The sequence below is a fragment of the Pan paniscus genome, chromosome 6 (genome assembly GCF_029289425.2).
Source record: "Pan paniscus chromosome 6, NHGRI_mPanPan1-v2.0_pri, whole genome shotgun sequence".
Taxonomy (NCBI): Eukaryota; Metazoa; Chordata; class Mammalia; order Primates; family Hominidae; genus Pan; species Pan paniscus.
Window position 1 is genome coordinate 154533362 of NC_073255.2, and position 288358 is coordinate 154821719.

The following is a 288358-nucleotide window of genomic DNA, read 5'->3' on the forward strand; positions in this document are numbered from 1 at the left end:
TAATGACCTATCCTGGAGAATGTTCTCTGTGTGCTTGAGAAGAATATATTCTGCTGTTGGAAGAAATGTTCTGTATATATCTATGTCCATTTGGTCTAAAGTGTAGTTTAAGTCCAATATTTCCATATTGATTGGATGATCTGTCCATTGTTGAAAGCGGGATATTGAAGTCTCCTACTGTTATTGTATTGCTCTAACTTCAGATCCTTAAAATTTGCTTCATATAGAATACCATAAAAAGTTTTGAGATATTGATTACTTATTTTATGAATGTGTGAGGCAACTAGGAAGGCTTTACTGCGTTATCTAACACTCATGGACAACCTGTAGGTTTTTTTTAACTACAGAGAAAACGTAATAGAAAAGATTTGCCGGGCACAGTGGCTCATGCTTGTAATTAATCCCAGCACTTTGGGAGGCCGAAGCAGGTGGATCACTTGAGGTCAGGAGTCCAAGACCAGCCTGGCCAACATGGTGAAACCCCGTCTCTACTAAAAATAAAAAATTAGCTGGGCATGGTGGTGCATGCCTGCAATCTCAGCTACTTGGAGGTTGAGGCTGGAGAATCGCTTGAATCTGGGAGGTGGAGGTTGCAGTGAGCTGAGATTGCACCACTGCACTCCAGCTGGGTGACAGAGACTCCATCTTAAAAAAAAAAAAAAAATTTGTCTCATGCCACACAGCTAATAAATGGCAGTGCTTAATTCATCCCCAAGGCTGTTTACCACTAAAGACTATATGACCCCTTAATGCAGCCCCTACTTAACTAATGCAGTTAAGAACTGCCAACACTAGGTGCCATGATAGGGTATTGACTCTCAAAGATTTTTGACCATGACCCAGTTATATTTTATGTCACATATACATACATTCCTACATCCATGATAGAAACAAGTCTCACAAACAGTTCTTGTATTGACTGTGAGACAATAAAAGATGACTCTGACATTTTCTAATTTTTAATGCTAGTTGTAACTCACTAAATTGCTATAATGACCCACTGGTATTATACCTGTATTTGAAAGCCGTGTTCTAAATGTCCTTTTTAGACATCTTGCAGTCTGCCCTCAATTACAAAAAGTGCATTTGTTGAATGTTACTGACAGTCACATGGATCAATTACTACAAGTCATCTTAATAATGTATTCCAAAAATGGTTTTGTTTTCTCACCTCTAGTTCTTGAGTACACTAATGGGATCTTTATCTTCAGAAAAGCTGCTAATATAAAACACAATGCCTTATCACTAACAAATCAAATTAGATATAATCTAAGCAGGTGTATGTGAGCAGGAAAAAAAACACATTAGAGCCACCTGAATCTAGATATGATCTATGATTTTGAGAGCATTCAGTTTTGCTCTCAAGATCAGTGACATAATCTTTACTATATATTGTTATTTTTAAGGCATGTGCAGTTTTGTAACAGCAATACAATGCAGGTATGTACACTTCATTGTAAATAACCATTCTGGTGAAAAAAGGCTTTCAATGACTTTGGACAAGTAAATGATTCTTGGTACAAAATCATACTACTTTGGTATTTATGAAAAAAAAGGAAGGTGTTTTAACTCTGAGCACCCAATTCCTGGTGCTCCATTTAAGTATTTAAGATGTTTCTAATTAGGGTTGAGTCTTGTTGTGAACAGCTAGTGAAATACTAACATGGGAGGGCAAGTTTTATGAGCATTAATAAATTGAACACAAATTATCTGTTACAGAGTCTACAAAGAGCTATAGATAAAAAGTACAGCAAAATGATTTCACGAAATCAATATTTTATTCAGTGTCAAAGCATCTTAACTGAATTGTATAAGTAATTTTGTCTGTAATTTTAGAAGTAACATTTGTAGAAAATATCAATATTATCAGTTGTGCTACTAGAAATAATATTGAAGGAGTTAATTCTGAATTTATTCATTTATGCAGTTATCTATATCCATGTAGGTACAAAACTTTTGTAAGAAAGATAACACTTTTATTGCATTATAATTTCGTATTTTACAGGAGTCATAATGCAAACTTATAAGCATAAATATATACATGATGCTACCAAATGGCAATGTAACCACTAAGAGATTTAAAACAGAAAACTAGAATTTAACAAGCAAAATACTTAATATGGCTTTTAATGGAAAATAACTGTTTAGAAATGATTTGTTATTGCCCCATTCTAGTCATTCCCCATCAAGTGAACATAAAATTATGATCTCCATTTAAAATGGTACAAGTTATCTAAGCCAACTTTGTACTTTTTTGCTGCATTTTTGTAGCATGTATGCAGTATGATTTCTGGACTTCCTTAAATATACATACATATATACAGATATACAGATATACAGTACACAGTTCTGTTTTAATACCCCTGAACATCTTGATTAAAACTATTACAATTTTTCTATTATAAAACTACTTGAAAAGTTGGCATAACTTCCTGGTATTGAAGTTCAATCCTACAGAATTAAAAAAAAAAGCAACAAAATGTTGGTTATAAATACATTCTTTACAAAAAAAAATTGAATAGTGGTCCTGCACTCATAATTTATATTACAGTGAAAACATTTTATCAATTTAAAGGTATTTATATCTTGTTGTCCTTGGTTTCTGTGTGAAATAGAGGAAGTTAATAATGAGAATATTGTAGGCAGGCCTATTTGTTAGGTTTTTCTAGGTGTTCATTTTTGTGTAAGTTCCAATTCTCTTCTTTTGAGTTGTTGTTGATTTCTATTTGCCTTGTATTACTGCTGCTGCTGCTTCTTTTGGTGTTCTGGGAACACTGGGTGACTTTACTTCTAGGAACAGGAAGAAAAGATTTAACTCTTGAAACACCCAACTCAGTCTTTGATTTACTGTTGCTGCATTCAGTAGTTTGATGGCTGCTGAGAGGACTGACCTCCTGTAAGAGACGAGAAACCACACAAGTTTATCACAAACTTCTCCTGTTATGAGCCCTACCTCTGCCTCCTCTTTGAGCAAATGTTTCTCTCTAAAACTATAGGTTCTCGTGAAAAATCAAAAGAAAATGGAGAGGAGAAGCTGAGTAATTAATTTCCTATACACTTACTGCATGATTTTCATTAATCCATCTGCTGTTACAAAATTCCTAAATACAGGAGTCAGTGAATCAAGTGCTAAGGCGTCGATCTCCTTACCAACAGAAACTTCACAAAATTACAGGCATGAGGAAATCACCAAATTGGAGTAGTCCAATTTGTAGGTAGCTCTACAAACTATGTCACCTTGGGTAAATCACCTAACTTTTCTGCTTTCTACTTTCAAGTCTTTATTACTCAATAATCAAATAATCTGGGGGCATATAGGAGAAAACATAAAAGAAACATTCCTTCCCTAGCAGAACCTACATTCATCTATGGTTAGGCCACTCAAGATCTTCCATACTTGGAAGCTGCATGTTCTCATTTCTCTAGTGTTTCAGAAATCCTATGATTACCTGGTCAATGTCTCTCATTTTGCCCATGAAGAATCTGAAAGCTGGATAGGTAAGATGATTTGCCCACAGTGAACGGAGTGGTGAAGCTGGGACAAGACCTCAGGTCTCCCAACTTTCACTCAAGGTGTTTTCCCTATATTGCATTAAATTCTGCAAACTAACAAACATGACATGACTCCTACTAAGTGACCTACTCTGAATGCCTCTGAAGGAGTTGACCTTGATAACTTCTCCTCTTCAAAAGTAATAATGCACCCAACAGCAATATAACCATTACAAGATTTAAAACAAAACTAAAATTTAACAGGAAAAATCTGGCTTCATCTGGCAGTTGCGGCAGTTGCATTCTCCTGGGTATCGTCTTATATGACATTGGAATCACCTGGGGGAGCTTTAATAGTCATTGGCTGGGCCCTATTACCAGAGATTCATATTTAATAGTTCTGGGGTGTGGCATGGACATACGATTTTAAAAAATCTTGCAGCCAAAGAACACCTAGCTTAACTCCTCAATATCCTTTTTCTCCATTGAGCAATTAAATCAGGGGTCCCCAAGCCACAGGCTGTGGACCAGTCCATGGCCTATTAATAACTGGGCAGCACAGCAGGACGTGAGCGGGGGCGAGCCAGTATTACCACCTGAGCTCCGCCTCCTGTCAGATCAGCAGCATTAGATTCTCATAGTAGTACAAACCCTCTTGTGAATTGTGCAAGTGAGGGGTCTAGGTTGCACAAACCCTCTTGTGAATTGTGCAAGTGAGGGGTCTAGGTTGCCCAGTCCTTGCGAGAATCTTAATGCCTAAAGATCTGAGATGGAACAGTTTCATCCGGAAACTACCCAGGTCCGTGGAAAAATTGTCTTCCACAAAACCAGTCTCCAGTGCCAAAACGGCTGGGGACTGCTGTCCTAAATGGTAGCATTTTTCTTAGCCCTCTATAAGTCACACATTGATAATCTTTCCCTTCAGAGTATTTCAATCTCTAAGTATTTCCCAAAGTTCTTTCTTTAGCCCTCATTTATCTCCTGCATTTCCACCCCACTAATTCACCTATATGTCTAGCCACACTTCAAATTCTTTCTAAAACTGTATTTATTGCATTTCTTCAATACTAATTTCTAAAGCCTTTCCGCTTGGCTCATTACTGGCTAATGCTGCTCTCCCAGTGAATTTAGCAGGAAATCCTCAGTTATCTTTAGCAGCTGCCTCTCTCTCTCTCCTCACCAACCTAATCCAATGTTACCCACAAAATGGGCAGAGAATTATGGCTGTGTTTGTGTGAATAGGAAGGTAAAGGATAAGTCCTCACTAACTGGCATGTCACTAAAGTTCTTTTAAAGTTTGGCTCCAATCCCCTTTAAATCCTATTTTTCCTTTACTTCCCTGTTAAAGTCCTAATTCTTTAAAGCCCAACACAACATGTTCATTAAACTACCCCTAAATCACCAAAGTGAAATCTCTTGGGGTCAGATTTTCAGGCTCAGCTAATCTTAAGTGGAACAGCAATGTAACTCTAATATATACTTGGCTAGTGGTTTGGGAAAATATAAAATATGTAATGGAGAATAAAGAGGGGACAAATCTGGGGTCCAGGCCACCTGCATTTACAGGGAAAGGAAAGAGAAGTCTAGACTGCAAGAAGCTAGCTTAGAAAGGCAAGAGCTTCCTGATAAAACAAAAAACAGATGGGCTCGGTTTTAACTACGTCCGAGGAAGCCTGGAAAAAGGCTGAGCTACATCTGGTGAGGGAACACATCCTAGTCCATCCTCGTCACCTCCATGTGTAGTTGATGGTATGAGTTGCTGGTATGTTAAGGGCGAATCTGCTTAGTATGTTCTGGTTTTGTTTTGTAAAGATGCTTATGCTGTCAAGTTACCAGAAAGAAAATGAGAAGTTACATTGCTTGTCATGAGTTGGATGGTGATAGTCACAACTGTAAAAACAGTGCAGGTACCAGGATCCAATCTCATTTTTCCTAACAAGAAATCACTGTTAAGTCTGCAAAATGGGACTTGGTCATGGGCCTACTAAGGCCAATTAGAACTTGTAATTTGGTTTAAAACACAAGCAAATGCAACACATACATAGGATTCAGAAAACATGAAATATGGCATTATAATAAGGATAACAGTTAGTTGCTATACAGAATCTGGTGGTGAGGGGAGTTGTTTAATTTTGCCATTATTGTCAAATCCACAGAGGTAATTACTGCCATGGCCCAGAGGAAGGAAAGGAGACATACACTGTTCTAGTCTGTTTCTGTACCTGCAACATGATGGTGAGGGGAGTGTACCTTCATGGTCTGAGGCAGGAAATATCCACATGAAATAAAGTACTGAGAAGTACCCAGAACAACTAAAAACATGTAGTTTGGTCAGTCCCTGGAAGTGTGAGGCTAGAATGGAAGGAGTTAGGATGAGAACATGGAGAATCACTTGGGCTTAGCGTGAGCCACAGCAATTCAAGGCCAGGAGTGCAAGAATAGAGCAGGTGACCGATGCACAGCATCCTGCCTGAAAAGTGCTCCTGACACCCTGGAAGTCAAGCCTAGGAGGCAGCGGAGTTTAGGAGCAAGAGAGTTACAGGTGTTTAATGCTTCCTGGGCTAAAATCCCCGAATTATCTGTATTAAATGTATAACGTTTACTATCCATATTGCTGTGCATGTTAAACTCAAAGAAAAACTAATTTGTGTAGAAAGGCACTGACCTAAAGTAAGTTTTATTTAGCCTTAAAGAATTGGTAAATCAGAGCAATTCATTCAATACACAGCATCTACTAGAAGCTAAGAAGATATAATTCCTCTAGATGGGAAAGTTGGGGGCAGGAGGAAAAGAACAACATGTAGGGAAGGTGGCATTGGGGGTGAGTCTTTAAAGAGGCACAGGACTGTGACGAGAGAAGGTTCTATGGGGAGGAGTACAGAGGGAAGTAGTAAATTACATGTAAAAAAGGAACATGTGAAAAGCTACATGAAGGCATCTCAATCCCTCTAAAGATATATTTGGAAAGAAAGAAATGGGTGGAAAATGAAGATGACAGATCAGGGCTATGTTTTAGAGCAGTGGGTCTCAACCCTGGCTGCATGTAAGAATCACCAGGGACCTTTAAAAAACCCATTGTCCAGGCTTCCCCTCAGACCAGAGTCCAGGCCCTGAGGTTAAAAAAAAAAAAAAAAAGAAACCTCAAGTGGATTTCATCATGCAACCAAAGATGTGAACTTGTCCTTTCAGAGGATTAGTTTGGATTTACATAAAAGGAAAACATTTATTAGCATTTGTTCTTCCTGTTGATTTAAATATGTATATTTGTTTTTAATTCAGAAGGCCTGCTAAATGCCACTTAATTAGTAAACCCAATTACTCTCCCTTACTGTTAGAGCAGTGAGGAGTTATATTGTTGCAAATAATAAAGATAACTTACTCATTTTTGTTTTCCAACAGATAATGATGGTTGCAGGGCCCCTCTTCAATGGAGGCATTGCCAGCCTTCTGGCCATGAAGGAGAAAGTGATTTCAACTAACCCAGGAAACTCTTACCTCTAAATGGAGATACTTCCCGATAACAGAAGAAACTGGGCATCTAACCCAGAAATACCAGCTGAGTAGGAGAAGAGAAAAGGCATCAGCCAGTCAAGGTTTCAGAAGGCTGCCAACAGTAAGTACCACTTTGCCCTCTGCTGGCACTTTCTGAGAAAAACATCATCTAGCTCTTGGGGAAGAGTCCCTCCAAATAAGTGTCTTCAGTGGGCAAAGGGAGAGAAGACTAGGAGGCAGCGGTCCTAATTCCCACATCAAATTGCACATTTAAACAATAACATAGTTTTTTTTTCTTTGTATAAGAGCCCAGATAGTATAAAAGGACTCGCTTTAAAAAATATCTTTTAAACAAAGCTGCCCAGAACTTTGACTTTCAGTACTACTTTTTTTTTGTGGACAGTACCTTATTGTAGCAACTCAATACGGTCATGTGACAGAGAAATAGGGGTATGACAATGTTTGTTTCTTCATTAGACATTTAAGCAGCAGCCATTCTCTATTTTTACACAAGAAAGTGATTTGGGCTTATGGGGAAGGTGGTTCACTGTTCCTCTTGCTAAGATCCTCCTGGCCCCTTCCACTGACGATGTTCCACAAGGAATCCTAAATTCTTGGGTCCTAGAGACTGGCGTCCAGTCAAGCACAGCTCAGAGCAAGCCATAAATACAGGGGGAGTGAGTTGAGGCTTTAAAGATAGCAAAGGGATGGGCCCTAGACTGTTTTCCAACCAGAAGGCTCAGTGCTGACTCCAGGTCACCTCCTTAGGTCATCCTCCAAATTTTGCTGGGCTTCTAAATTGTTCCCAGTTGAATAAAAAAAGGCAGACATTATGATAGAGTGAGCTTGAAAGCCATGCTTTTCTTCACAGGACATCATGTTAAACATTTTGTATTAGAGCCCCCAGCCGTGTAAATTCCCACTCCCATACCTGCTTTCCCAATGCATGCAGCTCACATAGTTCCACATGTAATAGCCAGGATCAAAACCTAATGAAGCAGTGAGGGAGCGGGGCTGTGGGGCCCAGTGCCGCTAGGTGATCAGATAAAGCTTAATAACTTAATAGTCTCACCATGCTTACTTTATAATCCTGCTCTCTGCGCCCCACCTTCCCACCCACACACAGGTCTTTGTAAGCCACCTTGGGAGTAGATGAGAACGGCAATCAATCAACATGGTTTGGTGAACAAACCATATATTACAAAGTGCTTCTGTGAAGTCTGCATCCTCACAACTAATGAGTGAGACATTTCTCATTGTTTCTGCTCACCCAGGAATACCATGCTGTGCCAGCTCTTGCCATTTATTAACCAACTGATAATGGTGCAGTGCTGTAGTCATGGAAGCTATTTCAAAAGGTTAAGGAAGTCTACTGGAATCCTGGTTCTTCTAGTTGCCATTCAGACTTATTTTTAAAGTCTCATTGAAATGTAATGCATGTTATGGAAAGTCAGGATGAAATAAAATTAAGATTTTTTTTGCAATGTATAAGACCTTTATGTTATCACTCAGTGCTTTGCTTTGTTATAATTAACTCTAATTTTCTAAAATGCAGGAAACCTTAGGAACAACCAAGATGACAGTTTTGTTACCTTAGTACCCCCGCATCCACAATTTTGTTTTCTGTGATCTGGAAATACACAATTCATAAATTTGCAGGCCATTCTAAGTAGCATGATGAAATCTTGCACCATCCTACTCTGTTCTGCCCTGGATGTGAATCAACTGATTCATTCTGTCTACATTACCCACACACTGACCACTTAGTAGCCCTCTAGGTTATCGGATTGAAGGAATATAGTGTATATAAACTTTGGTACTATCTTAGATTTCAGGCATCACCTGAGGATAAGGCAGAACTACTATATTTCTAGTTTTGTCATATAAAATGGAAAAAAAAACATGGAGATCTCAACAGACACCCAAAATAAGGGAAAAAAGTAATGCTTTCCTATGTCATTTTTTTCCAAAATATTCTATAAGCACTCTTTCTAAAACCTAATGAACACTTTTACCTTTATCCTATTTCTCAGTTTTTAGCTTTGGTTTAAAAAAATAACTCTGTGATTCACACTGAAAGATGATTTGTGAAGTCAATTCCACAGCAATCATCCTTTGTTCACTTTGGGGAGAAAGGGACACTTACCTTTTGTGACACTGGCATTCTCAGATTATTAATAGTTGCTGAAAGTACAGGGTTGTTTCCAGAACTATCAAACATCCTTAAATCATCCCTGGAATCAGCAATCTAGAAAATACAGAATTTGCCCAGTCATGTCTCCACAGTCACACTGTGCATACTCAAGGCACAGCTAAATGGTGGAGAAATCACAGCAGAAGTGTTACTCTTATCCTCTTCCCTGCCCCTCAAGTCCTGAACTGTTCACATGAAAGACTTCAAGTCTTAATGTAAAACTGACAGCAAATGCATGAGAAACATCCTCTAAGGAAAAAGAATCCACTTAAAACGTCAAAAGAAGACCAGAAGAACTCTCTAGGGGAAAAAAAGGCACTTTGCAAGTAAAGAAAAGATATAAAATTTGCAAGATTTTAATCATTACCTTACTTTTCCAGTGGATATATATTTTGTTTCCAACAAAGTTAAATAAGAGTGAATTCTACTTTGTCGTAGATATTATGACGATTCAAATAATACAGTTGAGTGTCTCAGGGGAAGCTGAACGTTACAACCACTCATAAGGCATCTATCAAGGCAGCTCGGTGAAACCTGCTGCAGATACTAGAGTGCCAAAACAGGTTGAACTTGATGCTGTCCATGTTTTCTGTGAGATTTCAGGTCACTGTTTTCCATATTTGGTCTCAAATTTCACAGCTTAGAGATTATGATGATATGCATTATACAAGCTAATTCTTTTTCTCATTTGCAAAGAAAGTTGTTGCTTGGTCTATAACATAAGTCTGCTGTGATGCTTGTTATAATTTTCTTACTGATAGAAGACTGATATGCCAAAGTTAGGAATGTGGAAAGGAAAAAGATCTGAGGAAACTCAAATTTAGGCTTATATAAAAAGCTGCCCAGGCTGGGTGCAGTGGCTCACGCTTGTAATCCCAGCATTTTGGGAGGCTGAGGCGGGCAGATCACCTGAGGTCAGGAGTTCAAGACCAGCCTGACCAACATGGTGAAACCCTGTCTCTACTAAAAAGTCCAAAAATTAGCCAGGCATTGTGGGGGACACACCTGTAATCCCAGCTACTTGGGAGGCTGAGGCAGGGAGAACTGCTTGAACCCGGGAGGCGGAGCTTGCAGTGAGCCAAGATCCCGCCACTGCACTCCAGTCTGGGCGACAAGAGCGAAACTCCATCTCCAAAAATAAAAAAGAAAAGCTGCCCAAGTGAATTGATGTGACTTGTACTAATGCAATTAACATACAATTTTAACTTCAGGTCTTGGAGGAGTTTGGAAAAGCAGGCTTCACAAAGTAGAGCTCCTTTATTGTATAAATGATATTTAGGAAGAAACGGCTTTTCTAAGCAAGGCGAGGGATGGTTTGATTTGGATCATTAACCATACTATCAATAAGGAATTTCTTTTAGGGAATTGTGGTCCCCCAAAAGTCTCCCAGCTGTTGAGTAGAGCCATTCAATGCCCCCCATTTGTACTGCTCACCTTGCTGATATCAGACTCAGACTTGCTGGAGCACATGCTCTGAAGTTCCTTGACAAGATCTGCTTCGTCATCTGAACCCAGAGAGAGTCTCTGATCCAAATTCAACGTCAGTGATAGATCATTCTCTAAAGACCTAACACAAAGTTCAGAAAAACGTTTTTCAAAGTGAGAACAATTCCCAATTTGGAAATCTAGACACTGTACCTTTTTTGGGATTTGGTGTGGGGTAGGGAAAATGTTTTAATAGCCTTTAAAGTATTTCATAAATGTCATTTAATGCAAGAAATTTCCACAGGATTTTGGTAACTCCTACTCAAAATTCTTGAGAGGATAAAATTTTGTTTCACAAAGAACTTCACTTTGATGTACAATATTCCAAGCTCCTTACTCTTGCCGTTTCTTGTCTCCCAGGCCAGAGAGGATGCTAAACACTGTGGCATAGGGGACAATGTGATAAAATGGGACAAACACGGATTTCAAACTTGGCTCTATTGCTAGCTAGCAATATGACCATGCACCAGGTTTTCTTAACACCTCAGTTCCTGGGTTCCCTTTTCTGTAAATAACCCTTATGTGTACATCCTAGGGTTGCTGGAAAAATGATACAGGCTGTTGCAGGTCATGGATCTAGCTGCGGTCCTGGCAGAAAATAGCGTGCCATGCAGTTTCCTTCATCTCCCTTCTCTCTCTTTACCCTCCCCTCTTCTGTAATGCTGCAAACCAGCGGACATGATCCTAAATGTTACATGCCAAGTGACAGGGCACACAATTTATTGGGCTATCATGGGGACCTATTTACAAACTGCCTAAACATTTCTATAATTGTCCAAATCATCCTTTATACCTTGATATTTGTAAGCTGAAATAGTCTATTTCTTAGGAACAATATAATAAATTATCACTGTAAATTTATAGCACTTAAAAATCACGCCTGTAATCCCAGCACTTTGGGAGGCCTAGGCAGATGGATCACAAGGTCAGGAGTTTGAAACCAGCCCGGCCAACATGGCGAAACGCCGTCTCTACTAAAAATACAAAAATTAGCCAGGCACGGTGGCAGGCACCTGTAATCCCAGCCACACAAGAGGCTGAGGCAGGAGAATTGCTTGAACCTGGAGGTGGAGGTTGCGGTGAACCGAGATCATGCCACTGCACTCCAGCCTGGGCAAGAGAGCAAGACTCTGTCTCCAAAAAAAAGAAAAAAGTCATACTGTTTCTGTAAGTCTGTGGAAAAGTCATCTAAAAGTTCACAAATGCATAAACAAAATTTGATCAAATGAAACCTATAATATTTCTAACCTTATTCAACAAATTACAAGCAAAATAGTCTTCATATTGCATTATATTAATCTTAACGAACAATTTAGACGTTATCCAAAGACACCATTAGATTTCAGTTTAATATCAGCATTTGAATGACATATATAACTTTTTTAAAACCATATTAACATAATAGTCATTCAAATAATTGAGAACATGGAACATTTAAAATAGTAATTGAAGTTACTTGATTTATCTTTGTTTGCCGTGAGTTAAATTTGAAAGGGGAACTTACTTTTGTTTTGACAGAGAAGCATTCCTGTTACAATTCAGCTGTGATATAGTCTTATTTTTCATACCTGTTAAAAAAGAGAACCATTTTCAATAGATCATTATCCCTGTGCCTCTTGAATTCTGTATTTAAAAGAAACAGACTGTGGACTTTGCAGTACTTTCATACTGTTCTTGGATTAGTATCCAGGATTTGAGGAGATTTTCCCCAGGACAGAGGCTCTGGGCATAGCCTCCTGCAGAGGCACTGTGGGAAAGTCAAGGAATAGCCAACTCCCTCGAGTACATTTTGATGGAACTCGGTACAACTAACACTACCTGAAGCTCAAGTCAAGAATCCTGAATTTCACTTTTATGGATGGCTGTTCTTCTCTTTAGTCAAGTCCCTAGTTCCTTAGGCCCTTGTTCTCAAAGGACCAAAAGAAGATTTTAATACCTGCCTTTTGATGATGGTAATCACCCTTTCTCTACCTTTGTGTGCATTCTAATACTACTATGTAATCAAGTATAGTTTTTGATATGTGGCATTAGCCACGTACTTGTAGAAATTTAACTTTTAACAGCTTTTGCATTATACAGAAGAGAAAATATGAACAGGGTACAAAAAGTCATAGAATTTAAATGCTGAAAATCATATGTTTTTTTAAACTGCAGATTATGACACAGTTAAAAAAAGAGAAAATAGCCTGTATTTCTTGCTGGAGGTATACTGATGCATATCAGTTATATATACACACAAATGCAGAGGCTTGTGTGTACAGATCATGGTGTAAAATGTATTTCTCACAATGGGTTATGGTTGAAGTTTGAGAAACACTCTTATAAACCATTTTAGACTCAATGTTATGAATGCATCAAAACAGTTGCTTTTGAGTGAATTCTAAAAATATTAATGTTGTCAACACAAATTTTCTCTAAAGAATGTTTTGGAAAAGTAAATATATCCTCATTAAAAGCAGATCAAAGAAAATCACTGTCGAGTTTCTTTAGTCATACTTCTGTCATTATTGTCCAAAGCACTGACTAGTGGCTTCTACTAATTACTACATAGTGCACAGCCTTGGGCTCTGCCCTAAAAGCCTGGGATCTGACATCATTGGCCTTTCTGTTTTAGGTCAGGAAAGAAATGGGCTGTCTCTTTATCAAATTTGATAAGCTTCCATAGTGATCTGCATGCAAAAGGATTCCTGTGTTGGTTTTTTTTTTTTTTTTAACCAAAGTCACCCCAACCATTGTAATAATCATATATACAGTGTAATTATTGGAAAAATTTACCATTATAAAAATAACGAGAGGCATGTCAGTCATGGTTTCTAACCCAACTACTGACTCATGAATTATATACTTTGTAAAGTTAACTTTTAGAAATTTCCTTGTTGAAGTCAATGTAAACTCTTGTAGTTTTATTCTGTCAAAGAAGTTCATGCTTCAAAGAATATAACATTTGATATCAAATAGTTCTAAAACTAAAATTATTAAAAATACAAATAATTTCAAGTCTATTCATCTTTTTTTACATTTAAGCATAATATAGTTTTCTGATCCAGACTCTTCCATGATACTGCTTTAAATTCATATTCATTTTGTTGATTCTGTTTGTCTACTCTAAAGCATATACCAACAATTAAGTTAGCTCAAAAAGTTGGTCTTAAACTTTATAGAGATTCTAATAAACTTAGAAATGACACAGTGAAGAGCCTCAGTGGGTGTCCAGTTATCTGAGTACCCATAGATCATTGCATGTCTAACAAGATCAGGGTGTCATGGACTACAGAAAATAGCACTGGGCTTGCAAGAAACAATTACAGAACCGCATATTTCCAGGAGTGGTGATTTGGAGCAGGTGCCCAAGGGTTTCTGAACCTCAGTTTTATTCTCTGTAAATGGAGATCATTATCATTGTCTTGGAGCTTTCTTGCATACTGAAAGGACTAAGAGCAAATGAAAGGTATAATCCTTGCTACAGAAAGTCATCTGGGGGTCTATACTAAATTGGTGGGCTGGAGTCTAGTGATTCTTACTCCCTAAATCAAACACTCTGACAACTCTGGGAAGTAATAACAAGCTCTTAAGATCAAAACAGTATCTTATTATCAATATAAAATACTGATCTTTTTAAAAGTATAAGAAAATTCATTTTATTCAGTAAATTTTCATTCAGTCACTTAAAAAGGGGTCACAATTTGCTATCATGCACTTAGGGTAATTGGGGAACCCTAGCATATATTGATAGGATTTAAAAAATTAAATTTTTATTAAAATTAACAAAATACAAGCTTAAAAATGAAAATATAACTAAAAGCAACTTTATGTTTTTTAAATATAAGATTTTAAGCACCTCATTTAGAAACCCCACTGCTATAAAGTTGGCATAAAATTTCACAAAACAAATACTTTGAGAGAGGAGGTAAATGAATGACATAATCTGAAGTCCACAGTGCACATGAGGTGGAAATTTCTTTTCATTTTTATTCCAATTTGGATTTGTTTTGGGAAAGACATTTATAATTTATATAATAGCTGATTATCTTATTATCAATGCCAAAAGAAATAGGTCTAACACCAGAAGATACACACGTGTTACATCTTCTTTGTTAGAATGAAAGCTTACATATTTTTCACTTGATGTCCCATCATATGAAATCTGTCCAATTTATTAGAATATAAACTCGATGACGGCAGGATCTTTTTTTTTTTTTTTTTTTTTTTTTTTTGAGACACAGTCTTGCTCTGTCACTCAGCCTGGAGTGCAGTGGTGTGATCTCGGCTCACTGCAACCTCTGTGTCGCAGGTTCAAGCAATTCTCATGCCTCAGCCTCCTGAGTAGCTGGGATTACAAGCATGCGCCACCATGCCCAGCTAATTTTTGTATTTTTAGTAGAGACAGGGTTTCGCCTTCCTGACCTCAAGCTATCCACTCGTCTTGGTCTCTCTCAGTTCTGGGATTACAGGTATGAGCCACCATGCCTGGCCGGAATATATATATTTTTTACCACTCTATTTCCAGTGCCTAGACTAAAACCTAGCACATGGTACACGTCATACATAAGAAAGAAATGTGTACACCTGATTCACCTGGAAAGGCCTTAAATGGGTATCAAATATGTCTCTACACATATTTTTTTAATGTAAGATTAACTTAGTGACATAATGGAGAAATATGCCAATGATTTTATTATGCAATAATGCAATGATTATACAAATTGTGAACACCAAGAGAAACAAAATAATAAATGACCATTAACAAGTTAAAGATTAATTTTGGAATTCTGGTTTGAAAGTGGTATTTTTCAGGTAGAGATCTCCTGTATATTTTTGGAAATGTACCTACTATATAGTTTATTCCATGAAAATGTGCATTAAAATACTTAAACTTTGTTTTACCAAATGCATAGTGATAAAAATGAAAGCATATTTGCTTTCAGACACTGGATCACGTTATGTCCACCTCCTGGTAGGCAACATGCCTACCCCCGCCCTTTACCTTCAGTGCTTAGGTCTGGCTTATTCCAGGTGGGTAAAGAGAAGCGGCCAGACTTCCTGCGAGGACTGGTGTTCACCTTTCTCCAGGCACCACTCTCTCCTTTCTTCTTGTTACAAGTGTTATAACTGGAAACTATGGATAAAGGGAAACTTCCTCCTTTGAAATCAGCTGTATGCTGGTCTAGCTCTGAAACAACACAAATCACAGCAGGGATAATGCAGTTTCACTGATTAAAGCAAAATACATTTCCGTTTCTCAAAGATACGGACTGTTCAAAATAATGCATTTATTTAATATCCAAGCTGGGGTTTTGTGAACCAGCACCAACTTTACTTGGAGGTCTAGAATTCAAACATTAACCAGTAATTAAAATCACAGTTCTGGAACACTGCTATAAAATGTATATTTTTCTAATTACAAAGAGAGAAAGCTCTCTAAAAACAGCTTTTAAAAGGTATTTCACAAGGGTGTGAATTTCCTCTCCTCTCTGCAGAAACCCACATACCTGCTCTGGGGAGGGGACAGCCATGCAGTACAGCTTTATTTAGCAAGATGCTGAGAGCAGCTTTGACCACAGCCTGCTGTCCTTGGCTAGGGTGTCTTTTAGCAGTTGTCTGCCCAAAGCCAGGTTGTCTTTTCACAGAGGCTCTTGACAATATTGCTTCTTGAACTCTGGGTGCGATGACGCCATTCCACAGCTTAGACATCCACCTAGCAGGAGAGGGACCGATTCATCCCTTAGGAGCAGGCTTCTCAATAATTATACACAATTCCGTGAAAGGACAGTTTGAAGACTATGGGGAAAAAACGTTAAGTGTTTCTATAGATATGCTACCTTTCCCAGGTAGTTTTCAAAGAAGTGAAATTACCCAATACAAAAGTGTTTGAATCTGCCTCAAAAATACAATGTATTTCAAATGAAACTGATTGTTTACATGTCTCTCTCAATGTAGAATCAATGCTTGAGTGCTGAGTGAATGAATGCATGAATAAACACATTGAAAGGAAGGTAAATTTAAAGACTGAAGAAATCTGGAAAAAAGATTTCCTAAAAGTCCATGTCTAAACAGCTTCAACTTCTTTGTTACATCTCCTTAATAAGGTGCACATACATTGTATTTTAATATTTCTGAAATTGGCATACTTTTTTTTTCTTTTTTTGAGACAGTCTTGCTCTGTCACCCAGGCTGGAGTGCCAAGGCGCAATCTTGGCTCACTGCAACCTCTGCCTCTTGGGTTCAAGTGATTCTCGTGCCTCTGCCTTCCAAGTAGCTGGGATTACAGGCGTATGGCAACAGGCCTGGCTAATTTTTGTACTTTTAGTAGAGATGGGGTTTTCATCATGTTGGCCAGGCTGGTCTCGAACTCCTGACCTCAAGTGATCTGCCTGCCTTGTCCTCCCAAAGTGCTGGGATTGCAGGCATGAGCCACCGCACCCAGCCTGGGATGTATAATCACTGGCAAATTAAATCTGCCTGTCCCAAGGCAAGGGCTCACTGGTGCGTGTGGGTGGGCTCAGTTCTATAGGGAGGATGGGGGTCAATCAGCTATCGCCTCAGGTGGACTGTTTGTATTGATAGCCATAAACAGTGGGACTGCAGCCCAAATTTGCAGCACTCAATGCCAATTAAAATTCCATCAAAAAAAGATTATGCTTTGTTGCAGTATTAAAAAACACTTATATGATTAAAAGCTATAGAAACAAAACCACATCTCCCAGGTTAGGAATGTTTTCAAAGCTTAGACATTGCATAAAACTTCCAAGAATTGTCAAAAACTGTGATCCATCTATTTTAAGTTTCTCTCTTAATGTCTAGTGCTACACAATCGGGGGAAAAATAAAAGTACGAATGGGAACACAGACAAAATTCTGGTATTCTACAGCATGAATCGAAATTATGCAGTTATTCCTAAAAGTGCTGAAGTATAAATATGATAAGCTGTGGTCGGAAAAAAAAATCAACTCCTTAACTTAGCCATTGGTAGACAATTCTCTGCGGCATTTCTGCACATCTGGTGTCAGGTTTTGTTCTGAACTATCTTTTCAGTCTTGGAAGACAGAGATAAATGTCTCCTTCAGGAGCAGAGGGCAGAATTGTTTCCTGATCAGGATAATAAAAACAACATCTTCCAGGGCCAAGGGTCGACAGAGTTGCAGCATCCCTCTTTAGAAACCTTGGAGGGATGGGAAGGGGGGAGTTCCACAGCTGTTGAGGCAAATCCAGCAACCACATGGGCTACTATGTATCACCCTGTGGGGCTTCAGGGATAAAGGGAATCTATGTAAAAGTGAAGCTCAGGCTGCCTGCCTGCTGTGTTGTGGGTGATGAAGTGCTGTGTCCCTAACTCAGCATCCTGAACCATGGCAGGCTAACTTGGTAGCTTGCAAATAGGGTAAAAATCTTGGGACCTCCATAATTCTTGACAAAGACTATATTCCATATAGGAGAGGTCAAAAATGATTCCTAAGAATCTTGAGACTCTGGATGTAAAAAAGACTTTAATTTAACTGACGTAATAATGAAGAAAGTGGTAATTATATCAATAAGTGTATTTATTTTGTAGCAAAATTCTAAATATATATTTAATATAGTACTTCTTTCCCACCAATTAGCTGTTATAAAAATGGTGGTTTGTCTTACAATAGAGAAAATATACATATACTTTTTAGAGACAGGGTCTTGCTCTAATACTCAGGCTGGAGTTCGGTGGCTTAATCAAAGCTCACTGCAGTCTTGACCTCCTGGGCTCAATTGATCCTCCTGCCTCAGCCTCCCAACTCAATAGCTGGGACTACAGGTACATGCCACTATGCCTGGCTAATTTTTTTTTTTTTTAAATAGAGATGGGGTCTCACTACGTTGCCTGGGCTGACCTTTAACTCCTGGCCTCAAGTGATCCTCCCCTCTCAACTTCCCAGTGATGGGATTATAGGCATGAACCACTACATCCAGCTAAGAAGATATTATTTCTATACCCTGCTTTCCAAAATAGACTTCTGCCCATGGCACCAGAAACTATAGAATCAAATCTGCTTGCTGGTCACAGAACCATTACTAAACTGGATGGTAACAAATTTTTTCTCATTTCAATTTTCTCCTGATTTTCTTTTTCATTAACCTTATTGTATATATGTCTGTTCTCATAAGATGCTTCAAAGGAAAACATAGAAAGTACTGAACATATGTCTCAATAAAGGGAAAGCTTTTCAATTCATTAACAGAATGCAGGTTTTTTGGAGGGTGTGCATACAATACTTGATGAAACTTCTTATGTGGTACCTCACTCAGAAGACTCTGCATAGCAAGCCAAACATAACTTGGATGAGAATTTTCTAATAGAGGAAAAACCTAGCTCTCAGCAAAAATGCAGCTGCCCTAGGAAGCACACAGTAGGCAAGCTGTGGCCATCCTCTGAAAGAGCAGAGAGCACTGGCACTCCGTGTCAGTGACAGGAGGTGGTGCAAGGCAGCCTGGTCAGCATTCTCACCCTCAAACATCTGAATTGGCCATGTCTCTATTATAAGCAGAAAGACAAGGAAAAATGGCACTTACTTCACTGTCACTTGGGCATGCCCAGGAACTACAGGACAAGACAGGAAATATTTTGGTCCAAGAAGTGCTTCAGGTGTGCCCAAGCGGGCCAGGCAGGAGTTAAGCTGACGCCAGACGGACAGAGCCCAGTCGACAATCTTGCACACAGGATCGCAGGGGGAGGGCGCCTGACCTTTGAACTAGAGAGACAGGGAGGTGGAACCCAGGGGCTTGGTTTAGAACATTTTGTTTTTAGAAGCCCAAAATTAAAAATACAAAACTTTAAATCAAAATTGAAAAGTAGCTGAATCTTATTTAACTTTACTTGGGATGGCTGAAGGAGGGATAATAACACATACTATAGTTGTGCAAACGTGTTAGTGTGATAAGCATTTTTCTCCTTTAATTCTCACCATGAGCCTGAGTTAGGCATTTTTACCCCATTTTACATATCAGGAGCCTGAGGCAGGAAGAAAAAATAACTCGCCCAAGGTCCCACAGGTAATAGTGGCAAAGCCAGGGCTAGAGTCTATTTATATTTTTTATTAAGGTATAATTGACAAAAATTATATATATTTGTGGTATATATCATGATGTTTTGATGTATACATTGTGAAATTATTAAATTAAGCTGACTAACATATCCATCCCTTCACATACTTATTTTTATTTAAGATCTACTCTCAGCAATCTGCAAGTATACATTAACTACATAGGGCTTATCTTTAATAGAAAAATAGGATACAGCATCTCGCTGAAATAATAAAGGAGTCATTTATCACATTTAAAAGGAATTCAGTAATCACTATTAAGCTAAAGAACTTCCTCTTCTTCCTCAGGCTTAACATTTCTGAAGCTCTCTGTTTAAGCCTCACTTTCTACCATCAGCCAGGGCTGAAAGAACAGGCTTAGCTTTGTGGGCAGCTGACAGAGGGAGAGGGATCTCCCCAGCTGCCTCATCAAGACCACATGTAGAGGAAGGGAGAAGGAGGGCAGAGCTCTCATTGTAACTCGGTCCCCAGGGAAACGTTACTTTTTCTGGGAGGACTGAATTATTCTCTTAATGACTGTCTAATAAACTGCTTCTAAAGCTCAGATTGTTAGACATCATAACGGAATCACATTTCACAGTACCCAAAGGCAGAATGTAATCTGTCTTTCCTAAGGACCTGAACAAACAGGAAGGGTGTCCACTTCTCTCCAAAGTGCAGATGTTGTTTATATGAAATTTCTCCTTTTGCAAGTTGGCTGTATTATGGGAAAAGTGGTTATCGGACAGTACATTAAAAACTGGTGTTTCATTAAAAGGTCTATCCAATAAATAGACTTTCTAGTAACCACATGTTTTTATTTCCTTCCCCAGAGATACATTCCTTCAGTGTTAATGGATAATTTTGCATAGAGGTGTGTATGCCTACTATGTATTCTATGCCTATTTGTTATTGCCGCTAAGAAGAAAAAAATCCATGTAAGTTAGTGTACTCATGAAATACAGAGGAAACAAAAGAAAAGGTGTGAAAAGCTAATGAAGAGCAAGTGGTCAGTTCTGGTGCGGTTTGATGGAGTGGAGAAAGCCACCCACCAGGTACTGCAATTGCCTTCCTTTTTTTTTTCTTTTGAATTTTACCAGCTGGAAAAATGAGGAAATTGAGCCAGGCCCTTTATCTTTCAGATCCCTTCCAGACTGGCAGTCTTGAAGTACAGACAGACACAAGCTGCTATGGTAATTCAAAAGAAGAACTGACTAAATACAGCGTGGTCAAGAAAGACAAATAGATGAGGTGGGGACTTTAGCTGGGTCTCTCACAGGATGTCCAGGTCATGGGATTGGTGAGGGGAGGTGGGAAGAGTGTCCCAAATATGGAAGAGGGAAGGAACTGTGGAGGAGCGGTCAAAATGGATGCTGATGTTTGCAAATAACAACAGGGATGAATAAATGACAGGCTTCTACAAGTAAACAGTCTATGTAACTGTTACTAATTCAAGGTGCTGGATCTGATCCCCCACCCAGTATGTCCCCTGAACGAATGACTTCGAGGCCACGTAGTTGTCCCTGAGTTTTCCACATGCCAACCACCTCCTCCCTAGGCCTGAGATGTGTTGCAAGTGCTGCTCCTTCTGCCCAGACCCCCTGCTTCCCTATTCTCAGCAAACTCTTCTTCCTTGACATAACAAATTAGCATGACCTGCAAATCCTTCAATGTGACCACAGATAGAGAGGCCTCCACCCCAAATTCCTAAAATAAGTACTCTTCCCAACTTCCGCCCGAGTTTCCATAGTGGTACCTTACCTGTTTCTTTCACAGCACATATTAGCCACCTGTTTAATTAGCATGATTTGAGTGTTGTACCCATGAAGTTGGACAGAATCAGAACTGGGAACACAGAGTTTAATCTGATGTCATTTATCAGATTTGTGGCCCTGCCACTCAAGAAGACACAAGGCTTAAATAGTTGAATCCAGTCCAGTGGTGACATAGCATGGGTAAAGCTTACAGATTCAAATACAAGCTGAGAACTAGGTAATGTATAAACTGAATCTACCCCACTTGGAAGGCACGGACTCAGACGCTTGTACACAGTGACTATTAGTGGGACTCTACTGGTTTTTTTCTTGTTATTGAGGAAAGCCTAAGGCCAGATCACAAGTCCTCAACAAGCTTGGCTGATATACAGACTTGGCCAGCCAAGAAAATAACCCTAAATTTTCATGGAAAGAGAACCCAGGTTTCCTGAGATGGAAAAAATTTGGGGGGATGGGGACAGGGGGTATATTTTTATCTTCATTAATATTCACAATTAAATATAATCAAACATTTTTTCGGTTAGGATGAGAGAATCATATATTGGGTATTTTTAAATACTTGAAATGTTTACAGGAATTTCATATATTAGAATAGCTTCATGTCCAGTTTAAAATGGTAACTGAGTTTAGGGTTGTGGTCTTAACAAGGGGTAAGAGAATTTTATTAAGTTTATGTACATGGTACAAGGCTATTAAGAGAACATTTGAGCCACAATTTATAAATTTAATTTTCTGGTTTTATAAGAGTTAATTAAGTACTTGGGAAGATTTGTCAGACAGCAGAAGTTCTTAAAAAGAGAAATAAAATATATTGAAGTTTTAAAGACCAAACTATTTAAAGAAATGTAATTAAGCTATGAGTCCCTTCAAAGGTGATTGTTAAATTTTGCTAGATTTATACACAGAAAGATAAAGCTTATACAATTAACTTAAAAGCCTGAGGGAAAGCCGGGCATTTGGATGTACAGCTCTAACACACTGAACACGTTTTTTTAAAATAGCACTTGAATAATGCCTCCTGAATAAAAACTGTCCTCCAAGGTCCCAAATCCTACACAGACAGTTTCTTTTTGAAGGCCTGTCTTTCCATGAGAACACTAGCTCTCTGAGGGTGAGAGGACCCCGGTCTTGTCCCACAGTCCCCAGTCCAGGGGCAAATGTTTACAGAATAACCAGCTAACACTGTTCCGATGCACTTATCACACTGTGTTTTGATGACCAGTTGCCATGGCTATATGTCCTTTCAATCTTAGTACTGGATCTTGGTGTGCCACAAAGTGAGGATTTGGAAAATGCTATGACTGACTGACGGGAAGAACAGGCTGAGAAGTTCTAAGTCTGGATGACTGATAACAAAAAAGGAAGTTGGCGGGGGAAGCCCGGAGTTAGGTTTGGGGACAGGACATGTTGAGTTTGTTACGTGTGCAGTGTCAGATGGACTGCATTATATAGATCTGTAGCTGATTACATGAACTTAACACAAAATAGAGGGGCATGCAGACAAAGGAGAAAGCTGGATCAATTTTTAAACATGAATTCTGGAAGAAAACATTACTTACATATCTGTGTATATAGTCCCTCACCAGGTCTTACAGAACGTAAGTGTTCAAAAAAGTTTTTTTAACTTAATAAGAATAACATTAAATATTTCATATTCTGGGTAAGTGATGAGATGCTGTATCTGGATTTGTAGTATGTTCACCTGGTATTAATGGTAATGAAAAACAATTTTATTTTCCTAAAAGTAAGGTCTCAGATAAAATGCTAACGTCACCAAAATGTACAGAGCTCTTTCAGCATACATTTTTCCAAAATTTAAAATGTGCACATTTTAAATAACACCATATAACACACATGACCTAAAGGGAGTAATTCTTTTTAGAATTATATTTTATTTATAAAAATCAAATCTTTTATGGAGGGTTCACACAAAAATAAATATTTATTTACTTTTAGGAGAAATATCCCTTGATTAGAAGTCAGGCACAGGGCCGGGCATGGTGGCTCACGCCTGTAATCCCAGCACTTTGGGAGGCCGAGGCGGGTGGATCATGAGGTCAGGAGATCGAGACCATCCTGGCTAACATGGTGAAACCCCGTCTCTACTGAAAATACAAAAAATTAGCTGGGTGTGGTGGTGGGCGCCTGTAGTTCCAGCTACTCAGGAGGCTGAGGCAGGAGAATGGTGTGAACCTGGGAGGCGGAGCTTGCAGTGAGCCGAGATCATGCCACTGCACTCCAGCCTGGGCGACAGAGCAAGACTCCGTCTCAAAAAAAAAAAAAAAAAAAAAAAAGTCAGGCACAGAAACTAACTTTGTATTTTACAAGAAAGAAGATTCACATAAATCTTTGCTGTACCAAGTAATCATGATATTAAGACACAGGACAACTGTGAACACTGGTATGTCCTACATGAAGGAAATAATTTGGCCAAGGAAAAACAAAAAAATGATTCTGTGATACCAGCAGCTCTATTAAATTGATATCACTGTACTATCTGAGGCTTTGGGATCTGTTACAATTTTCCTTCTCTTCAAAAGAGGAATGATCATTATATAACTCTTTCATATTTTTTAAGCTACAATTCTGAGATTATGTATTATATAATTAATGGTAGTTTAGTATTTCCTACTAAAAAGGGTATAATTGTTTTTTATTAAATACTAGTAGAAAGCCTAGTATTGTCCTGAAAGGTCGATTTTCTTGTATCTCTCCAAGGAACTAGAAGAAGAAATTGTGATCAATTGCCAGTGTGCTTTAAGTGCCCACAAAGATTAGGTTCTGTGACATTACAAGATTTCTGATGTTTTGCAGGACTCATCCATTCCCTTGTACACACACCCCAGGGGCTGTTTTATTAACCTACTTGCAGTGCTTATTGGTATAGGAAAGGCATTTCCTTTTTTCCAGTTTCTATTATTTGCAGCACATCCCACTCTCAAATGCAATGGAAAAGAGAGTGAGCGTGAAGCTTGGAACTTTCCTTTCAAAATAAGCTAAAACAATTTTTATCAGAGAGCTAGGGGGAGACGGGTATACTTTACCTGAAATAGTGCCAATCCTACATAATAAAACTGGTATCTTTTCTGATTATTTACATGAATTATCTTTGGCAATGAGATTTAAATATTGACAGTGATAGTTAATGCAAGTATTGGTAATTTGAAAAGCTACAGACCTATGACTGTCTTTACCTCACCATTCGTCCTTCTTGTTGAGATCATACAGTGGCTAGGCTTTGGCCAAAAGCATAATATTTATGACCAAGTAAGTGATTTAAATGTAACATGGAGTAGATTTCCCTCATTAAATTAGGAATTTCAGATATTAATTCTAATTACCAGTGGCAGACACTGTTCAATGAATTCCCAAAAGCCATTCTCACCCCACACTTCTCCCCACCACTATCTCCCCTGCCCCAGCACAAATGCGTACACATACTCTAACACAATAGACACAGAAATTTGTTCAAGCACTTGGTGGAGAGCTTCAATCTTGGAAAAGCAGGTTTGGCCATGGTCTGGGATGAAACCAGTTTTAGTTAATGAAACATTAAAGAGAAATCTTATGTTTCGGGAAAAGTGCTTTCCTCCCTGATAAGGAGGAGACTGAGGAAGCCGAAGCTCTCTATCCTTTGCTGCAGCCCGCTTTCTGCCCTTGAACATGTTTTCACAAGGGCACAGTGTCTGCAGCCTTGTGGGCACACTGCAGTCTTGACGGGAGGGTCAATAGACTCCCCTGGACCTGGGACCTGAGATGTTGGACACCTACCACAAGATATCTGGTTATGTGAGGGGGAAAATCCTCTTTCTGTGAAGCAGCTAGCAGTTGGGGTGTTATTCGCAGCTTAAAATCCTGCAATAATGTAATGACAATACTGTCCTCCAAATGTGGCCCATTGTGCAGGATTAAATGAGAAAATCTTACTAAATCAAACTCTGTTATTTCTAATCTACCCTGACACTCAGCTACTGGCCCAATTTAAAAATATTAAATAATGATGTATTCGATTTGGTCAGCTTTCAATTATTTTTGTCATTTGGGAGAATATAGAATACTTATTTTGTTATTCTGTGAAAGTCACTAAAAGTTATTATTACTCTTGAAAATGTGTCAAAAGGTATAGAATTCTACTTTTTCATGTGGCTTAATATTTACCATAGCGTAGTATAACAGGCCTATTGTAAAATGTGCTCACAAGGGTGTATATTTTGATGGCTCCAAGAAAGATGTAAGTTTTCCTTAAGAAGAGTGATTAATTTTCTAACCAAGCCTTCTACAGCATTTAGAACTTGGTGAGATTCCTTGAGAACAGCTGACAGCCACAGTAAAACTAATTTGCTTTTTCTTGTAGTTAATGTAGTGCAGAAATTGTTATGGGTTTCACATTCATTATGTCTTTTGGCCCTTGAAGGTCAAAAAGCTGTACCTGCCCAAGGCTGCATAGTTAGGGAGTGGTGGAACTCAAGCTGAGATCTCCTGACAACGAAAACCCCTGCTCTCCTGGCAATAGGCTGCACTTGCTGTTTGTTACCTTATTCACAACTTTCCTTCGTAAGAACCTCTGCAGCAGTCCTTGCATGGGCTCGCCATCCCACCGCAGCTGCACCCAGCGGAAATGCTGCTGCACCAGCAAGTCGGAGCCCTGGAGACAGGCCTTGGCGATGGTTCCCATCAGAAAGCAGTTCTCATGAAAGTAATAACATTCGGACAGTCCATTTCCTGAAACAAACCAAAAAGCAATGGCCCATCCTCAGTGAGTTATGTTATGGGACAGATTCAAATTAAAATAACGTAAAGAACATGAAGTATAACTGGTACTCTGGGAAACAGAAAGATTAGAATATTACAGAAGCTTGCTTCTCAGCATGGTCCCTTTATTAGCGTTACCTTTTTGGAAAGTGCAGGGGCTTTCAGTGCTGCGATTTTCAAGAGGTGCCAAAAAGTCCCTCAATAACTCCGACAGTGAAGATTTTTCTAAATTTTCTAAAATGATGATGATTTTCTTCTTACTGGGAGATTGTTTCACTGGGATCAGACAAGCTATAATAAAAAAGGAAATACAGTGATTCAAGCTTTTGACAAAAATTTATACAAATTGGCAAAACTAAAAAAGTCTGAAGTCATAAAGCATTAGCAGAGATGTGGTACAATGGGAATGTTCTTAAATTGCTTGGGGAGTGAACAACTCTGGAAAACTGTTCGGTATTATTTGATATGTTTGAACACACTCAAAATGATCCAACATTCCTTGTTCTATAACAAGTCTCAAATGGAATCAACCCAATGTCCATCAACAATAGAATAGATGAATAAATAAGAGTATGTTCATACAACAAATAGAAAGCAAACAAATGACAACTTTTACAACATGGAAGACTCACAAACAATATATTAAGAAGCAAATCATAAAAGATTATATACAATGTGATTTCATCATGTAAAGTTCAAAACAGGCAACACTAAATCTATAATTTAGGGATTCATACACAGGGAGTAAAACTATAAAGAAATGATTATCATGAAAGAGTAGTGGTTACTTCCAAAGGGAAGGGTTTGCGATAAGGGGGACGGACCACACAGTCACATTCTGAGAGCTGAGAATATTTTATTTCTTGGCCTAGTCAGTGGTTACATGGTTATTTTATTTTAAATTATTAATTAATCTGTAAACATAAGTAGTATATATTTTAGTATATCTATTTCATAATACAAAAGGTTAAAAGCCCTTAAATGACCTTTAAATTATGCATATGTAAAATGTTCATAAGATTATGTAGACAGGGCCAGGCGCAGTGGCTCATGCTGGTAATCCCAGCACTTTGGGAGGCCAGGGTGGGCAGATCACTTGAGCCCAGGAGTTCGAGGTCAGCCTGGGCAACATGGTGAAACCCTGCCTGTACAAAAAATACAAAAAATTAGACAGATAGGGTGGCAGGCACCTGTATTCCCAGCTACTTGGGAGGCTGAGGTGAGAGGATCACCTGAGCCCAGGAGGTTGAGGCTACAGTGAGCTGTGACTGTGCCACTGCATTGCTGCCTGGGCAACAGAGCAAGACTCTGTCTAGAAAAAAAAAAACAATGTAGACAGGACCTCAGAGAGATAAGTAAATCGCTCTTTCCATTTTCCAGATCTCAGAGAGGCTGAAGTAATTTGTGGTCTCAGAAACAATGGTAAGGGAGGAGTAAAATCCAGCACTTCCGACTCATATTTTCCCATTCGTTTCACTCAGGATGGGAAGGACTGACTTTGTGTCAACCCAAAATGAAAGCTGGAAAAGTAAATGAAAAATTAATATTATATATAGGAAATGAATAAGGGCACAAAACATACTTAAAACAGTACCTGGCATCTACTAAGCAGAAACTATTAATAGTTTAGTTAAAATGTATTCTATATGGCACTTCCCATATACTAATCAATTACAAAATAAAATCACTTTAGTTTCTTGAAGATTCTAAGATGCCACAGTTTTAGTCAAATTAACCTTGAAAAGAAACCAGTTTAGGATACTTGAGAGTAACATTACCAAATAGTCTACTTTTTACAAATATTCATGATAGTATATTCTCAATTCCTTCTTGTTACTATAGACACAATGCATTTTCATTTTCAAAAGAACTCCTTGAACACTGTAAATGAATCTCTTCTCAGACAGAAATGGCTCTTCTGGATGCTATGAAAATTTAAAATCTAGAAGGCTAGAAACAATCACAGCCACCTCTCAATCTAGTTGTACTTGTGGAGGGCTGCTAACACTAGCATCTAGTGTGTGTCATATCCCTTTCAACACAGCTGTTTGGTAAAGAATGCTAAAATTCTATGTTTCTTTGGGTTCAAATGTTATTTCAGAAATAGATGTATTGTGGAAGTATGAGAAATCCGTAGTTGGTGAAAACAACAATTGAAAACTAACAAACATTTTTAATTCAGTGATTAAAAAAACACACAGGATTGATGGTTTATGTATCTGGTTTTCTGTAACTGAGGACTGAAGGTCTCCAGCTTTTCCCTGATTTGTGTTAAGTGCATCGCCAGTTTAAGTGGCTCTGAAGCTGCTGCAGCCAGCCAGAATGCATCTGAAGGAAGGAATATTTCCTTGCATTTCAACAAATGTTTATCCAATGCCTCTTTGCTACAGGTACTGGATGCTGAGTGCTATGGCATGCCAGAAGTGACTCATTCTAACTGGGGGTGTGTAGCATTTTATTTATTTTTTTGAGCTGGAGTCTTGCTCTGTTGCCCAGGCTGGAGTGCAGTGGCGTGATCTCGGCTCACTGCAACCGCCACCTCCCGGGTTCAAGTGATTTTCCCGCCTCAGCCTCCCGAGTAGCTGGGATTACAGGTGCACACCACCATGCCAAATACAAAATATTTTTTTGTATTTTTAATAGAGATGGGAGTAACCATGTTGGTCAGGCTGGTCTCAAAGTCCTGACTTCGTGATCCACCCACCTCACCCTCCCAAAGTGCTGGGATTACAGGTGTGAGCCACTGCACCTGGCCAGCATTTTAAACTAAGTTTAAGAAATGGCACTGGCCGAAGAATGGAGCTGGGCAGGATTCAATTCTAGAAGGGAATACGGCATCAGATCAAGGTCAGAATAGTTACAAAAGCATCATCATGGTGAGCTAAAGGCTGATCCATATAGCAAGTCGGGCCAGGGCTGGGAACTTGGGGTGGTGCCACAGGAGTGGCAGGGGGCCCAGCAGTCACAGCTGCGGAAGGCAGGCTGCATCTTCATCCTGAGCTGCAGGAATAGCTGGACCCATCCCCAGTGATTCTCAGCGCTTCTGATTTAATTGCACTGTGCTAGGCCTGGGGCACTGGCATTTCATAAAAGCTCCCTAGTGATTGGAATGTGCAATCAGGGGCGAGATTTGCTGATATGAAGCCTCAGGACCAAGCCAAAAATGAAAAGTAGAAGACCCAGAATGTCTTGTTGGGAGGGAGCTACTGGTTCTGGGAATCAGTGGAAGTCTTTAAATAGGGGGATAAACAGGATTTGACTCCTGCTCTGAGATATTCATGGTGCAGAGAATTGGCTGAGGAGGAAAGAAATAGGAGAACACACCTCCTAGACTCTTACTGCTATGGTTAAGGAAAGAGATGATGGGAGCCTCACCCAGGACCAACGCACAGAATGAAAAGGCATTTTGAGACCGAATCAGTAAATCTCAGTGGCTGACTTATTGAAAGAGGGGCAGAGAGGAAATACTGGAGACAACTCTAGGTTTCCACCAGAGAAGAGGCTGAGCAGTTAATGGAGGCAGAGAGCAGATGTGACCAAGCATGTACTTGGGGAGGAGGTGGTGGTGATGGGTTATGTTTCAGGCTTGATGTGTTTGATGAGTGAAGCATTGCTTCTCTGATGCCCAGCAGGTGGTGGGGCATGAGGGTGAGGGCATTGAGGAAGGATCCAGGCTGGAGATAAAATAAATGAGTTTTCAGGCATGCTGGGGTCTCTTGGAAAGAGGCAATATGCTCATTCTCCTGGGTCCTCAAGCAAAGACTATATTGCTAGTGACCTAATACATCTCACATTCAATGGACAGTTTGTGCCCTAGACAAAAAGGGGGAAGGGCTGCTATACATAACCATTGGGTTATCTTTCCACTTCATCTTTATCTTGGTCTCCCATGAAGTAGCAATCAAGGGTCAAACAGCACAGGTTTCTTTGGGGGAAAGCTTTGTCTTCATTCGCTTGCCTCATTGCCTCAGTTTTTCATTAGTACCTACTTTTCCATCTGACCACTTAAGTTCCACATCCTTAGTCAAGGTGGGGCAAAGGTGAATTTTATTTTAGTTGAGAAATAGTATGTGTCTAGTTCAGGTTATTCTGCGTAGTTTCAGGTCTAAAATATTAACCAGCCACAGAAGCAGGAACTCATTACAGTTTCAAGGATCAACCAGTCTCTGATCAGGGCTTATGGAGAGGTGAAAGAAGGCCACACACCCCACGTTACAGCTGCAGGTTCCTTTCTACCTTCGGCCAAAAAGTCAGCCATTTGAATTCCCTTTGCTCTGTGCCACTTCAAAACGCTATTTCTGAAACCAGTCTGCTCTTTTTGACCTTTCTCTTCCAACTTTATAGGCTCTCTCAGCCCTGCTCCTCTCCTGCACGTTGGTAATTTTAACTGGACACTGTCTTTGTGAGGCTCAGGGCTACATCCCAGTTTTGCACATCCTTATATTAAAAGTCCCAGAGAGTGAATTCTGCAGCCAAACTTATCAGTTTAAAAATAATTAGCATATCGCATTTCTAGCTAAACCCAAACTGCTTTGTGTCATAGGTGACTGACTCCAAGTCTATAATCTCCCCTTTGAGGACAGAAAACAACCCCTCTTTTCCATGTGCCCTTAAACCCCGGCTCTGGAGGAACGATGTTCTGAGAGGCCAAGTGGGAAGCACAGGGCAAGCCTTTAAAGTGTCCCAGGAATGCAGGGCCCAAGGAGGTAAACTCATTTCTGGAGACTCCAATTGTCATAGTCTCCTATTGTAACAGCAACCCTATCCTCATTACTTTTACAAAGGAAAGTTCCCTTGAAAAATTCAAAGTATTACTTTAAAATACCCATCTAGTGTTTAAATTTTTTTCTGTTTTACTGTTTACAGTCACTGTAATTTTAAAAAGTATCATCTTGCTAACCCAAGTCCATACTTTATACTGAGGAGAAATTTGACCTAATTCTAATATGCATTCACAGCCTCCTTACCAAATAACAGAGTCATATGACATTACCCTCTCTCAAGAAAGGGAATATGAGAAGGAAATGTTATTTTAAAATAAACACAAAGTAATTTATGCTAGAATAAGTGCTGTGTCATTTTCTTTGAAATGGTCTTTTGTTCTCTATTCTTTTCTTCATTGGCACCATTTTAATCTCCATTTAAGTTTTAGATTCTTAAACCTAATTATTTAAAATACTTTTGCTACTCTTCATTTCTGTCTTTTTGCTCACACCCTCTTTAACTCTTTTCTGTGCCTGTTCCCTGGCTTTCTTCTACGGTGTCATAGAGAGGAACACATAAGGCAATGTGTGCTGTGCTCAGTGGAAGACAGAAGTTCAGCATTCTCACCCCGTTCAATCCACATAGTTTAAGGCTCTCTCTTTAGAGAAAATAAGGTTAACCATCAGGAGTACATGTAGAATACCTCAGGAATCAGTGTACTCTTCAGTTGTGGTACTTACCATTTGACCACTTTAATTTCTTGGTAAAAAAAGAGAGTAGCTGGTAGATAATCCCTATATGCTCATTATTCTAAACGTTTGAGTGGAATAGCCTAGAAAACCCCTTTCCTCCATCCAGATCTCTGACTTCTCTACCCTGTGGCCTCATCCATCGCCTCTTGACTGAAGGATCATTCCCTGCTGCATGCTTTCTGCACAGTGAAAGAACTGACACCACACCTGTCGATGGATCCTTCCCTGTGGCTCACAGGAGTTCTCCTGCACTGCTCTGAAGTCTCTGGTGTCCTTGTTGATTCTAATTCTCCTCTATGTCTTCATCAGCCTCCAGACCACAGCATGGGTCCTACTGAGAAGACGGCAGTGGAGGCAGAGTGGGTTTTAGGAGATGAGGGTGAACTGCAGCAGGACAAGGATGAGAGGCCAGTCCACAATGTTCCTGATGTAGATTCTGAGAGCTTTAGCTTTCATTCTGGAGCCTTGGGAGTATAACAGCAGGGAACTGTCTGAATGTTTTTTTATCCTCCAGTGAGCCCCCAGATGCCTTGTGGAGGGCCCATGGAGGGAGTGAGACCAGAGGAAATATGAAAGGTTAATGATGAGGTCTCTACAATGCCTTGAACAAGAAATTAGGTGATAGGGGGAATGGAGAGCAGGAGGAGGAGATAGAGGAAGCAGATTCCACAGAGCTTAGGGACTGCCTAGATATGGGGAGTGAGGCAGACAGGAAGTGATTATGGCTTGCTAACTTGGGCAACTGCAGTCAAGGTCTTAGCAGATGAACCTTGTATTTGTATCATAGTTTTCTTATTAAAAAGTGAAGAAAGATATTGATACTTATCAGTTACTAAGCTACATACAGAATAAAAATCCTTCTGTATGAATTTTCTTTTCTGCTTTACTGCTTACAATCATTTGCAATTTTAAAAAGTATCTGTCTTACTAACCCAATTCCATACCTTACACTGAGGAATATTTGACCCAATTATAGTATGCATTCGCAGCCTCCTTACCAAACCACAGTCATGTGATATGAAGGGTATAGAAGGATTTTTATTCTGTATTTGGAGACGACATACCATTTCCTACTCTTCCTTCTTTAACCTAGAGTGGAGTATTTTGTCCTTAGTCTATTGTTCAAACACTTCATTTTTTAAAATCCAAATTATTCTTTGTGCCTAGTCATCAATGACTCCCTTATCAATGCCTGTCTCTCTATCCCTTATCAATGCCTGTCTCTCTGTCCCTTATCAATACCTGTCTTTCTAATCTTACTTCTTTCTACCTCGACTCTAAGCAAGTTCTACTTGCTGCCACCTGAATTAAACTAATAATTCTCTTTTTCTTTGCCTATGCTATTTCTTGCATCAGAAAATTCACCAATTTATTCAAAAAATAATTATTGACAATTTATATACAAGCTAAGAGAAGAATAAGTTAAAGTGCTAGCCTTCAAGGAGCTCATCATATAACATGCGTGTGGGACAAGGCAAAACCCCAAATAATACCCTCGTTGCCTTGACATACAGTTGGGTAGAGCCCAGAAGTATAAATAAAATCCACTGCTGTTTACCAGAAGGAGTGAATCACAGAAGCTTCATTTGAGGTGTCCTTAAAGTATTTCGACAGAGGCTTTTTCTATAGTTTCCAGAAGGGCAGAGGCTATGTCTATTTTAATCACTAGTCTATAACAGACTACTCTGCATCACACCGGCCATGTGGTAGCCATGGTGTCTGTGGGATGAGAGGCATTTACATGTTTACTCCTTAATTCTAGTGGAAACTGCAGCATGAGCAAAGACATGCAGAGTGGAAAAGCAAAGGATACATAGGGAAGAAACATCCTATTGTGCTGGAGCATGGGTATCTATGTTAAAAGGGTCAGATCAGCAGATTGGGTGGATGAATGCCCTAGAATAGAAGGCCTTGAACAGCATCGACCTAGTTCACTGGGCAATGGAGAGATGCGGGATGGGGAGGGGCAGAAATCACAGGGATTTTAATCAGAGGTCTGCTGGCCTGTGAAGAATGCTCAGGGAGAAGAAACAAGAGACAGAGAAACCGTCTATGTAAAAGTGAGGAGTTCCAGGAAAGGGAGGCATAAAGTAAGATGGTGCTGATGGAAATGGATTTTAAAAAGCAGATTGAGACTGACTGGCAGGATGTGACGATGGACTGTGGGACGAGGGTGAGGGGCCCACAAATGAGAGCACCTGGGGTTCCATGTGGTTCTCATATTGCTTTTAAAAATTAGAATAGTTAGCAATATTGAAAGAACAAATTCCCAAAGTTTTTACATAAAAACCTGGATTTCTGGCTTCTTCCTGAAAGTCACAAGACCTGACGACACTGGACCTACAATTCTGTCAGCAACAAACAGCTGGTTCTGAAAGCTGCTGCCCCTCCTGGAGATGGGGGCATGCCCCATTCTCCCTGCAGCCCTGCCCAGCCTGCTTCACCTCTTCCTGTGGCTTGTTGTTACTTGGGGGCATTGAGGTTTTCAAGCCTGCCAATGAGATCTGAGTTTCCAGTGTGGGAGCCAAGAGACACGGGCCAGTCTCCAAACTGGGAAACTAGGAAGAGCAGCTCTTTTTAAGAAGATGCCCACCATAGATCTAGAAATGCTGAGTTGGTCACCTTTGCATCCTTCGTGACCTTGTTCATTGCACTCCAGTTTTCTTAGCTCTCTAAGCTTAGAGCAGAATTCAGTCTATAATTGCTATCTACCCCCATAGGGTGAGCACAAAATACTTTAGCTTCTTACTTTGAGAAGAAGCAAGATTTTAAGTTGAAAAAATGAGGGAGACATTTGTTAGATAACAGGGGAAAAATGATGTTTTGGCACTGGGGCGTTTTTAAAGCCAGTAGTGATTAAGGCCAGGCTTAGGAGCTGGACTGCTGGGGTTTGAGTTCCGTTTTATGTTCTTGCTATGGGATCGTTGAGTAGGACACTTAACCTTTTATTTCAAGTGTTTTCATGTTTATAAATCAGGGATGGGACTGTATCTGCCTCAGAAAGTTGTGAGTTAATAAATGCAGTGTTTAGAATAGGGCCTACATGGTGAAATCCCGTCTCTACTAAAAATACAAAAATTAGCTAGGTGTGGTGGTGAGCGCCTGTAGCCCCAGCTACTCGGGAGGCTGAGGCAGGAGAACTGCTTGAACCAGCAAGGCAGAGGTTGCAGTGAGCCGAGATCGTGCCACCACACTCCAGCCCTGGTGACAGAGTGAGACTCTTGTCTCAAAAAAAAAAAAAAAAAAAAAAAAAAAAAGAATAGGGCCACCAGAGTAAGAGCTTACAAAATGTTAGCTACAATTAGTAACATTATCAGAAAAAAACAGCTTTCTGTAGCTAACTTTCACTAATTTCTAGCCCAAGACTGGCCTGTGTAGTACAGTGATATTCAGATTCTACTGGAATTTTCCTGCCCCTAAAATGTGCTTCTAGGTTTGTGGTATCCTCAGTGAAATCCTCAGTGCTTCCCTAAACCTGCCTCTTAATTTCATTTCTTTTTTAAAAAATTAAAAAAAAATTGTGGCTACCTAGTAGGTGTATGTATTTGTGTGTATATGAGGTGTTTTGATACAGGCTTGTGATGTGAAATAATCACATCATGAAGAATGGGGCATATTTATCCCCTCAAGCATTTATCCTTTGTGTTACAAACAATCCAATTACCTTCTTCTAGTTGTTTTACAATGTACAATTAAGTTATTACTGACTATAGGTACAATTATTACTGACTATAGTCACTATCAAACAGTAGGTCTCATTCATTCTTTCTATTTTTTCAGAACCCATTAACCACCCCCACCTACTCCCCAACACCCCACACTACCCTTCTCTGCCTCTGGTAACCATCCTTCTACTCTCTATCTCCATGAATTCAATTGCTTTGATTTTTTAGATCCCTCAAACAATTAAGAACCTGTGATGTTTGTCTTTCTGTGCCTGGCTTATTTCATGCAACATAATGATCTCTAGTTCCATCCGTGTTGTTGCAAATGACAGGATCTCATTCTTTTTTTTATGGCCGAATAGCGCTCCATCGTGTATATGTACCATATTTTCTTTATTCATCTGTTGACTTAGAAAGTGCTGGCTAGGCACGGTGGCTCACGCTTGTAATCCCAGCACTTTGGGAGACCCAAGGCAGACAGATTGTTTGAGCTCAGGAGTTCAAGACCAGCCTGAGCAACATGGCAAACTCTTTGTCTACAAAAAATACACACACACACACACACACACACAAATTAGCTGGAAGTGCTGGGGCGTGCCTGTAGTCCTACCTACTCAGGAGGCTGAGGTGGAAGGTTAGCTTGTGCCCCAGAAATCGAGGCTGCAGTGAGCTGAGATCACACCACTGTTCTATCTTCCTAAGCCTGGTCTACATTTGCCCTGGCCACAAGATATAGAAGCACCCCTCCCCAACAAAGAGATTTTGAATTTGCATTTCAACCTATCCTTCTCCAATCTTACAACTGCTTCCTTCACCCCTTCCCCAGGGGTCTCTGTGGCTTTGAGCCCTAGGAGACTAAAGTCTGGTCCATTTCAGTTTTGTGTCAGAGTCACTAGTTATGCTATTCTACAGTATGCAATGCAGGGTTATGCTAATTCCACCTGTGATGAAACGTGGGGTATTAGACCCTGGAACCTAAGATTGAAAACTCATTAATAACATTACATTAATTAACATATTTAATCCCGGTGCTGCTACTACCATAGCTGTGGCAAATTACTGGACCTCTCTGTGACCCTTTCCCCACCTTTGAAAGTAGAAATAATGATACCTACTTGCATAGGGTTGTTGTGGAGACTGAATGAGTTAATTAGTGCATGTGATGCCAGCCAATGGCATAGCAAGAGTGAGGTAGAGAAAGCGGTTGGCCCCAGGTGCAGCACTAAGGGATGTATTGGTTGTAGAGAATTTATGAGTAATAAAATTTACTAAAAAGTTGATCTGCTGTGTATCACTACCATGCTCCAGCAATTCTAAACAGCATCAAAGATGCAATACCTAGTCCAGCTAGGGTGAACTGCTCCTACCACCTCCTCCCTTGGTATACCACTAGTGCCAGTAAGACAGTATGCTAGCAACAATTAATGATTAATAGCAAAAGATAACAAAAAGAAGAAAAAAATGCAGGATGCTCAACAAATGCAATAATATACACATGAAGATAATTTTTGCAAGTGTTTATCCCACAGCTGCTGAATAATTAAAGTTATCTTAAATGTATCCCCAAGCAACACAGTGTATTTTCTCTTAATGGCATAATTGAAGAACATGCCTTTAGGTTATCACAGGCAATTTGCTGAAATGTTCTTACCGCTACTAATGAACAGGTCTAGTAGCTGTTCCTTGGAAAAACCAGCATCTACTTCAGCTCTCACTATTTCACAGGAGAATCCTGCAGCCATTTGTCTGTGCTGTGATAAGAAAATAGGGTGATTAGTTCTACGCACTTGCCAATTTTCAAAGAAAAGCAGCTGATATACAAGTAATCAATACCTTCAGGCAGAGTGCAAGCTGATGTACTATGTAGTCTTGCAAGCTTCCTTCTGGGCCGTGGAAAATGACATTATGATATTGCTCAACCTATTAACAAACCAAGTAGAGAGCTAGGGTGAAGATGCTAAATTGATGAGAGAAAAAAGTGGTACACAGGTGTGGAATTCTTTTTTGATTGTCCTCATACTTTCAAAAGATTAAAAACAATATTTTAGAGATTAGCTTTATCATTGGACATGTGTACTCTCATTTGAATGTGAAACATGGGCAAAGGGTACTTAGCAAGAGCTGACACTTTATAAAAAACCACATTTTTTCCCTCTATTTTCTACAGCGAGGGTCTGCAGGGTAGCTGAGAAACACAGTTCCAAGTTCATTTTGTCCCTTCCAGAAATTCTGTAACTTTTTATATATTATCCTTTGCAGATGCTCTTTATGTGGAATTTTGTCAATGCTTATTTAGCTTGTTCGTGGTTAAAACAGTAATGCATTTCATTATGGAAATTTTGGTATATATAAAGAAGAATAAAAAATTACTGAGTGTCAGCACCCACAGTCACCGTAAATATTTTTGTTTCCTTCCAGTTTTTTCTTTGCATAGTGGCTGCGTGTGTGTGTGTATGTTTAAAAGATGGGTACATGAGTGTAATCTTTTTACAGCTGTTGTATATCAGATAATGTCTTTGTGTTGACTTCTTAGGTAAAAGATGTTTTGATGAGTATAAAACTCAGATCAACTTTATATATTATTCCATTCTGGAATTCAGTGTTTTAAAGAAATCTAGGTAGAGATGGATTACTTTCGCTTTGTCAAAAAGAAAATCTCCTGCCTGTATGCTTATATATTTTTTTTAAACTTTATCCTTGTGTATAAGGATACCTCGGCCTGAGAACATGGAGTTTCAGCACGCACTTGGATGGAAAGGCAATTATCATCTACACAGGGCAAAGGCAGCGATATCTTGAGAAAAATATGGAGAGGAAAGTCAGCCTCCCACTTCCGTCATTCCAGGGCTGACACCCCTGCCCCCTGCCCAGCACACATGCTTGGGAGAAGCTTTCTTAATGGAAAGCTGGTCTTGCAGCAAGGTCTTGCAGGAAAGGACTTGGACAGGTGAGGGTCCAACCTAACTGATACAGTTGATATTGCTCAAGTGAAGATTGAGCCACCCAGACTTAGAGAAGTTTTGAGTTTGTTCTCTCTATAATCTAGAACAGGACAATGTAAGAATGTGTGTGTGTATCTCTGTGTTGTCTCTCTCTTGTACTCTGATGAGGGTGTCCCTTTGAGATCACAGGAAAAGGCCCATCCTTTATGGTAGCTGGGATGGACTTCTGTGAAGATAGTAAAAATGCCCCAGTCCATCATTACAAGGAGGCAGATTGTGGGATATAAAAGGAAGGCTTGAAGAAAAGCTCTTAGCATAAGAGATGAACTAAACTTTTTCCTTACCCTAGGCCTTTAAGACTTGAGCTTTGGGCCGCATGTGGTGGCTCACGCCTTTAATCCCAGCACTTTGGGAGGCCAAGGTGGGCGGATCACTTGAGGTCAGGCATTCAAGACTAGACTGGCAAATATGGTGAAACCCCATCTCCACTAAAAATACAAAAATTAGCCAGGTGTGGTGGCGGGTGCCTGTAATACCAGTTACTTGGGAGGTTGAGGCAGGAGAATCGCTTGAACCCGGGAGGTGGAGGTTGCAGTGAGCCAAGATCGTGCCACTGCACCCCATCCTGGGCAACAGAGCGAAACCCTGTTTCAAGGGAAAAAAGAAAAAAGACATGAGGTTTGGCCTCTAAGGAGACTAAGGAAGGTTGGTGAGCACTTCTGGGAAGTGGAGGAAAGCCAGGCATGACCACCAGGATTCAGACCATGAGCTAAGAGGGCGGTGGTCCTTTAAGGGGCTCCTTGATGTTGGGCTTGGGACTGGGTTTTAGGCTCTGAAAAACATCATGTCTGGTAGCCTCCCGTAATATTCTCTGAGTTGGAATACTGTTCAATTATTAGTACACCTTCAATAAAAGGCTTACGGTGGAGGTGCAGGCAAGGACCAAACCTGGAGCAAGAACTTCCCCAGAGACACAGGAAAGACTACCCTAGAAAGTGCTGCTGAGGTTCTGCCTCTACGCAGTAAGGCAATGGGGCCACAAGTCTGCAGGGGTACATTGTTATTAAATAATAATTATTGAAGAGTAATACGTTTTCATTTATATTTATGAGATGGGGAAGCCTGAGTGATGTACAGATTGTACTTTTCATTAAAAAATGCTGCCCAGATATGTCTAGTTATAGCCTCTTTCTCCTAATCTTAAATGGAACATGGTAAGTCCTTTTGATATGCATAGTCATAATTTTTTTGGATTAGGACATTTTTCTCCAATTTTTTGGTAATTTCTCCTCTTCTAGTTCTCTTTAACTATAATGAACACCTATATTGCTTAAGTTCTCTTTTTTCTGCGAGTATCTGTCATCTTATATCATTATAGCTCTGTCTTCTTTTGCATTGAGAGAGCTCAAGTTAGTCTTGCACAACATGCAAAATATTCACGATCTCACTTCTGTTCTCTATAGTCAAGTGCAACTTTATGCCATTGCATTTTCAATTGTTCTTATAGTTCCTTACCTCATCCATCTCCTTTCTAACACTTTTCCTTGTAATCTAAGCCCAGACTCTACTATGACTTTCTTGCCCTGCTTTCATAGTCTACCACCTTGCATCCTGTAGACAACATAATTTTCCAAACTTTTTCTGTTTTTCCTAGTTGCTGTGGTCAAAATGTTTGTGTTGCTTCCCCTGGCTCCAATTCATATGTTGAAATTCTAACCCCCAAGGTGATTGTATTAGAAGTTGGGGTTGTTAGGAGGGATTAGTGCCCTTACAAATGAGGCTAAGGGGAACCCCTTGCCCCTTCCACCACTTGAGGATTGAATGAAAAGGTGCCATCTATGAACTAGGAAACAGGCCCTAACCAGACACTGAATCTGTTGGCCCCCTGATCTTGAACTTTCCACACCCTGGAACTGTGAGAAATACATTTCTGTTGTTTGTAAGCCACCCAGTCTACGATATTTTGTTTCAGCAGCCTGAATGGACTAAGACACTAGCAAATAATTTAAGGGTGTGTTCTTCCCTGAGTTTTCAGACTGAAAACTGTTCTGCAGTATTCTTCCAGAGGTATATGGTTGATTTGTTATTATTCGTTTATGTACTACGAAACCAGAGGAAGAATTTTGCAGGAAAGCGGGATGTGTGGACCACCACTGGCTTCACTGGCTGTCCACAAATTGGGTGGCTGAATCTCCTTCTTGGGTCAGTGGGTGGATGAAAACTTGGTGTCTGCAGTTGCTGATTAAACTCCTGGGTCTAGCAATGGCTGCAATGGAATGAACTCCTACTGTCCAACACAGCAGACAATGTATGAAGATAAACCACAGTCCCAGGAAGTGCCACAGCCCAGCAGCTCCTGTCTCCATCCCTGCTGAGTGCTTAAAGAGAATCCACCACCTGGGATGTAGCACAGTCTCACTAATCCCCACCAACTTTTTGTCCAAGTATTTCTAGGACCCGCAGTCTTCGGATGGATGTGGAAAGGACTCCTGGGAGTGGAGAAGAATATCATAGTGCTGCAAAAAGCAGAGACCATGCAGTAAAGGATAAATGCCCAATTTTCTAAGTGGTATAAATCTTTTTTTATTTATTTTTTAATCACCAGGAAGATGGTAGAGGAAGGATGATAATATTTCCTACCTAATTTCAGGTAGGCCTCACATAAATGGGCCTAATACTCTATTAGTCTTAATGATAGTAGAAAATGCTTCCAGATTCTTGCCAAAGAGAGATTTCAGTTCTATTTTTCTGTGACTGAGGTTTTGTCAGTTTTCAAAAGTACTTCAGTGGGAAATTGTCTATTAGGTACGCAATTTGCTAGCCAGGTGCAATTTTAAACCGGAGCTCTTGAGCTTTCCAAATTAATCCCAAATCGCTATGATTTATTGGGTAGAATTTTTTTTCACAAGTAATGTATCATTTCATACCAGTGAAACAGGATACCAATTTTTAAGATTTACTGAAAATAAACAGGCTAAAGATTTTCAAGATTTACCCCAGAGATTTTCAACTAGCATGGCTATTTAATCTTGTCTCACTTCTGAGAACAAGAGTGCTCTATTCATTATGGCCATCCTGTCAAACTGCCGACACTTTCTTAAGATTGATTTTGAAATCAAATAACATAAAGAGACCCAACTTCATAAAGAAGCTGTCTTTAGTTGCAACACTTCATTTGTTCTCAGACTGTAGGTTTTTAGGAAACACATGCAGGAAACATTCAATTTAAAATTTCATTGAAAAGGCCATTCACTAGATGTAAGCCCTTTGCATTTACATAGTCTAATGTCCCTCATGGGATAAAGCAGAAATATAAATAAATAACTGAATTAGGTAGGTAAAGAGAAAAACAAATGTATATACTTCCAGATCATTCATACATTTTAATGCATGCATTTCATTCGTAGGTTTCTCTTCATTTCAGGTATTACCAATTTTTTGTAAATGGTATTCTGTTATCAAATGATATAGTCATGTTGGTTACCATTTAAATTCTGAACAACAACAACAAAAAAACCTTAATTACTGGGAACCTGTTACTCTATCAGAACCGGGTCGAACATGCAAAGCTTTGCTAAGACATTACATATTGTTTTGAAGTTATCATATTTCTCCAAGTAATCAAGATCTTGGGTATAATGAATATATATACTCCATGCTTCCAGCAGAGGGCTCTAAAGATAGATACGTAGGCAGATCTTTTGGGGAAAGTGGGATATAAATATTCTAATTGTATTGAAAGGAGATCTGTTCTTTGAAAAAGATCAAACACAACTTTTAAAATTACAGTCTTAATTGTAGTTACCAGAATTATCCCCTAAGTGCACATTTATAGTGTGACATTTCTGCTTATTGATAAAGGGACACTGGCCTCATTATCACAATTGGTACCAATCCCTTTTATTCTTGTGTCTTCACAGACTATTCAGGAAGCTCATCACATGTCAATTAGTGCTTTGTGAGCCAAACAGATTCTGGATTAAATGGAAACAAGTGACCTCAACAATAGACCATGCATCTCTATTTTTTTTCCTCCACAATGCTTTCCTGCGGAATGGGGTTTACCAGAAGAGCTGTGATTTCCACTACTGTTGATGTGGCACCTGTAATGTGTTTGCAGAGCGGTGGCATTTTAAAGCAATAAATCCCAAGTTTTATTTGGAGTTTCACTTGTGTCACACACAGTGTGAGGAAAAGGAACTTCTGTCCAGAAACAGTTCTAGGCCAGCTTGTGCTGACTAAACAAAAATGAAAAATAAAAGGGCATTATGGAGCCAATAAAATTGGGACCGTTAAAATCACATGTTTTATAGCTACAAATTTCATTCTACCCATATCTGACACCTGATTTAAAATAACTAATTTACTTGTGACTTTATCGCCACTGATGGCACAATTACGGTCTATTCATTAACATAAAATTTCCCCAAACAATATTGGTACATCCAGCATTTGGAATATAAAAAACTGGAATTCTTCATGGTAGAAAGCATTTTAATCATTTGTTGAGGTCCCTTTTAAAGAATAGGTATAAGAGTAATAGGAATTTAAGAGAAATTACAGTTCACATACATAGCAGACTGGGTTACTAACTTCAAATATAGACAGGTCCCCATGTATTGATACACACATAATAATTTGGGTATTACAGCTATTTCAAAAACATAAAACTATAAGATGGAACTTTTAGACATAACTGCCCCCTTGTCAGCCAGCCTCTGGAATTCATGAAGTTTTTCTGCTTTAGACCTTTTCTAGGCTGACATTTACTGCCCAGGATCCTCTTCCACTATTGCTGTGGAAGTCAAATGTTCCACTGGTAGCAGAGCTGCCTCTTCCTCATATCAGGCAACCAGCTGCTTCCCACTTTCACTAGGACCTCACCCAGGCTTGCTCCTCCCTTTCCTAAGGAAGATCAGGCTAGAGCTGGCCCTCTGCTACCAGGGTTGTGGGATGTCTTAGACACATAACTATCACTTACAACCTTATTTTTATAGGAAAGTAGCAAACTTATTTTGGGAATGTATGGAGAATAACTAGGCTCTCCTAGTGATGATTCTCAGTGACTGGCATGGCACATATTGAAGTGAATGAAAAACAGGTAGAAGAAACTCAAGGATCCCATCCTGGACATTCAGAGTCTTAATTTTAAAGAAGCACTCAGATCAAGATGATCGAACTCCAGCATTTTTTCTAATATCATAATTACTCATAGTCACTGAATTATTAAAACACGAGGTTTCAAATAACCTAACAAAAATTGCAACTGGCTAAATGTTTAAGTTAATGCAAAAAATTCAACAATTACAATAAATTACTAGTGATTCAAAACTCAATTGGGTTGAATATTTCCCCTATTAAATCAAGGGTGGAGATTTAAAATGTACTTGTATTATTTTTAACAATAAAAGTATTTAAAAATAACATCATCTTAAAAAACAGAAACAGAATCCTGATTTAAAGTCTTCACTACATGTGGTTTTCTGCATATGGGTTTTAACACATGCATTTTATATAATATATTTGCATACATAGTAACAACTGGTACTGCAATGCTTAATCAATAGGCTAATAACCTAGGCTAATAAACTATGATTACATGCATGAGTAGGCAGAAAGGCTAGTTTCAACTCCTTGGGTCCCACTACTTAATTGCTGAAGACGCTGGGTAAATTACTTTGAGTCTTTGTTTATTTACCTGTAAAATGTAACTTGTATGGAGTATCTATCTCATAGAAAGATTAAATGAGATTATCCATATATTTAGAATAGAGGTTGGTGTATAATAAATGCTCAATAAAAAGTTAGCTATTCAAAAGCAACTATCATCAGAGTGAACAGACAACCTACAGAACAGGAGAACATTTTTGCAATCTATCCATCTGACAAAGGTCTCATATCCAGAGTCTACAAGGAATTTAAACAAATTTACAAGAAAACAAACCCATTAAAAAGTGGGCAAAGGACATGAGTAGACAATTCTCAAAAGGACATTCATGTGGCCAACACATGAAAAAAAGCTCAACATCACTGATCATTAGAGAAATGCAAATCAAAACCACAATGAGATACCATCTCACGCCAGTCAGAATGGTATTATTAAAAAGTCCAGAGACAACAGATGCTGGCAAGGTTGTGGAGAAAAAGGAACACTTTTACACTGTAGGTGGAAGTGTAAATTAATCCAACCACTGTGGAAGACAGTGTGGCGACTCCTCATTTCTTTCTAGAGGAAGAAATATCATTTGACCCAGCAATCCCATTACTGCGTATACACCCAAAGGAATATAAATCATTCTATTACAAAGATACATGCATACGTATGTTCGCTGCAAGACTATGGATAATAGCAATGACATGGAATCAATCTAAACGCCCATCAATTATAGACTGGATAAAGAAAATGTGGTACATATACACCATGGAATACTAAGCAATGATAAAAAGGAATGAGATCATGTTCTTTGCAGGCACATGAATGGAGCTGGAAGCCATAATCCTCTGCAAACTAATGCAGGAACAGAAAACCAAACACTCCATGTTCTCACTTATAAGTGGGAGCTGAATGATGAGAACACATGAACACATGGGAGGGGGTGGAACAACATACACTGGGGCCTGTCACAGTGGGGGCTGGTGGGAGGGAGAGCATCAGGAAGAATATCTAATGGATGCTGGGCTTAATATCTAGGTGATGGGATTATCTGTGTAGCAGACCATCATGGCACACGTTTACTTATTTAATAAACCTGCACATGTACCCCGGAACGTAAAAGTTGAAGGTAAACAAAGTCAATTACTACATTTGTATATCTACTGTACAGATTTCCAACAATTCAACACACATCAATGTGCCTGTAGTTATTTGTGGAACTGGGAAGCTATGCCATTCTCTGGCTCAAATTCCCTCAGTGGCTTCCTATCCACTTGGAGTAAAATTCAAAGTTTTTACCATATTCCTGCATGATCTAGTTTCTGATCATTTCCCAGACTTCACTGTCAACCTAGATACATTTGTGTCTGTGGTTCCCTGTACCTCAAACACCCTCCACAAGGCAACTCTCTTCATTTCATTTGTTTTTCAGTCCAAATGTCATTACAGTAAGATCTTTCCTGATAACTCCATCTAAAAATAGTGCTTTCTGCCTCCCCTTCCACCCACTCTTTATCTCCTTGTCTGCTTTATTTTTCTTTACACTTGTGTTGGTGCTGGTCATCACATTACATGTCCATTTATTCATTTGATATTTTTTAAATCTGCCTTCTTTACCACTAGAAGGTAAACTGTATGAGGCCAGGCAATGTGTCTTATACATAGCTCTATCCTCAGTTTCTAAAACACTACCTGCATTTAAGAGGCTATCAATAAACAGTTGTGAAACAACTGAAATAACAGGACACAAAAATACATAACACAGGGCCTATGCTCTTAAGGGGCTTATAATTGTTTATGGAAGAGAAAACATTCACAACCATTATGATATATTGTTGTCTCAGTCACTTTAAATTTTGCAGTGACTGCTGAAATAAGTGATACATTTTTATTATATTCATTCAAGAGTTAATTGTTGGATTAAAGAAGTCTTTTATGTACACTCACTGAATTCAGTATAGAATCAACAACAGTGTTTGGTCTCTGATTTGCTGTTAACTGGTAGTGAAATTATGTCTTATGTATAAGCAGACACATATATAAGTGTACTTGGAATATTTTACATATAATGTGACTAGCAGACATTTCATTTTACAGATTTGCTAGTCAATGCTAATTTGCAGTTATGTTTTATCATCTTAATGGATGAAGGAAAAGCCCTGGGTCAGAACCTTGCCTTGTACGGAGAAGCTGACAAGGGGGAAGGGGAGAGAAGGGAGTGGTTCTACCAGCTGATTCTACTGAGAGACTGAGGCTAACATTCCTGAAAACCAGTTGATCACACCCTTTTACCTTCACTTAAGCCAAGTAATGATATAGATCTCCTTCCCATCACAGGCATACTGTCATGCTTTTAGGAAGGGGGACAAAGAGTAAAGCAAAGAAGTCAAAGTATCAGATTCAGGAGAATCCACCTTTTCTACATTGTGAGGCTTTGAATGTTTCTCTGCTACTGTGGCTGCTGGTACAAAAGCTAATCCTAACTGTGAGCCTGGCTAGATGATCAATGGAATGGTTTTGAATACTTCTTTTCATAAGGGGTGAAAACAAAGGCATCAATTCACAGTCTATGGAAACAACTTTTGTCAAGGGTCATAGTTCCAACTCATATATTTAAAAAGGTCATCGAAATTAAGGCAGCAAGCAAAATTATTGTTTAATGTTTTATACCAGTAGTATTAGTTTTAGATAGATAGATATACACATCAGAGACTTGCATAATCCTGGCTTCATCACTTGCTAGATGCATGACTTTGAGCATTTTACCTCTCTCTGTTCAGTTTCCCCATCTGTAAAATGGATGAAATTATCTCGTAGGGATGTTTTGAAGAATAAATAAAATAAGTCATAACAGCACTTGGCATATTGCCTGGCATGTAGTAAGTATTTAATGAATGCAAAGCATTACATTTATCCATTTTACATTTATAATTTGCTACTTTCTTTTAATGATCATATTCTTCTTCTTCCTTTTAGTAACAGACCACCTGGTTTTAGGTGGGTGCACAATTGCCCAGCAAAAGGCTCCACTTCCCAGCTAGGCACCAACAGGTGTCTTAAGTTCTGTTGAATGGGATGTGGGCAGGAATGATGTGTGCAATTCCCCTGAAAGGAAAGGCCTGCCCTCCAGGCTCTCTCTTTCCAGCTAGGAAGCGGGAGTGGGAGTGGTGACTACCTTTGACCAAGCAACACAAACAACATCCCAGGGAAGAGTGGAGCAGGGAGAAAGGGTGCTGAGATCCTGGGGAGGTCACCCTGCCACTTCTCCCTCCTCAGGCCTCTCACCTGCTGGGACTTATATGTTTAAGAAAAATAAACTTCTATCCTGTTTAAGCTGTAATTATTTGGTTTCCGTTAAAGTGGCCAAATTAACCTTCTCACTAATGCTAGCATCTTTACTCAATTTTAAATTATAAAAGTTTATAGTAAGGCATCTTGATATTTGTGGCCATTCCCTTTCATATTGATCATCATTAACTTGACATCAAGTCCTTGTTAAAGGAAGACATCCTGCTCCTGCCCAAATTATGGCATTTCACAGGTCACAGGTGGTCTCTGGATCCAGGCAATAGATACCTGGATGACAGTGACAGAAATCCAGACTATGTAATGGGCAGCCTGCCAGGGAGGGGGCTGGTGGGGAAGGTAACAGTGTCAGAGCACAGGGTGGGAGGGCTTGCACTCCTCCTTTAAACATAAAAATGGGCCACCCAATTTTCCAGTGGCAGGGATGGGAAACACAGGTCTCCACCCAGCAGTGTCCACCTACCAGCCTGAGGTAGTTCTGCATCATCTGGAGAGGGATCATGGAGGCATAAGTCACACTACTGAGGCAGCCTTCTTGAGGACCTGTAGGAAAGGACAGATGAAGAAAAATGGGTGCTCCCTTGTTAAATATAAACGATAAAAACACAACAGAATCTATCATAGAAGATGAATGTGTTTGTTGACTTATGTAGGCAGAGCTGACATTTGGCCAGGAGGCACCAATGTGCCTTTCTGTTGTGAAAGTATCCTCACACTTTGTTCTGGCTGATAAACTGCCACTGCTCCTGACCTCCCAAGAGCTCCCAGCTGTTCCTTCCTCCACCCCCTGGGATGCCCACCTACCTCCCAGCAACCACAGACAGGGCCTCCCGATCCCAGCCCAAACACTGTGCCCAGTATCTGCTGATTGCTGGGCTCAATGTTTTACAGTTCATAAGTAAAAGTTATCATAGATCATTGCAATCCTCAGAAAGCTTTAGCCTTGGCCACCGTTAGGTCCACTGACAATACTCGCCACCCCTCCCCCCAAGTTCTGCCATTCTCTCAATACATTGTTTGGGCCTAAAGCAATTTTCTGGGGTGGCCTCACACTTTTCTTTAAACTTCAGTAAGTCCAGTTCAAGTAATAAAATAAATCTTTATTAGTTAAGATTGAATTTTCAGACTCCATTCCCAAGTATGGGAAATACATGATGAAATCCATAGCTGTTTAGCATCAAGAGCTGGGAAATTGAGTATTCCTATACCACTTAGTGGCAGCATGACCTTAGGCAAGAATATCAATCTCTCAGAGCCTCAATTTCCTTGGATATAAAATAGGGATAAGCAGAAATGCATATCTCATTGGGTTATGAGAATTAAATGATTTGATACTTATAATATGCTATAAACAACAGGGTCTAGCACATAGCAGGTGCTCACTAAACATTAGCTTGTATCATCATGATCATCGTATTAAGCATTATTAAGCACAGTAAAAAAAAAAAAAAAAAAAAAAAGACATTTCTCTTTTAACACAGTCTCTGTCACTCTCTTATCAGCATGCCAGTTTGGCCTCTGGTTTATTTCCAGTGAGTGATGCAATCAGAATGACAGGAATCAATGATCCAGACAGACATTACCATGGGTGTCAAGAACATAGCTTTTGAGTTTTCCTCCCCTTAATCAAACATTTTAAAAGCATCTAATTACCTAGTGATGGAACTCACATGTGCGTGGCTAGAAGACATGGGATGAAACGTGAAGATTTAAGAACTGGTGCTCTGAGGCAGCCATGAAGCAAACACTCTTTAAACGTCACCTTAGTTAGGGACATCCTTACCTGACAAAAGCACAGTGATGTGCTCTGCCTTATTCTTCCTCATAAAGTCCCACGGGGACTGCGCGAAGCTCTGACCCACTGACCACGGCACATTTCCTAGTTCCAAAAAATGAAATAAAATGTCAAGGGAAGCTTATGAGTGGTTTTTCTCACAAGGGTAAACATCTGCTCTCTTCTGTGAGAACCCTAAGGAATTCAGAGCTTTAATTGTCAAAGGCATGTACGGAACACATATAGGGCCACACAGGGGGTTAGCTCCCTAATGAAATTCTTGTTGAAGGTTGAAAGGAAGGCTTTCAATCTACAGACTTCTCCAAAGCAGCCCATAGGAGGGATTCAGGGAGAGATCTAGAAAGCAAATACATCCACTCAAATATTTCTAGGGTTAAGCTCTCAAGAACAAGGCTGTCCGTAATCTAAAACTGTTTCAGGGTTCTTCCAAAGCTTGTTTCTCAAAGCCTGAGCACTTTGGGTGAGATATGAGATCATTTATGATCTGGTCCCTGAGCCTCTTTCCAGCAAATTTTTAGATTCCAGGAAAAAAAAAAAAAGATAATTTCAGATGCTCAGAACAAGGCAGGCCTTCTCCCATTGTGGGCCCTCTGCTCACTCTTGTTCTGAAAGGGTTCCACTTCATAGGTATCTTCCCTGGGGGGGTGATTGGTAATAAGTATTTGTTTTCATTTGTTTTCATCTCTTCCTTCCACAGATCAATTCTTAAATATCTATTCTCAGCATGCCTCCAATATACATGCACACTCATCTGTAATTGTGTTTATCTGCTGACCTGAAGTTCCTTTCATGTAGCTTATGAATCCAGCAAACTCACTTACATACACACAATAATAACACTAATAATTACCAACTGTGAAGTGGTTACAGCGAGGCACTAAACTAAGTTCTTTATCCACAAAACTCAACGATTTTTGGATGTGAAATGCTACTAGGGTGCTCTATACCTCTGAGACAAGCACGAACACTGCAATAATCAAGCCTTAGCATGCACTGCTCACAGAGGTAAACTTATCTGTTGGCAGTGAATATCCATCTGCCTTTGTCAGTTTCCACATTAGCTGAATGAAGGCTGATGGAGGGCCATTTCCTTCAAAACACAGTTGTACTGACTTTGTTTATCAGACCCTGGGCCAGAACCACATTTTGAGTAATACTCCATGTGTGGACAAAATGTGTTCCTAAGAACTGAATCATTTCTTAATGCAATTTTAAGTACATTATAACAATTCTATAATATATATATATTTTTAAAGAGATGGGGTCTTTGTGGCTCAGGCTGGAGTGCAGTGGCTGCATCATGGCTCATTGCTGCCTCAAACTCCTGGGCTCAAGGGATCTTCCCACCTTAGCCTCCGAGCAGCTGGGACTACAGGTGCATGTGACCGCACCCACCTAATTTAAAAAAAATTGTTTTGTAAATATGAGGTCTCAGTATGTTGCCCATGCTGGTCTTGAACTCTTGGGCTCAAGTGATCCTTCTGCCTCATCCTCCCAAAGCACTGGGATTATAGGTATAAACCACCATGCCCAGCCAATAATAGTAATTTTAATGATCATGCCAAAGATCCATAAAATCAAGTTGTCATGAATACTCTTCTCTAAAAACTAGTAACATGTTTTGAAAGTGAATAAACATATATGGGTAAACAGAATAAAACACTTTCTGATACAACAATCTGACAGATAAATAGCAATGGTAAAAAGCCCACTTTTCCCTCAACCTTGGACCTTTCTTTTCCAATACGGTGCTGTTGAAAGTACACAAGCTTTTCTATCAGACAGAATATGATTTGAATCCTGTCTGCTTTGCTCACTAGTTCTGTGCTCTCAAGCAAGTCATCTTGTACGGAGTTATCTGTAAAATGACACCACTGAAAGGACCTTTTATAAGCAACCAATACAGTCCTTGCAAAGGAGCAGATTTCCCATAGAAGGTAGTTCTCCTGGACCAAGAAGAAAGGAACTAATCAGGGACACCTAATATTTACAGAGAACTTACTATGCTCAGCAGAAAGCAAATCTCGTAAGTTCCTTGGAATCTGTTTTGTGCTGTCTATCAAATTGAAATAACCAATTACCACCCTGATTCATCCCATGTGGGAGCATTGAATATATCTTTATTAAAGTGCTTCTTTCAAGTCTAGACTTCATCAGAAAACCTGTCCTGGAGATAAGGTACTAATGCACTACAGTGCTCCTGGCCCAACCCAAGAACAAATTTTGAGCTGTGTTCAGTACTTGTGCAAAAGCAAGCAGCTGTGGGGTGCTTAGTTTCTTGCATTTATCTAGAATAGCAAGTGCAATCACAAAGCCTCATCAAGGGCTTTCATGTTTTTTACTCTCTGAGTATTATTTGGGGCATAAAAGCATTTTTATATTAACAGGCAACATTACATAATGGCTACATTGTGAATACTCAAGTTTTTCAGCACCGGCAGCTGCCACAAGTAAGCTTTGAATGTGCTTAATCAATGAACTAAGAATCAGGTTATGAAACCCACAAACATAAATAAACCCAGAAATTTCACTTTCTCTCCGTCATAGGACTGCTGATACCTAGCGTGATGGATCGTATGCTTCTTGCACTGAGGCCGATGTTGGAATCAGTGGTGTTATTGCAAGTCACGTCTTCCAGACTCCACCATCCATCAGAAGAGATTGCCTGGAAATGATTTGTCAGAGCTTGACTCACTGCTTTTGAAAAATCATCCCATGATGTCTGTTTGCGGATATTTAAAGCACATATTGTGTTTTCACATTCCAAGTCATCAGAACCATAGTTGCTTGGTTCAATCTCACCCACTGAAATCCTTAAGGGTATTTTAAGAGCATCTGTTAGAAGAGTAAAAGAATTAGGAGTTAAAAAAATCTGGACAAAAAAAAAAGTAAAACTATTACATAAAATAAGCAGATATAAACATTTAAAATTTATAAACCAAAGCTATTTTATTTCATTAAATAACATTACATTGAACGTTCTTACACTGGAGTAAACTTTTGTCTCCCAATCTCTTCAGTTTCTTTGGAAGCACGCTGCATGAACTGTCTCTTTCCTTGTATCTTTGGCTTTTTCTATTTCATTAACTCTTTCCCATCAGCAAGGTTGTCAAGTTTTAAAAAAAAAATCTGAAAGAACTATAACCCTCCCTTGACCCTGAATTCTCTATATTCTCCTTTCCTTCATAGATAATGTCATGTATGAGGCAGGTTATAGTTGGACAGGTCGGGATGCTTAGGATAGTAACTGAGAATCATATAGACCTTGGGTTGAGCCGCAGAGTCAGGGTCAGCCTCCTATAGATGTGTGTTCTTGTAAATTGATCTCTCTGTACCCCAATTTCTTCCATAAAATGGAGGGAATGTATATCGAGTTGGTGTGAAAAATAAATGAACTTACTTTTTTAATAGATTTTACATATTCTTATGTGGTAAATACCAGTAAGTATTTGATAAATGGTTAACAAGGTAGCAGGAATTAACTTTTGAAATGCTCTTTCCAATTTCTCCGACTGAGGCTCCAGCGGAGTGGGTAGCACCCCCACCTACTTCTGTTCTCATGACTGAATTGTATGCTGAGTTACTTGTGTTTGTTTCCAAATATTCTATGTTCATTGAACTGATGACTATAATTATTGAATTAAGTATTCCATAAATTGATGAAATATGAGTTACTGTTCCTATGAAAACTAAGTTGAATCCTTTAGAGACAGTTTAGGAACGGTTAAAAAATTTTATCTAATGAGGTATAAATGGGACAACTATATGAAATTAGAAATGGTTTAATAATCTCTGGACAGGTATTACCTTTAGTTTGCTTCATAAATGTGTTTAAGCAGTCAAACATTAGAAATCATAGAGGATGCATCAAAGGTATGTTTTTTTCAAACAAGAGTATGTGAAATTTTAATCAGTAGAACCTATACTAAAGACCTCTATCTAAACTTTGGTAAAAAATTCCTTTGTATGCTTTAAAATTAAAATGTTTTAAAACAACATGTGTTTATATGATCCTCTTCTTAAACTTAGATTTTTCCATTAACTAACCAACTGCTGGATTACTTATTTTCCATTTTCTGACTCTCAGTCATCTTACTTATCCACAGTATCTGGCACAAGTGATCTCTCTTTGCTCCTTGATATACTCCTCCTGGATCTCCTGTACCTCCTCGGTCGCTCTTTAATGTTGTTCCTTTGTTGTTCTCTCCGCCTTTTCCAGACTTCTTAATGATAGTGTGTTTCGGGGCTCCTTTCTCTATTTATTTTGTGCATGTTCATTCCCTTAGTGATCTCATCCAGTCCCATGACTTTAAATATCACTGATAGACTGCTGACCTTCACATTTATTCACCCACCTCTCACTCGTCTCAGGAATTCCTGCTGACTTGACATCTCCACACAGATATCCTAAGAGACATCTCAAATTCCTGCATCCAAATCTGAACTCCCCAACTACATGAGAAAATCTGTTTCACTCACGGCCTTTCCCCCTAACAAGTACTGGCAACTCCATCGTGCCAGTTGGTCAGACTGAACACCTTGAATTATCCTCCCTCTCTCACACTTCACATTCAATCCATGAGGAAGTTCTGTTGACTCTACCTTCAACTGTATCCAGAACCCACGTCCTTCTCATCACCTCATCTGCTGCATTCCTACACTGAGCCACCATAATTGTCTCTCACCTGGAATACCATATGCATGTACTAACAGCTGTTCCTGATTTATCTGACTTCCTATAGTTGATTCTCAACAAAGCAGCCAGTGCTACTGTTAAAATGTGCATCAGATCCCATCTCTCCTACAATCGAACACTGCAATGGCTACCTTAAGTTCTTACAATGGCCTACGCATTCCAACAAGATCAGGCCATGCTCCACCCTGTAACTGCTCTCCTGCACTCAAACACTGAAATGGCTACTGCTCTGACCCGTCGTCCTACTTCTCTTTCCTTTTAACCCAGTCACGCTGCCCTCCTTGCAGTTCCTCAGACACAACAGGAATGCTGCTACCTCAGGCCTCTGTCCAACTGGTGCTAAAGCTTCTTGAACCTTAGATATCCACATAGCTGCCCTGTTCACCTCCTTCAAGCCTTGGCTTCAATGTCTCATCAGTGAGGCAAACTTGGCCACCATTTTAAAAGCTGAAACACATGTTTAAAATCCTCATCCCCCTTAGTCTTTTCCATAGCATATCTCACCACCTCACAATGCCAAAAAATAAATTTTTCTTATGTTTATTGTTCATTTTATCTCTTAATGTTAGACTATAAGCTTCAGGATGAGAACAATCTTCTTAAAAATTTTCTGACTTACATCAAGTGGCTAAGATAGTGACTGGCACAAGAGCAGCTCAATAAGCATATGTTCAATGAATTAATAAAAAGGTGTTTATTCAATGGATGAAGAAAACTAACTATTCTACCAGAGATTTTTTCCACTGTCTTTCCATATTATTCTCAGCTTAAAATAATCAGCTTCTATGTAACTGCACAAAACTTGTCTCCCTGTTAGCAGTAACTTCTATTTGCCAAATGCAATCGACTCTTTTTAACCCTTACAGTCTAGGGAATGTGATACTATTAAATTAATTCTTCCTGTTGGAAAGGTCTCCTAACTTGAATCCAATTACACCATTGTTTTCTTCTTCTTCTTCTTCTTCTTCTTCTTTTTTTGAGACAGGGTCTTTCTCTGTCACCCAGGCTGGAGGGCAGTGGTGCCACCTTGACTCACTGCAGCCTCGACCTCCCTGGCTCAGGTAATCCTCTCACCTCAGCACCCACGGAGTAGACAACAGTTGGGACTACAGGCACGTGTCACCATGCCTGGCAATTTATTTTTATTTTTTGAAGAGATGGAGTTTTGCCATGTTGCCCAGACTGGTCTTGAACTCCTGGGCTCAAGCAATCCTCCTGCCTCAGCCTCCTCAAATGCTGGGATTACAGGCATGAGCCACTATGCCTGACCATACACCATTATTTTTTGGCTCTTTTCCTTCCTATTTCCCAATCTTCTTTTAGAGTCATTTTTTAAAAATATTTTCTGCCCTAAAAATGGGGGCTTCTCTGGGCTTGGCCTTCAGTTTGCTTTTCCCCTCACCCTGTATATCATTCCTGTCTCATAGCACACCTATGACTTGAACCATGACCCTGTTCTCCAGCCCTGTGACTCCCTGGCTTGTTCAGCCCTCCTTCCCTTTTACTAGGTACCAGTCATGCTCCCCATCTATGGTACCCTGTGTATCAAGATCAAGACAATTATTTCCCCATTACCTACCTCTTACTTCCTCACTTACAATCATTCAATTGTTCATTCATGTCCACAGGATTGCATCAAAACTTACATGGAAGATTGAGTCAAAAGGAATACAAGGCCTTTTATGACCTGACTCTAGACTTCCCATACTCATCTCCCTCCTCTCCCCAGCACTGCAGATATAGCTAAATACCTCTAAAGACTCCAAAGCACATCCCCTTCAGTGCCTCCAGATATGCTGCTAGTTCACCTGGAATGTCTCTATTTTCCACTCTTTCTTGGCTCAGCCTTTCAATTTTCACTTAAATCTTCCATAGGGAAGCTCTTACCTCCCCTATGCATATTTTTACACTTTGCCTCATTTAGTGGTACTTAAAACAAATATAGGCTTGGAGTTGTATTTTTAAACTTTTACACAGATGGTTTTATATTATGTGTCCTTTTATAACTGACTTCTTCACTCAACATTTTTTAAATGTATTTCAGGTGATTTATATAGATAAAATTTAAGTGCTACTTGGTACCTTTAAAATATGAATTTTCTACAGTTTATTCTATTTATCCATTTCCTAATAGATTTCCATTTAGAGTGCTTTCAGTTTTCTAGTATTACACACAATGCTGCAACACACATTTTCATATGTCTCCTGGTACACACATGCAAGAGTGCTTCTAGCTATGTGCTTAGGCGAGGAGTAGTTTGTTGAATAAATGAAAATAATTGTGCATCTTTGTTCTTCTTTGACATATTCTGTTCTTCAGTTTCTTTTTTTGTTTGTTTGTTTTTTGAGATAGAGTCTCACTCTGTCACCCAGGCTGGAGTGCAGTGGCGCCATCTTGGCTCACTGCAACCTCTGCCTCCCGGGTTCAAGCGATTCTCCTGCCTCAGCCTCCTGAGTAGCTGGAATTACAGGCATATGCCACCACGCCCAGATAATTTTGTATTTTTTAGTAGAGACGGGGTTTCTCTATGTTGGTCAGGCTGGTCTCGAACTCCCGACCTCAGGTGATCTGCCCACCTCAGCCTCCCAAAGTGCTGGGATTACAGACGTGAGCCACCACACCTGGCCCCACTTACTTTCTATAGTTCATTTGCATTCGCAGCTTTTATCATAAGCCTTATGGAAGTAATCATAATCTAAATGCATATCCTGTCTTTTTTACTTCTCTCAGATTGTCAGAATTGGAATCTTAGAAAGACCTTAAGAAACGATCCACTCTTTTGCACTCAGGTATACGAATAATTACTAACCCTATTAACAGGTGAGCAGACTGAGGTGAGAGAAGGCTAAGCACCTTGCCTGACATTACACAGACATCTGGATACTGGGATTCAGACGCCCTTTCCTTTAAATCACACTACCTAATATCCAGTCTTCCACAGGATGTACACCTGCAAATCCTGCCAACATGTCTGAGATAGAAATTATACTCAGGTCTCCCATATCAGTCTTTATTTCATAAAGTCCTCCTTAATCCTCAATTTTAGGATTTCCCATCCCTCTCATTATATACCATTTCCCTCTCCTCCACCCTGGTCCAACTGAGGACACATCATTAAAACTTTTTGGTGCTTGATCTGTTTCCAGACTCTCTATAGGTTGATTTGTCCCAGAAAGAGCTGCCTACAGAATTCCAAAACACCATTTGTATCACATTATGCACTATCAACAATCTCATTGGCTCATCTTTGACTGCCAATGTAAGGTCAAAACTACTGAAATGAGCATTAAACTGCCCAAAACATCAATTGCACTGTCTCATCCTTCCAATTCCCCACCTCTAATCACACCTCTATCCCAGCCATGCCAATATGCTTCATATTTTTCACATCTAAGATACCATAGCTATATTTATTCCTTCTATTTTTAAATGTTTAATATCAAAAAGTGAAATATAATTAAATGACAGCATTTACATTCCATAATAAAATTTTAGCTCAACAGAAAGTGTTCCATGTTTGTTCTTAGGTTAGCATCAGCTTGTAATAAGAGAACTATTTTAGAGAAATTCTATATAAGACACTGTTTCAGACACTGAGCAGTGATTCAAAAGTTTAAGGTCCCGAAACCTAGACTTTAATGATAAATAAAGCCTTCTGTCAACCAAAAAACCCACTCGGGTTTAAAGAGAATTTCTATTATTCTCTTTTATATTTTATATTAAAGTATACTTACACAGTTTGCATATATGCTTCCTTACCATTCTGAAATTTTCTTCACAAAATAAAAGTATATGAATGTATGTATTAGGTTGAAGATAAAAACATTATTTCAATTTTTAAAATGTTGCTTATCCTAAAATTGAATTACTGATACAGCTGGCTGACTGGATGGATTGGGTGATAATCTTAATATAAGAGGTCATGATGTTTTGTAAGGTCTATACTCCACACTCATTAACCCACAAGTGAGACTTTATAAAATATGCTGAGGAGCATATACTCGTGGAGCTGGAAGGGACCCAAAAGATGATCAATTATCTTCACAGAAAAGTAGGCGACCAGGTGCTGGGAGACAACCAACTTGCCTGCCTCATACAATCAGCTGATGCAGAGTACATAGCTGGGATTTTTCATATCCTGCCAGGCTAATGTCTAGAAAGACAATCTAAATCAGAAGAAAAATGCAATAAATATTTAGATTGCTGTCCTAGGTCAGTAAAATACAAGGAGAAGCCAGCATTACTTGAATAGCAATTAGTTCTACAAAAAGTCATTCTACACAGAAAAATAGTTAATTATCACACTTATAGTCAGTATTTTTGCCACAGCTAGGGCTCCAAAAAGGTTAAAAAGGACATGCAAAAGATGTAAATAGTTTTTCCCATTGTACCAGAGGCCCCAGCAGCATAGGGGAAAGATAAACAATAAGCTCTGAACATCACTCACTCAGATTCTCCAGCAAATGCTTGCAGTCATCAGTGGCAACATCATGCACAGTCCGATTGCACTTGTCTCTCCTTTCTGGCTCAAGCCCTCCGTGCCTACACAAGATTTCTAGGCAGTTCTATAAAGACAAGAGCTCTATTACCTCCAAGTCCAAATGAATTAACTTGAATGCAAAACCCAAAGAAAAAGCCAGTTGCCTATAACAATCAAATCAAGAATTCACGGCTATAAATCTTACTTCAATTCCATCAACCCCAATATACAGATTAATCTTAAACTAAACAATGTCTAGAAATGCAAAACAAAGAGTGCTTATTTAAATGTAAATGATAGGATCATAACATTGTTCCATAGAACAGCTTCTTAGGTTGCAAGAAAAAAAAATAGCTTGTTAATCACTCAGTCTGCAGATCGAAATTAAGAACAAAATTAATTTCAGCAGACATTCTCCTTTTATGGTAATTTGGCAATAGAAAACAAAAAGACTTTTGCTATAACGGGATGTACTTTGCTGTCTTCTAGACTATAAATGGCTTTCCTGGTAATATAAGTGCAGGGCTCTAATTTTAACAATTCTAAGAGTCCTCATAAGCATATTTGTATGAGATGTTACCTTGCCATATTTTATTTGAAAAATATGCATATCGTGTTGATTGAGATTTTAGAAAAACATTCCCTATAGATGTTGAAGTTATGCTACCTTTCCTTTTCAGCTTTTTCTTCTTCTGTGTTGCTTAAGGAAATCTCCATTCAAAAAGTAGAACTACGAACTGAAAAGTCTTAGTCCTCCATATTTTTTCAAATGCAAAGTAAGAGACAATATATATACGTAAATTTTCTAATAAATAAGCACATGGCAAGATGTTACATCAGGATATTTACCAAGGAACTCTCCTGTATCAATGTTTACCACTTGATGATTTGTTGGCTAATTTCCCACAAAGCTAAGGAGAAAAATGAATAGACCAGAAAGCATGAAAAGGAACTAATAACCAAAACAAGCAATGCCCTGCCCATCACTCCCCTAAATGCACACACACACACACACACACACCCACCCACTTGGAGGCATGGGGCTGTCTTGCAGTTCTAACAACATATTAAACCAGGTCATCTTGAATAGCCTTTTCTTATCTTTCTGTAGCATACCCTTACATCCACTTTTAAAATATACCTATTTCCTTCCTAATATAAAATATTTTTTAAAGAAATACCATATCTGGCTGGGTGTGGTGGCTCATGTCTGTAATCCCAGCACTTTGGGAGGCCAAGGCAGGTGGATCACTTGAGGTCAGGAGTTCCAGACCAGCCTGGCCTGGCCAACATGGTAAAACCCCATCCTACTAAAAATAAAAAAATTAGCCAGACATGGTGGTGGGCGTCTGTAATCCCAGCTACCCCGGAGGCTGAGGCAGGAGAATCGCTTGAACCCAGGAGGCGGAGGTTGCAGTGAGCCAAGATCATGCCACTGCATTCCAGCCTGGGTGACAAAGCAAGACTCTGTCTCAAAAAAAAAAAAAAAAAAGAAAAGAAAGAAAGAAAGGAAGAAAGAAGTATAATATTCACATAGAAGTGTATAACTTGAAGCATTATCACAAAGCACACATACTTGTGGAAGGAGCACTTTGGAAGCCCCTTTTGTACTCCATCTCAACAATTAACTCCTCCATCCCCCCCAGAGGCAACTACTATCTGCTAATATTAGAGATTGGTTTGGTCTATTTGTGAACTCTATATAAATGGAATCATACTGTATGTAGGTGCATTTTTATATTTTGCTTCTTTCATTCAACATAATGTCTCTAAGATTCATCCATGTGTTGGGAGTAGTCAGAATTCATCTTCATTAAAAAATGATTACTATGTGGGATTCCATTATACTCCATTATGGTATACCACAATTTACTTATCCATTCTCTTGTTGATGAACATTGGTGTTCTGCTATAAACATTCTAGTACATGTCCTGTGGTGTACACGTGTTTGGTGTTCAGTATATAGCAGAGCTGGACTGCTGTGCACAGGGCATGCACATGTTCTACATTAGTCCACACTGCAAAGAGCTTTCAAAAGTGCCTACACCAAAAGGTACTTCCACAAGGAGTATACATGAGTTCCAGTTGCTTCATGTTGCCTCTGAAACATACTTTTAAATGCAATAATGAGTTTGCTAGAAAGTACAGTGAGTCCCTAAGGGCCAGAAAGAAAAACAAAAAAGTAAGCAGAAACCACCAATTCAGTGAAACTTTAACAGGAAGCCAGTGCTGCTATGAAGGTAAAGCTGACAGACAGAACCTTCTTGGATGGTGGAAGGATAGGAAACTGGGCCTTGGGTTTCCTGAGTAAAGAAAATCTGCCTGCTTGCAAAGGGAAGCAACTAGGACATTTGTTTCTCCCTGGCTGGCCCTGTTCAGGTTAGAGGGATCGCTCTAAAGCTTGCCATGTAAGTCTGGCAATCTGTACAATTATTATGTGGCCATTAAAAAAGTAAATCTTAAAGAGAAGTCTGGAAGTCTGGCTTTCATAGGTCTACAGTTCAGATTTAAGAAATTGCTAAGCTAAGAAATTAACAGAACACAAAGTCAGATAAATAAATGTCAATTCATATCAATTTGTTATTACTAATTTGGACAAAATCAGTAAATGAATAAGATAATGTTGATTTAGAAATGAACTCTAATTAAAAACTTAAATAGAAAGCAATCTGAGCACTAAACTTAGTGAATTCTCAAGATGATAAATGATAAAAATCACACATTTATTTTGCAAGTTAGAACTTGCAGTAAATGTAGGTAAGAGGCACAGCAGACCTGGATTCTAATCCTGCCATCCAAAATGACTCTATCTACCACTGTTGCTGAATCATTTAACATTTCCCTGCTTTCATTTCTCTATCTGTATTTCAAGTATCTATATCTCATAAGGGTAACGTGACTTAAATGAAAGATGCACACAAAGTTCTTATATTCTTGGCCTGTACTAAACTCCCAATATTTATTAGTAGCTATTATTATTACTATAATAAACATCATCATCACCAGCTAGAAAACAGTCCAAATATCCAGTTAACTGGTGAGGTACTATAGCACATAACAAATGTCACTAATCTCAAGACAATTTAAGTGTTGTTACTTCAGATTACAAACAGAAATGATAAAAGGGGTAACACAAGTTTGCAATACTCCTGAACTGAGAGTCTTTTATTTCTGGCCGTCAAAGTAGGTTATTTCTAATTTTTATTACATTCAGGTAGGTCAGTGGGCCAGAACATAAGCAGTGACTTTCTCTTTAAGGAAGCATGAATGTCAGTCCCCATGAGGGTAGCACATAGCCAAACACTACTACAAGTGTAAATTCTGCAGTGTGTGCTGGCTGCATGGGGAACTCAATGAAAGTGAAAACTTTGGCCCCACTGACACTTAACAACAACAGCTACAACAACTATTTGAGCACATACTAAGTTCCAGGCACATTCCACACTTTGCAAGTATTCAGTGTTCGTTTAGCCCTCACAACAACTTTATAAGTAAGGCACAAAGCCCCTTTGGGCCAGGGGCTGTTATGAGGGCTAAGGGTCCTGATGGTGAATAAGGTAGAGAAGTTCCATGTCTCAGGGAGGAGTGCAAAGTGTCCTGATACACTCAGAAAAGGGGCTGGTGAAGCAATGAGTACAGTTTTACTTTATGGAGGAGCAGGAGGAGGTAAAGAGGGAGAGAAGTATCTACACTCTCTCCTTGTTGAATGGGATTGTGTGAAGAGGACAAATGCTGTGATCCCAGTCCCTGCTTCTGGAAATAGAGTCCCAGGGGCCCTAAACTGGGCACGATGTCCTACCCAAGTGATACGGAGACAGGGATCTAGATGGATGAGTTTAAGCTAAATTCCTATTAGGATATAGAGACATCTGCTATAACAGAGACCTTTTAAAGAAGTAGTTTAGGCCTCAGCTTTCACATGCACTCACATTCCACTTGCCGGAACTCAAGTATTTGGCCATAGTTCCCTGCAATGGGGACTGGAGAATGCTGTCTTTATGCTGGGTGTCCATGGGTCCAGCTGAAACAGAGGGATCCGTTACTATGGACCAAGGACAGAGGAGAGGTTGAGGGGTGAGGGAAGTGCCAGGCTCCTTTAGGCAGAGCTGAGAAGCAAGGTACCAGTGCCCAGGAAATTCAGTAGAAACCCCAAGTCCAGAGAGTTAGAGATAAAAATCAAAGTCAGAGCAGGGGGCCAAGAGTTTGAGATTGAGCAGAGGGAAAGAAAATGAAAAAAGTTTGCAATTATAAAATTTAAAGCCCAGCTCAAGTGCTGAGAACAACCTTGGGGTGTAAGTGCTGCTTTACAGGGCTGGGGAGATGGAAGCTGTTAACGTGGGAAATAACGACATGAGCAAGAAGGTAGAGTTAGATGTGCATGGCCAAAGATGAAGTTGGCTGCTGCCAGCTGTGAAGGGCTGAGTGCTATGCACTTTGCATGCTTTTCCATAGGCATGAGGATGTGTTTGGGAAGGAAAGTGCCATGTTCAGCTCTGTTCTGAAAAGCAATTGTTGTACTGAAAGATTACATTGGAAAGGACAAGAGTGACAGCAAGGAGACCAGTTAAGAAAAATATAGTAGTCCATTCTCTTACTGACTCAGCAAACATTTAGTACTTTTGGGCCACAGACTCTGCTGGACACGGTATATATAAGGATTAAAAAGTAACTGTTCAGAGGAGATGGAGAGGCAGAGAAGCATGCAAACAGTCACAATAAAGTACATGCTCTCTAAGCAAAGTGTGGAGAGGTATCCTGGGAACACCTAACTCCAAGAAGCCAAGACAAGCTGAAATGTTTTCCAGGCAGAGAGGGGTCAGGACAGGAGAAGAGGCCATTTGAGGTAATGGCAGCAGCAGGGAGGGGAGAGAGCACAGGATGTTTGCACATTGGCCGGTCATGCGTGGTCAAAGCCTAACACGCACTAAGGAAGGAGACAGAAGTGTGCCTAGGGGAGCAGACCAAGGCCAGATCAGGAAGCAACTTGACTGTCATGATAGGCATCCCTGCCCTGGAAGTGATAGAGGCTTGGGAAGACATGAAGCAGGTAATTACATCACCATGTTCACCTGTTAGAAAGGCCCCTCACATGGCAATGTAAAGGGAAGCAGAGAGACCGAACATGATGAGACCACAGCAGTACCGTGAATGTGACCAGACAGCAGATGATGAGGGCTCCCTTAGGACAGCGCTGACAAGACTATGGAGGAGGCAAGGTATTCAAAATTTATTCGTAAAAGAGTAAATCTAGAGTTGTGTTGATCATTTGATCTTTAAGTTAGGAAGATGGAGCAAGTAAACAAATGCCAGGTGATGCTATTGGAGTAAGAGAGGAGAAGCAAGAATTGCTACAGATTGGCCAAGAAGCATAAACATTAGGGGCCAAGAATGTGCTAGAAGGGAGCTGTCTGGTGGAAGCAAAAGTGAATGTGGTCCCCAACAGGATTACCCTATAACTGTTTAAACTGGAACACATTAGAGAGTAAAAGGAGGCACTGTTAATAATTACACTGGGATGACAGGCATAAACAGGGTTGTACTGAGAAAACTGGAAAGTTTGTTCCCCTGGTTACCAAGGAAAGCACCTGCCTAGACAGACTCAGAAAATGCTTCAGTAGGGCTAGAGATGAGATTTTAGAATCCCTATAGATTATATTCTGCGGATCAACAGGATCATTCAAGTGAGAAAGTTCAGAGTGACGAGAAAAAGGATCAAAACCCAGATCCATGAAAGGTGTTGGTGGGAAACACTGGATGGCCCATGTCTTGGATGAGAGGTGGAGCATGACCCTGGGCAGCCAAGTTTACATTCCCTTTAGGGTTCTGCCAGTCACTGCTGTCCAAAGTAAGAAAGGATTCAGTACTCTTCACTGAACATTACAGGGAATGAGTATAAAAAGACATTTTCCATATCAATTTTTTAAAAAATTAATAGAAAAAAGGAAATAATCATAGATAATCAAAAGCATTACAATAGAGTTCAAAGAACAGATTCTATTTATCATGATAAAAATCTAGTTCCAATGACTTTGTGCCTTTTGCAGGCACCTAATCTAATGTTCTCTCTTCTGAACTAGCTACCCAACTCCATGCGACAATGAATAACTTTAGTGACTCCTATTATCTTGTTCTTGTTGCATCCAATTCCTAGGAATATGGAATCCAAATGTTGGGGCGTCATGTGGACCTTTGCACATACCTCATGGATACCTCCTGGAGGACCAAGGTGGCTGCTACAGTGTGAGTAGAAACGTCTGACTCTCATATGACTAAAAGCTAACAATGCATCAGGCAGATCGCAATCCTAACACATAAAAATGATCTAAAGTGGGTAACAAGAGGGCTACCACCTGATCAGAGGACAGTGGGACTGCCCAGAGATGACCTCCAGGATGCTGGAGATGAATGTCTAGAGGACAAGTAAAAAGGCAAATATGGAGATATGGGTTTGGGACTAGTTACTGCAGGAGTCACTGTTGACTCCTGAAAGACTGGATAAGCTCTTAGAAAATAGGAGTAGGCAGCTGAGAATAAAGCTTGGGAGTTGCTTAGAGTTAACACACACACACACACACACACACACACACACACACACACACACACACACACACACACACACCCCAAAAAACAAAAAGCAGAAAAACAAATAGAAAGCCTGGTCAGCAAAGTTGGAGAGGAAGCGAGAAAAGGGCAGTGTTCTGGAAGCCCAGGGAGAGAGGAGTATGCATTAAATCGTCAACTTGTTAAAACACCCAGGGAGACTAAGCAAAAGCAGAAGTGACAGGAAGCCACTGGCTTCGGCAACACATAAGCGAGAACTATAACCTCCTCCTGTAGTCAAAAATTCATGCAGTCCCCCCAGTGAAAAAAATCTCTGGATATATGAACTTCAACAACAGAGCTGCACAAATCCAGGCAATCTCCTAAATTTGTTTCGGTTGCAGGAAACTAACATGTCAATGGTTTCATGACAGAACAGGAAGTTTCGTTAAGAAACTCATGTATCTATTCACATGAAATGATGGAAACAAAGGCTTATCCTTAGTTCAGCAGCCTCTCTGGAATAGTCAGGCCAGCTGTAGAGAGAGGTTTTCCGATGACATTTAATGGTGGTCTGCACAAATTTCTTAACCATTGAAAAAAAGACCAGGGGCTAATGTGGAAAAAGGACAGATTTGGGAATTTGATCTTCAGGAATTAGTTACCCATTTCCCATTTCTTGTAGATAAAGACTTAGTTTCTTTATCTACAACACAAGGGAAATTGACTAGATGAACTATGTCAGGGGTCCCTGAACCCCCGGGGTTTGCAGACCAGTATCAGTCCATGGCCTGTTAGGAACCAGGCCGCACAGGAGGAGGTAAGTGGAGGGTGGGCAAGCATTCCTGTCTGAGCTCCGCCTCCTGTCAGATCAATGGTGGCATTAGACTCTCATAGGAGTGTGACCCCTATTATGAACTACACATGCAAGAGATCTAGGTTGCATGCTCCTTATGAGGTGGAACAGTTTCATTCTGAAACCATTCCCACCCACCCCACCCCCAACCATGGAAAAATTGTCTTCCACGAAACTGGTCCCTGCTGCCAAAAAGGTTGGGGGCCACTGAGCTATGTTATGTCCCTTCAAGCTCTGAAATTCCACAATTCTCTACTGAAAACCACGTGGAAACTGAAGTCATCTTCTTGGGTAGCAACGATACTACTACCCTGTGTAGATTAGACAAATGTATGCTAGAGAAAAGAAAAAAAAATATTTTTAAGCTCTACTTGTGGTCAATGTAGAATCTTTTTACCAATGCAATGACTAGCTCGGAGCTGTATTTTTTTCAGAAATCTGACCTTAATATCTTAGTTATAAGTGGATTACTTTCTGAAGAACTATCTCAGCCAGAATATAAATATTAGGCAAATGATACAAATATATTTTCCAATATCTTTGACTAGGGGAGAAGGAAGTATGGTACAATGAAAAGACTAATGGACTCAGGCAATCTGGGCTTCATTCCCAACTTTTATCTACGAAACCCTCTGGGATTTAAATGTCTTAATCATAAAATGGAGAGGTTAGACTAGAAGATTAAATGTCCACTCTAGGGCTTAAAAAATATATTAATAGCCTAGCAGTGTGTGAATATCATCAGTCATGCCCACTTAAAAAAAATCTCTCTTTCCTTGTCCAAAATTCATCTTGTGCTTCTTAAAGCAAAAAAACACAGGAGAGTCATAGTCTATGGGAGAAAGAGGTCACATTTTCCTTGGACAATATGCCAGAGGTGTGGAAATCAATGACAATGCCATCTTTGATCATAAAAACACCAGAACTAATAAAAGATTCATAATTAAGGAGCTGAGCAGCATCACAATTGCCCTACACTGAAGGGTAACTCACCCTGGGGAGTGGGTTCCTTTCTGCCTAGCCTGAGAGGTTCAGTAGCTGAACATCCTAGATCAAGGGTGTTCAGGTTTTGTTTTTCCTTTTTTTTTTTTTTGCCTCTAGGCTGAGTGCAGGTATAATACACTCCTATCATTAACATCTCATATTACATTCAGAGTTTTTCTTTTAAAGGAGTGGAGGCAGGTTGCAAACTACCCTTTCCATGCACCTCTACAACAGCAAAAGGGATTCATAGTCCTAGATTAACTGTGCATATTCAAGTTTAAACTATTTACATTTTCCATCTTTGTCTCCCAAAAACTTTTATGTCAAATATTATTGCATTCCATTCAAATCATACAAACAAATCAAGTTCCCAGAATTTTTTTATCTCTTTTGTCAAAGGGTAAAGTTGGGGAAACAAAACAACAAAACTACTGCTAACAAACAATACCTCCAGATTGAATTGAATCATGCCCTTTTCTCATTTTGTAAAACACCAAAGTCCAAGATGAACAGCTTCCGCTAAGATCACAATAACAGGAAGTTACCCAACCAGGAGCTCTAAATACACATATTTAGCTATATCCTTCTGGATGAACAAATCGTAGCCCTTACATTCAGCATGTCTAAAACTGTATTCTGTCTTCTTGATCAAAATGATGTCTTTTCCTTGTTCCTTTTGGGGATGCCACTATTATCTTTTTATTCAGCTCCCCCATTTCCCTCATCTAATCCATGTTCATTCCTGGGGCATTCCTAATATTTCTCATTATTTCCACTGCTGTCATCATCTTTCATGTAGTATCCCTTCCTGATACCAATTTCTTCATAATCTCAAATCTTCTTGATGTTGTTGCTAAATGAATCTATTTAAACTATTCAGTTGATTATTTTGTTCCTTTGTACAAAACCTTTCAATGGTTTCACTTTGACTAGTAAATTAAGACCAAACTCCTTGCTGTCATTGAAGGCCCTGGGCCCTGCTGTGAAACTCCCAGTCAGGTCTTATTTCTCACTACTCTCCATTACCCCCCAATTAACAGGGACCTGTTATCCACCTCCCTACTTCCATGTGTTTGTTTTTAATGCTCCTTTCACCTGAACCAGTCTCCTTTCTCAGTGGTAATGGTGAATTTAACCCTCCTTGCAAAGCTCAAAATAATTTCCACCTCCTCCAGAATGGGCCATGCCTGAGCCTAACATTCCTGGAGCTCTGCCCTTTGAAATATGTATGTTCTCTTTCTTTTTCCCGTAATTGCTGCATTTTTATACTGTTCCAACTGCATTTCTGTTGTCCTTGTGTTTTTTTATGTGTGTTTTTCTTATCCTACATTTGTCTTGTACCCTGCTCACTTGCCATTGAACTAGGAGCTAATGGCAAAAGTGATCCTTGCAAATGTTAGCACGCACAGTGCCTTGCACTCAGGAACTTTCTAATATCTTATTATTGCTAACACATATTGATGCTAAAGCGATTGACATCAGAAAAACATGAGTGAATGGACTACTATTATTATACTATTTCTTTAATATTCAGAATCTTTCTGTATTCTATCTGAGCATCTAGAGCTCCCTCTTAGATATCGGTAAGACAGCACAGTTAGGGATAAGTTTGGCAGCTCAGGGTACAGGGCAAGAGAATGAGCTCTGCAGCACCAGTGTGAATCCTGACCCTGCCTCTAACTAGCAGCATGGTGTTGGTACTGAAGTAAGCAACCCAATGGACTAAATCAATGCCAATGATTTGCTCCTATAGTAGACAAGATAAAATGTTTGAAATTACCCTCATATTTCTTATTAACAAACTACAAATAAATGATTTTTATTAAAAGTCTCTTATACCCTTGACCATAAGTAACTACTACATAGGAATAATGTCAATTTGTATTGGTAAATAACATCTGCAATTGTATCACTCAGTCTCCAATTATTCAATTTAAGTACACTTAATCTATAGCAGACAACTTTGCTGCTCATCAAATTACAGCTGCATGATGAGGCCAGCTGCTACCAGACACACCTTAAAACCTTTGGAAGCAGCAATGTGGGCAGCAGTCCAGCCTTCTCTGTTGGCGTGGTTAATGAGGTCTGCAGGAACAACAGGCTTGGATATGCCTTCAGGACTCTCTTCTCCTCCATCCAAGTCAAAGACACTTGACTCGGACTCCTCCTCATTGAAAGAATTTCCACGAGCTGGTATTCTATGGTACATAAGAAGCTTGAGGCTGTCCACATTACCAGTGTCCACAGCTGCGTGAACTGGTGTCCAGCCATCCTGAAAATAAAATGACCAGGGGGAAAGGGTTGATAACAACATTAATGTCAAGGATAATATTATTGAAAGTTCACTTCTAAATGTTCTTGGGCATGGACCACTGAGCTGGGAAAAGCAGGCATTCCAATCCTGAACATTATCACTGATGAGCTGGATAAAGTTCTCTGACTCCTGTCAGTTAACAATATTTCCAACTGCTATGACTCATGTTTGCTATTTTGTAATCATTTCTACCTACCAGTTAACCATTTGGGGTGAGCAGGTACTGTCCAGGGCATAACTGAGCATTATGTATGGTAAATCAAAATCTCAATTTAATACTATGAAAGAGAATGAACTTTAGCTTAAAGGGATTAAAAAATCTATATGCAATGTTATTAGTAGAGTACTGAAAGAATGCAGTTATAAGCCAGTTTTACTTATAAGGCACTGACCTAACTCTGTGATCTTAAAATTTCATGCCAACCACCCCAGAAGCAAAGATCCTAAATAATAGGGAAAAGGTAGACATAAAGAAAAAACAAAGCCAAATAATTTCAGTGGAGGTTTATGGGCCCCTATTGAGTGTTTTGTGACTGCAGAGGGATACTGATCATTATAAGCTTAGAAAATGTTTCAACTAAAATTATTGGGTCTGTTTTCTAGAATATATTATTTTGGAGCCTCTATTACCCACTTAGCTGGTTGCTAGAGTAGAGGTATTAATAGAAGTCCTTTTTAGGGCAGTGATTCTCAGGTGTGGTCCCCAGACCAGCAGCATCAGTATCACCTGGGAACTTTATAGAAATGTAAACTCTTAAGCCTCATCTCAGATCTACTGAATCAGAAACTCTGGGCATGGGGCTACCAATCTGACTTAACGACCCCTCCAGGAGATTCTAATACACTAAAGTTTGACAAGCGTTATTCTGGGAAAAATCTAGGTTCTATCTACAGTCTCTTCATCTTTATATAGAAATCAGTCTGCCTTCTACTCAGGCACCCATCTTGTTTAATTTTTTAAAAAATTTTTCATAAAACAACCTGGCCTTATTTTGGTGATTTGGTGATTTTGGCTTTATTCATCTACCTTTAATTTCCCCTTGACATACGTTTTTCATGCAGTATTTCACATTGCTATACTAAATATATTTCAGTAAGCTACAGTACACTTTAAAAAATAATAGGGTAGAAGACAGAGAAATAGGCAATAAATACGAACAATCTAAATTTGGGCTAAGTCATCAGACCATTTGCTAAAGCTGTCCCTTTATAATGTGGCTTTTTCTCTGGTTTGGTATCTCATGCCAATAAAGTCCACTTGGCTAAGACAAGACAATGGTGCTTCAATCAGGTAAATAAAGTCCACTTGGCTAAGACAAGACTATGGAGCTTCAATCAGCTCCATTCAGGCGTGTTCTTCGCTGGGTTGTGGACACCTTTACTTGGGTAGTATAACAGTATACTACACAAGTAGTCTACTACTGAAGAGTATAAGTGCTTTTGACCTTTCCCGATTTATATTACAAAGGCAATGCAACCACTTCTGGAAAAAAAAATTTCTATTTTCTATCCTCTTTTGATACTTTATTATAAGGCACAAAACATAATTGTTCCCAATTACACTGTTTATCTCTGGAGTTTTGAGCATCTATACTTCTAAAGGTTTTGTTCAGCTCATCAGCAACTAGTTGGAGAGAATGGATTTCTGTGTTCTCTAACTTAGGATGTGACTAATTTTTATGCTGTACTACTTATTTTTCATTCAGCCCTGTGATACAAAATTAATTCATTTTTCACTATAGAATTTTATACTGAATATGTGTAACACCACAGATTTCTCAAGTAATATATATAAATAACATGAAAAATATAAAACTAAACTGTTTTCTCAGATTTTCAAAAAATAGGAAGTTTTTTAAAGAAAAAAGCTCTAGCAATGAGTCATTAAAAATGTTTATATCTAGCTTATTACATCTCTGCATATATATATGTGTATATATATATATATGTATATGTACATGTATATATATTTTTTGAGGCAGAGTTTTGCTCTTTTCTCCCAGGCTGGAGTGCAACAGCGCCATCTCAGCTCACCACAACCTCTGCCTCCCAGGTTCAAGCGATTCTCCTGCCTCAGCCTCCCTAGTAGCTGGGATTACAGGCATGCACCACCACGCTGGGTTAATTTTCTATTTTCAGTAGAGACGGGGTTTCTCCATGTTGATCAGGCTGGTCTTGAATTCCTGACCTCAGGTGATCCACCCATTTCAGCCTCCCAAAGTGCTGGGATTACATGCGTGAGCCACCATGCCCGGCCACATCTCTGCTTATATTATTAACCACTGGTCCTCCTTTACTTAAGAAAACCCAGGATCTGAGACTATTATTTGTTGAATGAATAAAAAATTATACCTCCCTTGTCTGCCCTAGTTGTAAAAATAATCAAAGCATAGGTATTTGTTTTCCTGTTTGACAGATTAATCTGAGGCTCAGAGGTTAAAGGACTGGCTAGGCTAATGAACAAGACATTTAATTAACGGGAAAGAGATTCAAACAAGGGTCAGACACTTTCCAAATCCTACAAGCAAAACAAAATAAAGCAACCTCTATTTTATTTTGTTTTTCTAGTTGTAGAGTTTACAAATATATTGCAAATTATATATACGGGGGGGAAAAACGGACTGCTACTCACTGTGGTTTTTACACTTCGATTGGTTCCAGCTTCCAACAAGAGTTTAATACATTCTTTATTTCCATTTTTACAGGCCAGGTATAGAGGTGTCTGTCCTCCATCAGCAGCATGATTAATGTTAGCATCATATGAAATTAATAATTCTACACACCTAAACACAAGATTAGGATTAATTACATAAAACCTGGGTTTGACCTTTGAAGCACCACCTAACCAAGATATTAAATACAGAAAAGAAAGCAATGTTGCATCTTTATATACATCAATTGTTTCTATTTACATATATCAATTATTATGGATCTTATTACATGAATACTGTTTTTTTCACAAGGCTAGAAAATATATTCTAATCATAAAATTTAATTTCTCCCAGGAAATTTTGAAAAGTGCTAATACCTGCTTTATGACACTTCCCTATAACCAACTTGTGAAAGTAGAGTCCTTAGAATTTAACTTACTGGGATGAACGGTTTAACTGTACTTGATAAATATATATTATTTTGGTTCAAAATAGTTTGAACTTTGAAAAAAGGCTGCTGAGTCATTCTGAGATTTTCACTTGAGAAAATAATTATAAATAGCATAGACAGCAGGGCACCATGTGCCTTCTCTATAAAAGGCAGCAGAAAGGCTGAGAAAAGGGTTGCTTTGGGGAGAAAAGACAGCAGAGGTTGTCCTGTCTCCTGAAGTCAGGCTAGTTGATGAGGAAAAGATAGCTAAGCAGAAACTCACTGTCCTGAGAATCAAGGAGGAAAGAAATGAGCTAAAGTCAAGACTTTGTGACACTTATTTACTAGCTAAACATGTAGAGCTTAAGTTGTAAAATTAGTTGAGAATAAACTTAGAAAAGAGGGCTAAATCATAATCAAAGTAAGAAGCAATCCACTTCATCTTTTATTTTCACTCCAATGAATGTTTTTCCTAATTTTCCATTGCAGTATCTGATTTATACATTTTTTTTAAATTAAGTGACATGTTGATATACATGTGTATCAGACACATTTAAATTAACCAATCCAGCCTGGCACGGTGGCTCACACATGTAATCCCAGCACTTTGGGAGGCCGAGGGGGAAAGATGACAAAGTCAGGAGATCCAGACCATTCTGGCCAACACGGTGAAACCCGTCTCTACTAATATACAAAAAATTATCTGGGTGTGGTGGCGTGCACCTGTAGTCCCAGCTACTCGGGAGGCCAAGGCAGGGGTATCGCTTAAACCCAGGAGGTGGAGGTTGCAGTGAGCTGAGATTGCACCACTATACTCCAGCCTGGCGACAGAGCAAGACTCCGTCTAAAAGAAAGAAAGAAAAAAATCAATCCCCAGATTTCTCCAGGGTCCTTCCTGTTTGCAGAGTTATCCATGCTTCCATTCCTGTGACTGCTATACTGCCCAAGAAAGTGGCCCTACAGGTTGCCTGGTGAAAGTAAAGGTAAAAAGCACAGCTCAGGAGAAATTCCTTTTGAAGGAGTCAGGATATGTCCCAAGAGTAACAGCAAAATCAGTGTCTAGGGTTCTCAATGACAAACTCAGGGTAATGAGGTATGTGGTAGATATGCAAAAAAGTGAATCATGCTATACATAAATAATTCATTTTGAATTTAAAAAAATTATATTTATGATTAATAACATGGAGTCAACCTTAAAAACCCATATTTCAATAATTCTGGAATTTGTTAAAGAACATTCCTATCGGGACAGTTAGATTAAAAAGTTAAAAGCAACTTGCGTTTCCCACAACCTGCCATTTCAGCACAGGCAGAGAAAGCAACTTAGCTATTTTCTATTTTTTTAAGTTAAAATATGACTTTTAATGTTAAAAAGTCATGCCTATATCTAACTGACTTAGTAAGCTACTAAAGAAATCATTGCTAAAGTTAGGTGTATTTTAATTAATAGGGTCTCTTTAGCTTAATGCTCAAACTACTTTCAGTACATAAAATTCATGCTTCGATTTTGTTTTAAATGGTAAAACAAGATGAATAATTAGAATACATTACCACTAGGAAATTTAGATTATTACAACCAATATAATTCTATGTTCTACTTTTAGTGACATCATAAGTAAAAAATCTTTTAAGGGGTTGGAATGGTGTAAAACAGTGAAAAACAAACTTCTCAACAGTCCTTCATCTCATGACATATGTGTTGATATGCCATAGATGATCTTCCAAAGAAAGTTCATTCACGTTCAGTTGGGACACAGCCCAGTTCTCTTCTTCACTTCCCTCAAACATTAACTATTATTAAGAGCAAATTTAGAATCCTAGTTTGCATTTAAATCCTCAAATATATTTAGTGAATTTATTTGCCAGTGATTTTAAGCACTAGTTTACACATTCAGCCGGAACTAAAATACGTGTGCAAATTATAAAAAGAGGCTCCTTTGATGGTGGGAAAAAAAGAATTAAGAGCAACTTACTCGAAATGTCCCTGAGCAGCTGCAGCACACAAGGGTGTGAAGCCATTTTTATCAGCAGCATTGACTTGGGCTTCTGCACTCAGCAGCAATCTCACACAGTCTATGGATTTTAATAGAAAGCCATGTAAATTCCCCATTTGGAGTTATGATGTGCCAAATTCTATACAAGCTGTAGATAGATTCTAAACCCAAAGGGACTCTCCCCTGCACAGTTCATCTCACAATTCCATCATGGCAGACCTGAGACTCTGTAGACTATTTTACAGGAAAAGCAGCCTATTTTCCCAAAGATTATAATACCCCAGACTCACTAAGATGCGTGTGTGTGTGTGTGTGTGTGTGTGCATGCACATGTGCCCATGCGCATGTGCGTTTTGGGAAGAGTTGCTGCTGAGTAAAAAAAAAGTCATGTGCCAGAAAATGCTTTACCAGATCTTTCCAACAGTCTATCCCAGAAAATAATGTTCCTGGATGGAGAATCAAATTCATTTACCAAACTGAAATACCATTCTTTGTATTTAAATAAATTATTACTTTATGATGGTTAATTTAATCTTTAAACTGCTTTTGGATGGTGGGCATCCTACACTTAACTCCATGAATGAGGCTAAAGGACAGCCCATCGAAAGTCACCTAACTCAGAAATAAATATCACCTAGATGTCACATTCCTGATGTTACTTACTAGATTTACTTCTTCTATATTAAAGAAAATCTCCATAGTGATTATGAAGAATTCTAGAATACTTTAAAAATAACGGGCTCTCTGAGGTCACTAGAATCCTCCATTTATCTGAATTAATCGACAATCATATGGGCTTCCATATGCAACGCTATCTGACTTTGCATTTGCGGTCAAGTCCTCTCTTTTTCTGCACTCCCATATGTTTTGGTATATTTGACTACAGGATTTGCATTTTAAAGAACAAGAATAATTCCCAGTCTTCATCGATATACCATTTATAGTTACACAACTTCTTGGTTCTTTTAAGACATTCAAATAACTATAAATTGTTCCAACTGTGGAACAATTTCAGGCCCATGACCTTACCTAACTGCTAAAACTTTCCCTCACTGTAGCATGTAGCACTAAAGTTCTGATAATTAGACTTTCTCATATATCAGGTATTTCTAACAGACCATAAATGCAAACTAATCTTTGCATAAAACAAAGATTACTTTTTACTAGCTCTGGTAAAACTTTACATTAATGAACTGTACGATTCGGATTTTTTAAATGTTTATAAAAACTTTAAATCTCATGTTTAAAAAAACTATCCATTACCACCTGTAAAAGAAAAATAAAACTAAATTGAACTTTCTGCTCATTACAATTGATACATGGGCTTTTGACTTTCCATCCTTTTGCAAGTGTGTGGTACAAGATCTCGCCATATTTACCTGTATGTCCATTCTTAGCAGCAGAATACAAGGCAGAATGGCCATCTTCACAGGAGTAATTAATGTCCAGTCCTTCTTCATTAAGCAGCATTGATAATAAAGTGACATTTCCCTGGGCAGCAGCTTGCTGAAGAAGGGTGGGCCTGCCAGCCAGGGGGGCAGGACCACCACTCATTAGCAAAGGGGTTAGGGAGGGTGACCAGCCTGTAGGTTAAAGTGACCCTCGTTAGAGAGTAGGAGCAAGGACAAGAGACAGATATTACCCATTCTTTTCTGAATTACACACACACAAACATATGAACATGTGTCCCTAGAGGATTATGTGGTTTCTAACATTATCAATCTGTTAATATTTACTTAGCATGAATCTGGACTGTTATTTCAGATCTTACATCTGCTGCTAATTAAATCAACATACATGGTAAAAAATCATTTTTAGTCATGAGTCTTGCACAGGTAAGTGTTAAAGTGGTGACTGGTTTTAGGAAAACTTAAGATGGCTGTCTCATTTTAAAAGTTCAAATTTCTCTTCAGGATTTTAAAACAATTTGAATTTTAAAATGTAAAGGTTTTACAAGGTAAAGTTTTCCTCTAATTCAATATTAATCTGGAAAAGTAAACTGATATTTTTAGGTATAAGAGAAATAATTGTAACAGATTTTTCTTTTTCAACAAGGTTTCTAAAATGTTTAATTACAAATTTTATGTAAACCGTTAAGATGGACCAAAGAGTCTATTCATATTCCTTGAATTCCCTTATTTGGGAATAGAAATAATGGAGGCCAACTGCTATTCAGTATTAAGAGATAATAAAATATATATAACTGGATCTAGAGTTCACCAGCACAAATATTCAATATACAATTGTGAAGACTGTATCATCTGGCCACCTTTACAAAATGCCTAACAAACTTTTAATCAGCCAACAAAACAGGACACTCAACTATATAATTTTAACAAAAACAATGAGTTATAGTTAGATATTTCTCATCAGTATTTAGCAGCTTTAGAAGAGAGTCTGTTAAGTGTGTGAATTCGGCTGCATATAGCATGAAAAATTTTCTGAATTCTTCCTTGATCAAAAGGCTGTAAAAACAGTAAAGTAAAAAATGTTCATTCAATGTGACATATAGGTATTTGTGTATTTTAGACTTAAATACAGTGAATTTTCAAAATAAGACATTTTCCGCTTTTTCCTTATAGGGTTCTAATACCTGTAACATCGTTGTGCATATGTACATATATTCATCCCTAAGGGCACACTTTCACAGACCAATTAGGACTGTTTTGTCCTGACCAAAGTGATTACAGATGGAGGGCTTTATTCTAAATAGTGCTTCACAATGACTAGACCCTGAATTTCTATATGCACAATACATCTCATTGTGCATAAAACAAAGATTACTTTTTACTAGCTGCAGTAAAATTTTATGTTAAGGAACTATACCATTTGGATTTTTAAAATGTTTTGTAACTATCCACTACCACCTGTAAAAGAAAATTAAAACCATATTGAACCTTCTGCTCGTAACAATGGTCACATGGGCTTTTGACTTTACATCCTTTTGCAAGTGTGTGGCATGATGAGATAAGATCTCGCCATATTTACCTGCATGTCCTTTCTTAGCAGTGGAATACAAGGCAGAATGGCCACCTGATTACGATATGTGGTAATATCCCTTTAGTAAGATACAACAGATGGATGTTTTATACTCTCTGTACATTGGTATCAGCATAATTATTCTAAGCATATGAGAGTCATATTAGTACATACGTAATACTCAATTCTTATGATTAAATCCTAAATTACTTGCCTTAAATTATCTTAGTATTTTAAAAGTACACATCAAAGGAACTTAGTATTTAAAAAATCTTTATTAAAAAGGTAAAACAAAGCCAATTATACAAATGAAACTACACTGCTAATAAAAAGCTGGATATTATAACTTTATAATCAATTATTTGGGTCTATGAATAATTTATTGTTTTTAATCCTATTAGGACTACATGTAGTGACATACAAAATTAAAATGCTCATAAAATTCAATATTTATCTAAACTTTATGATATTTTCCTACTGATACTCATTAGCTCTTCTTACAAAAGTAGTATTTTTACTTCATACTTACAAGAAGGCTCCTCTCTGGTACATTTTACCTTTTGTATTTTCTTAAAAACAAACAAACAAACAAAAAACAGGCCCACAAAAATTAAATCAGTACTTATTAGAAATGGATAAACAGAGAAATTATAAACACGAAGGCATAAAACCTCGACTGCAAAGCAAACACAGGCAATATGAAGGCATAACACTACAGTCCTCTGTGGAACAGGAGGGAATGGGGCTCATACTCAGCCTCTCTTTCATTCTCTCTTTAGATCTCATCCAAGGGGTCTTGGTTGTTGATATTCTTTTATGAATACCAATATATGTAAATGGTTTGCTATTCTTTTGGGTTTTGTTTACATTTTTCTTTTTTCACCATAAATCTAGGCTTTTCGGGGGAGGAGACAGTTTAAATATATTTTTCAACTGCCTTATACGGAAATATTCAATTGCAGCTGTAATTTCCTGGGAAACCCTATTTTTAATAAGTTATCTGAAAGACAAATTTTTTTTTTCAATTTGTTTTCAATCTTTAGACCACTCAAGGGTCTTCTTACACAGAACTACAGAAGATATATCAGTTGCCTTACTTTTTAGAGGTCTGCAATATATTTTTAAAATCTTTACAAAAGAAAAATGCTTTATAAATACCAAGTATTTTTAAACTGTAAATATGTTTTATATCTTCACTAACGTTTCCAATGTTGTCTAGCATAGACAAGCTTATTTTAATAAATCCTGCCTAAATATGGGAAAAATAGGACTTCATCATGAGACTATACTGTTCATCTGAAATTCCCGACAATCATAAAAATGGTAATACTTAGTTAAGAGGTTAAATAGTGGTTAAGACAGAACAGACCGGTATTCATACAGCTACTCTAATGATGTTAGCAAAAGGTCAATCAGTTTTGCAGTGTCATACGCAAACATTAGTAAGGTAAGCATCCTGCACAACATGCCAGGAGGAAGGGAATGACTGGACATGCAATGGCAGAGGGAAGGAGTGAGAACAGCTTCCGGCATCAGCTTCAGAGGGTGGAGAAGGTTAATATCATAGCCCAGATCATTCTTGTTTTCTGATTTAGCCTTTAAGCCAATCATACATGGAGGATAATTTTTAAAAGATATGTTTCAATAGGGAAAAGGTGTAAACCAAATTAAATCAAATGCATCAAATAAAAAAAGAAAAAACAGAAAAAACAATTTCCAAGGGTATGGAAACTCAGTTGCCTGGAGTGATTTCTGGTTTAGGCTTCTATTCATCTAACATTTGAAATGTGTTTATTTGGCAAGTTCAGGAGGAACAAGAAATTCTAGTTCATTTAGAATTAAGAATGTTATTAAAAAATTTAACATTTGGCTATAAAGGTTGCCAAATAGAGTTTGGGTAATTTATACTACAATTCATTAAAAGGGTAACTTCTGTCATTCCAATTTTCCTTGGGGCTCTTAGTCATAATTTTTATAGATAAAAGCTTACATGGAAACACAGGATTCTAGAGTTGGAAAGATCATGGGCCAATAGTTCTCCAAGGAGGGAGAGGTAGTTTGAAAATTTATCAGGCAAGTTTAAAACTTTTTTTGTTTGGGAATATTATTATATAATTTTGGTTCAATGTTTTGAGACATGGTCTCACCGTGTCACCCAGGCTGGTGCACAGTGGCATGATTATGGCTCACTGTAGCCTTGACTTCCCGAATTCAAGTGATCTTCCCACTTCAGCCTCCTGAGTAGCTGGGACCACAGCTAATTTTTATATTTTTTGTAAAGATGGGATTTCGCCATGTTGCCCCGGCTGGTCTTGAATGCCTGGGCACAAGTGATCCTCCTGCCTCGGCCTCCCAATGTGCTTGGATTACAGGTATGAGCACTGCAGCCAGCAATGCTCTTGTTTTTAAATGAAAAAGCTAATGGCTCAGAGGGAATTAGCTCTCTAGGGTGATACTTAGAAAGGGGCAGAAATGGACTAATCCCGCCTTACTATACTTAGTTCAGTGCTTGTTTGATCACTGAAATTGGAAGAGACAACTGCCAGGTATTTGACAGATGTGTGTTGTCCCTGTGCCTTGCTTTGGGCAATCACAATGGAATCATTGGCTGTTTGGAAGGTTAATCCCCTTCAAAGGGCTCATGACCTGGAGAGGCACAAGCTCAACCAGGCACAGACAGGTTAGTAAGCAGGGTGGAGGCAGCTCTGGTGTTTCTTAGTTGCAATGGTCACAGTGGCGAAAATAGGGGCAATCTAAATACAAAACAGAGTTGAAATCCTCTATCTTATTTGGAAAGATCAGCTGAACTACATTTATACTTGAGTTGTAGAGTCGTACACCCCCATTGTGTAAGTGTAATCACACTTCCATTTCCCAGTCTAGGTGCTCAGTAAACACTTGCTGAATGACTCAAGGCCTCCAGTGCCTCCATTCTCCCTTAATAAGCCACATCTTCTAAGCAAATGACATAGAAACTGGTTATTCTACCAAAAGTAATTCAGAAGTTCTGAGAGGAATAAATAAATAAAATACTTTGGTAAAACTGCAAAAGTCAGAGAGTAGAAAATAAGGAATCCGATTTCCGTATCTTCAGTCGCTGGTATTTTTTTGGTTTCTGGTCTATATTGTCTTTTGCTCTCCAGACATAAGTGAAGGGCATTTTTCAGAGGAGTTATAGCTCTTTTATCTAAAATCTTACTGAATCCTAGGGCAGGACCTCCTGGTGAATAGATAATAGATTAGTAAATCTCTGTCTTTAAAAGTTAACAGATTTTAATCCGTTAACTTTTCAATCCTGTTGACAAAATGTTCCTCAGTCATAGATCCTGGTTTTAAAGCTTCTCTGCCGAAACCAAAGGGCACGTGCAGCTAAACCCAGGACCACAGTAATGACTAAGGCAACAAGTGGCAAAGCCTCAAGGTCTCAAAGTAAAGATGGCTTTGTATTTTTTTAAGTGACAAAACTTCTATATCCTAGGAAGTGTTTTCTACTTTACAGTCTATGCATTTATGGCAATAGCACTGCCACTGCTCCACACATTTCTGGAACTTGTGTTTTGTGACTGCCCAAAGATCTTATAGTACATTCTCTATTCTCCTGAGTAGCAAAATTCCTCTCTGAGGGTGGATTTAATTTGTAAGAAACAGCCAAAATTATTTTAGGCCACGAGAAGAGCTGTTCAACTCAGTAATACCATTTTGGATCAAAAATATAGAATGCTGAATGCCTGTAAAGACATCTCAAAATAATACTAAAGTCAATTCCATAGGAAATTCTCAAAAATACTGTAAGCAACAATATCATTGAAGCAGTAATATCACCTCTATTTATTGATTACTCATGCTATTCTAAGCTCAATACCAAGCTGACAGGTTATAGGATCCGATCCTCCTAACAGCCACCCTCCCCCATATGAGTAGCATAAGAAGTCACCAAAAATGCACAATTGTAAATGGCAGAGACTAGATTTCAACATAGATCTAACTTCCAAGTCCATGCTGCTTCCAATTCCCTATTTCGCCCCTCAAAATATGGATAAAGCCTCTCAAAGACCTTAATTTCAAGTTGATAGCTTATAATTGGACAAATAAATCCTAGTGTACTGCTGTCATCACCTGATAATTAGCAAATATGATGCTATTTGCTTTTCTCTCTCTCCCTTCAAAGTATTAAATACAACAACGGTTCAAACCTTCCTGTAATTATAAAAGTTCTCTCCCATTAGAACCAACAATCTCCACCAACCACTAAGATCCCATGGTAGGAGAGACTTCTTCAAAGTGTCAACAGAACTTTGTCATCCACATTTTGAGGGGTAAAATTGGGAACTGAAAACAGCATGGACTTTGCAGTTAGATGTGTTTGGAATCTAGTCTCTGCCATTTACAATTATGTATTTTTGGTAACATTACTTTAGAGCCACATTTGTTTAGTAAATAACTAATCCAGTCATGTCAATAAAAAGCAATGCTTTCTCTAGCACTGTATAACAAAAGGGAAAAATCGACCTCTTCTTTGTTCAAGAGTCCCAGATTCAGTGACTTCATAAGCCACACCTGCAGTGGAAACCTTCTGTGACATAGCCCACATGCTATGTTAACCATCTGTGCCCGAGTGTTGGAAGACAGCAGCACTAAATAGGGTACGTGGCTTTTGAAATAAACTAAACTTAGAACAGATTTATAAATATTCACACTCCATTTCTGAAGGTAAAAAAAAAAAAAAAAAAAAAAAACCGAAAACACCAAACTGATATTAGAACTTAAAATATACCAATTACGGAACAAATCTAGTCAATTTGGTAATCCAACATAGTGTTAATAAGTACTTGAAAGGTCTTTAAAAATGTCATCTCAGAAGGAACAGAATTAAACACATACTGTCTGATGATGACCCATTGAGGTCTTGCGAGATAAATATTTAATAAGAAGGAATACTCTTTTCTCCCATGTAAATATTTTAGTCTCTCTAAATTAATGGTCTCCATGTGCTTTAAGCCACTACTTTCAGGTTATCTTAAATGAAGAAAGCACTTAGCATAGCGAAACCACAATTCATATAGCAAGATGAATCACCATACCCTGGAGCCTTTAAAAAAAATACAAAAAAAGAGAGAGAAAGAAAAGAAATGGGGGTGGGGGGAAGCATCAAATTAAAAAAAAAAGTTTCAAGGCAATGTGAAGAAAATCAAGGCAAGTGAGAAGAGAGGCCATATTCTTTAAAAAGGGTATAACATTTCAATCCCTTTACCTGATGCTGTTACCAGGAGGCTGTCTGAGGCACCTGGTCTACAGGATGAGGCACTAACGGGGTTTATGGAAGAGCAAAAGGCAATGGTGGTAGGAATGACAAGGGAACTGTCTGAACATGCAGGTTGGTTCAGTCCGGGGGTTGCAGCAGGCCAGGCACCCACCTGAGACGTGGCCAGGGCTGAAACGGCACAGCCTGCAGGTGCCACAGTTAAATCTATGGATGGTTTTGGTGGCAGCTGAGGGGAGGATGACTTAGGAAGGTTCTCCTCATTGATCACCCTGTTCCCTTGTGGCAAACTGGAAGGAGTCGAAGCCACAGTTTTGTTATCAACTTTGGCCCCTGTGTTCGAGGCCCTGCTGCTGTCTATAATAACCTTGAGTTGGGGGTGTGGTGGAGAAGGAGTTTGGGAGAGCCCTGGCTTTTTTGGAGGGATAGGAGGAGGATTTCCTCTGTCAACTCGTGCTACACCATGAGTCTTTAAACTGGTCCGACCAACTGGAGGGTGGGTGCCAACATCCCCTGTTGGGGGCGCTCCAGGCCTTGAGGGAGCACCTGCTTGAGGGCTTGTAAATCTTGACAGTGCTTGGGTCACAGTATTCCGAGCTAGTTGTTTGGCCACTAGGTTGTCACGACTTGTAGGCGAGACATCTCTTGACGGAGGACTTTGGGTAGTATTTCCATTTTGGTCTGGGTCGTTAGCATTGCCCTGAAATCTAAATCTAGCTGCTTGGATTCGTGGGTTTAGACCTGGATGCAAAGAGGTGTTGGCACATGGTGAATGTAAACTGTGCATAGGTGGAGCTTGCGAGTTCTGAGGAGCTATGCCTGGTGTTTGAGCGGTGGGAGGGGCAGCGTTACTGGGAAGTGGGGGTGTGCTACTGGTTGGATCTGGTGTTGAGCCAGTGCTTGGTCCATTTTCCTCAATTTTGTTTGCACTTGGAGGTGGGAAAGCGGGTACAGAAGCGCCAATCAAGTCACCATAGGAAGCCTGCCTGTCAATACCTGGTCTGGCCATAGTGGCACTGGTGCACACGCTCCCTTTTGCATTTGCAGAAACTAGGGGACTCCCTGTGGAAGGTTTTACAGGCATAGTTAAAGGCAACTTTTTCATGTGGTCCGCACTTTCTGTCACTAGGTCTGTCTGGCATGCAACAGACCTTGTCACAGTTCCTTCTGTTCCCACAGATATGGAAACCAAACGCCTATCTTTTGTCTTCCGTGGAAGAGAGAGGCTTGGTTTGCTGTCACTTCCCCTTTTCAGTTGCTCAATCATTTTCCTCATCTTGTCTATCTCCTCTTTGAGGTCAGTGGTGTGTGCTTCTTCCCGGTTCAGCTTGGCACGAAGCTGTTCCCGCTCGGTGTCAAACTCAGAGAGTTGTTTTTCCATCTGAGCTTCCATTTCTGTGCTTCTTCGTTTCTCAGCGGAGAGTTCCTCTTCTAATTCATTCGTCTTTTTCTTTTCCTCTTCCAGTTTGGCCATTATGTCTTCGAGCTTCTGGGCCTCCTCTATGACTTTGCCTGAGAGCTGCTTGCACTCTTTGACCAGCATCAGGACCACCTGCTTGTTCTTGCCACGCTCTTCCTCAAGGCGGGCAGCCAGCTTCTTGTGCTCTTGCTCAAGGGCTTGTAGCTGAAGCTTCTCCATTTCCAGCTGAAAGAAATTCACAGGAAAACCCTGATTAATATACAGAATTTTCTTTTCATCAAGGAAATGCTTTTTGTGAGATTTTTATTAATTTTCTAACAATTACATAATTCGGGTTAGCAAAAACACCACATTTTCAAAAAGTGTTGTGATAAGAAATATTTTAAAGACCCATTAAAATGAGAAAATAGACGTAAATGGCTTTATAAAGACATCTAAATTACAACAATAGAGAATTTTTAAAGTCTATTGAAGTTAACTACAGAAAAAGAGAACAATAACCAGATGCTTTAAATCACAGCACAGGGATCAGAAAGGTCTATTTTTGTAAAAACACAGCTCTGTGATGGAATTGGTGATATTTTTAAAAAAGATTTAATGCTTTAAAATTATTAATCTCTGAGGTAAAGTATCATGAAAAGTACTGAAAACCGAGGACTTCAGTTAAATTCTAAGCCCCCATGTTTGCTAATTGTATTACCATCATAGGTAACTTCTTTGAGCTTCCTATGATGAGTTGTTGTGGAAATCATAAAATTATATATGAAAGAAAGTTCTTTGAAAACTCTAAAGAGCTAAAGAACGATCTTATTAGAACTACATTTGGTGTCAGTGAATCTGGAGCCTGACCTTGTCTCCTACTTTGATCCTGCTTACTCCCTTAGCTTCACTGGATGCCTGGAGTTTCCTAAACATGGTCCTGCCTCGGGGTCTTTGTCCTTGCTGTTCTCTCTGCATGGGATTCCCACCACACACCTTCCCGTAGCGCTCCCACAGTAAGCCACGTGTGCATGGCACAAGAGTGACCTGTGGGAGGGTGAGTAGGAGCAAAATTCCAGCCCTCTCTCCCTTCCTTGGATTTCCCTACTCACCCAGCTGCCTGCCCAGGCATGAAGCCAGGGGTGCCTTTTCCTTCACAGAAAGGCACTGTCTGTTCACCAAGCCACAGGCCCTTAGGATTGGTGCTTTCCAGAGTGAAATCATTTTTCTAACTGATCAGCCTAGACAGGGAGCTTTCAAAGCTTTTCTTTCTCCAGATGGGGCTTTCTAATAGCTCCCAATAGCAAAAGCTCCCAATAGCAGAAGAGGTTGGCTTGTTCATTTCTTCCAGACTTCTGCTCAGCTGTCACCTTTACAATGAGGCCTTCCCTCACCACCCTGTGGGAAATAACAGTTGATAAACTCCCACCCTTGTGTTTATCAACCTTTGTTCACTACCTGCCTGCACCCCCCTCACCCCAAGTATGACTTTACTGAGGGCAGGGACTGTGTCCTTAAGACCTAGAACAGTGGCTGGCACACAGTGGTGCTTAATAAATTGTATATTGAATGAATGAGCTGAAATTAACATAGTTCCACTGATAACAATCAACTTCCGTTACTGATGGGCTTTCTGGCTAAGTGGGCAGCCTCACAGTGGCACTAGTCTAACATGTTACTGCAAATTTTTCACTTCTGTCTAGGGAAGCATCTGTCATGAGGGGCTCATGAAGGACAAAGGACTCACCCCAAGCTGGGATACAGAAGCCAGGTTGGCCTACACGCCTCACTTCCCCAACTAGTGAAATGTTCCACTGGCGGTCCATAATGGGCCTTATGGTTCCTAAAGGTTAAAGTACATCTACCTGATTATAAAGATGTGGATAGGACTTGTTTTCTCCTGTAGATGTTAAACACAAATATCCTCTCAAGAGAGTCACTACTTATTTGAGTCAAATTTTTGTCATCAATAACAAAGGAAGATACTCTCATGATCTGTAAGTCCTGACGATGTTCCTGTTTCTTACCCTGTTACAAAAATCCATGACTCCTTTCCCCTCACAGTCAGTCATGGGACCAAAAGGAGAAAATGGCTTGCTATACAACTAATGGTCAGAGATAGTGTTTCTTTACTTTGGGATGCTTCCTGCTTTGACAAACAATTGCTAAATAGCATTGGGATGTGTCCCATAAATAGATAATCAGGAATATAGATTATTCCTCAAGCATAATTACACATATACTTTATTCTACTGGATAAAATTTTGGGAGTAATTCATAAGTAGATTAGGTAAGACTGGGGAACAATAGTGTTGTCATATACTGTTTTTATATGTATATCTTATTCACGTGGGTGCCTTGCACAAATTTGACATATTATTAACTAAAACACATTGAACTCTTCTGAGATGCACCAAATAACAGACTGGTATTAGAAGGCATATGCAAAGTTAGAACTATTAAGAAAATTTAAATCGTATTTTATACTAACCCCAACAAAAAAACTTCTTACAGCAATGTAAGAAAAACATAAACTAGGCCAGTTTTCCGCTAACTATTAAAATACAAATTTCATCATTTGCCTCTGAAGGTAGAGAATTTTAAGAGCTACCTTCATTTTACAAAACAATAACTAGAGGCCATATTAGTGTTTTTCCTAATGTCATCCAGCTAATGAGTGTCAGTCATGGCAATCACTCGGGGTTCTACCTGTCTCAGGTTTTTCTCACTGTATCTCACATCTTGTCTACAGTAATTCTGCACTATGGATCATCATCTTTCAGAATCAAATTGAGAAGGAGTTCCAAGTGGAGAGCAATTCAGCTAATCTCAAATATTTATACAGAAAACTATACTATTATAAAAGCATCTGTAATTCTTTTCTATCTTTGTCCTCCATCACTTGTGCTTTGTAAATCCTATCTCAAACTAATACATGTCTTAATAAAAGTTTACTACAGAGAGCAGAGCACAGAGGAAACCTCACAATTGATATACCTATAAACACATGGCTCTAAACTCAACCTCTGACTCCCAACCATCAATCACTCTACCTAACTTTATTTAGCTTCCTCTGCCATTTACTACAGGGGATATTTCAAACCTCTGCCTTTTCCCAAATCTTCACCCAGTGACCATTCAACTGACTTAGTCTCTCCTTACAGACTCCTTTATCAAAAACATTCAAACTCACTCACTTCCCCTCTTCATCCTATCTCCTCCTTTAAGCTTTTTCATAGCAACACCAATCTATATTTCCTTCCCTTCAATCTAAGGGGGAAAGGTTTCCAACTGCTCAGTGTTGGACTTTCCTTCAGCAATTAACTTCATTCTCTCCCGTCACCTCTGGGACTCACTCCGTCAGTTATTATGTTGCTCTTTTTAAAATATTAAACACCTTTTTCTCTACAGGAGCCTTCCAATCACAGTACATAAACATTTTTATATTAAAAAATCTTTGACCATTTCAGCTCAGAGACAAACTATGTGTACTTAAGAGAATAAGAGATGTAGTACAAAATAACATACTCCCATACTTTAAAAATAATTTTTATATTAAAAAATCTTTGACCATTTCAGCTCAGAGACAAATTATGTGTACTTAAGAGAATAAGAGATGTAGTACTAAATTCTGATCCCGAACTTACTAGCTGTGTGACCTTTGTAGGTTCTCTAAAAATTGGTTCTGTATGATCCTAATTATGTTATTTTATGGTTTTAAATAAGACAACACATGTAAATCACATAGCATAGTGCCCGGCACTAAAAAATACTAAGTTTTCAATTCATAACACAATAGACTACTTGTATTATTTTAATAATACAATACTTGTATTGTATTACTACTAATGATAATACTTGTGTGTGACTTTGCACTATATTTCTTCCTCTGAAAACACACTAGAGGCATACAAAAATCTAGAGAATACACCATATTAAACATGTAGATGAATGTTTTTATAAGTTAGATAGGGGTTATAATTTAGCAATTATGAAATATATCAGAGAAAGTTCTGCTACCAGTAATGGAGAAGCAATGGTTATTAGACTAATTCTCCTGCAGATAATAATTATAACCCCTTGAAAAACATATAAAACATAGTGATTTAAAGGCTCTTGAGAGCAATAAAAGAGGTAGAAATGAGAGAAGAGTAAACCCTCCTGTAAGAAAGGAGCCAATAGCATTGGATGAGATTTGCCTTCATGTAGCTGCTCAGCTGGAGGCAATTCCCTATTCTGGTAGCACTGGCAGCTGAAGCTCAAGTACAATGCACTGGTGATATGGGCTTGAGGAGTCAGAGGATGAAACTGAGGTTGCCACGGTTTACCAGCATCCTTATTTGATCCTTGAATTACACATTCATGGGGCAGACCCCACAGAATGACAGAAGGTGGCTGCTGAATGTCTGACAGAGCTGAGCAAAGACCTCAGATGCTGCCAACTGCAAGGAGACAGAATATGAATCTAACCAGGTTAACTGCTTACTAGAACAAAGTACAGCTCTTCAGCAGGTAACAGAATCCAGAGTCTGCAACATATCATATCATCCTCAGTGTTCAGTATACAATAAGAAATTACTAGACAATGAAATTAAGAAAAAGTGAATCCTAGTCTAGAGAAAAGTAGTCAATAAAAACTGGCCCAAGATGATCCACGCTGGAATTAGCGACCAGGATTTTAAAGCAGCCATTTTCAAAGAAAATATGGTCATAATAAATGAGGGGAAGGGGAATCCTGGCATACGAACGAAAACTATAAAAAAAGAACCAAATGTACAAACAGAACTGATAAGTGTAATATCTAAACTGACAAAAAGTTCACTGAATGGGCTTAATAGCAGATTTGAGAGAGCAGAAGAAAAATAATAATTAATTTGAAAATAAAGCAAAAGAAAGTATTCGATTTGAAGAGCATAGAAAAAAAGATTGAAAAAAATTGAACAGCATCTTATTTATATCTAGGGCAATACAAACTGGTTTAAATTCCATGAACTGGAGTTCCAAAAAGAGAAAAAAGACAGAATGCAGAAGAAAAATATCTTGGAAGAAAAAATGGCCCCAAAATTTACAAATTTGATTAAAAAGGCAAACTTACAAATCCAGGAAGCTCAGCAATTTCAAAGCAGAAAAATATAAAGTTATACCTAGGCATATCATAGTAAAACTGCTGAAAACAAAGACAAATAATCTTGAAATCAGCCAAAAAATTAAAGACATATTACGTACAGAGAATCTGCAACATAAATGATGGCAATGGTGATAATTTTCTCTAAAATATACAAAGCAGAACCTGACAGAAATACAGGAAAAATAGACAAATCTACAATAATAACAATATCTCACTTAAAAATCCTAGATTAAAAAGCTCAGCAAGAATATAAATAGTATATCTGAAAACACTATAAAAATCACCTGGCCATTGATATTTATAAGGTAGAATATACCAAAACTACAAAAGATATTCTTTTCAAACGCACTTGCTGAGCTATTGAGAACTACCAAACCAATAGATTTCAAAAGGCTAAAATCTTATAGAATGTGTTCTCTGACTAAAGCAGAATTAAACTGGAAATAAATCATAAGATATTAAGAAAACCTCAAAATTCAAAAATAAAACAATATATTGCTAAATAGTAAAGAGGATTAAGAGGAAATCACAAAGTAATTTAGAATATATTTGGGGCTGAATGAATATAAGAACGCAGCACACCAAAATTTGTGGGACTCTGAAAGCAGAGCATCTAAAAGCAGCTAAGGCCGATATGGCTTTAAATGTTTACTTTAGAAGAGCTGCCTCAAATCAATCATCCTAGTTTCACCTTAAGAAGATAGGAAAAGATGGACAAAGTAAATCCAAAGTAGAAGGAATCAAATACCAAAGAAATTGATGAAACAGAAGAAATAAATGATAGAGAAATTAACAAAGCCAAAAATTGTGTCTCATCTAAAAGATTAATAATATTGCTAAATATGTAGAAAACCAGATTTAGAAATAGAGAAAAACACAAATTACAAATAACAGGAATGAAAGAGGGGATATCACTACAGATTAAAAAAATATTAAAAGGATAACTTTGTGCCAATAAGTTCAACAAATTAAAAAATCCTCTGAAACTTACACTTTCAGAAATTACACAAAATGACATAGAAAACTGGAATGGCTTTATATTTTTTTAAGAGAAACTAAATTCACGATTAAAAACTTCTTCCCAAAGAAAACTCCTAGCTTATAAGGCTGTACTGATGTTCTAGAAAACATTAAAGAAAAAAAAAATGATGCCAAACTTATACCCTTTCAGAAAATAGAAAAGACTTCCAACTCACTTTGTGAACAAAAAATTACCTTTATACAAAACAAAATTTTTTTTAAATTTACAGAGAAAACATCTCTCTTGGACACAGACACAAAACTCTTTAGCAAAATATAGGCAAATGAAATCCACCAATATATTAAAAAAGTAATAAAAAGGTGACCATGTGAGATTTACCTTAGGGGTCTAAGTTGGTTTAATATTTGAAAATCAATCTGTGTAACTCAATATATTAAAAGATAAAAGAGAAACACCAGGATTATGTCAACAAATGCAAATAAACTATTTTTTAAATCAAAACCATTCATGATAAAAAAAAAAAACCTTCCAACAAAGAATAGAATGAAACCTCAAATGAGATAAAGAGCATCTATGAAAAGCACAGCAAACATTGTACTTAATGATGAAACATGAAATATTTTTTCCCTAAGAAAAAGACAATAAAGTCTACTTTCACTAATTCTGTTCAACACTGCACTGGAGGTTCTAGTCACTGCAATAATTCCAGGGCAGTGGTGGGGAAGAAGAAAAAGGCAGGCAGGCAAATAATTTGGAAAGGAATAAGTAAAATGTTCTCTACAGATCATATATTTTATATTTTTAACCTAGAAAATCATGAATATACAAAATAATGGCTAGAACTATTTAAGTAATATAGCAAGATTACAGAATACAGTGTGAACATACAAAGTCAATTGAATACCTGCACATTAACAACAAACATTTGAAATTCTTAAACAAATAATGCTATTTACAATAGCATCAAAAAATAAAATATGAGTAACAGCAACAAATGACTTCTAAGACCACTACACTGATAGAAGCCAAATGTTGCTAAGAGATTAAAGATCTAAATAAATGGAGAAATGTACTACAATTATGGGTTGGAAGACTCTACTTTACTAAGATGTCAGTTCTCACAAAATTAGTCTATAGATTCAGTGAAATTTTGATCCCTGCAAACTTTTGGAGAAGCCAAACTGCCTTTAATTTTTTTTTTTTGTAGGGAAGCCCAAAGGATTTAGACTAGCCAAACAATTTAGATAAAGCAAACAAAGCTGGAAGACTAACAGCTCCTGAATTTAAGGCTAACTATTAAAACAATAGTCATCGTTTACCTAAAATTCTAATATAGGTAAGACTAATCCATGATGAAAAAATCAGAATAGTGCTCAGCAGTTTCCTGAGTTGGGGGAGGGACTTATTGGGTAGGTACTGCAGGAACCTTTTTATGTGGTGATGGAAATATTCTATATCTTGTTGGTGGGGTGGGGGATGCACAGATTACCCACATGTATGCATTTTCAAAACTCATTAATTTTTAGACTTAAGATATGTGAATTGTACTTCCTGTAAACTTTTCCTTAAGAATCTGTAAACTAATTTTGAATTCCGGGTTTTCATTTTGGCCTTATACAGCGGTATGAGTAAGTAATTCTGAAACTACTGTGTGTGTTCCACGCTTCAGTAAATGAGTAAATATACTGAAGTACAGTGAAAATCAGGTTTCTCACTGGTGGAAAAAAGGAGTCATAAATAGAAAAAGGACTGGCATATACTCTATGGCTTGGAATTAGATTCAGGAATGTCAGTGTCAGTATACTGACAGCTTGATACATAGAGAGACAGACAAGATATATAGCTATGTTTTGTGTACATATGAATATGATAAATATATGTAATTTCCTAGCTCCAGATTTGTTGCTAAGTACCATCTCCCATTAAATAGGAAACAGTGTTCCTGGAAGAAATACCTAATTCCAAGCATTGGGTTAAAGAAAACACAAAATGAGCCTGGAGTATCTTGCTGCAAGTGCTCAAAAATGATGAGAATATATAGAAGAAGCCAGCTTAAGAGGGCTCCCAGTGGCCAAATCTGGGACAGATAGTGATGATAAGTTTTGAACTCATCAAATAGGCATCCATGACTCCACACTGATGTAATAAACAAGTAAACAGGGGAGAAAGAAAAGCTTTTCCTTACAGTAGAATGCCACATAAAAAATGCAGAAGGAATAATGGGGTTGGAAAATCATCAGTGGATTCTAAAACTAGCAGGTGAACATTTAATGAATAAGATATTTAAAGAATACCAACATATTTCTCCACAAATTAGTTATTAATACAAAAGGAACAATAACAACTAAACAGTGAGGAAAACATGCAAAAGCTGAATAAAATCATCAGGAAACATTAGACAAACTTGAATTGAGTGACGTTTTACAAAATACCTAGCCCATGCTCTTCAGAAATATCAGGGTAAATAAAGCAAAGAAAGATTGAAGAACTGTTGCAGCTTAAAGGAGACTAAAGAGAAATAACAATTAAACGCAATGCCTGATCTTGAATTGGGAAAATAATTGCTACAAAGACCATTATTGGAACAACTGGGGGGAAATGAATATGTGGATTAGAAAAAATGCTGTTTCAATTATAAATTTCCTCATTTTAAAAAACTGTATGGTGATTATGTAAGAGACTGTCCTTATTCTTAGTAAATACACATCAAAATATTTAGGAGTAAAAAACCATATGTCTTTAATTTATTTTCTAATGGTTTGGAAAAAACATCTGTGTGTGTGTGCTCACGCATGTATGTGTATAAAGGAGAAGGAAAAAATAAAGCAGATTAGATAAAATATAAACAACTGTGAATCTGGGTAAAGAATGCTGATACCGTACTATTCTTGCAACTTTTCTGTAAGGTTCAAATTATATCAAAATTAAAAGTTTGGAAAATGTAAGCAGCACTACAATAGAGGAAAATTACAATTATATAAGAAACAGATATAGTAATCACTTGAATATGAGGAAGGATTTCTTTTAAAAGCTTCAAAATAGTCCTATGCAGAAGAGCAAAACTGGATCCACATCTTTCAACATATACAAAAAATAACTCAAGATGGATCAAATATTTAAACATAACATCTCAAACTATAAAAATCCTAGAAGAAAATCTAGGAAATACCATTCTAGACTTCAGCATTGGCCAAAAAAAAAAAAAAAAAAGTTATGGCTAAGACCTCGAAAGCAATCAAACAAAAATACAAATTGTTAAATGGGACCTAATTAAACTAAAAAGCTTCTACATGACCAAAGAAACACTCAATGAGTAAACACTCTAAAAAATAAGAGAAAATATTCATAAACTATGCATCTGACAAAGGTCTAACATCCAGAATCTATAAATAACTTAAATCAACAAGCAAAAAGCAAATAACCCAATTAAAAAGTGGGCAAAGGACATGAACAGACATTTCTCAAAAGAAGATATACGAGTAGTCAACAAACATGAAACAATGCTCTATATCACTAATATCAGAGAAATGCAAATCAAAACCACAATGAGATACCACTTCACACCAGTCAGAATGGCTATTACTAAAAAGTCAAAAAAATAATAGATGCTGAAGAGGCTGTGGAGAAAAGAGGACACTTATACACTGTCGGTAGAAATGTAAATTAGTTCAGCCACAGTGGAAAGCAGTTTGGAGATTTCTCAAAGAACTCAAAAATACCATCCAACCCAGCAAACCCATAACTGGGTATACACCCAAAGGAAAATACATTGTTCTACCAAAAAGACACATGCATGCCTATGTTTATCTCAGCACTATTCACAATCAGCAAAGACATGGAATCAACCTAGGTGCCCAACAACAGTGAACTGGATAAAGAAAATGCGGTACATATACACCATATACGCCATACGTATACACATATACGCCAACTAAAAGAATGAAATCATGTCCTTTGCAGCAACATGGATGCAGATGGAGGCCATTATTCTAAGTGAACTAATGCAAGAACAGAAAACCAAATACCACAAGTTCTCACTTGTAAGTAGAAGCTAAACATTGGGTACACATAAAAAGATAGGAACAATAGATGCTGAGGACTCCAAAAGAGGGGAAAGGGGAAAGGACTGAAAAACTACCTATTGGGTACTATGCTCACTACTTGGGTGACAGGATCAATCACACCCCAAAACTCAGCATCATACAATATGCCAATGTGAACCTGCACATGTTCCCCCTAAGTCTAAAATAAAATCGAAATTATTTTTTAAAAAGCTTCAAAATAAAGTTTAAAAATGAAAAGAAAAGAAAGACCAAGGAAGAATGACTTTTTTATGTATTAAGGGAGTTGTGACTCATCCAAAAAGGTATGTCTGGAACCCATCAAGAGACATAAGTAAAGAGAGGGTGAGAATCAGGTTGTAGAGAAGAATGCACCAGGAGACTTACAGAGTTAAAGCATTACCCCAGGAAACCAGAAAAGGCTACTGCAGGGAGAAGAGAGCCAATAATATTCTTGAAGAAATGGGTACCAAATGGCATTGAAGAGGGAACTATATTTTGTCCTTAAAAAAGGTAAATATAAGCAAATCATGATACATGATTTTTAATAATTTCATATGGTAGATTAAATTTGAATAACTGCTTTTTGATGTTCAAAAGCCTGGCCTTTATTTATTTATTTATGAATGAATGAATGAATGAGATAGGGTCTCGCTGTTGCCCAGGTCAGAGTGTAGTGGGGTGATCTCAGCTCACTGCAACCTCTGCCTCCTGGGTTCGAGAGATTCTTTTGCCTCAGCCTCCTGAGTAGCTAGGACTACAGGTATGCGAGAACATACCTGGCTAATTTTTGTATTTTTAGTAGAGACAGAATTTCACTACGTTGGCTAGGCTGGCCTCAAACTCCTGATCTCAAGTGATCCGCCTGCCTCAGTCTCCCAAACTGCTGGGATTACAAGTGTGAGCCACTGCACCCAACCAATCCTGGCTTCAATTTTAATAAATGTTATGAGCCAGTAAGTTTCTCAAACCACTAGTGTATATAACAAACATTTTTTTTTTCTGGTGATCATACGCCTTTTGAATCTTATGTACTATGAAAAACACAACATCACAGACATGGTATTTCTACCAAAAATGCAAAAGCTGATCAAACTGAAAAGTCCTAACTCATTATTATAAATTTCATATATGACTATTCACAATAGCAAAGACATGGAATCAACCCGAATGCCCATCAGTGACAGACTGGATAAAGAAAATGTCGTACATATACACCATGGGATACTATAAAGCTGTACGAACGAACAAGATCACATACTTTGCAGGGACATGGATGGAGCTGGAAGCTATTATTCTCAGCAAACTAACATAGGAACAGAAAACCAAACACTGCATGTTCTCACTTATAAGTGGGAGCTGAACAATGTCAACACATAGACACAGGGAGGGGCACAACACACACTGGGGCCTGTTGGGGCATGGCAGGGGTAGAGCATCAGGAAGGATAGCTAATGCAGGCTGAGCTTAATGCCTATGTGATGGGTTGACAGGTGCAGCAAACCACCATGGCACGTTTACCTATGTGACAAACCTGCACGTCTTGCACATGTGCCCTGGAACTTAAAAAATTTCCTGCATGTTCATTCTCCATGATATGTAGAAAAATGACCCATTTCAAGCAAAATCTTTTCTGTGGCCTCCCTTCTTGTTTCAATCTTTATTAATACATTTTGAATGTCTTTTGAATACCTGACCTTCATGTTTTTAGCTCTTTTTGAAGCATGAACTAGATCGATCATATATTTAATAAGGGTTTTAGAGCGGGTCTTTTGATCCAATATCATATAGGCATTTTTTCCCTCTCAACTTTGGGATATTCTCTTGATTGTAGAGCTATGGGGGAATACATGTGTTAAAATCTGTGTCTCTCAATCTTAAATGGCTTGAGGGAATGACATTAAAATCACAAAGAATCCAAAGTATTAAGGATTTTCAACTTTTCTAGCAGTAAGGAAGAAATACAGTACATATAGGAAGCCTGAGAAGCAGGAGATCTGAGTTCTACCACTGAGTGGCTATAGGAAAGTCGCCCTCACACAGCAGTTAAGTATGTGGACTCTGAAGGCAGACTAATTGTCTTCAAGCCAATAGGCACAGCTGTTCAACTTCTCTGTGACCTTAATTTACTTATGCTTAAAATGCAATAATAATAGCCTCTACTGTATGTAATAACAATATCCTAAGGATCAAATGAGTTGATTTAATAGGACATGGCATACACTGCGTGCTCATTACATCTCCGGGGAATCCCTTAAGCTCTCTGAATTTAATCATATAATTTTGAAACTTCCTGTCATTATCACCATCAAGAGTCGTTGGCTCTTTCCTATATTTTTTCCTATCATCAATAAAGTAGTTTCCAGTACTACTTTTACAGATTTTTTAAAAAATTGTTCAGGTCAGTATAACAGCAGTGAATGTGCACTTGTTTAAATTTGAGTCATCTTGGTATTAATTTGTTCACACATTATCACAAGCAATGTCTTAAAGAACTTTTGAAGAGAAAATATCTAAACTGTGTACAAGGAACCACACTAGAAACTACAAAGGATATGAAAATCCATAAATTCCACTTATTTGATTGTAGGACTACACAAATTTTAAAGAGATGATCAGATGGCAGGACCACATACTAAGTTAAAAAGGAACCACAGTATACATAAATTATGGAGTTCCAGGTGACTTTGTTATGTTATTGTCGAATTTATATCTCCTTCAAACCACTTTCAAGCAGGGGCTGAGGGAAACTTTGCATGGAGCAGTAACACCAAACTCTTTTGCAAAAAGCAGTGGATTGTGTGGAAGAGCTCAGAAGAATGAACGCAGCTTCACTGGTAGTGAGAAAGTGGGTGGCTGCTCCAAGAATAGCACCCAAACTGGAAGCTATGAATGAAGAGGCACCAAACACATGGTTTTATAGAATGAAAGGGAAAACTTTGCATCGAGCAAAGCAGCGATGCAAAGGCAATTAGTTCTAATTCAAAGTGGAAAACTGAGAGGAAAGCAATTACGGCCATTTATAAATTGAGAAAGCAGAGTGCATATCTGCCACACCACAAAATACTCTTACGACATTTAACCATACTCTTGATTGCTCTCCCAAAATCTTTTAAGGCTCGTTGCATCCCTGTCCTCTTCTCTCCCTGGGCACTCCAACCCATCTGCTCAATCTAATAAACAAATACATAACAACAAGATATATTAAGAGATCTTTTCATTTTTTTCCTTTCATTTTTAATTTCAAAGGGGCTGTGGCTAACATTCAGTGATCTGGGCTATACAGTTCTCATCTGCCCCTCCCTCTTAATCTAGAATCTAGAGTTTCAAGAGTGGGAAGGCAAGCCCTGGAAACAGAGGTTTGGCTCATTTCTTTCTTCTTTTTCTTTTTTTTTTGTTTTTTTTGTTTGTTTGTTTTTTTGTTTTTTTTTTGAGACAGAGTCTCGCTCTGTTGCCCAGGCTGGAGTGCAATTGTGCGATCTCGGCTCACTGTGAGCTCTGCCTCCCAGGGTCAAGCGATTCTCTTCCCTCAGCCTCCTGAGTAGCTGGGATTACAGATGCATGCCACCACACCTGACTAAGTTTTGTATTTTTAGTAGAGACAGGGTTTCACCATGTTGGTCAGGCTGGTCTTGAATTCCTGACCTTGTGATCCGCCCACCTGGACCTCCCAAATTGCTGGGATTACAGGGGTGAGCCACCATGCCCGGCTGGCTCATTTCTATTTACATGGATCAGGCAAACTGCTCTCTCCTTGAAATTTCTACTCAGAGCCACAGATCTCAATCTCCAACTTCCCCTTGACAATGGCTCTGCAATGCTCCTGGGGAATCAAAATGCATTTTTTAATGTAACAATGCAACAAAAAAGACTCAGGAATGAGCTAAATAATCTTTCATGTGCAAAATGTCCTAAATCCTCTCCTGACAATTTTATTACATATGATTCTCTACCATGTTATTACTGAATGAAAGTCTAAAAAGCAATTTAAAATGAAAATACATTTATATATGTGGTAAGCAATATATAATGACATAGAGAACATGGAATAAAAATGGCAGAATAAAGTACAATTGTAAGAAGAAATGGGCATATGAAATCAAGGAAACAAAACAAATATTTTGTTCTTTTCTGACCCATTTCCATTTCTTCGGTTGTCTAGCACTGGAAACTCCTTCCTATGTTAGGAGAATTCTCTACTTTATGATTCTCCCCTGTAGAAGCTAAATATGTCCAGTAGTTGCTTTCCTGGTCTTCTGTGTAGTCTAAGCTTGGCTAATGATATGCACCTGTCTTAGGCTTCAAATAGGTAATGAGTGATACAAAAAAGAAGGACCTGGGGAGGGACCACTCAGGATCTGGAGCAGTGAGGGCACCAGTGCTGTCTGGCATCAACAGGGTGAAAAGCAAGCTGCAGCATCCATTTCTCATCAGCAGAAGCATCTCCTGCTGCAGACTAGCTCTGCAGACGGTACTTGTTTGTGATGCTGGCTGGGAAGAGCTAGTCCTCTAGGCTTTGCTAGCCATGCTGAACCACGATGTAAGCCAACTATTTCTATAAACCAGACAACAAATGCCCTTTCTGCCTTCTCAACGAACATTGGCTTCACCAGCTCAAAACTAGGAATCCTGTCGGAGGCATCTATTGCCATGCAACTCACCTATTTATATTGCGCTGCCACGTAGAAGGAGCTGTATCTAATACACACAGTTATTTTTAGTTTTTTCACTGGTGAAAAGAATTGTTCCCCCTCTGAATTTCCTGGTTATTATTTTGGCTACACAGATTCAAAGTTCTGATCAAATTAAAAGGTCTTTCCTTCTTCAGGGCTAGAATTTATACTTCCTGAATGTGAAGAAAATGTTTGAAAATATATAGATTTCCTCCCTACTGTTCAAAGAAATAAGAATGGAAATTCTATTAAAAGATGATAGACAAGATTAAAAAAAAAAAAAACTCCAAATATCATTCCATCCTGGGTTACTGGCTCAAAATGGGAAGTGGATTACCGGAGGCAAAGTTCCCCATGATGATTACTCATTAGCTTATTCAAAGTGGCTTCAGAGCCTCAGTCCATTTGCCAAATTGACTCTTGCCCAAATTTCCCTGGCACACAAATTACCAAACAGTTAACCCGCCTATTCGTAGTCGCAGCAGGAGCCAACGTATGAATGAGCACAGACCCTGTTCTCCTGCCTTGAGAGGCAAACTAGAGCAGCGCTCAGGCCAAGTGTCTTAGAATTACCAAAGAGATATGCCCGATGTCAGATAATAAATACTTGAATCATAGCTAATGGAGCCTTTGCTTTCCCAGACATTTGCTCTGGCAGTGATTTAAAGAACTGAACTCATTTAAAATAATGGATTTTTTTTCCTTATGGCTTTTAGATGTCTAAAGCTGCAATTTACTCTACATGCAAGGGAATTGAAGACATTTGGTTAAAATATTTGCTTTCAGAGGACTAAAGGTGACAGGTAATTTTGTTGTTAAAGAGATGACTTTGGTGTTTCTGCTTTCATCAGCTGATACGGTATTTTCTTTTTAAGACACAGGGTAAGAGTACAAATTATAACTCTTCACATACACTATAATCTACTAAAATATAATATTTTTTAAGGACAAAATGTAGCACTCCCTGTCAGAGAAACCCTTCACTGAGACGACACAGCCAATGAATTTGGCTATAAAGGACTCCTGTATTCCCATTATACATGGGAGACACACCACTGGCTCATTTTATATTAGCCTCTCAGGACCCATAGGACAGAAACAATTTCCTTTCACTATCAGCCAGGTTGGAAATGACCCAGTCATTCAGAAACAAACAGGATGTAAGTTGATTTAAAAAAAAATCAGCTAGATAATAAAATCTTTGATCCAACTAGAAGTGTTCTTTTTTTCTCCTAAAAGAGAAATGAGTTTTGTTAAAGGCAGAACAGAAGTAAAATTTTAGGAAAGTATTTTTTATATATTCAATGACAACAAGATGTTTTCTTAATTTTTTATAACACAATATAAAGTCCAGCAGAAATAATTTATTATGAAATAACACATTACAGGCATAATTGAAATGTATCCCATCCAAGAAATACAAATGAGTTTCAGTGACATCAGCTGAAATTCATTGGCTCTTGTGTATGTGGTTTGTGGGGAGTTTTGAAAACCTCCAGATATCTTAGTGGTTGTCTGCAGGGCTTTGTAAGAGTCCAGAGTAAAATTCTGATTTTGCCTTACATCTATGGAAAGCCTTCTATTTTTCTTTTACTCAGTGCTTTAGTTTTCTGCCATGCAACATACTGAGAAAAATGTTTCCTTTTATGCAGCACCTACACCAGAACACTGACATTTATATGTTAATGTAAAGATGAAATTTCAGGGAAAAGACACACATGAAATGACAATATGTATCATAAATATTTATAAGTATAGTGCATTCAGGTTAACCATCAACTAGGTGTTACATATGAGATATTAGAAGTTCTCTGAAAAGGCCAAATGAAAGAAAAATTTTAATTTATGCTTTAATAATAATGGTGGAGAGAACATATTAGTTTTAATTTTAATCAAACCACACAGCATGAGCTTCTAGCTTTCTCACTCTCTTTTCTAATAAAAGGCATCGATAGTCTTGGCAGCATATTAGAAGGGCAACATTTAAATTTCTATTTACTTATTTCCTTATTATCACCACAAGTTTTCATTGAACTTTGTACTCTTTGAAGCAGATACTCAAGTGAAAGGAATATGTGTGTGATGGTGGGGGAGGGGGAGAGGAGGAGGAGGTTGGTTTAAATGAAACACATGTGAGCAGGAGGCTTGAGGTCTGCAGCTGACACAGCTATCACACCCCAGAGGTGAGTCTGACACTAACCAGGACTTTAAGATGACACATTGTGAGACTGGACATACCACGCAAACGTGCATTCCATTTTCTTCATGTTATTTTCATTTCCCCCCGCCAAAAATAAGAAATAATAAAATAATTTCCAATTGCAAATAACTATTTTAGACAGAAGCTGGATACAGTAAGTTGGGATGTTACTATATGATCAAAGAGTCCTGGTTGCATCACTGGATTAACCTACCTAGCAGCTAAGCATGTTTTCTAGAAGGCACTAGGAAGTCCAAAAACATATATATAGAGAGAGATTTTAAAGAAAGTATCAAAGTAACCATTATCAGAAACATAATTTTTCTGTTATACTTCCTTTATGGTTTAGTGTTATTTTGAGTTACATTTTAAACACTAGGTTACATTGGCTTAAAGAATCTGTCAGCCTCTTGCACTTCTAAGTACTTATTGCAATCCTGTCTGAAAATATAATACTTAAGAACAAACAACTTTGGAGATGATATCCTCATTCGACACCACGTTGTGGGGAAAATGACCATTTGAACGTCTCAATACCTTCTTTTGTCTGCTCTCAGCAGCAGCCAGCTGTGCGGACATCCTTTCTTGCATTTTCTTGCAGTGGGCCATGACTGCTTCAAGGATGGAGAGGGGGTTGGTACAAACTGGCTTCTTCTCTTTGTCACCAGCACCTGCTTCATAGTCTCTCTGGAGTGCCAGGAACGGGTCATTTAGATTAAATCTCCCATACCGTTCCTGGATAAATACCTCCTTCCTGCGAGCCTGGAACAAAATTAGAGAAATGTATTGAAGAAAGAAATGAAAATATACAGAAAGATATTTATAAGAAGGTTTTGTGATTACACTTCCAAATGGTATTCCCAACTGCTGTGAGTAATGGCTTATGATGTCAGTGGTGAGTGAGAGGCAAATGTGACCCCCAGTCTCCACTAGCCTGGAATGCCATTCCATCTGCTTTCAAATTTTCTTCCTTTAAGAATACTGTATTTTACATTGCAAATGACGCAAATATAGTTATTTCCTATGGTGCCCTACTCCTCAAGGATCAGAATTTAAGCAGCAGTCTTTTTTTACACCCCCACCCCTTCGCCCTGCCCAACAGGGTCTTGCTCTGTCATCCAGGCTGGAATGCAGTGGCACAATCACAGCTCACTGCAGCCTCAACCTCCTGGGCTCACGCAATCCTCCTGCCTCAGCCTGTCTTATAGCTGGAACTATAGGTGCATGCCACCACACCCAGCTAATTTTTTTGATTTTTTAATTAAGATGGGATCTCACTTTGTTGTCCAGGCTGGTCTCAAACTCCTGGGCTCAAGTAATCCCCCAGCCTTGGCCTCCCAAAGTGCTGGCAGCCACCATGCCCCACCTAGTCTTTTCTAATTTAATGTAAAATCAGAAATATTGACAAAATAATTTTTAGCTAAAGTTCAAAAATAAAATTATCTCTATATCGATAGAACTTACATTTAAAATAATATCAGGTTAAATCACGCATACAAAAAAATCCCCTATAGGTTTTTTATAGCCAGAAGGAAATCACATGGATGTCTGATAAGAAGAAAATTCTTTGTGAAATTTTAAATTAAAATTTTTAATGTAAAAATTTTAATTAAAAATATTAAAATTTTTAATGTAAAAATAAATCACAATATTCGTAGTTTGTAAAATTTGACCAACTACAACAGCCTTCAAAAAACTTTAAAAGGCATCTATCTCTTTCTCACTGAAGGGCATTAAAATATAGTTCACAGAATCCCAGGAAAGTATGCAACTTAATTATACTCTAAATGTCAGTCCATCAGCGACAAAGTTAATTTCACACCCACGTAATGAGGACCAAATGCAATTTTCTATAATTAGCCTACAAAGTCATTGCATAAAAATGGAAAATAGCAGTAGAAATGTATTAAAAGCTAGCAACATTTTCCTAATTCAGGTCATTTTGGAATAGCCACTAGAATGAAAAAAATCCATGTCACTGCCAGTATAAAAATTAAGTTATAATAAATCAAGCTTATTTGTCCAAAACATTAAACATGTTTTCTGAAGAAATATTATTAATCCATACAGTTCCATACTTTAAAGGGAACTGAATTGGAAAACTACACTTTTCCATTTTAGGCCGCTATCAGCAAGCCAACAACTAGATAAACACAAATCTAATGACAAATGGGAAAAATCTAACATTTCTTTCCTTATCATCAACTTAGATTAATAAATAAAATTTACAAAAAGTCCAGTTTCACAATTAAATTTAAGCTAGCTTTCAGAAGACCACTTTAAACTTAAAAGAAAAGGTTTACGAGCTAAAAGCACTTGGTGTTTCTAGATTCTTTAAATTCAATCATGTAATCAATACACTGAATAAGTATCACTTGAGAGATGCAATTTCAAAAGCAATTTCATTTTGCCCTTCACATTTTTCTTAATATTTATTCAGTGTAGCAGTTCTTCTCCCACCCTTGGATGAACACTTGGATAATTCTATGTTTTTTTCTAATCGTTTTAATTTAATAAAAGACCTACAGTCACTTTGAGTCAAAATAGCCTCTTTGATTATTAGAATGTCCATCTTCATTCGGTGGTACGGCAGCTTCCTTCATCAGCTAGCATCTGCTGCAGGCTAACATTTACCACTCGGCAAAGAGGTATATATGAAAACCTCTCTCCTTTTCCCAAAACCTTCTCCTCCTCTTTCTAAGTTGTTTTAGTCACCTCTGGGTTGGAAAGGACTGGAGGTAGATGATACAGGAGAGGTGAAGGGAGCAGGAATGTCGTACCGGACTGGTTCAGGTGGTCAGCTAGCTTTACCAACCCGGTGTGAAGAATATTTAAAGTCTATTCTTTTCCCATGAAGTGCCCAGTGATTTCTTAGAGGAACACCCCCTTTTGCACTGCTGGGACCCCTTCATCTACAGTTTCTTCAATGTAGGCCATAAATGTAGGACAAACTACATAATCTGCAGGACCCACTGCAAAATGAAGACATGGGCTTTTTGTTCAAAATTATTAAGCATTTCAATATGGCAACAGCACAGCATTTAACCAGACAAGGGGCCCTTCTAAATGCATGGCCTTTGCGACTGTACAGGTTGCACACCCATGAAGCCAAGCCCTGCATACTCTCATTAGCATTTGGAATCCACCTTTTGACAACTGAGGTCCCATGTTCTCTCCAGACTTCCCTATTGAACAGGACCTGAATCAATCTCATTCCTACCATTTCAAGACCATGGCCCAACATGGTCTACAGGAAACACTCATGGATCTTTATCTAAACAAAAGCTGGGAGTCTCTACAAGAAGATCTCTGCGTCTATCTCTCCTTCACGTCTGCAGAATGACTGCTTGTTCAGCCCCACCTCCACTGAGCCCACCAAGATCTGCAGGAAAAACCTATTGTCATTCAAAAGTCTCTCTGAACCCCTTTTCTCTTCAGATGAAGGGAGAAGCAACTGGATGAGGCAGGACTCACAGCACAATTCTCTGCAGAGAAATGCTCTCTGATAGAAATCTTTCTTTAATCTCCAAAAACTACATTATTTTATACCCTCAATGTGGATGAAAGGTTTAAAAGTCAACACTAGCTTTTAAATATTTCTTACAATAATTTGCATCTTGTTCCTCACTTTGGTATCTGATATTTATTATGATGAGTTATCTGCTGAAACTGACATTTTAACAACTCATTGTAATTACCTGGTGTCTACTCACCCACACAACATATTTTATGATGTACAGTACTTGTAACACTAATCAAGCAATTTCTTAACACACAGGTTATTAAGTCTGAGTAAACTTTTTGATAAGTGGGTTAAAAATTAAAATTAATTTTTTGTATAATATGAGAGGTAAATGCATGTATCACAGACCTAGTTCCAGTTTTACCCAGCAGATTTTATGGTCAAAAAGCATTTAATTCCTTTTTTTTTTTTTCTTACTGGTGTGAAATAGTTTTTTACATGTGTATTTTTGTTGTTTTTTTATTTTAAAATTACTAGTTTTAACTGAGTCACATTGTGACATTGTTAAATGCAGACGAATTTTTTTCTGCTGAAAATGTTGTATAACAATACATGTACAGGTTCATAAACATAAAACTGCCTATTCATTTATTTTGAGATAGGGTCTTGCTCTGCCACCCAGGCTGGAGTGCAGTGGCGTGATCATGGCTCACTGTAGCTTTGAACTCTCAGGCTTTAGTGATCTTCCCACACCTCAGCTTCCCGAGTAGCTGAGACTATAGGCATGTGCCACTACGCCCAGCTAATTTTTAAATTTTTGGTAGAGATGAAGTCTCACTATGTTGCTCAGGCTGATCTTGAACTCCTAAGCTCAAGCAATCCTCCTGCCTCAGCCTCACAAAGTACTGGGATTACAGGATTGAGCCTCCGTGACAGCCTAAAACCACCAATTTATTTGCTTCACAAATATGGACTGACATTTAGCCTTTACGAAGTATAAAATATGTACATTAGATTCCTTTAAGGGTAAAAACAGTGGCTTTGTATTTGTTGCTAACTAGCTATGCAACTGTGTTGCTGATATCTTTAGTTGTCAAAATAAGAGAAATGAAGCATATTATTTGTTGCTTAAGACACCTTGAGTTTAGACAAAAAACCTGATCTCATTCTTTCATTTTTAAGTCCCTAAAAGCATGAAAACCAGGCAAAATGAATGTCAAAGACCACGTGTTCTTCATTAACATTAAACTGACTCCTAAACTCATATTTATTATTTTCAGAGATGCCAGGTAATAATGTTGTTCTATGACCACATATGCATTTATTTGTGTATATTACATATATTCAACATGTACTTTTGATATTCTTGTCTTATAGCAAGGATTTCTAGAAATACGTAATTCTAACAATTAAAATGTGCTTTTCGGTCTACAGTTTTCTATCAAGCTTATAAATTAGAATGCAGTTGCCCATTTTGATTCCATGGTGAAAACTCATAGATTAAATAAGAATAGGACATGAAGACAAGATGCTATAATATGAATGCAGTACACTCACAACACAGAATATGACAAATCACCCACTAATAACTAATTTTAAAAAATATTTTGATATATTTAATGTTGGAATAATATAACGTATTTTTAAAATTATTACCAGAGAGAAATAGAAAGTTACTTTTCTATATAAATATATCCTACCCCCAGTGGATGAGTTTTCCCAGATGAAGGAATAGAAAATATAGTAGATCCAATTATCTAACCAGGAACTTTCAGTGACTTGGAAATTTTAAGATCCAACAACAGGCTCCCCACTATTAGGATGCTGGGCAGTGCTGACTCCCACAAATGTATGCAGGGGCCAGGTAGCCAACATCAGTGTGTATATTTGGCATGCTATTAATCAGTGTGAAATGGCAGATTTTTGAGGAACTAGAGATGATATGTTCTAACAAAAGGCATTCACGTTTTTTTAAAAAATCATGACACTGCCAGTGAAACAAAATACAACTGGCAGGCCTGGTTTGGACAGCAGGACATCCAGTTTATCATCTGTGATTAAGGGACTCTGGGGCTCACTGGCCTATATCTTCTCCTAAGCATTTTGCCTTGAGTTCCTTTTAAGTGGGGGTACTTGTATTTAACTGACACATCCAACCCACTACAGGGCAAAAAACAGGTGCATAATGCATACTTGTTGACTGAATAAAGGTAGCATCTAACAGACTTAGGAAAATAGCAGATGTATCCTTGAAGAAAGAGCTCAGACCACATTTCCTTGTTGGAGGGAAGTCTCCTTCCCAGGGGGGCAATCTTCCCAGGAACCTGGAGAGGAAGTTAGGCCAATGTCAGACTCCTCTATGCAGGACTAATTCTAGAGAAAATGATAGCTAAGGATCAGTTCACCCACTGCCTAAGGCAGAAAGCTGGGATCCCAGGAAGGATTCATCAGCTCTCCAACCTAAAGCCAGGTGAAAGCAGCTCCAGGAGAACTACAGGGTATATCAGTTGGCTTTCTATGGTTCACCGTGCTTTGTAATGATCATTGTTCTTTGCACCCCCTGAACTGTGCAGCATGGAGGCACTCTGTACACCACGCAGTTGTTGGAGTAGTCTTTCTAAAATGGAAACCTTATCAGTCATTTCTCTGCTCAAAGCCTTTCAGCACTCTTTTGCCCCAGGCCTTTGTGTTGCTTGGGATGCTTCCCCTCCTTCACCCACGTATCTTCCCATGAACTGCCAACCCTCACTGCCACCTCTTCTTCTTGTGCTCATGTCAAAAGGTTCAGAGTTTAGCCTAATTTGGATTCAAGGAAACACCTGTAATGAAACATATGTCCAAGCCACTTGAAATCTCTTCAGTTTACCTGCTTTTCAACAAACAAAATGTGTATTCCTTCTAAGGTTCTTGTAAAAAGTTTACTGCTCTTAAAATCTTACTTTGCAAGAGTGCTTATTTTTAATTTTTAATGTATTACATTATGTTTAATAAAGGCAGATCAACAACATAGACATGTTTTAATAGGTAAGGAGACCATGTAACAAAAAATGACTTGAAATGTTTATTACGCTGGGTTTGAGGAGGCCTGACCCTAAAAAAAGGAAGAGCTGAATATGTAGAGAATGACTTGGTTTATGCATCAGAATTACTTGAGAATGAAACGCACTTTAGGGAAATGAGTCATTATGAAGACATAAACTAGTTGTAATAATAAAAACAGACTCTTAAAGGAACTCTTAAACCTATCCACACTGACGTATAAAAATATAATTTCGGCTTGGTGTGGTGGCTCACACCTGTAATCCCAGCACTTTGGGAGGTCGAGATGGGCACATCAAGAGGTCAGGAGATCCAGACCATCCTGGCTAACATGGTGAAACCCCATCTCTACTAAAAATACAAAATATTAGCCGGGTGTGGTGGTGGGTGCCTGTAGTCCCAGCTACTCGAGAGGCTGAGGCAGGAGAATGGCATAAACCAGGAAGGCGGAGCTTGCAGTGAGCCGCGATTGTGCCACTGCACTCCAGCCTGGGTGACAGAGCAAGACTCCATCTCAAAAAAAAAAAAAAAAAAAAAAAAAAAAAATATATATATATATATAATTTCATCAGAATGTGAAGTTTTAGAAAATCTTGTTGAGAATGTCATAAACAGGAAGTTGAAAGATGACCATTATTACCAGAGGGTTTCACATACATGAGGTTCCTACTTTGGCTTTCCTTATTTGATATAATCAATTGAACTAGTTTGGACATTAGTGAAAATAAAAGAAAGTGTACTTAAAATATCCAACCTTTCCTATAGCATGTAATCCTCTGAGAAACAGAAACTAGAACTTGCACTGTGAGTCATAATTAAAACATTATAAAACACTACCAATTTCAAAACATACTGACAAGCTTATAAGCTTTTCATTTTATGAAAAGCCAGAATGATTCTGTAACAATTTAAAAAATAATACTAACAAAAAAAACTTTTATTGACATTATTTATTGCTAGGTGCTTTTTATGCATTTTGTCCTAAAAATAAGCCCAGGAGATAGCCATTATTTTAATTCACATTTTATAGATAAGCAGACTGAGGCTTACAAAAATTAACTTGCTTGCCTAAGGTCACTTTAACAGCAGCTGATACTCAACCCAGGGAAGTCTTACTCTAAAGCCTACATTTTTAAGCATGGAAAGATAATTATGACTAGAGTATTTTGGAACACTAGAAAAGGCTTCAAAAATAATTACTGTTTACAACACTTTTTAAATCAGAACAAAGAAATTAGGTTTAAAAGAAAGACAAAAATATGACAATGTTCTCAAAAGTTAGTTTTCTATATGCTGTATTTGTACTTCCATTATTACTGACCATATACTAACATGATCTAATCAGACTTAAACAGTTTTTCAAGATTCTGCACAGAATATATTATTTAATTATAAATCCAACAAGAAAGATGGTTTCCAGATATGCTTTCACAAACCACTGGTTACCTAAGAATAACAAAAAATAACCAAAAACCAGCATTAATATAGATCTAACTGTAAAAAGACTGCTAAGGAATTCTGTACTCAGCTCTAACCCGCTCAACACAGCTGTCACTATCTTGGGTGCCAATGATACAAAAAGCCACAGCGGATGGCAAAATGTTGAGTCCACTCTGACAAGATGGACTTTTTCAGGAAGAAATGTGAGTCAGTTCTTGAGTACAAACACAGAAGCAAGCATGAAAAACACTTAGGGGTGTCAATTAACAAGATATTGAACCACCAAGCCATGAAATGGACACTGCCCCTCCTCCAAATCAGCAACTCAACCCCAGACTTCATTATTCAGTAGAGAACAGGTGTCAGAACTGGACTTCTGGACTCACTTTTGGCTGAAGTATTCAAAGAACAACCAACAGCAAAAGGATCTGAAAACAAGACTGAAGAGGAAGAGCAGAAAGAACTAGGGATGCTTGAAAGAGGAAAAGCCTTCCAGATGGTGCTCTTTCAATATCTGAAAGCATTTTATGTTTAAAGAGGTGTTTGATGATTTATTTACATGATTCCCAAGGAATAAAATTATGGCTAATATAATAAAGAATTTTTAAGGGTCAAAGCTTTTCCACAGATACAACGAGCTGCATTTGATTGGAACAAAATCTCTGTCTCCAGCTGTGTTTCAAAAACAGGCTGAAAAAACACGTGATAGAAATGTAACTCAGGAGTCTCAAAAGTCAGGAAGGTCCTTGGCTTCTAAACTGTTGTATCCCTCTCAAACCCTGAAATTCTATGACTCAAAATCAAAAAGGATAGAAAATACATAGAGATTTTTCCAAACAGTCATCATAAAAATTTATCTATCCAGCTGTAACTCTCTGTCTTAGTGTAAAGGAGTTCAAGTAGACCAACATTAAATAACACTAAAATTAAAAGCTCTTTTAAGAAGGAAGGGGGAAAATCCTATTTGTAAATAAAAGGCAATGGGAAGCCAGAGATAAGCCATGGTCCTCAGAACTCATTCTCGCTCTAAGAGGGGTTGAATAGCAGAGGAATGAGTTTACACATTCACATTACTCTTTCTCTTTTCTCCTTCTCTCTCTCTCCCTCTCTCTCACACACACACACAAACACACACACACACACACACACACACACGGAATGGCTGGGTGACTGCAGAGTGGAATAGCAATATAAAAGTTACACAGTCATCTGGAGAAGGATAATTACTGCCCAATGCCCTTCAATGATCAGAAAGCCTTAGAAATTCACTGGCCAGGAATGAAAAATAACTTCTAGAATTATGACTTAAATGACAAAAGAACTGAAGGGTTCATTTCAGTGTCTGCATCTCAGACACTGCATCTGTGTGTGAAGATATACTTGAGCCACAGAAGTGAAGGAGAATGTTATGGCGTCAAATGATTTTCTGTGCAATGCTGAGAATGTCAGAGAAGAGGTAAGCTTTTCCTCTTCCCTCTCACCTCCCACCTTCATCCCCCAACCTTTCTGCCACCTACTATGTCCTACCTGCTCATAGACATCATAATCTGGAGGTGTGGAAATTATCATGCCAGGAATATACATAATGCATATTGTGAATCATACCAAGACTTTGATTTATTTTGTTCCCAAAGCTAAAATCTGGAAGGCATACTTCAATAAACCACCAATTTTCTCTCAAAGTGTAGACCATACTAGCAGAATTCATGAAAGGCTTGGTTGCACAGAAGTCAGAGCCGGAAGTAATCTCTCTCCTTTCCGAAATCTCCCACCATTTTCTTTTGACCTTGTATGCCACTTACCACCTTGCACACATTCATTAGTGCTCATGCTCTAATGTGGGAGCCCATGCTCATTTGTAGAAAATAACATCACCTTTATTCCCTAACTAGGTCAAGAATGGTATACAAGTGCTGCACTGTTCCACTCTCTTGCCCAGGGTAGATACTATTAAATTATCAGCGCACATAAAGCTGAATCCAGAACAACGTCCAACTGTCTTATTAAGACTCCAGACAGCCACCACCTATCAATAACTGGAGCACAGATCAACCAACCCACTATTTCTGCCCTGGGCACTGAAATATTACCATTAGCTAGATCTTTACTTCCAGAGAATACGTTTTTAATTTTGATGAAATCCAATTTAACCACTTTTTAAAGTTTCATGCTTTTTATCTTCTATTTAATAGCAAGAAACCTTTGTCTAATTTGAAGTCTAAAGATTTTCTCCTGGAAGTTGCATATATTTAGCTTTGAAGTTCATGATCCACTTTGAGGCAATATTTGTGTATGGTGTTAGAAAAAAAAGGGTTGATGTTCCATTTTTCCACATATAGATTCAATTTTTCAATCATCTGCTGAAAAGACTAGCCTTTCCCCATTGAATATCTCTGATGCCTTTGTTGAAAATCAACTGACCACATATGTGACTCTATTTCTGGATTCTTTATTCTATTCCATGAGGTATATGCATGTTTCGTTGCTTTATAATAAGTGCTGAAATCAGGCAGGTTAAGTCCTTAAAATTCTTTTTTTTAATTGCTTTTGTTATTCCAAGATCTCTGTTTTTCCACATAAATTTTAGAATCAGTTTGTAAGATTTTTAAAAGTCTCCTGAAATTTTAATTGAGTTTGGTAAGTCGTTTTATATTCTCTAAGCAATTTTCATTTTGTCTTCAGCATAAAAGCTTTGTTTTGAATATATTTTGTTAGGTTTATTCTTAAGTATTATATTTTTTATGCTACTGCAAAGAAATTATTTAAATTTCACTTTCTAAATATTTTTCTAATAGTATGTAGGACTATAACTGATTTTTCAATACAAACTTCTTAATTCTACACATTTTATAAATTCCTTTTTTGGTTTCAGTAGTTGTTTTTGAAGATTATGTAGAATTTTTACATAAGCAATATCTGTAGAAGTGACAGTTTTACTTCTTTATGCTTTTTATTTTATTCCCATCTTGCAATGGCTAGGATTTCCAGCACTACCTTGAACAAAAGTGCTGTAAAAGTGCTAAGTGCTTTTCTTATTCCTGTCTAAATTGAATCCCTCAATTATGTTGGCTGTGTGGTTTTTTTTTTGTTCTTGTTTTTCAGTTTTCTTTTTTTGTTTTTTGTTTTTTAATAGCTGCACCCTTTATCAGTTTGAAGTTCTTTACTATTCCTGGTTTGCTGTTGAAATTTTTCAAATATTTTTCTGCATCTATTAATGAGAATATGTGGTTTTTATCCTTTATATTGTTAATACACTGAATTTTGTTTGATGTTTGAATATTAAACTCTGATTATGGTATATTGTTTGAAATTCAATTTGCTAATATTCTGTTTAGGATTTTTTTTTTTGTTTTTTTTTTTTTTTGAGACGAAGTCTCTCTCTGTCGCCCAGGCTGGAGTGCAGTGGTGCAATCTCGGCTCACTGCAAGCTCTGCCTCCCAGGTTCACGCCATTCTCCTGACTCAGCCTCCTGAGTAGCTGGGACTACAGGCGCCGGCCACCAGGCCCAGCTAATTTTTTGTGTGTTTTTAGTAGAGATGGGGTTTCACTGTGTTAGCCAGGATGGTCTCGATCTCCTGACCTTGTGATCCACCCACCTCGGCCTCCCAAAGTGCTGGGATTACAGGCGTGAGCCACCGCGCCTGGCCTGTTTAGGATTTTTTACATCTATAGTTATGAGTATTACTCTGTAATTTTTTCTTTTTTTTAATACCTTTGCAGTTTTGGGATTACGATACTCTGACCTCATAAAATGAGTTCACCCATTTACCAGGGAAACCATCTAGGCCTGAAATTTCCTTTTGGGAAAAGTTTTTGATAGTGAACTCAATTTTTAAAATAGAATCTAGTCTATTTGGATTTTTTATTCCTTCCTGTATTAGTTTTATAAGTGGTATTTTTTCAAGAAATTTGCCTATTTATCTAAGTTGTCAAAAGTATTCATAGTATTTACTGAATATCCTTTTAATGTCTGTAGAATCTATAATGCTAATCCCTTTTTCCATTCTTAATATTGGTGATTTGCATTCTTTTTTTCTTGTTCATTCTAGCTAGGAGTATTTTAATTTTGTTGGTCTTTTCAATGAATCAACTCTTTATTATTATTTTTCCTATTGTATGTCTATTTTGCATTTCATTGACTGCTTCTTTTAACAAAAAGTTTTTCCCTTCTACTTTGTGTTTACTTTCCTGCCTTTTTTGTCATTTCATAAAGTAGAACCATAGGTCATTGATTTTACATCTTTCTCCTTTTCAATATAAACCTTCAGAGCTCTAAATTTTCCTCTAAGCACTGTTTTAGCTGCACCTCAAATGCTTTGACATGTATGTTTGCTGCCATTCAGTTCAAATTACTGTCTAAATCCCTTTTGGTTTTGTCTTGGACACATGATATATATTTTTTTAAATCCACAGATACTTGGAATTTTCCAAAATAGCTAACTGCAACTGATTTCTCATTTAAGTCTATTGAGGTCACTGAATACATATTATTTAAATTAAGACTTGTTTTATGGCCCAGCATATGGTCTACCTCAGTAAATGCACCACATGCACTTGACCAGAGTGTGTTTTCTGCATTGTTGGATCTAATACTCTAGAAATGTCAATTCATCAAAGTGGCTGAGGGTGTTTATGTTTTCTATGTTTTTACTGAGTTTTCTAGCTGTTCAGTTAATTACTGAGAGAGGTATTAAAAGCTACTATGATTATGAAATTGTCTATTTGTTTTTAATTGTCAATGTTTGCTTCATGTATATTGAGGCTCTGTTATCAGCCACATAAACACTTATGTCTTTGTGATAAATTGTCCCTTTTATCATTATAAACTGTATTATCTCTTTAACACTGGGCCTGTTATTGAATCTTCTATTGTTTCCTTTGTCTTTCTATTCATAATTCACCAATGTAAATGTTTTAATTTATATTAGTAAATGCTACCAACCAGTAGGACAAGACTCTCTCACAATGTTCATTTCTTAAAATTTGCTATGCAACCAGCTTATTCTTCTAGATGCAATTTAGATTTCATCTGCTTCGAAAAATAAGCAATTATAATTTTGATTGGAATTATATGTAAATTAGAGATACATTTAAAAGACTTTTTCATAAAATTAAGTCTTGTGGTTAAATTGTTTAATATATTAAAATTTGCTTTAATAGCTTAGAAAGGTTTATGTTTTCAAATAAATTTGCATAAATTTGAAAATAAAAGAAATATTTTTATATATTTGGTAATATCCTCACTTGCCTAATTTTCTTTGTATTTATTTTATCTTGAATAAAATTGCTAAAGCAGGTCTCAATCCTAACCACGCATAAGAATCACCTGCATAACTCCACAAACGTTCAGAGTCAGGTCAACACTCAATGGCAAGTCCACTTGATTCTCTTAAGTCCTTTGATGCCCCAGCCAAGGATAAGAACTAGTAACTGATTTCTTGCTCTTCTTGGACACTTTTCGTTTGTTTTTGGAGACAGGGTCTTGCTCTGTCACCCAGGCTGGAGTGCAATCATGGCTCACTGCAGCCTTGACCTCCTGGGTTCAAGTGATCCTCCCTGCTCAGTCTCCAGAGTAGCTGGGACCACAGGCACACAGCACCACTACTGGCTAATTTTTGTATTTTTTGTAGAGAAAGGGTTTCACCATGTTGCCCAGGCTCACCTAATTTCTTTATGCTTATTTCCAACTAAGGAATCTTTCAGGTCTTTTTTTTTTTTTCAAGCAGCTATTAGGTGGAAATATTTTATATTCTTTCCACTTTGAGGATGATTTCTACTTTCTTCTTATGTAAACACTGCCTTGGTCTGGTAAAAACATGCTTAGGCGGTAACCCTCACAACAGTAGATATTAATTTCAACATCTCCTGAATTCAAGAGTGTGCAAGAGCAAGCCTGAGGTCAGGTAGATTTTTCTCCTTTTCAGTAAACTTTCTGGTTTTTTTTACCTTATTAAGCCAATTCTTTTTCTTACCTTAAAATACATAATATTTTAAGATTATTCTTGGCATCAGCTGGTATATTCTGGGCATATAGCCCTTTTAATCTAAAAATTATGTGAAATCTTGGTGGTAGAATTCATTCCACTTGTTCTGGTCTCTTTGAGGAACATCAATTTTTCTCCTGGTGGATCTCCATTCTGTATCTTGCACATACATGAATCTTCATTTCTACTTTATCACTTTAATCCTTTCCACTGGGTTCCAGGAGATCTTCTTAAGTTTGTTACTGATTCAATTTTTTAACAGTGTTGATTTTTTCTGCTATTTCCAATACATGCTTTAATTCTGCTGATATACTTTAAGTTCTCATAACAATCATACTATGTAGGTACTGTGATGCTCATTTTAAAAATAAGAAAACTGCAGCACCAAGAAAGGGCAAGGGACTTGCCCACAGCTGCATGGCTAGAAATTTGGAGCCTGGATTCACTCCCAGCAATCTGCCTCCAAGATCTATGTCCCATTCAATGCTTTCTCTTCCCTAGCTTCACAGCTAGTCCACCCTTCACAATCTGGCTTCCTTCACTTCAACGCCTAGGTTTCTTCAAATTGTAAGACACAAGACAGATGGTATCTAAAAATGACACTCTAAAATTTGTTTCTTGTAATAATTTTGTCAAATGTAAGTTGTTCCTTTGCATTTTAAATGTCACGTTATCTTCCTTGTTCTATCCTGCAAGATCTTTCATGGGCCTTATGTTTTCTTTTTTTCTTGTTTACTCCATCCTTGGACCAGTAGGAGTTAACTCAGATCTGGTGTTTATCCATAAGCAGGGCATGCAGGTAGAATCTTCCTGAATATATTTACTGCCCAGCTGGTTGCCATTAAAATGCTTCTTTAATACCAGGAGTCGGTGGGTAGACTGGTACAAATGTACATTTCATTGCTCCTTTCATTTGAGTGAGAGAGAGTAAAGGCCAATGGCAGGCCCTTCAAGAAAAATGGGCTCCTAGACAGGTTTTATCCCCCATCTGTGTTAAGGATATGCAGTCTCTTTGGCTGTGTCTCCTTACTAGGTACAAGGAAAAGTCTCTCATCATCTGTCCTTGCAGAGTATAAGGGAATGACCAGCTCTCTGGTTGTTGCTTCTGTCTGAGTCATGCACTGTTGCAATGCTGCTTTCTGGTACGTCTCCTTCACAGTCACAGAAGGGATTTCAATCAGCAACTCCTACCTATCCCACTTTCTGCCTTGGCCTCTCCAAATACAAGAGGGTAGACACTGGCTAGCTCTTTTCCAGAGCATCACAGGGTTTCAGGAAGAGTCAGTTCTCATTTATCCTTCAGCCTGGTCATACAGACATTAAATCTAGCAGGCATTCCTTTATTTTTCAGGATACAGCTAGTGCAACAGTAAAGGGATGGGCTCAGAGGTCAAACTGGATTTGGATATAGAATCTGTCGCTTCAAAGTTATGCATACTTGGGTTGGTTATTTGACTGACTCCCCTTGAGCCTTCATCAGTTACATGAAGGCAGTAATGTACCTAAACCAGAATTTTGTTGTTGTTATGAAGAAAAGAAATAATGCATGTAAGGCACTTGGCTGGGTACCTAAACAAATGGAAGCATGCAACAAATCACAGTTATCATTATGATAATGATGATGCTCTTTCTAGTTTGTAGCGTTGGTGTAAGGTTTTCCCTATTCTTATATCCTTAGGATGTCTCATTAGAGAAATGGGAAGCCAGGTGCCAGTGCCAAAGCTTCCATGTTATTTAGAACTCCCAGCTGCAGTTTATCAGGTATCTAGTATGCTGGGTGACTGTTTTCATGTGTGTGTCCACACAGTCACAACTGTTCTTTCTCTTCAATTGCATCACATTCCAGAAGGGAAAACCTCAGCACTCCCAACCACCCATTATTCTAGAGCCCCTCATCATCTTTGGAGGGCCAAGAACTATGGGGGCATTCATGAAACATAGCCAATTATGTCAAATGTAATCCACGTGCCCAAGGATGAAAATGAACTCACCATTATCAACACTTACAGAAACATGCATGAACATAACACTCCATGCAGAGAGAAAATATAAATAATAAATCTTTTCAAGAGATAGTTTGTAAAGGATTACAGAGCAAAAAAGACTTAAAATGAAACAGAATCCTGTTTCAATGCCATTCTTTAATACATGAAATCAGTTCTAATGTAAGTCAAATGATGTGTTCTAAAGCATGACATTTAGGAAAAAAAGATATATCATTAACTTTATAAGCCTTTCCCTTATTAATAAATGTTTTTCAGCTTTCAGGGTAAATTTAGATATGAATGTATAAATATTGTTTGTAGCCCTAAAATAAAAAATGTACAAAAGCCATTCACTTACTGAAGTTCTAAATAATATCCTTTGTTTTCTCAAGCTTCTAAATCCTAAATTGATACCATTTTCTAAGCAATCCTATCATAAAACTTATCAACACTGGTGACATAAATCCCATAAAACTTATCAAAGTTTGTGACATTATAATAAACTAGCTAATTATAGTAATAGCTCCTATAAAGAGATGACTTAGAACATCTATAAGAAAATATTCTTTCAATAATTTAAAAGTTAAAATTTCTATTGAGCATTATTATTATTATTATTATTATTATTATTATTATTATTATTTTGAGATGGAGTCTCACTCTGCTGTCCAGGCTGGAGTGCAGTGGCACGATTTCAGCTCACTGCAACCTCCATCTCCCAGGTTCAAGCAATTCTCCTGCCTCAGCCTCAGTAACTGGGATTGCAGGAGCATGCCACTGCACCCAGCTAATTTTCATAATTTTAGCACAGACAGGGTTTCACCATGTTGGGCAGGCTGGTCTCGAACTCCTGGCCTTAATTGATTTGCCTGCCTCAGCCTCCCAAAGCGCTGGGATTACAGGCATTAGCCACCACACCTGGCCAATTGACCATTACTTCTAAAGCAAGTGTTTACAAAATAAGGCTTCTGAAGAAGGGTTTGATATTGTCCAAAGAAGCAATCATCATGTTGTGGGAGATGAATATCACTGTAGCAAGCATACTGGGAGTGGGGGCTGGTGCAGGATTTAGGAGGTACTGCTTTCATGTTTGCTAGACCAAATTCCTGTTTTAGAAATTTTCAAACAGGAGTTTCCCCCACTTGCATGTTGTTCTCATCATTATGACTGTACAGAAGCATTTTCTTATTTGGCTTTGATCATGTGTGTTTGTGTTTAATTGTCTAGGACATTTCAACTCATAACAGAAAAAAATTCCCAATATTAAGCTTCTTACATAAAATAGACACATAAGCAGGTATACAAACAAACAAGCAAGCAAGTGAAAACCTTTAAGAGAATGCAGGAAGTTTCCCTGAGGTGTTTCAATATTTCGGGGAGAATGTAGTTTGCAGTATGATAATTCCAGAAATGCTTACTTATATGTGACTTGAGAAAAGAAATGGAGAAATAGTAGTGGCTGTGGAAACAAGAGTTAACAGAAGCATTCCCACACACAAAATTTAAAAAGTGAAAAACACAGAAATAAAGGTAGTTTCTTGTCTGCTAGGGATAATACAACAGATAATTTCTGTAGGCAGAAGTTGTGATTAAAATTTTTAAATACAGTCCCTTTTATAGCTCCAAGAAACACAAGTTGACTTGGTTAAAAATTAAATTCCCCAGGACATTAAGAGCGAATGGTGGGGGCAGTTGTTCTCCTGTACTCCCCCTACGCCCAGCCCCAAATTCCCTACAGAACCAGCCTTGGCCACTGAGGAGTAACTCGCCAACTGCATGAACCACTGAGCATCTGGAAAAAATAAACAGAAAGATCTTAACATTCTCACCATCTACCAGCTGAAGATGACTCACTCCATATCAAAAACAATCAAGGGAAAAGGAATGTCAACGGTTTGAAAGCAGTCTTTATTCAAACCCTGCCAGTAATTTTACCACCATTAAATAAATGTTCCCCAGTCCTTGAGAGAAGGTATACCTCCTGCTACTCCCAGAGCAAACCAGAAAACCTTGGAGGCTGACAGAAAAGGATCATGGGGCAGACCAGAAAGCAAAGAGAGTCCTTTCAGGCTAACTTCATCTTATTCCCAGAATAAAGAACATGTGTGCCCCCCAGATGGGTGGCATATGTGCAAACTGTGGGTAGGGCACTCCTGGCTACCATTAAGTCAGAGGTACAGGGACCTAGGCAAAAGGTGAAGGGAAGAGCTGGTCTTGCTTAAAGGGTAGGCACATCTCAGCAGGACAAGTATCATTTGCAGTAACAGGGTAAGAATTATTTAAGATCATGCTATTTTGTCTTCCTTCATTGTAGGTAATGTATGAACTGCTGTAAAAAATGCTTTACAAACCATCAAGTGTAGTGCATAGGTTAATTGGCATCAGCAATGTAAAACTGAACAGGCCATTTGTCACAAGCCTGTTTGTGTTTGTTCACATTGGTAAAAGCTCAACTATTTATATTTCTGCTATTTATATTACATCATTTATTCAATGAAAATTCATCAAGAACTGTCTATGTGTATATAATTTTTCTCCAGCAATCAGCTTCCCTTGTCTTCCTTATTATGTTGGGCATTTGGGGGCAGAATGGGAAGTGGGTGATGTCTATTAAATAGTCTGTAATACAGAATAAATGCTAGAAGAATGTAAACATGTGTTACACATTATAAAACAGTGAAATGTAGTGTCTGCTCCAAAGGAGTTTAGCCCAAGACAGATGCTAATCATTTCCTGACTCTCCAACATGATTTATGACTGGCTGTGGTCAATTTCTGAAAAGACTAAAACTGAATTATATATTTAAAATCTATTCTTGTAGGAATCTGTTTTCTCTTCTCCAACCTACGCCACCCACTTTCTCACTGAAAGTGGAGCACAAGCCTGCAGGCCTCAGTGGCCTCAGAGCATATGACACCACTCTTCTGTGTAGGTGGCACATAACAGCGCTTGTTGGAATTTGCTGCAGGAAGGAGGTCAGGACCTGACCATTCCCACTCCCTCTATTCTGGAGCAGCTACTGAAGGCATCTGTCTCTGTCCTTTAATGTCCTTAGTCTCTCATTAATATTCATAGAGGACAAAGGATGGCAAAAATAATAAAGTTAGGATGAGACTAAGGTCCTCAGCTTCTGCCCAAAATATGTCTGTTCTTAAAACCCATCAGTTACACGGAAGTGTTGGTTTAGGCAAGGCTAAAGCCTGTGGTCAGTCTCTCAGCCAGGGCAGACAGAACTACCAGTTCAGACTAAAGGTACTCATTTCCTTTTCACCTGCACACCTTTTCTTTGTATTGGGAAGATGATGCTGTGGACCTTCTCAGGACACAGGGATCCACATATGCTCTAGGAATGAGGGATCCACATATGCTCATGCCCTATTCCTGTTTGTCACTATCTCCCCATGTGGCCAGCCAGTGGAAAAGGACCCAGGTATAATTTAACTGCCTCTGTGCTACAGTAAATGCCCCAAATAGGAACTACATCCATAGCTCTGGTCACAATAGCTCCATGCTCAAACTGATTGACCAACTGCACATCAGAACTCATACAAGAGGAGGTGTCAGAGTATATATGAGGCATCCTGATAGTTTGAGCTGTCTCAGTACAGTCACACAATTTAGAAGAGCCCTCTAAAATAATATCATGCTTGCCTGTGAATGCATAGACTGTTTTGCCTGTGCAGTCTATTTTTAAATATTGGTACCAAGCACATGGATTCTTGCAGCTGTGTTTGAGAAGGATAACATGTACTTGAGAATTAAGCCTGGCATCCATAGAAACAATTCCTACTCCATTCCATAGAAACAGGAGTATCAACAGAAGAGTCCACCAAAATGATTTTTAAAAATCAATTTAGGCAAGTAAATATCTTGATAGCCCATTTCCAAAATTACTACTTTGGAAGCTAATTTAGTATTGGCAACAGTCTTAATTTTATTTCCATTTTTCAACGTTGACTCTAAAAATAGATTTTTAAAATACATGCACAAGTACACGTACAGCATGTACAACAGGCAATAAGTTATTTTTAATTGAATGTACTTCTAAAGCTGACCTAAGTTACAATGTTTCGCTATAATTCTGTTGAGCTACAAAGTCATACTACACTGCTGACAGCAAGGGCTCCATGGAGACCTCCTAAGGCCAAAAAATTCATTAGCACCCTGATATATTAAGAATCTACCCCAAGATCAATTAACCTGCTAGCTCGTGAATGAGTGAACAGCCAGAGACATACCGAACATCAATGCATCTGGCATTCCTAATCTTTCCTCCTTGCTCTTAGAGTGTCATGAGCACTCAAACTGATTTGGAAATGAAAGTAAAGATTTAGAAAGCCAAATACATAGCCATTGGGAGAAATATCCTTAGAGCTGATATATTATTTGGAGGGAGAAGAGACCCAAGAAGACATTAGAGACATTAAACAGCTGACGGTTTTGCAACCATGTTTGACTGCTCTTTCTTTATTAGGAACACCTCCCTCTCTAGAATGAACGCCACCCTTCCCTGGCTACTTGGCACTTCTGGAAGCTGCCTGCTCTGCACAGAAAATAAACACTTCTCTGGCTGAATTAATTGAGGAAGTAATGACTGTTTTTGTTTCACAAGGTCATAACAAGGATTTATATTTGAACTCCACTTTGGAGATGAATAGCCTAGACTACCAAATAGTCAAAGAATCCTCTTGGCTAGAAAAAAGATAATGTTTTCACATGTAAGTTTTTTAATTTTTTTGTTTCTTAAAGTAAATGAACCTCAGGGTTAAAGTGTAATTCTAACTGTGTATGAAATATTTATTGGCTATTAAACCTACATTTTAAAATTTTCAAGCACTTAAGAGATAAAACATAAACATGGCTATCTAAAGACCTAAGTCCCCTCATTCACAAACAACTCTGTCATTATCCAGGAGTCCCTGAATCATGTGGATAAGCAAAAGAATCAGAGCTCACTATTTCTTAATATCCTTGGCTCCAACAGCCTTCATTAGAACTCCCTGACACCTTCATGTCTGTGGGCTTCATCATGACTACACAAAGATCTCAGCATTTCCCCCAACTTCATCTCCCACTCTCCAACCACTTTTTCTCTCCATCCAGTGTAGAGCTCTTAACATTTCTCCAGATGATTCTGGAAAATCATCTTTTGCTCCAGAGGAAAGCAAGACTGAATGTCATGAGGAGGATAAGGAGTGTAGTGAAAGTTTAGAATGTCCACCTTGAGCCACAGACACAGGAGAGGGTAGGCTCCTTCTTGCCAATATGATTCAAGCCATTATTTCTCAATACTGTGAGCTTGGGTCCATCCAGAATCTGCCATCTGTGCTCTTTCTAAAGTACACAACAGCACATTTGAAAGACTGTATACATTTGAGGTCTCCAAACTCACCTGGGTCCCAGGAGCCAAGACTTGACAGTTTCAATGGATCATGTTGGCTAGCAGGAGCCTATTCTCTCCTGGGTCTGTGGCTCAAAGTGGACATTCCAAACCTTCACTGCACTCCTAACCCACCCTTATCCTCCTCGTGACATTCAATCTTGCTTTCTTCTTCATACTAGAGATCAGTTTCTTTTTCAAGTATGTTCAACGTTCTGCTCTCAACCTTATTCTCTTTCTTAAAGGAAACCGTTTCTTTGCCCCTCTCTAAGGTTATTAATTCTATCTGTGCTGCCTTCTCCGCTTCCTTTTCTAAGCTTCTAGAAACAGTATTCTATGACCAAAATGACATATTCCAAACCCTTAAATTCAACTACCTGTTAATAACTTGGCTTGGACATTTCAACAAGCCCCCTGAAACTCAACAAGAATTAAACTGAACTCTTCATCTTTCCCACCCCACACCTTTTACCTCCCACATTCCATGCCCTGGCTGTGACACTGCCATCTTACAACTCACCTGAAACCTGAGTGTCCACAGAGATATCACTTCCCCCCTGCCCACAGCTAGTCGGTCAAGGACTATAATGGCTACATCCTATTATAAATCCTGCTCATCTTTATCCCCTCCTCTCCATCCCAGCCGCCACCATGCAACTCTATCCCTCAGCATCTTTCACACTGACACTTTCAGCTGTCTCCTGCTCAGTCCCTACATCTTCAGACATAACACTCCTTCAGTCAACCTTCCTCTCTGCTGATAAGAGGGACTGCCCTAAAACGTAGGTCTAAGGTATTACCGTATTTCTCCAAATCTGTCAAGAGTTCTCCAATACCTAATAATACTACAGCCCAAACCCTCACCAAGCAAGTTCTTCCATGATCTGACTCTTTATTCTCTCTCTACTCTCATTTTTTTTTACATACTACCACTCATCTCCTCCTTTCTCCCTGTGAAGCTTTGTATTAACTATATTTTTGTTTTTTCTGTATTCTTGATGCTCTACTATCTGAGATATCACTGACTAGGGAGAGATCGTCTTTCCCAGGGAAACCAGTTCTTAGAGACAGCAAATGACCACCAATCAATCTATAGCCCTTCATTCATCAACCTTTTTTTTTTTTTTTTTTTTTTTTGAGATAGAGTCTCACTGTGTCGCTGGGGCTGGAGTACAGTGGCGCAATCTCAGCTCACTGCAACCTCTGCCTCCTGGGTTCAAGCAATTCTCCTGCTTCAGCCTCCTGAGTAGATGAGATTACAGGCACCTGCCACCACACCCGGCTTTTTTTTTCTTTTTTTTGTACTTTTAGTAGAGACAGAGTTTCACTATGTTGGCCAGGCTGGTCTCAAACTCCTGAACTTGTGATCCGCCCATCTCAGCCTCCCAAAGTGCTGGGATTACAGGCGTGAGCCACCGCATCTGGCCCATCAACCTTTTTTTATGGAACTCATACATCAAGCCACTATCTCCCTGTACTAATCACCCCCAGGTCCAGGTATCCCATAAGTCCCACAACCAGAGGCAGTCCCTACAGCCCAGGAATCTGCTGAAATTATTCAAACTAGCTAATCTCAATCCTGCTTTCCCCTGCCTCACTCCTTCCTTCCCATGGAAACCACAATGAAGGTGCTGGGCCATGCTTCTCCTCACTCTCTCTGCCTCCTGACTGACCCTGGTGCTTCCCCATGTGGTCCTATTGGCATGCTTTGCCTCCTGTTTCTAGCAATCTCTGAGAATAAAAACATCTTCCTTCATGACAGTCATTTCTGTGTTTGTGTGTCTTATCTGATTAAAACAAATCCTGAGTGCATTTTAAAACAAGTTCCAACTACAGAACAATTTTGAGTCCTGAGTTCACCATGTGGTTTCATGCCTGTGTATGTACAGCTGGTGAATTGCATCCATCCTTCAAGAGCCACAGTGTCTAGATTGTCTTTCTCTAAAAAGCCTTTCATAACCACCCTAATGCTGAGCCCATTCTCCTTGATCACCATATGTTGTACGTAGATCCTCACTGAATTCTTCATATTCCACTACAACCTAGTTACCTGTTTGCAATTCCATCTCCTCTCTGTCCTCCAAGGCTGGGCTGAGAGCTACAAGAAAGAGACCAAGCCATACTCATGTTTATTGTGAGCACTTTGCCTAGTACACAACAAGCACTCAATGAATTCTTCAATTAGTTTAAGTGTCCATTGCTAATGCCAGTATTGAGTTAGTACTTAATGATCAGCCTTGCTGCTTTGAAATAGAGATTCTCAATTAAGAATTTCTCAGCTGAAAGAAAAAAATGTTAATCAGTAATAACCTCAGATGCTGCTTACTCACAGTCCTTTAAAAAATATATAGATAGACAGACAACATCTTAATGGTGGCTTAGCTAGTAAAATATATTCACTTTGGAACATATTTTCTTTTTTCTTTCTTTTTTTTTTTTTTTGAAATGTAGTTTTACTCCATTGCTGCCCAGGCTGGAGTGCAGTGGCACAATCTTGGCTCACTGCAACCTCCACCTCCTGAATTCAACCAATTCTCCTGTCTCAGCCTCCAAAGTAGCTGGGACTACAGGCACCTGCTACCACACCTGGCTAATTTTTGTATTTTTAGTAGAGACAGGGTTTCACCTTTTTGGTCAGGCTGGTCTCGAACTCCTGACCTCAGGTGATCCATCTGCCTTGGCCTCCCAAAGTGCTGGGATTACAGGTGTGAGCCACCATGCCAGGGCTGGAATGTATTTTCATATGTATATTTGACTAAGGGTATGTGATACAATTTTGGAATTTGCAATACAATACCTGCAAAAAACAGAGAAGACAATCTGACTCTGAACTGAGAACTTATGCTAATATCCTTTTTTTCCCTATTTATGACTCCTTTACAACTCACCTCAGTTAGGAAATGATGGGAAAGTGCAGATCTAAACAAACTAATCTTTCTTCATTCTCAACAACGGCAGTTTAGTATTTAAATCCTAAATTGTTAGAATTCTAGGTAAATACATAAAGAAAAGAATATGTACCTAACTCATTTTTAAAAGAACTCTAATACATTTAGTATTGATAAATGAACACACTTTACTTTTTAGTGCGAGTCATAAACTTCTCCATTTTACATTAAGAGAAATCTTATTTAGAACATTCAATATTGCTTTCAAGAAGTGATGAGATTTTAGAATTTATTCTATTTTGTTTAAACATAGGGATAGAAATGCATGTACTAATTCTTTAGTCCACACCGAAGGTGCTAGGTTGGGTTTACTTACTCAAAACAAAGTAATTCTGGCCCTTCAAAAGCTACACAAGAAAATTGCTTCAGGTTTCATTTGTTTACTTAGAGTTGCCTCTTGGAAATGCCTCAAAATGATGCAGCAGTGTTCCAATTTTCCTAAACTCTTCAGATAATTGCCAGCATCAATAAAAGCAAAAACAGCTTGCAGTGCACACCTCCGTAGGTGGAATTCTAAACCTGAGCAGCTCAGCTGCCACACATGAATGGATGCTCTCAACACTAAGCCTCCCACAGGGGACAGCTGAAGTCGCAGTTTAAAAGTGTTTGCAGAAATAGGAATGAGTCTCTCTCTGAGCCCTAAGGATGGCATGGTGAATTATCAGTGTGTCTTGTCCACATGAAAGATATGCACACTAACTCATGTTTAATTAAGTTTAGACCAAAGCTGACACCTTACATGTTTTAAGTTCAGCCTAAAGGTTTCTCTGTATGTGGTGAACTGTGACCCAACTTAATGTGTAAACAGACTGGAACCTACTTTTCTAACAAGTAGCCAAGGCTCAGCCAATCACAGCAGCCAAACTTCAGTCAACCACAGGGGGTCAACAGTTAGAAGCAGATTCAAACAAGGCAAACACTCAGCTGTAACCTATCCAGCTGTTTCCCTCACTTCCCTTTTCTCTCTCTAGTCACTTTCCTTTTTCTGTCCATAAATGTTATTGACCATGTGGCCACTCTGGAGTTCTACCAAACCTATACTGGTTCAGGGGCTGTCCAATTTGAGAATCATTCTTTGCTCAATTGAATTGTTAAATTTAATTTGTTTAAAGTTTTCAACACGCGTTTGTCTTGATTAAAGCCAGAGGGTCTGGTCATGCATCTGGAAAGAGACTGGAGATTATAAGGACGCAGAGCCACATAATTCAGTCCACAATGGGGGCTCTGGTTTTCAACTGCCTAGATTTGAGTTTTGGCTCTAAAGTTCCTAGCTGTGATCTCTGCCAAGTTGCTAACCACTCTAAGCCTCAGTTTCTCATGTGTAAACTAGGTAATAATACCTAATATTAGTAATAATACCTACAACTAATACCTAAGTCACGGGATTACTATAAGGCTTGAAGAAGTAACGTACAGCACAGGCCATGTTGCCTGACACAAGGAAAAGTGTCGAGTTCTGTCACTTTCAAGAAGAGAGAATAGGATAATTGATATCTCCCTATGAACTACCACCCAGACTAAGTCTGAGCTGGAGGACTGGACAGGGGAGGCTTCATTACCAAGACTGTTGTTTCCACCTTCTCATGCTACTTCAAGTTTGAAGCACAAGCCCATTCTTGGATTAGTAAATTGAGAACTGTTGCTACCTTGTTAGCTTCATGTCCCCTCCCACCCCACTTTTCTTTTTATAAAACTGAAGAGAGTGGCTGGGAGCGGTGGCTCACGCCTGTAATCCCAGCACTTTGGGAGGCTGAGGCGGGCGGATCATGAGGTCAGGAGATCCAGAGCATCCTGGCTAACACGACGAAACCCTATCTCTACTAAAAATACAAAAAATTAGCCAGGCGTGGTGGTGGGCGCCTGTAGTCCCAGCCACTCTGGAGGCTGAGGCAGGAGAATGGCGTGAACCCAGAGGCGGAGCTGGCAGTGAGCTGAGATCGCGCCACTGCACTCCAGCCTGGGCGACAGAGCGAGACTCTGTCTCAAAAAAACAAAACAAAACTGAAGAGAGTGGTCTTTAAGAATACTGATTGAGAGGGTTAAGAAATACGTTACTCTTGTACAAAATACCTTAAGCGTCTGTATTAGTCTGTTCTCACTGTGCTAATAAAGACATACCCGACATTGGGTAATTCATACAGGAAAGGGGTTTAATTAACTCACAGTTCCACGTGGCTGGGGAGGCCTCATAATCATGGCAGCAGGCAAGAGAGAAAATGAGAACCAAGTGAAAGGGGAAACCCTTTAAAAAACATCAGATCTTGTGAGACTTATTCACTACCAGGAGAACAGTATGGGGGAAACCGCCCCCATGATTCAGTTATCTCCCACGGGGTCTGTCCCACAACACGTGGGAATTATGGGAGCTATAATTCAAGATGAGATTTAGGTGGGGATACAGCCAAACCATATCACCATCCAATTCTACCAATGTTGTACTTTTCATAGAATCCAGGATCAGTGTTTTGCCTGAGCAGAGTTAACCCAAAGCAATCAGGATTGAGAGACAAGGAGCGTGAGACTGAGTTCTGATTGACATCATTTGAGCCCCTATTTCTAGCCAAACCTAAAAGCTAGACTTAGTCCTGTAATTTTTCAGTTACATGAGCCAATATATCTCTTAGGAGGTATTCTGTCACTTGCAACCAAAAATTCCCCTAAGCCATTGAATGCCAGACTATTGTAACAACAACAAAACCACCAATAACAACAAAATGTTCACTTGCTAACATCCACCAGCCTAATACACTTTTACTACTTTTCTCACTACCACTAACTTTGACAGCATTCTTTGCATATTTTTTTCTGATTTCTGCCTCTCTCTCAGTATACCCCTGCTACCTTCTCTGCTCTCTCTTCCTCCCTGTCATTTGCCCTAACCAGCCTCTCTCAGTTGAGAAAATACCAACTACAGGTTGAAGATCCCATAGTCAAAATGCTTGGACCCAGAATTATTTTGAATTTCAGATTTTTTAGATTTTGAAATATTTTCATGTACACAGTAAGATATCTTAGGGATGAGACCCAAGTCTAAATATGAAATTCACTTATGTGTCACATACACCTTATACACATAGCCTGGAGGTAATTTTATATCATATTTTTAATAGTTTCGTGCATGAAAGTTTTGTGTTTTGACTGTGATCCATCCCATGAGGCCAGGTATAAAATTTTCCACTTGTGGCATCATGTTGGTACTCAAAAAGTTTTGGATTTTGGAGAACTTTGAATTTCAGATTAGGGATGCTCGACTCATACCTGTCTATGAAGGACCGCCCAGATACCCCAGAAAAGTGGCATCCACCTGACACTGTAACCTGCAGTATCCTTCAACATCTGGCTCCCATCTGCATTTGTGGCCTCATTACCTATTACCCTATCCCTTACACTAGCCCAGCTAAGCCCAGGCAGCCTCCAGAGACAGAGATCTGAGAGTTAATCACTCATGGGTTAAAGCCACAAAACTGGTTGGTGTAGTTTCTTATGTGACCATAGATAAGTGAAACATTAGCCTCAAGGATGTAATCTCCTGAGATGAGATACTCTTCACCTAGAGATAAGTACCACCTACCAAGCTGCTAGGCAGCACTGAATATTTGAATGCTTACCATAAAACCCTCCCCAAGTAGCAGAGCCCATCTTTGGTGTTAGCAATCACCAGGAAAAATAAACTAAACTCTGAGCCCAAAGATGGTATTTCTGCTACTAAGACCATGTGGAGGGTTTGGCTGCTGAGCTTCAATTTCCGATCTCATAAAATGGGGCCTGTTATAAAGAAGGCATGGCACAAAACATGAGCATGGTCTCTAATGCTAATATCATCAAGGAGTCTAATGTGGTTATGTGACACCTTGTTTGGGGGGATAACTTAGACTACAGCCAATTCTTCTCTTTAGATACTATTTGTTACTATAAAGAAAAAGGAAAGAAAAATTTTAAAAATTCATTAACAGAGTAACTCTGCATTAATCACAGGACTAATCTGTAAAAACTACCTCAGATATTCAAAAACTTAATAGACATGAATTCAGTCATTTTAACAACTGACCAGCTATTTAACAAATGATCCAGCTTGGAAGACTGGAAACAGATGAATCTCCAAAATCTCCATTTTTTAATCTATGAGGGGCAAGTCATATATCACCTTTGATTTTGCCTTTACAAAAATGTTAACACAAATAGTGGCATATAAAATACTGAAAGAAACCTGCACTAAAATAAAGATTTCAGGATTTACTGTAGTTTCCTGCGCTTGTTCTTATTAATCTTTTTAATAATATGCATTCATGTAGCTGCAGCTGGAAACCACAGTACCTTTTTATTACTTAGAATTTCTTCATTTCTTTAAAGTGATGTCCACATTTTTGTTGAATAATGTACAGTAACATTGCCGGGGCGGCGGGGGGGGGGGGGGGCTTTTAAAAAAAATCCTCCAAAGGATTTTTTAAAAATCTTTAAAAATATCTTCCAAAGTGCAATTTCCATAGGTTTATGGTCCTTTCCTAGAAACATTAATATTCAAGTTAAGGCCTTCCCCAACCACCCTACCTAAAGTGGGAACCTGCCTGTAATTTTCTTAGTACAGAATTTCATCACAGTTCGTGATTATTTTCATAGTGTGTTCTCCTCACCTGTCTGGCAGATAAGCACCCAGTCATCAAGAGTTACCTACAACTATCTGAGTTTATATATGTAGTCTCATTGAATCCTGACAATCATGTTAAGATAGCTCTTTATATGCCATTAGTCAGAGTGGTAAATTGAGATTTAAGGAACAGGAAGAAATTTCCTAACGTCACACACCAATAATGGTAGTCTGGACTTTAGTTCCTAAGCCCTGTGTCAGAACCACAGAATTGCCTTAATAATGCATCTAATAATTTGGCAAAATCCTCTAGTCATAGCTAAGGGATCATAATAAATAGAAAACTTCAACACACTTGTAATGTGACAAATTGTTAGATTTAATATGCTAGTGGACTATTCATTTTAATACAGGTACTTTTTGTTAATTGATTCTTAGGAGCATTTCAGCCCCATGGTGAATTTAATAAAAGTGCTACTTCTGTCAAAGGAAGAAGCAAGGTCAAATCTCTGACTTCAGACTGAAGAGTGGCAGGAAACCAGAGCCCAGTTTTAGTTCTACTTCCTGCTGTGGTCCTGACCAGCTTTCAGAACTCTGCACACATTGTACCACCTCCCTACTTTAGCTTTATTATCATCTACAGGGCCCCATGGCATAATCCACCTTTACTCCTCCAAAATTTCCCTAAAATAGTTTTAAAGTAGGCTTTATCTATAAAACTTTTTATGACTATAACTCTCCCTAATAATAATAAACTACCAAATAACCAAATCTGGTTAACATAAATATCTAAAGACTGAAATTATTTTCCTGATTTTGAAAGATTCACTACTCCAAATTTATGTGGGATATATAGATTAATAAATACATACACACGTTTATATGTATGCATGCACAAATATATACATATACATACATGCACACCTGTTCATACAATCCACAAATATCTAGGGTATATTTTAAAGGTTTTTGAAGGCTACAAAGTACAAAACCATAACTGAGCATCACAGTTTTAATGAATCCATGGGCTTTTGAATCATTGCTAGTTCCAGAAATAGCCTAGAAGGGAGAAAAATATCTTTTGTGGAAAAGCAGGACACTTGGTAACAACCAATAGTCCTGTCCAAAAAAGTTGAAAAGTAAGGGGATATTTCTGATACCTGTGAGCATCCCTAGCATCAAGTTGGGGTCAGGCAAATAATGGAATCTTAAAAAAAAAAAAATTCTAAATTAGCTAGGTGCAGTGGGGCGTGCCTGGTCCCAGCTACTGGAGAGGCCACCTGGGGAGGATCATTTGAGCCAAGGAGATTGAGGCTGCAATTCAGCCATGTTTGCGCCACTGCACTCCAGCCTGGGTGACAGAGTTTGAGACACTGTCTTAACAACAACAACAAAAATTCTTTCCCTGCCTCCTCCAATGTCCTCTCCATACATGTAAACCATTACCACACAAGTGCCTTATTGTAAAGCACATACGCATTTGTGATATAGTTAGCTTGCTGTGGCTGCAAAGCATATAACTATTATGTCTTCAGGAAGAAGTCTGGGTCTCTCCTGCAGGCAATTATTTCCAGTATCACTGGGAAAAGCTATGTTCTCTAGCAGAAAATCTGAATGGTGAGGGCAAACTTCAAGTAGAGAGACTGTTCATCCTCTCATGAGGGACTGAAATAGCCCAGCATGGACTCTGAAGGAAGAATGGGTCTGGGTAGTGCAATACAGCTGTACTTCAAAGATCAAATTAAGCAGCTCTCCAACTTTCTAGTCTCAGGACCCCTTAATGCTATTAAAAATTATTAAAAACACATAGAGATTTTGTTTATGTGGGTTAAAGCTATTGCTAGTTATCTTATTAAAAAGTAAAACTGAGAAATTTTAAATAAATGCATTAATTTTAAAATAATTATAAATCAATTAATGTGTTTACTTAAACAACATATTTATGGGAAAAAAGCACTATATTTTCCAAACCTAAATAAGTGAGAAGAATAGCATTGTTTTGTAGTTCTGCAAACTTCTTTACTATCTGGCCTCACAGAAGACATCTGGAGTCTGGTATCTGCTTCTTCATCTGAGCTGTTAAAAAAATCATCTGTCATTGTAGCCTCTGGAAAGCTCCAATGTATACATATGGGATATGAGAGTGAAAAAAGAAAATAATGTTTACTATTATTAAGAAAATTGTTTTGAACTCATGGACTACTTGGTAGGGTCTTGAGGATCTTGAATCCTGGACCATACCTTGAGAGACTACACTCTACTTTCTGTCTTTTTTTCCCCTTTCATCTCAATCCTTTCACTAAGCCATTTGGAACATTTTAGCCTTGTATCAGCTTTGCTATAGAGGATGAAGAGTCCTCTCTCTATATATACATGTGCCAGAAAGTTAATGAAAGTACAACATCCCCCACACATCAAATCTCAATGTGGTGGTTGCCTCAGGACCCAAAGGGTCTTCCCCATACCTCTCCAAAGATAGTTAGTCTCAGATAGAAAGCTATGACCTTTCGGTCAAATCTCTTCTCCTCATCAGAAATTGCGTGCATAGGAGTGCAGGGGAATTAAATAGGCATGATGAATGCATGATTATACAGGCAGAGACCACTACTAACTGGTGTCATCAGATAAAACATTACTTCTCTTTTTCATGATGGCTGAAAAATGATGAGGTACTAAGAAGAATGGAAAGTCAAAACATAAAAGAGAAAAAATGGAACAGTAACAACCAGAGGAAGTTGCCATCAGAATCCACAAGCAGGACAGCAAACAGCACGGATGTTACTAGAAACACACTAGAACCTAGAGACAAAAGAAACAGCAGTTCCCTGGCTTTGGGGAGAGCATGAGAGAGACACTTGGAAAAACGGACACCTGGGTTGAACCCCAGTTTCTCACAAGCTCTTCAAGGCTTCATGGTACCACACTAACTACTAACCACTGTACATACTATAAGGTTAAAAAATAGGTTAATAATAGAGGAAACTGGTGGAGGGGGACACATGAGAACCCTCTCTACTTTCTACTCAATTTTTCTATAAAACTAAAACTGCTCTGCAAAAGTCTTTTTTTTTAAACAGAGTTTCACTCTTGTTGCCTAGGCTGGAGTGCAATGGTGCGATCCCGGCTCACTACAATCTCCGCCTCCCAAGTTCAAGCAATTCTCCTGCCTCAGCCACCTGAATAGCTGGGATTACAGGCACCTGCCACCACATCTGGCTAATTTTTTTGTATTTTTAGTAGAGACGGGGTTTCACCATGTTGGCCAGGCCGGTCTTGAACTCCTGACCTCAGGTGATCTGCCCACTTTATCCTCCCAAAGTGCTGGGATTACAGGCATGAGCCACTGTGACCGGCAAAATAGTCTTGCATTAAAAAAAAGAAAAAAAGAACCATCACAGTAAAGTATAGTAAAGTACTCCAGGGTCCATAGAAACATATACTCAACCAAACAACAGAACTAGGTAATGTGTAAAAAGTGTCCTCCTCACTGGCTCCAGTTTCATCTATGGAAGAAGAAAATAGAGATAGAAAAAATGTATTCACCTAAAATCAGAAAATGGGTATTTCTGTATAACACAAAAAAGACAAAACCAAGAAATTATTTCTATGTCTATACAATATTCATTAATCTAAACTCCTTGATATAAAGATGCATCTATATTTAACAAGGAAAAGTTGGAGTCAATCTAAATACTTTCATTCAGTAAATACTTATTGAGCCAGGTATGACAGAGCAGTGAACAGAATAAAATTCCTGCCCTCATGGAGCTTACATTCTAGTGGGAAAAGTAAAACAAACAATAAACATGTAAAAAGATATAGTATAGTCAGCCCTCTGTATTCATGGGCTGGGGATTCACACTCACAGATTCAACTGAGGATAGAAAATATTTGGGGGTGGGGAGAGAAGAATGGTTGTAATCTATACTAAACATGTACAAACTTCTTGTAATTATTCCCTAAACAATACAGTATAACAACTTTTTACAGAGCACTTACACTGACTTAAATATTATAGAGAAAATTTAAAGTATATGGGAGGATATGTGTAGGCTGCATGCAAATACTACACCATTTTATATCAGGGACTTGGGCATCTGTGGATTTCAGTGTTCTAGGGGGTCCTGAAACCAATCCCCACTGATGCTGAGGGATGACTACATATCGGATATTGATAAATGTAGTGGAGCTAAATAAAGCAAGAAAGGATGGAGATTGCATGTAGTGTAGACAGGAGTTCCCATTTTAAATAGATGGTCAGAGAATGCCTCACTAAGATGACACTTCAGCAAACATCTAAAACAGTGAGGGAAGGAGCTACAGGTCCATTTAGGAGAGCTTTCCAGACAGAAAAAGCAAATATGAAAGCTCTAGGGCTGGAACAGGCAAGGGGGCCAGTAGGGCTGTAGAAGAATAGGAATGATGCTAAGAAGCAATTCAGAAACATAAGAGAGGTAGATTATGCAGCCTTGAGGCCACAGAAAGGCCTTGGCTTTTTACTCTGAGCAAGATGGTGGCCACTAGAAGACTGTGAGCTGAAGGGTGACATGATCCCGATCTTGTTTTAACAAGATAACTCGATGACTATGGAAAACAGAAACCGGAGTGGGGCAGCTACACAAGTGGGAGGACCAGTTAGGAAGGTATTAAAATAATTCAGACAAGAGGGTTGCAGTGGGCAGAATAATGGCCCCCAAAGATGTCCACATCCTAATCTCGGGGACCTGTGAATATGTTCCCTTACATGGCAAAAGGGATGTTGGCGATGTGATTAAGTTGAATATCTTGAGATGGGAAGACTATCCCAGATATGGGCTGGTCAAATGTAACAGCAAGGGTCATCATAAGAGGGAGACAGGAACCTTGGAGTCAGAGAAAGAGGCATGACAACAGAAGCAGAAACGAGAGAGAGAGATACAGGGACAGATAGACACTGCAGGAGGGAAAGATACTACAACATGCTACCCTGCTGGCCTTGAAGATGGAGGAAGGGACCATGAGCCAAGGAATGCAGACAGGCTCTAGAAGCTAGAAAAGACAAGAAAATGGATCCTCCCATGGAACCTCCAGAAGAAATGCAGCCTTGATGACTCATTTTAGACTTCTGACCTCCAGAACTGTTAAGATAATAAATTTGTGTTCCTTCTAAGCCAGGACGTTTGTGATAATTTGTTATAGCAGCAATAGGAAACTAATACAGGTTGGGGTAAGTGGAGATGGGGTGAAGCAGGAAGATTTAAGGTACATACTATTCCTAGAGCCAACAAGATGTACAGAGAGACAGGATGTAGGGTATGGGAGAAAAGGAGAAATCAAGTCCAACATTATTTTTTTCCTGAAAACTATAAAAATGAGTGATTTTTGGTTACAACGGTGTTGGCAAAAATCTGATTACAGTAGGTTCAAGGGAGAATGGACAAAAAGGAATTGCAGTCAACTAGCAAGCAACCATTCTAAGGACTTTTGCTGCAATAGGGCAAAAGGAAACAATGTCAACAGCTAAAGGGAAGGCAGGGTGGATTTGAGGAAAAACTTGATGATATCTGAATATGTGAGTGGGACAGACTTGAGTGCACAATAACCAGCTGGACTCAAGCCTCAGACATGGACGGTTTGCCAGAGCGAGGGGAGGAAAAGTGAGCACATGGGTACTGGTGCCCATGAGTGGGTTGATGTGCTGATGGGAGAGTCCAGAAGCTCTTTCTGATTGCTTCTATGTTCTCAATGAAACTGAAAGCAGCTGAGAGTGAAGTAAAACAAGAAGGTACTGAAGGTCTCAGAAGAGTGAAGAAAGTGTGAAAGAATCTAGGAGAACAGGTGAGTAAAAGCATTGAGAAATGCCATACAATTGCCAAGCAGCAAAAAGGACCAACAGGAGGACTTGGTAAATTTAAAGTGAGGGCAGTCAGCAAGGTTGGATGTTTTTTTCTCCAGGCTTGTGCAAGCCTACTGGTGTGGGCATGAGGTAGGCAGAGAATTTAATTTCACTGGCACCAGGGTTTTACCAAGTGAGGACCAAGGGAATTGGGGGCATCTGCAAAAGAGGAATTGCAGCAATAGTTCATGGGGTCTAAGAGGGGTAAGGAGATGTCCAAGAACTGAGGTTTCAGTAAATAAATGACATGCAGTGATTGAAAATCTCAAAGTTGAAGAATAGCTAGGGATATGTTCACTCACAATATATTAAGAATGCAAGCAGGCTGCACACATTACTGTGTAGAGCATGTTCCCATTTTTGAGAGATCTGTATTATATGTGTTCATTAATGCAGAGAAAAATGGTTACTTCTGAGTGATGGGAAAATTTCCTGTTTTGTGTCTTTGAAGATATTCAATGAAGAACATTTATTACATTAATAATTAAAAAAGATATCTTAAATAGCACAACTATTAAAATATCTTGCAGATTATGTCATTTAAAATTGTACCTACCTAAATTACACATTTCTGGCTACGCTAAATTCTAGCAGGCACTACCAATGCTCATTGAGATGACACAGGTTTTTATAAGCAAATACATTTGACTGGGCTGTGCTTCTCTATGGGGGGTTTTCAAAATTAAAACATTACCAAAGGATATCCACAGCAAGGGCTGTGGTTCAGCCAGTACACATCAAGATGGTGTAACGAATGTGATCTGTCCTGGTATTTTAAGCATCCTTTCTGATTTACTGCTACCTGTGTGGTTTCTGTTAATTTTTTTTTCTTTTTTTTTGAGATGGAGTCTCGCTTTGTCGCCCAGGCTGGAGTGCAGTGGCGAGATCTTGGCTCACTGCAAGCTCCGCTTCCCGGGTTCAAGCCATTCTCCTGCTTCAGCCTCCCGAGTAGCTGTGACTACAGGCGCCTGCCACCACGCCCGGCTAATTTTTTTGTATTTTTAGTAGAGACAGGGTTTCACAGTGCTGGCCAGGATGGTCTCGATCTCCTGACCTCGTGATCCGCCCGCCTCAGCCTCCCAAAGTGCTGAGATTACAGGCATGAGCCACCGCACCCGGCCCTGTTAAATATTTTGAATGTCATCCCTACTCACAGTTAATGGAAAAACAGCTGATGACAGAATATAGAAGAATAATAAGGTTTTGATTCTTCGACCATGTGAAATACCGTATAGTCAAGAAGGCTATGATTTATTAATACTAGAAACACTAAAAATAGTTAAAATGCTTGATAAAAAAATGAGAAATATAAAACTGTTGTATAACTCGTTTATAATTATGTTATGGTGGTAGGTTTATGGGTAAATCTTAAAGTCAGTAATTTAACAATCAAATGATATATGTTTCCATTAAGAAAAGGAAGTATAACTTTCTGGTACATGAAGAATCAGAACTCTGTTATTAGTGAGAAAAAATAATCCATGGAGAAAGACTAATCCCACATGGACCCAGAGTCATTGTTCATGTACCAAAAGAAAAAAGAAAAAAAAAGAAATATACTTTAAAATATCATATAATGCTATTTACACAGTTAAGAAAAGGATTAATGAAGAATCATTTGAATTGCCTGTAAATCAAATTGTTACATTTTACAAAACTGTTATAAACTCAACGCTCATAATTATAATTACTAACAAAAATGTTAAAAGTTGCTCATTATTACGATCTAACCATCTTCATTCCTTAGTTAAATGTATCAAGATTTAAAAATTGGCTTCTTAATCATTGTGACTTTTTTCCTTAAGCAAATATTTATATAATTTAATGTCTTCTTGTAACTAAATATATATATATATATATATATACTCTCATATTAAAGGGGCAGCTTAACTTGTTATGAAGAAAAAATGGTAGTGAATGTTTACCAGGAGTTACACTTGGTTAGTTACAACGTAAAGACAAATTGACTTAGAGACAATTTGAGACTGTTAAGAGACATCACAGAAAGAGCAACGATGCCCTGCAAAAGTCAATATTCAACTCACCAACAGGAAGAGGAGCTAAATAACAAAATTTTAGATTACAGGGTTACCAACATGCTTCTAACATTTTTAATCATTTCAGGGGCATCCAGAAAAAAAAAATGCACAAGCTGGTTTTCAAAGCAATGAAAAGTAGGACAATAAAGAGAGTTGGAAAGTTCAAAAGCAAAAATGCAGAAAACTAGGCCGGGTGTGGTAGCTCACGCCTGTAATCCCAGCACTTTAAGAAGCCGAGGCTGGCAGATCACTTGAGGCCAGGAGTTCAAGACCAGCCTGGGCAACATGGTGAAAGCCTGTCTCTACTAAAAATAGAAAAATTAGCTGGGCATGGAGGTACATGCCTATAATCCCAGCTACCTGGGAGGCTGAGGCAGGAGAATTGCTTGAATCAGGAGGCAGATGTTGCAGTGAGCTAAGATCATGCCACTGCACTCCAGCCTGGGCAACAGAGCAAGACTCCAAAGAAAAAGAATGTTCTAAACTGAAATAAGTTGATTAGAGAAAATAACTAGCCAAATTATTTCAGGGCTATAGAAAAATATTGTTCGCTGTCAACTACCAGTACTTAAACTATAAAGTATATTCACAAATTCATAACATAATTTGTGTTATGAGCAATCATCATACATTCTGACAGTGTTATAAGCCAAAATTATTTGACATCAACCCTCATTTTATTGTAGAAGCACTGATATAACTGTTTTCCATGCTTTTGTTCCATGTCCAAATTTTTATAGATCTTCTTTGCCTAACCTTTTTTTTTTTTTTTTTTTTTTTTAAGACAGAGTCTTGCTGGAGTGCAGTGGTGTAATCTTGGCTCACGGCAATCTCTGCCTCCCAGGTTCAAGTGATTCTCCTGCCTCAGCCTCCCGACTAGCTGGGATTACAAGCATGTGCTGCCACGCCCAGCTAATTTTTGTATTTTTAGTAGAAACAGGGTTTCACCATGTTGGCCAGGATGGTCTAGATCTCTTGATCTCGTGATCCACCCACCTCGGCCTCCCCAAGTGCTGGGATTACAGGTGTGAGCCACCACGCCCGGCCTGCCTAACCATATTTGAATACTTGTTCAGTCTAGAAAACATGTACATAAAATGATTAAATAAGGAACATTAGCAAATGTTATGAGATCAAGCTGGCAAATGGTTTGAAGGTCACACAGCCCCATCTGCTTCCTGAGATGATCTGCTGCAGATTCAGTTCACAGCAGACCACTCTGCTGTGGTGCCCATCCCTCTCGAAATCCCACTGTCTTGCCCACGCCGCACCACCCCACCTGATCACTTCCACCCCAGCTACTTTGCCAAAGCATCCTGCCTCTCACTTATATCAATGAATTTTATGCAAAAGCACCCATTTATACTCAGCCATTACAGTTTTACATTGATATTGTGGAAAACATGACCACACTACCCAATATCTCCAATTTGAAGAGGCAGAGATGAAAAACTTTATAGAGCCCAGTATCAGGAAAAGTTTCTCTTCCCTGAGGAAGTAATTGCTACAGCTTTTTTCTACCTTATAAACAACAACACATCATGTGTAACTCAAGCTGCTCCTATTTTATTTTCCCTTTTAATTGATTCAGGAAACTTAGGACTCTAATCATTTGCTCCAACCCAAGAGCTCAGCTTCTGGTTTATGTACTGGGACTCAAGTAAGATTTCATTAGAAGAAAAGGTCTTATTATTAAAAGGTTTGTAAACTACTGTTCTATTCCCTAATTTTTATAGACTTACATTTTCCCATTTTGCTGTTTTTATTACTGTAAACCACTTCAATTCCTATGTGAAACCATTAGAGGTGTACGTGAATAATTATATCAACTGTAATAGCAATCAGTCGATTGCATACAGTTCTTAATGTCTTAATAATTCATGTTTTATTTTAATCCAACAATTCAAGAAAGCTCCTTTAGTGCTATTTCCACAGGCTTCTTTAAGAAAGTTTCCAGGCTGAGTCACTTTGAGGCACTTGCTGACTTTTGAAAAAGCTGTCCTGAGAAGAGCCACTGCCTTTTTCTCATCAAGTAGATGGGCAAAAGAAAAAGACTAGACAAATTTACTGGCCGTCTTGCTTACTGAGCAGAAAGCCTTTCCAACCCTGACACCTAATCAGCATCAGCAATTTCGCCGCACACCCTGATGTGATGTTACACAAATACACCAGCTTTATGAGTGACTGTCCTTCGGATCAGCGGTTCTCAAACTTTAGCATGCATCAGAATCACCCAGAGGACTTGTGGAAACACGGAATGGAACACTTTGCTTTATCCCCAGAGTTTCTGAGTTAGTTGATCTAGGGTAGGGATTCTAAGAATTCGCATTTTTAATGAGATGAAGCTGATGCTGCAGGTATGGAAACCACACTTGGAGAACAAAAGCCTCAGATCATTCAATTTTCCTGCTTGATAATCTGCAGGGACTCTGCACTGCCTACCAGGCTAAGCACATAAATGCTTCAGCTTGGCATTCAAAACCTCCTGGATAGAGCCCATCGGAACTCCTACTCCATCAGTCCATACCCCTGTGCCTTCATCCATTACCTCCTCACTCTGCCCAGAGCACACACAGATCCTGTGCTCTGGCTCTTTCTGATCAGAACACACTTCTCATTGTTCTATTCATTAAGGTACTCATTCTTCAAAAGACTACAAGAATGCCACCTCTTCCCAGAAGCCGTCCATAATTCATCTTCATTAGAACTCTTTTCTCTGGGCTTTACTAAAACACACAAGCCAGCCCTGCATTCTAATTAGTAGCTATTACCTAGCTCTCTTCCACGGGATTATATAGAAGAGTAGTTAAGAAGATGCATTTGGAGATAGAAAGACCTGGGTCCAAACTTTGGCTTGGCACTTAGCTGTGTGACACAGAACACTTTCCTTAACCATGAGCCTTAAAATGAGATAATAACAGTACCTACTTCCAGGGATACTCATGAAGGTTAAATGACATAATCCACATAAAATACTAAATAGCATGCCTAGCAGTTAGGGCTCAGCAAACAAAGGCAGGTATTTCCTGGAGGTTTTGGAACATCCTCCAATTCTTCAACATTTCTCCCCTGTCAGGTTTATGTCTCTTCACCTTGAATCTGAGCTATGTGACTGCTTGATTAGTAGAATATACAATAGCCTCCCCTTATCTATGGGGAATATGTGCCAAGACTCTAAGTGCATGCCTGAAACCACAGATGGGACCTATATATATGGTTTGGTTCAAGGCTGCAGTGTGCTATGGTCGTGCCATTGCACTCCAGCCTGGTTGACAGAGACCCCTTCTTAAAACAAAACAAACAAACCACCTCTATATTCATTGGTACAAAACAGCCATACTGCTTTGTAATTTCAAGTAACCAAAGAATGACAGATAAATAGGAGAGACTAACAGTCACTTTGAAAAGCAAGAAATTCATGAGGCCATCATCTGCATACAAGGAGAGATCAAAAGCAGACACGGCAAAGCAGTTGCACAAAATAAAACAACTTTGAGGGAGTTGCACAAAATCCAGGGAAACCTAAGTAGGTGGGGCCCAAACAAGAGAAACATGGTTATTTTTATTTTATTAGATATATTATAAATATTAATATTTTGCAAATATTTTGTATTCTTAACTTTGGCCCTATTATTACACAGCCCTCCACAGTGGGTATAAGAAAAATACCATATCAGTCATGGTACATAATCTTAACAGCCCAGTACTTTTCCATTGTCACACTTATCACAAATGCAATTTATTATGGTTAGTGTTCTTTACTAGACAATAAATTTTAGAAGTACCGGGACTATTTAGCTTACACTCTCTTCCCAGTGCAACACCTGATATGATAAATATACACTGAGAAAATATTTACTAGGTGAATGTTGAACAGCTAAGCACTAAAAAGGCTGTTGGAAGAACTAGAACAAATGCCTGAATTAATTGAGCATGAATTCACATGGAGTATAAACACAATGTCCTTAAAAAACAAAGTTTCTACCCTGACACAGAAACTGCAGTAGGAACAACTATTTGCTGTCACCAGTTAGAAAATAATGCACTCTTAAGCTTAGCATGGTGGTACACACCTGCAGTCCCAGTTACTTGGGAGGCTGAGGTAAGAAGAGCTCTTGAGCCCAGGAGTTTGAGTCCAGGTTGAGCAACATAGCAAGACCCTGTCTCTATTTAAGAAAAAAAGAAAAGAAAATAGAGGGAAAAAAAGAAAAAGAAGAGAGGAAATAAAGGAAAATAATGCACTCATGCTGGAGGAGATACTTTTATTCCCAATCTCTTCTGTCTATTCAAGTCCTGTTAATACCTCCCCACCACCCCCCTCACACACACACAACAATTACATTTAGAGCCATCACCCAGAATTCAGAGCTTCATGGAACCATACTTTAATTAACGTCAACTGTAACTGCTTCCTCAGATTCCTTCTTTCCCTTTTACTGTCAATCTATTTCCAAAAGTGGTTAACGTAATCTCCCTTAGACACTGTTTTTACCACATCTGTTTCCTAACTCGGAGCCTACAGTGAATCTCAATTGTCAACTCTCTGAAATCTAAACTTATTAAGAATTTAACATATTCACAGTATCTATTAAGAGTTTCTAAAGCTCTTCCATTAGTTGTCCTATCTACAGTCCACCAAACCAAACTCACAACTTGTTACTATTCCCATACAGGCACAAAAACACATGGAACCTCTGATGTAGCCAAGCAGACATGATGGAAGGTTGCTTCTCAGTTATGCCAGTCAAGTCTCATTATTTTGTCAAGAAACTCCAGAAGGAAGCCCAATACACTTTTGAGACTTTTTTATGAAAAATGTATTCCCAGGCACTCACGGAAAGAGACTCATCAATAGAAAATCATCAACTCTAAGTTAACTTGACAGGATTACTTAAAAGTTTGTCTTAAAAAATCTAATCTAAAACTAGATTCTGTTGATTCAGGCTTCATGAAAGGAAACCTGAACTTTCTAACAAGGCCAATGACACATCCGCATTTTAATATATCAATTACTTAAAATACTGAACTCTTCCTTGGTAGTGCCTCTATCATGACCCTGGCTTACATAATCTACCCTCGCAAATTCACTTCAACTTTTATTGATTGGAAAAAATAAAGAATTTTATAACATCAAGGAAATCCATACAACAGCCTTTCATGGAAACCAAACCAAATTTCTACTTAAGGACTGAATTTACTACCTGCTGATGTTTTGCAGATACAAAACCAAAAAAAAAAAAATCAAATATGAAAAACTAAAATATTTACAAATTTAAAAACAAAATGCAACTACAAGAGACAGACTTAATGACTAAAATATGCAAAGATGGTCAGGGTGGAAAGAGCAGTTCCTTAGTAATTGTGTCCTTGTGTATTTCAGAAATCTCCATCACTTCCCTAAACTCAGGTTATGCAGCTTTCTCACGTGCACCAGCATGTTCTCTCTCATCCTATTAGAATCATACCCTAATTACAGAAAAGTACAAGCTTTTGGTATAATTAATAAGAAGGACACGTTAAAAATCAATGATGTTCCTCTACCTTATTATACTTGCCATTCAATAGGATCTTAAAAATTTTCAAGGCTTTACTTCTGTTTATAATTACCTGCGCTCAATTGCAAGGGAACAGCAAATGAATGATTAAACATAGAATACTAACAATTTCTTTGTAGCTTCAATTTCTGTGCAGCTTTTGAAATTTACAATTGATTACAGGTGTGTAGAAATGGTCTGAGCCCTCATAGCAATTAAAGTAAAGTAAAAAATCCATAAATGACAACTTTCAGCTCTAGGAAAATGCTTAGTTTCATTAATGTTGCCTTTGGGGGAGAGACATGATGAGGGCTAAGGTTAGGAGTCAGACAGAAAATGGCATATATCCTATTAGCTTTACTTTCTCTGTTCCTAAAGTAGGGGTACTACCACTGATCTCAAGAGATTTCACAGGGATAAGAAATAATGCCTATGAAGTGCCGGACATATAACGAAAACCTAACAATATTAAGCTTCATCTCCATCCCCTGCTCAATCTCTAGCTTGTTGTAAATAGCAGTTAACCTCAGGATTCCTGCAAAGCATGAGCCAAATGGAATTGCCCTTTTCTTGACTTTGGTTTGCTTACTGCCTAACTCACCATCATGGGATGGATGGAGGTGGCTGTAGAAAAGAAACTGTTTTAGTTTAAAATGATAAAACCACCCTCTTCCTTTTTCATTTTTTAGTTTACTTTTAGCTGGTTGTGAACAGAGATGGCTGCAAACAGAATTATTTATGCAAAGTTGAAAATAATGCCACACAAAATTTAAAAATTTACATAAGATGATGCTGCACACTGTATATGAGCACACTGCTTTAGACCCTTGTTTCCTCTTATAATCAAAACATAGAATTCCTCATAAAGGTGGCAAAAGAAATTTCTGCAAAAACCCATGACTTGTAGCTTAGCCACCAAGTGTCAGGATGAGGTGGCTAAAATGTAATCAGAATGCCTCAAAGGAATACCTTGTATTTTCAGATCACATGGAATTCTAAAAATGAACTATTAGACTGACAGTCCCCATAATTGTGATCATCTTCATAGTACGCAAAAATATATTCCTGGTTTCATTCTATTTGTAACCCGGATTCTATCCTGCAGCAGAACGGATCAAATGGTATGTGGGAGATTGAGCTGGGAAAAGCCTCATCTTTAGTGTGTTCTCCTTACATATATCTTGGTAACTTATTAATAATCAGCAGGCAAATGCTACGCAGTTACTTCATTTGCTTATTATATGGGCCAGAAATGGTGATCATAAACATTTTGGTTTCATGACCTCATCACCTGCATTTTCTAATATATGGAAAAGCAATGTTTTGCATGGTATTCTATTTTTTGTTTGTTTTTTACTAATGGTAAATGTTTATCAAAGAAAACATTGACCAGAAGAATCAAAGTTGATTATTTCAGTGTTTGTCCTGCTGGAACAAATACAATGCTACTTAAAAATCATCAGCTATTTGTTCTTTCTGAAAACTGATTTGCTTGCAGAAACAACACAAAAACTGGTCAACACCCTTCTTCCTTTCTCTAGCATGGCACAAAAGCGTTATCTCAACAGACAGGAAAGGAAACTTAAATTAATTTTTGTTTTCATAAATTCAGCTCTGCTCAGCAAATTAATTCATTCATTAATTATAATGAACAGCACAAAAAGGGTATGTTTTGGTCAATCAAATGCCTGCATTCACAGGAGAATTTTAAAATACAAAAGACTGCATGTTTTACTTAGCTGAAACCAATAAAAAGCCAGATTGTTATTCTTTTATCAGGATTTAGCAGACATGTCATATGAGGAAAACATTCACAATACTCTGTAGCATACTCTGTGGCTGCTTTTAAAACTAGAGTGGAACCATTATTCTATTTAAAGTGATTGCCTTTGTTCTATGTCAAGATTCTAGCACTGAACCATACAACCATAAAGGCTTTTTAATTTGAAAAATAAGGCATTTAATTTCTGCATAAGAAACTGTAATTCAATTTTAAATAGTAAAATATGTAATACATTTTGAAAGGGTCCTGAAGTTGTTTAAATGGGCATTTTCAGAATAATTACTTTTAGTTTAAAGGTATACTTTTTCAAGAAAATCACTGCATCATTATGCAACATATTTGAATAGAGTTTTTATATTTATTTTAGCAAAAATAGTTTATTTATTTATTTATTTATTTTTTGAGATGGAGTCTCGCTCTATCACCCAGGCTGGAGTGCAGTCGCTTGATCTTGGTTCACTGCAACCTCCGCCACCCGGGTTCAGGCGATTCTCCTGCCTCAACCTCTCAAGTAGCTGGGATTACAGGTGTGTGCCACTGCACCTGGCTAATTTTTGTACTTTTAGTAGAGATAGGGTTTCACCATGTTGGCCAGGCTGGTCTCGAACTCCTGACCTCAAGTGATCCACCTGCTTCAGCTCCCCAAAGTGCTAGGATTGCAGGCATGAGCCACCAAGCCCAGCCTGAGATACATCTTATAATCACTGGCAAATTAAATCTGCCTGTCCCAAGGCAAGGGCTCACTGTTGCAAGTGGTTGGGCTCAGTTCTATAGAGAGGATGGGGGTCAACAAGCTATTACCTCATGCGGACTGTTTGCATTAATAGCCATAAATAGAGGGACCTCATCCCAAATTTGCCTGCCACCATGCCTGGCTAATTTTTGTATTTTTAGTAGAGACAGAGTTCCACCACATTGGCCAGGCTGGTCTTGAACGCCTGACCTCAAGTGATCTGCCCGCCTCGGCCTCCCAAAGTGCTGGGATCACAGGTGTGAGCTGCCACGCCTGGCCAATTTTAGCAAAATCAGTTTTAAAAATAGTCCTTCCTTGACTAGTATTACCTCCTTAAAACAGCATTTCCCAAGCAGCAGCAATTTGGTCCCCCATGGAGGGACCTTCTTGTTGTCACAACCAAAGAGTTGCTACTGGCATCTAGTGGGTAGAGACCAAGGATGCTGCTAAATATCTTACATGTACAGGACTGCTCCCCCTAAACAGCAAAAAATAAATGGTCCAAAATATCAACAGTGCTGAGGTTGAGAAAACCTGCTTTAAAGCAAAATTACTTAAGAACTTTAAATTTTATTTTTAATTTTGAACCCAATGAACAGTCAAGTTTTTGAAAAGGAAGATCATTCTAGGCAAACTCAACATACTGAGTCACAGTCTGAGAAAAGTAAAACTTAGGCCTAGATGGCACTACACAGAACAATTAATTTTAAATATATAAAGCCAAGAAACAGAATTTTCTAAACAGATACAATTTTGGCATAATACATCTTCACTTACATGTACTTCAAACGTTATTTTTATGCCTGCTACATAATAGGTATTCATCAAATCCTTATTGAGGAAGGAAGGAGGGAAAGATCTATCTTCCTATATCTTAGCCCAGGATATTTTGAAAGATAATATTGAAATCAAGATAGGGCCCCTCCCTCTTGGACTTCAGCAGGTTGTTAAAGTTCTCCCAAGTCCTCCCTTCTTCCATAGTACTACAGCCAGCCATGGCCATTTTCCAGGCTCCTATGCAACTAGGAAAAGTTCCATGTCTATGAAAGGTCTCACCGATACACCTGTGTGCACTCTGCAGAACAAAGACCATACTTAGAGGAAATGCTTGCCCTCCATTTCCCATCTTTCCCCCTTACCATATGTTGGGATGTGGAGCTGGCACTGATCCTGTTTTAAGCATGCTGATGAGGCTAACTCCCTAAGAAGAGTAGTAAAACAAAAATAACATGGGTTGTTGAATGACCACTTAGCATGGAGCTGCCTCTCCAGCTGGGATCACTCACCTCCAGATTGTTATGTGAGAGAAATGAACTTATTTAATCTATTTATGTTGAGTCTCTTTCTTACAGCCACTTGTACAAGGCAATTCTATAACTGATAGTCTCCTATGTTATTGGGGTCATAAATGCATTCTATCTGAAGAAATGTTAAACTGGCTAATTTTTAAAAGTTTCAATGCAAATAATAATTGAAAGTCTAGATTATATAGTTACTTTATATGAAGGTTAGGAGGAAGAATTGCCATGGGTTTATGGTCAATCTCATTTATCCAATCTAAAAGGAAAAAGGCACAGAAAAAATCTGAAGATAATTGCCAAAGGAATTCATTGTTTAAATGATATAATATTTATGTAAACTCATGCTAATGATGGCAGGCTGGGCACTGTAAAATGTAGGCTTAAGCACATAATTTTGACTTTTAAAATTTTATGATTATAGCATTTTCATCATCTTGACTTTGTCTCTCTTTGACTTAGATACCTGTAAGAATACCAGTAGCAAGAGGAAAAAAGAAACAAAGGCCAGAAGACTCCACAAAGTTAATTAATCTTGAATCACGGATTTCTGTATAAATTGTGTACTCAGATTTTGAACAGCCAATTAAATTTAATTCAAAAGCTTCTGTGCCTATCTTGGTGTTCAGAAAATGCAGCTGCTTCTCTTTGGGCAAATTCTTTATTGAACTGCAAAATATTTTTCTTTGGACTTTATCTGAATGTTATCTGTTTGTTCAAAGATTTATTCCTACTCTATGTGAATATGGAGGAATTGTTGACAAACTAAATAATTCCCATGAGAATCAATTAAAATACATTTCAGTTAATCAGCTTTATGCAATTCAGATTTTTCCATCAATATTGCTCTTTTTAAAAATTAATGTCTTCAATACTATCATGGGCTTTTTATACTAGGAAGTATCTGTACCTTAAGTATATGAAAATAGCAAAGGTACCAAGATATATATTGCAATCTCTTAACATCCTCCCCATCCAAAATTATATTTATGGATTGTTTTGAAAAGTCCATTGCCATTAATTCAATGATGTATGCAATTTTTAATAACTTGAAATCAAAGCTTCAAGATAGCATGATTTAAAGTAAAATAGCTTCATCTGAAATATATGTTTAAAGATTTTAAAATTCTAAAGAATTTGTCTCACAACAAAATCATTTCTAAATTTAATAAAGTTCAGTGTACAAATTAGGTATCTTTATAATTTATATATTAAGTTCAAAACTATTTACTATTTTCAGAGGAATATTAATTTTGGCTGAAGAAAAAAACCAAGATGCACTTCCTTCACAGTTGAATAGCAGCACACTGATTACCGATTGAGGCGATTTTGATTCTTGATTTAGGAGTAAATTGATCTCATAATGTAAAACAAAATTAAAATGACAGTTTCACAGCCTCTCTCCTTCCCAATTTCTTTCTGGGGCATTAGTCACTCAGTTACATTCCACCCCTATGGGAAAAGGCAAACAGATGACATACTGTGACCAGTGAATGTCCCAGGGAACACTCAATCAGTAAATCACCACAGTGATGCTATGATGGCTACCACAGGTATGTGAAGACGACATTATTACCTACTGTAAAAAACACAATCATCTAAATAAAGAAATCACAATTCTCAATTTTAAACCAAAAAAGCTTTAAGAATCTCCATAGGTCGGGCACCGTGGCTCACGCCTGTAATCCCAGCACTTTGGAAGGCCAAGGGGGGCAGATCACGAGGTCAGGAGATCAAAACCATCCTGGCTAACACAGTGAAACCCTGTCTCTACTAAAAATACAAAAAATTAGCCAGGCATGGTGGCGGGCACCTGTAGTCCCAGCTACTTGAGTGGCTGAGGCAGAAGAATGGCGTGAACCCGGGAGGTGGGGCTTGCAGTGAGCCAAGATTGCACCACTGCACTCCAGCCTGGGCGACAGAGTGAGACTCCGTCTCAAAAAAAAGAAAACAAAAAACAAAACAAAACAAAGAGTCTCCATATACACCGAGTTCCACATGGCAGGCTGTGTGAAAATGAACTGGAAGCTCTTATGCATGCCATATCTGTGGCCTTCGATAAGTCAGAAGTCTCCAGGCTTTTTGTTTGATTTTATCTATAAAAAAAGGAAACTGGTCTTGGCCAGTGGTTCTCCACAGGAGCAGTACCCTAGGATGTGTTTTGGAAACAGATGAGCATTTTTGGTTTTCACAGTGATTGGCACTTAGGGAGGCAGAGAAAAGATGTGGTTCCTTTCCACATATCCAGGAACTGTGCCATGTTTCAAATATCTCTCTGTTCATTCCTTTCACTGGAACCTTCTATATGACCAGTCTAGAGGGTAACTCCTTTTTACTTATTAAACAAGTCAATATAATTTTTAACAAACTGAATTTTCCAGGGATTCAACTCCTGTGTATGTGCGTACTTTTGTTTGCAACTTTACTAAGTCATTCACCATTTCAGAAAATCACCTCACCCACCACAAATCTGCTGACTCAGAGTAAACAACATAGCAGGATGGGATCAGGATTCTTTTGCAACTATTATATTGATGTCAATGCCATGAATAGGTTCAAATAGACACGTGTTTTATCACGTCTTTCAGTACAGTCATGTCTGAGCATTTATATATTGAGTACATCATATTTTATTTTAAATATTTTCCTGTTATCTTTGTATTGGTTTTGTAATTTTTAACAGAACCTACTTATACATGCAATTCTCCATAAATTTCATTGCAGGATAGTAAGAAGGTGATAAAATATTTTATGAAAAGGAGACACCACATCTGACAGGGATGCAAAACACTGACCTACAATATCATCTAAGGCTCCCTGTAATTCTAACATTCCTTGACGCTATGAAAAATGTTCATTCGGCAAGTGCTGATTATTAGCAAGCCTTTACGTCTACTCTCACATTTCAACATTTCAAAGTATTGCAATTAAATTAAAAAGAGAAATACATGTGGTTGCTAAGGTGATACATAAAAACACAGACTTCACTAAATGTTCAAACATTGATGTGAGTAGTGGGGAATTCCATAGTGCTGATGCCTTTCACAAGTTAACACAGAAGGACCAAAAAAAAAAAAAAATATATATATATATATATATATATCTAAGGCACAGCTGGAGCCCTTCACTTCTATCTCACCACAAGAGGCTATACTACTGGCCTCCGCAGCTGACTGTGCCCTTGTTCTGTCCTTGGGCTAAGGGTCACATATGTTAGTTACATGCTGCCTCAGCATTTCTCCCAAAAATTTCATTCAGGAAAATATACATTTGCCAGCAATACAGATGTTCTCAATGTGGAATAGGATGAATATAAGCAAACTGCAAATGTCTACTTAGCAGAACTTGTCATTCAAAAGGCAACACCTTTAACTCAATATCGGCCTCTATACTTAACTATACTACCATTTTTCTGTGGCAATTTGTTTCTGCAATCAAATTGATGGATAATCACTACATCTGCTATGCCAACTTCTGGTTTATGAAAATACATTGAAGACATGACTTCAGGAACTATCTCTTCTTCCCACACAACTGAGTTCTCCCCATGTCTACCCTCTCCATTATTATGTCTGACCATCCAGCACTACCACCTCCCTCCTCTACCATATAAGCTCCTGTCACAGGCAACAATGTGTTAACATTCCACAGATTTTCATATGTACATTAAATTAGACTTCCTAAGACAAGGTTTGAGGAAACAATTCCCTGATGAAATAAGATAAACCCATACTTAATAAATATATCCTTCTTGGCCAAATGACCAAGAACCAAAAAATAACTAATTACAGACAAAGTATTAAATAGAAAAGAGGGAAAAAAACAAGCACCAAATTATGTTTGATCTACAAACCAAAACAAACGCAAGATCCAGAATACTTAATTGGAAAATTGGTGATTAGACTTTCTTGATGTATTGTTTTTTCTTTTTTCTTTTTTTTTTTTTTGAGATGGAGTCTCGCTCTGTCGCCCAGGCTGGAGTGCAGTGGCGTGATCTCGACTCACCGCAAGCTCCGCCTCCCGAGTTCACGCCATTCTCCTGCCTCAGCCTCCCGAATAGCTGGGACTACATGCACCTGCCACCATGCCCGGCTAATTTTTTTGTATTTTTTAGTAGAGACGGGGTTTCACCATGTTAGCCAGGATGGTCTCAATCTCCTGACCTCATGATCCGCCCACCTCAGCCTCCCAAAGTGCTGAGATTCACCATTGTTTTTTCAAAAAGAAAATTTTATTGAGACATTTAAGTAATATATTCTTTGTAAGCAATTACAGAAATATTTCAAAATTACTGAAAGACCAGAAAAAATTAACACTTTGAAGGTATAGATAAACATTTACTTTTTAATGCATGAGTTTCTAAAAATAAAAAAATAACAATTTTTATAGGAAGAAAAAATATCTATTACCAGCAATATTTTTTATAAACCTCAACTTTTCCTCACTGCCCTCACATACATGTAGGATACCAAATTAGCAATTTTCTGAAAACACGTTTCTAACCAAATAAACATGTGAAACATAAAAGGATTTCTGAACGAGTACAGCTGACTCCTCAAGTTTCCCGTACTAAACAGTTTCGTCTCGGCCCCCAGCATTTCAATGACCATCTGACTTCAGTGTTTGTTTGGGCTTATAAAAGTTATGGGTTAGTGTTTGGGGTGAAGAGCACATTTTGACCTGATGTAACATTTTAAATCTATTTGATTCAAAAATTAAGAAAAAGAAGGTTTGCCAATGGCTCTTTGAAAAAAGCAAATGATCCAGCATGGAGACCCACTCCTGTGTCGTCCTTACCCGCAGGGCCTCGATGACAAGGTCTCTGGCCTCCAGCTCCCCTTCCATCACGCTGAGGAGCATCCGCAGCTCGGATTTACTGAGAGTATCCACATCAAACTCTTTTTTCTGTAACACATAAAAAAATAAGGCCATGAAAAATCTTTTCCTAAGGAAGACACACACATCCTAAGGGTATGTAATGAATCAGTTTTATCCCAGTGACTCGGCAGATCCAGCAGGCACCGGGGTACTATTTGCAGCAGACAATTTACGCCTTGACCTTCTAGGAGGAGAGGTAAAAACTATAACGCCAATCTCTCAACTCTCCTCTCCAAGGAGCTATAGTTGCCCAGCCTGCCTGCACACCCAGACTCAAAATCTCTCCAAATTACATAGCACAAATTTAAAGTCCCTGGAGTCTGAAGCTAAACAGGTCTGGTACATCTTGGGGGAGTGGGGGAGTTTCAAGAGAAGCAAAGAAAGCATAGATGTATTCCTAGAAGGGCCCCAGCATAAAGGTTCCTGGGAGGTTATTATAAATTCCAGAACATCCAATAATAATAGGTCATGCTTATACACTCTGCAGCAGAGGCCACCAGCTGGCAGCCAAATCTGGCCCACAGATGTGTGTTACTCGGGTCACAAAGTGGGTGTGTCGTTGTTGTTGTTTTTCATTTAGCCAACATTAAAAAAATCTGAAGATGTCACCAAAAAATCCAGATCCCTGGCTTGTCTTTAAATGTCAGATGACTGGGTAACTCCAGATTCATATTTCCTCAGGGCAATAATCCACCAAGCCAGGAAGTAGCTGCCCCTTTAGAAGGAACACATTCCTCATGTTGCCAACCCTCACCCACCAACACATACACACACACATACACAGTACAGGCACACGCACTTTTAAGAAGCCAGGACTGCCATCCATGTGTGGTCATCTGGGCTGCCATAGTCAGGTGGGTTTGGAACCCCTGCTGTTTGGTTATCAAAGTGCCTTCTTATGAATGCCTCTGTAGCTTCTTGGCAGGCCTGGGAGGGAGCTGAGGCTCGAGTAAGTGAGCCTTCCAGGGACCCAGCTACAGTACAAAGTCAGCACCAGAGCCCTAGGTGTGGCGTGGGGTGGGGGGGCGGTGTGGTGGTTCATAATTTCTCACACAAGGTTCTTCCAGCCCTTTTGTCTTCTCTTGTAGATTTCTTCCCTGAGTGACTGCATCCAACCTCTCATGGCTTTAAATCCCATGAATATACCATTGACTCTCGATTCTTTTGTCTTCCACTCCAACCTTCCTCATAGCAACTTTTACAAGTAGGTTCTCTGGCATTCGTTTTAGAGATAAAGCTGAGAGCAAGTTCACAGTCAGCCTGGGTGAGTCCAAAGCCTGAGATCCTTCCACCAGGCACACTCTGCTCCTCCCTTCTGTACACAAACTCATTTGACAAGCCCAGTCACCATCACAGGGAAGAGTAACACAACATTTATCCCCAAATCTCTCTGTAGACTCGCCCTCAGAAGCCATTGTTCAAAACATGCCAGAACATTACTTCACACTTGCATAGCACCCAATGGCTTCCAAAGTATTCTCAAAGAATTGACTCTAATTTACACCATATTGCCACCTCCATTTTTAAAATAGAAACTCAGAAAAGTCAGATGATATATGCAGATCATGCAACTAACCAGTAAATGGTAAAATCAGGATATATGATCAAATGCCATGATTTATCTTCACACTTTGCCAGCATGGCACCAACATTCTAGAATAAGCTCTTTGAGATGAGATAAAAATGGTACCATCCTGTCAGTCAGCCAACATGAACACTGGTCTATTTCTGTGAAGACACAAAAGTATACATAGCAAAGACAATAAATGATTTCAGAGGCTTTCAAACAGGCATGACCAGAATGGTCACATTTAAGTTTCAAAATAATCTTCTGGAAAGAGATATGACGGTACAAAGGGGAAAGAGACTAGAGCTAGGGGGTTCTCTCAAGAAAGGTTTTAAAAGGATCTCTCTCTTAAAATTATTTCTTTTTGCATATACACTAGACAGAGAAGTTATTTGGAAAGGCAAGCGCTAAGGATAAAGAGAAAAGGAAAATCTATAGCAAGCATAAATCATGTATAGTTCTGAAGGATCCATACTTCAAAGATTTCTTACAGATGCTCCCTATGAACAGTAAAATCCAATGTACCAAGTCTCAGTTTCTGCTCCTACTACACAGTAGTGTCCATAAGGTCTTATAAACTAATTGTTCTCAAACATTGGCATGCATAAGAATCACCTGAAGACCTTGTGAAAAAACAAGCCACGGGGCTCCACCCCTGGAAATTGTGATTCAGTGAGTCCGAGGTGGGGCTGTGAATCTGCCCTTCTAACAAGCTCCTGCTGATGTTGCTGGTCCACGGACTACATGGTGAGGAGCACTTCTGTAACTCATGCCATCCTCTGTTTTCTCATCTGTATAATGGAATTCCTAACATCTACCCTGCATTCTTGTGAGGATTAAACAAGAACATATCAATGAAGTAAGTGCCAAATGAAGGCAGGCGATTGTTATTATTAACCCAGATGTTTCATGTAGAGAGGAATGGGGTATTGGCCAGGAGCCTATTTCTTTGAAAATCTACCAGCCCAAGTCCAATAAACTCAGTTTATTCACTATGATGAAAGACAGGCTCTTTTATCCTGGTTTTTCCCACTGAGATGGGAGAGTACGCTGCAATTCTTATGTGCTTTAGAGTGTAATGCTTTATTAATGATGCTGCTGGTTGCTCTAAAGATTTTAATTAATTGTATATTTTATTGTCTTGTTTCTCCAAAGCTTTATAAGCAAAGTGCTCCATTTTAAAAACTAACAAATTATGAAAGATATTGCCAAGATCCTGATTCATATTACAGTCAGGAGAGCCTGCCCTGCTTCCGTCAGTAGCAGCAACACATGTGACCTACAGCTAAAACTTCTGTTTTTCTATGTATTATCATCAATAAAGAGGGAAATTCATTAAAATAAAAAATATTGGTACAAGCGTTCTTGCTAAACCATAGATTATGTCACACAGAATGTTAAAAATAAATCTGTCTCCCATCACAACATATGAAGTGATGTACTGTTTGAAACATACAGTGCATCTGTCTGCTTGTCTCTCTTCCCTCTATGACTCCACCCCCACTTCTCCACTACTAGTCATAGTAAAATTTCTCTACTAATTCCTGGCCTTCCATAGTACAAATATAATAATAATATTTTCAAATTGTCAACAACTTTTATTTCCAATTCTATTCTGGCAAAACAGGGTTAAAAAAAGTACTGTGCATGAAAAGATGCTGGAGATCTTAAGACTCCAAGTATTTTATAAATATAAAGCACTTTAGCATTTTTAGAAAAATAACCCCAGAAGCAAAAATTCTAACAAAAACTACATTTTTGTTAGAATATATATATTCACATATAGATATATGAATATATATTCATATATTTATATATTCATATATTCATATATATTCATATTTCATATATATTCATATATATTCATATATACATATATATTCATATATATTCATTCAATATATATTCATATATATTCATTCAACATATATTCATATATATTCATATATATATGAAGTGGCATTAATCTTAGATGCATATGGTACAAAAGTACTTAGATATAGAAAAAAATATTAAAGTTTCTTGGTTTAAGAGCCAAACGAACTATTTTAAGTCATACAATGTTTATAAAAGATTGCCTTGATAATGTAATTTTCAAATTGGATAGAAGACAGAACAGATTCAAATGCTGCCACTCACACAAAAAAATTAAGGTCTCTATCAGGGCACTCATGAAAACATGACCCCCAAATCCCCAACACCCCCCAGAAAAAAATCACAGCAGACATGTTCGCAGACTAAAGTTTACTATTGAACTTGCTTTTCCCAATTAAAAAAGAAAAATCCAGCTATTTTTTAGTGATGAAAAGAAACTAAAAACAAAGTAAAACCAGACCTGTGCCAGGCACGGTGGCTCACGCCTGTAATCCTAGCACTTTGGGAGGCCAAGGCCGGCAGATTGCCTGAGCTCAGGAGTTCGAGACCAGCCTGGGCAACATGGTGAAACCGTCTCTACTAAAATACAAAAAAAAAAAAAGAAAAAAAAATTAGCCAGGCATGGCGGCGTGCACCTGTAGTCCCAGCTACTACGGAGGCTGTAGGTGGGAGAATTGCTTGAACCCAGGAGGCAGAGGTTGCAGTGAGCAGAGATCGTGCCACTCCAGCCTGGTGACAGAACAAGACTCCATCTCCAAAAAAAAAAAAAAAAAAGAAAAAAGAAAAAATAGAAAAACAGATTTCAATTCCACAGGCCACTCTTCTGCCTGTTACATTTGCCAGGAAAAGCATTCCAGAAAAAATGCTTAACACCTAGTTTTAAAAATCTGGCATGGCAGCTTCAACTAATCCAGAATCTGGTCATCAAAGTATGTCTTGTTTAGGATACAAGTCATATATATTAATTTATTGTATGTTAATCTATTGTATATTACAATTTATTATATATAATTTATTTAAAATTAAAAAGTATACTTATATAATTATATATAATATATACATATATATGATATATTATGTATAAATGAAAAAGGAGCAATAATCCCAAACTCAACTGTTCAACACTGTAGTTTTGAACAGCTCTGAATTACTTGGGGCAAGCGTGGGGAGGGCATTCTTCAGGATTTTTTCTCATACAGGCTGAGAAAGAGAGAAAGAGACAGAATAGACAAAAGAGACCCTGGCTGAGTCAACTCATCTTAAATTTCCAGAATTGAACACAGGCCAATACCAAGTTTCCCCCTCCCCAAATCTAAAACACTAGGTTTATGTGGGGAATTCAATAGATACAGCTAAATATTAACAGAAAAGTCTTACCCATACCCTTTTAGAATTAGTGGAACCAACCAACATTGATTGATTATCAGAATGCCTTCAGGAGACATTATGAGCCACAATGGCAGAGACACCCCTCAGATCTTTCCTCAAACACATCCGTCCTATCAGGGCTGCTGGGGGATATGTTGGTGACCAAACACAAACTCAGGCACTTTCTCTGGCTCTTCCCACCAACACCAAAAGCCTCTCTTCCAATTTAAAATCCAGCAGGTTGTGCCTATTTTCCATCAGTAAGCTTTACACAGGAGAAAGCAGGCAGACTGGAAGGTGGGGTGATGAGCAATGTGGCTAGGGAAGAATCAGCAAACTAGGGCAAATCATTTCATCTGTTTGAATATCAGGTTTTCCATCAGTAAAAATAAGGATGCTGGAGTAAGTGATCTCTTAAATCTCCTCCAGCCCCTAAATGTCCTGATTTCATGTACCATCAGGGTAACTGGATTACTGGACTGAGGAAATTCATTTAGGTCATTTCCTGAGCCTAAAAGCCTTTGTGAGGTACTTGAGGAAAACTGATTTTGCCTCTTTGCTCAGAAGTTAGAGAAATGTATTTTCCTCCCAGTTTAATAGTGCATGCTAATAATAATGCATTTAGAACTTTCTATGTAAGCAAGATTTATGCTTTGGGGACGAATAAGGGCTATCAAAAAGGAAAAGCAATGAAATCAACTTGAAAGTTCACCATCACAATGCAAAGGCTGTATCACTGACACGCAAAATATTAAATTCACCTCTCTAGGTACATAAGAACATGCACTATATTAAGAATTCAGCTAATTGTAAGGGTTTTCATGAAGAAAAGTACATACTTCTCAAGATCTCAAAGTATTTTCAAATCTCTGAAGTTACTTCTTGCCTTGAGACTATCTTCCCGATTTCTCTCTCTACAAGGAGGAAAGAATTTTTGTGATGGGGTTGCATACCACTGATGCTGCTCTTCCTAATCCTCCATTCTCCTCTGATTCATCTGGGTACTATCTTTCTTCAGCACATAGCTCAAACCCACTTTTGAATGTCTTTCCAGACTCCAGAAATCTCTTGTTCTCGCCATTCAGTCTTAAAATCTGCTCTATTACTTCACTTGGCAGTTAATCATGTCTGGCCTTGTGCATTTCCTCATAGTAAACTTATTATCTCTATTAACTCTATTTTCTCACTCCTACTAGATGTGTCAGGACAGTAAGAACATTACTTCTTCACTTATTTTATCCAACATGCTCCCCCTGCCCCCACCCCACCATATACACTTTGGGTATAAAATGTCTACTGCACACAGTATGAAAACAGAAAGTGTGCAAAGGATGTCTCAGGTACATCCATCTTACTAAGATACAATGTTTCAGCCCACTCTAGGGGGAACTAAGTAACTGTATTAGATGATTCACTCAGTGTTTCAAAAATCATTTAGAGTAACCTAAACTAGGGAAGCTGCTTGATGTTCCACTTTAAAACAACATATAGTATGAGAACATGAGATCTATTTGGTGTCAGCTCTCCAAGGTCATGCACCTCAAATCAACCACACTGTCTGGGGTCTTTGATGCAAGACAAGAAACTCAGTGTATTGAAAGGAGGTAATACTGACAAGGAAACAATGTCAGGAAGGAAACCTGGTAATGGATGTAACTAGTTTTAGCTGAGAAAGCTGGAAAGAATGGCAGAAAAGTGGCTCAGGGGTGACAGCCTCTGATAATTAAGCTCAGCTACCTCCCTTTTCCTCCTTTCAGATCTCCCCGCAGTCTCTATTTCCTCCTTAGGGAAAAAAAGGACTACATCTCAAATAAAACAACATCTATTTTCACCCTAACTCAGTTTTTCAATGTTACATCAGCCCGACATGGGACATGGATCAGCTCCACAGGCAAGCAGACATTCAAATGTAATAACCATCCTTTAAGAAGCTTACAATGCATTAAAGAATAGTCTTGATTATCTGTAGGTGGCAAATATCTGCACGCTGATTTTCAAATGAAAAGGCTGGGCCAAATGAAGACGCAGGCCTTTGGAACCATCTTGTCTTTTCAATGAAATATAAAAATGTCAAAACCAAATCATCTGCAAAGAAGTACTCACTCCACACAGCAATGTTACCTCGACTACTCTACATTTACTATAACCTTTTAAACTGATCCCCAACGTATTAGTTGGTTACTAACAATTTATTTAAAGAGAGTATCTCCCCCTACTCTAAAATCAGGATTTCTATATGGAAGGCATCATGCTGTACACAGCATTAATAATATGATCTCGTTATTTGTGTAAGTTATTTAAAACATTAAAATTTTAAAAATCTTTCAATATCGATGTCATCATCATCGTCTCTCGTACCTCTCCTCTGATTCCTTACCTAACTACCAACAGAAAAGACAAATATTTTTCCATGTTACATAAGCTTTGCAAAGGAGCACCAACAGAGAATAATGTAATCAAGAATGTTCAAATAAAGTATCCTTCTAAAGCAATACTCAGACAGGCCTGGGTAGCAAAGTAAACGAAGTTGGGGGATACTGCTCCATCCTTCCTAGGCACATTCAAAGTTGAAATTCCAGTCCCACATTTCTGTGAAATTGCAGACTATTCTAAAGCCTTGCCTAAACTCCTTTTTTCCTGCCCATTCTTTCCTTTTATTCCCCTTTCCTGTTTCCAAACTTCCCCACATTTCTCTTAACCCCCTATCAATCATCCTCTCCTCCACACCCCAATGGGTGATGTGGCCTTGACTCATTATTGGAAGGATGCAGGATGGCAGAGGTGCAGCCTCAATCATCATTTTGAAAAGGGAGAATCTAAAGAGAAAACTAATAGTGTTGGAAATTAAACTTTTAAAAAACCCCTGCAAAGAATCTAAGAAGTCATTGAGAAAAGCAGCTTGGAAAGCGGCAGTATTAAAATGAAAATTTTAAAAGAATTAGGGTTATCTTTTTGGATCAAGATCTATAATATCTATAACATTAATTATTACAAGTCACAGGCCAATAATTTCACTATAAGATAGCTGGTAACACACAAAGTGAGTTTTCTAATTAGCCAATCAACATTAAATTTTATGACACAGCTTCTTGGTGAGCTTCTTTTCATTTTCTTCATTCAGTAAATATTTGTGGAACACTTACCATGTGCCTGGCATTGTGCTAACCACCTTTGCTTTCTTTTACAAACTTCACACAACTCTCCTCGGAGGAGGAGGCTGCTTTCTCCCAGCCACAGCCTTCCTGTCCACATGATCAACAGCAGATATTTGTAAATGTCTAAGTACCAAGGCTGTGAAACATTTTCTCACCTCATAAAGTTATGAGAAACACACAAGGATAGAACCAACTGGTAATCTAGCCCAGGCATGGATTCAATCACTGAGAAGACAAATGTTCTCTAAACAAAATTGCTGCTGTGAGAAATACAATGACAGCAACGACAATAATAATAAAGTTCAAAAACTGGGGCAAACAGAAATCTACAACCTATTATTTAAGAAGAAAAAAAAGAGTGAAAAGCAGGACACTGAAAACAGTTATATTCTCATCTTTGGAAAAATATTCCAGTCAATTTCCTCAACTTCCAAGCTATTTTTCTGAACCATATAGCTGAGACCAGAATGGGAACCTCTATGCTCATCACTGAAAACCCTTCGCATATGGCTCCCTAGGATATGACCACATTTGCACACTCCTTCTTGCAGTGCCGGTCCAAATCCTCCTTCAGTCTCAAGGACTACTTCAAATGTCATCCTTCTATGGAAGTTTCTAGATCCATCCACTAGGGACCCTCTCTATGACTGTTCCTCTCCAAACTTCTAATGCAAAATCATTTTTGCCTCTCATGACACCATCATCCCCAATTTGATTCCTTGGCGTATGTCAGTTTCTATCACTGGAATGTATTACTTTAGGGCAGTGAAGATCATACTCATGATGCCTGTATCTCAGTAAGTGTTCAGTAATGTGTGTTAAATCTACGTTATTTCCTATTTAAAAATTAAGCTGCAAAACTTTCAACATTCTATAGCTGCCACGTAACTATAATTTAGTTTAAAAAAACGCTTAGCGCAATTGGCTACGGAAGTTCTTTTCAGTGCATTTACATTCAATACTGTCACCTGGAAAACAAAAATTTCAAGTTCAGCTGTTAATTTGTTTAACATCACTGTCGTGCATTTTAAATCATTGTCCAAGTTTTTCTTTGTCACTGCCACCATGACAACAAATTTTATACCTACTTCTTGTCTATTAGCTGCTCCAGAAAAGCTCAGAATGACAAGAATGTTGCTTGGCTTCCCAAATATAGCTCTAAAAAGATCTCCATTTTCCTTTCATTCCAAAATTCTTTGGTGACAATAAAAAGCATGAAGATTTCGTTTTCCATACTGCCTTATCCATTAGGAGTTATTTTCAGAGTGGAAACAGCAATATGGCCTATAAAAGTCATCACATTTGGCTAAGGCACTGAAAATAGCCCAGGTTTCCCGGCACGGTTCACGGCAAAGACTATTAATATGATCCTATTGAATAATGTAGCTGTTACCCAGCCTTAAACTTGGGATGCTTTCAGGATTTAAACAGCTAAGAATGAGGATCACAAACTAAATTTAAAACATTCCACTAAAAATGATATTAAACTGAAAACTATAAATTAAGCTTGTTTCTAAGCAACAATCTAAATAGTCAAAGCTTAGTGAAAACACTTTCAAAAATAGCCTACTGCTTCAGAGCTTCCATTGACTCCTTACTGCCAAATGTATACATAAAAATGCACGATATGTAAACCAATTTGAAAGTCAACAAATCTCCAAAATGCAAAGTGAATTGTTCACTAAAATAAAAAATATCAGTCAACAAGAACCCAAAATGCATAAAACGCCTTTGATTTTTAAGGAGCAATTGTGATGACACATATCACTCCTCTACACTAGCTTTCCTTTCACTTAAAAATCAGTCTATAGGTCAAGCGGCTGATATGAGAGAACCATGCCTTATTAAGTCAAAACTATTTGGAGAACTAAAATAAAAGGCCCAATTTACTACAAAAGCCATCATCAAAATTTTACTAAAAATTCAGAAATTATTACTGGTTTTTAAACTACTAGATGAAGAATCCTTATTGCATCTCGCAACCCTAAAGGATTCTATGGAAATAGCAAAGAAGGTTCACTTTCGCAGATTTTCCATGGCTCTGCCCATTAACAAGGGTGAAATTATCAAATCCCCACCTATCAGCAGTGAAAATCAGACTTGAACATTTTAAACAGAAGAGAGGGAACACTGACCTTGTTAACACAGAAATCTGCCTGGCGTCCTGGGTTTTGTTTACGATCTAACCTAACAAAACTATATATCAGCTCTACAGACCATTAGTCAGATGTTTGTGTTTGGGTTAATTGTCAGGTGATTAAAATATTGAGGGTAACAGAAACCCATTCTGAGTGGATTAAGTAAACAAATTCAACCTTTCTGGGGAACAAGAAACACACAACACACCACACACACACACACACACACACACACACACACACACACACACACCCCACACACACCCTCTTTCTTTTTACTCGTCCTTCCCCTTCCCACCTTTTGGGGATGAAGGCACCAAATCATTTCCACTTGCCAGAGAGCCTTGTCTCAATAGCTAGTTTCCTTACTGTGCGCCACAGAGGGGAGCTGATTCACATAAGTGGGCAGGTTTCGTTTGAAATCTTAAAGTTCTCATTTTCTATGCAAAGAATGGAAACTCAATTTTCCCAAAAGTTCAAATCAAAACTTGCCAGTTTTACAAGTGGAAATTAGCAGTCCTCCTCCCCGTTTCTCCTTCCATTGCCAGGCTCAGCTCCTCTCACCCCAAGTACCTTCCTCCACATCTCTCCTCTCCCTCTCCAGAAAGCCCTACCTCCAGAGGGTGGGAGGAAGTTAAAGCGGCCCCCGCTGTTTACGCCCGGCCCTGCCCTCTCCCGCTCCTGCACTGATTCTGCTCAGGTCTTGATAGGAAGAGGGGGGCGTCCACGCCCCGCTCGCTCCATCCCACCCCATCCTTCGGCGGGAGCAGCCAGATCGGGCCAAGAGTGGGAGGCGCTCCCAGATCTGCCTTTCTCTGCAGCTCCTTGCAGCTCCTGCGAAGCTGCTTCCCAAACACCGAGAACCTTTTCCACCCAGGAAATGTGGGTCCAGCCCTTCCCCAAAGTAGAGGCTGGAAACCACCAGCGAGTCTCTACACCGGTATATTAAGGGGGTGAAAGTAAGGACCAGTCAAGAATGGTAGCGCATTCGGCTTCTAGACTCCAGAGAAGGAGAACAATGTCTTGAAACCAGGTGCAGAACCTCCACCTCTCCTGAGCATCGTCTCGGGAAGAACCAATCCATCCACCCCACCCCAATCACTACCACCAAGTAATGGGGCAGCAGGCTGCTAGGACCTAAAGCGCTGGCCTCAGCGGCAGCAGCGCCCACATCTGGACACGGCCCTCTCCCAGTGGGCCTCCCGAAGGCACAGGACCAGATGCACACAATGGGCATCCCCACACCTGCTGGGCGATGGCCCACCTCCCCCAAGCTGCTCTCCCGGGTCCGCTGAGCGGTACCAGGCACCCCCGAGACACGCGCTTACAACCACGCGCGCAGCGAGAGGTGAACAATGGGGGGTCAAATTCGCCAGGAAACACGTCCCAGCCTTCTCCCCCGGCCAGAAGCGACCGCAGCGGAGGGAGTGGGCATAGGGGTCGCACTGGACGCAGACAGGGAGCTGGGAGAACCGGGCGACCCGGGGCCGCTTCCCGTGGGGCGCGGAAGGGACAGAAGGGATCCCCAGCCAGGGTGGCCGCTCCGCTCCCCCCCCCCCGGCCTCCACCGTGTGGGCATCCCGAGGAAGGGGCGCCCCGATGAAGGGGCACCGGAGAGTCCCGGGCTTACGGAACGTCCCGGGGGTGCGAAGTCGGGTCCGGCTGGGACCCCGGCGCCGCCCCCGGCCCGCGTCTACACTAGCCCCGCGCCCGCCCCGGGAACTCGGTTACCGCCGCCTCCGCTGCGGCCCCCGCCGCGTCCTCCGGGGCCCGGGACAAGTCGGGCTCGCAGCTCGCGCCGTCCGTCGCCATCTTCCTGCTCTAGCGGATCCGAATGCGAGCTCGGAGCCGCGGCTCCGGACTCAGCCGTCTCCGCGCGGGCGGCACTTAACCCGCTGCTGTCCGGGACGCGGGCGCCTGGAGCCGGGAGCCGGGAGCCGCGGCACTCCCTCCGCCCCTTGCCACCGCCCTCGCCGCTTAACCCGCTGCGCGCCGGAGCGTCCCGCCCCGCGCCCCGCGTCCCGCGCCCGGTGGCGCCAGCCGCGGGCTCGTGGAGGTGCGAGAAATGGGCGCACGACCTGGCTCCGCTGCGGCCCTGCGCGGGGACTGGGGATCAAAGACCACGGAAGAGGTGAAGGCAGAAAGCGCCCGAGGAGCGTTGCATTCCGCAGAACCCCCACCAAGCCGGAGAAATCCGTGCACAGACCAGATTAAATGTCAGGCCTCCTGAATCTGAATTCTCTGAAAGATCAGGGAAAATCCTACACTTCAGCTCCCTCTATCCCACCGCGAGGAATCACACAGGGCACCCCTTTCTTCTTAAATTGCTCTTTCTTAAATTTAATTGCCGCCAGGGTGTTTTTATTCTCCCTATATATACACACCTGGCTCTGATTTATTCTATCGTTGACTCTACTGTTTCTCCAAAAACAATTCTCAGATGAAAACGATTTGTCTGTCCTGTTTTCTTTTAGAACGTGGCACCAGCCCCTCAGCTCCTAACTTTCTATACAATCTCCTTTTCAGGAAATGTGTAGCGGGCTGTTTTATATTCTGTGACCCCCCTAAGTCTGAGATCTCTCCTGAAGGACTAACTGAGAAGTGTTAAATGTCATAGCTTTAAAAGCTAAATGTCATGTCCTCTACTTTTGAGAGAATTTTAAAAAATTACTCCCTACGTGTGAGGACACGTGTACATATACACCAAAAACAACCAAACAAAAGCCGTATTTGTAAAAATAGATTTTATGGGAATTACACGTCTCAGAAGATTTTTCATGAGATGAGTGAATTAGGCCCAAACGCTTAATCTTCCCTTTCCACATCTAATTCATTTCCTACCCTTTGCTGCCAATTTCCAGAATGTGAAAATCTATCACCTCACCAAGACCATATGGTACAGCCCTTCCCAAATCACCAGATCCCTAAAAATGTGTCGAATGCATAAAATCAAATTGAGACATTCAAGCTGTGTCTCAAAGACGTAAAATCAAACCACAACCAAATCTTGCACTTGAAATTTTGGAAGATGAATGACTAGAATGTTCAGTCCAAGGGTTACAGATCAAAGCTTTTTTTTTTTTTTTCCTTTCTTTCTTTCTTTCTTTCTTTCTTCTTCTTTTTTTAATGGCAGGCTCCTAATGAAAGGTTTTGACTCTTTAATTGCTCCACTTTCCAAATTAGACCCAAATATGACACAAACCACGGCAGAGAAAATCTTTTCTGCAAAGACCCTGAAAGGGATTGATTAATAAACTGTGAAAAGTTCCCTCCCAGAAGAGAGGTCAAGAAAGAACTTTACCTAGAACTCTGGGGCTAAAAGTCAGAGGCTTAGAAATCATCTCCAGGTTATCCTGTGAGTACAGGTACTTATTTATTTATTTATTTATTTATTTATTTATTTATTTATATTGGCTCTGATAGTTACTCCCTCACTTATCCCTTTAATATCCATCCCTGTTCATTATACCACTTCCCTTTATTAAGTATACTCTCTAAAACTGCTCAATATTAGAATAACTAGATTTCTTTAAGATGAAAGAAAACCACTGGACAGTAAAAGTTAGATGTCAAACTGATAGTAAAAATTTAAAGTCCAAGGGCATTCCTTGTTCTTTTCAAAATGCACTTTCACACATTGCAAGGCAATCAATTTTCTTGATTCTGATGTTGAATACTTCTCAAGCAATTAACTGGCAAACTTCTGAAAAAATAATAATAATAAGTTTTACTCAGGGTTAAGAGTTAGAAATATGAAATGACACCATCTCTGGGAAGCAAATCCCTTTTATACATGCAGCCCAATTTTTAAAAAAAAATCACTGGGAAAAAAATAGCTTGTATTCACCTAAATACAATTAAAGCAGGATCATGTTACAAGGAAATCAGTCCTTGCCCACCCCCCTCCACCGCAAACCCCCACCCATCATTTTTTGTTTGTTTTTGTGAAATGGAAAAAAAAATAAATAAAACAGTGATAAAAATCACAGGACACCACATTCTCTAACCACCAAAATCCAGTACCTGGGAAGGAGAATTGACAACATTCTGTTTCCACCTTAAAACCAGCACTGTTGAAGGTTGGCTGAGGATCTCACCTACTGCACAGAAGTGGCACACTAGGAGTTAACTTCCTCACCAGTAGCCTGGCCTGGGGCTGCTTCTCCACCAGGAGGACACTTGCTGGTTTAAATTCTCTCTTGAGAATTAGTCTCTGCTACTATTGCAAATTAACTCTTTCTAAGACTTTCTTTGCACAAAGGCAGGCTCTATTACTGTCAAAGCAAATAGATGTGAAAGGGTATTGACTTGATGGCTCCAGAAATTAAATCTTTTGAAGCCTCATTAAACAGCTAAATAATAATAATAATTAATAATAAAAATAAAAGATATCCCAGGGTTACAGTGAAAATTACTGAAAGGCAGGGTAAAAAAGGAGAAAGATAGAAGTATAAACAGGAGGAAAATAAATCCCTACAACAAAAATGAATGATGAGTCTTAATCAGTAAATTCCTTTTGGCATTAAAATGGAAGGAGTAATACTGAATATATTGCAAATAGAGAAAACTATTATTTACATCCTTTTTTTGGATCATAACGATGCTGATGACCCACTGACTAAAGAATTTGAGGGTAATTATTTTCCGAACCCTGGAATAGAGGTATTTGTGCTGAGCTATGGCACACTCTCTAAGGGTGAAATGACCAGGGAAATGAGTTCTTAAAGGTGGGAATGCAGACAGATGTTTGGGAGCCAAGTGGTTTTCTGATTAAACCATGTCCTTGGCTTCATCAGCCATATCCTCCAACCCACTAAACCAAAAACCCAGAGAGTTATACATATGATACAACATGATGCTTCCTTCCATGTGAAAAGATAAAGGAATATACACAGAACCTAAAACTGTTTCTGTCATGGAGTAAGAGAATTATTTATTTCAGTCAAATGACAACATTTATGTTAATTCCAAAGAGCAATCCATATGTCATCATGTGTTAGTATTGCCAAATGACAAAATTATTGAGTAGCAAATCATTTCTGACTGTATCCTCAAGCCTATAGTTATACAATTTAAATATTGCAGACCATGCTTGTCCCTGTCTGCAGCATGGTGACCAACCTAGGAAGCCCCAAATCTTGACGTCAGGAACTCCGCAGATGAGCTCTGAGTATCCATTGCCAGAAACAAGTTTTCCTATGACCTAACTACATTCCCTCATAGTCAGCTTGTCATTATCTACATGTGCCTCAGGCTTTTTGTGGATTTTACTCAGTAAATTTAATTCTAATCTAGTTAGCCACTCTTGTCAACAATCTATGGTTTTGGAAGGCCTCCTCCACCAACTGCAGTTGGTGTGTGCCAAAGGAATGCAAGCTAATTTTACCTAAGCTAAAGCAAAACATAATTAGGGAATTAAATCTGCTATGTAGGAAGCAAGCCAAAGCGAAACATAAATAATTATCATAATCACTCCCAGCCCCTTATAATACAACCTTTAACTGGGAACTGTATCTGTTCATTCAATTGCTGAAATAAAGTACAAATATAAGATTTGACTGCAAGGTTAGAGCCACATTAAGAAAATCATCCCCCGGTACAGTCACTCTAAGAACAGAAACCAGCTAATACCAAACAATGAAGTAGTGTTGGTTCCATTCTCTTGCATGGTTTTTACATTTTAAATCATTAGTTGTTGGTTTGGATGCTTATCTGCAGAAGTCATTTACAAGAGTAAATTTTAGTGCAGAAAGATGTTTTAGTGCAATACCATTATGGAAAAACAATTTTAACAAAAAAAAAATCTGGCCTGCTCTTGCCCCTTATCCACCTGAATTGGAAATGGACCTGAATATTTCTGTTTATTCAGCCTCTTTAGCAACCTCACAAGCCTGCAGTATATAGTTACTAGGCAATCATTAAAGCAGGGGTGTTTATACCATTAGGCATTACTCATAGTGGAGCTTCATTTATCTTAGAAAGTTTAAAAACTATATAAATATGTTGTGAGATCAGGCCCTTTTCTCCTCTGATTAGAAGTGTGGATCCAGCTGCAAAACCACAGCTGAGATTCTTCTTTCACTTGGGGATATGCACTGTTCAAAACAAAAGGAAATTTAGTGTTCGAAGAATTAATAAGAACACTAAAGATGTTATCTTTTGATTTTAATAAATATGCATATGGCATTTATGATTGACTCAGTGAGGATTTACTTAGTATACAAAAAGCAGGAGAAAAGCTATACATGTGTAACTCTCCTGTGTCAAATTGTGAAATAAACCAATACATTAACACTTCCTAGGCAATCATAATCAATTATCATATACCAAATTAATAGAGTTTCAAATACATTTGGAATTTTTGAGATGTAAATTTCACCTTACCCTGCCTCAAATCTCACTTGATGACAATAGTTTGTGGTTGTTTTTTTTTTGTCCATCAAGACTTTTTTTATTAATCCAAATTAGTTGGGGTTATTTAAAAATCACCTGGAAATGTGATGACATTATTTGAAAATATAAAAATATATATAGTAGGGGCTGTTCAATTAACCAATAAGTATACAATATAATTTAATTTATAATATTTATAAAACAATGTCATGGCTAGACTTGAAGGATTAATTTATTTCACTTGATTCAAGAACTGAAGGGAAAAAAAAGCGTTGGTATTGCTATTTTCATTCTGGGGAAGGTGAAGTTACTTGTAGAATAATAAGGAAAAATACTTCTAACACACCATCATTAAGGTTTAAGCAGCTTGAAATGTTTTATTCTGGCAATTAAAGAAAAATTTAACTACTGAAAATGTTTTATGCTAGCGATACAATAAATATTTTTTTTCTTATGGCAAAAGATAAATAGCCACATACTGGTCATTACTATCATAATCATCTTGACAACCTCACTCACTATCTGTTTCAGCATTAACATCTTTGTTAAGAATCAGTTCAGTTGGGATGTATTTTACCACTACTTTTTCCTCCCTTTGACATCTGTTAAGGACCTCACTTTGTTGGCTTGCAGGCTCCACCGCCCGACAATTGATCATCCAAAGGACACCATGCCATCTGATTCACAAAACACATTTGCTTGACACTTTTCTGCCTTGACCAGCCCCCCATCCTCACCCAATGTGGCCATGGATGCCGTTAGAATGGTGATGGGGAACCCCACTCCCAGACTTTAAAATTTGAGGTGGCAGCAGATTAGGAATTGAACTGAACCTGCTAAACACTACCTGACTTCGAATAGTGGGTAAAGGCACCCCATATTGAAATACCACATTGCATTGTTCTATTTTCTGTACAGAAACATTTCTAGACCTATAGAAGAAAACATAACCAGAATCATAGTTTTGTGGGGGTTTTTTTTGAGACGGAGTCTCACTCGTGTTGCCCAGGATAGAGTGCAATGGCACGATCTCAGCTCACTGCAACCTCTGCCTCCCAGGTTCAAGTGATTCTCCTGCCTCAGCCTCCTGAGTAGCTGGGATTACAGGCATCTGCCACCACACCCAGCTAATTTTTTGTATTTTTAGTAGAGACGGGGTTCCACATGTTGGCCAGGCTGCTCTCGAGCTCCTGACCTCAGGTGATCTGCCCGCCTCAGCCTCCCAAAGTGCTGGGATTACAGGTGTGAGGCCCTGTGCCCAGCCAGTTTTCTGTTTTTATTTTATTTTTATTTTTATTTATTTAAGAGAAGGTCTTGCTCTGCTACCTAGGCTGGAGTGCAGTGATGTGACTATGGCTCACTGCAGCCTCAACCTCCTGGGCTAAAGAGACCCTCCTACCTCAGCCTCCTGAATAGCTAGGACCACAGGTGTGTGCCACCATACTTGGATAATTTTTTTTTTCTTTTTTCTTTTGGTTGAGACAGGGTCTTACTATGTTGCCCAGGCTGATCTCAAACTCCTGGGCTGAAGCCATCATTCCACCTCAGATTCCCAAAGTTCTGGGATTACAGGTATGAACGATTGTGCCTGGCCCAGAATTGTAGATTTAAACATAAGCAGTAAAGAAACAAAGCTCCTAGAAGAAAAATATTTTCATGAACTTGTAATCAGAACATAAGTTCTTAATTTTAATGTTACCCAACTTACCTTTATCTTGTATTGTTAGTGTTTTTTGTGTCCTGTTTATGAAATTTTTGCTCAGCTCCTAAGTCACCGAGATGCTGTTTTCTGCCGGTTTTCTTAGAGTCTCATCCCACACAGGCCCAGCTTAGAATTCTGCCTAATATTGAGAGGAAATTGCATGCATGCTTTTTGGGCTCTTTTTCTGAAGTGTCTTCCTCCTCTGGAGCTTTCTCCTTCAAGTCCGAGACTCCTGGGCAACTACCAAGGCCTGAGCCCTATCTCCTTAGCCCAGTAAAAGTCATCTTTATTCCCCAACTGCCCCATTCCCATCCTAGCTCTTCCCTCAAGAATCATAGCTTTTAGTGCCAGGCGCGGTGGCTCACACCTGTAATCCCAGCACTTTGGGAGGCTGATACAGGTGGATCACCTGAGGTCAGGAGTTTGAAACCAGCCTGGCCAACATGGCAAAATCCTCCATCTACTAAAAATACAAAAAATTAGCCAGGCATGGTGGAGGGCGCCTGTAATCCCAGCTACTTGGAAGGCTGAGACACGAGAATCACTTGAACCCGGGAAGCGGAGGTTGCAGTAAGCCAAGATCACACCATTGCTCTCCAGCCTGGGCAACAAAGCAAAACTCTGTCTCAAAAAAAAAAAAAAAAAAAAAAAAGAGGGAATCATAGCTTCTAAAGTCCTGTCTGTGCTCATGGCTTGCCAATGCCTTTTAACAGTTGTTTTATATATGTTGTTCCACTTTTTTGTTTCAGCAGGAGAGTTGGCCCAATACTAGCTTCTCTGTCATAACCAGAACTGAAAACCACACTTATTTTTAGAGAGTGTTTATAACAAAACTTCCTAATGTTTCCTTGCCTAATTGGATTATAAACAGGACTGTATTATTTGTTTTTGTATCCTGGGAGTGGGGTGAACCTAGCTTAGACTCTATTTGCCATTGACAAATAGAGCCCAGGCACAAATCTGCTACCTCATCTGTGGTTGACATGAAAAACCAGGTTGGCAATAAAGGATCACATTGCATTCATGAAATATAATACATAATACATATAGAACAAAACCATCTCAAATGTGAAGATTCTAGTACATTCTGAAAACTTTTGGCAGATTTTCTGAACTTTAAGGTCAAATGAAGATTGGTGGGTCTGTAAGAACATTAACTCTACACTTGTAATATCTGACACTGAACCCAACACATAACAAGCAATCAAGAAATGTTTATTCAGATTAATTGAATGGAAGAGATATGTGGATAGATGGAAAGATAGATGACTAAATGGATCAAGTAAATATTACTCCTTTCTTACCTTCTCTCATGAGCCCCTTTGACATTGCAGTGAAGCCTATGGATTTCTTCTCAGAAAAAGGTTTTAAATACATAAAATAAAACACATAAGCTCTTAAAGGAAACAATTATATTAAAATCCAGTGATCAAAATTCTGCATATAAAAAATAAATTTATAATGTAGTAATGGAAGTGTTTCTTTATTAGCACAGTAAATAAGATATAGTGGTGAACTCCATAATTAATATAATTTTCAAGTTTCCATATTTGTAATTTTTTTTTTGAGACAGAGTCTCACTTTGTTGTCCAGACTGTAGTGCAGTGGAGTGATCTCAGCTCACTGCAACCTCAGCTTCTGGGTTCAAGCAGTTTTCCCACTCAGCCTCCCAAGTAGCTGGAACTACAGGTTCCTGCCACCATGCCCAGCTGATTTCTGGATTTTTAGTAGAGGGGGGTTTCATCTTGTTGACTGGGCTGGTCTTGAACTCCTGACTTCAGGTGATCTGCCTGCCACAGCCTCCCAGAGTGCTGGGATTACAGACGTGAGCCACTGCACCAGACCCCATGATTGTAAATTATATTTTGAGATATCTGTGACCATATCAAGATTTAAACATATCTGTAACTTCTACTATGACACAGTCCCAGGTACTACAAGGTCTCTTATGGCCTGTTGCCTTAAGTTATAATTGAAATAAATGCTCACTACGAGAGGTTAGTAAACATGAAAATATTTAATTTTAATTTTTAAAAAAGTTTATGTTTAAAAAAATTTCGTTTATAAAATGTACATATTAAATATATTACTTAAATTGTTTTGAGAGATTAAAATTTAGATGTGATAGGCCAATTAGGGTATGCTAAGTAAGAGAGAGCTTAGAAGATCACTAAATGCTCTGTCCTCCAAACAAATACACCTCAGGTTGCATGCTCTAGAGTAGTGGTTAAATTCGAGGTTACATTATTAAAACCTCTTTCTAGCTGTGTGACCTTGGACAAGTATTACGTCTCAGTTATCTCTTCGGTTAAGTGGTAATCATAATGGCTCTTATCTCTACAGGGTTGTTGAGAGGATTACATTAACTCATTTAAAGCACTTAGAATAGCGCCTGGCCCCCAGTAAGTTTTGGCTCTTATTACCATTTTCATGCTCTTCATATACCTATTAAATAATTAACAATCACTCTAATACACATGGAGTTTCAGAAACAAGTAACTTGTTGAATTAATAAAAATGATTCTACAACTACACAACAGTCCCAACAAGGCTATTTGTATAAATTTTTAATTTTAAACCAAATATTCCATGATTTTAGATTAAATATTAAAACTCTCAATACGTGCTTACCATAGTCTTAATAGAGAAACTCAGGATGACTCATATAAATTGGAAAGTCACTGCCATTTTGTGGACTGCTGGGTGAGTGAGAGCATCAGTGGGTGCTGGGGCAGAGGGAAGTGGGAAGATGAATCGGAGGGTGTAGATTTGAGCCTGTACATTTTTACCCTAAATCTACAGTCACCAACCTTTTTGGCACCAGGGACCAGTTTTATGGAAGACAGTTGTTCACAGGGGTGGGTGGGGGATGGTTTCATGGATGAAACTCTTTCACCTTGGATTATTAGGCATTAGTTAGCATCTCATAAGAAGCCCGCAACCTAGATCCCTTGAATGCTCAGTTCACAATAGGGTTGGTACTCCTATGAGAATCTAATACTGTGGCTGATCTGACAGGAAGCGGAGCTCAGGTGGTAATGCTTGCTTGCTTGATGGCCACTCACCTCCTGCTGTGCTGCCCAGTTCCTAACAGGCCATGGACCAGTACTGGTAAGCACCCAGGCTGTGGGAACCCTTTCCCTAGATCTGGAAATACATCATGGTTCCTGTCCATTGGACAGTAAAGTTTATATAGGTAGTCTTTGAAACAATGGCAAAAAGACCAAATTGGAACAGGCTTTAGGCTACCACAGACCACTCTGAAATGTGTGTGGGTTGCTTTTCTTGAATTCGGAGAGCCCCGAGATGCAGCTGATGCTGTCTGACAGCTCAATGGAAGAACACTCTGTGACTACCATGTCGGAGGGGAACTGGCATGGCACAGTGGCTCACGCCTGGAATCCCAACACTTTAGGAGGCAAGGTGGGCAGATCACCTGAGGCCAGGAGTTCAAGACCAGCCTGGCCAACATGGTGTAACCCTGTCTCTATTTTTTAAAAATACAAAAATTAGCTAGATGTGGTGGCAGGCATGGCACCTGTAATCCCAGCTACTTGGGAGGCTGAGGCACAAGAATCGCTTGAACTGGGAAGGTGGAGGTTACAGTGAGAAGATATGGCATCACTGCACTCCAGCCTGGGCGACAGACCGAGATTCCATCTTAAAAAAAAAGAAAAAAAAAAAAGGAGTGAAACTGTCAAATGAAAAAAAAAAAAACAAACAAACAAAAAAGTAAGAAGTAGAAATCGTGGCCCACCTCCCTCTTGGGGTCCTCACCCTCGAGATGATTATCATAGAAGGAGTTGGCCACCTCACCACAGATCTCCAAGAAGGAGAAGCTTCTCTCACAGCGGGAGCAGGTTCCTTTCTAGAAACAGAAGAAGAGAGAGACCACTGTCTTGGGAGAGAAATCACAAGCTGTCCTGATCCTTCTCTAGGTCTCATAGCAGATCTACGTCAAATGAAAGGAAATACAAGACCAGTTTGCAAGAGAAGAGGTGTACAGGAAACTACTTCATTTGACAGGAGTATATACAGAAAATTCAAGTTTTATTTGAGACTTCTTAAACTTGTTTCATTTTAAAGATGTTTTAGTTGTTCAAATTTGTCTCTTGAAACAGCGACACACAAAGGTGTAATTCTCTATGGTTTGAAATGGATCATAAGATACACGAAATACCAAGAATTGTTACTTTACAATGTTCCCTTAAGCAAAATTGAGTTTGCTTTGAACTTTACACATAGACTGATAATAAACCTCTAAATCCTGCCCAGCAGAAGTGTGATTTTTTTTTTTAACACAGAAACAACTGGCAAAAATTGAAGTAAGATTTACTTTTTTTTTTCATAGCTAGAATACAGTATGCAGCTAAGTTGCACAAGCAGGCTTTAAAAGCTGCTGTGAAACACAAGCCATCAGGTAAAAAGAAACGCTGCAGTATTAAGTTAGAGGTTTTTAAAAAATCCAACGGAAGTCCAAAATCAAGATGCTGGCACATATGGTTCCTGGTGAGAGCCCTCTTCCTAGCTTATAGATGGCCAGCTTTCTGCTGCATCCTCACATGGCCTTTCCTCAGTGCATGTGCAGAGAGAAAGATTTTTCTCTTCTGCCACCCACTAATAGTAGAACCATAAGGACTCCACCTTCACAACCTAATCTAACTCTAGTTACTTCTCAAAGGCTTCTCCAAATATCATTACATCCAGGGTAAGGGCTTCACATATGAATATTAGGAGGACATAATCATTCAGTCCTACAAGATTCAAGGTCATTTCTGTACCATCTCATTCACTTGATGTTAAACAAGCTGTAATGGGTCTGAGAAAAAGGAGATTCACAGCCAGCCCATCATGAATTGCGCAAAGCTTGTCCCATGTTTTATTTATGCCCGTGGTGTACCCTACATGCAAACATTTTCCAACAATGTTGCAGGGCCCGGCCCGGAATCAGCCACACTACACAACTCCAGGGGGTGCCACTCATCTGGTAGTCTATGTAAATGGCATTCTCATGCTCCACAGAAGTCTGAATAGGAAAACTCAGAAAACACTGGTATGGTGAAAGTCCAAGGGACTTGGTCTTGAAGACCTGTTTGAGCATGATTTCTCTGTGATCTGACTCAAGTCACTAATCTTCAGTGAGTCTAGTTTTGTCTCTATAAAATGGGAATGATAATTTCAATACTCACTTTACAGGGTTGTTGTGAGGATTAGATGAGATTAATATGGACAAGTGCTTGAATGCTGAAAAGAGCTGCACAAGTAGTATTATGGGCTTGATTTACCTTCCAGCCCTCACATTCAAGGGTTCTTTCAGTTGGATATAGACAGCCTCATCACTAAGAAACCCCAACAGCCCTTAGTTGGGTCAGACCATGTTGGAATTTCTGTTCTATATACACACATTTCTGAGCTCTTTATTAAGGAAATGCCTCTGGAGTTTAAGTATAGAAGGAGTTTCTCTTTCCCTCATTACCACATTTTTCAAAAAGTGAAATTTCTTCTGTCAAAACACATCAAGATACCATGGTGACAATTGCTATAGAAATGCTAGATTTGGAAAGAAATGAAGAGATTTCTATTCTGTTTCCTGCTATCCATGTTTAACAGTCTAAATCAAACCCATGCTAGCTACAAGACTGAAAATGACTGTTTGCCCCATATATCTTGACCACACTCCCTGCTCCAAACCTTAAATTCTCACTTCTTAAGGCCTTTCAGAGGTTGTGCATGAAATTAAGTCTTAGCGTAGCATTATCTGAGACACAGAGAAATTGGATGGCATTAGCAGAGTTTTTTCTTTTTAATTATCCACTTGAATGTAGATCACAGAGTCATTGTATTAAATGATTATAAGGACCATGTGTATAAGATATCTGAATAAGGCTGGCTAGGGTGTAAGACAATAGGGAATGATAAAGACTTGAACCAACAGCAGGGCATAGGCTCTGTCCAACTAAAGGGGAAAAAAATCCTCACACTAAGTCAAAAATATACAGACCTAGTGATGTTAGAACTTCTAATTTTTTAAGAGAAGAAAGAAATCAAATATTTATGTGATATTTCCTAATATAAAAAATATATCTGCAAGTCAAAGCTGCCCATGGCTGCCAGTTTTCAACCACTGATCAATGGATGCCTTAAATCCAGAAATTATCTCCTTCTATCCTTAACACACAGAAAAATGAAAGCATGCTAAATGTGGGTTCCAAGGTATCCCCACTGAGTAAGTCCCTTTTGGAGCCTAAACAGTTGCAAATTTTAATAGGCAGTCCAGGAGTTTCATCTAGAGATCATTCAGGGACCCCTTTTGGGATACACTGCTGGAGACAGCAAGCTCCTGCAAGCTAATATCTATCTTTGTTTCCCTTGAGCCTAGCACATTGCCAAGCATGAGAAGTTTTAGGAGTGAATGAATGCTTCCATATCCTAGTGCTGTATCATATCACTAGTAGATATTTAATAAAAAAGATATAATTGTCCTTGAGTAGCAAGGCCCCCAAGATACAAGATGCTAAGCAAATAGAGGGAAATAAATTTGGATTGGAGTAAGGGAGAAGGGTAAGGATTGTAGAACACGGGACATTATGTGGAGAGGGCAGGCCTGAGAGTGGCCCACAGTGGGTGACTGACCCCATAACATCTAAAGGGCTCTAAGGCACTGAGAAATGTTTATAGGCACCAAGAAAAAAAGGTTATTATATGAAAAAGACACTTGCAAATCCATGTTTATAGCAGCACAATTTGCAATTGCAAAAGTATGGAACCAGCCTAAAGGTCCATCAACCAACGAGTGGATAAAGAAAATATGATATATATCTACCATGGAATACTACTCAGCCATAAAAAGGAATGAAATAATGGCATTCACAGCAACCTAGATGGAGTTGAAGACCGTTATGCTAAGTGAAGTAATGCAGGAATGGAAAACCAAACATCGTATGTTCTCACTTATAAGCGGGAGCTAAGCTATGAGGACACAAAGGCATAAGAATGATATAATGGACTCTGGGGACTTGGGCAGAAGTATGGGAGCAGGGTGAGGGATAAAAGACTACACATTGGGTACACTATACACTGCTTGGGTGATGGGTGCACCAAAATCTCAAAAATCACCACTGAAGAACTTTTCCATGCAACCAAACACCACCTGTTCTTCCAAAACTATCGGAATCAAAAAAAGTATCTGTTTCACCACAATAGCAAAGTTTCAAACAGTGGAAAATAATTAGGCCCTGAAACTGTAACAATGACTATTTATCTTTGTCTTTTTATTTGTAAAAATTATGGTGGTTAACAAAATACATCTGCGAATTAAGGACAAATAGTAATAGAACTCTCTCAATCAAAATATAATAAATGTTGATATTTTAATTCTAACTCTAGATTTTCCTATCTTAATTTCCCTTGCAACTCATTTATACATTCCTCTAATTATCTTTAGAGTGAATCACAAAATGTCATGTATGTAAAAGTAACTATGCGGCAATATTTCCTGCTTCTCAGGAGAGGAGTGGTGAATTTGTAATCAATGTTGACTTTGGAACAACATTGTGAAAAATGTTTAAAAGGATTAGACTTTTCCAAATTAATTATTTTGAGGGCCAATATAGTAAAAGTGATAAGAAAAGGATGTAATAAAAGCAATATGCAATTGCTTTCAGCATGTTCTTACTTATTATAAGAATCCCCCATTCCCCACCTTCTTTTTACAGAAATAAAGTCCTTTCCCCCCGTCTGTCTCCAGGACCTGGCTGGGTAATCATTTGAAGTTTGCACAGCCTGGGTCTCTCAACTCCAATACCTTCAACCTCCCTGTTACCCTCTTGGAATTGATCTCGTTTTGCCTTGTGACGTTATTTGACTGTTTAAAATAGGTGTTGGCAACCTTTTTCTGTAAAGTGCCAGGGCTAAATATTTTAGGCTTGTGGGCTAAGCAGCCTCTGTCTCAACTATTCATCTCTGCCTTTGCCATGTGAGAGCACCCATAAATGTAAACGAAAGGGTGTGGCTGTGTTCCAATACAACTTTATTTACAAAAACAGGTGTTGGGCCAGATTTGTCTTGTGGGCCACATTGTGCCTATACCTGTTCTAATACAAAATTATGTACTTGTTGCATCATTTACAATAATATCTTATCTTCCCAAATACAGTGTAAGTTTCTTGCAGACAGGAAAGTCTATATTCTGTTTTTGCAACAACTGTAGAACTTAGTGACAATGTTTGGGTCATTATATGATCTTGATGAATGTTCATTGACTATAGCTAATTGTTTTATTTTGTGTGTGTGTGTGTGTGTGCGGGGGTGCGGGGTGGTAAGGAAAAGCATCATAAAATGATGGAATTTTTGAGTGGAGAAGACCTTGTCTGTCACCTATCCTTGGAAGTGAAACTAAGGCCAAGATGGGCTTATTATTTTGGATATACAGCAGGTCACATGTTATCTCTCCAAATATAAATGCAGCTCTAGGGATCCCAACTTTATCAGCCTTCTATTAACATCCAAATGAAATAATTTCAGCTCCATCTACACAACTATGATATGTCCAGTCCCTGCCTTTATATTCTCAAAGATTTCCTAGAGGTATTTTCAGTTCCCTGACATTATTCCCTCACTTGCTGCTCTGAATTCTTCCTTTTTGACCCACTTACCCTCAGATCTCACAATGATGGCATGATTTGCTTTTTTCTGCTCACTGGAGGATCGATCTGTGCTCAGCTTTTGCCTTAATAAAAAATTTCTCCACATCTCCAACCCAATTCCTCTTTGGATAAATTTTAAAATCCAACCCCCTGCTGATTCAGAAATGCATCCTTGCAATCCTGATGAAAATCATCAACATTTGTGTATTCATAGCAGCCAAGAAGATGGTTGAATTTTACTTCTAGGGATTTGAATTATAAAAACAATTGTTTTCCAAAATATCACACTGCATTGTTATGCTAAATAGGCTTTTTCTTACTATAAACACCTTACACCCACTGTTCTTACTTCCAGAGATTCTAATTTTCATTTTCAAACCCAGAAATCCATGCATCTGTGGTGAGAATTCCTGAGCCAAAAGATGCTGAATATAGTTCTAACTCTGGCAGAAAACCCAGGGTAAATTTACAGAGTGAGAAGGCTCAGATTAGAGAGAATGGACAGATTATGGTAACATTCTGCTACTTTGGGAGTCATATGCAAATCAGGCAGCCAATTTTAGATAGTTCATTAGAGGGAAGTGAAGTATCCTTGGTGCCCCTACTGACAAAGCTTTGATGCATAAAGTAATCTCAGAGTATGTGCATAATCAAAGATTTAAGATATCCAGCAATAGCAGTAAGGGCTTTCCTCTGAAGAAACAGCACTACAGTGCAGATCAGGGATAATAATTTTGTGAGATTTCCAACTGGTTTAATGGAATTGAGGGGTAAAACGGAAAGATGGCCTGGAATGAAGGGCATTCCCCTAGCTATACCTCACTCAGGATTATCGTTAAATCCTTATAAAAGTGGATTGGAATACCCAGCACTACCCCACCACACATTTATTTGCAGTTGTCAAGTAACATGATATTGGAATAAAAAATCTCATTCCACAGTGTAGGTTCTCTAATTCTCACCTAATTCTTTTGATAATTCATGAAAGCTTTATAACAGTTACCTATCTAAACTGGAGAACAAAACTGAGTAATAACGTTTGACCTTTAACAACCTTCATATTATGTCTCCATGTGTTATTATATATTATGTTGGATATTTAGCCTGCATAAATCTTAAACCTCAGCCAAAACACTAAATGTTGGCTCTTTGATGGCCTTTTATACAACAGAATAAAAGTGCAGTTGAGGCCATGCTCTGTATTCTCCAAATGCCATTTGATCACACAGGAAGATGGCATTTCCCAGGTTACCAGATAGTTCAGTTGGGGTCATGTAACTAGTTCCGGGTACTTGGCTACAAACGAAGTGACATATATTACTTCCAGCTGAAGCACAGAACAGTGGTGATCTCTCTTCCCTTGCTCAGGGACCTAGATGTCAACAATTCCAGATGGCAAAGCTATAAGATGGACCCTTGAGTCACTGCCTGGATGACAAGTGCCTTAGAAAGCTGCCTGGAATGAGAAAAAATGCTCACTGTGTTACACCACTGAGATGTGGGCAGTAATTTGTTACCATAACATCATCTAGCCTATCCTGACTAATATGCAAACTGACACTGAAAATGAAATAATTAATTTGATATATAAGTTACTGGGAAAAATCATATAAACAAAATGCAGTTAAATTTGAATTAGAGAATATGTTAAAAGAAATGCATTCTGTGATATTCGTTATGTAGGGATAATGAACTATGTTAATAAGGAAAATCAAAATAGCTACATTGCATAAAAATTATCCAAACAATACATTTTTAGAAATTGAAAGTGAATTTAAGAGCTCTTTAAAACTCAATGCCTTTTGTTTAAAAAAGTTACTGACCCTGGAAAAAATTTATTTTATTCTCAGTGAGGCCCTAAAAATTACAGAAAATACATACAAATATTTATGTCATAAACAATAGGATTGATTTTCATGTGCACGTACATTATGTAAATTAAATTACATAGGCTTCACTCTTTTTTTGTTTGTTTGTTTGTTTTTGAGACGGAGTCTCACTCTGTCGCCAGGCTGGAGTGCAGTGGCACAATGTCGGTTCACTGCAACCTCCGCCTCCCGGGTTCAAGTTATTCTCCTGCCTCAGCCTTCCGAGTAGCTGGGATTACAGGCGTGCACCACCATGCTCAGCTAATTTTTGTATTTTGAGTAGAGACGGGGTTTCACCATGTTGGCCAGTATGGTCTTGAACTCCTGACCTCAAATGATCCGCCTGCTTTGGCCTCCCAAAATGCGGGGATTACAGGTGTGAGCCACCGTGCCCTGCCAGGCTTCACTCAATTTACTTCCTCGCCCTTCTCCATTTTAAAGAAGATTAACTTCCAATGCTCTAGGTTAGGGGCTGTCAAACTATACCTTGCAGGCTAAATCCAGCCTGCTGCCTGTTTTTGTAAATAAACTTTTATTGCAACACAGCCATACTCATTAATACTTATTATAATACATATTGTCTGCTTTTGCTGTACAACAGCTGAGTTGATGAGTTGCAACATAGACAGTCTGCTAAGCCTAAATTGCCTACTCTCTAGAACTTTATAGAAGAAACTTGCTGACCACTACTCTAGGGAAAGCGAGACCACAGCAAAAATGTAAAAATAAACACAAGGAGTTTTGTCCTTTGATTCTTAAAGGATTTCCCATGGTGTTTTTAGCTATATGTAATTTTCATCTTAACACACTTATTTTAGAACCTATGCCATATATAGAATATGAAATCACAACACCTAGTCTGGTTTTCTCAAATTCTGACTTAGAGGAATGAAAAGTATTAATAGTTTAAATTTTACTATATATAGGCTCATCTTCAGTATTGACAGTGCTGCTTCTAATTCTTCTTCCAAATTATCTTGCATGTTATTGTCAGGATAATCTTTCTATCTATTGGTAAGATTTCCAAAAAGTAGCTGTCACGCCAGACCCATATTGACTTAAGTAGGGATGGCACAATGTCTGAGAGGCCAAAGAAGAGAGCCGGAGCCAGCAAATGAGGCATAGAATTTATTGAAGGGTCTTATATATAGGTTCATTCAGCGGTGGTGGACTGGACAAGAGAACCATGATCACTTCTAAAAGGCATGAGGTTTATATAGCACTTTCACGTAGGCTCCTCCTCCTAACATCCTCCACCTAGCAACCTTCATTTGACCCAGAACAAAGGACTTTGATCTCTTACATGGCCTGCATTCCATGGGATGGGCTGGGGGTTCAGATGTTCCTCATAGATAAGGAGTGAATCTCCAGGTTGGCCATTCCCAGATTATTTCGCTTGGAACTTTAAACAGACATTCTTCTAAGACCATAGAGTCATTTTCAGGATACAGAGTATGCTTGTTACTGTAGTCAGGTGCATCTGCCATATAGTAGCTCTTTTATACTGTCTCTTACCTTTGATAATACTCAATGACTTCCTATCATCCACGGTTTCTAGAACAGACGCATTTGCTGTCAAGAATCTAACCAGTTTATCTAAGACAATCTTATTTTCTATCACTCCATGACATTCTTTCTTTGTCACTCAGAATTTTTCACTTCTCTTCTCATATACCCTGAGGAATCACCACACTGACTTCCACAATGGTTGAACTAGTTTACAGTCAAAAAAAAAAAAAAGGATATTGTGAATCTAAAGTCAGAGAACTTGTAGGATTATAGCTGTAGATGATCGAACAACAAAAGAACAAAGGCAGAGGAAGAGATGAGAGAGTGTGGCCTTCCCAGAGCCCCACTCCAGCTCTCCCTTGGCCTGCTTCTCAGACAGTAGGCACTGGCATTGAGAAATAAACTATGCACCTTTTGAAGTTATGCCACATCAATCACAGGACTTTATATACTGATTAACTGCCTCTCTCAGCAAGAGAGATGATCCACCTCATTCTCTCAGCACAAAAGAAACCAGTTTTGCAGCTCATGAATTAACCCTTCTTTTGCCAGGCAAACTATTTTCCAGGATAATGAAAACAAAGAAATAACGTTTCAAATAATATAATGATGAAATTAGTGATTATTTTCTCGCTAAACGTATGCTGGAAACTCTAAGATCATTACCTAATAACCTAGAATGGCTTCTAAAAACCCAGAGGTGGCAAAGATGTGAGAATTAACAAACTGGGAGCATCCCTAAATATGCAGTCTGACTACCTTTGAGAGGTGCAAGGAATTAAAATTGACATGGATTCATGAAGGGCAACTGCAAGCTACATGTTTGGGAGAACAGAGTTGTCCAATTTCACATGAAGGATTTGCTGGAACGATACTTCTGTAAACTGAATGTGCCTACAAGTCACCTGGGAAGTTTATTAACATTTTGATTCAATATATCTGAATGGGTCCTGAGATTCTGCATTTCTAACAATCACCCAGTGGATGTAGACGCTGCTGGTCTGTGGACCACACTCTCAAGCAATCTGGTTCTAGAGGACTCTTACTATAACTCAGCAATCTTAACTCATGTGCCAGGGCTAATGTCATCTTTGCCCTCCTTAAACATGTGGCGTCTTTGCAACTTTATAGCCTCTCCTACCCTTAGTCCAAATTCAGATGCATCAGATCAGCGGTGGCCTTCCCAAGTGAGGTCTGTCACTAGGTTATGTGTAGTAGCTGGTGGACTGCAGGTCCAACTGTATTATTTTGAAACAATGTAGGCATTGCTTTATCAAAATCTTACATAAATTCAAATATATCAAACAGAACAAGTAGGAAGAATGGGAGAAGGTTGTTCATTACATGAAAAAAATGCACTGAAGCACATGAGTTTTCTCACTTTGGCATATGTAGAACATATTTCAGGCAAAAATACAAGACTGAATTTGCATGTAGGCATGTATTTGTAGTGCTGAGCAAGTAACCTACCCAGTTCTGCCACTTGGATTGGTGCCCAAACAAGAAGCAGTAATGATACCTTGCTTTTGTTTGTATAGTTACAAAGCACTACTGCATGCATTATCCCTTTAATCCTTTTAATAAGCATCTGATTAAGAGTTATTCTTATTTTACAGATGAAGAAACAGAAACTTGGAGGTCACACATCTAATTTCCTAGCCTAATAGGTGGCAAACTCCAGACTTAAAACTCAATTTCTGAGTTCACTTCTCTTTCTAGCATCCTCTATGCTCTGCCATTGCTCTCAGCTCTGGTTGTACATTGAGATCATGGGAAGAGCTTGCAGAATGCTAATGCCTGGGTCCCACCATCAGACATTCTGAGGTCATTGGTATGGGAAGTAGCCTGGGAATCAGGATTTTTAAAGCTTTCAGGTGAGTCAAATGCAGTGATTCAGGCTTAATACTGTTGACATCTGGGGACAGATCATTCTTTGTTGAGAACTGTCCTGTGCATTGTAGGATGTCTAGCAGCCTCTCTAGCCTCTACTCTCTAGACACCAGTAGCACTCCTCCAGTTTGACAACCAAATGTCTCCAGACATTGCCAAATCTTCCCTGGGGGGCAAAATTGCCCTATTGAGAAGCACTGCATAATATAAAGCTAAAGTTGTGAAGGACTGATAAATAACTACATTATCAGCAGCAATTGTAGTTTATTGATTCATTTCTTAATTTACCCCACTTATGGCCAAAGAAGTAAAACAATTAATCATCTTTCCCTCTTCCCAATTTCATCAAAATTAGGAGCTGAACCTGATAAACACTTTTGGAATACTATATTTATTTGATGATTGTCTAATCTAAAGGAAGATAGAAACTTCTGTTCATCCATAGTTTCTTAATTCACTCAATTACATTTCCTTAGTGGTATTATGTACTGGTATGTCTCAATTTTGCCTGATAAGAATCACCTGGAATTACAACAGATTCCTCAGCCCTAATCCAAAACTACTGAATCCAAATTTTTAGGGAGAGGCCAGGTAATTCAGATATTTAACAAGTGTCTCCAGATAATTCTTATCATCAGGGAAGTTTGGAAAAATTAGATAAGACAAAGGGAATACAGAGATGAATAAGACAGAGCTCCTCAAGAAGACACGTAATTAAGTAGTGATAATTCAGGATGATAAAAGCAAAATTATAAGTGTGTAGAAGTTTAGCATGTAGCATAAAGGATGGAATAATTTACTTATTTTGGCTGAGGAGGCATAGCTCAGAGAAGGGCATATGTAGGAGATGATATCTGTCTTGGATTTTGAAGCATAAATACAACTAGCCAGGGGTACAAGGTGTAAAAGTACATTCTAGGTAGGGAAAATCAACAGGAGAAAATCATCTTCTGTTTCTAGATGCCTAGCCTATATAGCCATGCATATAGTAGGTGCTCAATAAATACCTATTCTTGGGTCAACCTTAAACCCACTGCTTCTTCATTATAGTGCTCTTTAGTCAGTGATTCGGCACACTGCGTATTATCCTCAAATGGGCCTGAAAAAAGTTTGCCTAGGTGAGAAGGTTGCTAATAGATTAACATTTTTATCTCATTTAAGCCCCCTACATACTCATATTTAACTCTTTTTTTTTTCCTTGGAATTAACTTTTGTACTCTCGTCTGATGGCTGTTGACTTTTTAAAACCTATTCCATAGGTCTTTGTAAAAGCTGAATTACTGTGTGATTATTATACGAACATGAAAGACTCAACATGCTCTTAGATTATTAATGGGAACATGAAAAGCATTTGCAGGCTGGGCAGAGACCCATCTCAAAGTGATGATGATACTGACATTGCAAGGAAACGTGAAAATTTGAGGACATTTCTGAATACTCCTTCTCTGCCTAAGGCTGCCTCCCAAGAAGCCTGAGAAAATAAGGCTTGTTCCATAAGTAAGAGACCAGCTCAGATGTAATCTTCTCAGAATGGCTTTTTATGACTACCCACTACTAACTATTTCTTTCATCTCTTTTTCTTATCTTTTTTCATAATATTTATAATTCCCTGACATTGTATATCGGCTTATTTGTTGTTTCTCTTTCCTCTACTAGATTAAAAGTTCCAGAAGGTCAAGAACATTTACTGTTGAATCCCAACTCCCCAAAAAAGTCCTTCATACATAAAAGCCATTAATTAAATACTGCTGAATACTGAATAGATTATATATTCTTTTAGAATCCTGGTTTTCTCCTTTGTAGGCTCAACATGCTTGTCCTTAGTTGTCAGTGTCTAATTTTCTTTCTGGACTGTAACATTCATTAGGGCAGGGATGGTGTCTACCTTATTCTCTACTTATTCCAGCATGTAGTAAATACTTAAAAACTATTTATTTATTTAATAGATCTATGAATGAGCAAGTGAATAAAAATGGAAGGCCAGCACTAGATGGCTTTACTGTAATGAGCTAGTTTCTCCAACAGCACACTGACCATCAGCACAGATGTGTGGGTCAGCAAATTCCAGGAATAAACAGCTCTGATTATTACAGCAGTCAGCTCTTCCTGTGACAGTAGTAAGAATGGAACAAATGAAATGGCTAATGAGCAATAATCCTGTTACTCTTGAAGAGTAATTTTAAAAAAATGTCAAAGAAGAAAAGAAATCATACATCAGTGGCAGGGAAGCTCACTGAAATTGTTGACCAATGTAGGAGAAACAGAGGGTCTTGCAAGCCAAGAAATGTGGGCATCTGGTGAGAAAATAGCAGAGGCAAAGAAGCCCAGCCAAAGAGATAGAGCGAGCCCAGAAAGCCCAATGGAAACCACAGATGTGGTCCTATCCCTGAAGTTCACATTTGTCTACTATCAGTCATAGGTATTCTACTCTAGGAAGTCATTCCCAATCATAAAGACATTACACATTCAAAGAGGGATATCTGCTGACATCACGACCTTCAAACTAAAATTTGCTTCATGCTCAGTATACAACTGTGTGGTGGGGGAGGAGAGCCTTCTTGCATTCTTAACTCTCAACAAGTAAGAACCTGATTTTCACAGGGTAGTCATTGCCAATGAAGCAGCTACATTGTCTGGGGTATGTACCCTGGGGTTTGTCATTGTGTGTGGGGAAAATTTAGGATGCGGACACACATCAAGAGTTTAGGAGCAGAGGTTTATTAGGCAGAAGAGAAGAGAAAGAGAAACACCTCTCTCTATAGAGAGAGGGGTCTCCCAGCAGAAAGGACCAGCTGCAGACAGATGACCCGGATTTTATAGTGTGGTTTGAGGAGGCAGTGTTTGATTTATGCAGGGCTCACAGGTTGGTTCCGTCAGGTAGAAAGTTTACACAGCAGGCAGGGAAAGCTGGTTGCCCCACCCTAATCTTATAATGCAAACGAATTTTCCTTGAGCAGTGCCATCTTGTCTGCTCCTTACTGTACACGTGGCTGGCAGAGAAGGGAAGATGCGGCCACCATCTTGAACGTGTCTAGTCTCTAGTTCCTGCAGGCATTCACCCATGCAAGCCCCTAGCTTGCTTGTCTATGTCTGCAGCTTGACTTTACAGGCTGCTTTGTTAGAAAATGATTTGGGGCTGCTTTTCATTAAAAAGGAAAGCCTTACCAAGGACTTCCATACCCTTACTATCTACCTAAGTGATTTCTTAACTCCTGTATTACCGAAGCTCTCAAATACACTTTACCACACCTTTTGTATATCACACCACACATAGAAAATTACAATAGTTGCATGATACACTTGAATAAGCAAATATGGCTGCTCCACCTGCCAACTCGGGGGCAGAGGAGAGCAGTATGTCAAGCACACCTGGAACTCATTTGAGATGGAGCATTTAGCCCGCAGCCCACTGTTTAGAAATTCTGCACTGGCAGATGTGTTCTCGTTTTTCCTCAGCCATGGAAGGAAAATATTATGCTAGGTTCTATATGCATCCCAGAAATACTTTGGGGCACCTACTATGTGCCAGGCCCTTCTCAAAGCAGGGGACAAAACAATAAAACAAAGACCCCTTTCTTATGAAGACTACATTCTAGTAAGGCGAGACAGAAAACCAAACCTATGTTGGGTGGTGACAGTGCTACAGAGGTAAATACAGCAGGCAAGCATGATAGAAAGTGATGATATGGGGGCAAAGCTGTGAGCAATTTTATGTAGAGAGAGAGAAGGGTCTATTATCTGCTTATTGCTGCTGCAACAAGTTGTCATATATGTAGTGGCATAAAATAACACAAATTTATTACCTTACAGTTTTGGAGGTCAGAAGTCTAAAATGGATTGGCAGGGTTACATTCCTTCTGGAGGCTCTAGGGAAGGGTCCTTGCCTTTTTCACCTTTTGGAGACTGTCTGCATTCCCTGGCTCATGGTCCATTTCTCTACATTCAAAGCCAGTAGTGTAACATTCTCAAATCTCCCTCCCTCTCACTCCTCCTTCTTATAAGGACCGTGAAATTATACTGGGCCTACCTGGATAATCCAGGAGACTCTCCCCATCTCAATATTCTTTATTCACATTTACTCACAGTTGCAAAGTCTATTATGCCATGTAGGGGAACATATTCAAGGTTCCAGGGATTAGGACATGGACATCTTTGGGGGTCATTATTCTACGTACCACAGTAGGATTCTCCGACAAAGTGACATTTGATCAACAACCAAATGGAGGTACAGGGCAGCCATGGAGCTATTGGGGGATTGGGGTTCTAGCACTGGGGGAAGTGAATGCAAAAGCCCTGTAGGGGGAGTTGACTTGACACGCTTAAAGAATGGTAAGGAGTGTGTCCAGATTGGAATGAGAGGGCAATTATAGCAGTAGAAAGATCAGAGGGATGGCAGCGGGCCAGAAGAGGTATACAGGGCCCAGGAGGCCAGAACAGGTATACAGGGCTCAGGATTGCATGGGTGAGCTCATTCAATTCATACAACAACCTGACAAAGTAGGTGCTGTTATTTGCCTTGTTTTTAAGGTTGAACAACTGAGGCTCATAGAAGTTAAGTACAACTCAAAGAGCAAATATTGAACTGAATCTGATGATTCTAGTTTAGAGAAGTGAGAAGATCCTGGAGAAAATATCAGTATCCTTCTGAGTCGCAATTGCAGTTGTGACTCAGAAGCCACATGTCACTGTGACAGCACAAGGAGCAAGGCCCAAATAGCTCCCCTCCTACCAGTTTCCCATTTGACAACAAAATTAAGGGTTTAGGCAGCTGGGATGTAACTAAAATTAAGCCAGGTAACCTTTTTGTTCTTCAGGTTTACTATCTGTAAAACAGTAATACAATGTTGCAAATGTACCTTACTATCAAACAATAAAAGAGAGATTCAGACTAATACGAAATTTCAAAACAGACAAATGGGACTCGATTTTTGCCATGAGAAGGCACTCTGTATAAACAAAACATCATCCAAAGCTTTCTTTATAATAGTAAGTTTCTCTGGTATGCGCGTGTGCGCACACACACGTTTTCTGATATTTGATTGACAACTTTTTAAGAAAAGTAGTGATTACCAAAAGTGCCTTTATTTTGTCTTGCGTGTATTAGTTCTTTTTCTCTAGCTCAGAGATTTTGCATTATTCCCTGCTAAAAGATGGAGAGTTTGGGGATGAGTTTGCACATTGTGTACCTGAGGGGCTCCTGGAAAGAATAAAAGGTTTCTAGAAGCTTCTTAATCACAGATAATTCTTTTTCTTCCTTCCCTGAGTCCCATGTCCAATGAATGCAGTGCATTTAGGGGGCAGAGTCAGGCCCAGTGTGGTTGGCATTGTTGCTAGAACAGTCCAGCAACATGGACTATTAATAAAATTGTATATTTATGTAAAATTGGGCAATTTAAAAGTAGAGCTATGTGTTCCTTTCCAAACACCTTGGTTGTTTAGAATAGAATTGTTAAGTGTGTGAGTTGATTCTTTAGTTTCCAGTATTCACAGCTCCCACTCACAGCTTTGAAAATTCCTTTATGGCATCTACTTACAGTAGTCAAATTGCGAAAGTTAAATGATATGCATTAAGAAAAAATGGGCCCCTGTGGCTGTTGGTGCTTTTGTCATCTTGTCAGGAGTCAGGAATCCTAGAGAGACGTGCATTGTCTGCATAGCTGTGCTTGCAGAAAGAATACATGGTATGGAGTGTTAGAAATCATGAAGGCTCTCCCTTCATGTGATCCATATCACAGCTCCCAGCTGCTCTGCCACGTGGTGCTTCCCATGCATTTCTGCCACCCCCACCACCCTCCATTCTTTAACACGCGTGGTAGCTCTGTGGAGATGGAAGTCCATCTCACTGTATCGTGATGTTCAACCCCTCATGCCTCTCTTCCCCTATCCCCATCCTGCTCCAGGGTGGTGTTTTCTGAATTGCAGTGATGTCAACAAAACAACAGACTTGAACAACCAGGAGAAGTCCAGGTGAGGTCTGAGAAGACTCCCATGGAGAAAATTTTGCCTTGCAGCCTCTGCAGTGAAATTGTACAGTAGAGCAGAAAAATACCATAATGAGAGACCCAAAGGAAAATGGCTTTTTATGAAGTGGAAAGTGGAAAGATGTCCAGATGTAGACACTGCATATTTAAACATATTCAGTGACACAATTATTATAAGTGCAATGTCTCAATTTAGAGACACTGTGGGTACCTGAAGTGACCAGAACATGCTTCTACGATTTCAGCAACTTATGTAACCCAGGAGCAAGTCTTACCTGGTTATCTGGCCTCATTGTTCAGTGAAGCCAACTTTGCTGGGAGGAAGAAAGGACTGGGAGTTGTAGATTTGAATGGAGGCTTTTTCACTTACTGATTTTGTGAATTTGGGCAGCTTGCATCCCTTTTGAACCTCAAAGTCCACATAAGGAAAATGGGCATAATAATGTTTCTCTTACTGGCTCGCTATGAGGCACAAATAAGATCATGCACAAAGAATTACTATGTAAGCTGTGAAGTGCTGCACAAATGAAATTTGTCAATGTTAAGAAAAACCAAAATTATCACATTGACCTTGGACTCACCCAATTTCTTTGATCTGTTTAAATGTGGTAAGAGGTACCACATTTAACCTCCTCAAAGGAGGTTTAGATATCTTGTCAATAACTTGTGTCATTAGAAACCAACCAATGTAGGTGAAACAGAGGGTCTTGCAAGCCAAGAAATGTGGGCATCTGGTGAGAAAATAGCAGAAGCAAAGAAGCCCAGTCTAAAGAGATAGAGTGAGCCCAGAAAGCCCAAAGGAAATAGTATTGTCAATACTATTTTTCAACTTACTGGTAAGAATACAAATTTTTAAAAATGATTCTAATTGCATTAGGTACAATAAAAACCTACTTGAAGTAGTTATAGAATATGTAAAATTTCAGTAGTATTTGGTTGTTTTGGACAACTGACCAAGGAGGAGGGTTAATTGAGGTTGAATTGGGATCCTTCTATTATAGAGTTAGGCATTTTTTGTCTACAGAAGGACTGGTTTCTTTACATGGAAGCTAATTTCTTTTAGACCAAGACAACTCTGTAATTCTCCACTAGTTATGACTTAAACGTAGCACCAAATATGGCCCTTGGGTCGAGTAATATGCTAACCCAAAATGTTTTATGCTGTATAACAATACTTGCAGTTATCATGCTATAAATTCAATTTCAGTATTTTTCAGTGTTGCTGCTCTGTGAGCACAAACCTTCCTCTTGTCTTTGTTCATTCTTTCATTTGTATGTTTTCTTTCTTCTCTTTGCTACTCTTCTCTTTTTCTCTTTTTTAAAATTCAGCTATTTGTCTTTCCAAGACCAAGAACAACTTATGGGGGTCATATTCAACCAGACACACTGTGTTAGTCAGTGTTTAGGATCATCCTAATATACTTTGCTCAAACCCCTTACTCTTGAAGTCGTGGTTTCCAATAAAGGAGATTCTCTAATAATGGACCTGAAATACACTATTAGGCTATGTGTCGTAGAGGGAGAGGTGCAGACAGGCATATTTGGGAAAAGAGCAAACATTCATGCTAAAAAAAATAAAGGAGGCTAGAGAAGTTATCCACTCCGTGCTCTTTGAGTTGAATAAGAAAGGGCAGGAAGGCTGTTTGACATACTCAAAATAATGTCCAGGTAATTTAGTAAACAAGACATGCTGGCATTGTAAATTGGTTGGGTGACCTTTGATGAGAATTAAAATACAACACATGCCCCTGATTGAATATTTTTCATTTTGTATCCTTAGTCTGATAAATCTGTGAGAAGATAGACATACATGTAACCTACATCTTTACCCTTAATATTATTGCTATTTCCACAGTTTTCCCATTGATTAGAGTGATTTTCTTGACATATTCAAATTGTCAGAGTATGAATAAGAGAAATGTCTTAACGATGTGATTTATTGCAGGAGCACAGAATGTTCAGAAGAAGATGGCAAAGACCTTTTATACTTCTTTCTGTTTTCATGATCAAGCTTTCAGAAAAATAGATGTGAACAATTCAAATTACTTTCCCCAGGACTAGAAAACCTCAGTTGCCATTTTAGTTGCTTCTGCTTTTCTAGGTACTGAGATAATATATGCTATCTGCCCTCCAAAAATATATAACTGGAATATAAATTTGATTCTTATATTGCTTCAGACCTAGCCTTTACATCTAAAGATTTTTCATATTCTCCTCACATCTTTGAATTCAATTTTTCAAAAATTTAATTCAATCAGGCTTAAAAAGAAACAGTAGGATTTCCAATTTGGTTGATATTTTATTTTTCTGCTTCTACAATAAAAAATGTTTTTACCTACCATGAATTATAATATTAACTAGGTTGTGATTTGGAAATCCTTTTTAATCTTTATTAAATCTTTCATGAATAACATACATATGAAGAGATTTTAGTTGGAGATAGTCATTCAATTTGATTTAAATTAGAAGCAGATTCCACTATTTGTGATTAAGTGTTTTTGCATTTACTAATAGAATGCATCAGGTAATATAGATAAGTGTTAACAGAAATACTAAGCTCATCAAGAATATTTTAAAATACATGCAGACCTTTAGTTAATAGATAATCTGTTTTTTTGTTGGGTTGGCCATGTGATATATATGGTATATTGAACAATATATAAATGCATTGCTACTTAAAATTTTACATGTATTTCCCGAGTGTAGGTTGTTTATATTCTCTAGACTAGGAGCCGTGTCTTAGGCAGTTGTATTTATTTGATATTAGGCAAATTATTTAACTCAATAGTTTTCTGGTAACTACTGGTTGAATGGCTAAATGTTCTCTGCTTGGATCTCTCATCCTCCCCTGTCTTTCAGCTACATCCTCTGTCCTCTTCCTGATCTGTGGGAATTATAGGTTTGTTTCTCCATGTACTGCTTCCCTTGCTTTCTTCTACTACCTACCATAACCCATTCATTGCTGGCTCAAACTCGTCTTAGGGTCTTGAAACTATCTAGGCCTGGCCCTAGGGGAGAGAGTCATTAGCCATGGCTTCTGTCCTTTGCTTTGTACACTGGGCACTTCTACTCCAAGAACAAGACCAGCACTGAGCTGCTTGGAGTAGCAGCAGTAACAGCAGCAGCAGTGTATCTGAAAAACTAGGTTCCCTGAGAGAGCTTTTCTCTTAGAAGATTGTGGCTTGTAGAGTTGCTTCTTAAAGACCTTGCCTCTGGTGTTAGGTAAGCATCCCACACACATTAAACAACACACTTCATTAAAGGATAATCCTTAATTGAAAGCAAGTTCATCATGCATTAACAAGGTTATGATGGATCTTGTGTTCCATAAAAAGGGTTTATGAGCTTCAGAAAGAACACATTTGTTTCCTTCTCAACTCAAGGAGACTCTACTATTCAAACGCTCCTGGTGTTTAGCAAATCAACTCTAGCTTTTTCATCACCTCACACCAAAATTAACTTTAAAATGCTATTTATATCAGGCAAAAAAATCCAGTTAAAAGTGAGAATCCACTCTATATAATTATTTAACATCAGGTAGAACCACCCACTACTTTTTTCCATGAAAATGTTTATTTTTAAATTGAGTGTATCTACTTTTTTAAAGAGTTAAACAGAATGCATAGGACTTGATCTAATAAATAGCTGTTTTTTTCCTAGCCTTCAACTTCTCCCTTTTCATTTTTCTCTCCCATCATTCATTCATTCTTTCTTTTTCTCCTTTCCACAATAAGCCTCTTCTCATTCTTTGTTCCCCCGGATCTTCTCTTCACAATCAAGTTTCTTGCTCTCTCTCCACTGCATCGGCAGGTGGGGGGTCGCTGAATCCTTTCAGTTTTCCATTTTAGTTCTTCCTCTGTTCTTGCGGTATACTTTCCTTGCATGTATTCATTCATACCTACAACATCAAATATCACTTAAATGTCCATAGTTCCTAGATTTAGAACTTTGGTCCAGATCTCTTTCTTGGGAGCCTCAAATGTTGTTTTCTGTTTGTTTACCAGGCATCTCTGCTTAGATAATCCATAGCAATGGTGGCCCAGCTAGAATTCATCATCTACAATAGTCTCACATCCTGCTTCCATAAATACCTTCCTGAATTTCTTATCTTATAAATGACACTTAATCCCACTGCCCAAGCCAAAGACGAGGGTATCATCCCAGATTACAATTTTTCCTTTAAATCCTGCATCTTGTCAATCTCTGTGCTCCATTGATTTCATCTCCTAAAGAATTCTGTCCCCCATATCTGTTTCCATGGTCACTGGAATGTCTCACGCCCACGCAAATGGCATTGTTTGCCCATTTGTCAAAATAGGGCATTTTCTGATTGTTCCACTTTTAGCCTTATCTCATTATCTTCACAAAGCTGCTGAAATTTTCCAGTGTGAAAATCTGATTACTCCCTCTCCAGCTCAAAATTCTGCAGTGACTTCTTATTCTCTTCAGATAAAATCTGCAGTGTTTTGCTTGACAAAGTCTTCCATAATCAAGTCCCTATCCAGCCTCCACTCTCACCAGTTCTTTGTACCTTTAGCCCCTCCCACTTAACACTTCACATTCTGCCAATATTGGGCCACTTCTAGTGCCTCAGACACTCCGCGGTCTGCACACTGCTAGATGTGGTGCATGCTGTTCCTTGCCTGGCATGCCCTCAGCATATGTCTGCTCATTTTTCAAGGATTGTTTAGGAACTATCTGTCTGTGAAGCTTACCTTTATGTCCCTGGGCATACATGCTGCCATTGTACTTAAGCCTTACTTTCATCAGAACAGAAGGATCCTTTCTGTTTGCTTCTGTCTGTTACATTGTAGACTTCTTCGAGGCAAAGTTATGTTTTTCCACTTACGTGTTTGTATCACATACAAGTGTCTAACATACAGTAGGAACTCAATAAATGTTCATTAAATCAGTGGATAACTGAATGAGTAAATGAATGAAATTACTAAAACAATTGAAGGCTTTGAAACTATGTGATGCCAAATATACTTGCATAAACTTTTTTTCATTTCAGCTTTTCATCTTGATTCTGCATAGACACATCATTAATTAAATTCTGGGTGCGTGACAGACTTTATAGAGCATGCTTATATTTTTTCCTAAGATGAAGATAAAAATATTTGCATGTAAATGAGACAATACCCAACCTCAGAGAAGCACTATCCCTCACTCCTCCAGATAAACTCCATTACCTGTTGGGAAATAAATGAAAATGAATCCATTGCAGTAATGGGTTTTCAGGCCAATTTTACAAGCAAGAGCTCATTTCTAGTTGAAAGTAAATATGTTTCCTGAGCTTATGAAATCAGCCATTGCTTATGTTTACACATGCATTGAGGATACGTTCATATCTCATTCAGGATCCGTGAAGTTTGAAATCAGCCCTAAGCATGAGCAAGACATTTGTGGTTTCACAGATTCCATTTACTCAAATTAATAAGCAAATTCTTAAGTTTCTAAATAATTTGAGTTATGAAAGCATCTCATATTTGAAGCATTTGCTCTTGTTTCTAATTTTTTTTAATTCTGGAAATTGAAATGTAAGGCAATAAAGCAGAAAAATGCCCACATTCTTTTAGTGATAATTCTTTCTTCCCTTCTTCATGCATTCCTTTAAGTCTCTTCAGTTCCCTTCTAAAGTTGCCAATGGCAGGATGTGAGGACTTACCATGTGCCAGGCACAAGACAAAGCACGATGTCTTAATAGGATTTAATCCTCTTAACAACCCATGCAAATGGATACTATTATTATCATCTCCAAGTAACAGAGGAGGAAATGGATGCAGGCAGAGGGTAAGCCATACAGCTTATAATTGGTAAAGCCAAGGCTGGAACCCAGGTCTGATTCCACAACCTTGCCTGCAATCCTTAGCGGCCCATGTCATCCAAAGCATGGGTAAAATTTGTGAGGTGGAAAATTATTCCAGCCTGATTTGAATCACCTCACACTCTGTTTAATAAGAATCGCATGTATCTCATTATTATCACATTGCCTTTTACATGTACTTTATAAAGTAGGCATTTTTTTTATAGCTAGTGATGTTGATTCCAGTTTGTAAGATGTAATAACTGGTTCAGAGAGGTTAGATGCTCCAAAGAAAATGAAGGGAGCAGGGAAGGAAGTTTTCTCCTTCCACATGATATTATTGAAAAATAAAAAAACAAAACAAAGCAAAACCCAAGAAAACAGAGATATTTCAGATGAAGTGGCATTGGCAAAGTTTTCCTGAGAGATGGCAAGTATTTTAGACTTTGCAGAGGCTTTGCAGCCTCTATTGCAACTATTCAATTCTGCTGTTGTAATGTGAAAGTAGACACACAGAATAAGTAAATGAATAAGTGTGGCTGTGTTCCAACAAGACTTTATTTATAAAAACAGGCAGCAGGCCAGGTTTGACCCACTAACCACAGTTTGTTGATGCTTAAGGCACCCAACTATATTCCTTATAATGTGTTATCAATCTGCATATTTGGAAATGCCTAGGTGATAAGCAGAATGTAGATAAATTACAGGAGAGTGATAGCATTTGAGGTCTATCAAGATTATTTTTGTGCTACATAGCTAAAGCTCCACTGTTTAAACTGGATATTATAAAAGTTCAAAGGGAGATAATCTATTTAAACTCTAGAAGCAGGCTATCTGGCAATTTATGACATCGAATTGTGAAGTCTTAGAAAAGCTTTTGACAGCTATGGAACTGTGTTCAGACAATTTGGAATTGCAATCTTAGTTGGTAGGATATACATTCAGACTCAATACAGATAATACAAACATGTACTATAAATCTTTGTAGTGTAATTAACAAAGTTGGGCACAGCAGTTTTATGATCCAAACTAATAAACAGCAATTTTTCTTAAAAAATACTAGAAACAAGGAAAAACAGAACTTACATGCAAATTTCAACTTCATGGATCTTCATGATGTTTTCCTTTATTTAAGAAATGGCAAGGCTGGGCGCGGTGGCTTACGCCTGTAATCCCAGCACTTTGGGAGGCCAAGGCTGGTGGATCACCTAAAGTCAGGAGTTCGAGACAAGCCTGACCAACGTGGTGAAACCTCATCTCTACTAAAAATACAAAAATTAGTTGGGCGAGGTGCCCTGAGCCTGTAATCCCAGCTACTCAGGAGACTGAGCAGGAGAATGACTTGAACTTGGGAGGCAGAAGTTGCAGTGAGCTGAGATCACACGATTGTACTCCAGCCTGGGTGACACGAGTGAAACTCCGTCTCAAAATAAATAAATAAATAAAAAGGCAAGCCTATTTTAAGATGCTGTTACTGTCTTTTAGATAGATGTAGAACAGTAGAGAAGCCTATGGAAACAAAGTGTTTGAGTTGGTAGTTTCACTCTGTCACTTCCTAGCTGTGTGCACAAATTCTTAAGCATCTATAAGCCTGGGCATAAAATATATAGCACAGGCCTGGCACATAGTAACTTCTCAATAAATAGTTGCAAAAATGATGATGTTGTTTTCCCCCCTGACTTCCTCTACCTAAAGGTGTAGATCTCTGCTTTACTAAAAATAAAAAGAAAATCTGAATTTGGATGTTGAATTCTAACACTGATTTGAATACTAAGGTAGAAGCCTTTTGGTTATTCCAAATAAATGATCACACAGTCTACAAACAGCTTCCACATGCTCACTATCATTCATTACTAGTAAGTCTGTGCCCCAGCCTTCCTGTGATAGAAAAAAAAAAAAGAAATATCTTTCTTACGGCATTTTGGTATCATTAAAAACTAATGCACATATAAACCTATTGTGTACATTTGATACTTTGTTTAAAAGAAACCTGTCACCCTTTAGTGTGTGTGTGTGTGCTTAAAAGAGAAAGGGAGAGGAAAAAAGAGTCAGAGAGAGAAAGGGAAAGAAAAGGTGTATAGATCCCTAGGCACATTCAAATTTACTAGGTGATGCCATACTTTTTTTCTAATAAATTATAGCATGTTACCATTAGCAGTGGATGGAGTTTTCCTGGCTCTGTATCCTTACAAAGGTTTGGAATTATTAAACTTTTTAAAATTTTGTTTTTATTGACACATAATAGTTATACATATTGATGGGCTACAGGTGATGTTTGATACATGTATACATTGCATAAAAATAAAATCAGGGTACTTAGCATATCTATTACCTCATGCATTTATCAGTTTTTTGTGATGAGAACATTCAAAAATCTTCTCTTCTAGCTGCTTTGAAATATACAGTACAATATTTTTAACCATAGTCACCAGAACATATTTCTCCTATCTGACTAGCTTTTTACCTGTTGCTCAATGTCTCTCTATACTCTCTTTCCTCTCCTCTCCCTAGCCTCTGGTAACCACTATTCTACTTTCTACTTCTAAGGGATCTATTTATTTAGATTACACATATAAGTAAGATCATATGGTCTTTGTCTTTCTGTGCCTGTTCTATTTCACTTAACATAATGCTCCCCAGCTTCATTGATGTTGAGGCAAACAACAGGATTTCATTTTTTCTTATGGCTGCATATTATTTTAGTGAGTATATATATCACATTTTATTTATCCATCCAGCTGTTGATGGGCGCATAGGTTGATTCCATATCTTAACTATTGTGAATAGTGTTGTGATAAATGTGGGAGTAGAGCTATTTCCTCAACATACTGATTCTGATGAGGGGTTAATATGCAGAGTACATAAGGAATCCAAACAACTCAATAGCAAAAAAGCAAATAATCTGATAGAAAAACAGGTAGAAGACTTGAATAGACATTTCTCAAAAGAAGACATACAAATGGCCAACAGGCACTTGAAAATATGCTCAGCATCACTAATCATCAAGAAAATAGAAATCAAATCGAAATAGAATTACCATATGATCCAACAACCCACTCCTGGGTGCAAATTCAAACGAAATTGAATTGTTCAACTTTAAAATTTTTTCAATCTTGTGGGTTTGAAATGGATTCTCATTGTAGTTTTAATTTGCATTTCTTAATTCCCTAATGGGACACATAAGTCTTATATATTATATGCAAATATAATCCAGATTTTTTATATATTATATAATACAAATGTTTCATAAGAGACACTTACATTTCTTCTGTTGAGACATGCCTGTCAAAGTCTTTTGCTCATTGTTTTTTCAGTTGATTACTTGTCTTTTACTTATTGTTCTATATGAATTTTTAACAAAGATATATTCTGGATAATTCTTTCCAGATTTAGGTGTTGAAAATATCTATCATAGCTTGTGGCTTGTCTTTTTATTCCCTTTCTTTGGTATCCTTTGATGAACTAAGTTCCTAATTATGAGTCAGTCAAATTTGTCAATCTTCTTCCTATAGATTTTTACTTTTTTCATCTTACTTAAGAAATATTTCCCTACCTGAAGGTTATAAAATTATTTTTAAATGGTCTTCTAAAAGTTTTTACCATATTCTTATGTGCATTTAGGTTTTTAATCCACCCCGATTTTTATGTATAGTACGAGGTGAGGATACAATTTCACTTTTTCATCTGTTGTTCCAGCACTATCATATTAAATAATCAATTTTTTCCACGGATGTACAAAGCCTGCTCTGTCACAAATAGAGGATTTATATATTTGTGGTTTGTTTCTGGCCTATTTTTTTCCAACCATGGTACAATATCATGTTAACAACTACTATAGCTTTATACTAAATCTTTATACTGACAGGATAAGTCTTCCCACCTTGCTCTATTTTTCTTCTCTAGGAATGTTTAGCTATTCTTTGTCCTCTGTCCTTTCAAATGCATATTGGAATAAACCGATCAATTTCAACAAAAAATCCTTTTGAGATTTGGACTGGAATTGCAGTCCAAATTGGATTTGAACTAAATTTAAAAACAATTGACATCTTGGCCAGGCCCAGAGGCTCATGCCTGTAATCCCAGTGATTTGGGAGGCCAAGGTGGGCAGATCACTTGAGGTCAGGAGTTTAAGACCAGCCTGGCCAACATGGCGAAACCCCATCTCTACTAAAAATACAAAAATTTGCTGGGCATGGTGATGTGTTCCTGTAATCCCAGCTACTCTGGAGGCTGAGACAGGAGAATCACTTGAACCCTGGAGGTGGAGATTGCAGGGAGCCGAGATTGTGCCACTGCACTCCAGTCTGGGTGACAGAGTGAGACTTCATCTCCAAAAAAAAAAGAAAGAAAAAAATTGACATATTGATTATGTTGAGTCTTCCTATTCAAGTGAATTATATTCATTTTTCCAACTATTTATATATATTTTATATTTTTCAATAAAATTTTATAATTTTGTACCAAAACATAAAGTATCTAGAAAAATATGGTACAAAATTGTGCAAAATTATATCATTTTTTCTCAGTATTTTATGTTTTGTTGCTATTGTGAATGATGTAATTTTTAAAATTGTATTTTTCTTACTGATTACTGCTGATGTATAGGAAATGCATTTGACTTTTATGCATTCATTTTTATTTAGTAAACCTTACTAATCTCTACTAGTTGTAATGGTATAGCTTTAATTTTCTTTGGAATTTCTTCATTGTTACACACCTTTCATTTCTTATACCTTTTTCTTCTTTTTTACTTTTCTCTATCTGTACTAGCAAAGACCTACAGTGTAATGTTCAACAAGTGGGGTGATAGTGAGTATTTTGTATTTTTCCTGATCTTAAAATAAACTATTTTGACTGTTCACCATTCAGTAGGATTCTTGTGATATGCTTTTTGTAGATGCTCTTTCTTAGGCTAATATAATTCTCTTCTATTTCCAATTTGCAAAAATATAATACAAATTTGCTGAATTTTATTAAATTTGGTCTGCAAGTACTTAGATGATGTATGGTTTGTCGTCTCTAAACTACAAAGGTGGTCAATTACACTGATTGATGTTTTTGATTTTTTATTTAATTTTTTTTTAAATGGAGTCTTTCTTTGTTGCCCCAGTTGGAGTACAAGTGGTGTGATCTCGGCTCATTGCAACTTCTGCCACTCAGGTTCAAGTGATTCTCCTGCCTCATCCTCTGGGGCAGCTGGGACTACAGGCACATACCACCATACCCAGCTAATTTTTGTATTTTTAGTAGAGACAGGGTTTCACCATGTTGGCCAGGCTGGTCTTGAACTCCTGACCTCCAGTGATCTGCCTACCTTGGCCTCCCAAACTGTTTAGATTACAGGCGTGAGCCACTGCACCTGGCCTAAATATATTTTAAATTATATATATTAATCTTTATACTTTTTGGTGAGATTTACATAATTGACACATAGTAAGATTCATACTTTTTAGGTATACAGTCCTATGACTTTTGACACATGCATAGAATTAGGTAACCACCATCACAATCAAGACACATTTTGTGTCTTGATTGTGATTACCCACTCCATTTCCCATTACCTTATGGTCACTCTTTATGGTCATATCCAATCTCACCCTAATCCCCTGGAAACTACCGAAATCATATACTGTCTAGCCTTTTGAGACTGATTTTTTTTTTTTTTGCTTAGCATAATATGTTTGAGATTCATCCATAATCTTGCATATTTAGCAGTATTCCATTGTATGCACATAACAGTTGGTGGACATCGATGTTGTCTCCAGTTTTTGATTATTACAAATGAAGATACTATAAACACTCAGGTACAAGATTTTAAGTGAACACTGATTTTCATTTTACTTGAGTAAATATCTAGGAATGGGAGTGCTAGGTTGTATAGAAAGGGCAATGTTGGCTCCATAAAATCAATTGGGAAATGTTTCTTCTTTTTTCTGGAACAAATTATGTGTAGTTGGTCATTTTTCTTCTTAAATGTTTAGTAGAATTCATCACGAAAACAATCTGGACCTGGGTTTTTCTTTCTTGGAAGGTTGTCAGCTATGAATTAAATTTCTCTAATTAATATGACTATTCAGGCTATCTAGTTCTTCTTGAGTGAGTTTTGGTAATTTGTGTCTTTCAAGGAAATGGTACATTTCATCTGTGTTGTGAAGTTTATGGTTATAGGGTTGCTCTTGCATTCCCTTATTATCCTTTTAATGTCTTTATGGTTTATAGTGATATCAGCTTATTTATTCCTGTTATTGGTATATTCTCTCTTTTATTTTTGGTTGTGTCTGTCTAAAAGCTTATTAATTTTATCTTATCAAAGAAAACTGGTTTTCATTGATTTTCTTTATTCCTCTTTTTTCATTTTTACTGATTTCTGCTTTTATCTTTATTTCCTTTCTTCTGTTTACTTTGTGTTTAATTGGCTCTTCTATTAGTTTCATAAGATAGAAGCTTATTGATTTGACTCCTGTTTTCTAATACAAGATTTTATTGCCATAAAATTCCCTCTAAGTATTACTTTAGAAATTTTCTCTAAGCATTACTTCAGCTGTAACCCACAGCTTTTGATGTGTTGTATTATTTTTCATTCAGTTCAAAATATTTTCAAATGTATTTTGAAACTCCTTCTTTAACCCATGGGTAATACAGAATTGTTCCAATTTCAAAATATTTTGGAATTTTCTAGGTATTTCTATCATTTTGCTTTTGACTTACCCATATCATAATAGTTAAAGTAGATTTTCTGATAGACAGCATATACTTCATCTTCTTTTAAAAATTCGATGTGTTAATTTTTATCTTTTAATTACTGTGTACATGCCATTTACATTTAAGTAATTATTGACAAAATGGTAGAACTTAGGTCTACCAATTCTTGTTTGTTTTCCCTGTTTTTCTCTTCTGCTATTCATTTTCTGCATTATTTTGCATAATATTAATTTTTATTTATTTATTTATTTGTACTATTCCAGTGAAACTCATCTATTGCTTTTTGGCTATCTTTCTTTGTATTTATTTAATATTTGCTCTAGCAATTTAAATATACATGTTTATATGTTTATGTATATATATCTTTTCACTGTCTATACATAGTTAATATCTTGTCTTTTTAGTATAGCATAAGAAACTTACCACCATGTAGGGCTTTTTCCTTTACCCTGTTTATGTTTTAGTTGTCATATACATTATATCTACGTATATTGAAACCTCTCCAGGTGATGTTTAAATTTTTGCTTTACACAGTATTAGATATTTTAAAGAAATTAAAAGTAGAAGAAACACAGTGTGTTATATTTACCCAGATATTTACTAATTCTTTTAGTCTTTATTCATTTCTAAAGGCTCCTTTTTCCTTAATCATTTTACCTTCAGCCTGAATAACTTCCTTTAGTAATTCTTTCAGAACAGGTTGGCTTGCCATGGATTCTTTTAGTTTTCCTTCATCTGAGAATGTCTTTATTTAGCTTTCATTCCTGAAGGATATTTTTACTGGTTGTCAAATTCTCGACCGATAGTTCTTTTTTATGTTGCACTTTAAAGATGTTGTTCCGCTGTCTTCTAGCCTGTTGTCTAATGAGAAATCCATAGTCATCCGAATTGTTCTAAATGTAATGTGGAATTTTCTCTGACGGCTTTAAATATCTTTTCTTTGTCTTTAGTTTGCAGCAGTTTCATGATGTATACTATTTGGGTATACCTTTATTTGAGTTTATCTTGCTTCCAATTTGTTGAACTTGTTAAGTCTGTAAATTTATGGCTTCGGCCAAAATTTGAGAAGTTTTGAGTGATTTTTCTTCAAATGTTCTGTACAAATCCCTCCTTTGTACCACTTCCTCTTTTTCAGGGACTCTAATCATATGATTGAAATAAAAAGTTTGAGCCATAGGGGCTGGTGGGACAATATTGTTCCAATATCAAGGGATACAATAATTTCTTCTTTATTCTTCAGATTATTTGATTCTTATTAATATATCTTCAAATTCCCTTACTCTTTCCTTCCTCTTCTCAATTCTACTATTGAGTCCAAGTGAATTTTTAAATTTCAGATACTGTAATTTTCAGGTTTCAAATTTTTATTTTGTTCTTTTTTATATTTCCTATCTGCTCAGAATTTCTATCTTCTATGCAAGATACATTTAAAATATACTTCTTTTTAGATGATTTATCCAAAATTTTAATTATTTCAATTGGGATGGCTGTGCAGTGTATCTCATCTGTTAAATTGCCAGAAACAAAAACCATGTTTTTTTTATTTCATGTTATCTTGCCTGCTATTTTTATGAGTCTTCTGATTAGTGTGCCAAGTAGTAAAATATCAATAGCACTTTCTTTATATAACAAAAATATATCACATTTGTATAGCAACCTGCAGTTTATAAGTAGTTTTAATGTTTATCCAAATAACTTTATGAGGGATGGAGGGCAAAAATTATCTCTATATTATAGAAGAGCAAATGGACTCACAGAGATTTACTTAACTTGCGCAAAGTAAGTATGAGGTAGAATCAGAATTATTGTTTAGTTCTCTTTTCTCTCTACCATGTTGCATCTGGGATGTTAAACAGAAAATTTTATCCTGTGGCAACATCTGACAAATTCAAGCTGAGAGGACTGAACATTGGGGAAACAACTGGAGTTTCTTCACATTGATTTATAGATATGCGTTGAGTTTTTCTACTACCAACTGAATGTTCATTAAGGAGCCTTAGAGATGCTTGACAACAAAAGCATTATCCTTTCTATTTACTGTGTTATTCTCAAAGACAGAAGGGTCTTCCTTTAGCAGTCCTGATAATTGTATTCAAGGCCTTGAAGACTTGGGAAAAGTAGATTAGAAATGCAGAGACTGCCTTTGATCCTGAAGTACCAATCAAGGAAAGGTGCTAGCTTTACTTAAAGCATAAGAAAGCCTGATTTTTGTTGAAAGTAATGTTCAGAATATGATTTTTTATAAGATGATGTTTTTCTTTAGAATCTCTGATGATAATTGTGCTACAATAAACTGTTTTTAAGTTGGGACAATATATATCTCTTTTGTAAAAATTTAATATAATATGTAAGCAACAGAAAATAGTTTTATTAAATAGTGGCAAATAGAGGCTGAAGCCTCCAATAATCTCTTGTCAATGGTGATAGTGTGATTTTCCTTATTGTATTCCAAATGTCTTAAAACTTCGAATAGACTAGTTTGACAGGGGTGCTATAGATCCATCTTTTGTTTTATTTGCTTCTAATTTACCACACGTTGTAACATTTTGGAATATAGCTAGATAATTATATCAATGTATTGTACCCAAGTACAATAAAAAACATTTAAAAAAGGACATTTGCTAAAAATATTATCTTCAACCTTGATTAGTCCTTTCATGTTTTCCATAAGTTGTTTCTTGGTGATGTCTAGAAATTTTATGTGGATCTTGACTTGTAAGATTGGATTCTGTCTAGCTTAGTGTCTAAATATAAGTACACTCTCCTATAGTTATAAACAATTATCCAAATTCCCTCCTGTAACCTACTGCAATGATTACACCTACAATTACACATACATTCACTCTCTCCATAGTGGAACACAACCCACATTTCTTCCCAGTTATTGTAGCCATCTCTGAGTCCGTGATATCTGTTTAATGTCCATTCTTCTCAGTCAAGTCTTATGGCTTCTTGTGATCCCTATTATTTATGTTCCAAATAAGAAATTTAACCACCCTTAACACATCTAGTATGCCAATCAGTGAAAGAAACCTTTGTGTATTCGTCAGTGTTTTCTAGAGAAACAGAACCAACATGATATATATGAGGAGATTTATGTTGGGAATTTGCTCATATGATTATGGAGGCCAAGTAGTCCCACTATATACTACTGGCAAGCTGCACAACCAGGAATGTTGGTGGTTTAATTGCAGTCTGAGTCTGAGGGCCTGAGAACCAGTGGAACTAATGATATAACTCTCAGTTTGAGGCTGAATGTCTGAGAACATGGATGGGGGTAAACACTGGTGTAATCTGAAGGCTCAAGAACCAGAAGTTCAGATGTCCAAAGGCAGGAGAAGATGGATGTCTCAACTTAAGAAGAAAGAGAAAAGAATTCACCTTTTCTCTGCCTTTTTGTCCTATCAAGCCTCTCAACAGATCGGATGATGCCTACCCACACTGGTGGGAGCAGATCTTCCTTACCTAGTCTGCTGATTCAGATGCTATTCTCTTCCTGAAACACCTTCACAAACACATCCAGAAATAATGTTTTACCAGTTATCTTGGCATTACTTAACCCAATCAAGTTGACACATAAAATTAACCATCACACAGTGGTTAACAAAAGCTTTAAATAAAAAATATATATATATTGCATGGGGGGGATCATGGCAAATGGGAGGCAGGACTAGATTGCAGGTCCCACTTGGACCGACAAAGCAGTGTGTGGAGGCTTGCAGAGTGAAATTTTGCTCCAGAACGACTGCAGGAATAAGTTAGGAAAGCTGAGAGAAAATACAGACCCTCTGAAGGAAGTGGATTGCTCCTGCAAGACCCAAGAGACACCCCAAATACTCAGCCATAGCAAGACCCACACAAAGAGAGTCTGAACTCAGACACGCCTACCCATGCCCCACCTGATGGTCCTTTCCTACCCACCCTGGTAGCTGAAGACAAGGGGCATATACTCTTGGGAGATCTAAGGCCCCACCTACTGACTGTTCCTCCCCATACTACCACAGCTGATGCTCTCTTCTTAGTGCCACCTCCCAGCAGGAGGCCAAGCAGCACAAAAATAGTCCATTAAATGGCCAAAGCTAAGAACCCTCACAGAGCCCATTTCATACCGCTGCCACCTCCACTGGAGCAGGTGCTTGGATCCATGGCTGAGAAACCCACAGATGGTTGACATCACAGGACTCTGTGCAGACAAACCCTAGTACTAGCCTGGAGCATGGTAGACTTGCTGGGTTGCTAGATCCAGAAGAGAGATAACAATCAGCTCTCAGGAAGACACATCCCTAGGAAAAGGGGGAGGGTACTACATCAAGGGAACATCCTGTGGGACAAAAGAATCTGAACAGCAACCTTGAGCCCTGGACCTTCACTCTGACACAGACTATCCAAGTGAGAAGGAACCAGAAAACCAACTCTGGTAATATGACAAAACAAGGTTCTTTAACACTCCCCCAAAATCACACTAGCTCAACAGCAATGGATCCAAACCGAGAAAAAATCCCTGATTTACCTGATAAAGAATTCCGAAGCTCAGTTATTAAGCTAATCAGGGAGGCACCTGATAAAGTTGAAGCCCAATTTAAGGAAACAAAAAAATGATACAAAAAGTGAAGGGAGAAATTTCAATGAAGCAGATAGCATAAATAAGAAACAATCAAAACTTTAGGAAATAATGGATGCACTTATAGAAATGCCAAAATGCTCTGGAAAGTCTCAGCAATAGATGCGAACAAGGAGAAGAAAGAACTTCAGAGCTCGAAGACAAGGTCTTCAAATTAACCTAATCCAACAAAGACAAAGAAAAGAGATTAAGAAAATATGAACAAAGACTCCGACAAGTCTGGGATTATGCTAAATGTCTAAACCTAAGAATAATTGACATTCCTGAGGAAGAGGAGAAATCTAAAAGTTTGGAAAACATATTTGGGGGAATAATCGAGAAAAATTTCCACGACCTTGCTAGTGACCTAGACATCCAAATACAAGAAGCTGAAAGAACATCTGGGAAATTCATTGCAAAAAGATCATTGCATAGGCCCATTGTCATCAAGTTATCTAAAGTTAAGACCATCTTAAGAACTGTGAGGCAAAAGCACCAGGTAACCTATAAAGGAAAACCTATCAGATTAACAGCAGATTTCTCAGCAGAAACCTTACAAGCTAGAAAGGATTGAGGCCCTATCTTTAGCCTCCTTAAACAAAATAATTATCAGCCAAGAACTTTGTATCTAGCTAAACTAAGCTTCATAAATGAAGGAAAGATACAGTCTTTTTCAGACAAACAAATGCTGAGAGAATTTGCCACTACCAAGCCAGCACTACAAGAACTGATAAAAAGAGCTCTAAATCTTGAAACAAATCCTGGAAACACATCAAAACAGAACCTCTTTAAAGCATAAATCTCACAGGACCTATAAAACAAAAATACAATTTAAAAAACTCCAAAAATCATGTGCATGTGCCTTTATAGCAGCATGATTTATAATCCTTTGGGTATATACCCAGTAATGGGATGGCTGCGTCAAATGGTATTTCTAGTTCTAGATCCTTGAGGAATCGCCACAAACAAAAATCCAAGGCAACAAATAGCATGATGAATGGAATGGTACCTCACATCTCAATACTAATGTTGAACGTAAATGTCTTAAATGCTGCACTTAAAAGAAACAGAATTGCAGAATGGATAAGAACTCAACAACCAACTATCTGCTGCCTTTAAGAGACTCACCTAACACATAAAGACTCACATAAACTTAAGGTAAAAGGGTAGAAAAAGATATTACATGCTAATGGACACTGAAAGTGAGCAGGAATAGCTATTCTTATATAAGACAAAACAAACTTTAAAGCAACAGCAGTTAAAAAGACAAAGAGGGACATATATAATGATAAAATCCTAAATATATCACTATCCTAAATAAATATGCACCTAACACTGGAGCTTCCAAATTTATAAAACAATTACTGCTAGACCTAAGAAATGAGATAGACAGCAACACAATAATAGTGATAATAGTGGGGAATTTCAGTACTCCTCTGACAACACTAGACAGGTCATCAAGACAAAAAGTCAACAAAGAAACAATGGTTTTAAACTATATCCTGGAACAAATTGACTTAACAGATATTTACAGAACATTCTACCCAACAACCACAGAATCTATACTGTATTCAACAACACATGGAACTTCCTCCAAGATAGAGCATATGATAGGCCACAAGACGAGCCTCAATACATTTAAGAAAATCAAAATGACGTCAAGCACCCCCTTATACCACAGTGGAATAAAACTGGAAATCAACTCCAAATTGATTTGAAACTCCAGATGTATTGAAACGTGGGAATTAAATAACCTGTTTCTGAATGATCAACAATGAAATCAAGAGGGAAATAAAAAACTTCTTTGAACCAAATGACAACAGTGACCCACCTTTCAAAACCTGTGGGATACAGCAAAGGCAATGCTAAGAGGAAATTTCATAGCCCTAAACCCCTACATCAAAAAGTCTGAAAGAACACAAACAATCTAAGGTCACACCTCAAGGAGCTAGAGAAGCAAGAACATGCCAAACCCAAACCCAGCAGAAGAAAGGAAATTACCAAGATCAGAGCAGAACTAATGAAATTGTAACAATAAAAAATACAAAAGATAAATGAAACAAAAAGCTGATTATTTGAAAAGATAAATAACACTGATAGATCATTAGCAAGATTAACCAAAAAAAGAGAGAAAGTCCAAATAAGCTCAATTACAAACAAAACAGGAGATATTACAACTGACACCACAGAAATACAAAAGATCATTCAAGGCTACTATGAACACCTTTATGTGCATAACTAGAAAACCTACAGGAGATGGATAAATTCCTGGAAAGATACAACCCTCCTAGCTTATATCAGGAAGAAACAGATACCTGGAAAGACCAATAATAAGCAGTAAGATTGAAGTGGTAATAAAAAAATTACCAAAAAAAAGAAGCCCAGGACCAGATAGATTCACAGTAGAATTGTACCAGACATTCAAATAAGCATTGATACCAATCCTATTGACACTAGTCCACAAGAGAGATAAAGAGGGAATCCTCCCTAAATCATTCTATGAAACCAGTATCACCCTAATCCCAAAACCAGGAAAGGACATGACCAAAACAGAAACCCACAGACCAATATCTCTAATGAACATGGATGCAAAACTCCTTAACAAAATACTACCTAACCGAATCCAACAACATATCAAAAAGACAATTTACCATGATCATGTGGGTTTCATACCAGGGATGTAGGGATGGTTTAACATATGCAAGTCAATAAATGTGATACATCACATAAACAGAATTGAAAACAAAAATCACATGATCATCTTCATAGATGCAGAAAAAGCATTCAACAAAATCCAGCATTCCTTCATGATTAAAACTCTTGGCAGGTAAATAATGAAATGAAGGCAGAAATAAAGATGTTCTTTGAAACCAATGAGAACAAAGACACAACATACCAGAATCTCTGGGACACATTCAAAGCAGTGTGTAGAGGGAAATTTATAGCACTAAATGTACACAAGAGAAAGCAGGAAAGATCTAAAATTGACACCCTAACATCACAATTAAAAGAACTAGAAAAGTAAGAGCAAACACATTCAAAAGCTAGCAGAAGGCAAGAAATAACTAAGATCGGAGCAGAACTGAAGGAAATAGAGACACAAAAAAACCTCCAAAAAATTAATGAATCCAGGAGCTGGTTTTTCGAAAAGATCAACAAAACTGATAGACCGCTAGCAAGACTAATAAAGAAGAAAAGAGAGAAGAATCAAATAGATGCAATAAAAATGATAAAGGGGATATCACCACTGATCCCACAGAAATCAAACTACCATCAGAGAATACTACAAACACCTTCATGTGGAGAAAATTTTTGCAACCTACTTATCTGACAAAGGGCCAATATCCAGAATCTACAATGAACTCAAACAAATTTACAAGAAAAAAACAAGCAACCCCATCAAAAAATGGGTGAAGGATATGAACAGACACTTTTCAAAAGAAGACATTTATGTAGCCAAAAAGCACATGAAAAAAATGCTCATCATCACTGGCCATCAGAGAAATGCAAATCAAAACCACAATGAGATACCATCTCATACCAGTTAGAATGACAATCATTAAAAAGTCAGGAAACAACAGGTGCTGGAGAGGATGTGGAGAAATAGGAACACTTTTACACTGTTGGTGGGACTGTAAACTAGTTCAACCATTGTGGAAGTCAGTGTGGTGATTCCTCAGGGATCTAGAACTAGAAATACCATTTGACCCAGCCATCCCATTACTGGGTATATACCCAAAGGATTATAAATCATGCTGCTATAAAGACACATGCACACATATGTTTATAGCTGCACTATTCACAATAGCAAAGACTTGGAACCAACCTAAATGTCCAACAACGATAGACTGGATTAAGAAAATGTGGCATATATACACAATGGAATACTATGTAGCCATAAAAAATGATGAGTTCATGTCCTTTGTAGGGGCATGGATGAAACTGGAAACCATCATTCTCAGCAAACTATCGCAAGGACAAAAAACCAAACACCGCATGTTCTAACTCATAGGTGGAAATTGAACAATGAGAACACATGGACACAGGAAGGGGAACATCACACACTGGGGCCTGTTGTGGGGTGGGGGGAGGGGGGAGGGATAGCATTAGGAGATATACCTAATGCTAAATGATGAGTTAATGGGTGCAGCACACCAACATGGCACATGTATACATATGTAACAAACCTGCACGTTGTGAACATGTACCCTAAAACTTAAAGTATAATAATAATAAAATAAAATAAATAAAACTCTTGGCAAAATCAGCATACAAGGGACAGACCTCAATGTAATAAAAGCCATCTATAAAAAATCCACAGCCATCATCATTCTGTATGGGGAAAAGTTGAAAGCATCCCCTCTGAGAATGGGGACAAGACAAGGATGCCCACTCTCAGCACTTCTGTTCTACATCGTACTGGAAGTCCTAGCCAGAGTAATCAGACAAGAGAAAGAAATAAAGGGCATCCGAATTGGTAAAGAGGAAGTCAAACTGTTTCTGTTTGCTGATAATATGATTGTATACCTAGAAAACCCTAAAGACTCCTCCAAAAAGCTCCTAGAACTGATGAATGAATTCAGCAAAGTTTCTGGATACAAAATTAATGTACACAGATCAGTAGCTCTTCTATAGACTAACGGCAATCAAGGTGAGAATCAAATCAAGAACTCAACCCCTTTCACAATGCATGCAAAAAAAAAAAAAGAAAAGAAAAGAAAAGAAAATTCTTAGGAATATACCTAACCAAGGAAGTGAAAGACCTCTACAAGGAAAACTACAAAACACTGCTGAAAGAAATTATAGATGACACAAACAAATGAAAATGCATTCCATGCTCATGGATGGATAGAATAAATATTGTGAAACTGATCATACTGCCAAAAGCAATCTACAAATTTAATGCAATTCCCATAAAAATACCACCACCATTCTTCACAGAATTGGAAAAAACAATCTTAAAATTCACATGGAGCCAAAAAAGAGCCTGCATAGCCAAAGCAAGACTAAACAAAAAGAACAAATTTGGAGGGATCACATTATCTGATTTCAAATTATAGTATAAGACCATAGTCACCAAAACAGCATGGTACTGGTATGAAAATAGGCACATAGACCAATGGAACAGAATCGAGAACTCAGAAATAAACCCAACTACTTACAGCCAACTGATCTTCGACAAAGCAAATGAAAACAAAGTGGGGAAAGGCCACCTATTCAACAAATAGTGCTGGGATAATTGGCAAGCCATGTGTAGAAGAATGAAACTGGATCCTCATCTCTCACCTTATACAAAAATCTACTCAAGATGGATCAAAGATTTAAATCTAAAACCTGAAACTATAAAAATTCCAGAAGATAACATTGGAAAAACTCTTCTAGACATTGCCCTAGGCAAGGATTTCATGACCAAGAACCCAAAATCAAATTCAATAGAAACAAAGATAAATAGCTTGGACTTAATTAAACTGAAGAGCTTTTGCATGGCAAAAGGAACAGTCAGCAGAGTAAACAGACAACCCACAGAGTCAGAGAAAATCTTCACAATCTATACATCTGAAAAAGGACTAATATCCAGAATCTACAACAAACTCAAACAAATGAGCAAGAAAAAACAATCACATCAAAAATTGGGCTAAGGACAGGAATAGACAATTCTTAAAAGAAGATATACAAATGTCCAACAAACATATGAAAAAATGCTCAACATCACTAGTGATCAGGGAAATGCAAATCAAAACCACAATGCGATACCACTTTACTCCTGCAAGAATGGCCATAGTCAAAAAATAAAAAAAAAATTGATGTTGGTGTGGATGCAGTGAAAAAGGAACACTTCTACACAGCTTGTGGGAATGTAAACTAATACAACCACTATGGAAAACAGTATGGAGATTCCTCACCTAAAAGTAGTACTGTCATTTGATCCAGTGATATCACTACTGGGTATCTACCCAGAGGAAAAGAAGTCATTATACAAAAAAGATAATTGCACATGTATGTTTATGGCAGCACATTTGCAATTGCAAAAATGTGGAACCAACCCAAATGCCCATCAATCAATGAGCAGATAAAGAAACTGTGGTATATATATATGATATATATATATATATATATATATATATATATGATGGAATGCTCCTCAGCCATAAAAAGGAATGAATTAATGGCATTCGCAGTGACCTAGATGAGACTGGACACTATTATTCTAAGTGAAGTATCTCTGATATGGAAAACCAAACATCGTATGTTCTCACTCATAAGTGGGAGCTAAGCCATGAGGATGCAAAGGCGTAAGAATGACACAATGAACCTTGGGGACTCAGGAGGGAAGGGTGGAAAAGGGGTGAGGGATAAAAGACTACAAATTGGGTGCAGTGTATAATGCTTGGGTGATGGGTGCACCAAAATCTCACAAATCACCACTAACTTACTCATGTAACCAAACTCCACCTACTCCCCAGTAACCCATGGGAAAAAAAATTAAAATTAGGATTAGGAGCCCGAGAAGCAGCCCCTACTGACACTATCTTTATCTTGCTAGGTAAGTAATTTACCTCTATTTGCAGACTTTCCTTTATGGAAATAAATAATCCAGTAGGTTAGTCACTTTGGGTTGGCTTGACTGTTATCTACCAAAAAGGTTTAATTTGCTCAGTGTCCTACATGATTTGGTCATCAAGGATGTTTGGGAGGATTTATGTATTGGGAGATATATTTGGTTGGGCTGTGACAGCAAACATGTAAATGTTCAACAAAATAGAAGTTTATATCTTGCTTACATCATAGTCCAGGAAGGCTGTAGTGTTTACCACCTTCAACGCATGATTTCCAAGGTTGACCTGGTGATCTTCTCAAGTCCTGTTAACTAGAAGAGAGAAGAGCATGAGGAAGAATATGTGCAAAGTTTTCATGGGCTAGGATTGGAAGAGGGAGACATCGCTTCTTCTCATATGCCACTGAAGATAGTCAAAGGACCACAACTAAGTGTAAGGGAGACTAGAGGTATGCCTGAAGAAGGGAAACAATTCTGGTGGACAGCCAGGCATCTTTGCCATAGGACTGACAACTTCTTAGCTGTGCATTTCCTGTTGGCAGTGACATAGAGGTTCAAAAATTGCCCTAAACAATGAGTTATCTTGTATCTCTTTCAGCCAGACTTGTTTTGTGTTTTGTTTATTTGTTTGGGAGTGATGATGGTGACAATAGAACTTCCTTAAAATCCCAGTGGTTTGCTTGTTTAGGAATTCCTTTTGCTAGTAACTGATGTCAAAGCAAGATGTTTGAATCTGGGCCTCTGCCCCTTCATGGTTTTGGTTTCTTGGTGACTCTTCAGTGGTGCTACCCATCGTTATGGGACTTGATTTGGTCTCTGTCTGCATGATGGCATTGGGGATGAGGCAAGGTTAAGGGCCCCTCTGCCCCAGGTACTCCCAATATGCTTTATAATCTGGGGAAAGGAGAATGATGTTTGCCAGGGACAAGTGCTTTGGAAACATCTAGGGAATCTGGTTTCTCCATTCTGGTTGAACATTTACTGGAATTGGGTGCAGTGAGTTGCCATTTGAAATCCAGAGCATGTCCAGTAGCAGAAAATGGCCTTTTGAGTAGAGCTGTGTCTTTCTCCTGCTCCACTTTTAGATGGCTCTGCTTGGTCCATTTGTTGTTGTTGCTGTTGTTATTGTTGTTGTTGTTGCAACACCTTATTGAAGCCATACTTATTGTTGGCAAGAAGTAATCAATACTTCCAAATTCCTGTTTTCTTTCTACCAAGTCCCATAAAGTTCTAAACTCAGTGGGAATAGGCACAGGATCCGAATAACAATAAACAATGAACAATGATTAACTAATTGCTTTGCTACTGAGTTCTCTAATTCAGAGTGGAGGAAACCTGCTTGTCCTATTTACACCTGGACATAGACAATTCCACATTTTGGATCTGTCCCCAGCAATGCCTGTGGTCCTGTTACCAATTATGGCATCAATTAGGGCTCCATTGGTTGCCAATGGCAGAAACCCCATCCAAAGTAGCTAAACAAATACAGAAACAGAAAAACAAAAAACACAAGTTCACCAGAGAGTAGTGCTGTTTCAATAGAAATAAAATTTGAGACTCATATGTAATATGAAAATTTCCAGAAGCCACATAAAAAGATAAAAAGTAATAGGTGGAATTAATCTTAAAATTTAGTTTATTTAAATAGTATATCAAAAATATAATCTCGATATATGTTCATTATAATAACTAGACATTTTACATCCTTTTTTCATACTGTCTTTAAAATCGAGTGATATTTTATGTATACAGAACAATTTAATTTGAACTAGTCATATTTCAAGTGCTCAGTAGCTGCTTGTAGCCATTGGCTACGATATTAAATAGCATAGTATTAAAGCATATTAGGGTGGCTCTTAGAACTGAAAGAATTCCTGAAGAACCACCCCTGCTTCTGTGAGATGGTTTCATTACTGTACACTTCTAATTCCTCACTGTGCCTGGGCACATGACTGCGAGCCTGTCTAGAATCACATTCTCAGCTTTATCAGAGAGGAGAGAGCTCTTCGTCTTCCCATCAAGCTCTGCCTGTCTACTCCAGCTCCAGTTCAAAAAACTATTTGGAGAAAACTCTGACTGCCCATTTTCAGGTCAATCAGATGGCCCATTAATGAGGCGAGGTAACATAATTGGTCTAGTGTAGGACAGAGTGGGGATCTGTGACTGACAGCTTAAAAAAAGTCCTTATGACTAGAGTGGAGAATGAAGAGCTCTCCAAAAGAAGAAAGGTTTCTGTAACAAGAAGAGGAAAAGAGGTACTGGGAACTCTGAAACAATAAATGTATACATTCTCCTATGCCCAAGGAAGAATTACTGTACACTTGAATAAAATGTAAACAGGAATAAAATAAAACAGGAATAAAAGTACCTGTTTATGCAGGTACTATGACTATTGTTGGATGAACTGAAAACTCAGGTACAGACATTAGTATATGTGCTTGCTATGTAAATATTCAGTGAGCAAGCTTGGAATTTCTAGAAAATGAAAATGGCAGCTTCATTTAACAACTAACTCCTTAATAAGCATATTTCTCACACTTATTTTGGTTTTTTTGGTTAAAAAATAATCAGGATGCATAATACATTGATTTGGTAGTTTAATATTAAATCATAAAATGTTGTCTTCCTGACTAGAAATGAATGTGTGGAATGTCGGAAGAAAAAAAAAGTCAGGGATCAATAGTATTTTTAAGATACAGTCATGGTGATTATTTTATAAAAATGAAAAGATAACAGAATCCCATAAAACCCTGATAAGCAACAGACCCTACTGTTTCCAGGACCTTGCCAATTACTGTCAGTTTGCAAAATCCTTCCTGTGAAGACTGACTGATGTATGAGCATAACTGTGGATCTTTTTCGCAGATGAAGACACAGAGCAGAAGCTTCTCTGGCTGCTGTGGCAGGTGATCATTTAAGGTTAAGGATGATTACTGTTTATCTTAGTCTGCTGGGACCCATCAGTAGCTTTCAACACTATGAATATATGATGCTAATGTTCCTCTTAAATGTTCTGGCTAATGTAAAGGAGACAGCTTTCTCCAGGGTAAATTCAGTCCTAACACACTGTAGCTGAAGATGTTCCTATGCTTGGCCTAAATTAGTACTGATTGCAGGATTATCTTGAGAATCAGTGGAGTCGAAAAAAATATCTTTTACAGTTTTGTGCTTTAGTTCTTCCTGTCCCTTCCATGTGGTGCTGGAAAGTCAAAAGTCACGGCTGTCCACTACAATGCCCTCTTCATCACAAAATCAGCATTTTTCTAAGTTAAATGTGCATCACAATCAGGTAGGTGATTAAAAATGTATCTCAGATGGCGCCGCCACTGGAGACTTTCAGTATATTTGGGGTGAGACTTAGAGATATTGATGTTTTTATAAGCCCTGTAGGTAATTCTAATGTACACACCTTTAAACTCAAACTTGAGTTTAAGTTGTGTCACTGTCTCTAATTTTCCATTCTGATAATGTATGGAGGAATGAAATAAAAAAACATGAAATGACAGTTCCCTTCATATCAGCTCCTTCTCAAAAAATTTTAAATCCAGGGGTATCCAGGGAGGGGAGAGTCTGGAGGAGCTCCAGGTGTCTGAACCTCCTGAGATGGTATGCAACATTTTATATACCTGTGCATTTTTTAAGAGAAATATACTTATAGCATTTATCAGATTCTTCAAATTCTCAAGTTCTAAATAGATGCATTAATAACTCCCCACTGACCACCTAGTTAAGTATAAATGCCTCAACTTGGTATTTAAGACATGAAGAACACTATTTTAAATCCACTGTCTAGTTTTTCTCTAACTCCTCTGCATGTACTCTAATTTCCGGTCAAAGAGACTATTCACTGCTCCCAGAGTACGTTGCTATTTCTGCACCTTTGCCCAAGCAGTTCCTTCTACCTGAAATGCCCCCTCTTATTGAAATTCACATCATCCATTATCCATTTTAAAAATCATTTCACCTATTTAAAAGAAATACTTTTACTGATTATAATTGCTTTCTCTTCAAAGGCCCTAAAATATTTTGTTTGAATCTGTTTTTATTTTATTTTATTTATTTATTTAGTTATTTATTTATTTTTAAGATAGAGTCTCACTCTGTTGCCCAGGCTGGAATGCAGTGGCCTGATCTTGGCTCACTGCAACCTCCACCTCCCGGGCTCAAGCAATTCTCCTGCCTCAGCTTCCTAAGTAGCTGGGATTACAGGTATGCACCACCACGTCCAGCTAATTTTCATATTTTTAGTAGAGACAAGGTTTCATCATGTTGGCCAGGCTGGTCTCAAACTCCTGACCTAAAGTGATCCGCTCACCTCGGCCTCCCAAAGTGCCGGGATTACAGGCATGAGCCACCGTGCCTGTCCTGAATCTTTTTTTTTTTTTTTAAGAGTTACTTGCTTCTTATTTTATACATCTAAGTATTGCAGAATTGTTTCTTAATTTTCTCTGTAACCACTTTTACTTCCAGCCCTACACTTAGCATACTGCCTTCTACATAAAATACTAAAAAAAAATTTGTTAAGTTAAACTAAACAAAGTAGTCACTGTTGGATGTTATATCTTTAATTAGCAAAACATTTTTTTTAATCTTATTTAGGAACTAAGAGCAGAATATGTGTATGTTTCTTAGTATATCCTCAAGGGTAGGAAAATCATTGCCCTTTAGGAGTGAGTAGATTCATATCAGAAAACTAAAAAATTCATGTAAAACCAAGTCTGTTGCACTTATATAAAAATATCAATGTGAGACTTATATTTATATGTTTTCAAATTACTTGCTCCAAGCAGTCAAAACAAGAGTTACATAAGCGTATAACAGCAGGAGGTAAAAAGTTTTAAGGTCAGGTTTATTGAAGTATAATGTACAGACAGTAAAATATACCCTTTGTAGGCATACAGTTCTATAAGTTTTGACCAACTTATACAAGTGTGTAACTACCATCATGGTCAAAATACAGAACACATTCATCATCCTCAATTTCAAAGATTCCTTGCGCCCCTCTGTGGAGAATCCTTTCCCTCCTCTCTGAGCCCCTGACCACCACTAATCTCTTTTCTTGCACTATAATTTTTCTTTTTTTTTTTCATTATACTTTAAGTTCTAGGGTACATGTGCACAACGTGCAGGTTTGTTACATATGTATACACGTGCCATGTTAGTGTGCTGCACCCATTAGCTCGTCATTTACTTTAGGTATATCTCCTAATGCTATCCCTCCCCCCTCTCCCCACCCCATAACAGGCCCCGGTGTGTGATGTCCCCCTTCCTGATTGCACTATAATTTTTCTAGCTTTCTCCAGAGTAAATGCATACTGTTACCTTAATGGTATCATACAGCATGTTGTAAGTGAGCCTGGCTTCTTTTACTTAGCATAATGCTTTTGAGATCCAAGGTGACTTTTGAAAAGAGGAAATCACTGTTTTGTCTATATTCTGGAATGTTATTGAAAAATTGCATCAGGGAACCCCATATACATTTTCTACTATGTGATGAGTTTTTAGTTTCCTAGGGTTGCTGTAACATGTTGCCACAGGCTTGGTGGCTCTAGACAACAACAATGTACACTGTCACACTTACGAAGGCAGGAAGTCTGAGATCAAAATGTCAGCAGGGCTGATCCCCACCAGGGGCTCTAGGAAGAGGCTCCCATTCTTTGCCTCTTCCAGCTCCTGGTGGCTGTTGACACTCCTGGGTTTGTGGTGCCACCATCTACTTTGTCTCCATCTTCACATGCTCTCCTCCTCTTTTCTGTTTCTCTTATGTGTGCCTCTTATAAGGACGCTTGTCAATAAATTTAGGTCCTATCTGGATAATCAGGTGGATCTTAGTTACATCTGCAAAAAACACTTTTTCCAAATAAAATCACATTCCCAGACTTCAGGTATTATGGTATGGGCATAACTTTTGGGGAGCCACCATTTAACCCCAAACTACACTACACTCCTGGCCCCCTCCAAATTTACATCTTTCCTACGTACAAAATCCATTCATCTCATCCCAATACTTCCAAATGTCTGGACCCATTATGGCATCTACTCTAGGTTCAAAATCCTATCTAATTATCATCAGCTCAAACAGTTCCAAATGTCATCATCTAAATCCTCCAGTCAGGTATGGGTGAGTATTATTGATCTAGAGGCAAAATTCCTAACCATCGGTGGACTTGTGAAACTAGGACACAAGTTATCTGCTTCCAAAATACATTGGTGGGGCAGGCATAGAATAGACATTCCCATTTCAAAAGGGAAAAAACAGAAGGAATAAAGGGGGTAATTGACCCCAAGCAAGTTTGAAATCCAGCAGGGTAAGTTCTGTTCAGTTTCTGTGGCTCAAGCCTTTGTCCTCTGGACCTTCAGAAGCTCTGCAGACTTCTGTGCCTATAGCTCTAGTCTCTGATTCTATACCTCTGGCCTCTGCCTCTGTACTCAGGCTGCTGCACTCAGAGTCATCCTTCCTTTTTATTTTTTGAAGGATTCATGTTTAAACAAAGTTAAGCTGAGTAGTTCTATCAACTCATTTCCTGAGTATAGAATTTTAAAAGTCCATCAGCCCTCTTTCACTTGCCCTACCTCTCTTCCCTTCAGTCGGTGCTGGCAGGGTTTCTGCTTATACAACAGTATCAAAAACCTTGTGGGTCTCCTGTGTATGTTATGGAGATCTATGCCATTAGAGAGCATGGCACTCCACAGATCTTTCCTGGATAATCCTGTTTCTATTCCTAGCTCTTTCCGAGTGATTGAGTGAATTCATGAGTTTCACATCTAATCTCTTCAGCAAAAGGTTGTCCAGCCAAACTCTTAGAATTCTCTCCAGAGCATGCATTCTCAACAGTGAATTTCCTAATTTTAGCATCCTTTGCAATATGAATAGGCTGAGTACCTCTCAAATCACCAAATGCTGGTTCCTTTTTGCTTAATAGTTCCTACATCAAATTTCTCTTTCCTCACACATTTTACTAAAAGCAGCAAGAATAAACAAAGTCACATTGTCAACACTTTTCTTGGAAATTTCAGCTAAATATCCAAGTTTATCGCATACAAGTTATGCTTTCCACACAACTATAGAACACAATTCAGACTTACAGTTTCTGCCACTATATAAAAAAATTTCTTTTCCTCCAGTTTTTAATAATATATTCTTCGTTTCTGACTGAGTTCTCACTAGCAGTGCCTTTAATTTCATCTTTTTACCAATATTCTGTTCATGGTTGTGTATGTATTACATAAGACAACAAAAACTTTCTCTACGACATTCTTCACTTCCTTCTGAGCCTCACCATTGTCATCTTTGAAATCCATATTTCTATCAATAGTCTTGTTCAATATGATCTAGGGTTTTTTTTCTTTTCTCTTTCTTTTCTTTTTCTTTTCTTTTCTTTTTTTTTTTTTTTTTTTTGAGACATGGTCTCACTCTGTTGCCCAGGCTGGAGTGCAGTGGCCCGATCTCAGCTCACTGCAACCTTCACCTTCCAGTTTCAAGAGATTCTCCCACCTCAGTCTCTTGAGTAGCTGGGACTGCAGGCATGCACCACCATACCTGGCTAATTTTTGTGTTGTTTGGTAGAGATGGGGTTTTGCCATGTTGGCCAGGCTGGTCTCAAACTCCTGACCTCAAGTGATCTGCCTGCCTTGGGCTTCCAAAGTGCTGGGATTACAGGCGTAAGCTGCTGCACCCCACCATCTAGGTTTTTTCCTATCATGGTCCTCAAAATTATTCCAGCTTCTACCCAAAGGCACTTCCACAATTTTAGGTATTTTTTGGAGAGAAAAACTGAACTTCAAAAAACCCACAAAACCTCTGCTACCAAAATTATACACATCAAATGTTGATCCAATCTTGTATCAATCTATTGACAATTAAACAACACCATGTTTTCCTCACCTGGTTTAGTTAAACATACCCAGATAATATTTAATAAGATAATTATTATTCAAAGTATTTGTTCCTTTGAAACGCACTTTTAAAGGGAGCTCAAATCCTCAACAAATAAGCAAAACCTTTTGCCAATCATAAATTATTAATGACATCTCCAAATTTCCTCCAGAAAAATAGGTTTCAGGTTTTTTTTTCCAGTTGACAAACTTTGAGAGACACTGCTGTTCAATGCAGCACACACATGAATAAAGACACTTTTTGATAACAAGGACATTATAATAAAATACCCCTCATACCTCCACCTCTAAATACAAAATTTCTCCTTTGGAATTAATGTTGCTTTCATCTCTTGAATTTAGATTCAATGATCAACAAACCTAAATTAGAACTAGCCATAATCTTTTAAATGATTGCATAAAAATAGGGAAGTAGTTTAAAGCTCTCAGAAACATAAGTTATAATAATAGATATACTTTATCAGGCTACAGGAAATGTAATATCATTTTAAATACCAGAACCCGACTCTTGTACCAACATCTGGATTAGCATCTCACCAGAGAAACAAAACCAGTAGGAGATTATACGTATATATATACACATATATAATGTATATGTATAACGATATAGATGTATATGTATATAGATAAGGGAGGGAAGAAACATATATACATATACATATATACATACATATATGTATATATAATACATATATTAATATATCTTATGTTATATATATGTGTGTGTATATATATGTATATATGTTTCTTCCCTCCCTTATCATCTAACATAAGATATATTAATAAGTTGACTTTACATCTCTGTATTTAAGTAACAGGATATCAAAGAGAAAGTGAATATCACCCAAGGACTTTGCATCCTCTTCTGGAAAAAGATTATTATGTTTTCAGTTTTATGTAGGATAGTTTTATCAAGTTAAGTGGAAGAATGACTTCGTTATTATCTTTATTTGAAGGCCAGGTATGGTTTAAGGAGATATGTATGGGTGCCAAGATGACAAGGGGTGCATTATGAAGGACACTTCTTTTTTTTTTTTGAGACGGAGTCTTGCTCTGTTGCGTAGAGCAACACAGCCGGAGTGTAGTGGCACAATCTCAGCTCACTACAACCTCTGCCTCCCGGTTCAAGCAATTCTCCTGTCTCAGCCTCCCAAGTAGCTGGGATTACAGGTGCACACCACCACGTCGGGCTAATTTTTGTATTTTTAGTAGAGACAGGGTTTTGCCATGTTGGCCAGTCTGGTCTCAAACTCCTGACCTCAGGTGATCCAGCCTCCTTGGCCTCCCAAAGTGCTGGGATTACAGGAGTGAGCCATCGCACCCAACTGAAGGACACTTTGTGTGTCAACTTGGCTATGCTGTAATACCCAGCTACTCAATCAAACACGAAACAAGGTGTTTTTGTGAAGGTATGTTGTAGATGTGATTGATACGTATAATCAGCTGATTTTAAGTAAAGCAGATTATCCTCAATAGTTGACATGGTCCTGATATAGTCAGTTGAAAGGCCTTAAGAGCAGAACTGAGGCTTCCCTGAGGAGGAAGAAATTCCACCTGTGGACCACAGCATCAGCCCATGCTCGAGTTTCCAGCCTCCCTTTCCGGTGGTCTGCCTTATAGATCTCAGTTACATTCTTTCCTTGCCATCACTTGCTCTTGGAGGCTCTTCCATAGCCCTCCAGCATCCTTCATGCCTCCCATTTAGTTTTAAGGGTTTCACTACAACTCAGAATAAGAAATGAACAGGGGATAACAAATGTAACTGAAGTATTTTACAAACATTCTCTTGAAGGCTGCAAAATCTCAACAACCATGGCCCTTGACTTACAGGTCCTGGCTTTGTCCGAAACAAAGAGGAATCCTGTGAGGCTTCTATTGATTTGATAGGGGTTCATAAATGCCTCTTCTAAGAATCTTTCCCTTCTCTAGGGCCCTTTCTTACTAATTTGAAGTTGGACCCGAGGCAGAACAACGGATTCCTCTTTGTCTTGTGTGGCCAGTCCTCATTCCTGCAAGAGATGGCTCAGTCCCTATTACCTCACATTTTTAGCTGAAAGGAAAAATTATATGAATTTTAAATGATAACCAGTTTAATACTGCTAATAAGTAATATTTTTCTAGTTCAATAATATGAATATTCTTAAAAATATCAAGACTGAAAGCATGGCTGTTTACAATACCCAAGCTCATGATCCCTGATTGCATTTCTAATGGTTCATTTATTTAGGATGACTAAAACGAACTTTTCCAAATGAATGCTGTTGCTATTGTAAATACTAAGGCAGTAGGCTGATTAAAATGACCCTGGAGAGAATGGTCAAAATTTGCTTTATTCTCCATCTTTCTATCATGAAAGATAATTTTATGGCAAAGAACAGATATCAGGAAGACACTGGTAAAAAGAACATCCAGCCGGGTGTGGTGGCTCATGCCTGTAATTCCAGCACTTCGGGAGGCCGAGGCAGGTGGATCACCTGAGGTTAGGAGCTCAAGACCAGCCTGGCAAACATGGCAAAACCCCTGTCTCTACTAAAAATACAAAAAATTAGCCAGGTGTGGCGGCAGACGCCTGTAATCCCAGCTACTCAGGAGGCTGAAGGAGGAGAATCACTTGAATCTGGGAGGCAGAGGTTGCAGTGGGCTGAGATCGTGCCATTGCACTCCAGCCTGGGCAACAAGAATGAAACTTGGTCTCAAAAAAACAAACAAACAAAAAGAACATCCTACCTTTTCATGATATACTTACTATACAGATCTCAAAGCTTCTACAAACAAATTGAGTGTAGTACTTCAGACCAATGGGAATAAACATGTTCAGACCTGGTCTTTATTAATAGTCCCTACTGAAGCTCATGAGCACAAGAGTGCACAATAATCCAATGAACGCTGGGCCTCTGTAATACAGGCAAATCGAATAAGTCAGACAATGTCAATATTTCTGATTCAACTTTTCTGTGTAAACTATGAAAATGAGCCACCGTGTCCACGATGATTGTCCCAGATGTAATGAGTATCAGCTATGTGGTCACAGACATAGTACATTGTGCTATGAAAGAGAAAAAGACACTGCATGCTTTAAAAAATGCAAGTTTCTATTTTTAAGTCTCATGACTGCCCCTAAATCCCTTGCCTCATTTCCTTCTAACAGCTGTCTTCAAGAAATTGGAGAATTGGAGAAAATATATGTCCAGGAAAAAATAAAGGCTAAGATCTTCAATTGCTCCTCTGGGAATTATATGCATGAGTTCCTTCATGTGGATCATTTATTCTCTAAGTTTTAAAGTTGTATACATTGTTCAGGTTCATGGAACATTCTAGGTAACTGGATTTTGCAGCTATGATAATGATGATAATCAATATTTCTTAAATTTAAAAAATGATTTGAGCAGATACTAATACCTTATGAATATCTAAGTTTTATGGATCAGACATGTGCACAGAGCTCTTTGTTAATAATACACTAAAAATCAATTTGTTTAGTCATTCATCAGGTATTTATCCCTTACTAGCTTTCTGGCCTTGGGCAAATCACATAACTTCCATGGGTCTAAGTTTTTTCATTTATAAAATAAAGAGAATAATAAAATGTATAACTCAGAGGAATGTTTGGAATTTACTCACTTTGCAGAATGCCCAGTGCATTGTTGGTACTTTTAGTTTGTGTCACTGTTGTCACTGTGGTTGACAGTATAGTTCATCTCCATGTGCAGGTAATCTCAAGGCACAGGGCATGGAAAGAATAAATTACCCGTGGCCCCTTCTCTTGGGAGACTCCTTGTCTAATGGGAGAAAGGCATATAAGCAAATATTTGCACTTCATTGCTACATCTGCAGAAATCAAGGCCCAATGTATTGAGTGTCACGGCAATCCAGAGAAGAGAGTGTTGACTTTTCCTGGAATTATGAGGAAATGCTTGGAAGGACAACTGACTTTTGAGCTGAGCCTTGAAGGGTGGGAGGGAACCATCTAAGTCAAACTAGAAGTATAGGAAATCTTTGTGTGTAAGGACATATCATCTGAGAGATGTGAATGAAGATGGCTCATGTGTAGCATAACTAGTAATTCAGGAGGGCTGTGTAGAGAACATGTTAGGGTTGGTTGGAAACAAAATATATTATGACATTAGTTACTTAATTGCTTATTTGTTACCTGTCTCTTCCACTAGAATTTAAATTTCATCAGGGCAAGGACTTAGCTTATTTTATTTTCTTCCATATTCCCAGCAACTTCCAAAGTTCCTAAAGCATGGTATAATTATATATTATTGTTTGATAAAATTAATCAGTTATCTATTAATTACCCAATTTACTTGCCTCTAACAATGTTCTCATCCCTTTCTTATGTGCTTCTGTGTCACTTTGTTAATAACTTTCTAGTGATACTTTTGTGTGCAGGTCTCCTAACTCCCTCACAGATTAGAAGCTCTTTATGAAAAGTGACGAGCATCATGTCTACTGGCACACAGTATAGATGCATAAATGTTTGTTGAGTGTAAATATTAAACTGTAAAATACTCCTATCAGATTATTTCCTAATTTGTTATAGAACACGAATATGCAGATGCCAGAAAGAGAGCTGAGGAAAAGATGCAGAAGGCAAGCTAGCCCTCCCTCATGATGGAGCATCTGTGCTCTGTTCACTATCACTTGCTTACAGAGAAATGAAGTCTGCACATGCATGTGTTTTGTACCATATATACCACAGTGAAGCATGCAGACATCTTTCTTTAGATAGTAGTTGCTAGATATCTATGTCTTGCCTACATTAAACAAGTAACTCTAATGTTTTGCTCAAACAATTTTGATAGACCCAAACACATTTTGAAGGTCCAAATTCACTACACTTTTGAGGGTAACTTTTCTTTTACATAAAGCAAACATATGACTCTAGAGGGACCAGGTGGAATGATTTAGAAGTAAAAACTAACATTTCATTCAATGGCCATCAACTCCCTTTACAGGGAGCTGTCCATGGAATTTTTCACATATTATCCTCCCTTCCCCTCCCTTGACTTGGTGGTTATAAAAATCTATGACCTCTGCCCTGTAGGATTTATAATGAGCTAGAAAACAGGCTTTTAATAAGAAAATTACGGCTAAGGCAGAATGTGATGGGTGACGGGTGAGTGGTACAAGGAATCAGCTGGGGTCATAAGCAAACCTGAGCCTAAACATTAGCTGCTGTAACATGATCAACTGCTCACATTTTCTTTATGGTGAAATTAGCTCCAGGAAAGCTGGGATCCTATCAACTCTATGTACTATTGTATCCCAGTACTTCTTCTAATGCCTCATATAAAATAGGTGATATCAATAAATATTTGTGGGATGAAGGGCTGAATTCTTCCCTATGGAAAAGTTCCTCTCCTGCTGTCCTCCCAAAGCAGCTGTATACAAGAGTGTTTGAAATTGTTAGGCAATACAACAAATGCAAATAACTGTTCTTGCATGCCTAGAGTCACAGTGGGTGAAATGGCTCTGCTCCTGGCCCTGTTTGGTGCACCTTCTTGACCACTAAGTGTGCCGCTGTCCTCACCAACGAGAGCTATCAGACCACTCCTGAAGGCAAATGCCCCTTGCAGCAGGTCTAGTTCCTACAGGAGGCAGATAATATCACAGCAAGGTGCATGTGTACAAAATAGCATACTGTGTACAAAATAGTGTACGCCACAGACTTTATAATGACCTCTAAGACTTGCTTTTGTTGTTTTTCAATCTTTTGTATTTCTTGTACACATTTCTTAGTAAGAAAACCATAGAGAAGGAAATGTACACCTGCAGATGTACACTCAACTTCTGAGGTAGACAGGCAGGGCCAACCTACGGTATTGCTCTGTGTACTAGCTGTGAGTAGGGTCGGCAGCTTCTCAAGAAACATAAGTCCAGAAGTGACAAGAAATCCACAGGCAGACTCTCATCAATCCATCCTCTTGGCTTAAAGTTGAAAGCCAACACCTGTCAAAGAGTTAGTTGTTATGCATTATCAATCACATTTGTATGCATGAAGGCATCTGCTCCTCTCCTGCCAGAGCCTAATGTAGTGAAAAGCAGAAGGTTTACTGAGTGCTGGAAAAGGGAAAGAGGGCGACTGGAGGGGAGAAGGATCACAGAAAGACAATCTCAGGAGCACTAGGAGATAAAAGCTATTAAAAGATAAAATTATGTTAATTTCAGTTATTGTGCCACTACATATATAAAATCATGGTCAATTACAAACTTATTTTCAACATGATAAGAAAAACCTGCATGTTGAACACACCTTTTTATATTTCTAAAAACAGAGGAGGAATGTAAGTCACATCATAAACTTGAATAGCTAAATTTTTTCAACACAATTCCTTGATTGGTCAAAATCCCTTCCTGCTCTGTAGTGAGGACTCCAGATTGATTTTTTGATAAATTATTCTCCTGTTTTTGTGGAGTGCACATTGTAGAAAAGACTGTTGGTGGCTGCTTAGATGACCAAAACATTAATTGTTCTTCCAAGTACCTGTGGTAGAGTCTTCATGTTGGAGAATGGGGGTTTCACCAAGTATCCTGGTGTACAAGAAAATGATACAATTCCCATCAGAGGTCCTCTTTCCATTAAGGAGAGGAAATGAAACAATCTGATTCCTGAAGATATGCCTGAATAAGTCCTTTTATCCAATATTCCTCTGTGCCCCTTGAAAGATACTCAGTCTTTGCCAAGTTTAGGTCTTGTGGGGTTTACAAGGCTCTTTGGAGCTGCATCAAGAATACATTGGGAAAATATTTTATCTTCCAGTTGACTGCATGTGAGTATGCAAAGTCAGAATCCTGAAAATTTAGCACTTTGGGGGAATGAGAGAGGGTTGGAATATTTCAGGAGGTACTGATTATGACCATGAGTATCAGGATGATTACGACCAATTGTATCAGCTGGTCATCTAAGATGAAAACAACAGAACCCTATCATATTGGTTTACACAGTAAAGGAATTTATTAAAGGATATTAGGCAACTCACAGATTCTCTGAGAGGCCTAGAGAATGGGCCTTGGAAGCTCTGGAACCAGGAACAATGACTAAACCACACACTGAGGTTAATCCAACAGAGATCTTGCTGCTGCTGCTACTTAGCACAGATACACAACTTGCCTCACTGCTACTTGGCATTTGATTCCAGAACTTTCATCTCTGCTATCTTGGTTAGCCACCTGTCTCTGTGGTCATTCATTCCAGACAATGAATTACTCTTGGTACATGCTTCGCAGGTTGGTTCCTTTCTATATAGAAGTTTCACAATGGCTTATCTGACTGTTTGCACACAAGCTGCAAGAAAGGCTAAAAAAGAGTTTCTGACTTCTACCCCCAGAGAGGTGAAACATGATAAGGGATAGACTCCAAGCAATGGGAGGAGAATTCAAAAGATGCGAGCCACATCCATGACAAAAGGCCATAGCAAATAAAATGCTCTTACTTGCCTTTCCCCCTCAGCTAATACAGAATTTCAGTCCACAGCAAAGATACCTTTAATATTTTGGGTGATTTCTAGATGAGTCTTTTCCATGTTCTTAAACAAATCTAGATATAATCACATGGGTGTAAATTTGGACAGAGTGTGTCTCAATTCTTCTGGTGCTATAGTCTGTTAAGGGAGTGTCAACATGGTCTTGATTACTCCATAAAGTCTCATAGAATTTTTGGGAAAACATATCTTTCAGTTTTTAATTACAGTTAGGTCTGTGTTTTTATTATTGGCTTCATATATAAATCCCATCAGGGCCTGGCTTTGTGCAAAATCTAAATGACTTTATACTTCACTTATAAAATAGCACTCTCCCTTCCCCCATTACCATTAAACTTTATTACTGGATCGATCTGCTTCCCTTTTCTCTTGAGATGTCTTTTCTACGAAAAGATACCTCAGTTCCTCCTGTACATAGACTTTTGGATGGCCTACCCCCAAACAGGTCAAATTCATGAGCATATTTCTGAATTCCTCCTTAGACATTAGTATGCTTTCTCAGTTTTTATAAATGTAAAAGTCCTTATTTCACCTTGATTTTTAAAAGAATTTTTTGCTATGTATAAAACTCTAGATTGATAGTTTATCTCTTTCAATAATTTAAAGATATCATTCCATTTTCTTCAGGCTTACAATGTTTCTGCTGAGAGGTCTGCTGTCATTTTTATCTTTGCTCCTCTATATATAATGTATCTGTTTTACTTTGGGAACTTTAAATATTTTCTTTCATTAGTAGTTTTTAGCAATTTGAGTATGATGTACAGTTACGCTATTTTCTTTAAACTTCTCATGAACTTCTTTCAAAACATTTATATGAAATTAAGGCATTTTTAGACACATGAAAGCTGAGATAATCTACTACCAAATAGGCCTGTATTAAGTTGCACAATGACAAATGTTTAACAAGTAGCTTTCCAGGAAAATAAACCTAGATTTGTAGCATTTTGTGATTTCTATGCTGTAAATATTCCTTCAGTGGCTAATTTTATGCTAACAACCTGTCGTTTCTGAAGACAGAGTATGAAAGAGACACACACAATGTTCCTGCAAACCTCCGTGAGCTGGCTCCAGCACAGTGCTGCTGGCAGCATGAGAAACATGAAAGGAAGCCCTTCAGGTAGAAGAAAAATGATACCAAAAGAAAATTTGGATCTACATAAAGAAAGAAAAAGCACTAGAAATTGAAAATATGTAGGCAAATATAAAATACTTTTTCTACTTAAGATGTTTTACTTTAAAAGATAATTGACTTTCTAAAGTGGAAATAATAACAATGTGTACTGTAAACCCTAGACAACCACTAAAAAGCAATGACAATAACAACAGCAGCAGCAAAGAGGTACAGATAATAAAACAATAATAGAAAGAAATAGACAGAAAATAGAACTGGTAAATGAATTAACTAATTTCATTACCCCCTAAAAAGGCAGGAACAGAAGAAAAAATGAAATGTTTAGTGCAAGTAGAACATTTAAGCCCAACCATATTATTATTGCATAAAATACAAATAGTCTAGCCACTCCAAATATAAGGTAGAGATTGTCAGAGTGCATTAAAAGAAGGATCCAACTATATGCTGCTTTAAAGAAACACACTTTGCATATAAAATCTTAATATTTGAAAGAACATTATAATCAATTTTTTCAGATTAACAGATGGTTACTCAATGCACGTAGTCCCTAATTTTTTTTTTTTTTATATGGAGTCTTTCTCTGTCACCCTGGCTGGATTTCAGTGGTGCAATCTTGGCTTACTGCACCTCCATCTCCTGGGCTCAAGCCATTCTTGTACCTCAGCCTCCCGAGTAGCTGGGACTACAGGCGTGCACCACCGGGCTTGGCTAATTTTTTTTGCATTTTTAGTAGAGACAGGGTTTTGCCATGTTGCCCAGGCTGGTCTCAAACTCCTGAGCTCAGGCAGTTTGCCTGCCTCGGCCTCCCAAAGTGCTAGGATTATAGGCATGAGCCACCACGCCTGGCCTGTCCCTAAATTTAACAAAAGATTACGTTCTAAGCAGAATGAAGTAAATTTATAAAAGGAGTTTTGGATTCAGAATCAGAACATCTGGGTAGGGAGTCCCAATGCTACATCTTACTAGATGTGTGGTTTTTGCTAAACCATACCTTGCTGGGGCTCAGTTTCTTTCTCTCTAAAATAGTGGGGTTTTTAGGGAGGTGAGGGAAATCATTTATCAGAATTACTCAATGAACTTCTAAAACACTTGTGAGACCACCCCACAATGCTCCCAGACTCTAATATCTTCTCAGATTGAGCCAGGAGGGTCTCGGTAGCCTGTTTACATGTTGGAAAAGCTCCCTAGTGAGTACAGTGAAAAGCTCCGCCCCCTCAGGCTACCTGAGAGTTGAAGACACTGAACCTTATCATTTCTATGGTCCCTTCCACTTAAAATATTTTATGATTCTCTGATTTGAGCAGAATTAATATTTAGGTGTTCTTCAAATTACCTGAAGTTTGCAGCCACCTACTTGGCCAGCACTGACAGGCCCCAGGCTTGGCTCCTTGGCATCTTGCCATTTCCTTTCAGTTGATGGATTACAAATGACATTTGTAACTCTGTTGATTTGCCTAGAGATATTTCATTTCAGAGTGAATGCATAGATCAAATAAAGGATACACTGTAGAAGCACATATGTAGTTGTCTATGCAATTCAGTTCACCACAGCAGAATTGCTTAGAGACTATTCAACGCTGCCTAGGTCTAGGGTGGCTGGCGTTGATCTATCTGAAGAATCAATGAAGTCTGTGCAACTGAAAAGAGAGCACTAAATTAGCTTTACTGGTTCACAAAACTGGAAAGTAGGTCAGTGCCCAACATTCCAGTAATTGCTACTAGTGCTATGGCAGGCTCAGTGGCAGATACTGAGGAGCAGGAGAGCCATCTAGAGCCCTCGAATCAGGAGGAATAAGGCCCTGAGTTTCCAATTTGAGCTAGCCCAGACTAGCCCTCTAGGTCCACACTGGACCTCCCCTTTCAGCCTTCATCCAGGGCTATAGGAAATAATTTTCTGTCATAGCATATGGTTTGTTTTAGTTTTAATATGTCAGAGATGTTTCCTTTAATTATTTTCCTATTACTTTTGCTATTTTTCAAAGACTTTTCTCCATTCCTCCCCTGAGAGTGCTCGAGGACTCTGTGTTATTTTATTTCTAACATGCTGCATTTCAAAAGACTTGTAGAATTAAATCTTGTCAGAAAAAGAGGGGGCTAATTAAGCAAGAGTGGGTCATGTTCTCATTTCCTGTCCTTAGTCAGAATGAAGGTCTTTTTAATTGTAGGGCTCAAGTTAAGGGACTAAAATTTTTATTCTAATAATTGTGAGCATCACCCTCTCATACACAGGTCAAAAGAGAGACCTGTGAAAGCCCCACTGAGGGAAGCCATTGATGATTTCAGAGGGAAGGAGACGGAAAGAGTAGATTGGCAAGTGGCCATAGGCAGGAGTATGCAGCTATGGTTTAGCTATCCTGTGGCAGCCATGTATATTGTTGCGGTCTTTGGTAGAGATCTCGACCTATATTTAATCAGGATGAGACCTTGTTGAAATCAAGAAGTACGTGAAATCTTTTCCCCTGACTTCACATTTCACTTTCCCCTTTCATTGCCTTGATTCCCAGTATCTCTCCTTCCATTCTTTTCTCTTCCTCACAGAGAAGATGCCTGTCTCATTCTCAGGGATCTGTCTACCAGCCTAACTCTACAAGGCCTCATTCTGAGATTTAAGTGCAATGGTGCTTGGACTTGGGCAACACTATGGCCTTGTTGCTTTCACTGAGAGATCACAAGAAAGAAGAACCTCAGTGTCCAGTGGTAGAGCATTAGGAAATTTGGCAGGGGACAAGAGAGACATTTGAATTAGTAGCTTCCTGCTATTCTAGTATCAACACATTTGTAAGGGACTGTGCACCATAAGGTCCTGACAACGATTCTTGGAGCATGGCATCACTGCTTCATCATTCGGTACCTTTGCTAGAGAATATGAGGGGGAGATGAGAATTTGTTAGTAGGGATCTTGTGATTGTGCATAGTGCTGTGACATACATTATATTCTTTCAGACTTGATGTTATTTGGGGGCTGGAAAGATCAGGCATTATTATGCCCACTATATTAAGTTAGAAACTAAATCTGAGAGACCAAGCCATGTTCCTAATATCCACGAATAGTTGAGCTCCACTAGAAATCAAGTGTCTTAGCCCAAAATCCATCTTGCATTAAGTCTGTGTGTGTGTGTTTGTGTGGTGGGGGGGGGGGTGTTAATTCTATACATTCCATTTTCGTAAAGAGTTCCATTTTGGCACACGTTCATTTAAGGCTGTGAAATAGAAGCCAAAACAAACATATGCAACTCTTTGTTATTTTAGCCCAAGTCTTCTAGAAAACAGAGCCTGAGGCAAAAGCTCACATGCTAATGCTTTAATGGGGGTGCAACCCCAGGAAATTAAGAGTAAAGGAAAGAAGGAGTGAGGCAGGGAAGGAAGGAAAGCTTAGTGGATTCTGTGATTCACCATTCAGGCCTCACCTTGGGAGTAATGGGATCACTCACTCAGCTACAGGAACTGCTGCTGGGAGACAAGCTGTCAGCCCTTTTCAGGAATTGCTTTGGCTGAAGAGAGATGCCTCATGCTGGTAACATGCACTTTCCAGAGCAGCCTCAACCAATGACTTGTCGAAACAGCAGCATACAGTCCTGGTCCCCTTGCCTGAATTCAAGACAACTTTTAAGGACTAGCCGCATTCCAGAGGTCCCGTGTAGTCAGCTGAGGCCTTTGTTATAGCTCATCACAGCCCAACTTCTCCTCTTGCCTGCCTTTGCTTTCATTCCTTCTCAAGATTGCTTCTTAATAAACTTCTTGCACCTTAATCTGTCACAGTCTGCTTCCTAAGGCACTCAACTTACAAAAATATACACTTACATTCAGTACCAGGATTGTGTTAACTCCTATGCCCTCATAATATAGTCCAGCGAGATCTGGATCATCTGAACATTCTCTAGAGCATTGTACTGGTTCAGTATACTGAGGACATCATTCCAATATGACCAGAAAAACAAAAAGTTCAAATATTTTGGAGGCTTTGGCCCTACCAGATGGGAGGTAATCCCTACACAGATTTCAAGGACCTATTACATCAGTAGCATTTTTAGGATCCAGGGGTCTAAAATATTGCCTTCAAATAAAGGAGAAATTATTGTATCTTTCATCTCCCACTACAAAGAAAGAATTGTTATGTTTGACAGGCCTGCTCAGAGTCTGAGCCAGCATATCCTACACCTGGGCATACTACTCTGACCTGTATTCCAGGGGACCTGAGAGGCTGCCAGAGCTGAGTGGGCCCCAGAGTAGGAACGGGCTCTTCAGATGATATAGGCAAGTGGCCTGCTATAAGGGTCATGCAAGTTAGCAGACCCTATTGTCTTAACGTCATTAATCATGGGAAAGGGGCCACAACTGATGATTCCTTTCATGACAAGACCCAACGGAAATGGCAATGCAGATTCCTAATGCCATGTCATGTGCAGAGAACAGTTAAACACTTATCCAGAAACAGCTCCTGTCATACTATGGGGTAGAGTTGGAACACCCAATCATGGAACATTAACTTATCCTATGGCTAGAATTGTCATTATGAGCTGAACCCTGTCAAACCTACTAAGGTTCAGGAAGGTCCCACAGCAATCTATCTTAAGACAAAAATGATACATCCTGAATTGAGCCCAAGCGAGACCAGAGTGTATAAGCAAGCTGTACAGCAGGTGGCTCAGAACCCCCATGTCACCTATCAATGTGTTCCAGTGCCTCTCCCCAAGTTCACTCTTTTTTTTTTTTTTTTTTTTGAGATGATGTCTCGCACTTCACCCAGGCTGGAGTGCAGTGGCACAAACTCAGCTCACTGCGACCTCCAACTCCCAGGTTCAAGCGATTCTCCTGCCTCAGCCTTCTGAGTAGCTGGGATTACAGGTGCCTGCCACCACGCCCAGCTAATTTTTTGTATTTTTAGTAGAGATGGGGTTTCACCATGTTGGTCAGGCTGGTCTTGAACTCCTGACCTCGTGATTCACCCACCTCGGCCTCCCAAAGTGCTGAGATTACAGGCGTGAGCCACCGCGCCCGGCCCCCGAGTTCACTCTCACAGCTGTAGGGGGCATCTCATGCTCAGCTGATAGAAGAGGTTCAAAGATGGAATGGCTCAGCATGTAGATGTAAGTCAGAAGCGGATCGTAGTTGCTTTATAGCCTGACTTGGGTGTGGCCAATGGGCCGCACTTTGGTGCAACAGGTTATTAACTTTATAAGCAAAGAGAACTGTCACAAGGGCACAAGACACACAGGCAGTGGAAAATGTTTTGGCCAGCTGAAAGGGGTCTGGAAAGAGAAAGATTGTAAGGTTGGAAACAAGGAGGCATGTGGATGAATATATGGGAGTGAGCACATTGTGTGAAGACTTTTCTATCACATGCAATATCTACTGGAAAGTACCCATCACTGAAGAGGCACTTCACAGCCAGGTAGCCAAAAACAATTCAGACAGTTGACACCAACTAGCCACTGTCATTGGCCATGTAACACTGGCAAAAGGAGGACAGGAGTGGAGTTGCCATGGTAGCAGGGCCTAACAACATGGATCCAATAGCATCCACTTCTGCTTGCCTTGGCCGATCTATTATTGCCATTGCCAAATGTGCCAGCAACAGAGAACAACTCTACGTCTTTATTGTAGCATCATCACTAAATAAACCACTTGTTGACAAGTTGACTACATTATGCTCCTTCAGTCTGGATGGGCTGGCGATTCATTTTGACAAGAGTAGACATATATTCCTGGTATGGGTTTCTTTTTCCTGCTCACAGGACCTATCCAAGGTCTTACAAAGTGTTTGATCCACCAGCATAAGTTTCCAGAGAACACTGCATCAGACCAAGGGCCCTACTTTACAGCAAAAAAGGTGTGAGGGTGAGGCCATATCACATACTTTACCACTTAGAAGGTGCTGGCCTGGAAGAGCAATGGCCCCTCCTGCTGAAGGCACAGCTGAGAGGATTACCCTGCTGAAGCACCAGCTCAGAGGACAGACGACCATCCTCCAGGATGCAGTGCACACTCTGAATCAGCAAGTATAATAGGAGATTGTGTTCTCAACAGGTAGAATGCATGGGCAAGGATTGAGGGGTGGAAGCAGGAGTGGCTTGTTTACCACCGCTTCCCAGCACCCATTTGAGGAGTTTGTGCTTCCCATCCCCACAACTCTGAGCTCTGTGTGTCTAGGGGTCCCGGTTCCAAAGGAGGAACCCTTCCACCAGAGGACACATCAAGAGTCACACTGAACTCTAACTGCTACTGCCACCTGGGCACTGTGAAGTAATCATCTTGTCAGGGTTAACTGAAACTGAAGTTAGGCTAATGCTTCACAACGAGGGCAGGAAGAAATATGTTTGTTCTTACATGAGTCAGTTGAGTGTCTCTTTAGACAGCAACCATGGTCTGCAAAGTGCACAGTGCTCAAGGAGCTCAGATTTCTAAAGGATGCAGGACTGAGTCATGCCACTGGGTGAGCCACTGAGACCAGCAGAGATGCTAGCTGAAGGTGAAGGAGATCAAGAATGGACAATGTGAAGGGAGATGGTGAGTATAAATTGAGTAGCAGCAGCAGTGGAGCTGTAGTTCACTCTATTAACTTTCTCTTTTTAAATTTCCTCCAGAAAAAGAAGTGCACCAGTGTCCTGAAGGAGTGACTCCCAGAATTTATACAAAGAATTAGATCTGAACTGTACAGGGGTACATTGGAGTAGATGTTGTGATGTGCCCTCCACCTCCCCCTTCAGGAATGATGCAGACTTATTCCCTTACCTGGTGGGATTATTATCAGAAAACAGCCTTGGATGTCACCTTTGTTCGGCATTTGCCATTGTCAATGTCATGCTCCCTTCTAAGGATAGCCTATATCCAATGACTGGTTGATGAAGGAGTAAAAAGTATCCAGCCTCTGTGCCCCAACCTGGCATCATTCTGGAGGACCGTCAAAGCTGCAAAGATCCCTGTGGGTGTGGCTGATGTGTCACTTGAGAGTGTATCACAACCCAGCTAATTTCTCTGCTTACACTGCTTCTTTCCTTAGAGGTTGAAGGTCTTACAGTGAAAGTAAGAGGATTATGAACTCGGCTCAGGACAACTCTTTCATAGGAGGAATTATTAATGTGTTTTAACGCCAGATACCTTCAAAAGGGTTTTTGTCACATTTAAAATTATCGTGGGAAAATTTTTATACATTAACCTGGTGTCTTTACGGTATTAAATTTTTTTTTTCTTTTGGAGACAGAATCTTGCTCTGTTGCCCAGGCTGGAGTGCAGACTGCAGTGGTGCCATCTCAACTTACTGCAACCCCCACCTCCCGGGTTCAAGCAATTCTTGTGCCTCAGCCTCCCGAGTAGCTGGGATTACAGGCACAGGCCACCATGCCCAGCTAATTTTTTGTATTTTAGTAGAGACAGGGTTTCACCATGTTGCCCAGGCTGGTATCGAACTTCTGAGCTCAGGCAATCCACCTGCCTTAGCTTCCCAAAGTGCTAGGGTATTAAATAGGGAAGTGATACTAAAAGAATAATGCATTGTTATATCATCAGGAGTTCAATCTGAAGGGGGCAAAGGATGCATAAGTAAGTTATTTTGACGTTACCATCACTCCCCAGTGGCTGGCATGGTAGGGCTGGAAGAATGGGAATATGTTTCCAAGGTCCAGAAGGAAGAAAAGGGCACTATGGGCAGTGGGAATAGCACAGGCCAAGCACAGAGGCGGAAACATGCAGCAGGTTACAGGGTGTGGCTGGAACGCGGAGTGCTGAAAGGCTGCAGATGAGCTTCAGGCTGGAGATGAAGAATAAATGAGTCAATCAAATAGGCCCACAATGCCAGCTGCAACTGAAATTCAGTCCAAAGTAAAGCAGTGCTGTTTGGAACTAGCAATTTCAGCCACAACTATCTTACAGACTTGCAAATTAGCTAAAAGCTGACTAAGGTGCTTTGGATTGAGCCAAGTATTTTTAGCGACCTTTATCAATAAGCAAGCACATTGGTAACCAAGACTGGGAAGTAGGAAGTATGTGTAGTTTATGACTTTAACTGATACCTGAATAGCATCTGTGGTTACAGGCATGGACTCTGGAGCAGGCTGCATCGGGTCAAATCTTGGTCCCCAGATGTACTTACTGTGTGACTAAGGATACTTCTTTAACTTATTTGCACACCACTGTTAATCTCTAAAATGAGGATAACATATACCTATCTCAGGGTTGTTGTGAGAACTAAGTAAGTTACTACATGTGAAGTACTTAGAACTATGCTTGATACATATTAAGCATGAGAGAAAAAGAGAAGAGATGGGAGATGGAAGGAATGGAAATGCCAATGAGTTAGGAAGGAGAAAAATTATTCCCTGTGAGTGATCAGACAGTCATAACTAAAGGTATCATTTCATCCTTTTTCCAAGGAATACCTGAGCTATGACTATGCTAAACAATTGTTCTTACATGATTCACTTGAGTGTCTCTTTAGACAGCAACCATGATCTGCAAAGGGTACAGTGCTCAAGGGGCTCAGATTTCTAAAACATGCGGGACTGAGTCATGCCACTGGGTGAGCCACTGAGACCAGCAGAGATGCTAGCTGAAGGTGAAGGAGATCTAGAATGGACAATGTGAAGGGAGATGATGAGTGTAAATTGAGTAGCAGCAGCAGTGGAGCTGTAGTTCATCCTATTAACTTTCTCTTTTTAAATTTCCTCTGGAAAAAGAAGTGCACCAGTGTCCTGAAGGAGTGACTCCCGGAATTTATACAAAGAATTAGATCTCAAGTGTACAATAACTGAATTGTACAATACTATCAAGTGTACAATAACTAAATTGTACGATAGTATCCAAGCTCCCCATGGGCAGTGCAACCGGCCAGTGTACATCAATTAATCTCACCACCAGAGGCAAATGTGTCAGAATGCTCACTGTGACTTGCACCAACCCACTGAAGCAACTGCACTTCCTATGTTTGAATTGGGTCATATTTCAGTGCGTCTGTGACCCACTACCTATTTGTGTTTCTAGTCTTGGATATTTTAAAGGTTTGTCTTGAGGGGTGGATGGGGGAGACCATGTAGGCCTGTAGTGGAGTTTTTTGTTTTGTTGGGTTTTGTTTTGTTTTTTAGAGCCTGAAGACCAGGAGCAGAATGCCCTCATTTTACACAGAGAGATACTGAGGAAGGAGGACTTTGGTACCTCTGAGCCAGGCAGTGGCGAGGAAATTTAGAAATATGTCTCTCCTGGATGTTTTTGCTTGTATATATGTCAGCATTTTACTGACTCAAACATAAAATTGAGCTTTTATTTACTTGGGGCAAGCCATTATTCTATAATATTTGATGTGTCTAACTCATTTAAAATGAAAGGGAAATGGAAACAGTACTTTAAAATGAAAATACGGTTTCATTGTTCTTAGCTTCAGTATTCTTTAACTGCTTAGCCTCTGGAGTCAGTGTGAGGTTCTTAATCAGGGTTTGATTCCAGAAGCAGCTAATTATTAATCTGGGCTTGTACAAGCTACTAAACCTCTTAATTAATAGGTAAAATGATATCTACCTCCTAGGATTTTGTGAAGATTAATAAGTTAATTAGAGGACATAACGAATGTGAAATCCATGGAACATAACAGGTATTCAGTAAATTTAAGTCTCCACTCATGCCTGTCCTGTCCTAAGAGATAGAGTTTTAATGAGGACACCACTTAATTTTAACACAAATACAATCACTTCTTTCATAATCATTTCCTCCTAAATCAAAAGCTGACACAGAACTCATTTTCTGTCTCTGGATCTGCTTCCTAATTTGTAAAATGAGGTGGTTAGATTATGTTTCCCTTCCGATGTCTTCAAAATCTGGATTTCTACGGCTTTTTCCTAGCTTTCCATTGGCCTGGGAAAATCATTTATCCCAGTCATCAAATTCTCCTGTTTGCTGAGAGAAAGAATAAGTTTAAATGCTTTGGGGTGAATAGAAGGAAAATGTCTCGCATTTTTCCTCTATGAAAGCATCTTTTTCCATTTTTGCTAGCTGCAAAGCACTATACAAGTATACAATTTATTGTCACTCTTACTACGATTCTTCTTACCACTCTCACTATTCTGTTTTTCCATCTCCCACAATTGGATAGGAGATGCAAGCACTTCATGTTAGGATAAATATATAATTAGGTCTATATATAACTATATATATAAATACACAATTGTTCAGAAAGAACAGTATATGCGTAGGCACACTCTTACTCATTGTACTAATCATAGCTTAGGTTTCATTCTACCTCTATTCAGCCCTGTCTATTCAGTCACTTGCTATTCTTTCTGACTGGAGTGACAATATCAATCATGCTATTCCTATGGTCAGAAATTCTGGCTGCTGTTGCCACCACCATTTAGGAGTCCCCTTGTGAATTCCTGCCTGACAAGAACTCTCTGTACCTATGTACTGGGCTGACTGAACAAGAGAAGGATCTGCCTTCCCCAGTGGCCACCTAGAGTGGTTGAAAGACCTGACTTAGAAGTGTGGAGGTGTTGTTGCCCAGTGGAGCAGATTTTGACCAGTGGGAGAAAAGTGTATCCTAGCAATTAATGTGCTCTGTCTTCCTCTTCTCTCTTTATTTCCCATGGACTATTCTGAGTGTACTCCTTTCTTACGATCTTCCTTATGTCCTATGATTGTTGAGCAAACAGGCATGTTTGGTGATTGCTGTCTGTCACAGGTTGTGCTCCCTGAGAAGCAGACTCTAAGACAGTTTGGTGTGCAGTATTAAAGAATATGTCTAGTTTATTTCATCTATTAAGATCCCTTTTTCTTTCAGTTATTTTTTTTCATTTGTCTGATTTCCAGTTGGCCCATTTTCATGCATTCCTGCTCTTGTTTGATAACTTTATGTTCCTGTTTCTGGGATGCTATTTACTGCAATATCTCTTTGAGAAATTTAAACATTTGTTTTAAGTGAGGAATGCTGCCTTATTTATATTTTATCTGTGTATTCTGCCAACGTATGGTCTTTTGACTATCTCACATAGCAGAAATTTTCCTGTATGCTTTATAATTTTCAATTATGGGTTTAATCTTCCCAGGGTGCTTATTTTTACCTACACCTCTTCCTATCCAGTGGTCTCATGGTTGCTTCATTGAGCTCTCTGTGTTGTTTAGCTCAATTAAGCTATTGGTTGGGGTGGATTCTTAAACTTTTTGTTGTTGCTATTTTTGTTAAATTACTCCATTGAAAACTTGATGATATCCCTATTTCCTTTTCCCCAAGAAATACAAATACACATATATACACACCCTTCTATATATACCCTTAGAAAGTTTATGGGCATTTCAAAGCCCAGTCATACATCTTGTAGGGGTACTTAGACCTTTAGTTAAGAACTCTGAGTGAGGAATATTGAGTTTCTGTACTATGGGGGTACAAAAACTCTAGATGTTTAGCCCTCTTGCAGTACAGCTTCAGTTATAATTATCTTGAAGGGTTTTTGCTTGGGCCATAGATAAGTGGCACATTTTAATTTCAGTCATTTTTATAGGTGCATGGCAGCAGCTCACTGTGGTTTTAACTTGCATTTTCTAATAACTAATGATGTTAAGCATCTTTTCATGTGCTTGTTTGCATTCTATACACGTTTTTGGGGCAGGGGAAATGCCTGCTCAAATATTTTGCCCAATTCTTAAAAGTTGGCTTATTTGGTTTTCTTATTATTGATTTTAGAGTTCTCTTACATTCTATATACTAGCCCATTATCAACTATATGATTTGCAAATATTTTTCTCCAAGTATGGCTTTGTCTTTTCATTCTCTTAATGTCTTTCAGAAAACAGAATTTAAAATCTGATGAAGTCCAATTCCTTTTTTTTTGTTTATAGGTATGTTTTTAATGTTGTATCTAAGAAATCTTTGTCTAGCCTAAAGTCACAAAAATTTTATGATTTTCAAAATGTCTGATAATGTTAGGTCTATGATTCATTTTAAGTTAAAATTTAGATATGGTGTGAGGTTAACATATATTTTTAGTATTTAAAAATATTGTATTTCTCTTTTATTTGGAGCTGAGGGGGGCTGGTTATGAGCTTGTTTACTCCAGAAAATTGACCCTAATTGGTACTACATTACACAGTGCTTCATTCAATAGTTCATTTGTTTGATATGCAAACTAATTACATATAGGCTAATTGGCTAGTTTCCAATTAAGAGAAGGAAATGACTGGCCATGCATGAAGTACTGGCTAATGGAGAACAGTTATGTAAATCATTCATTCTGACTCTCAGCAGACTGCCTGATTCTCCTTAACAACTGCGTTGGAAAAGCTACTTGCGTAATGAGATCAAACCCATATATTATCACATGTCTTATTTGTAATTAAGTAGTAAGTATCAATGAGGTCTAAATAAATCAGTTCAGAGGTGGTTAGTAAATTGAAAATATGCTACCAGCTGATGAAAGCATCTCTTCAAAATATAACATTTATGAAAAATATTTAATTAGTATACATGTTATGATGGAAACTGACAGGTAAAGGGCTTTCTAATATTGTTTTGAACTTCAATATATTTTCCCACCAAGCTTCTAAGATTGAAAAATGCAGCATTTTATTCACACTTAAAAAAAATAGAAAATAAATTTCTCTGTGACCTAGAAAAAAGAAGTTTCTTTTATAACTAACAAATATTTTTAGAGACAAAGGAAAACAAAGGACTTCAGAATGAGGCAGTAATATCTGGACTATATATTGTGCCCAGTTTGAAAATGTAGGTCATTTTAATACCACTTTATCTTTTGTATAAAAATTCCAAAAATCATGAAGTGTAATCATAAGAAAAAAGCCTCTGCATTTTTACCTTTTTTTTGGAAAACTGCTGCTAACAATTTAAACTATTGTTATAAAATGGTTGTAATCAACATTTATCTTAGGATGGGAACTACATTTGATTGGGAAAGTGCTTCAGGTAGAGTATCAGACCCTGACAAGACCTTAATACTGTTGAAAATGTCTATGCAAAACAATAATAAAAATGTACTTGTTACTTTGGAGAAAGAAGGAGGATGAGGGAGAAAGAGAATAGAGATCAGATAGGTTGTAGAGAACTGTCTATCCCTGATATGAACTTCTCCCCTCAGCCTGGGTATCTCCAAATCTTCAGTAAAATACACACAAAAAGCAAAAAATGCATATTATTACATATCCTGTGGAACTGTTGAAGCAGCTGAGACCTTCATCCTGACTAATACAGGGCAAACAGAGGATCATGTGCAGATGGCATATGCGTGGTAGCAGAGGAGCCTAGAGAATTCAGGATAGGAACTAGCAGAAACCATGGAATTTCTCTCACGGGACTGCGGAGTTGGGGTTTGGACTAAGTTTACCCAGATTTCTAGGGGCCCAGGAGACCCCCAGTGGGGATATGTGGGCTACATATAGATTTTACTGCTATAAAAACAAACAAGGCAGATTTGTATTTACTGATATAAAAACATGTCTATTAAATAGAAAAAGCAAGTTGTATAACAGTATCCCATTTTTTCCAAATAAGTCCACTGGAAGTTAAATACCAGAGGGAGAATTTACTATACAAACCAGATCTACATTAAGGATGTGTTCAGATACAAGAAACAGGTCCTAGCAATGGCGCCCAAGTGGAAAGAATGCAGGAGAGGGTGAGGAAATTCAGGGTTGTGGCGGAGGAAGGCCGTACAGACTCTGCTAAGCAATGGCATGGAAGACTATATGATCCCATGAAAAACGGAAATCAGGGACCCCTTGTTAAGGACTTATTAAGAATTCCAAGATGGCAACTGGAGAGCTTTAAATCATGTGTGGGGCACTTCTAAACACTGGATCCTGTGTGGCTGCCCAGATGACATTCCCATGACGAGGAGGACAAAATCTATAATTCCTGTGCCTTGTTGCATATTTTTCTCTTCTTTTAGTGCTGACTTTTTGGGGAAAATGACTCTTTTCTTCTAAAGGAAATATATAGTGAGACAATAAAGGCTTACTTGCCCCAAATCTCTTTGCTTACCACTTATCTTTGTCTTACTTCAGCCGGGCAGCTTAGAAGGCAGCTTCTGCAAATTCTCTCCCTGAGAATCACAATTAGCAAGACTCACATTGACTGAGATCTGAAATCTCTCATATACTGGACTCAAATACCATTAACTTATTATTTCAGTCACATTTTCTTTTCTTTTGTTTCTTTTTGTTTTGTTTTGTTTTAATTGAGTCAGGGTCTCACTCTATCACCCAGGCTGGAGTGCAGTGGCACAATCATGGCTCACTGCAGCCTCGATCTCCCGGGCTTAAGCGATCCTCCCACCTCAGCCTCCCAAGTAGCTGGGATTACAGGTGCATACTACCATGACTGGCTATTTTTTTTGTGTGTGTATATTTTTTTAGAGATGGGGTTTCACCACATTGTCCAGGCTGGTCTTGAACTGCTGGGCTCAAGCAGTCTTCCTGCCTTGGCCTCCCAGTGTCAGGATTACAGGTATGAGCCACTGTGCCCGGCCTTATTTCATATTTTCTAATAAAACTGTATTCCAATCTGATTGTTGTAGTGAAAACAGCAGTAGTGAGTGTAGTGAAAAGCGCAAAAATTTCTGGCATGCAGTAGGTTCTCAGTATCTCTTCATATATCAAAGAATTAATACAAATTTCGTTCTAGTCTCAGTTCTAAATGTTCCTGAGGAAATCATTTAACATTGGGAGGCCTCAATTTCTCTTCTGAAGAATAATGGGGTTGAGGTAACTATCAAGTCTAAAAATGTTTGCGTAGTTCAATGTGTAGAAAGATTTTAAAAGAGAAAGAGCTGAGAGGATGGTAAGGGCTTACTTCTAGCAATCATTCTCTGCTTTGGAAAAGCAACATTAGAATAGGAAAAATTATATAAGCACAACTTCTTAATTTTGAATACACAATCAATTAATGTATGTATCTATAACTTCCACATTAATATACTTCTAGCTGCATTATTTATTTATTCTACATGTCTAAATCTGTCACTATGCTAGTTCCTGTGTGGAAGACATGGCTAAAGAGGTTAGGTTATAACTATCTGGTTTTACATCCAGACTGTTAATTGGAGAATGAGGTTAAGCTTTGTAATCCCAAGTCTTGGTCTTTGGGCAGACTAAAATTCATCATTCTCCTGAGTCTTTCAGTACAATGTTCACCCCTAAAGCTGACCTATATCGACTGACACAGATTCTCTTAGAAATTTTAAACTTTGTTTCTGGGCCAGAGTCAAGCAAAAAAAAAATAGTGTCCTTTTTATTGACAGTTAAATATCACTTTCTCTTAAAATGGAGATATTATCAATAAAACCTCTATCCAATAAAGTCTCACACATTTAAAGCAGCTTAGTAGCAGATTGACAATATTAGTTCATGAGCTGGTCAGATTACATTTAATTAACAGATATTTTAAATCAAACATAATAGCATTTTCCTCTCATTCTATCAATGAATTGAAGAAGATAATTTTATCTGGGAAAACTAATTGTTTTGAAAAACACTGCTCAATTTAGTAAAGTTGAAAAAATATTTAGATACTTCGGCAGGAGAGAAGCATAAAGTCAGAACCAATTATGAGGAAGTAGAAAGACAACTGAGCCTGCAGTTCTGAAGGTTTGAATTAGCTTTGCTGCTTATGAGTTTTGAGGCTTTGGACAAGTTTTAAAACTACTGCAAGCATTATTTTCTCTTATAAAGGGAAATCATAATTCTAGCTCACAAGGATGTTGTAAGAGCTATACAGTGGAATAGCATCATGTTTGCATCTATGTTACACAAATAATGTGCATTCTCCCATGAAATTAAAATACATAACTATATATCCTCTTTTATACAATTAATATTTTGAGAAATAAATTTTGCAAACTATCCTTTGTTGCATACTATACTTTCTTTAGTCTGTAGATATTGTCTTCATACACATGCATATTTTAAAAGGTTGTTTGTATAAAACTATGCATGGTATTCTTTATGGGCTATGGGTAATTTTATCCATATGTGATTTTTACCTTATGAAATGGCTTCACAATACAATCCCCATGTAAGATGTAACTCTGCTGCTTATGAAAGTGTTTTTGCAAACCTTAAAAATCATGCATGTGCAAGATGTTATTAATATTTTATTTTCATTTAGAAGGAAAAGTGAAATACAATAAAAAGGAAGACAGTAGGAGGAAAAACAGAACCTTACATAAAGATTTTCTCATATTATGTTTCTTAATTGCCCATGGTTTTTTATTTAGCCTAAATAAATAACATTGTAATTTAGAGTGTGCTATATTTTAGCCTCAGAAAAGTAGATTTGTGTATGCAGAAAAATCTCTATTGGACATAAAACAATGCCTTAATTTTAACACAATATTTTATCCTTAGTAGTCATACAAGTTGATTTTAAAATAATAAACTGAGTTTAAATCCATTGAATAAATAATTTTTGGATAATTGATGAATAACCAATTGAAGAATCTTCATAGTGACTCCATGGCTGCTGAAGTTTCACTAATAATTTTTAAAAACATTATTTAACTGAAATTAATACATATATATCTGTTCTATAAAAATGTAAAGAGAACTTTAAGTTGTTATTAATCAAATATTAGAGCTTCAAAAACTTTGAAGGACAATTTTCATTCTGTTTTATAATTTAGATGTTGAAATCACAAATGGGTAAGTGATTTGTGTAAAGTTACACATCTACCACAGAGAAGATGGAACTCAAGGCTGGAAATTCGAAAGCCAGTCAGAACAAAAGCAGGTCAGTAGAGCAAGGACAGCTGAAACAGCCTGCTCATGAACTTTATCCTTCCCAAACTCCTCAGAAACATCACAAATATTGATGCTCTTCAGCTTGTCCTGGAAGGCTTCCAGAGGAAATATATAAGGCCACAGGAAAATATAGGAGGTCATGAACACTACACTTCAATGTATTTTAGGCGCATAAAAACATAAAAATGCTGTATAATATCTCCTACCTAATTAAGTGTTATTGTATGCTAGCAAGCCATTCCCTTGGTTTTATTTCTACTTTTGGTGGCTGGATTTTCTTTGATTCTTTTTTCATTTTTTATTTTTATTTTTTGAGACAGAGTCTTACTCTGTCACCCAGGCTGGAGTGCAGTGGCTCAATTTCAGCTCACTGCAACCTCCACCTCCTGGGTTCAAGTGATTCTCCTGCCTCAGCCTCCCGAGTAGCTGGGATTACAGGCATGTGCCACCACACTCAGCTAATTTTTACATTTTTAGTAGAGACGGGGTTTCGCCATGTTGGCCAGGCTAGTCTCGAACTCCTGACCTAGGTGATCCACCTGCCTGGGACTCCCAAAGTGCTGGGATTACAGGCGTGAGCCACTGTGCCTGGATTTCTTTGATTCTTTAATTTATGTCTCTCTGTGATCATATCTTAATCCCATTATCCCATTACAAACACTTAGCAAAAGACAATGCTATCAGAATTTTGATCTGGGAGAATGCTCTTCCTGGCAAGGCAAATTCTAGGTATAGCTGTTCCCCTGAAGGGTTTCTGTGGCATGGCATCCTACAGGAACATGTGTAGGTGTTAAGTGAGACAGGTTTCAAGTGGTGCCTCTAACACTTACTAGCTGCATTTATTCTCTGAACTGAGACACTCATTCTCTGAGTTTCTATTTCCTCATCTGCAAAATGAAGATAATGTTGTACAGTAGATCTAATAATTCAATGAAGTATATAAAGTGCTTAGCATAAAGTAGGCACTCTATAAAAAGCAGCTCCTTATTGTTATCAAAAGTTTCTTATTTTCCTCAATCAAAGAGAAGAAATATCAACTTCAGAAAGAAGAGGAATAACCTTTCCATGGGAAAAAAAAATTCCTCTTCGAATAGTTATGGTGATGAGCCTTGTTTCATAATTTTCTCAGCCTTTTTGACATCTTAAGCAGCACCTTTCCGATCACCATCTCTTAGTCAATAAACTCGTGTTTATTGACATGAGTGAGAATATGAACAAAGTCCAAAGAAACCATGTTATTGTTACTCTAGAAAGATCATTGCACTGAATTGTTTATCTTGTCATGTATTTCCTTTTAAAAAGAAGTAAGAAAGACCTTTTTAAGGGGGAAAAAATTGTACTCTCTAGATACTTGATATGCAATCACAGTCCACTATCCTTGGGGGACTTTATCAGGTCTTACGCTCATTCAGACGCTTAGATGATTGTCTTTGTCCCTCACACCATCAAAGGCAAAACCTGACTGTATCATTTAGGCATCCAGCACGACCCTAAGTAACGATAACTACGGATGGCCAGTAACATTAACCTTTTAAGTTAGCTCCCAAACAAGATCCAGTAGGAAGCAAGAAGCCATTCAACATTCAGATCTAAAAGGGAAGCAATCCAACCCCCTGTGCCAGAAGCAGCACTTGTTTACTGAGACATTTCTAGTGGACCTGAAGACTGACTTAACAAAATAGAAACCAGCCAAGAGGACAGAATGTTTTTTTGCTGCTTGGAAGAAGTAGAAATAGTCCGAGCCTGGATGCTGTCATACCAATTTATCTTAATTTCCGCATTACTCAATTTATCTGTAGAAGAGGTAATGAGTGTTTTTTGTTTTCCTTTTTTTCTTTCTTTTTTTTTTTTTTAGCAATAATGGGAAATATCATGAGTCAGATAGAAACAACACTCTTCAAAAAGCTCCCCTGATCACACTTGCTGGATATAAATCTTTTTCCTTTCTCTGTGCTCTTGTATTAGTTTTTTTGTTTTGTTTTGTTTTTTTAATCACAATTCCTTAAATAGGAGTGATTTATGTCTATGTCTTAATCTGGCTTCTTTGAGAACAGGTGGCTGTCTTGTATACTTTTCTATCCTGCATAACACCTAACATAGTTTTTACAGTAGATAATATGAAATGAGTGCATAAGAAGGTGGTGGTTTGGGTCTAATCAGAAGAATGGACATGGGATGAAAATAACAACAACAAAAAAGTAGCCCAGAGTGACTTAACTTTGGCCTAAAGAATGGAATCATTAGAAGTCTGCAAACCATTTTTATTAGGTCAGTCTCAATTCTGCATGTCCCCTGGCAAACATTTTATTTCTTTCACTTTTCCTTATACATATATTTTTTGCTCCTTTATCATCTTTACTTCTCATTTTTGTTTGCTTTATACGCTAGCTCTTTGAAGTTAAAAATTTTAGGGAAATTGAGCAATTGTTGCTTTCTTTAAATTAGATCATACTAGTAGAGTCAGCAAGTTTTTTTCTGAATTCTGCATAGAATCTGTCTTCTTTTTAACTATTAGTTTTGATTAACATAGGTAATGCTAATTGTACTTCCTTGTGGAGTCCTGGTTGACAATGCATGGTACATACAATTAATCAAAAGCAAAATGAAAGCAAATTGTGGACAGGTTATTTTTTCCATAATAAGTAATATACATTGATAGATGATTTTTGTTAACAAGAAGTTCAAATTACTTCATGAATTTGATTTTCCCTTCCTTGTAAGCAGCTGGTAAGGATTAGTTTCCCTACGTTTGGAGAATTTAAGGCTCAAGATTGCGCAGGAGCAGTCAGGACTCGGCCAAGCTTGCAGACTCCTAAGTTAATATAATCTGTCTCCGGAGTCATCTTTCTATAGAATTTTGTTAAGTACCTTTGGTATAAAGACAGACACTCATCGACCACATGACAAATGTGATAGCAAGTTTGCAGTAGATTTATGGGGAAAACAGGGACTAAATGAACCCACGGCTCTGCTCTCTGCCTGCAAGGTCAGCTCATGTACTCTTTGGAAGACCTAGAGGCCTCCTCCTCCCTTCCCCAACCTTTTGTCAGCTTGCCATGAGGAAGGCTACCAAAGGGGCTCTCAGTGAAACTTTAAATTTTAATTCACTGAGGGGCTCAAAGTCCATTGACTCCTAAATAATTTTCTGCTCAAAATATAGAAAAGAGAGTATAATATATATTTTAGGGCATAACAGGGAAGTAAGGATATGTTATTTTAAAAGAGCTGTATATCTTCTCTTTTGTTCTTAGGACAGTCATCTGATCTCCCTGGGAGGGGGGAGGGCAGTTATAAACAAGATGAGTAACAGCCTAACAATGCACTTTCAAAAGAGAATATTGTTCCCCAGAAATATTCCAGAAATATCTGAAACAGCATTATGTCCCTGAAGAAGAGCAATGCCTGCTTTCATAATTTTCATTTGGTTATTAGGGTTTTTATTTTTTATTCCTTTTAAAATCAAGACCCTTTTCAGCAGAAATTGAAAATCACAGTTGTTTCCAGTTGGGGAAGAATGCCCACTGCTTTATCTGTTCCATTCATATATCTGCATAATTGGTTGATTCTGCAAGCTGTAATCTAATGATTCTTGTTTTGCTAGGAAACAATTTAATCTTAAACTATGTTTATCTAGCCTCCCTCAGGACTGACATGCATCATTACCCTTCTCAGTCTTTGTGGACCATATGAAGAAACTGAAGAAAATTTATAGTGCCCTAAAGGTACTACTACCAAATGAAAGAATTGTCTTTAATTTTGAAAGCTAGCTAGAGTGTGATCTCTCTTGATTTCTGAAATAATACTCAGGTTTTAACACTGTGTTATTTTTGCTTAAGTCAATAAATGAAAAATGAAGTAACCTCAACCAATTTTGTGTTCCTGTAATAACAGGATTGCTACGTCTTCTGCTGGCATTGCATAGGCAGTTTGTTAAGAAGGCTAACTCCCCAAGTTCTGCTGTCAGAAGAGGAGGTTATACAAGCACATAAACAAAGCTGTTCTGTCAGACAAAATACCAGTTAAGCTGTGTTTGCTATGGCATAAATAAATGTTCCCTTCAGATCCAGTCAATGTGAGAAAAACAAGGAAATAACAAAGGGTAGTTTTAATGTTAAGAAGACAGGAGGTTAGCAGGCATGAAGAAAGTTTTAATTGTTTTACAAATGTTTCCAGTAAACCACCCTGAACAGCTGGGCCTCTATAAGCAGCACCAGGACATTCTGGAGGAGAGTATCTTAGACTTGGAACAAGAGAAGCAAGCTCTACAGTCCTCTAAAACTGTATTTAGAGAAATTGCCAGAATAATGCTGACTCTACCAATGCACACAGCTTTTCTTCTTTTTCCCAGCAGGCGAATTTATGCAAGCAAGATATTGCTTTGAAAACAAGCCATTTCTTTTTAAAATGACATTTTCACTAAACACAGAGCCATAAGGAAGCCTTCAATACAAAAGGTGATATAATCTTCCTAAGACTCTAGAAGCAAGACTGACAGAAGTAGAAAATCCATAAATCCTGTGCTTTTTAAACCTTGCTCTATAAACTATAATCATGTTAGTATAGCACTGAATTAAGGAAGGCATTTCTTTCCTCTCTCTCTGAATAATATAAATATTTTATGTAATATCTCTCTGATTTGTCTTTTCTAGAAGAGGGTCTTTGATACTGACATGAAGGCCTTAGATTCAGCTATTTTCTCCATTTGGTCTCTAAATTACATTCATACATATGTAGAAAGTCATGCTTCTATCTATACAAGTATTTATTATTTATGTTTCTATGCATGTGCTTATATCTTGGTTTATTGCATAAAGACTTTAGGTGCTAACAGTAAATACATGTAATAAATTTGCAAAGCAAACACACACAACAAAACAATAGGACAGGGAAAATCTAAATTAGCATAGGAGATGTAAATGGGCTAGGGAAAAGTGTCAGAGAGAACATATTATGCCTAAGAAAGTTGTAAATTTCTATTTAGTTCCCAGAGCTGAGCAACACACTTAGTTCTGAACTTTACCACTGACAAAGTAACAATAAAAACAGACCATTAAATTGTTTTCATTATATATGAATGTCACAAAAAAGGCATAGAAAATCCTTAGGAGAATCACAGCTTCTATTTAACAGTTAGCTCCTATTCTCTCACAGGTCTTTGTATTGGGGACACTAGTGACTGTAGAGGACAATGTCCTGGCCAGGTGTGGTGGTTCACACCTATAATCCCAGCATTTTGAGAGGGCATGGCGGGAGGATCGGTTGAGTCCGGAAGTTTAAGAACAGCCTGGCAACATAAGGAGACCTCGTCTTGACAAAGAATAAAAATAAATAAAAAAAGGACAATGTCCTCGGGAACATCACCACAACAAATACACATCTAGTAGTGTGTTCTGAGGAAAGGCAAGAGCATTATCTCTCATTTCAATCCAGGAGAAACAGTTCTTCACACGTTCATGGGGAAGAGTTCTGATGGGCAGCTTGATATAAGGATAAAACACACTATGCCTGTATGTAAATATATGGACTGCATGCACATATGTATAGATAATTCTAGTTTTGAAAGTGATCTTACAGAAAACATTAGTGACTATCTACTGAGCAGTTACTCTGGGCCAGGCATTTTATTTACATACATCATTCCATTTATTTGTCCTAAGACTTTAAAATAATTATCTTTACTTTTCTCTTCTGTATTTTATAAAATGAGGACACAGAACTGAGAATTTAATATACCTGTCATAGATGTGTATAAATATATATATATGTATGAAAACATTAAAATAAAAAGTAAAAAATCCACCATTGAACTGAAAGATTTGAACACATTTCTCTCAATAAATGATAGATCAAACAGACACAAATCAGTACAAATAAAGAAAATTTGAATGGAACAATCAAATTGCTCAGTCTACTGCAAATTTCCCAAACCTCTCTGATGGCCTAATACCAGACATACTGAGTGAGACTCTCCAGGAAAGAGACCCAGAAAGCTGTATTTCTCAGGTGATTATCATAGAGGAGGTTTAGTAAACACTAATCTAATGAAAACATAAAAAACTCTGGACCCAGTTCAAGTTACAAGGAACATTTACCAAAACTTGGAAACATTTACCAAAACAGAACAATGCTTTAGGCCATATAGCAAGTCAGAGTAAACTCCAAAGAGTTCATTTTGCACAGAATTCCATCTCTGACCCAAACTAGATTAAGTTAGGAAATAAATTTAAATTTTACATTCATGCATACTTGTGCAGGACAAAAAATGGAAATTAAAAAAATATATATTTTACTAACTCCTGGTTTAAGAAAACATTAAAAAGGGAAAAATTTAACAATGAAGAAAATACTGTAACTTAAAAGTTTAGAGAGGTACTTCTCTCTTTTCTTCTTTATTAGTCTTGCTAGTGGTCTATCAATTTTGTTGATCTTTTCAAAAAACCAGCTCCTGGATTCATTGATTTTTTGAAGGGTTTTTTGTGTCTCTATCTCCCTTAAGTTCTTCTCTGATCTTAGTTATTTCTTGCCTTCTACTAGCTTTTGAATGTGTTTGCTCTTGCTTCTCTAGTTCTCTTAATTGTGATGTTAGGATGTCAATTTTAGATCTTTCCTGCTTTCTCTTGTGGGCATTTAGTGCTATAAATTTGCCTCTACACACTGCTTTAAATGTGTCCCAGAGATTCTGGTACATTGTGTCTTTGTTCTCATTGGTTTCAAAGAACATCTTTATTTCTGCCTTCATTTCATTATGTACCCAGTAGTCATTCAGGAGCAGGTGGTTCAGTTTCCATGTAGTTGAGCGGTTTTGAGTGTGTTTCTTAATCCTGAGTTCTAGTTTGATTGCACTGTGGTCTGAGAGACAGTTTGTTATAATTTTTGTTCTTTCACGTTTGCTGAGGAGTGCTTTACTTCCAACTATGTGGTTAGTTTTGGAAAAAGTGTGATGTGGTGCTGAGAAGAATGTACATTCTCTTGATTTGGGGTGGAGAGTTCTGTAGATGTCTATTAGGTCCGCTTGGTGCAGAGCTGAGTTCAATTCCTGGATTGTTAAGAAAAGAGAGAAGAATCAAATAGATGCAATAAAAAATGATAAAGGGGATATCACCACCGATCCCACAGAAATACAAACTACCGTCAGAGAATACTATAAACACCTCTAGGCAAATAAACTAGAAAATCTAGAAGAAATGTATAAATTCCTCGACACACACACCCTCCCAAGACTAAACCAGGAAGAAGTTGAATCTCTGAATAGACCAATAACAGGTTCTGAAATTGAGGCAATAATCAATAGCTTACCAACCAAAAAAAGTCCAGGACCAGATGGATTCACAGCCGAATTCTATCAGAGGTACAAGGAGGAGCTGGTACCATTCCTTCTGAAACTATTCCAATCAACAGAAAAAGAGGGAATCCTCCCTAACTCATTTTATGAGGCCAGCAACATCCTGATACCAAAGCCTGGCAGAGACACAACAAAAAAAGAGAATTTTAGACCAATATCCCCAATGAACATTGATGCAAGTATCCTCAACAAAATACTGGCAAACTGAATCCAGCAGCACATCAAAAAGCTTATCCACCATGATCAAGTGGGCTTCATCCCTGGGATGCAAGGCTGGTTCAACATATGCAAATCAATAAACGTAATCCAGCATATAAACAGAACCAAAGACAAAAACCACATGGTTATCTCAACAGATGCAGAAAAGGTCTTTGACAAAATTCAACAGCCCTTCATGCTAAAAACTCTCAATAAATTAGGCATTGATGGGACATATCTCAAAAGAATAAGATCTATCTATGACAAACCCACAGCCAATATCATACTGAATGGGCAAAAACTGGAAGCATTCCCTTTGAAAACTGGCACAAGACAGGGATGCCCTCTCTCACCACTCCTATTCAACATAGTGTAGGAAGTTCTGGCCAGGGCAATCAGGCAGGAGAAAGAAATAAAGGGTATTCAATAGGAAAAGACGAAGTCAAATTGTCCCTGTTTGCAGATGACATGATTGTGTATTTAGAAAACCTCAACATCTCAGACCAAAATCTCCTTAAGCTGATAAGCAACTTCAGCAAAGTCTCAGGATACAAAATCAATGTGCAAAAGTCACAAGCATTCTTATACACCAATAACAGACAGAGAGCCAAATCATGAGTGAACTCCCATTCACAATTGCTTCAAAGAGAATAAAATACCTAGGAATCCAACTTACAAGGGATGTGAAGGACCTCTTCAAGGAGAACTACAAACCACTGCTCAAGGAAATAAAAGAGGATACAAACAAATGGAAGAACATTCCATGCTCATGGGTAGGAAGAATCAATATCGTGAAAAGGGCCATACTGCCCAAGGTAATTTACAGATTCAATGCCATCCCCATCAAGCTACCAATGACTTTCTTCACAGAATTGGAAAAAACTACTTTAAAGTTCATATGGAACCAAAAAAGAGCCCGCATCGCCAAGTCAATCCTAAGCCAAAAGAACAAAGCTGGAGGCATCACACTACCTGACTTCAAACTATACTACAAGGCTACAGTAACCAAAACAGCATGGTACTGGTACCAAAACAGAGATATAGATCAATGAAACAGAACAGAGCCCTCAGAAATAACGCCGCATATCTACAACTATCTGATCTTTGACAAACCTGAGAAAAACAAGCAATGGGGAAAGGATTCCCTATTTAATAAATGGTGCTGGGAAAACTGGCTAGCCATATGTAGAAAGCTGAAACTGGATCCCTTCCTTACACCTTATACAAAAATTAATTCAAGATGGATTAAAGACTTAAATGTTGGATCTAAAACCATAAAAACCCTAGAAGAAAACCTAGGCATTACCATTCAGGATACAGGCATGGGCAAGGACTTCATGTCTAAAACACCAAAAACAATGGCAACAAAAGTCAAAATTGACAAATGGGATCTAATTAAACTAAAGAGCTTCTGCACAGCAAAAGAAACTACTGTCAGAGTGAATAGGCAACCTACAGAATGGGAGAAAATTTTTGCAATCTACTCATCTGACAAAGGGCTAATATCCAGAATCTACAATGAACTCAAACAAATTTACAAGAAAAAAACTAACAACCCCATCAAAAAGTGGGTGAAAGATATGAACAGACACTTTTCAAAAGAAGACATTTATGGAGCCAAAAGACACATGAAAAAATGCTCATCATCACTGGCCATCAGAGAAATGCAAATCAAAACCACAGTGAGATACCATCTCACACCAGTTAGAATGGCCATCATTAAAAATTCAGGAAACAACAGGTGCTGGAGAGGATGTGGAGAAATAGGAACACTTTGACACTGTTGGTGGGACTGTAAACTAGTTCAACCATTGTGGAAGTCGTTGTGGTGATTCCTCAGGGATCTAGAACTAGAAATACCATTTGACCCAGCCATCCCATTACTGGGTATATACCCAAATGATTATAAATCATGCTGCTATAAAGACACATGCACACATATGTTTATTGCGGCACTATTCACAATAGCAAAGACTTGGAACCAACCCAAATGTCCAACAATGATAGACTGGATTAAGAAAATGTGGCACATATACACCATGGAATACTATGCAGCCATAAAAAATGATGAGTTCATGTCTTTTGTAAGGACATGGATGAAGCTGGAAACCATCGTTCTCAGCAAACTATCGCAAGGACAAAAAACCAAACACCGCATGTTCTCACTCATACGTGGGAATTGAACAATGAGAACACATGGACACAGGAAGGGGAACATCACACACCAGGGCCTGTTGTGGGGTTGGGGGAGGGGGCAGGGATAGCATTAGAAGATATACCTAATGCTAAATGATGAGTTAATGGGTGCAGCACACCAACATGGCACATGTATACATATGTAACAAACCTGCACGATGTGCACATGTACCCTAAAACTTAAAGTATAATAATAAAATAAAATAAAAACTTAGAGAGGTAGGTCAGTGGTACGTGTGAGGACTTTTATGATTTAAATGCTTTATCATAAAAGAAGAAAGTGAAAATTAATAAGCTTGTTTTTGAACAGATAAAAAAACAGACAACTCTCTGGGAAGTTTAATCAAGAAAACAAGAGATAAGATTCACAGGAATCCTTAAAACAATGAAAAATTACAGATACCACATAAATAAAAGAAAAAAACATGCTCTGATGCCAAAAATTTTGAAAGCTTTCAAGAAATGGATATTTTCATAGGGTAACAAAATTTATCAAAATTGACTCAAGATGAAATAGAAAATGTATCTCTGTAACTATCAAAGTCATTAAATAAGTGTTTTTAAAAATGTTTCCAGAAGGAAGATATCATGCATATGTGTTTTTAGAGATAAATTCTTCCAGACATTTGAGGGACAGAATTCTAAATTTGGCATAGAAGAAGTGAGAACATTGTACAACTCATCTTATGAAGCTAAATGACTTTGATGACCAAATCAGAAACAGGCACGATATGAAAAGGCAGTTAGGTGTCAGTCTTACTTATGAATATTGATACACTGACTTTTTGACCACCAAGTTACGTTTACTTATTTTATTTACTTAATAGTATAATTAGTTTATTAATGATATAATGTATTTTATTAGTGGTACAATATAATTCAAGTTATTGTTGTTAAAAGCATAGAATTGTTATATTTTTCTGGTAAATTAAAACTTTGAAGGCCGGGCGCGGTGGCTCACGCCTGTAATCCCAGCACTTTGGGAGGCCGAGGCGGGCGGATCACGAGGTCAGGAGATCGAGACCATCCTGGCTAACGTGGTGAAACCCCGTCTCTACTAAATATACAAAAAATTAGCTGGGCGTGGTGGCGGGCGCCTGTAGTCCCAGCTACTAGCGAGGCTGAGGCAGGAGAATGGCGTGAACGCGGGAGGCGGAGCTTGCAGTGAGCCGAGATCGCGCCACTGGACTCCAGCCTGGGCGACAGAGTGAGACTCCGTCTCAAAAAAACAAACAAACAAACAAAAAAAACTTTGATCATATTGTAGTAGACATCTTTATTTCTAGTAATGCTTTTTGTCTTAAATTATATTTCTGTATTATAAATTAATGGCATCAATTTTCTTTTAATGAGCACTTTTCAGATATATCTTTCTTCCATTCTTTCCAACTTTTCTGTGCCTTTTTGTTTTACATATTACTCTTACATGCAGCATCAGTTTTTTCCCTCTACTGGTTTGGATGTTCCTCATGCTCTATTTGTTCTTAGTCAAACCCTTGAAATTTTACTGTGCTTAGTTCACAAGACTTAAGTTAATAATTACATTTATCCTCCTCTTGAATAGCTCCAGGACCTATTTAACGCTATCCACCACATACACTACCTTTTAGGTTTCATGCTATTTTGTTCATTATTTTATAGTTCTTTGCAATGCTTAATTGTTTTATTCCCCAAATCAATAGTTATTGTTGCTGTGTTCAATGTTTATTTAGATTTATTCTCATCCTCAATGCTTTCTTGATTCACTAATTCTTTTTGCAACTCAGATCTTTTTCTGGGAAAAAAATATATCTTTCTAAAATTCATCCTTTAGATTTTCTTTTACTGAGAATCTGTTGGTACTAAACTCAGTTTTTGTTCATCTGAAAATTTCTTTTTTTACTCTCCTTTTTGAGTGTTTGTTTTGAGTATACAAATGTAAATTGACAGTTATTTTCTCTCAGCAGATTGGTGCTACTAATTCCCCTGTTTTCTGCCTTTCATTTTTGCTCTTGAGAAAGCAACCATTAGACTAAATATAGTTTATTTTTAGCTAGCCTATCTTTTCTCTCTGGCTGCTTTTAGGATCTTTTATTTTCTCTTTGGATTTCACTGCAATGTTTTAATATTGAATTTAAAAAATTTATTCTGTTTTGAATTCGTTAGGTTTACTCAATCTAAAGATAGATGTATTTTCAATTCTGGAAAGGGCTCAGTAATTATCTTTTAAAATAACATCTCTTCCCCTTTCTTTTAATTCTCTCCTTCTGGATCTCCAATGGGACATATTTTAGGCATGTATTCTCTGTGTCTCAAGTTCTCCTTCATAGTTTTTATCTCTTTTTCTGCCTGTGCTGCATTCTGGAAAAATTTTTGGAATCTATTTTCCAATTTGTAATTCACATTTTCTTTCTCCCTTCCTTCCTTCCTTCCTTCCTTCCTTCCTTCCTTCCTTCCTTCCTCCCTCCCTCCCTCCCTTCTCTCTTTCTCTCTTTCTTCTTTCTGCCAAGGTCTCTCTCTCTCACCCAGGCTGGCATGCAATTGTTCAATCTCGGCTCTCTGCAACCTCTGCCTCCCAGGTTCAAGTGGTTCTCCTGCCTCAGCCTCCTAAGTAGCTGGATTACACGTGTGCACCATCACATGAGGCTAATTTTTGTATTTTTGGTAGAGATGGGGTTTTACCATGTTGGCCGGGCTGGTGTCGAAGTCCTGACCTCACGTGATTCGCCTGCGTCGGCCTCCGAAAGTGCTGGGATTACAGGCGTGAGCCACCGAGCGCCTGGCCGTTTTTCATTTTCTACTAAGTCTGATTTGCTGCTTAATTGTCCAAGTTTTAAAATTTCAATGATTTTATTTTTCATTTCAAAAGTTCTATTTGACTTTTTTTAAAAAACGGCTGTTTCCTAAAAAAAATCTTTTGCTTATTACTCATGGTTTAAATTCTCTGTTATATGTCTTAAGCATATTAAACATGCGTATTTTATGTGCTTTGTGTATTAGCTTCCATAAATGTCCAGTTCTGATGTTTGTTCTTTATTTTTTTTTCTGATTCTTAGTATGGTGCTATTACCTGGTATGGTTTGGAATTTTTTAATTATGATTTTAATTCATTGTAATTTACATATGGGAATATTTTGAGGTCTGGATCTAGGAGGCATTCTCCCAGAAAGGATTTGCCTTTATATCTACTGGGCACGTGGAGGCCCTGCAAACTCTGGTATACTTTGTTACAACTAATGACTTCAGATTGTAGAAGACACATAGTGCAATATCAGGCCCCAAGCACTCTATGTTCTGGCCCTTAGCTATGAATTCTCAAGGGAGATGTTTTCCCTTTCTCCAAAGCCAAGGCAGACAAGTTGCCAAGGCAGACAAGTTTCAAAGGGCTGATTTTGTTTGTGGTTTCTGCTTCCTAACTCACCCTTTCCTGGAGGACAGAGTCCTTCCTGAGTCTCTGCTGTAAAGGGTAGACCTCCACCATGAACCCCCTCGCCTCTGGGCCCTGTGCCTAACTACTAATCCCAAGAGGCAGCCGTCCTGCTCCCGAGGGCTGCATGGACTCAGTGCTCCCTTACTTCCCTTGTATGCCTTTGCTTCACATTCCTGCCTCAGAGGTGTTTTCTTACTTTCTTGGAAATTCACACATGACTTTTAAAGGATGTTTAGAAAATATTTTAAACAGCATTTCAGTGTTTTGTACTGGCAGGTTTTCAAGATCTCTAATCCATCCTACTGTTGAAAATAGAAGCCCAGGTACATTTTCTTTTTAAAAAATTTATCTTTTTTTTCTTTTTTTCTTTTTTTTTTTTTTTTGGTGGCATGGTGTCTCATGCCTCTATTCCCAGCACTTTGGAAGGTTGAGGCAGGTGGATCACCTGAGGTCAGGAGTTCAAGACCAGCCTGGCCAACATGGTGAAACCCCGTCTCTACTAAAATTATAAAAAATTTGCCAGGTGTGGTGGCGGGCACCTGTAATCCCAGCTATTCGGGAGGCTGAGGCAGGAGAATCACTTGAACCCGGACCCGGGAGGTGGAGGTTGCAGTGAGCTGAGATCGCATAATTGCACCCTGGCCTGGGCAACATGAGCAAATCTCTGTCTCAAAAGAAAATTATTTTTTAAAATGTTTAGACTTCAGGTTTCATTTTAAATTCAGGGGTAGGTACATGTGCAGGTTTGCTACCTGGGTATATTGTGTGATGCTGAGGTTTGGGGTATGAATGACCCTATTGGGAGTGGTACCCAATAAGTCATCTCTCCACTTTTGCCCCTCCCTCTCTCCCCACTCTAGTAGTCCCCAGTGTCTGTCATTCTCATCTTGATGTCCATGTGTCAGGTACATTTTCTTAATGGTACCTTATGGGGAAGTTTTCAACTCTGGGCTTGACAAATATAGGAAGATTGATTAACTATAAAGTGTTTTCTAAATGTTTAGCTTAAATATAAGCATATGTACAAACAATTACAAAATGTACAGATAAAGCTACAAAATAATCAATCCCACAGGGAACTCTTAGCCGGAAGTGGCTGAAAGATTCTTTAGTCGTCATCCTGATCCTATAGTCCCCATTGAGCTTTCTCTTTTAATAATGCTGGTCGATACAAGTGGACTCGATTTATTAAAAGAGATTTCAGTTGCTGAGAACTGGCAGTCTTTATGTCTGTACAGGATCTGATTTTGGTCTCCACTGATTGTCGGCCAAAGTTCTGGCTGTTCTGCTGCTCTTGTTTCTTCACATATTGTGCATGTGCTCAAAGAGTATAAACTTGCAGCTGCCTCACCCTAATGATTCCATTTACTCAAAATACTTTCCATGTATTGTTATAATGAAAAGAATTATGATAGTATTTTTGGGTTTTGTTGGAGGAGAAACAAGGCCATGATCTGATTCTGGGGCAATGTAGTAAGGATGTTGTAGGTAAGTTTTGGGTTAAAATCCCAGAGCTTTTTTCTCCATGTACACTTCTGTTTCTGTCTTAAAAACAGTTAGTTAAATATCACGACAGGTTTAGTTGCTATGATTGGAAGACTGCTGACAGTCCATGTGCCAGATAGAAATCCAGGTTCTATTACTACAGAGAAGGGGAGAATGGATATTGGGAGAACTCAGTATGTGTGGAGGATAGTGGTGTGAGGCCATGCTTGACATGTAGGTCTTGGACCGACCATGAAGAATCCAAAGCTAAATATGTTAGCCTTTATCTGATAGGTGAAAGGAAACCACAGAGGTGTTTAAACAATGGAACAGAATATTCATATCATGTGAAGAAAATAAAGTTCAAACACATTTCAGAGAAGCCAGACATAGAAGCAATACCAAGAACAATTCGATATTTTCAGAATTATGTTCAAAATGTTTCATAATCACACACTCATCTTTATATGATATATAAAATAAATCATCTCTGCATCAAAATAGGCCCACTTTTAATATAAATTTATATTAATTACTGAAACTTTCATTCCAGAAAATGTGTATATTTTTAGAGCATTTAGTGTATGAGACAAAAAGGCCTTTGTGACATATTACCCTCTATTTTCTGTCTGTTGGTGTCTCTTAAAAGGAATTTCCTGGCATTTACCACAGAATGATAGCTTAAATTCAATTTAATACTCATCTTTGTCCTTAATATTCCCTTGGGTCATTTCTCAAATGAGAGATTTAGTTAACTGAGTTGACACGAGAAATTAGGAGTAATTTTATATGCACTTTCCTCTTTGTGAAATAGGCAAATTGTTATTCATTAGCTTACCAATTCCCCAGAAGGACATTTTGACCTAAGTACAAAGTGTTGTTATTGAAAACTTTGAAGGACAGTCAAAATTGTGAGTTTCTCATAAAAATAATTTTTGGCATTTTTACACAGACTATGTGTAAAATGATTTAAAAAGACTTTACTACTGATGTTTCGATAAAGTGCCACTTTGCTTATTTAATGATAAAAAGATCAAGATGTAGGTTGGATGTATATTACATTCAACATGACTGAGTTAACTATTTTTCTGTTTGTTTTTACGTTTAATAAATATAGGCAATTAGTGACATGGTGCTACCACAGCCTTGATAGTTTTTGCCATTGCTTAACTAAAATAATAACATCAAATTACATCGCTCAATTTCCATGAGGACCAAAGTGGCTGGGCACAATTCCATCATTTGCTGGAAAGGAAATGATAACTGGGTCATGTCCTATAGTAAAAATTGGCACAACTTTGTAAAGAAGAATTCATACCCAATCAAATTTATTTCTTGCTATTTCTCAGTGATGAGCCATAGAGCCTGAAAGTAATTTAATTCCAGTTTCTATTATATTCAAACCAATCAGTTAGAAGATAGGATCTAGCCAAGTGTTTCTTAAACTGTAAGGCTGTGAGTTCTTGGCATTCTTCTCTTATTTAACATCTAATTTCTTTTTCTTTCCACTCTATTTCCATGTTAGCACATTATTCTTTATCCTTTGTTTACAAGCATCATGCCCTTGCCCTCTGCTCTCTCACAAACAGAATCTAGTTTTTGAAAGAAAAAAATGTAATTTAGGTTGACTACCTGTTAGGAAATAAGATAAAAATGCATTGCATTTATTAACAAAATGAAAATCTGAAAGGTTTTGGTATTATTGTTAAGTGATATGAAGCGTTGTACTGAGAATATCAGAACCATTTAAGGATTTTAAATGTTTAAAAATCTGAATAAAGTACATGTAAATCTAACTAAAGGATTTAAACTAAAGCTGAAAAATTCCTCAAAGAGGTCATGAGTAGAGGCTGTCTGAGGGTAAAATGACTTTTTTCACATCAGTGAAAGGATGAGGAATTTGGCCCACTAGGAATTCATGCAGCTTCTAACTGGATGGTCTCTGCTATCTGGCAATCCCTTCAGGCCTCTTTTGTAGACTGCTTGTCCACTCTAGCCATAAGAGCTAGTCCAGATTTTCTCTGGTCTCAAACCTGAATCCCACCTACTTACCCAGATTTTAATAATTGGCATTTCCTCTTACTTTTCTGACCAGATGAAAGCTGTAGGTTCTGAAGTCTTTCACTCCTGCATCATCTGACTTCACCTGTCAACCCCTTTCTACCCTCATGAAGGGTCATGTGATCCCAGCTCAGCTCAACCTGAGGCTCTGAGCTAGATCCCGATCCCTATCAAAGGAAGTAGCGTAAACTGCTCAACAGGATAAATGTGCTGTTAATCCTCCTCTGATATTATGGCTAGTTTTAATAATTGAGCTTCTGCTTTGTTATTTTGACTTATAGTGGACACTGCCTTACTCAGCAATTCACTTCTCCCTACCAGTCTCAATTACTAAGGTTGTGTCTAAATCATCATCCTATTGCTAGAACCTTGTCATTTGCTTCTAGATGCCCTGATGCTGCAGAGTATCTTGCCATTTAACACCTGTCCCCAGACTTTTCACGAGTTCTTTGTATACTTGAACTCCAGTCGCCTTCCCTATGTTGCCCTGACAGTGTCCATGTACTGGACTATCTTGTCATCATAAGTTGGGTACCATGCCCTACTGTCCTGTGTAGACTTCCTTCCTCTATCTGTACCCGGCTCTGTTGCACAGTCCTTCCCTACCCCAGTCATCATGTTCAGTCTCCAATCTCTTCAACAGGCCAAATCTCATCAAGGTGATAAGCTCTGTTCTGAAAGCTTAGATGCTATAAGCTCATTCCCGTCCCCTGCCCCCACTTTTCATTATGTATAGAAGAAAAAGTGATTTCACATCATTCCAAGGCCAGCTCCTAGAATATTTGACCAGTGCCCTTAATCCCCTCCCATCCTATGTCTTTTCGTTTATCTAGGGTTTTGGTCTGTTATTCGCTTTCTCATTCTTACTTTTTCTGTGGGACCTTTCAACTCTGCCTTCAAACATGCACTTGTTTTCCTAGGCTTGAGATAAAAGAACAACATCTCTTGATCTTGCTGCTAGTGCTTGACTATTGTTCTGTTTTCTCCTTCCTAAGCTTAATAAACTTTTAGAATAAATGACCTACAGGGGCTGTCTATCATTTCTTACCATGTATTCTGCTCTTTACATCTTAGATTGTGGCCTGCTCCTCTTTCCTACCCAAACTGCTGAAATATTCATCTGAATCAATCAATTTGCTGACTCTTTTTCAGTTATCATTATTCCTAATTTATCTCTGCAATAATACCAATAGCCACCACTTATTGAGTAGCTGCTGTGTGCTAAAAAATGTGTTCAAGCTTAATAAAAATTTGCAGGCTATTTTTCCCCAATAGTGTTAACTTTAACCATCTTAGAAATAAGTGGTTCTTTTAAATGGGGAATTCTCTTTGCTTCTGCCCTGTTCTTTCTCCTCCCCACCTTATGTTGCTCTGTCCACTGAGAATCAACTTCTGTGGCACTTGCGGAAACCTTCCTGCTCAACATCTGGTCATCACTTGGAAGTGTAACTTTTTCTAATAACTTTTGCCTAACAGTTAAAGGCACCATTATAAACCACAACACATGATATGAGTGGAACTTTGTATGCCCTAATTACATGGGCCCTGTCATATGTGTCTGAAGTCTTACATTTGATTGGCTCTCTCCTCTCCAATGTCAAATGGAAATGTAATCAACCAGAAGTTTTTCTTTTCAGGGTTTCATGTATTATTGATGCTTCATGAAAACAGAGTAAAAAATAATCTTATCATTGACAAAGAAACACTTATATCGAACTGCTTACATCTCCGCGGAATTTTATATTCCGTTTGCTTTTGAAAGCCAGTAGTATTACTACCATCCCTCCATCTCTCCCCCTCACACATCCACACACACAAACTTAGAGAAAGGAAACATTCAAAACACGATCTCTGTATAGAAGTGGTCAGATTTTAAAGAGCTAAAGATATATTTTCAAATTTAAGTAACTGTATAAATTAAGCCTAACACATACCGATACTTCCTTCGTGCAAGCAAGGATTTCTTTCAAAGTATTTGTGCTTTATCTATGCATGACTGCATTTGTTTGTTTTTTCCTCTTACAATTTTAAAGTATGTCTCTGTAATGCCCATATGAAAATAGAAAAAAAGTATTGATTCTACCTGTAATCCCCAGAGAAATGAGAAATGAAGTAAACAAATAAGTAGTTATTAATTAAGAGATTATTACCTATGCTAGAAACTCTGTATGTCAGTTGTAGGCCCTTCATGTTGAGATTCATTCCCCAATCCTTTTCTTCTTACCTCTGTCATACAGATTGGAATATTTGCTAGGTTCCTGTCTCTACTGGATTATGGATGGATCTGGCCAATGGGAGGCACTCGCAGGAGGCTAGAGGACAGAAGGAAGGAAGAAGCCAGAGTATTTCTCTTCTCTACCCATTCTGCTTTGAATGCAGGTGGACAGAGGTCACTTTGTGTATTAGTCAGCGTTCTCCAGAGGGACAGAACTAATAGGACAGATGTATACATAAAGGGGAGTTTATTAAAGAGTATTGACTCACTGGATCATAAGGTGAGGTCCCACAATAGGCCATCTGCAAGCTGAGGAGCAAGGAAGCCAGTCCAAGTCCCAAAACCTCAAAAGTAGGGAAGCCAACTGTGCAGCCTTCGGTCTGTAGTTGAAGGTCCAAGTGAGCCAAAGCTGAAGGACTTGGAGTCTGATGTTCAAGAAGCATCCAGTACTGGAGAAAAATGGAGGCCAGAAGACTGAGCCAGTCCAGTCTTTCCACGTTCCTCTGTCTGCTTTCATCCCAGCCATGCTGGCAGCTGATTAGATGGTGCCCACCCAGATTGAGGGTGGGTCTGCCTCTCCCAGTCCACTTACTCAAATGTTATTCTCTTTGGCAACACCCTCACAGACACACGCAGGATCAATACTTTGCATCCTTCAATCCAACCAAGTTGACACTTAATATTAACCATCGCACTTTCCTTTCATGGCTCCAGTTTCCACCATACAGGCCACTATAGTCCCAGGGTCCTCTGGGTGTCCTTTCCCATGGGGCTTTGGTAACACTATGGCTTCCCTCTGTCCCTTTAGAGGAGAGAGTGGCTTCCTGAAAGTTGCTTCCTGGGTTGCCTTGCTGGTCCTTCTAGGTCTTATTCCCTGTGGAACAAGTTCCCTAGATTTCATTTCATCTGTTTTTGATATTCAAAATGGTTTCTGCTTCATGGCTGGATCATAACAGACACATCCTACCTATTCAGAAAAACCCAGATAATGCCGTACGCTTTTAGGAATAGAGGAAAAATAATCTATGTACCACTTTTTAAAAATGCCATCATTTGCTTGTTTAATCTATTGAATTTGAAATTAAAATTACCTCAAAACTTTTCCATTTTTTCATCTATTGTTTAATGTTTCTGATATTGCTCTCTCTTAACAGTATGACCACACATTAAAATTTTACACCAGACGTTTTCATTACTCTGCAATAAAAACTCTTGGCATTGTATTTTTCATACATTTTAAGCTATTGTCATGGCCATTTCATCTTTGGGCCAAGCTTCTCTTGCTCATTTTGTTAATGAGTCATCTTCTTGTAAGCCAATCTCAAAGAAAAATGGCTTTTTGGACTACGTTAGGCTTTGTTTAACTCATTCAAGCCAGGGCACACTTTTGACTTAATAAATGAACCATTACTATTAGGAGATCAGCAAAATCTATTTGACGCCTACCTTCTATAGCTCTGTAATACATATTATGGGAACAGAAACATGAAGGAGCTCACACACCCTACCTGGTAGAGAGGGAGGGGTGGACCATTTGGTTTTCAAGGGATGAAGGTACAGAATGATATGACTAATAACTCTAGAAGAAAAGGCAGTCACATAGAGGAATTTAGGCTTAAATTTTGTATAAGCACATTATAACCTGAGATGAGTCACGTGAATGGACCGATACTACAAACAGGTGAGACTGACTAAGAACCACTTCATGAAAGAAGTGAGCTTTAAGCAGAAGAAAGAGACCAAGCAGCTTTAGTGGGGAAGGTGGGGTAAAATGATATTTCTAGGTAGGCAAAAAGCACACACAGAGGCTTAAAGTTCCAGAAAATAAGGAGCAAATGGATTTACCAGGCAGGAGGACACAAGAGCAGGTCAATTGTGAAGCAGAGAGGGAAGAGAAGTAGAAACAGCAGCCTAGTGCAGAGTCCTGAATGAGTTAGGAAGAGATTTGATGCGGAAGACGAAGAGAGGATTCTGAGGGTGGGAATAAATCGCTTTCTTTTAACCTTATCTCTTTCGTGCTTTGAGACTAGAAAACCTTCTTAATGTGTTAGGGGATTTTGGGGAAAATGTCCCTAATATGTGAGAATAAAATAGAAACTTGTATATAGAAGCCTGTGTATACTGAGGATGCTCAGCTCCTTCGATGACTTATGTTTGATTTGTATGAGTTCAAATGGCCCAAAAGGGCTGAAAGCCAGGTCTCCAGACTTGAGACTGATGTTTTTCTGACCATGTCATTCTTTTTTACAAAGCGTTACTTGTCACTACTGGGAGACAGAATATTGGACTGAATAGATAACTACTCTGATCTACAATGGCATATTTTTTGGTTTATTTCTTTTTGATGAAGTCTTTCACTTTAAAAAAAATTTCCTCAAGATCCTCCACACTAATATTAGTCTCAGACTCTCTGATTTACCTTCACTCTTCCACTCCTTGCTGCTGACAGAGTGCTCAGATTTGATCAAGAGGTTGCATTGTTTAAAACCTACCAATGCACTCTCCACATGCAGAGAGGTCCGTGCTCTTGGTATGGCATGTGTGTAGGGTTGCCAGGTTGGCAAGTAAAAAATACAGGATATCTAGCTAATTTGAATTTTAAACATTGGATTTTTAAATGTATAAGTATGTCCTGTGAAATATTTAGGACATACTTATGCTTAAAAAGTAATGTCTATCTGAAATTCAAAGTTAACTGGGCACCCTCTATTTTATCTGGCAACACTAGATAGACAGTCCATCCTTATCTTCCACCCTAGGCTCTTCTTGCACCATCCCCTCACCCCCGCTCCACCCCGGTGCCCAACATTCCAGCCATCTCCATCTGCCCCAGTTCCTGGGACCCTCCCACATTTCGTATGTTAACTGCCACCAGCACTTTACTCACATTGTGCTCTCTGCCTGAACTAAAGTTCTTTTACTTAAATCTGGACCTTGAGGACTGTGGAACTCCAAATGGAGGACATCCAGTAAGGGGTATTCTGCCATTTCTTCTGGAAGCCCCCGCTTCTGCCAGTGGGGCAAAGGGTTCTGGGTGAAGGGGTTGCGGCTATGCTGTTGGGGAGTAGGAATCAATGTTTCAGGCCTGGTCTTTTCAGTCTGAAGGTGCTCTCCCTGTTTCAAAATAACAGAGTCTCACTTGCTCCTGAAATAACCTTCCTTACAGCTTTATGAGTACAGCCTTGACTCGGGGCCCCCAACTCAAGGCTCACTGTCCTTCCCTAGGCTGCACAGCTCCCTTTCCGGACTGGCCATCGCCACTGTGAACCCTGCCAGGTTCATGTGGATCATCAGAGAAGCTCCTGCCTTGTGTTGACTGGGGTCCTGCTTCTACCCACACTAGAGCTCTCCAGCAAAGAAGCCTTCCCAAATTATACCTCAAATGGTGTGGATGCTTTTGTTAAACTGGTTTCCCTCATTTTAAAATAATGTCTATGTTGTAACATCTGGAAATGTGACACTTGGATAAACAACTTTTGATCTAAAAGTCTCTGTATGTATGAAATTGAAATAGGGCACATCAATTAAACTCTCAATCAACAATTAAGCATATTTTCATGTTATGAGGACTAAGAATAATGGGTTTGATCAAGCTGCTATTTGTGAGAATATGCTGACCCTGCATCTAAGAAATTCCGCTCCTGTGGGAAGAGCTTATTCCTGATATCAAATGTAATGTTTCTGTATGACAATCAGAGTGTGGGTTTCTAGCAGGATTTCCCACCGGCTGAATAAACAAATGTTACAAAGTGTTTACCAGTGTATCACTAGAAGTTTCTGGAAATTGCATTTAAAAGATCTGTCTGTGTACTTAGATTCTTCCTTCCTTAGGCAGAGAACCACACAGACAGTCCCAGGCTAATCTGCAAAGCGCACTGCAGTTGCACTAAATCCTCCCAGCAAAACATCATAAAACCCTTCCTGTTTGACTTTACACAGCATTTAAACATCAAAATAATTACCAGGAGGCTGAGGAAGCCGTGTCACAGCTCAGGTCAAGCTGTTCTCTCCCGAAGCAGAGGTACAGAGCAGAATGTGCACGGCGGCTGATTAGGGCAAGTGGGCCAGGCTTAGGGATGGGAGAAAAGGTAGGACACTGTAATGGGAGGTCAATTATCTCATGCCATCTTTAGGTACCAGCAATGAGTAACTTTATAAAGAACTACTTTATGTTCTTTAGAAGTCCTTCAGAGCTAACGTGATGCAATATAGCTGTTACTCATTCACTTCCTTAAACTTTAAACTTTTTGAGGTTTACAAATTAAATCATAATAATATAAAACAATTATGTCCAGTAACAGCCACATCTGACTGATTGGCACTGCTGTTATATAAAACTCCTTAGAGAACTCTCGGTTTGATGTTAAAATAAAAAAAGAAAAAACCTCGTTTTTCAAAAAGGAGGACAACTGACTCTTCAAGATGCATTTTTCTTCCTTTTAGCCCTTCATGCATGCCTCATTCTGTGCATGAAAAAACTGAATATATTTCCTAGGGTCGGTCACACTGCTTTCCACAGTTTGCAAAAATTAAGGGATATTACTGGATTAAAAACAAGCAAACACCGTGCTCATTCTGTCAAATAGCCATGCTGTTCTGAGTATGATGTGCCATGCTCAGAAAATAGGCCGTGCTCATTTTTATTGATTTATTTCAAAACTTCTCTCAGTCAAAGCGACCCTGGAGGTTTAATAACATTTTTTGCTGTAGACTGCAGCAGAGACATATTAGGCAGGACTGGTGAAATATAGCCATTAACATATAAATCCAATGGCTTATCAATAACACATTTTAAAGTTGGTGACAAGACCTAAAAATCATCATTTAATACCATTACATTCAGCAGCTTTTTCATTTGACATGATGCTTTAGTGATTTAGTGCCATGACTATAAAATGTCAGGAGGATTTATTGGCGTGAATCAGATCAATTCGTATTAGAAAATAGGAACAAAAACTAAAACATCCTTTTTGCGACCTACTATATTCTGTTCTAAGCAGAGAGGATTGAAGTAATATCTAATTAGAACCCTTAATATTAGCATTAGAATTATTTTTTCTTAAATTTCATTCTAAAGCATGTAGCAATTGTGTCTAGGAGTCACGGCAGAAAATGAAAGATATTTTATCCATGGGCAGCACATTTCCAGTTCCATCAAGCTCAAGTAATAATTTTATCAATCATCATATAAAGAGTAGATTTCTAAGTGAATCTTGAATCTGTTTTAGAGGAATAAATGGGAGAGAAACACCAGGACATTGAATTATTTCAAATATAATGACAATTAATCCCTCCTGCCATATTGATGTTTGTTTCCATGGAAACATTGCTTACAAAAAATAGTTAATATTTTGTTTTGCTTGGGAAGTCAAGTTTACACATTTCTTCCAGCACAATTACTATGATTAGTTATGAGAATTAGCATTGGACTTAATATCACTTCTAAGCAAGTGTGATAAATACTATGGTAGGGGTATGCTGAGAGCACAGAGGAGGATCACGTAGCTCAGACTATCCAGGAAGGCTTCTTGGAAGAGGTGATGCCTGAGTTGCCTTCAAGGACAAGAAAGAGTTAGGTGAAGAATGAAGGAAGGGATATCCAGGTGGAGGAAATAAAAGAGGAACAAGAAAATAGTAGAGAAAGAAGAATCAGATTCTGGATATTAGCGCTTTGTCAGATGAGTAGGTTGCGAAAATTTTCTCCCATTTTGTAGGTTGCCTGTTCACTCTGATGGTAGTTTCTTTTGCTGTGCAGAAGCTCTTCAGTTTAATTAGATCTCATTTGTCAATTTTGGCTTTTGTTGCCATTGCTTTTAGTGTTTTAGACATGAAGTCCTTGCCCATGCCTATGTCCTGAGTGGTAATGCCTAGGTTTTCTTCTAGGGTTCTTATGGTTTTAGGTCTAACATTTAAGTCTTTAATCCATCTTGAATTAATTTTTGTATAAGGTGTAAGGAAGGGATCCAGTTTCAGCTTTCTACGTATGGCTAGCCAGTTTTCCCAGCAGCATTTATTAAATAGGGAAAATGAACTCAAATAAATTTACAAGAAAAAAACAAACAACCCCATCAAAAAGTGGGTGAAGGACATGAACAGACACTTCTCAAAAGAAGACATTTATGCAGCCAAAACACACATGAAAAAATGCTCACCATCACTGGCCATCAGAGAAATGCAAATCAAAACCACAATGAGATACCATCTCACACCAATTAGAATGGCAATCTTTAAAATGTCAGGAAACAACAGGTGCTGGAGAGGATGTGGAGAAATAGGAACACTTTGACACTGTTGGTGGGACTGTAAACTAGTTCAACCATTGTGGAAGTCAGTGTGGCGATTCCTCAGGGATCTAGAACTAGAAATACCATTTGACCCAGCCATCCCATTATTGGGTATATACCCAAAGGATTATAAATCATGCTGCTATAAAGACACATGCACATGTATGTTTATTGCGGCACTATTCACAATAGCAAAGACTTGGAACCAACCCAAATGTCCAACAATGATAGACTGGATTAAGAAAATGTGGCACATATACACCATGGAATACTATGCAGCCATAAAAAATGATGAGTTCATGTCCTTCGTAGGGACATGGATGAAACTGGAAATCATCATTCTCAGTAAACTATTGCAAGGACAAAAAACCAAACACTGCATGTTCTCACTCATAGGTGGGAATTGAACAATGAGAACACATGGACACAGGAAAGGGAACAACACACTCTGGGGACTGTTGTGGGATGGGGGGAGGGGGGAGGGATAGCATTAAGAGATATACCTGATGTTAAATGACGAGTTAATGGGTGCAGCACACCAGCATGGCACATGTATACATATGTAACTAACCTGCACATTGTGCACATGTACCCTAAAACTTAAAGTATAATAATAATAAAATAAAATAAATTAAAAAAATTAAAAAAAAGAAGATCAGATTTTAAGTGCCATTGCTTATCTCTGTCTCACTGAGAATCTTTTTTACTTTCTTTTTTTTTTTTTTTTGAGATGGAGTTTCCGCTCTTTTTGCCCAGGCTGGAGTGCAATGGTGTGCTCTTGGCTCTCCGCAACTTCTGCCTCCCATGTTCAGGCAATTCTCCTGCCTCAGCCTCCCAAGTAGCTGGGATTACAGGCATGCACCACCACACCTGGCTAATTTTGTATTTTTAATCGAGATGGGGTTTCCCCATGTTGGTCAGGCTGGTCTCAAACTCCCGACCTCAGGTGATCCACTCACCTCGGCCTCCCAAAGTGTTGGGATTACAGGTGTGAGCCACCACACCCAGCCGAGAATCTTTACCTGGAAGACAATGAAGGTCTGTAAAGGACATTTTTTATTTTTACATGTCAGGCATCTGTTTTCTTTGAAGGTAACTGCACTCTGACTTTCCCTGGAGAACCATACATCCCCCACATTGGCTATCAGGTTTGCGTGAATCGAACAATTCTAACTTCATGGACGTATGACTTAGGCTTGGCCAGTCAAATTTCATTATACTAACCAGAGTAATTGGCTCAGGGGTTGTATTATTTCCCTATTGTTAACTGTAACCAATTAACACAAATTTAATAGCTTAAATATAAATATAAATTTGTTATCTTATAGTCCTGGAGGTCTGAAGCCCCCAAATCAAGGTGTCAGCAGGGCTGTATTCCTTCTGGCTCTGGGTATCTTTCAGATCTTTCTCTGATCTCTGCTTCTGTCATAAAGTCTCCTACTATGACTGTTACCTCCCTGCCTTCCTCTTACAAGGATTATGTGATTACACTGGGCCCTTCTGAATTATCCAGGAAAATCTTCGAATCTCAAGATCCTTGACTTAATCACATCTGCAAAGTTCCTTTTGCCATGTAAGGTAAGATATTCTGGGGACTTAAACACTGGCTTCTTTGGGGGCCGTTATTCTCTCTACCACAGGGATGTTCATGTGACCTAAGATAGGCCAATAAGACAACCCCTATATTAAATTGGAAATATTGGGAAAGAGGTACTCTCTTTTTGCTAGAGAATTAAAATGGTGGAAATGTTAATTTTAGAGCTGCTCATACTCATTTTGCTACCACTTGGGAGCGCCTACCTAGGAATAAAGTCAACAGAAACAAAACAAAGTAAAGGGTGCAGAGGGAGGGAATCCTGTTGTCCATTGCAGCTGGATGTGTGCTTCTACCTCTGGACTTTCCAGTTACCTGAGCCAGCAAATTCCCATTTTTATAGAAGCCAGTTTGAAATGCATTTCTCTTGATGCAACTAAGAGTCTTGAGAAATACAGCAGCAAGTAAGCCTTTTAAAAAAGGGACTTACAACATTCAATTTTTACTTAATAAATGAATAACTAGCACTGGCATGGAAATGTGTTGGAAACAAATCAAGTCTGGAATTAGCAAGATGAATTAGGGAGGAACTTCAGCAGATAAGGAGAGAAATGATGAAAACATGAAGCAAGCCCAGGCGTGACGGCTCACTCCTGTAATCCCAGCACTTTGGGAGGCCGAGGTGGGTGGATCATGAGGTCAGAAGTTCAAGACCAGCCTGGTCAACATAGTGAAACCCCATCTCTACTAAAAATAAAAAATTAGCCTGGTGTGGGGGCGGGCACCTGTGGTCCCAGCTACTCAGGAGGCTGAAGCAGGAGAATTCCTTACCCAGGAGGTGGAGGTTGCAGTGAACCAAGATTGTGTCACTGCACTCCAGTCTAGGCAACAGAGGGAGAACAGTTTCCGTCTCAGAAAAAAAAAAAAAAAATTAAGCAAGTCAGTGGTAGTGGCAACAGAGGAAGTAATAAATTCAAGCTATAGTTCGAAGATGAATGCCAGGATTTGGTGACCGATTGGATGGAAGGAGTGAGTCTTGGCTGAGTTCCGGGTTTCTGGCTTGGTGACTGGGTGAATACTTGGGTCATGAATGAAGTCAGCTGAGCTAGGCATATAGATTTGAGAATCATTGTACAGGTGTTAGAGAAGTCCATACTTTCAGACAAAATTATTTTGAAATAATACAGCTTTAGAAGAGAAGAGGATGGTTGATTTAATTTAGGAAAGTGCTTATAAGAGATACTGGCGTCATAAAAATGAACAGAGGAAAGAATGTCAGGTAGTGAAAAGATGAGAAGTGGGATAAGATATAACGAATGCTGTAGTGAAGCCAGGAATGATAAGCAATGAAAAAAGAACAATAAATTTTCCAACCAGGAGTTCAATAGTGAACAGGTGTATTTTAATGACTGCCCCAAGTGACTTTTTTTTTTTTTGAAGCTTTCCTTTTCTCTATTAAGAAGACAGAGGTGACAACTTTCTTTTGACTCTCAAATGTGCATTATGCATATTATAGCACCTACCACTGTTTTGAATATGAGCCTTACTTCATAAATGCTTGGAAATAAAAATATCACATTGCTTTATTTTTCTACATTGAATTAAATGATTACATTTACTTCAGAACCTCTTATTGACAGAGTGGTTTTAAAAAGTCAATTCAGGAATGTGGAATATTCCCCAGTGAATTCTTTGAGGCTTACATCTTGTCCTAAAATTGATGGAAGGGCCTCTAGTCTTTAGTTTGTTATGATTTCCATTGAGATGGTCATTTTTATGGCTCATATGACTCCTTCAAAGGTGGACAGCCTCTTCTTTCACTCCGAGACCCCGTAATGGATCAGAAGACAGACTGAGATGAATTAAGGAGTGAATTCAAGTGAAGAGAGTGAGTATAAATTATTCTTTCTAAAAGTTTGGGTATGGAGAGAAGGAGATGGTGTGGGATTGGGGGAGGAGAGGTGAAGGTCAAGAGAGGTTTACATACTTTCCTATTATGGATTGACTTGCTAAGAAATCTATTGGCACTTTGGGTTCTTGGTTTTGTTTTTGTAGTTATTGTTTGTTTGTTTTCTACCACATGCTCATCATAGGAGAAATATCATGTCTTTTTCCCTTGCTGATATCAACTATCTCAAGACAGTCAGTCTGACCCAGATTCAAGATTTTTGCCCACAGAAAATAAATAGATGTGTATGTGAGTATATGATAATAAAATAATAGTTGGAGAGGGTGGAGGGAGAACAGGCTTTGGTGGTCAGAATATAGGTTAGTGGATCCTGAAGAATCACCCAGAGAAATCACTGAGGGCAGGTTTGCTCAGATTCCACAGGGAGATTCTGCAGGCATAGGCCTGAGGTGATGTTGGTATCTTCATCTTAACAACCACCCCAGGTAATTCTGATTCCGGTGGGTCAATAACTACATTTGAAAGTTTTATTCTTTGAGGGTTACATGAAGGAAGGCACTCTAACTTCAAGGAGATATTGATTCTTGAAAGTCAGAAAGAGAGTTGCAACCTCCTAAGATGGTGGAGCCAACATAAGGGATGAGCACTAAGAACTGAGGCCTTGAGAAGCTGAGTCTTCAGCTTAGCTCGGCTAAGCTGAGCAAGGAGAGTGCTGCCATTAGTGGAGGCACTGGCTTGTGAATGGATCACCCAGGCTTCTAGACCTGAGGTGGGAGAGGGAGCTGCACCTAATGACCGGTATTGGACTTCTCCCCAACTTTGATAGTGAGGCCTCCAGTTGAAATTAATTTGATTTAGAAAAATAATGTGGCATTTCTTATACTTTAAGAGCCAGGGAACAATTTCACCGATATTTATTTCATTTTTAAGGATAGGAGAAAATTGAGCATGGTTGGGTCGTGAGAGGAAAGAGGTAATTGTAAAAAGGAGAGATTGGAGAGATGAGACATTTCCCAAAATATCTGAATGGGCTTCTGGGCATTGTTACTATGATACTGATGGATTTTCTATGGCAAATCCAAGATGCAAGACAGAAAGCCCTCTGTCAGCAAGTATGTCCCTGATCCACAATACCCCGCCCTTTGCCCATTCTTGCCATCACCTGCTCAGGTGTCACCTCTTCTGGGAAGTTTTCGAAGCCCAGATTCTTCTGACCCCTCCTATCTTTGTGCAAATGTTAGATGTTGCATTGGCAGCAAAGGACAAGCAATTTTTTCAGAATACCATATTCTTCCTGATGTTCCTGGCATTGTCTATGCATGTTTTAATTCACCTATTTGTTCCGAGTGCAGGGGTATGTGTCATTAGTCTTTGCTTCCCCGGCGTCTACCAAAATATCTGACACATAAGGACTTAATTCATCTTTTTTGTATTGAATTAAACTTTTGATAATAAACGTATACAGTTGACTCTTGAACAACATGAGTTTGAACTGTATGGGTCCACTTATACATGGATACATGGATTTCTGCCTCTGCTACCCCTGAGAGAGTGGGACCAACCCTTCCTCTTCTTTGTTAGCCTACTCAATAGAAAGACAGTGAAGATAAAGAATTTTATAATGATTCACTTCCACTTAATGAATAATAAATATATTTTCTCTTCCTTATGACTTTCTTAATAACATTTGCTTTTCTCTACCTTTCTTCATTGTAAGAACACAGTGTATAACACATATAACACACAAAATATGTGTTAATTGACTTTTTATGTTATCAGTAAAACTTCCAGCCAACAGTAGGTTATTGGTGTTAAATTTGGGGGGAGTCAAAAGTTATGTATGGATTTTTGACTGTGTGAGGGTCAGTACTCCTAACCCTCGACATTGTTCAAGGGTCAACTGTAGTATCTAAGCATTTAATTTTAGACTAAGAACATAATGAAAAAGTTTGCCACCAGTGATAAAACTGTTGAAAAAGTTTATGTAGCATTTCTAATAATACATAAATTAATGTCCATTATTTATTATCCTAACTAATTCACAATTCTCCTCTTTTACTTATTTATTGTGATATTTGCATATCTAGAATATATTGGGCAGTAGATATGTAAAAAGTGAACAATACCTAGTACTTGTCTTCCGTGAGCACATGGTCTAGTAGCAGAGACAGACAAGAATATCATCAGAGTGAAATTACGTTACAGTGAAATGAATTCTGTCATAGGCATAGGCACAGGATGTTATTGCAATACAAGGGAGAATCTGAGAAGGAAACTATCTGACTTGAAGGGGTGTAAAGGGACAAGGGAAGGTTTCTAGAGGAATCTAAGCCATGAACCATGTCTAAAGGACAAATAAGAGTGATTGTGGAGGGTGGGGCAGAATAGGGAGATGGGGCAGAATCCCTTTTCTGTCCCTCTCCCTTTAATGTTTAGGAAACAGCCAGTGTTTCAGTACTGCTGGAGTTTGGGGTTTGTGTGAGGATGTGGATAAGCTTCTAATATCTCAGCTACATTAATCATAGAGTTATTTGTGGAGCTTTATGCCTTGGAGTCAAACAACTGACTACAACAAACAGCTAGCCTCAAATTCAGGTCTTGATTCCAAATCTGAAAAGAATATTGATCATACCAGTAGAGTAGTACAAAGCTCCAGTGGAAATACAAATTAGAGAGTTCATTGCAGTTGAAAATGTTGGATATTGCATTGCCAGAAAAGGACGAGGAATTATTGAAAGTTTCCTTTGTACTTCAAGGGGAACTTCTCTACTCTCTTTCCAAAGAATTTCTCTATTGGCTTGAAGACACTAAATAGGCAAGTACTTAGAAACTGAATAATTCATTGTGCCTATTTCACTTAGTATATGTGTACACTGGTTTTGCTTAGATACTGAGGAGGCAATGTGGGTTGGAACTCATTTACACCATTGATTTGAGTATGCCTTTTTGGGAGTTGAAAGTTTAAGCTTCTTGTCTTTCTCCTTGTAAGTCTCTCATCCTAATAATGATCATTTTTATTCTCTGAGGCCTCTCCAAGAAATCTAAACTGAAAGGTTCAGAGTGCCACAAAATAAAATTAAGGTTTTCAGGTAATGCTTCCTTCAGAACTTGGTAGAAATTTTATTAGCATTGAAGGTGGAGAGAGGAGAGGCACTCTATTGTAAGGTTCAGAGCTCAGGTGTAGGAGAAAAGATTGAAAGGACTCTCAAGACCAGGCATGGGAGACTCACCTCCCTTCCCTCTATCCCAAGTACGACCTTCACTCTTCTTTTCTTGCATCCTCCATTTGAGATGAAAATGTTTTCTAGGCATCAGGAGATGAAGATCTAGAAAAAGTTGTTTTAAACACTTAATTCTAGACCTAGAGATGTCCACATTTCCTCTTAATTTATGCTCATCCCTGGGCACTCTTGGAATGTAAATCTGATTAGTGAATGGCTTCCTACTCTTCCTCAAACTTTGGTCACGGCCTACAAGTCTCCATATCACTGCTTACTTCTACAGATACAACCTGGCAACTCTGGAGTTCACTCAAGATGATCCAGCCCCATGCTAGCCCATTCTCAATCTCTTAAGTATGTAAATTTCTCCAGTCTTACAGCCTTTGCACTTGCTGGTTCTTCCACCTGAAGTATTCATTCCATGGTTCATGACATTTTTGTTGTCTTTTGCTTCAGGTCAACAGAATGGTCTTTACTAATCATCCTAGGCTCTCATTTCCATGTGCCACCATTGCCCTTTGATTCCACTGTAACTACCAGCTGGTTTTCTGGTTTGTCTGTCTCTCCCAGAATGCCACTGGTTCTCAAAACCTTTAAAATATGAGTGTCTAGGTTATACTCAAGATATTTTGATTTGTGTGTTCTGGAGTTGCAGGCTGGTCATCAAGAATTTTAATAGCTCCTTGGGTGATTTTAATGAGCAGACAAGATTGAAAACCACTGCTGTGGACCATTGGTTCTCAAAGTGTGGTCCCCAAACAACAGTATCGACATCATCTGTGAATGTGTTATAAAGGCAAATTCGCTGGCTCACCTCAGGCCACCTTGAATTAGAATCTCTCCTTGTGATTCTGAGGAATGCTAAAATTTAAGAACTGCTAGTCTAGAATAAAGTCCCTGAGGGTTATTCTTTGGTATCCAGATATTCTGCAGTGTCTTTGACCTAGAAGGTGTAATAGATATTTGAAACAGCAAATGAATAATCAGTAATAATAATAATCAACAAATGAATAAATTACATAAATGATACAATGAAGGAATGACTTTTTCTTGCAGAATTGAATGCACATGATTTGATTTCAATGCACATCTTTCTACTAGGACCTCAGGATAAATTTGTTCTACTAGCCCTCATTGAGAAATTATGTCATAGCAGAGATAGAAGAGCAAAAAATAGTGTGATTTCCTGAACTGCTGCCCCAGCAACTCTCTTTCTCAGCCTCATTTATTTCGCTCCTGTCACTATAGCACTGAGTGTTTTGACAAGTGTGCTATTTTCACTTCCATGACTTGCACCTCTAATTCAAACGTGGCAAAGTGGAGAGGCTATTTATTAGATTTTATTGGTAACAGATTAACCATACATTTGTTTTCCTTTAATTTCCCAGTGAGTGGGTCACTAATGAGTTGCCCAGTCAAATTAGGGGATGCCTACCTTTTCTTGGATGAGCTTCCATGCATTTCATGTGAACAGTCTTCTGCTAGAAGCCCAGTGTTGCTATTATCTGCACCTCCTCCCTAGCACCATCTGGAAACCTCACCACCCTCAGAATGCAAGGTGCATCCTTCTCCATTCTTACACATTTTATCATGCTGAGAATGCTCAGACACTGGGAGACCTGTCATGATTGGCTTGCTAGAGAAAAAAAGAAAAGATAATCTCCTCTAATTCTAGTGTGAAGTTGATATATAAGCTAGACAGAAACAATGATATTAGTTCAAGCTGCTTAGAAGTGAATTATGCCTTCCCTTGGATAGAGTTTCTAACAAATAAACCAAAAGCTGCTGCTGGGGGTGGATGCTAATTCTGTAGCTCAGACTTGTTTCTGTTATTATTCTCTATAATGAATCACTCTCCCAGACCCTAGAAAGAAATAATGCTACAGCTTTACAGTGGCTGAAATGGCTGTGCCTGCAATCTCCTCCCTTGCCCAGGGGTGCTCTGGAGAGCTTTCCTTCCAGATCACAGGGTCCTAATTGGTGTGCATTTCAATAGCTTTCCTGTAGGGGCAGCAGCAGCAGCTTTTGAAGGACACAGCAAGGACTTGCTCAGCAAAGATGATCTCCTCCCTCCCCTTCTTGTCTTCAGTGGTTGAAATTCTCAGCTGTAGTCACTCCTTTAAAAGGCAGGAGGATAATTACAGTTTGGGTAAATTTCTTCCTGGCTATCTCCTTCTCTGATTCTTGTTTCCATCTTCTAATGTTACAGAGGATTAGCTTAACATAGATAAATCATTTCAAAACCTTGAAGGGGATGGGGAAAAAAAGGAAAAGATCCGGGCAGAGAAAATGAGATTGAGATCACAAATACAATCATGGGCTGATATGGTTTGGCTGTGTCCTCTCCAAAATCTCAACTTGAATTGTATCTCCTAGAATTCCCATGTTTTGTGGGAAGGACCTAGGGGGAGGTAATTGAATTATGGGGCTCGTCTTTCCTGTGCTATTCTCATGATAGTGAGTAAGTCTCACAAGATCTGATGGGTTTATTCGGGGTTTCTGCTTTTGCTTCTCCCTCATTTTCTCTTGCCGCCACCATGTAAGAAGAGCCTTTCACCTCTCGCCATGATTCTGAGGCCTCCCCAGCCATGTGGAATTGTAAGTCCAATTAAACCTTTTTTTGTTCCCAGTTTCAGGTATGTCTTCGTCAGCAGTGTGAAAATGAACTAATACAGTAAATTGTTACTGGTAGAGTGGGGCATTGCTGAAAAGATATCCGAAAATGTGGAAGTGACTTTGGAACTGGGTAACAGGCAAAGGTTGGAACAGATTGAAGGGCTCAGAAAAAGACAGGAAAATGTGGGAAAGTTTGCAGTTTCCTAGAGACTTGTTGAATGGCTTTGCCCAAAATGCTGATAGTGATATGGAAAATAAAATTCAGGCTGAGGTGGTCTTAAAAGAAGATGAGAAACTTACTGGGAACTGGAGCAAAGGTGACTCTTGTTATGTTTTAGCAAAGAGACTGGTAGCATTTTGCCCCTGCCCTAGAGATTTATGGAACTTTGGACTTGAGAGAGATGATTTAGGGTATCTGGTGGAAAAAATTTCTAAGCAGCAAAGCATTCAAGAGGTAACTTGGGTGCTGTTAAATGCATTTAGTTTTAGAAAGGAAACAGCATAAAAGTTTGGAAGATTTGCAGCCTGACAATGTGATAGAAAAGAAAAACCCATTTTCTGGGGAGAAATTCCAACCAGCTGCAGAAATTTGCATAAGTAGCAAGGAGCCTAATGTTAATCCCCAAGACCATAGGGGAAATATCTCCAGGCCACGTCAGTGAACTTCCCGGCAGCCCCTCCCATCACAGGCTCAGAGACCCAGGAGGAAAAAGTGGTTTAGTGGGCTGGGCCCAAGGACCCTGTGCTTTGTGCAGCCTAAGGACTTGGTGCCCTCTGTCCCAGCTGCTCCAGCCATGGCTGAAAGGGGCCAATGTATAGCTCAGGCTGTGGCTTCAGAGGGTGGAAGCCCCAAGCCTTGGCAGCTTCCGTGTGCTGTTGAGCATGTGGGTGCACAGAAGTCAAGAATTGAGGTTTGAGAACCTCTGCCTAGGTTTCAGAAGATGTATGGAAATTCCTGGATGCCCAGGCAAAAGTTTACTGAAGGGGCAGGGCCCTCATGGAGAAACTTTGCTAGGGCAGTGCAGAAGGGAAACGCGTGGTCAGAGCCCTCACACAGGGTCCCTACTGGGGCACCACTTAGTGGAGCTGTGAGAAGAGGGCCACTGTCCTCCAGATCCCAGAATGGTAGATCCACTGACAGCTTGCACTATGCATCTGGAAAAGCCACAGACACTCAACACCAGCCTGTGAAAGCAGCCAGGAGGGAGTCTGTACCCTGTAAAGCCACAGGTGGAGCTGCCCAAGACAATGTGAACCCCGCTTTTGCATCAGCATGACCTGGATGTGAGACCTGGAGTCAAAGGAGATCATTTTAAAGGAGCTTTAAGATTTGACTGCCCTGCTGGATTTCAGACTTGCATGGGCCCTGTAACCCCTTTGTTTTGGCCAATTTATCCCATTTGGAACGGCTGTATTTACCTAATACCTGTACCCTAATTGTATTTAGGAAGTAACTAGCTTGCTTTTGATTTTATAGGCTCATAGGCGGAAGGGACTTGCCTTGTTTCAGATGCTACTTTGGACTGTGGACTTTTGGGTTAATGCTGAAATGAGTTAAGACTTTGGGGGACTGTTGGGAAGGCATGATTGGTTTTGAAATGTGAGGACATGAGATTTGGAGGGGTCAAGGGTGGAATGATATGGTTTGGCTGTGTCCCCACCAAAATCTCAACTTGAATTATATCTCCCAGAATTCCCACATGTTGTGGAAGGAACCCAGGAGGAGGTAATTGAATCACGGGGGCCAGCCTTTCCTGTGCTAGTCTCATGATCTTGAATAAGTCTCACGAGATCTGATGGGTTTTCCAGGGGTTTCCCCTTTTGCTTCTTCCTCATTTTCTCTTGCGGCTGCCATGTAAGAAGAGCCTTTCACCTCCCGCCATGATTCTGAGGCCTCCTCAGCCATGTGGAACTGTAAGTCCAATTAACCTTTTTTTGTTCCCAGTTTCGGGTATGTCTTCATCAGCAGCATGAAAATGAACTAATACATGGGCTGTCCTTACTTATAATAATGAGGCAAAGCAGATGCCCTGTGCAGCATCACAAATGGAATTTGTACATGCCCTGAAATGTGCCACTTGTCTTCAAGTGTGGTGTGAAGACTAGGTAGACAGTTGTATGATGAACATTCACTATGGAAACTGATCCTGCTACTCAAATCCTCCTAGAATGACCAACAAAGAAACACATTCCAGGACTATAAGTTGTATATTAAATACCTCATCAGTTTATTTTGACAGAATTTATGGCACGATGAACATCCTGATGCCCTATATTCAAAACATCTTTCCAGCTGGGCTGACCTCGATGACTAAACGTTCCCATTTTCTCACTCCTTTTTACTGAAGCAAGATTTCTACTCTATTTGGAGCAAAGGAAAAGGGGTGGGGGATAGTGGTAACATCTTAGTCTGATCTCTGCCATTAAAGCCATAGCTTAAAGCTGTTTAGGTCACTTTAGGTCCCTTCACCTGGATGGGCTCTGATGCAGAAGAATCAGGGTAGTTCTGGAATGGCGAGCCCTACTAGGTGGGCTGGGGCAGCATGAAGACAATGGACTCCTGGCCTTGAGCATGGTGGAACGTGGCAATGAAGTGTGATGCCCAGAAAGTCACCAGAACAATTCTTCATTTATTTTCTAGGTTTTTTAGGTTTTTACTCTGCAGCCAGAGTAAACCTTTGAAAGTCCAGCTCCAACTATGCCATTCCTCTGTTTACTTCGGTGGCTTCTGATTGCTCTGAGAATGAAGATGGAGCTGCTCATATGGACTCCTGCTCACCCCTCTGGTCTTATTTCACAGTCCTATTAAATGCTCCTTTAACATATTATACTTTATAGGGCTTATTACAATTTTATTTTGATAATTGTGTAATTAGTTGCTTAATGTTTATTTCCACTAAATTGAAATCTTCATGAGATGGAAGACATTTTATCCATCTTTCATCGATGCTTTAGTTTCAGAATGTGCTACAGAGCCTTGCTCATAGTAGATACTCAAAAGTTATTTGTTGAATGAAACGAGTAAGAAAACATTTTGGTTAGAAAACATAAGGTGTCTACAACCAAAATGTGGAAAAGGAAAGGAACAAATGGATAAATATTTCAAACTAAAAACAATGTATTCTATCTTTGGGGGGGAGAATGTGAGTATTGTCTCATTAAAGCTCTGAATGGAATAAAAAGTTTTCTTTTTAGCTATATTCAGACCTAATAACTCCTTCCAATGCACAAAACTTACTAAATTTAGCCTAAGTGGCAAATAGTTATTGTTATTGGTGATAACAAATGGTGGTTAATTCTCATGCATCCATATATATTTTCTTTGACAAATTTTGATCGTGGGCTAAGTTTTTTTTAATGCTAAATAAAATGCAAGATGATTTCTAACTCATCACTTCTAGGCTTGGGTTAGAGAAAACAAACCCAAACACTTTGAGAAATTTCCAAATCGAAATCTAAAATCATCTGGAATTTTTGGCTGCTTTAGACTATCTGCTTGTGGTCTGTATAAGCACATTAATACAATTAACTGAGAACTAGCTGTGTTGATATTATTAGTAATACTCCTTTTATTTAAACCACATTTGACACAGCAATTCTATTCCTAGAGTATATGTCCACAAGAAATGGATACTGATTTCTACAAAAAGACCTATTATGGGAATGTTCATGCTCACCCTATTCCTAATAGCCCCGAAGTGGAAATAATTCAAGTGTCACTCAACAGGAGAATGTCTATAAAGAACCATAAAATTTTATACTAGAACACGACTAATATTTTATATTAGAACATGACTCAGCAATAAAAAGGAATTACTGACACAGCCACAGCATGTTTGATTCTCATAGATATGTTGAGCAAAAAAAATCATACTCTGTGGTTTCATCTAAATGAAGTTCAGGAACAGGCAAAACGAATCTATAGTTCAAAGCTAAAAATCAGGACAGTTGTTGTCTCTGGAGAGGGGACAATGAAGGACTGACTGGATAAGACCATGAGGAAACATTTTGAGGCTAAGGAAGTGTTCTATATTTTGATTTGGGTGATTGCAAAGTGGGTATATACATTTGTAAAAAATGCATTGAAGGAACACTTAAGATCAGCATACTTAAGATCTGTGAAAGTGTGTGGTCTAAGGTAGATTATGACTCAATAAACAAAAATGTCAAAAATGCAAACCAATAATTGGCATTGTCAAGAAAATACTTTAACAGCATCAGAAATAAAATATGCCTTGTTTTTCGCAGTGTATTTGACATCAAAATTGGAAAAAATAAAATGGTCATTAATATACATGATCAGATATATAAATTAAATTGTGCCCCTAAGTTATAACAAACCTCATATGTGGTTAACTGACATGTCTACCCGTGAGTGCAATGGTGAAATTCTCAGCTCCACAGGGTAGGAATTTTTTCTTGTTTATATCTGTCTCAAGCATTTAGCTCAGTGCCTGAACTGGCTCTTAGCTTGAGTGAATCTGAAGAAGCCTGACCTTCTCCAGGCCTCAGTTTTTTCACTGATATAATGGATATAATACCTGACTTTCCGAAGTGCATTGTATAAACAGCATAATAGACTATCTCAGCCTGTTTGTACTGCTACAACAAAATACCTGAGATGGAGTAATTTATAAATAATAGACATTTATTTTTCACAGTTCTGGATGCTGGAAAGTCCAAGATGAAGGCTCTGGCAGTGTTGGCATCTGGTGAGGGCCCCCCTCCCTGCTTCTAAGGTGTCAGCTTGAACACTTCATCTTCACATGGCAGAAGGCACAGAAGGGCAAAAATGGCACTAGAGTGCTCCCTTCAGCCTCTTTTATAAGAGGCTTTAAATATTTTCAGTAGGTTGCTTTATGTGCCAGTTTTTCGCTTTTCCCATAAACTGATAAGATAATGATGACAGGACTCTAGGGAGACAAATACAGTCAAACTTTCAAAACTTGGCTCAAGGAATAAATCATCTATAGAGACTTTCTAGTACTCCCCCACTACACACACACACACACACACACACACACACACACAGACACAGACACACAAGCATGCACTTAACCCAAGTTGGCCACATTCTCTTTGGTGCCACAAGGGTGGGAATTTATTTTATTAATCTTTGTATCTTCAGTGTCTAGAACAAATAGTCCTTACACGAAAGGTAGTTGATTTTTTTGAATAAATAAGCCTCAATGTATTATAGCAATATTAATATATAGTAATATATAGCAAGAGTGATTTGATTTTCTAGGGAATACAGAATGTGTGTTGCATTTCTGTATGAGTAGGTTTCCTTTATATCCTCTATATATGAATGAGAAAATTGCGTCTGTAGAGATTAAGTTCTTACTTGCTCAAGGTCACTCAGTGGCTGAAACGGGACTTCAATCCCACATTTGTCTGTCTCCTCCCAATAGTCATAACCACTTTGTCATACTGCCAGGTTATTAAAGTCACTTTTCTACCACATATTATATTTCAGATCTAACCTAATCAAGTCTAGTTGGTGTAAAATAATCCTTCTAAAGATGGAAAGATTCTTCCTTTGATGATTAAGCTTTCATTGCTGGATAGAGTGCCAGGATAGAAATAAAAAAAATTCTGTTATAGGGTCAGGCAAGTCTCTTTTGAACTTTTTGGGCCAGGGTAAATCATTAGATCTCTCTGAGCCTTTATTTTATTATCTTTAATTAGAGAAAATACTATCTATTCTGTTTTACCTCACAGGACAGAGAGAATCATACAGCGACATGTGAAAGCATTCCATGAAATTTAAAGTACCAGAAAAGTGTTTTTTTTTTGAAAAGTCATGTCAACACAAAAACATGAACCATTGCACTGTTGAATTCAAACATGCATGTATTTGGCCATTTTGAATTTTGGTCATATCTGTGTGTGTGTGTGTGTGTGTGTGTGTGTGTGTGTATAAGCTATTTTTAAATAAATCTTTAAAATGAAGATAACTTTTTGGTAATTTATGGGATATTTTTAATTGAAGTTTTTCTATTCCAACCAAGATGACCCCATGGATCGGTTTACCAGCCTGCAATGAGAGGCCTCATGACCATGTGGCCTACTTATTTAAGCAGATGGAATAACACATTTGGTGTTAATTAAACCTTTAAAGGGTCTTCAAAGGGTAGCAATAAATACTACATATTTCCCTTATTTAAAACACTAGCTGATGGAGAGTTCTTTTTTCTTTTTAATGAATATAGGATTCCCATCTGTTATCTTTACAAAAATGCAGCATGTAATGCAAAAGCAAAAAATAGAATTGGAAAAATTGTGTCATTCTCTTTCTTTCACAGTAAACCATTCTTTTCCAGACGAAGGCTTTTTTTTTTTTTTTTTTCTGCCACCATATCTCAGAGCCATGGGAAACTATTGATCAGTCCTTGATAAAGCATAAGTAGGTCTTTTGGTTCCTCCTGTTTTAAAGGCATAGTGATAGATACACCAGGTTGGCTCATTCAGCACCAATCCCAACCCCTGCTGAGTCTGGCTCCGTGTACTTGAGAAGCTGGAAAGCTTAGGACTACATTTCAGTCCTCCGTGCAATCCACCTGGGAGAGACAGTGATGTGGAAGTGAGCAATGTGAGGAGAGAGAGGCTCTCCAAGCAGGCAGGTACCGGGGGATTTGCTTCCTTTGTGGCAGCCATGGTGGAGTTTCCGGTATCTAGTCCTAGCGTGTTAGGTTGCGGGTACAGAGAAGTGGGGGTGGCAGCAGCCTTTTAGCAATAAAAATCCTATGAGGCAACTGAGCATTTTTCATACTTGTTTCCGTAGCTGACTGCATACAAGCTTGTTTTTCTGGCCCTCCCAGAGAAGTCTGTGAACTACCTAACATTCTTTAATCAACTCTAGTTTGCTTATACTAGTGAGAGCTGATTCTGTTGCCTGTAAGAGTACAGGCATGTATAAGGAATGCTACATAGGGTTTTAATAGTGAGGACATACATGTATTAATGCACTTAAAAACTGCTAGTTGCCTATCCAACTGGCCTTTTCACTTTTCCTGTTATTAACAGAACCCCATTTTGTAGGGGCTAGGCAATGTCTCCAGTTGAAAAAAATGACATTTCCCAGCTTCTCTTGCAATTAAGCATGACTGCAGACATAATTCTAGCCAAAAGGATGTCAGCTGAGGATACCTGGGTAAGCTTTGCTTCCCTGATATAAGCACCATCTCGTTTATGCCTCTTTTCTGCCTGAAATATAGATGAAGCAGTTGGAGCTTCAGCA

The 288358-nt window shown here is 38.5% G+C and overlaps 1 protein-coding gene, 1 long non-coding RNA gene and 1 pseudogene across 9 annotated transcripts; 2 read left to right on the plus strand and 1 right to left on the minus strand.

The window, feature by feature from the left end:
- Positions 1 to 1756: 1756 nt before the first annotated feature.
- Positions 1757 to 163709, minus strand: CTTNBP2 (cortactin binding protein 2). 7 transcript variants are annotated; one of them, XM_008960712.5, is made up of 24 exons: positions 163482 to 163692; positions 151567 to 151674; positions 101221 to 101445; positions 82395 to 83885; positions 77510 to 77549; positions 75381 to 75584; positions 73981 to 74080; positions 71559 to 71709; positions 68630 to 68884; positions 58199 to 58316; positions 51614 to 51889; positions 49043 to 49138; positions 47723 to 47802; positions 37192 to 37278; positions 37010 to 37109; positions 26376 to 26528; positions 26020 to 26207; positions 19202 to 19380; positions 16153 to 16358; positions 15648 to 15833; positions 12168 to 12231; positions 10613 to 10745; positions 9131 to 9232; positions 1757 to 2894 (listed from the first exon to the last, which is right to left on the minus strand). In XM_008960712.5, exons 1-24 carry the CDS (start codon positions 163560 to 163562, stop codon positions 2649 to 2651), a joined length of 4869 nt encoding a protein of 1622 aa, XP_008958960.1. In that variant the 5' UTR covers positions 163563 to 163692; the 3' UTR covers positions 1757 to 2648. The 7 variants fall into 7 exon arrangements, 6 of the variants coding, with proteins under 6 accessions (XP_008958960.1, XP_003808694.1, XP_054971308.1 ...); XR_004672605.3 differs by lacking the exon at positions 77510 to 77549 and adding an exon at positions 6872 to 7048 and having other exon boundaries at positions 2677 to 2894; positions 82232 to 83885; positions 163482 to 163694; XM_034964879.3 differs by lacking the exon at positions 77510 to 77549 and adding an exon at positions 6988 to 7048 and having other exon boundaries at positions 2789 to 2894; positions 82232 to 83885; positions 163482 to 163694.
- A 106-nt stretch (positions 163710 to 163815) lies between these two features.
- LOC117981269 (serine/arginine-rich splicing factor 3-like) lies at positions 163816 to 173868 on the plus strand (annotated as a pseudogene).
- A 106668-nt stretch (positions 173869 to 280536) lies between these two features.
- On the plus strand, positions 280537 to 284484 carry LOC129398348 (uncharacterized). 2 transcript variants are annotated; one of them, XR_008626033.2, is made up of 4 exons: positions 280537 to 280648; positions 281047 to 281097; positions 282925 to 283029; positions 283757 to 284484. It is a non-coding gene; the product is annotated as an uncharacterized LOC129398348 (long non-coding RNA). The 2 variants fall into 2 exon arrangements; XR_008626032.2 differs by lacking the exon at positions 280537 to 280648 and having other exon boundaries at positions 280751 to 281097.
- Positions 284485 to 288358: the final 3874 nt, after the last annotated feature.

Bases quoted from the DNA above. Each gene is read 5' to 3' on its own strand.
- CTTNBP2 (XM_003808646.6), bottom strand. From the start codon at position 163,562: ATGGCGACGGACGGCGCGAGCTGCGAGCCCGACTTGTCCCGGGCCCCG. The intron at 51,890-58,198 runs GTGAGTGATGTT...CTCTTCTAACAG, and splicing joins GCATTTGCTGGAGAATCTGA to ATGCTCTTAAAATACCCTTA. The intron at 12,232-15,647 runs GTAAAGGGCGGG...CTTTTTTAACAG, and splicing joins GCCAGACCTAAGCACTGAAG to GTATGAAAAATAAGACTATA.